The 239,413-nt window shown below is 48.1% G+C and overlaps 5 protein-coding genes across 12 annotated transcripts; 1 reads left to right on the forward strand and 4 right to left on the reverse strand.

Moving 5' to 3' along the window:
• Positions 1-11,168: 11,168 nt before the first annotated feature.
• GTF2IRD1 (GTF2I repeat domain containing 1) lies at positions 11,169-74,562 on the reverse strand. 5 transcript variants are annotated; one of them, XM_061355464.1, is made up of 28 exons: positions 74,180-74,562; positions 52,450-52,578; positions 50,321-50,462; positions 47,686-47,832; positions 43,976-44,159; positions 42,537-42,829; positions 42,043-42,132; positions 41,055-41,138; positions 39,750-39,933; positions 38,479-38,504; positions 35,947-36,067; positions 32,973-33,010; positions 31,889-31,969; positions 30,091-30,180; positions 29,498-29,557; positions 28,982-29,047; positions 28,185-28,368; positions 26,983-27,041; positions 26,742-26,807; positions 25,846-25,929; positions 25,106-25,289; positions 24,574-24,602; positions 19,467-19,514; positions 15,889-15,966; positions 13,726-13,918; positions 13,182-13,219; positions 12,198-12,253; positions 11,169-11,555 (listed from the first exon to the last, which is right to left on the reverse strand). In XM_061355464.1, exons 2-28 carry the CDS (start codon positions 52,570-52,572, stop codon positions 11,481-11,483), a joined length of 2,823 nt encoding a protein of 940 aa, XP_061211448.1. In that variant the 5' UTR covers positions 52,573-52,578; positions 74,180-74,562; the 3' UTR covers positions 11,169-11,480. The 5 variants fall into 5 exon arrangements, with proteins under 5 accessions (XP_061211448.1, XP_061211445.1, XP_061211446.1 ...); XM_061355461.1 differs by having other exon boundaries at positions 12,117-12,253; positions 74,180-74,560; XM_061355462.1 differs by having other exon boundaries at positions 12,117-12,253; positions 29,498-29,551; positions 74,180-74,559.
• Positions 74,563-85,808: 11,246 nt separating this feature from the next.
• Positions 85,809-191,847, reverse strand: LOC133213325 (CAP-Gly domain-containing linker protein 2-like). The gene is given in 19 exon segments (XM_061355488.1): positions 85,809-87,582; positions 88,159-88,218; positions 91,638-91,804; positions 91,807-91,822; positions 92,394-92,553; positions 93,063-93,219; positions 93,624-93,707; positions 94,160-94,182; positions 94,184-94,212; positions 116,476-117,420; positions 119,535-119,639; positions 124,122-124,182; positions 126,264-126,367; positions 127,432-127,629; positions 128,582-128,795; positions 133,043-133,167; positions 150,539-151,077; positions 175,352-175,570; positions 191,691-191,847. Coding segments are annotated over 18 exon segments (3,111 nt in total). The 5' UTR covers positions 175,464-175,570; positions 191,691-191,847; the 3' UTR covers positions 85,809-87,570.
• LOC133213301 (CAP-Gly domain-containing linker protein 2-like) lies at positions 98,248-106,505 on the reverse strand. Its single transcript, XM_061355447.1, has 6 exons — positions 106,453-106,505; positions 104,256-104,469; positions 103,106-103,303; positions 101,591-101,694; positions 99,444-99,504; positions 98,248-98,328 (listed from the first exon to the last, which is right to left on the reverse strand). The coding sequence occupies exons 1-6, from the start codon at positions 106,503-106,505 to the stop codon at positions 98,248-98,250; spliced, it is 711 nt and encodes a 236-aa protein (XP_061211431.1).
• Positions 191,848-210,108: 18,261 nt separating the features above from the next.
• Positions 210,109-217,548, forward strand: RFC2 (replication factor C subunit 2). 2 transcript variants are annotated; one of them, XM_061355480.1, is made up of 11 exons: positions 210,109-210,292; positions 211,300-211,369; positions 212,121-212,162; positions 212,557-212,663; positions 213,643-213,744; positions 214,163-214,263; positions 214,958-215,115; positions 215,485-215,550; positions 216,010-216,090; positions 216,431-216,544; positions 217,234-217,548. In XM_061355480.1, exons 1-11 carry the CDS (start codon positions 210,177-210,179, stop codon positions 217,342-217,344), a joined length of 1,068 nt encoding a protein of 355 aa, XP_061211464.1. In that variant the 5' UTR covers positions 210,109-210,176; the 3' UTR covers positions 217,345-217,548. The 2 variants fall into 2 exon arrangements, with proteins under 2 accessions (XP_061211464.1, XP_061211465.1); XM_061355481.1 differs by having other exon boundaries at positions 210,157-210,292; positions 211,315-211,369.
• A 4,589-nt stretch (positions 217,549-222,137) lies between these two features.
• LAT2 (linker for activation of T cells family member 2) lies at positions 222,138-232,066 on the reverse strand. 3 transcript variants are annotated; one of them, XM_061355485.1, is made up of 10 exons: positions 231,833-232,065; positions 231,092-231,131; positions 229,563-229,606; positions 228,648-228,702; positions 227,944-227,987; positions 227,374-227,412; positions 226,930-226,960; positions 226,749-226,804; positions 223,453-224,363; positions 222,138-222,605 (listed from the first exon to the last, which is right to left on the reverse strand). In XM_061355485.1, the coding sequence occupies exons 1-9, from the start codon at positions 231,918-231,920 to the stop codon at positions 224,179-224,181; spliced, it is 582 nt and encodes a 193-aa protein (XP_061211469.1). In that variant the 5' UTR covers positions 231,921-232,065; the 3' UTR covers positions 222,138-222,605; positions 223,453-224,178. The 3 variants fall into 3 exon arrangements, with proteins under 3 accessions (XP_061211469.1, XP_061211470.1, XP_061211471.1); XM_061355486.1 differs by lacking the exon at positions 227,374-227,412 and having other exon boundaries at positions 231,833-232,066; XM_061355487.1 differs by lacking the exons at positions 222,138-222,605; positions 223,453-224,363; positions 227,374-227,412 and having other exon boundaries at positions 226,120-226,804; positions 231,833-232,066.
• Positions 232,067-239,413: the final 7,347 nt, after the last annotated feature.

Genomic DNA, 239,413 nt, shown 5'->3' on the forward strand with positions numbered 1-239,413 from the left:
GCAGAGCATGAGGCTCACAGAGTCTATGGTCAGGGTAAATATTTGAGCAGTAACTAAAAACATCGGTGTTATCAGCACTGTTCCCAGGCTGAAAGTCAAAACACAGCGCTGCACCAGCTACCAAGGAGAAAAATGACTGCTACTGCTGAACCCAGGACAGGCAGCCACAGCTTCCCTGGGCACCCTGTGCCAGCACCTTAGCACCCTCAAATGTTTAATAATTACATTAATATAAGTTAGTTTATTTCTTTGACAAAGGTGCTTAGTATAGTGATGCGCGGATTGACTCCACAACTCGTTAAAGTTGTAAAGTAGGTATGCTTTTTATTCAGCGCTGAGATAATTCCTCAAAGTCATGCGTGCCCCAGTGTTGTTTCCCTCTACATTTATAAGGTTGCACCATACGCCTAAACATATTCATATCCTATCCCCGCTTCGTATTACAGTGAGCTAGAAGGTCCTTTGCGCCTGCGCAGTGCCCCCTCTAGTCATAGGCAGGGGTCTCAAGATGAAGTAAATGAGTCTTCCTCTTCTTTAACTTTTCACCTTTTAGTCTTCACGTATGGCCTTAGGGTTTGGTCCCAGCCATCAACCATCTGCTTCTCCCCCTTAACAGTAGATTCAAGGGTCTGCTTTTCCCTATCAATAGGTGCTTATCAGTAGAATCAGGTGTCTGCTTTTCCTTGTCAATAGAACCAAGTGTCTGCTTTTCCTTGTCAATAGAACCAGGTGTCTGCTTTTCCTTATCAATAGCTAGTGCTTTTGTTCTGTTTAGTAGGCATGATAAGTACAGACAATACCTTTGCTTAAGCAATCGAATTCCTCCAACCGCCCTGTACAACCCCCCTGTACATTGGTCAACCCTCTGCATCAATAGCAGATGCCATCTACAAGACTTATTTACCTCAGTATAACCAGGCAAATTATTTCAGCTGAATTTACTATTCCTTTGAATTTAGGTGCAATGTGAACAGATTCCCATGCAAAGGGAAATGTTGCATTTCAAACCTTGTTCCAAAGCAAAAAAAAACAGCTAATTTTTAAATCACACCATCATTTTCATAAATCCAACATTTTGCTTATAGTGGTTGTAGCGCTGTTAGGATGTAAATAAAACTCTTTATGGCATTTTTTAAACATTAACTGTGTTTAGAGCTTGTCAAGAGTTTGCCACTGTTTAGCTGGATGTAACTGTTCTCATCGTTTATATTGTAGGAAAGGAGACTGAAGCATTCTGCAATGGCCTAGCAAAAACAACAGCAAAGAGCAACCAATGAACAAAATCCCAACAAACAAAAGCATAACAAACCAAAACACTCCCAAAACCTCAAAAGACAAAAAAAGCCATCACCTGCTTTCATCACGACCTTTAACTAATCCACATTTTACCCTGGGGCACTTGGGTGGCTCCCTTTTGCAGGGAAAGGCCTGATCTCTGGTGAAAGACTCTAGCACAGGGGACACCAGATCATTCTAAGCAGCCACAACTCTTTTCTAAATCAATACTTCAGCTACCTTTGTTATTTAGACGTGAGTTTAGTGGAAGGCATCACTCCATGATAACTGCATGACAACAGGGCTGGAGCACCTCTGCTAGGAAGGCAGGTTGAGAGAGCTGGGCTTGTTCAGCCTGGAGAAGAGAAGGCTCCTTAAGGGGAGACCGTAGGGCAGCTCCAGTGCTGATGAGAAAGCTGGAGAGGGGCAGGTAGGGAGATTGAGATTAGACATTAGAAAAAAGCTCTTCCCTGTGAGGGTGCTGAGGTGCTGGCACAGGGTGCCCAGAGAAGCTGTGGCTGCCCCATCCCTGGCAGTGTTCAAGACCAGGCTGGACAGAGGGGCTTGGAGCAAGCTGCTCTAGTGGAAGGTGTCCCTGCCTGTGGCAGGGGATTGGAACTGGATGAGCTTTAAGGTCCCTTCCAACCTAAACCATTCCACGATCTTCTACTCTTACTGCACACGCAGCCCATACTGGCAGATTTACATGTCACAGTATACCCTGTCCATAAGTTACTCAATTAAATCCTCCTGGAAGACAGGAGTAGTTTTGCCTGCATAAGAAATGAAAGCTCCTTGCCAGAACATCATTTGGAGGCTGTGTCCAGACCATTGTCCCGCAGGCACAGACCACTCGTGGTGGCAGAGAAGATGCCTTTTGGTTACACAGCATCACGTCAAGATTTATTTTGAGAGTCATACATGGCAGCTGCCTCCTGCTATTGAGACCATTGTTGCTACCACATGGATCCTCCAAAGAGTGGAAATTTGGCATGTCTCTGGCACAAGATTCTTCCCACTCTTCTGTATCCCTCTCTGCCACCTGATCCAGCCACATGAGCTATGGAGCTGCATGAAGTTTAGGAGTTAAATGCAGTCAGAGAGTTTACTGAAACCACACTTTATGTGGAATAATGTTTACCCAGTGTGGTTGCAAGATGACTAACAGGAAAATTAGTTCCTTAAGGCTTCTAAATCCATTGGAGACATTTGCTGGTTGCTGTAAATCAAAGCTCAGACTAGAAATAACTTGTATGTTTTTAGTAGCTAGAGTAATTAACAACTGTAACACATTACCATGTACCACAAAAATTTCTCAATCAGTTCAGAGCCTGGAAATTCAGGAACTTCCTTCTAGAAAAGACATCCAGTGTGTAACATGCAGCCTCTGGGGATTTTTACCAGCAGATTCTTGAGCTGACTGTTGTAGATAACATCTGACCAGTTAACCTCTATATTCTTTCTAGATTTAAAATTCAAGAACCAGTATTCTGGCAGAAAATATTTTGATCTAAGTTCCTTGGTTTAAAGTATTTTATGTGACTTCGCTTTTCCCTCTACTAGTTAACCAGCTGGGCTTCAGCTACAGATTGAAGGAGATTTTCACACGACTACAAGACAAGCAAAACATTTTTTTTTAAACAAAGGAGCCAGAGTTATTTTTATCATCATCGAATAAAAGAGAAATTCTATTTTGAGTTCACAGTTGTCTTACGAAATGAATTGAGACCAATACATATTTTTTATTATTATTTTCTATTTATTATTAGTTTGGGGAATTACCCTACTTCATTCCCAGAAACATGCACTATTCTCTTTAGCACTTACAAACATTAGCCTGGCTTTATCAGAAAGCTTTGCTTCACTATGTGGATGGAGTTACAGGTTTAACCTCAAGCTATGTGTTCATACGTATACACAGGGGTTCAGTCAAATTGCCCTTGAAGTTTGTATGGGTGAATCTGAATATGCTTGGCAACTTCCACCCAACATTTTGTGCAAAGTCAGACTGCAGTCTGGAAGCTATGAGTAAACTATGAGACCCTCAGAGCTCAGGGTTCAGAGTTCCCCACTGTGCACCATTTCTTCTATATGTCGATATCATCTCTTTCCTTCTCCCAGATCATTTCTTTTAAATGCAATTCCCAAAACAATGTAGCTCCACTACAGCCCAGGAACAGAAACATACTCTTTGTGTTAGAGCACAGTATTGATAACAGACCAGCACAATACTACAGTGATCCACATTTTTCCAGCACATGGTTCCAGATAAGCTTATTTCACGCTCCTTTACCAATTCTCCTTTGCTCCAGTTGTCTAGATTCCTCTGCAGTTTTCTTTCAGTACATTACATAGTAAATAAGTACATCCTGTATTTTTCCCTTGAACATGGTGCACGTGATAAGGCTGGTGAATGCATGGGCAGTACAAATATTCGGCTGGTAAAAGCACAGGCACTATTTTCCTCTGTCATTTACTCCTCTGCCCTCAGTTCAGGATGTTCTGGGAAGTTTAGCAAGGAGAGTTTACTAGAATGTCTTGGCTCTCCCCTCTATATCCCCCCCAGAGTGATGGTCTTAAATTAAGAGCCTTCTATTACCATTATTTTTAATGACAATATAAAGAGCAGGCAGGACTATATATATATATATATAATATAAAGAGCACTAGCTTGTGTCCTGCAGCTCTTTAAAAGAGGAATGAAGCATTTAAAAATAATTCACTATTTTGTGACAGAAGGTTACAGGAACAATAAATAAACAGTTTTCCAAGGATCAGGAATAAAAACAACTCTAAACAACTTGACACACTATCCAAACCTGCATGCACTAGGAATAGGTCATTGAGGCACCTAAACACATCTACTTACAGCACAAAGAAGCTGCCACTTTGAAAATCCCAGCAAATCCATGCTGTAAGATGCTTCAGTGAGTGCAGTAGTTAATGTGGACATTAATGTTATCCATGGCTGCTGAGTAATTATTCATATCTCAAAACCATCACTGCTCTCACAGGCTCCTACAGACACTGCTGCGTCAGCTCCTGCTTCCCAAACTTCTCTCCAAGCCATTCCAGCCAGGGCTCAAGTGCTTATAAAGTGAAAGCCAAGATGGTTGTGCACAAGATGGCAAAGTGGGAGATAAGCCAGCACCCATCACGTGCTCCTGCGCCCACTCCAGCCATGTAGAGAGCCTTGAGCAGAAGGACAGGCAGAGGAGCAAACATGAAACAGAGACCTTCAGAAGCCAGCAGTGCTTGTGCCTCATATATTCAGCCAATTCCTCAAATAAACTTAAATTACTTCATTATTTGCCGTTAGGAGAAAGTTTGCCAGTGATGCTTTATCATCCAAGAGAGGGTTTGGGGTTCTTTAATTTTTGTGTGGGTTCTTCTTCCCCCTTCATGCTCCTCACTAAGAAATCTTTGTCAGTGTAATCATGGAGCCTAGATCAAACTGTTGACAAACAGAGCAGCAATTTGGGCACCTACGTATTTGATACGAATGCCCACAACACCAAAGACTGAAAAGGGATTCTTGTACTTGTTTGCAATAAAAGAAGGCAGACTCAATCTATGTTTCTAGAAGAAAGGAGCTTGGGAGCAATTTTGCTTTACATTACAGAACAATTTCATTGGCAGCTGAACTACACAGGTAAGAAGATTTCAAGAAAACCAATAAACATTGTAGGGACTTGCCTATGTTCTAGTTATGGTTCCAGTCTGATCTTCCTACACACTGCCCACCCCTTCCCCTAATATAATCCTGCCTGTATGAGCAGTATAGGGGGTGGCTGGGAACCATGGCATCAAGGAGCAGTAGCAGGCAAGCTGTGATGGGGATCATCTCCTAGGGTTAGTAGTAGAGCTGCTCTAAACCTATCATCCCAACTTACCTCCCCAGTGTACAGCACGACTTCTCCCAAAGGGCCAAAAGCCACCTGAAAGTGGTGGTGAAAAGTTTAAAGCTGAGCAGCAAGGAGACAGCTGGTATTCCTAGCAGGAAGTCTGGGGTGTGGGAGTGCTCTTCCGTGATCATCGTAGTGGCAAGAAGTCAAAGCCAGATGCAGTTTTCCTCACTTAGAGCTGTGTGAGTTTTGTGCAAGCTAACCATTCAGCATTCACCACCGAGGAAGAGTGTGTTTGTCTGCATCCATCACCATCCTTCCCAGAGAGGTGATGCTCCTGGGGAGGTGTCTGGCAGCACTGGCACAAGCAGCATGTAAGCACGCTGCACAGGAGCATTTGCACACATCCATGTCATCCTCTGCAGAGGCTTCCTGAGGCAAACACTGGGTCATCTCATTTGGTTTTGGCTGAACACAGTTGGTTGTCACAATCACTTACATGCCTGCAGATTTATTAGTGCTTCCAAACATAACCAGCCTATTGCATCCTTGTCTCCAATTATTCCACATGCAGGTCTATCAATGTTTGTGTGTGAAGAAGTGGGTCTTTTTTTTGTCCAGGTTGCAACAGAAGACAGATTTAATGATGCAGACATCAGCAACATAACCAGCAGCTTAAAATGAGTCATTAATATCAGTAAAGCAACTGCGAGGAAGCTCATTCCCATAGACAAGTCAGATGCACCTATTTCCTGAGGATTTTATAATCCTTCATAAGACCTTGAGCCTGCAGTCTGTTCTCCATAGACTGACACCGGCACTCCTAGGGTCTATCTTAAAACTGGACATTTCCAAGTTAGAAAACCAAACATGCCTCCCACCCAGAGCACTTCCCCTACTTCACAGGGGCATGGCCATGCTTGCTCAGGCTTTGGGGCTGGGTCACGGTGCAGATGGGCACTGCTGTGGCTGTGTACTAGGGGCCTAAGAAGGGACCAGGACAAGCACAGGCAAAAAGTACTTTCCCCAAGTACTTACCTGGACCCCAGCTATTTTGGGTAGGTTCCCACACCTGATGTAGTTTGCCTGCTTGGATCTTGTTTCTAAGTTTTCTTCAGCCTCCCTTTGAGCCCACACAAACTTTTGTGGCATCCCTTGCCACAAAGCTGCACAGATGCCTCCCTGATTCTTGATGAACCACTCCCAACACCCTTCCCCTCCTCCCCTTTCCCTCAAAAAGCTTCTGCCCAGGCCCTTCTCAGAGAGGTTTTAATGTGCAGGTTAATGAAGAGCCTTGTTACCCTCCTGTGACCACCCAGCTACTACCAGGGGAGATGTCCATCAGTCTTGTTTGCCCATCTTCCATCAGCAGAACAGGGCAGAACTGCCTCCTTCCTGAGCTGCCGATGGCAGCCAACGTGCTGCAGCACTGCATCTCCCCCTACCATAGGGACTATGAAGCCATTTTAGTAAGACAAATGATGTTGCTGGGGATTTGACCTGTCCCTTCTATGAGTGCCCATTTCATAATCTTATCGGGGAAAAAAATTAATAAATAACTTTAATGATGGCTCACAGAGATTCATTCCACTTAAATATCACCCCCCAAAAAAACTCCTCACGAAAAGACGTTAATCTTTGCATGAGAGTGTGCCAGTTCAATTCAGCTACATCAGTCTGCCTTTATGCCCCATGGACCTGTTAATCTGAGACAGATAATTCATTTAACAAAAGACTTCGATACTCTGCTGGCAGTGTCTTCATGAATTACAGCACTGCAATTCCACCTCCTGATTGGCCTCAGAGCCTCCAGCCTCACCGCTGCCCAACAGCACAGGCACATCAGTGGATTTATTTCTCTGGATAAGGCAAGCTTAATCAATAGGATTTGATTAATTAATAGTTTTAACTGGTAATCCTAATCAATAGGGTTACTAGTTTAAACTGAATGGTGTTTGAGCCATTAACCAGAGAAAATAATCCAAGAGATGCAAAGCACAAGTTTTATGTATATGCAAGCCATACTGCTTCATATGCTGCTGGAAGGGCCAGTTACTGCCTGGAGAGTGTAATGACTGCTGGAAACAGCCTGTAGCTCAAATCAAGTCTTTGGCATCAGATGAATTCTTAAAAAAAAACAAACAAGGAAGGAAGCAAGACCTCTGTCCTGGGTTCAGCAGTAGCAGTCATTTTTCTCCTTCTTGGTAGCTGGTGCAGTGCTGTGTTTTGACTTTCGGCCTCAGAACAGAGCTGATAATAATGATGTTTTGGTTTGGCCAAGGACTTTGTGAGCCTCATGCTCTGCCAGGGACGAGGGGAAGCCGGAAGGAAGCAGGGACAGGACACCTGACCCAAACTGACCAAAGAGGTATTCCATACCACAGCACGTCATGCCCTGGATGTAACGGAGAGTTACCAGAAGGACAGGGGGTCTTTCTGGGTCAGACTCGTTGTTCAGTGGATGGCATTGTACTCTTTTCCCTTGTTATTATCTCTTATTGTTGTTGGTGGTGGTAGCGGTGGTGATTTGTGTTGTACATTGGTTACTGGACTGTTCTTGTCTCAACCTGTGGGAGTTGCATTCTTTCGATTCTCCTCCCCATCCCTCCAGCAGCAGGGAAGGCGGGAGCCCCCGGGGGGGGGGGGGGATGCGGGTCTCAACTGCTTCCAGCCAGGCACCACTCATGGGAGTGAGTGCACGAGCTGTCTGGCTGGGTTTAAACCACGACAACCTCACACTCGGCTACTCCAAGCTGGAGAGGGGCTTTTGACAAGGACATGTAGGGGCAAGGGGGAATGGCTTGAACCTGCCAGAGAGGAGACTGAGATGAGCTCTTAGGCAGAAGCTCTTCCCTGTGAGGGTGCTGAGGCGCTGGCACAGGGTGCCCAGAGAAGCTGTGGCTGCCCCATCCCTGACAGTGTTCAAGGCCAGGTTGGACACAGGGGCTTGGAGCAAGCTGCTCTAGTGAAAGGGGTCCCTGCCCAAGGAAGGGGTAGGAACTGGATGAGCTTTAAGGTCCCTTCCAACCTAAACCAGTCTGGGATTCTGTGATTAGTTTCCTAGCCTTGCCATAGCACCAGGGAAAGGAGGTTCCTACACTCACCTAGCCTGCTGTGCTGGCCCGTTGAGCTGCAGCCCACAACCCGTGACTGCTCCGAAAGGGTTTGCAAAGTGTTTCCTTGCAAATGCTTCTGAATAAAAGCACAGATGCTGTTTATGCTGTTCTCCAGCATCTCGGTGCACTATATTTTTTAAAAATGATTGGAATCAAAGCTCTCATTCTTTAATTAAACTTCATTTAGCTGCCAGCTGCCTGGGATCAAAATGGCTTCATGTTTTGCAACTCTTAATGAGGATTGTTATTGGATTTGTAAACACATAAACAACACCCCCCCCTTCCCCCCCAAGTCTTTGAAAAGTAATAAATGAGAAATGTGGCTCAAGCGTTAAGATCTGCATCTTCACTTGTGTAATTGTAATGGAACAGATCCTATTCAGCAGATAATCACATTATAGACAAAAAACTGGGTATAAAAATACCCTGCAACTGCAGGATCAAGATTAGGGAAGCGGCGAGAATTACAGCTGAGGGAAAACAGTAATAAAGCAATATCTGTCATTTTTCCAGAGTGGGAAGGGTCACAAGCAAACACAGGCACTGAGAGCAGGAGTTTCCCACCCCAGCCATAGAAAATGAGAAGTGGATGTTGTGGCCCTGAAACTCCTTGAAATTACAGCAGGAATTGCCACTATTTTTTCCCAAAGATGTATCTGTTATGAGAACCCAGCAGCCTCAAAACCCAACCTGGGGATATACTGGAGGTGCCAGGCAGCCACAAACTATCCCTTAGCTAGTGGGACCTGAGGGATGCAGAGTTCCAGTGAATGGATCAGGAAACCTGAACCTGGAGCTTTGGCTCAGACCATGCTGTAGTGGCACAGCCAGCCTTCCCCTGCCCCATCTTCCTAACCAGGGATGCTGGCTGAGAAAGAGGGGAGAGGCAAAGTGGGGAAACGTCCCTCCCTCCCTTCATTTGCAGCCTGTATGACTGCATTCAGCCCTCTGAACTAAATCATTAGTCTGCAGCACAGCTCTCATGCTCTGATTTATCTCCATCACCTGCCTTCACCCTGCCTCTCAGCAGCAGTAATTAGGCCTTGTGCAGGTTACAGTGCTCCAGACCTACACCCTTCATGGGACGCCAGGGCCGGCAGCAGACCCAGGGCAGCCTCAGACATCTCCACTCATTACTGATCTACGCCACTGCTGTCAGTGCTATGGTGTCAGACCTTCAGTTCTTTAACAGCAAAAAAGGGAGTCAAGTCAAAATATAATGAGTGTGCCCTCTTAGGAGATGCCTACTTGGTGGCGTTTGATCTGTGAATAAGCCCCTTTCAGATGCTTGGGAAGAGAAAATTGGATTTTTACCTCTGGATCATGTTTCTAAGGGCAGATGCCACAGGTTTGAGCATCAGGCAGAAACATGAAAGGCATCAGATTGTGATGCCAACCACTCAGATGTCAAACAGTATTTCTAATTGGGATCACAGATACAGATCTTTGCCCTTCTTTCAGCTGCCGCCTTTGTGCCCGCTCCCACATTTGTTTAGGCTTTTATTATCTCATGTGATCATCTACATCTAGCTCCACAGACAGTGCAAGTTCAGAGCCAGGAAATAAAACTGCAGCTGCCTTGAAACACTCCTACTCACCATAAAAACCCTCCCATTGCCTGAGAAGACAACAATCTGAGCAGACCAAAAACCCATAAAACAAATAAAGCAGTGCACTGCACTCAGAAAAGCTGCCGCAAGTGACTTTGATCCCGTGTCTGCTCCCATCCACCCTCCAGCAGACCATGGCCACTGCTTTCAGGACAGGTTTGCTCTGTGAAAAGGTTAAGACAGGTCCTGCAGGCCAGGGGGATGCCCAGCAGTGGTCACCCTGCAGTGACACCACATGCTGCTGCTCAGGACGATAACAAAGCCACAAGCTCCAGGGCATCCCACTTCACTGGTGGCTCATGCTGGGCTGCATTTACCTACACACAAGTCAGCATCTTTCCTTGTTGGCTTCTTATGCTGCCCTCATACCTGCATCAGCTCCTGCCACGTCTTGCCCCTGCACAGCACTCAGCAGGCACAAAGCACAAGTTAAGTAAGTGTGGTGGTTAATAATAATGGTTGGCACCATTAGCTTCTGCTGCCAAACTCCAGGAGTGGAATGGAATTAAAATTGCAGGGATTTAAAATATCCCTCCATTTACTGGGTTGCTTTTTATATGGAGTGCCCAAGGCATATGGAGGAGCCATGGGGTCCCCTGGATGCTCACAGCTCTTGCTCCAGAGTTATATGAAACCTGTGGAGCATCAGCAGGATCAGTTTGTACTTACTGTGGGAGTTTCCGACCATCCCAAAGGCATCAAAGCCTCTTTAAACTGACAGAGGGGAGATTTAGATTAGGTATTAGGAAGAAGTTTTTCCCTGTGAGGGTGCTGATGTCCTGGCAGAGGATGCCTATTGAAGCTGTGGCTGTCCCATCCCTGGCACTAACCAGGATCAGACTGGATATAGCTTGGAGCAACCTGCTCTAGTGGAAGGTGTCCCTGCCCATGGCAGGGGGGTGGAACTGGATGAGCTTTAAGGTCCCTTCCAAGACAAACCATTCCCTGATTCTATGAAAATCATAAATAGTGAAGAACTTCATCAGATGGAAATATTTTCCTAGTTCAGAAGCTGGTTAAACTCAGGCAACCAAAATCGCTTCTGTGCCTTTCCAAGTCTGGGGTGGCAGGAGGCCAGACATGAGAGGTCTTGGGGGGGATCTCGCTCCTTGGGGAGCCTGAAACCTCCTTCCTGCTTAATTCAAACCTGCTTCTGCTCCAGAGCCAGCATGACTCTGGCACATGGGTCTCTGATGCTCACAAGGGCTGGTTCCATCTGTCACTGCTGTAGTTTGGTACCACTCCTCCAGCAGCTCTGTGGGTAAAGTTTTATGCCTTTGATCTAAACGAGATGAAGCATTAAAACATTTCAAACCTCTTGGTTTCAAGCAGTATTGACACTAAGGGTTTTATTGAGCAGCCAAAGCACAGCAAGGGCTGTCCAGGGGTGCCCTCCTGCACTTACTCTTACTTATAAATGCTATTTATCAATAATATACATAATAAAATAAGTACTTTTAAGAGCAAGGCAACACTTTTTATTTTTATTTAAAAAGGCCTTGATGGCAGGAATATAGTGTAAAAATCATTGGAAAAACTAAAAGGCATTGATACATATTGGAATATACACTTTTTACATAAATTACATTTATTTATTTATTCTTTCATTTGAGGTTCTTATTCGGTATTGAGGTCTAATAGTTAATAGGTCCTGGGATCTGGACGTTTAGACCACCATAGTCTAACATGTACATGTTCATGGGCCATTGCTGAAAGAGAGGGAGAGAAAAAGAAGGCAAAAGTCTCTGTTAGGACACAACACAAAACCATGCATACATCAAATCTCTGACACGTTCCGACACGGGCTGTTGCTCCCACTTTCCAAATTAGAGAAAAGAACCAACCCCAAACCAAAACACCACCAGCAAAGCTGACAACAAAACCTCCTAACTTTATAGTTCTCTTTTGTAAAAATTACTCTTATTTTTTAAAAGCATTTGGTATCATCCACAACCAAAGCCAAGCCCTGAGGGGAGCAGCTGATGCATCCCCCTATTGCATTTCCTGTTTTCACAGGATTGATGTGGGAAAGCCCTGAGGGGTGGTGGGTGCTTTGCTCTGCTGACCTCTCCCAGCCAAACCCAGCAGGCAAAGGCAGCCCCAAAGGTGCATCCCCTCCTTCTCCAAACCTGGTTGTGCTATTTTACATCACACTTAATAGTGTTTGTCAGGTGGAGGGTGGTGGTGTCAGTTCGAGGAGAGCAGAGAGCAGCATCCTGAAGCAGAAAGATAGGTAGGCAGTAACCCCCCTAATATTTGGAAGGCTTTACCACAAGTGAGATCTGATTTGTTGATGTTGTAGACTCCATATTGGAAGAAGAGGAAGAGGAAGATGAGGAAGAAGAAGATACCGAGTTCCCTTCGGAGATCCTCTTCCGCTTCCTTTTGGGAACGCTGGTGTCTTTGTCTGCAAGGAGAGGGAAGGCATGAGGTATCTGAGTTCTGCAAGTGGTCCCTAAATGCAAGACCCATCCCACTGCTCCAATCTTTGTCTCCCACTGAACGTCCCCCTGCATTGACCTGTTGCACCACTCTCAGTGACACAGACTGAGCCTCCATGACCTGGCACAGAGGTGCCATCTTTCCTCAGCAATGGCAAAGAAAATCCACAAAACAAGTGAATCCCAAACTCCAGCAGTTACAGAGCCTGATATCTGACAGACTTGTGTCTGTGCCGAGTGCTTTGGGACCATAAAGGTGCCAGCTGTGATCATACGCCTGTATATATCTGCATATATGATATGCCCATATACATCTGCACATATAAACTGTCTCGTCCACCTCTTTTTACATCACATTGTAGGCATGCTCTGCCTTGCCAGCTCTCCCTTCTCTAAGCCACCTACTTTCATAAAAGTAATAAGATCCTAATTATCTCTGGGGTTGCTAATTCTGACACATTTGATTAAAACTGGCTGAGATTTATTGGGGAGGATAGGACAGAGACAAACTCATTCCCAGCGATCACAGAAACCTTGTTTCCTTAGAAGCTCAACTGCTAAATGATGGCTCAAATTAAGGGCCTTAACTAGAGAATAAATTGCTCATGGCGAATAAATTGCTAATGGGAAAGGGATAATCAAATCCTGCAGAATATGCTGGAAGTTTGGAGTCTAACAACCCAGTCTCCCCACAGTTCATAGAAGAGGAACTGTTTAAAGGATGGTTTGCTCCGGAACAGATGCTGAGCCTGCATGTTCTTTTTCCAGACAGGATCTTTTCCCCAGCCTCCCCTGGGGATGTGGGAGGTTCACGTCCCCATAACTGTTTTGCCCTTACGTTCTCTCTGCCACAGGGCAGGGAAAGCCACAGTGATTCCTTAGCCCTCCCCTTACCTGTTTGTTTGGCCTCGGTGCAGATTTCAGCAAATGGCCTGTGTAAGAGACAAGGGGTGAGAGCGGGTGGATGCTGTTGTTTCTCCTCTATGTCCAGACACCAACCCTGGGCTGCCTCCTCCAACACCCCCCTGTGCAGAGGGGGGACATGGAGCCTCTCCACTGATCCCAAGAGAGAAGAAACCTGAAATAACTCAGCTGGGTCTCTGAGCCATCCCACTATCTGCCCCCATGTTGTGCCCCCTCCCAGAATTATCATCTCAAACTGCACAAGAACAAGGGGATAAACTGGCCCCACTAACGCTTTGCTGTGCCCACCCATAGCCAAGCATCTCCATGTGGCACAGAACAGTAGACGCTGGGCATGGAGCAGGGGATGGAGCAAGGGACGAAGCAGGGAATGGAGCAGGTTGTCTGTGGGTACTGGGTGGCATGGCCGTGCTCCGGTGGCCCTGTGGTGACTTACCCCACTCCTGGCTGGAAAAGCAAGAGCAATGTTTAAAGAACAGAAACCTTCCCTGGTTGCAGAGCTGGGGGAACTTACTGGAGCTGGTTTATAATCACCATCCGGATGCTCTCCCGTGCCTTCAGGATCTTCTCCAGCCGATGGATGTCATAGGTATTGGGGTTTCTGAAAGGGATATCGTCTGGCAACCCGGTAACCTCCACAGCGTCAGGACTGTCCCTGATGAGTTTATAGGGCACCATGACAGGCCGGTTCAAGCCCAGAGCCTCTCCTGTAATGGCAGAGCAGAGGATAATGTGCCAGCTTTACCCCACAGGGCTCCAGATCCAAACAACTGAAAGACCAAGAGCCTTGGGAGGACTCTGGGAAACCATCACTGCGGTGATGCTTGACCTTTGCTGCAGCCACATTCTACTCAGCTGTTTCATATCTGCCTGCCCAATTTATGGCACGCTCCATTAGTCTCCACTTAGGATCCTGCAAGGAGCCTCAGGTGTGGGCTGTTTTACAGCACCAGCACTTGGACACCCATTTTTCCTCCATGCAGAGCACATCCATCACCGTGCTTCCACCAGCCCATAGTGGAGCCAGCAGCACCAGTGTGGGAGACAGCCCAGGAGAGAGGGCAAATGAGACAGATTTGCCCATCTCTTCTTGCCTTCAGCTGGCAACAGATTTGGGGTCACTGGGGTGGATATCAGACCCATTGCTCACCACCACATCACATTCCTCCTGCCCATTTTTTTAATCACTTTGGCCTCCACAATATCCTATGGCAGTGAAATACCACAATACAGAATCACAGAATGGTTTGGGTTGGAAGGGACCTTAAAGTTCATCCTGTTCCAACATCCTGCCACAGGCAAGGACACCTTCCACTAGACGAGGTTGCTCCAAGCCCCATCCAACTTGGCCTTGAACACCGCTAGGGATGGGGAAGCCATTCCTTGCTGCATTAAAACTACTTTCTTCTGCACAATTTAATCTTACTGCCCACCTCTCTGGGTACTCCTTTAGTTCTGCATCAGGGGAGCACTAAACATCCCTTCTGTACAGTCCTGATAGTAAGAGCCTGCTCTCACCTCGCATCTCTGCAGTCCCCAAACCTGAGCTGACCCTCAGCCACATTTCTGGCTTTCCTTGCAGGAAGCTCACCCCTGGAGCTCATCTGGCATCTTCTGCTCCATAAACAGTGCCAGGACCACAGGAGTGCAGGGATCTGCTGTGGGCTCTGCCCCCACATTTGGTGAGTGCTGCTGAGCCAGGGTGGATGGGGGATGCTCACAGCATGGGCAGCACCTTCCCCAGGAAGCTGCACCCATATGCTGATACCTCCAGCAAGGCAGATCTGCCCTGAAAGCATCACATAGCCCATGTAGTGAGTAGCACCCTGAAATAAGCAGAGTTTGTGGGCAGGGTGAGTAGCCTTGAGAAGGAGAGACTTGAGAAAGGAGGGAAATGGCATTCCTTGCTGCTCTGCTATCATTTCAGCTATTTTCTTTCTCCTTCAGGCAGTTACTCTGGGGAGGGAAGCAAGACACCACGCTGAAGGTGTCACTGAGCTGCCATGGCCCAGCTCCACAGCCCTGGGGAATAGGTTGAGAAATAACCCCCAGCACTTAACCAGCTGTGCCCAAACAGCAGCGAGGGGACAGCCACGAGCAGTGGTACCACAGGGATGGAATGATGACACCACTTGGGGCCATGCATCCTGCAGCTGGCTCCATGCAGCTGCTGTTCCCACTGTGCCTGTTCCCAGCGATGGGAGGGAGGAGGAGTTTGCCTGGCAGCACAAGGAGCCTGCAAACAGCATTTTCAAATCTTCTCCAGTCTCCTGACCTCCTTTCCTACTGCGGCTCCAGCAGTCTTTTCCCCAGCCATGCTCACTGCGGCTCCAGCCCTGCTCCCAGCGCATACACCATGGCTCACACCAGCTCAGGACAGCATCAGGGCTGACACCAGACTGCACAAATCCTGCTCCTCGGCTGCGTTTTCCCATCCTCCCTCCCCTCGCCAAGGATGAGCTGTCAACAGGAAGGTCACGGTCCCACCTGTTGGGAGCGAGACATGGAACGTCCCTAGGGACAGGCTGTAACGTGAAGCAGTGGGATGAAAGCTGCGCTGCAGCAGGCTGCTGTGTGCCCAGCCTATAAATAGAGGTCTTCAGTCAAATTAATTTTAACTCTGGCTGCTGTCAGCAAAACCAGACTGATTTGGTGATGCGTGACAAGGGACACTCACCGTATTTTTCATTGAAAAGCTCTTTCACTTGCTCCCGGAGAATCACCTTCTCTCCAAGCCTGTTGGCATCGTCCTCATCTGCAAAGCAGAAAAAGGACAGGGAATAACATACCCCGTTTCTTTCTGAGCCCCTGGAAGCCCCATCCCATGACAGTGTCTCTGTCCCTCTGCCCCACTCTGGGGATACCTCGGAGGTGGCTGCACCTTTTAGAGCCGTGCAGAGCAGCTATAAAATGCTGCCAAATCTGCGCTTGCCACGTGCTGCCGTGGCTGAGAGCATTTTACATCCACTTTGCGGTGCTGTAAATGACTGCAAAATATGCAAAGCAACGGAAACTCAGGCCCTCAGTGCCACAAATGCTCCCACAAGTGATATCAAGGAATGAGATAGCACTTTTATAGCTGGGCTCCTAAGTACAGCATTGTTTTATAATATGCCATAAAATCAGCTTGGCTTTACTAGCTTTCTTAATTATCCTCATCGTGCCGAACAGTTTCCTCTGTTCTCTCATTTCAAATGATGTGCCTATGTGTCTGGAGATATTTCTCCTGGCTATTCAGCATCCTCAGGGGGCTCCAGGAAAAATTACTGGGGGCAGTACTGGCCCCCTTTGATGCTTTCTCACCCCTGCAGGCATAAAGCACTAACTGAATGAATCCTATCTGCCCCCTTCTGGGGTCACACCTCCAGCCCCAAGCTGGCCAGGGTGCCCAGCACAGGGCTGGCTCAGTGGAGTGTCCCCCCAGCAAGAAGGGATCACCACCACAAGCCTCACTACATTCAAAGCAGGCATTTTCACCCAGGCTGGCACGGATGGAAAGCAAGGATGGTTATTTACAGCACCAAGGTCAGCCCTGCAAACCTCAGCATGAAGGATCTGAGCATCCTCTTCCCTGAGTCTGCAGCTACTTGATTTGATTTTGAACAATCACACGATTTTGGGTCTAAGCAAACATATGGCTTGCAGTTTTGTTTTAAATACAAGGTGAAAACCTGATGTGAGTCCCTGCCTGCACAGAGCCCAGCAGAAATCACATCCGGCCTTGCCACCCCGCCACTGAGGGTGCTGCAGAGAAGCTGGCACTGTTCAATCTCCACACCCTGCTACTGCAGAGTACGGCCTCAAAAATGGCTCCTCTCGACCTGGACAACAGTAATTTTATCTGGATATAATTAGGAAGAGAAAAAAGGAGAAGTTTCTGCAAAAGAACCTCAGGGCCAAGTTGTGCTTCAAAACCAGAAACGGCACCAAAAGAGCTTGAATGGGACGCAGCAATAAATAAATAAATGAAACAGAATGAAAATCACATAAATGTTGCTAAGGAGCCCTGGTTTCAAGACCCAAGACCTTGCCTTGTGGTTCTGCTCATGAGGCCATGGCAAGCCAGCGGGGCAAACCCTGCAGGCTCCCTCTGTGACTTCCTTGTCATTGATGCTCAGTTTCTGGGCTGTGGATACACACCCATGTGGATGTGTAGATGGTAGCAGACAAAGAAACTCCAACAGTCTGTGTTCTCACTTGTTTAGTTCTCTGGGGCTGCAAAACGCAGCAGCTCTTTCCTTTCCGCTCATGCCCCAAGAGACCCAAGTGCAAGAAATGAGATCCCAAGGGGGTGTTGTTTCCACCTTGTGGTGGGCAGAACTCCCTAATTCCCATCCAAGGACACAAACAAATCCCATGAAAAACATGGAACTGAGCATGCACAACAGAGAAGCCAGAGAGGATCCGGCTGGTGGCACCGCTTCCTGGGGACCTGCCCCTTCATCCCAGGCAGCTCCAGGCAAGAGGAGTCCACTTTGACTTCATCTTGCTTTGGGAAGTAATCGAATCAGGGAAGCCACTGGCACCCGTAGAATGTGCAGAGTTCTTCCCATAAGCATTTTTATGCATGCTGCTGCTTCAGCTCTGAGTTATTTTACATATATATATATTTAATTTTACAAAGTAACCAGGTGATTGACTAATTTCTTCCCCAATCCTACTTGCCTGAAGCAAGGGCCCCTACGCTCCACAGGCACTTACACACTAGTGGCCACATTTTTAAAGCACCATTTGCTCTTTTCCAATAGGAAGGTAGATTTAGATTAGAACTTAAGAAGTTCTTCCCTGTGAGGGTGCTGAGGCGCTGGCACAGGGTGCCCAGAGAAGCTGTGGCTGCCCCATCCCTGGCAGTGTTCAAGGCCAGGTTGGACACAGGGGCTTGGAGCAAGCTGCTCCAGTGGAAGGGGTCCCTGCCTGTGGCAGGGGGTGGGAACTGGATGAGCTTTAAGCTTCTAACCCAAACCAGTCTGGGATTCTGTGACTTGTTAGAGCCCAACATTTCTTACGGAAATACCAAGTCATATTTAGCACTTATTAAAAATACGGTTTTGGTGTCTGTTGCTGACAAGAGGATCCAAACCACCACCTATTCTTCTAGTAACTTTATAAAAACACAACAAAACCAAATCCAAGGTATCCCATGGATAAACAATGATTCTGTCTGGGTTCATGATGCCACATGCAGTGCCCTGATCTCAGTGGTGAAGCCATGGCATGGCCGGGCAGGGTACCTGGTGGAGCCTTCCTCCTCCCCCTGCCACCACTAGCATCCCAAGTGCTGCTCCAGGCCATGCATGTCCTCCACCCAGCCAACAAGCTGAGTAACAACCTTCTGCTATCCCAACACCCAGCACGTAGCCCATTTCATCAGGAAAACAGCCACTGCCCAACACATCCCAACTGGGAAAGCAGCTCAGGTCCCTTCTTTGGGCAATCCCAGTCATGTCAAGGAAACACCCATTTGGCTGCTTACAGTGGTTAGGATCTGGCCCTGAACCTTAAGAGGATAAATACACACCTATTTCCCCCTTCAGCTTCAATGGGTGCAATTCAATTACATCCCTGTGTAAATCCAGAATAAATCTGCTGACTTTGCTGAGGCTATTCCACAGTAACTCAGGATTAAATACAGTTAGAATTAGCTCAACATATGCATGTTTTCAAAGCAGAGCTATAAACTTGCAGAAGCAGGCAATTACCATCTAGACATGCAGCCAGAATCCCAGCTGATGGGACTAAACCTGGATCTGCCAGAGCTACAATATGCCCTTACACAGACACAGGCAGGCAAGCTATGCTTTACCCCTGTAAATTACTATATATGTCACATCTCTTACCTGACTACACACTAACCCTGGCCCAGGGTAGGTACTAAAGCAAAGCAAAAACCCTCCAACCCAAATCTTTGCAAGCTCTCCTTGTGAACGGCAAGTGGATTTTTTAACAAATTAATTAACCAGATTCAAGGATAAACTGAGGATAATGTGGCAGGTTGGCTTGGATGGAGCAGAACCAGCACTGATGCCCAGGGACTACAGCAACAGTGCTTAGAAATGCAGAGGGCATTAATAACAACAATAAAATACTGTTAAACAAATCCTGCATCACTCAGTTCTTGGTATCACAGGGAAACAGAGCAGAGAGGAAAAAACAATACCTGAAATTTGGGGGTTTAAGACACTTTCATTCCCATATTAAAACGCAAGTGCATTTCTTGTCTGCTACCATCTACGATGCATCAACTGAGCTACGTACCATTCAAGGCAGCGTAGGCTTTTTCCAAGGATGTTATCCGTCTAGGGGCTACAGAGCAAGTTAAAAGAACACAAAAAAAAAGGAGAGAGAAAGAAAAAGAGAGCCATGAGTGCTGCAGCTTGGTTTTGTGGTCACAAACAAAAGCAAAACCCAGGATGACACTATCCCTAAGACTGTAAATTCCTCTGGTCCCAAGGCCCCTTGGTACAGAGATGCTTTCAGTAGCTAAATAACTGCCTGGTGAGCTGGGAGGTCAGCTGGGTTCTCCACCCGCAGCAGGGACCTGTTTTGGGATGTGCTTGAGCCCACAAGCATCCCTCAAGCTACACTTTACACCTGAGCAGATTGAGGTCCACACGTGCCCAGGGAATTGAAGCATTTATGGTCCCTGCCAAAGCAACAGTAGTTGTGCTGTGCAGCCACGCCAGTGCCTGCGGAGGAAAACTATCTGAGGTTAAAGCAGATGAAAAGCAAACAGGGAAATTGTGTCAGATCTGCAGCAGTGGGGGAAAATGGGAGATAAAGGGATCCCTAAGGAGAGGCTGGCGCTCGCCACCGACTCCAAAGAGACACGATATCAAAAAGAAATGAATTTCCTGGGGAAAAGCAGGAGAAACAGGGCTAGGACAAGGATTTGTATCATGGGCAAAAGGAGGAATGAAGTGGCTCATTATGACAAAGGTGGCGAGGAGGATGGGGGCTGTGGGTGACAGCACTGGGGTGAGGAAAGGGGCTCAGTGGGGAGGCTTTTGCTGCCTCTTGCTCTTGCTGCAAATAGGGGTTTGCATGGGGCAGCTGCAGGCACTGAAGTTTTGTGCAGCCCATGGTGAGCTGGGGCGCTGAGCCAGACCCTGCACTGTAGGCACACAAACCCTGCTCTAAGTGGCTGGTGGCTGCAGCAGGACCCAGACAGAAAATAAGTGACGCTGCACATTGCCTGGTCCCCCACATTGCTGTGTGACACCCTACGGGCAGCACCCACTGCACAAAATGTTCAGGTTAATACGCAGTGAAAAGGGGAAGAGATGCAGATGGGTCATGCTAGCAAAGCCAAGGCAGAGTCCAGGCCTAGAAGGAACAAGGCCTTGGCAGAGCTCCCATCAAGCAGGAATGCAGGCAAGAGCATGGCAGGAGTGCAGGCAGATTGCAGGCAGGCAGAAGCATGGGCAGGCAGGCAGGAACAGAAGCACGCAGCAGCATCCTTCCAACATGAAACAAACATTTGAGGGAGGGCAGCCCAGCTTTTCATTTGGTTAGTGGCAACTCAAAGGTGAAGGTTTCAAGGTGCCATTACAAAATCATGCTGCTTAAGAAAGGTAATTAACCTTTCTTCTCCTGGGAACCCACATGTGCTGCTCAGCCTGAACCATGGGAGGCACTACCAGGCTCACAACCACGATGCGATGTATGGAATGACTGCATCCCTCATGTTGGACCACAGCCAGGATGGAGCGCTACCGAGCTTGCTATGTGTTGAGAACCCTGAAAAATGGGGGGATTTGGGGTCTCTGAAGGACACAGCAGGATATGAGGCTGGCAGGGAGTAGGGTGGAAGCAAGAGCAAAGCAAACACGAGGGATGGGATGAGCTGGAACAATGGCTTTGTGTTCTCATTGGATGCTACTCACACAAACAAAAGGGAAAAGGAGACAAAAAATAAGCAGAGATCACAAAGGTGCTTCTAAACAGGCTTTGAAGCCATTCACACTACCTGCTTGAGTCTTCACCTTCAGACTGGAAACACTGACCAGCTGTACACTAAGGAATTCATTCACCCCATTAACAGGAATGTGGATCAGAAGGAAAAATAACCTGGTTGCTCCCATAGGAGTTAAACACTGGGGCTCGGGGATGAAGGGATGGGAGCAGGGACTTCAAAAACCAAGCCGGTGATGGAGCAAGACACACTCAACTTCCATCACTGCCCCACCAAGCACTTCCCTCTTTTTTTGTCTTGCTAGGAGTTTCTGAGGCAAGGCACATCTCATCAAAGTCTTGAGGACTGTGCTCTTGTGATTAAAAAAAATATATACATCTAAAAAGGATGCCTGGATGTGTGGTTTTCTTAATTAAAGAACACTGCCTGCCCTACTTTATTAATTGGAGTATGGGAAATAATCTATCAGGGTGGTAGGGAGCTTGGGGAATAGGACAGATGGAGCTGGTGTACATTTTCAATCAAAGCACATAAAAATTAATATACAGAAAGATTTTTTGTGTGTGTGCTACATAACTTATGCTTGATTTTATTTTCTTTCCAAAGGCTCAAATTAAGCCTGTTTTGTATCTCTGTGCCTCAGGAAAGAAGAAAAGCGCTGTGTTTATAGCACTGGAGCTTCACCCTTGCTCGCTTACTTCTGGTTTAATGCTGGAAGATCATTCTGCCTTCAGAAAGGGGTTCTGAAGGTCTCTTCTGCAAAGCAGAGACCAGCGATAGGGAGAAAAGAAATCAGGAATCAAAAGGAAGCTCTCTGGGTGCCAGGTGGGCTGTGGTCCTGGGTTAAAGCCCTGGGGAGACACCAGTGAAGTGCTGGCAGAGGCACTGGTGACCCAGTGCCATCATTCCACCTTTGAAAGGCTTCCAATCTGTATTACACAAGGGGGTTGCAGCCACTGACCTCCTCCAAGCACTGGGGAGCACCACTAGCTTTAGTTTACCAAAAACCAGCCTCATTCCCTGCCCTCAAACCCACCTTCTTCTGCAGACCCCCATCCACCTCTGTGCTGGCAGCCTCACCCCCGGCCATTGCGACCCATTGAGGGGAGATACTATCTCAAGAGAGAAATTATGATTACCTTGAGAAAAAAGCATGTGAGGTGCTCAGGTTATATTGAAATCCTTTTAGCTGTTTCTGTCATGCTTACAAAATGGGTGTCCCCAGAAAGGGAGAGGAGGAGGCTGGTCCGCTGCAGTCCTGCAGTTACCTGGGATGCTCTTTGCAATGCAGGAGGTGCACAACTTGTTTAAAGCAAATGAAACCCAATAATTTAACCTAAAGGCAACTAAAATCACATCAAAGTGATATTAGATTTCCCTTTTCCCTTAAACTGTGTGCTTTTCATGCAATTTTTGGCCAAAATAATCCAAAAAACCCATAACTTCCCTTGTATGGATAGTCATCTCCTGGGCTTTCCAGCTTTTAAACACCTTTGCAATGCCAGCCTGCTTGGGAGCAACTATTGCTTTCATTTTAACGCTCCTCTGCGAAAAGTGATTTTCATTGATTTTGCCTTAATGCCAAGCACACAATTCTGCTGCTGCTCTTCATTTTACATGGCAAGACTTTACTACACAAGTCTGAGGTAGAAAGAACACTCTTAAATTTAAATTTTTAATGATCTGTGGCTATTTGAAAATCATTAATTTTGTTAAGGCAGATGAAAAGCGATCAAAGCCAAGGCAGTGAATGTACCACTGTGCTGCCACCATCCACTTCGCTGTAATGGGATGGAAAAGCAGATGAGAGGTTAATTGCTGTCAATGGGGATTTTTTGTGGGGCAAAATACGAACAGCTTTTTTCTTGAGGAAACATTCTGGTGGTAGAAAATAATTGTAAGTCCTGGAATTGTCTCTGAGGATTTAGCAAATATATGAAATAGTCTATAACAAATTGAGATGTCAAGCAGTCACCTGTGACTGCTCTCATTTAAAACCCCTGTGGAAGGAGAGGGCATGAAGGACTCAGCCCAGCAGGGATGCTGCAACCTCCTCCTGAGCTCTCTCAGGTACCACAATACACAGAATAAAATATGTCTGTGTGTTTGTGCTGGCATGGGCCAGGCTGCGGTGGAAGCGTTCAGCTGGAGAAGGAGGTAAAAAGAAAATCAATTTCCTCTACATCTCTATTTATCAGGCTGCGCTTCCCAGCCAGCTGGCAGGTTGAAGTATTTGCCTTCTGATGTGCTCCTTTGTTAATGGTGTGATTTGTGTCAGATCAGCGTCTCTTAACGTAATTATACCGATCACAGCAGAGGGACGAGAAGACAAGATGCGGCTGGAGGAGCAGATACATCCCCAGCTTGCTCCGGTGTTATAGCCGTGTAATTCCATGGAAAAGCAGAGTTCTGCATTTCTGAGGGCTCCTTTAAGGCCTTGCCAATGCAAGTCAGCATCTTGCTGCTTACGACCAAGAGACAGGAAATGTCAGGCCAAAATCCACAGAGGTCTCAGGAGATCTCTCCATCACCTTGGCCAGGGCATACACAGGGATGCAGGGGGTCAACGCATGGACCACGTCCTGGACTGAATCTCTCAGACAGCTTCACCTTTTATTAGGGCTCGCTCGGGTGTTCAACACCTTTTTGCTGTTCCAAATAAGGGCATATAAATGTTTTCCTCTCTGCCATATTTGTCTTCCCTAAATTGTGCCATCCTTGTGGAAGCTGGCCAAGGAAATGGGGAAGCCATCAATAAAAGTGACAACATTTTTTGCATCCATCTGTGCTCTTCCAACAGTTGTAATTACAGACATTTAGAACTGAGGCAGGCTTTTACCCACTTTTCTGATGGCAGCTCTCTTTGCTGGGCAGCCTAGAAGTGAGAGACAGAGCTACTGCAGCAAGGCACAGGGAAGGACACGTCTCTGAGTGGTGGTTTCTGCAGTTTGATATGGAGCAAACCCCATCCTCCCCTCTCCATGTTGCTCCTGGTGTATCTCCACATGGGATGCCCACAAGCTGGAGAGGGAATACACTGCCATACTGCTGCAGCTCAATGCAGACCTTGTGGTTAACCACCTCCTTCCTACGACTCTCCCTTGCCACTGAACCTGCCAGCTCACTGCAACATTAATTTATTTTAAGAAAATGCTGAAGAAAGCAGGTGCTTTCTTAAATACAGCACACAGATCCCTGCCCTAGATTAGCTCCTGAAAAATGCTGTCATTTCAAGGGAGCAGCAGCAGTACCGAGGGGTGATGCTGTTTCAGTCAGGGGAACTTCAACAAATGCACCAAACATCAACAAAACCAAAGTGGGAAGCCCAGGAAAGTGAGGTCAACTTTCCTCCAGCTGAATTATTGTTCACCATCCACAGCTCACGACTCCCTGACCACCACTAAAGAGTTATCATATGCACTGCTTAAACAAAAAGGCATCATCTCTTACCGGGTTTGGGGATGAGTCCTTGAAAAGGCCTGTGAAAAAATAAGGAAAAACGGAGTTTTAAAGTGAAAAGCCACTTGGAAGCCATCACACCCAGACTGAGCATCCTTCTGTGGCACAGGGAATGTCGGGGATCAGCCTGTCCTTTGCACGCTGTACCATGACTGGTGCAGGATCATAAGGAGCTCCACAGGGACAGGGTCCTTATGGCCATGCCTGGTGGGCAAGACAGGCAGCATGGCCCAGTGAGAAGGTGATGGAGCCACTCTTAAAACCAGTTTTTTCCCCGACACTGATTAAGTGCTTTTCCCTTCAAACCTGTGTCCATCCCCTTTGGCTGCAAAACCCACAGGACCCTGCCATGAATGGGCAGTGGGTTTCTGCCAAAGCATTAGCTGCCGACTTAATTGCTGTCTAAGGGGCTGGAGGTATTTATAGTGTGTACAGCCCTACCCCAGTGGGGCTGGCAATGCTGGGGGTGCTGTTCCCTCCTCTCCCCCTCCTGCTTGGCAGTGTGACACCTCTCACCACGCACCTTGTCACGGTGAACTTGATTTTATCGGCGACAGCCAATATCCTCTCCAGGTTCTGTGAGCCGAAGGTGCACGGCTTCCTGAAGGGGATCCCGGGGGGCAGCCCCTCTATAATCACTGACCCCGGGTTGCTCTTGATCCGCTTGTATGGCACTTGCACGGGGTATTTAATCCCCAAGGCCTCACCTGTGAGAGAGAAGTGAGCAGTAAGTAAGCAGTAAACACGTGGGATGCCATTTCCACCCCTGCTCTGGCTCTGTCCCAATGCTTTGGGACATTCTTTGGAGATAACTCTGTAGGCACATTCCTTCTCTGAGGTCTGCATGCAGGATGGAGGCTACACATTTCCTTGCAAGTAACTGGTGTTGTGGGTACCTGAGAAACACAAGAGTCTCACCCATGCCTGGAAGATGGGGATAACAGCATTTCCCTTCCCTGCTTGATCAAGATGCTGGGCAGGCAGGCTGCGGAGTGCCCTGCAGAGCCCGGGTAGATGCCTTAGTGACAGGAGAAGCATCACCTACTTGTCCTCCAGTGTTCTCTATCATGGACTCCCCCAAGCACTTGCAGGAAAGAGCACTAACTCACAGACCCACCATTCCCTCTGAGGTGCAGCCACTCAATGGGGAGGTGAGAGAAAGCACCAGGCAAGGAGGAACTGAGAGGAGAGAGGAGGGATAGGGAGAAAACAGTAGAAGGGGATAAGAGGAGAATATGAACAACTTCCCCCCTGGTTTCTCACCATATTTCTTATTGAACAGGTCCTGGACTTGCTCCCGCAGCGTGTTAGCAATGTCTATTCTGGAAAGCCTGGCATCATAATTTTCTGTAAAATAAAGAAACAATTATGGACTTCTGCTGGTAAATTAAAAGGCACTCTGTGACTTTTAAGTAATGCCATTTTCTAATTATAGGAAAGTCCTTATCTTGCAATTAGCTAATCTCTGGAGTGGGCCATTCAAAGTCCTTAAAAATAATCTAAACAGAAATATAGCTTTTTTTTTTCCCCCTGCCTGTTTGCTAAGAATAAAAGCCGCATGAAATCGAAGATTCAGTTATGATAATTACTGGTGTTAAAATAAATCACACTCCAAAGCCTCTCTGAAAAGCCAAAGCCTGTGAAAAGCCCCTGTCCCTCCCTGCAAGCCCTTGCAGCCATGAGGGCCCAAAGAAAGCAGGGCAGTGCTTGCTCCCCAGCCCATGGGCTTCTCACCATCACTTCTCCCCTCAGTGGAGCCACCATGGCAGGATCAGTGTTTATACAAACATCACCCAGGTGGAAAAAGCCCCAGAAAAGGCAAAGCCTGAGGCTTGGAAACTTCATTATGTGTCTCCCAAGGTCAGACAGTGAGATAAGCAAAGCTGTTAATTAGGGCACCATCACTGAGCTTCTTCCTTGGACCTGTGGGCCTGCCCACCCTGTCTTCTGGGTACCTGTCATTCCTACCCTCTTATCCCAACATCTCGTCCTCTCTTTTCCCCTCTTCTCCTCCCTCCCATCCCTGCCTTGCTCCTCTGCCAATGCACTAAGCCTCACCACCCCATAGCCACCCCTTTCCATCTCTTTGCTCTCCGCAGCCCCTACAACCATGTGGGCTCTGCCTCACCGCCCCACTCCAGATGCCTCCATGCCCTCACCTTGAAAGCCCTGCCTCTTCACAGCATCCTCCAGCAGCACCTCGCTTGAGTCCCTCTCGCCGGTGGCTGTTACAGGGGACAAAAGAGGAATTAGGACTCACGGTGCTGCCACACAGATGCACAGGACAGGGGGTTCCAGCCAAAAACTGAGGTGGGGAGGGAAGGCAAGAGAAGGAAAACGCTCTCACTCCTCTCCTACCTAGTCCTTAATGGCCCGGCTGCCGGGCGTCTCGCAGCCTACCTTTGGCTGCCGGGCTGTCCGACGCCGGCTCCTTCACACCCTCCGCCAGCAGCTCCGGTCTGGAAAACAGGATGAAGCAGAGGGCACGTGAGTGAGCTCCCCAGCCAGCGGCACCCCGCTGCTGCAGCATCCCCCGGGATAACGCTCCCACAGCACAAACCACTGCCCGTGTCTGCCTCATGCAATTCTAAAGCTCCTGCAATGCAGCAGGGGAACTTTGGACATCAGTTCTATGCCAAAAGACTCTTTAGTGAGCTGACACAATGCTCCCTGGGATGAGATTAAGCTGGAGATGGCTGAGCAGCTTAAGTGAGCAGCTACATGAGGTCCATGTTTCTTGGGGATGGGAGAAGCTGAGCACAGCTCCTTTCAACATACAACTGCCCTCAAAATTGTCACTTGGGTATCTAATGCTACAAGTGCACAGCAAGGCAGTATCAGGGCTCATTACAAGCTGTGCAGAAGCTGCATCACAGAGAACTGGGTCTGGGATGGGAGAAACTCCAAAGAGTGGTTGGGATGGCCTGGATGCTGCTGGTCTGACACCACAAAACCTCCAAGCTCTCAATGTTCATCGTCTGTTTCAGGCACCCACCACACAGGTTGTGCTAGCTCTCTCCTCTGCAAGGGAGCCGGAGTCAGCATTTGGGTGAGAAACCCCCCAGAACACCTAAAAACATTTTTAAATCCATCTCTGCTGGATCTGCTCCCTCTCTGAGGGCAATGCCATTGTGTTAGGTTGGTCTTGGCTTCTCAGAGTCTTCCCCCATCTCCTATGACACCCTCTGCTCCCCAGCACAAGGACAGCATCCTCCCTGATGACCACAGCATCCCATGTGCATCTTTGGACCTCAGCTGGAGCCATTTCCTATAGGAAAACCCTCTGGGACTCCCAGTGCCTCTTCTTGCCCCGTACCTAGGCTCTTTGAAGGTTAAAAGCTCTGGTTCCTTCACCTACCCTGGATGTTTCCTGCTGCTGTGGCCAAACCTTTGCAAAAGTGGGTTAAAACCCCAAAAGACACCAAGGGAGAGATGACAACACCACCACTGCCTCTCAGGGATGGTCCAGCAAGGCAACAACCCTAATCAAGTAAATTTATTGAAGGTGACAAAGTGATGGATGCTCCCCAGGACACTGCACAGCAGCAGGAGCTCCAAGCAGGAACATCCTCTCCATGGGATGGCCACTCCACCTGCCTTACCTTTTAATGACAAACTGGATGTTGTTGCTCGCTTGCAGGATCTTCTTGAGCTTCGCAATCCCAAAGCAGTTGGGGCGCCGCAGCAAGATGCCCTCTGGCAAGCCCACGACAAACAGGTCCTCAGGGTACATGAGGAACTTGGAGTAGGGAACTTTGACCGGCTCTGATATTCCTATGGCTTTCGCTGCATGGGCATAGAATGTCGTTAGTTTGCTGGACCTCCACATTGAGTCAAAGCAGCAGTGACATGTTGCGTGAGTGGGAAGGTTGAACTGGTTTCTACGGAGTTTGTTGTTACTCTGTGGCTGGTGGAGATGTCCCTGACGCTGGTGGACACGAGGTGAAGGATAAAGCCAGGCAGCCACCTGAAGCTGGCTTTAGAATTTGCTGTATTGACACAGCCTGCCTTTTGGTGGCACAAATAAGGGTGGCTTTCTATAAAGCCTGCAAGCACCTTTCCACAAGGCAATGGGACCCCACATCCAGACCTCATGGATGTCCCTCTGCTAGATGAAGGAAAGGAATGTGCCTGGGGGCTGAACGCCACAGCAGCAATTCCTGGCCTACAGCCAGTGAAAAGGCATCAAAGAAATCAAGGGGGAAGAGTTGCAGTAACAAGGCCCAGGGAGATTTCAAATGCATTTGTAAGCCCAGCAGATAGCAAATGAACAAATTGGATTGCACCTTTACTCAGCTGCTGGTTTGGAAATGGCAGGTGACATTTCTGAGCAATTAGGAGCTCCCCACGGCCGAGGCCGGTGCTCAGCATGATGTGTGTGTGTTAACGACCATCTTACCATATCTTGTGTTGAACAAAATCTCAACTTGTTTCCTCAAATGACTTAAAACATCTCCTATACAATCTGAAATAGAGAAAGAAGACAAAAGAAAAGGAGAGAAATGCTCTGAAAAAGCAGCTTCCTCTGGGGCAAGCAATGCACAGCACAGGTGAACAGCCCCTGAGCTCTGTCAGAGCCGGCTGTGCACTCTTCAGGCCTCCCAAATCAGTGCCAATCGCTGGCAGCTGCCTCTAAGCTCATCCCTGGGCAAGGGAAGGCAGCATTGCTCCTGCCACAGTGGTGTGATAACAGCAAGGAGGCAAACAAATAGGGGGAATAGTAAACCTGGGCAAGAGTGGGGAGGACTGAGCCCAGGAACATGGCAGCGCCCTTCTGCGCTGAGCCTTTTGGAGGTGGAATGCTTTGCTGATGGTGTAGGAAACCCACAAAACCCAACCCAAATTACTTCCGTGTTTATCCATCCTTCCAAAACTTGCTATGATGGGCAATGCTCAGGGTTCAACGTTCACTCACCTGATCCCTCCATCTGCTTTTCTTCATGTCGGGACTCCTCGTTGGGCCCCTTTTCTGTCCCTAATGAGGAAGAGGAGGGTTAGAGACAGCAAAACCAGACCAGCCATGAGTAGGAGTTCTCCAGGTCCCCTCCAGTCACCCAACTGCCCCTTCTGCTCCCTAAGCTCTGAGCATTCCCCCCAGGACAGGCTCAGGGTGGTAGCATCATGCCAGGAGCTGCATAAGCAGGATAAACCCATCGCCTACATCCTAGAGGTATGCTTGCCCTTCAGTGTGGGCTTCCTGGGAGAGATCCAGCACCCAGCAGGAGCAAAGGCAAGCACAGCGCTGGCACCATTCCCCCAGGCAAATCCCAGTCATGAGCTGGGGTTTGCAGCATGCTGGGGATGGAGAGGGCCTGGGATGGAGTGGTGGTGCCAGAAAAGCCACCAGGTTGTCTATTGGAGCTCCCACCTGGGCTGATTGAGGCCATGACAGTGGAAGTGGGTCCATCTGCATCACCTTGGTTCATAAATGGTTTTACTCATTTTGGACACATGCACAACCTCTCATGTCCCCATGCACTGGATCTCCTACATCTTCATTTCTGGTACCTGCCACTGTTTCTAGGATGTAGCTGGGCTCCTCCGAGGGCACGTGCGTGGGCACTGGGTCGTGCATCTCATCCGAGCCAGGCGATCGGTCTGCAGACAAAACCCCATGGGCAGCTTTTATTTGGGGGAAAACCATCCCCACAACAGGGTTCAGAGGGTCTGGGCCCATCAGCAAGGGCTGAGCGAAGAGCCCCCTGCTCCCAGGAGCCCCACACACTATGGCTGCACATCAGGAGCAGTTTCGGGGTGGCATTTGCCTTCTTCCTCTCTGGGACCAACCGGAGCTTGTCCCTGAAACACACCCAACCTCTCAGCCCAAAGGAGGAAAAATCTCTTCCTAACCTCTATGGAAGGTGAAGAGCAAAAATAGTTCAAAACTATTTACTTGGCTTAATTCCATCAAGACACTCAATTTTGGCTTAAAAAGTTAATGCTGTTTGACTTGGCTACTCCACTGGGGAAAACCATTCCACTAATGCTGCCCTCCTCCACAAAACCATACCTCCTTGGGTTTCCCTTACATAATCTGCATGCCCTCTTCACTTAAACCCACCTCCCCTAATGCTGGGCTCTCCAACACCCTCAAAGAGCTCTCCAAATTCAGCTTTAAATAAACCTCCAGCTAGTTTAAATACTTCAATCAGGTCACTTCTTAATCATCACCTCACAGGATAAATAATCCAAATTTCATCAATTTCTCCCTGTAGGTGAGCACCTCTTTTCTATTAATCCTCCTCCCTGCCCTCAGCTGTACTCCCTCTGATTGAACTCCATCTTCAAACAAGGTAAGAGAAGGTAGACTCTGGACTTGAAACATGGTCTACCCAGCACCAAAGTGGTAACACCTCCTCCTCCTCACACAGCCCGCCAGCTCACCACGTATTAGCTTTCTTCTCTTCCATTAGCTGCCAAGCTGAAAATTAAAATGTTTGATCTACCACTATACTTTGTTCCTTCTCTTTCCGCTATATTAACTGCAGGTTAAGTCCATTCTGCAATAAACCTGGACTGACTCCCAAATATCACTGCAGTAAGGGGACTGTGAGAGTCTGGCTGCAACAGAGATCGCACCGGTGCGGCGGGGCTGGGCGTCACTGCTGACCCCAGCATCACTTGCCCTTGGGCACACCGGGAGTCCTGTGGCTGCCCTCATTCTGGTGAGATTATTAATTAATGTTTGTAAAGCACACTGCAAATGCAAACTGCTAACTAGCCACTCATTAAACTCTGAGGATCATCCTACCATTTGCTCTGCTGTCCAGGTCAGGTAAGTGGAAAATGACTCCCAGCTGCCTCTCAAGCACCCCACTGCTCATCTCCATCACCACTGACCTCTCTAGGGGTACTCATCAGTGCTGCCAATTCTAACATGTTTTCAGCACGTCTTTAAGACTAAACTTGTTCTTACGACCTCTTCCCAACCAGGCTGTTTTTCTAACTTAAGGACCTCATCAAAAACATCCCGCGCTCGATACCTGGGATCCTCCAAGCCCGTGCGTGAAGGAAAGCAGCAAACCAGGCTCACTTTCTCCAGGGGAAAGGCAAGATAGAAAAGCAATGAAGGAGAGAGAAACAACAAAGAACCCTAAAACATCCTCCACTGCCCCCAGGAAACCACCTCATTCCCAATACACCCCTAAAAATAACTTTCAGTGAAGGAGGATTACATGGGCATGGGGGGACCTTCTGTGCTGGGAGATACCCTGCAAACACCTCTTCTCAAAGCAAAATGCTGAGACAATGTGGTAGCCCTGCCTGCACAGAGGCCACTGCACACAGCCGGTATCCCAGAACCTACCTGGCACTGTGATCTGGATGATGTCCAGCTCATCCGGCTCGATTTTGATCTGCCTGATCCCACCCAGCTCTCCTGAGGTACCTACCAGGGAAAGGCAATGGAAGGCAATCACCAACAGGAACCAGCAATATGCCACGTCTGCCCACCAGTGCGGGCAGGGAACCACGACCAGCTGCCACTGCAGTGCTAGCAGCAACAAGGCTTTGGGTAAGTAGCCCAGTGGCATCAAGCTAATGGCAAGGAGGTACCCACAGGACACCCATGGGAATGGTCTCTGTTGGTGCCCTCAAACCAGCTGCCAGCCCTCATTATGTGCTCATTTCTTGGCTTTCTTCACTTAAAATGAACTGGGTCACCAAGAAGCTTTCATGGGGATGCAGGAGGAGCCATTTCCAGTGAGCACTCCAGGCATATTTAATGCTCCCAAATTTTTGCCTGGGACATGCCCATTGGCAAACCTATGCTCCGGGAGGGCTGACTGCAGCCACATCCCATCGGACATGACCAGCTGAACCCTAGCAGAATTCAGCATGGTTTGAAACCAGCTGCCCCAGAAGGATGCTACATGTGGTGCTCAGCCCAGCTGCCTCTTATCTCCAGATCAGTCTCCCCAGTTGGGGTAGGACTGATCCACCACAAGAGGCTGAGTCACAGCTTGCAGCTTGGGCAGGCAGGATAAGGAGGCTCCATGTGGCATTTCAATGCTTGGACCAAGCACCTAAACCTGGGGAAAAGCATTTCCTTCTCACTTGCAGGGCTCAGAACACTGACACCGCTGACTTCTCGTGACCCGATTGTGGTGGCTTTCAGGGAGAAGGGAACACAGAGACTGAAGACTTCCCTTAGCTTTGCATTCAGTAACATGCTCAAGTCTCATTATTTCACTTCTGGGACTCAGCTGAAGGGTCACAGGGTAAGAGCCTTCATCTCTGCATCTATCAAATGGGAATAAAGTCCTTATAGAACTATGCCATGGGGCAAACAGGTAACTGGTGCTGCACATCCAAATTACTTTTCAGGCAGCTTTCTCTTTGCCCTCTCCCCCACACCACTCTTTTGCAAGAGAAAATGAATTATTCCTCACCTGGTTCACAGCTTTCAGTCACAGTGCACTTCTCGGACCTGGGAGGGAAAGGCAGACAAAAGAAGTGGTCATGGAGCAGCCAAAGAGAGAGCTTCAAACCCAGTGGTGAGCATAGGACTGGTCCTGGCAGCAGGGAGAAACACTGCAGCCCCTGTGATGCCAGGCAAGGGCTGTGGAGGGTTCCCTAGGGGCACTGCACCCATGGTCCCAGCAGTGGCACAGCATCTGCGGCTGCAAGGCCACAGCCTGCATGTTTCTCTGCAAATAAGCCCTGCTCCCAAACCCTTCCTGGTGCTGCACCACTGCTGGTCGCAGCCCTGCCTCTAGACACTGATGGATGTAACTGCAGCAGAGAGTTCCTGAAAGCAAGAGGGGTTTTAAGCCCGAAACCTGGTTGACTCCAGCCCTTTGCAGCAGAGAGGAGTGCGTAAAGCATCATTACAATGTGGTTACTCATGGAGCTAAAGCAAATAGGGAGGAAGGAAAAAAGTCAATTGATTTGGTAAATATTTATTCTGCTCAAAGCTTTTCTCCCCTGAAAACTGGGCACTATCCCAAACTCATGCCTGCAGTTAACTTCGCATGCCTAGGAATTTACACAAGGTGTTCAGCATCCAAATGAGATTACTTTGCATTCTCAGGACACATTTGCTGTCTGTCTCCCTCTTAAACAAGAACAACCATGGCTCTTTGGCACTAAGGAACAGCACTGGAAAAACACACTCCTCCATGACGCTGGTCCTTTGGGGGGAAGGAAAACCCTTCTGAGCCAGCGCCACATCCCTGCTGGCTCAGGGGAGACGTTCAAAAGCACTTCTCTCACCTAAATCCACTCAGCAGCGTCAGCAGAACAAACTAGAGGCAACACAAAGGGAGCCAGGAGTGCTCTTGTAATGCTCTTCTAAATGTGGTATGGGTAAAAAGGATCTCTGGTCTAGGAAGTACCGTGTATATTACCTGGGAGCCTTGGGAAGGGTTTTAAACACTCCTACGTCAGGTCGGAGTCAACCTTTCACTAGGGAAACTTGGGAGGAATTTCCCTGGGGAGTGTGTTACCCCTCTGGCCCTGAACTGGACTCTGACCTGGGTGGACCACTGCTACGGAAATGCCCTGCTCCTGCCAGGGAACAGAGGTTTCTCATTTGCAGGAAGAACAAAGTGGTATTTGAATAGCCAGCTCTGTTTTCCTGCAGGTAGGTGTTATCAATGCATTGGGAGAGTTGAGTTCACCCCTGTGGCAGACAAAGGAAGCTGTGCAAAACCCTTGATTCATGATTCCCTTTGTAATCAGACGTGCACATGAACCTCAGGGTCCATGGCCCAAGTCAATGTGCACATACAGAGTAAATCAGAAACAAAGCATCTATACACACAACTAGGGTAAATTCTAAAGGGACTCTTCAGGTTGTGCCAGGGTTACACCAGTGGAAATGGTTAGCCCAGCCCAGCACATCCACATCACAGCACTACCATGGGGAGGAAAACCCAAGCCACCCCTAGAAACACTGGTTTTCCCCTACAGGGTTTTCTACAGTGGTTTTACTGCTCCATGCAACCTGTACCTGGCCCAGGGCTGGAGTGCAGCAGGTGAGATGGGGACAGTGCAGCATCAGTGAGGGCTGTATGGGAATCACAAGCCGCTGGTCACCCTTGGAGCTCTGCAGTGGCTCCCACCCCACCAGCACACTCCCAGCTTGTTATCTACCTATTGCTTTGCAGAAACCAGCTCAGCATCCCTAATATCCCATCCTATCACCTTCTTGTTTCCAGTCACACCAATTCAACTGCACAGTGGGATCTTCTGTTGCAAAAATTAAAAGTGTCCTAATTGCAAATGTTAACAAATGAAGGGGAAAACGAGGAGCCTCAGGCCAGACTTCAGCCCTGTAGTGTGCTTAGAGGCCAGTGGTATCTGAAGCATCACTGTTTCCACTGGTACCCAGTGTGCAGGGGATGCTCTGCTGCTCCCTGAGTCTAAATGCCTCCAGACATGGAGCGATTCAGCAAGGTGCAGAGAGCAAAAAAGTGGCTGAAGGATGGTTTTGTGGCTAAGCTTTAGCTGAGATTCTGGAGATTTGGGTTTAACTCCCTGTCACACCAGGGAAGCACCTCAGGCTGGGACCCAGTCCAGCCAAGTTCCCATTGCAGACATCTCCAGATGAGCCTTTCATCCGGTCCCTTTATTATTAGGAAGAGAAACAGGCACGGGTAGAGTGTGATTCCTCCAACCCATTTTAAATGGTTGGAAGGGGCTGAATCATACAGTGCATTGAGTTTGCAGCTGATGAAAGGGGCTGGAGTCACTCAGCCAGCCCTGGTCTCTCAGGGACACCAAGGGTAGCCACCCCCAGCCTGCCTCTGTGCTACAAGGCCCTGCTTCTCAGCACAGCGTTTGGGGGTGCTGAACACTTACCATTTCAACCCATGTGTGATACTAATACAGAGAGCAAAACATCAGCCACAGAGACCTGGCCCAGGCAAGCCAACCCAGTCACCCAGGCACTGGCACAGGGTGCCCAGAGAAGCTGTGGCTGCCCCATACCTGGCAGTGTTCAAGGTCAGGTTGGACACAGGGGCTTGGAGCAACCTGCTCTAGTGGAAGGGGTCCCTGCCCAAGGCAGGGGTTTGGGACTGGATGAGCTTTAAGGTCCCTTCCATCCCAACCCTATGGTTCTATGAATATCAATGATTCCAAGTTTGTCTTGCAAAAGGCCAGGGATGCTCGACCTCCTCCTGTGCTGGCCAGCTGTGGCTACCACCACAGCGGGGTTTTAAAGAGACAGGAAAGCAAATCCCCTTTTAGCCACCCACCTTCCCACAATGCAAGCTCCCTAACTGCAGCTTACTGAATTGCACCCATCACACCCTCCCCAACCACTGCACAAAGCAATAACCTGATGTGCGCATCAATGACCCCAAAACAACCCTTTGGGGGATGTCACTCTGTGGCGGCTGGGGACGGAGCATCTCTTACCTGCTGTTGGCCTGGGAGGTCCCCGCCAGGTCCAGCACAGCCCCACGGTGTGGCTCGGGGGAGATCTCCCCGGGGGGGCTGGAGGGCTCCAGCTTGGTTGGATCTTTGGTAAATTTGCTTCCTGGTGCCGGGTGTGGGTTGGAAGGAAAAGCAAGAACCAGAATTAGCAACCAGAGATGCAAACGATGCAGCTTTCCCACCTCCGCTTGTTTCCCCCTCCCAAGCACAGAGCTGAGGTCAGGGTGGGGACAGGTTTTCCTCTGCTTGCAAACAGAAGGGTGCAGCTTTCACTGGGTTTACCCATTATAATAATAGTAAAATGCTTGTTTAAACCTCTGCATATGTCAGGGCATGCTGGGAAGCCCTGCTAGGGATGGAGCATCTCTGGAAAGGGCTGGCTGCCAGGATAGGATGCTGAGAGTTTGGGAAGCCCAGGCAGGGCTGAGGGCCATGGACCAGTGGTGAAGGAGCAAGCCCCGAAGTGGGGAGAGCCCTGTCCCAAGGGAGGGGAAGTGCAGTACTGGCAGGAACTCGGCAAAGCCCAGAGCAGTGGTGACACAAGCAGCCTTGTTCTATACCCCCAACCCACATGCAGTGGGAGAAATCCCTGCTGGAGCGACATGGAGAGGGACAAAAGCATGCTGTCACCATGAAAAACACCCCCTCTCCCTTCCCTGCTCCTCAGCAGCCTGAAAGGAGCTGAAACGAAGCCTCAGCAATGACCTTGGAGATGAAAAGAGTGATCTGAAGGCAGGGTAGGAAATAAAATCGGGCAGGGAAGGTGAGCAAAGAGCTGAAGGATTAGTGCTGGAGGAAACAGGGAATGAAATTACACCACGGGGCTGCAGAAACCACATAGGTGTCTTGTTAAATAGCTGCTGCCAAAGGCCCTTCACTGGTCTCAAAGCACCATCGTGATATCCCCACCCTCCTAGAAAACATCCCATCCATGGGAACATGAAGCCTTTTTCCTTTCAGCTCCAGCCTGCAAGGAAGGGCAGGGCTCTGGCAATGGGAGCAGCACCAATATAGAGCCTTAAAGACACTATTTATCTACCAGAAGTCCAAAAGGCTCCTTTTAATTTGTGCTTTCTATGGACCAAATCTTGCTCTTGCAGCAGCAAAGCCTGCCTGAAGCTGCTACCCAGGGGAGTAGCAAAAATAGGTTTCCTAGCAGTGGTGGGTATTTTAATTAAAGGGTGAGCAAAACTGTACAGGGAAGCTTTGGGATACTTTGCAGTTGGCAACTTAAAATACAGCTCTGCTCAGAAACACAGTGTCTTTGCAGAAATGGCACCTCCTGACTCAGCAGATGCTTTTTTCTCCCCCCTGCACAGTCAGATGTGCTGACACGAATCACAAAAACACAGGTTTAATGTGTTTTGCTTCTGGTAGCCCTGCAGGGACCATGCAGGGGAGGGGGAACCAGCACCCATCCCAGTCCTGCTGGGTTTGCTTCCTCATCTCCTCGTTTCCACCTGCACCTCCCTGCCATGTAACCCCCAAGCTTGCAGCACAGATGTATGCGATGCCTGTCCATGGATACCATGCAACCATGACGGATTTACAAGGAAAACACAAGCATCCCAAAACACAGTTCAGCACTTCATCCCTTGGGGGAGAGCTTAAAGAAATCCTTTTCTTGAGAAAAAGAGTCATTAATGGGAATGGAGACACAAAGAAATCCCCCCTATGGAGGCATGATGCTGGAGGTCCCCTTTGGGTGGCTCTGGGGCATCATCCCCAAGGAGCATCTTTGGGTTTGGGGCAGCCATGGGGCCACAGAGGTTAATCTGGCTGGTGGAGATATTTGAGGAGGTGTCTGGAAGGCTGCCAATGTGTGGGGTTGGTGGCTTGGGGGAAAAACCCCAAACAGCCACCCAAAACACGTCTTTACTTGCCAGCCAAGCCCAGGCAATCTGGGAGCAGGGCTGGGAGGTGACAAACTCAGGTACAGTGCCGTGTTCCAGACAGGTATCAAGGTGCTGGGATGGGGGCATCAGTTCATGTCTCTTTGTTTGCCAAGAAGCAGTTGGCCTGGCTTCTCCAGCACAAACCAAAAGGAGTAAAAACACAGGGCAAAGAAAGCCAAAGAAACTCCCTCCCTGGGGTTTTGTCACTGGATTTGTGTCATTTCTCTGTTAAAAACAGTCAGCGGCTGGATGATGTTAGCCCTTCCCAGCCAAAAACCAGAATGATTTACCAGTGAGCAGTGATTTTAGCTTCTCCTGCAAGCACAGAAACATGCTGCATGCTGCTTGTAGCTGCAGCTCCGCCTGGCACAGGGAGCCAGGGAATCCTTGCCTTAACCCTCAAAACACTACTTAAGGGGTGCACTGTGCGTGCACTGACCCCAGGCAAAGGCAATCTCAGCACGCCTGGGTGTAGGGCACAAACAAGGCTTCTCCTCATCGAGTGTAATTGCATGTGTCCTGCACTTTTGATGCTCAGAGATGACATTATTTCAACTCTGCTTCTCTGGATAATCTTTCAATTTGGTGGGCAATAAATCAAAGGATGTGGAGGACATACCTGTAAAAATTCTCTCGTCAAACATCCTAGGAAGAAAGAGGGAAAAAGGGATTAGAAATAGGTGCTTCTCATGGCTGAAATTTAGGTTTTATTAATGAACAACATTAAACCAAGTCAAAATTGTAATTTTATTCATTCTCTAAAAAAAGGGAACGAATTTTTCAGCTAAAAAAAGCCTTATAGCTTGTCGTGCAACCAAGCAATCTTGCAGCGTATGCTTCTCAACTAAAACACCTTTAAATCTGCTTCTAAGTCATTCTCTTAATTTAATTATTAAATGCAGCGCTATAGGTTGGCTTTACCAAAAGAGACAGTAGGACTGAAGTAGCTGTTGCTGGACCTTCACGTCAGGACACAGACCATTGACTGGCTGTCACCCATCTCCTGAATAACCTATTTTAGTGTCACACACAGCTTTGCTCATGGGTGCAAAGTGTCTCAGGGCCACATCCTGGTGCCTGATCCAGTCTGGCACAGCCCAAGGGCTGCGGGACAAAGTGGCTCCTCCAGCAGCTGGCCTCAGGAAAGCTAATTCCTTGTAGGATGCCTGAGTCCTGTTGATGTCAGTATTTCAGCCCTCGTGTGAGCCTTAGCTGGGGTTTGTCTGCACCACGGTTTCACACCTCTAGCAGGAGAATAACACAAGTGCTGTACAGGCAGGGACTGAATTAATATGTTATAAAGCAGATTTCCTCACAGAGAAGCAAAGAGGGGTTGCACAGCACAGTGGTAACCAGGAGAGCATCCATTCCTCCTACTCCAATGCAAATGCAGACACTAAGACACAACACCCTGCTTGTAGGCAACACATCCTCATCATCATACACACAGGATGCCCATAAGTGGTCACCACAAAACATGGTGGAGGAGAATCCCTGTGCCTTGTGAGTATGGATGTTCCTCCTCCCACCCAGAGGCACCACTCCCATCCTCCAAATGCCACTGTGCCATGATCAGAGGTCCCATTACCACCTGAAATGCTGGGGTAGCACTGGGAACGTCTGTATGGACTTACAACAGGGTGATGGGGCTCGGCGGGTGGCTGTAGTATGGCCAGCCCTGCCTCATCCTCACAAACAAGGAGAGAGGGATGGAAAACAGAAGTTTCTGGGAAAAAAAAAAAAGAGCTGAACAACTCTAGCTCTTTCCCATAAAAAGAGGGTAAAATGAGTTTTGGGTGTCAAAACCAACCCTGTGACGATGGAGAGAACGGCTTAAACCCCTGACCCCCTCGAGGCCATGCACTCTCCCCTGCCTTCCTCGCCACCCACCTTTTGATGACAAAATGGATGTTGTGCCTCTCCTCCAGTATCCGCTTCAGTTTGGGGACGCCGTAGGTGCAAGGTCTTTTGAAGGGTATTTTGTCCGGGATACCAATGATCTCCACTGCCTCGGGGTCACAGGCGATCTTCCGGTATGGGACGGGGACCATGTGGTCTAACCCCAAGGCTTCGGCTGAAAGGGGAACCCATGGTTTGCACTTAAACACGCACTTTTCCTTCTACAGATGATAAAATGGAGGTATAAAGGCTTGAACTCCAGCAGGGTGAGTGCCTCCTGCCCTCTTCTTTGCTTGTCTCAGAAGGGGAGCCCCAGGAGCAGTTCACAGAATGAATCATAGAATGGTTTGTGCTGGAAGGAACCTCAAAGCTCACGTAGTTCTAACCCCTACCTCGGGCAGGGACACCTTCCAGTAGACCAGGTTGCTCAAAGCCCCATCCAGCCTGGCCTTGGATGAGGCAACGGGGAGACAATGGAGACAGAGATGGGACAATATGGAGACACCACAGCAGCAAATGGTGTCCTCCAAAACCTCCAAATGCACCCAGTGTTGTACAAACCAGGGCTGCGGTGGCCCATGGCCCACTCCAACCTCCCTGTGACTGCAGCAGGTTCCTGAGCTCACAAGTTGCATAGCACATATGCAGATTGTAAGTTACAGAGCTCATCTATAACCCACAAGGTGCACAGCACACGCACAGGTTTTAAGTTATAAGGCTCATCTATAACCTACCAATATCTCATGAATTACACAGCCTGATGGGGATAGTACAGGCAACAAACTCAGCCCATCAACCCATTCCCAAGCGATTTTCCAAGCTTACAGCTGCCCAAACCCCCAGGAACTAACCCAAAAGCACTGCCCACGGCAGGGAGAGCACCATCGACACCGGTAAGCCATGCAGGTGGGAAAAAAGCAGCTGCAATCACGATAACCTTCTTTTTTCCCTGCCATGGGAGTTGGAAACGGCTGCATCCCACTGCTGCCTCTTGCCTGCAAGCACCGGTGGTGCCCGGGTGCTCTGATCTGGCCTTCCACACTTCAAACCAGGGCTGCTTTACAGCCCCGCTATAAATTCCTTGACAGTGGGGGGGGGGCTCCAAATGGAAATATTGACATAACCTTCATCAGACACCCAGAGCCTGGGAGCTGCTGAGCTAAATGTGTTGGGAAGAGAAGGGAGCTCTAGCATATGGCTTCTGCTGCTGTGTTAGGGAACAAAAATGATTGCTATATAATGATATGCAAACCACAAGCACTGCAGATGCATAATGGGATATTAACTCCTACTCACCATATCTGCTGTTAAACAGAATTTGCACGCACTCCCTAAGGGTGTTGATATCTTCAGTTTCTTTTATAAAACTGTCCCACTTATCTATCAAAACAAAATACAAGAAATAAGGAACTTCCATATGGTTTGTACACAGCAGATGCACTTTTCTCTCGCAAAGCACTGGGAAGCAGGAACAAGACTCTGCTGCTCCAAAAAATAATGCTTTTCCTCTTCCTGAGTGGATTTTGCCAGGCTGGCAGAGAAGGTCTGGGCTTCCCCAGCCCCAGGCAACCTCCCCTGCAGCCATGCATGTGCAAAGCAGATTCCTAAGGAATGACCCCATAAAACTTCTTAACCCTGAAATGAAAGACTCTCTGGGACAGAGCAAACTCAGCCTGAAATGCACCTTTCAAAGGCACGGCCATTTCACAGAGCTTTTCTCACCTCTTACTCTTTCCCAGCTTCCCCACCCATGCTTTTTCTTCTTTTTGATAGAGGCAGGCAAGGGTTTTGATGTAAAAATGTCAACATTTTTAGGCTGCATTTCCCTTTGGTGGGGTGGAGGTGGGGGAATGGTACAGTCTGCTCCCCACTGCTGATCCCACTGGGCACTGCTGCAGAATCACACTGGGGTTGGTGGGTTTCAGTTCTTTCGAACTAACTCCAAGCCTTCAGTGGGTATTTGCTGTTTGCAGCTCGGGCTCAGTGGCCTCACCCAAAGCTGTGCCCCAGCTCCCTGTGCATGAAGCAGGGATGGGATTTCCCAGCCAGCCAGCAGTGCTTGAGGACCAAGCACTGTGAAGATGGCAGGGATGGAGCCAAGCAAGGAAGAAGGTCTTGGCTGCGATGCTGAGATGTTGCAGCAAGTAAAGGGAAAAGATCCCCCACAGCAGCATTTCCAGCACTGCCAGATCCCTGCAGAGCATGGGGAAAAACTGGGACAGGGTGAACACTATCCCTAAGAGGTGGCTGCTGATCACCTCCAACATCAGAGTGGCACACGGACCTGTCTTATCGTGGACGATGGAGAAGAGGATGCGCTTGGATGAATGCACGTTCTGGATGAGGGGACCTCCAGAGACCGACGATTTCTGTCCTGGACAAGAGGTGAGACAAGGAGAAAGGGCTGATGAGACCCCGACCTATGCTTTAGGCACCCAAACAACACCCCGCATGCTGTCCCCCACTGGTGATGCTGACTTGACCCTTCTGGCTTTCCTCCATGCCCCCTGCCTTGTGACAACCCGGTGGGGTCATGGACAGATTTAACCCCCACCTTGATCATTTCCCCCTCCAGCCTCATGGCACAGCACCCGGCATTCCAGGGCAAGAATGGAGGTGCATCCCATTGGCACTGTACAGGCACTGAGGGAAGGGCTGGGATCCGCTCATCTCCATACGGGCCAAAGCTTTGCCACCGACTGTCATCCGAGGACCACCAAAACACCCTGTCAGCGCCGGGGGGGTGCCCTCGTCTGAGAGCAAACTCCAGGCTATTACCACAGCAGTCGCTGTACTCCTGTGAGGAAGGCACCTTCAGCTCTCCCGCAGGCCTGGGCAGCAGCGCCTCGCCGGCCACGCTCGGCCCGGATGACACCTCTTGCTTTAGGTCTACGGCCATCGGGGTGGGCAGCGAGACGCCGTACAGTAAGTTGGTGACGGTGACAGTGTCCTGGCTGCAGGATTTGGCCATGGGGCCGTTGGCACCAGTGTCTCGTCCACCCTTGGGGGTGAGGGAGGTACAACTCAACTCGACGCTGGGGTTTGGGTCTCGGCTGGGCTCATCCACTGGCCTGAGGGGATGGAAGGGAGAAAAGGAGGGAAAAAATAGGTTCCTTTGGGTTCATGGCACTGATAAGCATGGACAAGCAAGGGTGTAGAGAGGGAAGGACAAAGCCAGGTTGAGCAACATGGTCTAGTGTAAGGTGTCCCGTCCCACGGCTGGGGGTTGGAACTGGATGATCTTAAGGACCTTTCCAACCCAAACCATTCTGATAAGGAGGGTGGAACACGCTGCACTGCCAAGCTCTGTTTTAGAAATTACAGCCATCATTCAATCTCTTGAGCTTCTGCAGGCATCTGGACCTTTTTTGTCTTCTTTAAATGGAGCAGGTTGGTCTTATGGTTCAAAGCGTTTATATTACCTATGGCAAAGCTGCCTAGCCCCACAGCCCAGGGAGCTTAAGGAGTAAAATGATTTATGTGATCATGACTACTTGACTCGATTGCCTGTCCCAGCCCCCAGGACCCAGGGCATGTTCAAGGGGACCTCGGTCACCCCAGGGATGAGCACTGGATTGAGGAAGCTCGCATGCTTCACATGAGACAGGCGGCCGTGAGCTCACAGACGGCTCGGATTCTGTGTCCTACTTTTAGCTGTCTCAGCCTCATTTTCCACAAGTGCCGACTCTTCAGAGAAGGTATTTGGTAGCGCTCAGCATTTCTCTGAACGGATCCAAGGTGCTGCCAGCCAGGCAAATGCAGGGGGAAAGCACCCCAAAACTGATGAGTCCCTTGTGAAAACATGGCCAAAATGGGGAGATGGCCCCACTGTGGTCCCCTGCCTCCTTCCTTGTCTGGTGTTAAAAAACCCATTTCAGCCTGAGAAGAAGCTTGCAGCATTTACACTGGAAACCCCTCTGGAGACAGAAAAGCACTTAGCTTACTGCAGCGGAAATTTTGGCAGAGACACGTGAAGTGCTGTGGTTAATGGGCATGTTTATGTGCTCTTATTATAGGAACAAGTCCGAAATGGTCTCGAGCCACCCGACACTGATGAACCTCTATGCAAGGCTGGGTTTGGCACAGCTTGACCCAGGTTTCTGGGTCTGGGGGAGGAAGATGGGACATGGGAAGGACCCTCCTGCCTGCTCCACTCAAAATCTCTGCCATCCCAAGGGCTCGCTGCCCTCCCACCCCTTGGGGACCCCCAAAATAACCTTTTTAGCCTGAAGCGGATGCTGTGGCTGTGCTCCAGGATGGCCATCAGGGACTTCACATCGTACTCCATGGGTTTCTTGAAGCTGATCCCCTCAGGCAAACCAGCCACCGCCAGCGAGCCCGGCTCTTTCAGGAGCCTCTCGTAGGGCAAAGGGACCACGCTGTTCTTCCCCACTGCTTCACCTGAGGAGGGGACAGAGTTACACACTGACGGACACCCTGTGACCCCAACCATGGCTGAGCCGGGCTGGAGGAGTAAACGCAGGAGCAAGAGATATCAACAGATACATTATGGGAAGAAAACCTGTTCCTACCTCTGCACTCATCATGCAAGGCCCCTGCAAGCCCTTTCTAAAAGAGCTAATTAATAAGAAGCTCACAAAAAACAATAAGCAGATGTCTCATCCTTTGGGTTGCACAGTAAAATCCTCAGTTGGGGTCACCTGGCACAAGCCCACCCCACATACCAGTGAAGGATGTGGTTGCTGTCACACCAGGAGGGAGCTGAGAGCTGACAAAGGAGGCTGAAGGGCTCGCACTGATTTTTATCTCATGTTTAGTGAGATACTCTGGGAACCTTATTTTCAGTTGGTTTTCTTATTCTACCTCCTGGAAGAATGGAAAGTACTTCAATTGCTGCTGCTGTCAGGCAGTGTCAGTGCACTTTGAAAGACAAGGGAAAAAAAACCCAATCCAGTAGTCTCCCTCCATCCCACTATTCACAGGCAGCAGGAATATAGATACGTATCGGCACAATCCCCTCCAGCAGCCCATACATCTCACCCACTCCCCTTGATGAATGGTCACAGAGCCCCCCCATGTCCCCATGGTTCTGTTGTACCTCTGACACCAAAATCTCTCTAAGGAGCTGGGAACAAGCTATTTCCCCTTCCCTAGGAGCAGAAGAGAACCAGCAAGCATCACAGCTATACAGAGATTTTCTAAACCAGCTAAAGAGCCCACATATGCCCAAACTGGGGATGCTTAGAGCACTCTCCAGGCAAGACACCATAGGAAAAGCAGCTCTCTGTGGAAAAATTACTTTGGAAACCAACCCAAGTCACTGCAACCAATAAACCTGGTGCTGAAAGCACGAAGCAAGAAGCAACAGCCATGAAGGAATGCAACCTGTCTGGCAAAGCAGCGTCCAGATGCAGAACATCTGGCCACATGGCAATGTATCTGCGCCTTTGTTTCCAAGGTTGAGGGGCAGGCAGAGGAGATCATGGAACATTTAAATAGCAGTAGGATTTCATCTTGTTGATTTCCCTTAAAGCCTTTTTTCTCTCTTCTTTAAAAACCAGGCACCAAAAGAACTTACTCAAACCCTGGAAATCTTGTGATGCTGTCAGCAAGTCCTTATTAAAAGTGATTCCTTCAATATGTTCTTTGAAGGAACGCGTGATAACTAACAGCGCGCAACTTCCACGAGCCATCAAGGTTCCTTATAGGCGGGATGGAGACTGTTTTAATTAAGCCAATAACAGAAGTTTCCAAACGAACCTTTGAACCACAACACCATGAGTACACTTTCTACAAGCTGACGGTTTCCCTGCCCCGAGGCACCAGCTCTAGCTGCCTTCCGCCTCCCTCCATCACCTCTCTTTGTGATGGGAAAATGCTCCTGGTGCCCGACAGTGGCTCTTTAGCAACCCAACACTCAATAACTCCCCGAACATATTTTTATGGGGAACGTGTTACTGTCAAAGTGACCTTCACCAAGCCCGGCGCTGCCATGCACAGGCTCACGGTTTAGCGAAAGAGAGACAATAATCATCATTAATGCCTGTTTAATAGAAGCCAGCGGTAATCAGTCATCCTGTTGGTGTGGAGATTACCAGACTCTGGAGGGAATACACGAGCTTTTTGACTGAGCATTTGCTAAGATTTTTTGTTTTCAATCCCTGTTGATGGGAGGCGACTGAAAGGATACCCCCCCCCCAAAAAAAGCATAAGAAAGATAACCCTTAGTTTCAGATAGCTCTCTCACTGTTGGAAACAGAACCGCCCTGGGGCACCTATTATCTCCTGCAGTATTTCTCCTCACTCAACCAAGAGAGGCTCTTTCCCAGTGGACACGCAAGAAGGGGAGCATCCACCCAATGGGTTTTGCAATGGAGCAGCTCAGGGATGGAAACAGCTGATCGTACTGAATCAGCAGCAAAGGCAGAATCACACACCCAGTGACAGAATTACACCCAACACCAGGCCAAAAAGCACTGGTCCAGGGATGCCTGACCTCCTCCTGCTATGGCAGTGCTGGCTGCCCTGGGCTGGGGACCAGGCCAGACTGTCCCCACATATGTCCGTGCACCTTGACAAGGTAAAGAGCATCACAAACTCATCCTAACAGATGGCCCGCCTGCCTCCTCCACCTGCACAGATGCACCTTGAACAAGCTTTTCTATGCAGCTATACATTTATGGTATGTCATATATGAATAATTCCCATGTTCCCAAGAGGCCTGCAAAACCTCCGAAATGGCCTCCCTACCACATTCCCTTGGCTCTTCTGCATTGCTCCTTCCTTCCCACTCAGGTCCAATCTTTTGAAGGCAGAGAGAGGATGTGATAACCCCCATTAACAGGAATATTGCTTCCAAGCCCTTTAAGTGGTTTCAGAAAACCTCAGCGACTGTCTGTCCCTGGGGAAGGGATGCCATCTCCCTCTTCTATCTGCGAAGCCTGTGCCAGGCGCTGGTGAAGCAAGCACTGAACATCAGCCAGCAGCAGCAAATCCTGCCTGCGAGCACAGGGCAGGGGTGGGAGCATTCATTAGCCCACTCCCATTGTGAGGAAGTGCCCATTCCCAAACCCTGCACACAAATAAGGGCAATACCTAGGTTTCAGGATAAAGGAGACCCGCACAGCCTCAGAAAGGCTCAGCAGCACACCCCAAATCCCAAATGGTGATGGGGAGCTTCACCCAGGAAAGCTGGTCCAGCCACACAGCCCGAACTCCCCCAAAGCATCATGCTGGGCTAATGCAACCCACTGAGCATTATGGGGGAATATTGGGGCCCATTTTCACAACCCCACTTTGCTTTTCCTACTCAGACCAGCACAGCCCTAGAGATGCTGCTGGGGGATGACCTGGGAGCACGGCCACTACCTCCAGCCACTCCATGAAGATCTCCTGACTGAGAAGCAGGAGCTGCTGTGGCTCGAGCCTCTGCAGACTGGGCCTGAAGGGAGCTCTGCAACCCACTGGGTTACATATCAACAGCCATATGGTCATCTACATTTTAATTGCAGAAGCTTTATTGCTGGGGATGATGCATGTGCTGGAACGGCACCAGCTCGTCTCTTGGAGCTGGGGCCGCCTGCTAGAAAAATCATCTCTTTTCCTTTTAAAAATACTTGCCAGGGAAAGGGATGAGAGAGTGCAGAGCCCCAGCAGCGCCTGTGAAAGAGGTGCTGCAGACACGGCGTCAGGCATAAAGGTGTGCTTGAAAAATCTCACCCAAGCCATGGCAGAGATTGCTTCCCCCAGCACAGGGATTGGCTTTGCCCAGTTTGGGGCACTGGGAAGTGAAGAAGCAGTGGCCAGATCCCATCTCAACACAGTGCTAACCCTTACGCAGGAGCACGTCCCACCACACTGCGCTGCCAGGGAGCCAGGCTGGGGCCAAAAGCCGCATTCGACAGCGGCGCCGGGCAGAGCCCCGGGGGCAATCCAAATCCCCAAATGGAAGCGTGAAGGTTCTTACTATAAAGCACATCAAACACTTCCTCTACCATCTTCCTGAGGAGGTACACGTCTGATCCCTGGTCCGGGGAGACCCTGAGCACGCTTCGCCCACACTCCTTTGCCTTCTTCTGCACCTCTGCGTCCTGCTCCTTCCTCTGCTGGACTCCTGTAGGGGGGAGAGGAGAAACCAGAAGATGCTGCACTGAGAAGAGGGCTCATGGGTGATGCCGCTCATGCTTCTGAGTGGCTGTGAAGTAATCAAACCCAGTGGCCAGGTTACATCACGTTTAACCAGGGCTCAATGCATCCCAGCCCACCAAACCCCAGGCAAGACAGGGCCCCATTGGCACCAGGCATGTGGGTGTCCCAGGTCTCCCACCCAGCCCAGTCCCCCAGCTAGGATAGTGCCACAACCCCAGACAGCCCCAGACTTGCAGGGGAAGGTGGTGGGATAGGCAGTCACCCCATCGTGGGGTTGGTGATCCTATGCGTGCCCCCGCTTCCCTGGTTTTACCCATTTAGCTGAACTGAAACTGTTGTGATTAATTGGGCAGCACATTTCTTTTCTCTGGTTTCAATCTGCTTAGCCTTCAATCTCTCAGGAAAAGAAAATCTGCCTTTCTCAGAGGCTTTTTTACCCTTCAGCATCACGTAGCTTGGTAATACCAGCTATTTCCTGCTAATTTCCCCCATTAAACCTCAAATAAAGCATATCTTCAGCAATGACTTCCTTGCATCTCTAAACGCACAGAAAATTAAACACTACAAGTGCATTACTGCCGTTCTATCCAAAGCAATTCACAAGGGATTTTCGGTGGCGAAGGACTAATTCCTTCATCATCCTCGACAGGCTCCTGCTGGTGATCAGCCCTGGATGCTGCCTGGCAAGCAAGTAGGAGCTTGTGGATCCCTCCTGTGGAAACAGCCCATGGCTGGGGCATCATGGGGATGGGAGCGAGAGCCACCCAGAGTACCCCAGAACTAGACATAAGAAAGGGGACAGCCACCCAACACCACACAACCCCTGGATAGCTCCACAGGCCTCCCACAGCACAGGGAAACGGGCCCTGGAAAACTATTCTGGGGTGTTTTACCAAGGTGGTGCAAAGCATCTACATCCACCCCTTCCTATGACTGACTCTCCCTCTCGGCCGGCCACTAACTCTCCTCCATTGACATTAATCCTGATCACTGTCAAGTTCCCGCATGCACCAGGAAAGGCTGAGGCAGAGGTTCAGATAAAGGAGAGCATTCGAGCGAGGTCTGCGCACCCAGAGAGATAAGAGGCTTCTTACATCTCCCAGCGATGTCTGCTTTAGATTAATTCAGATCCTTTCTAAGGGGGCAGCTAGACCATAAATCAGAGGCACTTCCAGGGATGCTTTCCACTGCGTGCCAGTTGTAAGAGCTTTATGGAGCAGAGTTGTGCCTGGGCCATTTATAATTCAAGACAGAGTTATCACGTTTCACCCTGTCTCCAGCATCAGTCTCTTCGCCTGAACCCCATCATTAAGACTTTGTGCTTTCAACCAGACGTGACCATTTCATTCTGACAAAGGTGTAAATGAAACCAAAAGAGAGGGGAGTCAGGGTCTAATGTTGGGCGCCTTGCCCCAGCACAGCGGTAGGTCCCCAGCCACTATATATGTGTATATATGCCTAAAAGTGAGATTTGCAGAGGCTCATCAATATGGTGAGCTCTAAGGAGACACAGTTGGTATTTACTATGCAAGAGGGAGCTTCCTCCCATTGGCCACTCTGCTGCTGTTCACTGTTCGGGTACCTCGCTGCCTCTGATGGGAGGTGGGAAAGGGAGGCAGAGTCACCTTTGACTGAAGGAAACATCCCTGAAACACCTCCTGTCCTGCAAACCAGGATGCAGGGTAACTAACAGCTCTCCAGGTGGAGGTGGCAGGCAGCTGCCCACACGGGCACAACAGAGGGGCAGAGCTGCTCCTGCAAAGCCGTGCTGGCTCACCCCACACACATGCAGTGAATAACCTGAGCAGACAGTGGCCCCAGCAGCTTGACAGTGCTGATGTTTTCACTACAGTGAGCCCTTCCCGAGCAATCTCTCCAATGGATTAAGCACCAATATGGTTTCTGTCAACACCATGCATGTGCACGCACAGTCCCCAGCACCACCAAAGGCAGATCCCATCCCAGTTCCTGGGTAAAGGAGTGGCTGGCAAGCCAGGAATGATGCTGCTCAAGAAATGCATGTCTCCAGTGAGGAACAGGGTGCCCAGAGAAGCTGTGGCTGCCCCATTCCTGGCAGTGCTCAAGGCCAGGTTGGACACAGGGGCTTGGAGCAAGCTGCTCTAATGGAAGGTGTCCCTGCTCATGGCAGGGGTTGGAGCTGGAGGAGCTTTAAGGTCCCTTCCAACACAAACCATTCCAGGATTCACAGCACAGCTCCCACCTCCCCCTCAGCTCCCAGGCTGGTTTTGGGAAGCCAGTAGGCACGGACGTGGGCAGAGAGCTGGCTGTCAGCATCACAACATGCGGGGCTGCCATCACTTCAAACACCTCTGATCCCCACGGACAGGCAGAGCTCCAGACCACAACCCCTCTGTGCACAGTGCGGGTCCCAGCTGGCACAACTGGAGCACCAGCCGGTGCGGGGGGAAGCCCGCGCCAATGGGGATACTCACTGCAGAACTTGTGGAAGTCGGCCTGCAGCTCCTTGCGGGCGCTGAGGAAGACCCGTCCCTTCTCGGTGCCCACCACGAAGGCGCTCTCCTCATGGACGGCGATGCAGGCCACCTCCGCGTTCAGCTTGGAGAGCGCCGAGCACTGCGGGAAGCACGGGGTCAGAGCAGCTGTGCAAGCATCCCCCCCTGGCATCCCTGTGCCGTTTTCCAGTGGGATTTTGATCTTCCCATCAAAAGATTCCCCCATCAAAAGCAATATTCTGGTTTGGGTCAGAATTTCATGGGTTTTATGACATTCCCTAAACACTTTACAGCTCCAGCTGAGCGGTGCTTTGCTGGAAAACAAGAACTATTTACCCATCATTTCACTTCACTTTTTCCTATCCTAAAAGTAAATATTTTATAGCATTTCTTTAAAAGAAAGCATTCCTGTAAAAAAAAAAAAAAACAACCCAAACCCAACCAACCAACAACTATTTGTATTTTTCCACCAGCTCTAATGAAATAAAGAGCACGGGAATCTTATTTCAGCTGCAGAACACTAATATGGTCAAAGTCTGGATTAGTGGAACGATTCTTCTTGTACAGTTATGCAAAACGTTAAAGAGATGGAAAAGACTTCCTCCATTAATCCATTTTATGTAATGTGCACTTCCTGCTCTACATAATACACATCTATATGCATTTTTAGTATTATTTTTTATATTGTAATAGTTACACAGTGCTGGTAACCTGAGTTACATTCCCATTGCTACAGCACTGATACTATGAAGATGCCATCCCCAGGTCCCTATTTAAATAGGTACAATGAGGATGTTCCCATAAGCAGATGTGTTAGACACAATGCCTGCCACCATGGAGGTGCTGGGGGATGCTGGTAGCCAGGGAGGGAGCAGGACAGGGAGCAGAGCTCATGGACCAACCCCACCCTAAGCTATCTTCAGTGAGCTTAGCTTGTGTGGGCTTAAACTAGTCTCTATATTGAGTCATTTTACCTCCTGCTCACCTTCTTCAAGAAGGAGTTATTGAATCACAACCCCCCAAATGGGTGTTTTGAAGAAACCTCTCAAAAACCTAGCAGCAATTGGAAGTATTTTGATCAAAAAGCCCAACACTCCAAAACTAAACACAAAATCTACGGGATATGAGATCTGGAAGCAGAACAAATCCAAACCCTAAGCCCATTTGGCGACATGCATGTGGCCTCATGGATGGGTTAGCACACACTCAGGCATCCAGGCTTCACTGGGCACAGGGGGGCACTGGAGAAGCACTGGGATGAAGGCTGAATCTCAGAAGCAGCCTGGCTCCCTGGCCTGGGTGTAAGCACGTAACAAGGACTGCAGGATAATGTATATTCATTAAGAAGCCAAACTACGATAACACGATTTGCTGTAGGGGATGGCACGTTTATAAATCATCAAAGCTGCTTGGTGTGCGTCAGCTCTGAGGAACCTGCTCCTTAGTGTGATGGTCAAAGAGAAGGAAACTAGTAATAGTGAGGAAAAAACCCCTACCTGCGTAGAGAAGACGCATCCGAGATAAATACATTAAATATGACTTGGCTGTAAAAAGGCAAGGCTCTTTAGCCCGTCGCATTGCATTAGACATTTGTTACTACACACGCACTTTTCCCTCTTGATCACATTCACAGTTAAAAATATGATTAGCTCTGGTCCACAAGACTTAATTCAGACAGTTATCTTGTTTATGTAAGCATGGCTGACTTAAGCAAGGTTTCCACCAGGAATTCTACGTCAAAAGATATGAAAGTTATTTTCTTTGTTCTCGGAGATAAAAGCCATTGTTCTCCTGTTGTGTAAAAGCTCTTGGTAACATTGGTAAAACATCAAGGAAAAAAAAAACCCAAGCACCCTACTTCAGTTGATACCAACATAAATATTAATGGGAAAACAATACACCTCTGAGATTAACTTGGGCTGACTTTATGATCCTTATGGCTGTCAGGGTGGGAGAGGGTTTTTATTTCCTGGCTCCAGGAGCTTCCTGGGCTTTCCCAGGGGAATGGGATGAGCTCGACAGCCCTTCTGCTTCAGCCCTACTCCCAGCCAGCCCACTAAAGAGAGATGAAAGGAGGGAGGAGGACAGGGATGCTACCGGCCTCTTACCATGGAGTCTAAGGCAGACACTAAGCTGGTGATGATTTCATCTTTCTGGGGGAAAACCATATTCCACTGGCCAGCTCTGGAGGTGCTGAGAGTCACATCTAAAGGCTTCCCTGCCAGGGCCATATTCACCTGAAAACAGAAAAACAAATGAGGTATGCATCACTGTTACTAACAGGGAGCCAAAGCTGAGCATCACCAGTGCAACCCTGCTACCAGCACGTGCCATAGTATATGGCATGAATACACAAGGGACCAAGGTTGGGACCAGCCTGAGTCCCATGTTCCCCACATCTCCTCTGCTGAAGGCAGATAATTGCAGATGTTGCTAAGCTATAATCAAACCCTGGAGCCAGTGCTGTGTGTCTCAGCAGCAGCCAGGTCACCCCTGCCCTCGGGACTCACCCCTGAGGAGATGCCACCACTGCATGGGGCACACTGGAGCGACTGCATGGCGGGACACCCTGGATGAGCAGGCTGTGACCATGCCAACCTGGAGGATGTGGCACTGAAGAGGACACAGTGCTCAAGCCTGTGCCTGAGCTCTGAGCACAGCAGAGAGCAGGGGGTGATGCATGTGTCCTCCCAGGGACACCATGCTGGTTGTCCTAGTGCTTCCCCCACTAAACCATGGGCAAGAAGAAGGCCTAGCACCCAAAGGTGTCCTCGGAATGGGCCAAAGCCTCAGGGCACTCTGCCTTCACCCCAAGGGAGAGAGGCAGCACATGGTGAGGGTCATCAAATCATCCCACCCTGCAGCTCCTGGGGGATCGTGTTGGTAAGAGCAGGACCGGGCAGTCCAAAGGGACCCCCCCCACAAGAAGGGCCTCAGCCCCAGGACATCCATCCCTCACTGCAAAATGGGGGGGAAATGCCACATGTGCAGCAACTCCACCACGTCTCTGTGCCCTGGTGCATGCATGGCCCATGGTGATGTTGATGCTGCAGGGGAAACTGAGGCAGGAGCTCACCCTGCATAAACCACCCCACTGCCACGCTGGGGCACCCACACCTGACAGAGCATCACCCCCCACCCAGCACCCAACACAGTCCCTCCCAGCTATCACCCCTCCATCCACAGGGCAGCATCACGCCGCCCGCTTTAATCCTGCGAATAAAGGGTGACAAATTCGCCGGAGCCACTCGAACCGGATCGTAAATCATGTGCTTGCAAGCGGATAAAAGAGGCTGGAGAATCTCTAACAAGGCCGGACGGGCAGGAGCCGGGGAATATGAATGAAGCTGCCTGCACATAACTTGATTTGAGGCTCAGCCGATAACCGTGCCCGCTCGGCACTGCTGAAAACCAGGGTTAAAAGTCATCAGCAAAACCCCAAAGTCACCTTCCTGCCCTGGTTCATACCTGTGTCCAAGCAGAAGGACTCTGCACACAAAGCAGCTGCCTCACGCAACCCAAGAAATGCTGGATTTTGGTCCAAAATGACAAGTTTCCCCCATGCTGGCATCTCTGCAGGTGCCTGAGCACATAGAGGGTGAGGGCTGATAAATGTGCCCTCAACCCCACAAAAGCTCACTCTTGTGTGAGCATAACAAGGAGACAATGTAGAGACAATTCCTTGTTAAACAATAAAGACTGACTTTCAGAAATGGCTCTTGAAGGGACCTCAAGGCTGGTTTCTCCTTCATCACCAGCTGGTGAGAAAAGGCAAGCGGTGCTTGTGGATGGCAACGCCATAGCTGGTGACACTTAACAATGCCGACAGACAGCTCTTCTCCCCCAGGATGATACTGGGGGAAACAACACCTCAAACTAGGCATCAGCTTGGAAAATAAAGCAGGAAACCGAAGACACAGTCCTGCAGCCTGGGACATCCCTACACTGATGGGGATTGATTCATAGTCACCCTGACAGGGCTCTGCCAGGCACCTCCATCATTAAGGCTTGCAGAAACACCAGGAAATGGTCTGCCCCGCTCCAGCCCTGCAGCACACGGATGGGCAGACGGATGGATGGACAAGGGACCATTTCCTGTGCGAGCTACTGAGCAACTGCGTGAGCAGGGAGCTCAACATCCCTTCTCTAAATCGATGCTGTGTTAACAAGAGGTGCTTCACTGCAGTGGGCAGGGAGCACTGAGGTGCCTGCAGTGCTGATACTGGCCCTGAGCTGCTTCCTGGACACTGGGCAGCCACAACACAGAGGCACCTGGGGAATGCCATCAGGAAGGACTCATCCAGGGAGCATCACTCCCTTCTTAACCCCCCGCAAGCACTCACCTAGAAAACAGTCTTTTTTGGCGCCTGTGTGTATTTCTGAGTGTCCTAATTGTTATTAAATATAACTGCTATGCCATGGATGTTCTTCTTGCCTTTTGGCAGTGTTCTGGAGAGCTCATCCCTGCCTCAGTGGGGCTGGCAGCAGCCCCTTGGAGAGCTCAAGCTGCACCAACCTGCTCAGCCAGGCTTCCCACAGGAAGCAGCACTTACTGGGAAGAGATGCTCCTCCCTTGGCATTGAAAACCAAAGCCATGAGCCCGATCTGGCCCGAGGGGGAACCAAAGGCAAACACCAGTGGGAAGTGGGGCAGGGTCCCTGCACTCCCTCCCTACCTGCTCCTTGCTCTGCAGGAGACCAGGACAAAAATAACCCCTCTCACCTGGCAGATTTTTTAATAAGGAAAAGGGAAAATCACTCAACAAGAAAAAAAATCACAATGAAAGCATGACCCAAGTCATGCACGAGGACTTTAAGGGATGGGGACACACACAATATTCCTGTAAAGCTTCTAATCATCCGCAGTCACGAAGAGCGGCGGCAGCAGATTTACAAGAGGGGGTAATAAAAGGGAAGAAAAAAACTTTGCAGCAAGCACTAGGTTTATTCTAATCAAATTAAGACATACGGCTTGAAGCTGTTTGTCTAACCAAAGTGAAAGTAATCTGTAGGAAAACTGGGGTAAACCATTCTTACAGCAGTTAGGGCCAGCAGCAGGGAGGAACTGGGATAAGATGGGTGAGAGCATCCTTCCCATCCTTCCCTCACACACCTGCCCTGCTGAACTCCCACCAAGGGGCTGATTTCACGCAGTGGGGGCTCAGCCCCAGCCCCAGCCCACCTCTGCACATTGAGTCCCAATCCCAAGGGTGCAGGCTGACTCAGGGACTGCCAAGCCACTGTCATGGGTCCAAAGCAAACATCTGCAGATTGGTTTTATTGTCTTAATGCTAAAACAGGTTATAAAATCATTATTTCATTTTATTATTACTTATTTCTCCCCCCCCAAATGAGGCCTGCAGGGGACAGGGGTGCCGGCACAGGATGCCATGGCACAGGATGCCATCATCTCTCAGCTCTTACAACACCTCACTTTATAATCCTGGGAAAGATCAGAAATTCAGTCCCGGGGGAGTTTCACTCATGAATCACCTCTGCTTTACAGCAAAGGAAACAACAGGCACATGGAGAGGCTCCTGAACCCCTGCAGACACAGCAGCATCACCCCCAGCCCTGTACCCACAGCAAGAGCATTCCCTCTGCATCACGCTGACGCTGCTGCTGGGCAGCACTTCTCCCCAAAATTAACATCTTTCAGCCTGATGACAACTCCCGAAGGAAATGTCCAAGCAGAAAACTGTTATTAATTCCCTCCAATTACAAACAGGTTCAATTAAGGGAAATTGAGATGAATTTCTGTGAGCCAGCAGCTCGCACAGTGCGGTGCCGGCACTGCCCGCCAGGCTGGGGCTTGGTTCATGGCAAAGATGGGTGCTGTAAGCTCCGGTGCTGACTTAAGGATGGGGCAGCTTTTGTCCCTCTTCTTCTTCCTCATCTTTTCAAGCCTTACAGTGATTTCCAGCCCCATGCCACAACCAGAAGCAACTTGTTCATTAAGCCAAGCTGCTGTTTCCACACTACATGGCAAAGCTTGAAGAAGGACCTCCACTGCTGTCTTATCATAGAATGGTTTGTGTTGGAAGGGACCTTAAAGCTCATTCAGATCCAACCCCCTGCCACAGGCAGGGATGTCTTCCACTAGAGCAGGTTGCTCCAAGCCCTATCCAACCTGTCCACCTCTTTTCTGGGTATTACCGAGGACAAAACCCAGTGCAGAGTGGGAGACTGTGAGATGGAAACAGCCACATGCCCAGGAGGGACCAAGGACATCCTGCATCTGCTTCTTGTTACACTGACTGTTACCAATACTGTTTTCTACCAATATCTGGTTTAAATCAATTTGGTTTTTCCCTGCAGGTGTACTGTACCTTAAAGATGTAACCCTGCCAATATTCATGATGTGAAGCATCTCCTATAACAAGGACCTGGTGAGGACATCAGACCACTGAAAACCACTGCAAGACAAAGCACTCATGGCTTGTGCCCCAACCCAAAACCACGAGTGGCAGGTGGGTGCAACAGTTCATCCCTTCAATCACCAACTACATCCAAGGGGGACAAACTGGAGCACACCAGCACTGAGATGTGACTGCAGCAAGGGAGAAGCCAAAAGCAGGGGAGCAGCACAGAGAACCCCAAACAGATGATACCACTGCTGCCTTCTTGCTCTAAGGACATCGCAGCATCACTGTTGGGATGTTTATAAAGCTTCCAACTACATGGGCTGGCTCCCAGCTTAGGGAGCTGAACAGGAACTCAAGTCAAGGAGAGCTTTGACTGTTCAGCACACTGGGGAGAAGAAAAGAAGAAGCAAAAACCGACCATAGTGCTGGTGCTGCAGCTCCACACAGGAGTAACTGGAAATTATCCTCCCATTCATTTTTCCAGGAAAACTCTGCCTGTTACTTCAGTACTACTGGTGAAGCCCAAGTGAGCCAGCCCCAATTCCAGCAAAATAGTGATGTATGTATATACATATCAATATACATAGGGTGTAGATTATATATATTATACTAAAGGCACATTTGAGATGGATTATGGGCCATTTGTCCTCCCGGGAAGACGGGGCACAGCCTGGGAGTACATTAGAGTAGGGGAAAGCACTGCTGGGTGTGGGAAAACTCTTGAAGGTGGTATTGGGGCTTCTTAGCCACCCAAAATACTCAATGAGCATTACTGGGTCCCACATTCAGCTGCCTACATTTTCCCAGGACCACTGGGAAGGCACCCCCAGCATGTGAACAGAATGATGACCTGCAGGTAATGACGAGACAGCAGTGATTTCATCTGGAATCACCTTTACTCCAGCAGGGCACCTTTAAAGGGGATTTTTAACAATTATACCAGCCCTGGAAGACATTGAAGAAATTAGCCCTGTTTATCATTAAACATCCACCAGGAGCTGTCTTGATAGGAGGCAGAGGGACAAAGTAAGTCCCTTGCTAAAGCCGGGATAGCAAGTGAGGGGCCCATTCCCTGTGTCCCCACTGGGGACATTGCTTTGGGGCAGGACCCACACTAAGGATTCTCTCACCAATGAGGCAGTGACAGAGACTTGGAAGGTATTTATCTGTCCCTTTCCATCTTGAGGACTTTTGAGGTCAGGGAGTTTTTAGCAGTGAGGTGCCCAGTGAGCTGGAGCCGCTTGAACAAAAAGCCCTGGAAGCCACATAAACCACAGTGGGGCGAAAGCCAGGCATAGGGACCAGACTTGAGTTTCAAACTGTGGTTTTCTTCTAATCACTTAAGCAAACACCTGTATCAGCAGAGCCAGTGGATGCAACTGAAGCCATCTCAGGCTTCAGAGCACCCCAGCACAGCCTGCCAAATAACTGGTGTTTATGTTTTGGCCACAGCGCTGGAGATCCCTGCTCCATGCAGGCAACTTGCTCCCAGCATGACGGCTTTAACCTGCCCATGTTGCTTGGCTAAACTCTAATCCCTTATGCCTACACCAGCATCAGCCTCTGGACCCTGTGCCTGCATCATTTACAGCCAAGCTGGCATGGGCTGTGCCCATACAACTCATGCAGGGGCTTCACTAATGATGCTTCACTGGCAGTGACCTGCATGGTCGGCACTGATGCCAGTGGTACAGCAAATCACTGTGGTCCAGGGCACTCACAAAATGCCCAGAAATACCTTCAAATGTCTAGACACATCCAAAAGCCCCCAAATACCTAACCCCTGCCCCACGTGTGGGTGCCCTCACAGCACAACCTTCCCAGGGCAGGTGTGGGGCTCTGGGTTTTGGGGGACCGATGCACCCCCTGCAAAAAAGCATCTGCTGAGGACACAGCTGCATCCTCCAAAGGTGGGTGCTGGTGCACCCCCAGCCCCATAACCTGGTCCAAATGCTGTCCCACAACCACTGCCACATCTCTCCCCACATCTACAGATTCCCTGTTTTTTGGTTTCTCCTACTTTTTAAGCCAATGCCTTTCTGCATAAGTCTGAAAGCAACAGAGCCAGGGGGGAAACAGCCTCCAGCACAGTCCAAGCCACCCACTCGCTCATGCCCACATCCCCACTGTGCCAGCTCCCCAACACCCTGCATTTTTCCCCCCACTCCTTCCAGCTGGGGAGTCCCAGGCAGCACCAGCTCCCACCACCAGACACCTCCTCCCGTTTTATTTTACCAACAGAACCCAGGGCACCTGCTGGGAAAGCTCCTCACGCACACGCCGGCACCACAACATCCACCGGCATCACCGCCTCAGCTCCACATTCCTGGATAATCCGGCGCCTGCTGCGGTTCAGTCCCACTTATAAAAGAAGCAAAGAGCAAACCGGGGGCTCCCATGGGGGGACGTGTCCATCGCAGGACTTTCTCTTCCCCCCCTCAATCAGTGCGTTGCATTCTGCTGCTGCCTTGATTTTAAGCCTGGCCTAAATGCACACACAAATATAATAGAGGAGTAAAATTATAGCAGGCTTCTGTCTAGTGCAGAGAGACGGAGCAGGAGCAAGCGCCCTTCAGAAGCTGCATCTCATCTCCCCCAGGATAAACACTTTCATGTCACGGTGGCTGCTGGGGGGGATCGCAGATCGTGCAGCGCTCAGCTCCAGACAAGTTTGCACGCCGCAATCTCACAGCAGGCAGGCGCAGAAGCTCTGGCTTCCAGCAACTGCCTCTTCATTTATTAAAGAAATTACAGAAAAGGGAGCAAAAAGGAAAAGGTAAGTGTTGGTCAGGGTGTTCCCACCATTGCAGGGGAGGATGCTGTGAGCACTGTGCATAGAGAGAGGATGCGGATGAGCTGCATCCTCCCCACGGCAGCACCACATGGATGGTTGGGGGCAATGAGGATGGAGGTGACCAAAGTCACCCAGCCATGGGGTCCTGGGTGCCATCCCTAGCAGGATGCTCACCCCCAAAACCCAGCCAGCAGTGGGGTGCTCAGCACCCATCCTGCACAGCATAGACAGAACCCACTGCTTTGCAGTTCCTAGAAGGAGAGGTGGGCAGGGAGGGCACGGATCCGGCATCCCATGCGCCAGGGCTCCGGTTGCACTTCTCAGAAGTGGGCAGCCAGGGGAAGCCAAAATTAGCAGGCAACTAACTAATTCTGTCCCTGGGTACATCCCCTGCCCCTGCACTGCCGTGACTGCTGCTGATTGCAAGAAGATGCCGGCAGTCCCTTGCCTGGAGGAAAAACAAGATGAAATGAGCTGCAGGATGACCTGCAAGGCAGGTCTTGGGGTTGCACTGACCTCGATCCCCAGCCCTGCGTCCCCTCTATCGACACTCAGGTCCAATTCTGCACACCCAAACGGGTGCTGGGTGGGGGAAGGAAGGGAGATTCGGTTTCCAGCCTTGGGTTCGGTGGCGCGTAGCTAACGCCGGGGTTATTTAAAGCCTGAGTTTTAGCAGCGTTCAGCTCCTGGTTGCGTGATCAGGATAAAAAATCGCAATCCTAATTCCTGGCCCCCCGGTGCCTATGGCAACTGGTATCCGTCTCCTTGGAAACTAATCTCGTGGTATTTGAACAATGTACCAAGGGCCTTTAATCTCCCAAACACTGTAAATCTTTATTCTAGCCTGCTCTCCTCCTACCCCAAGAGCCAACATAAAAAGCCTGTTGTTTTCCACCCAGTCACCGAGAGCCCAACTTGGATTTTACATCAACAGGCACATGTTATTTTCCTTTTCTTTCCTCCTTCCTATCACACTCCCCCCCCCACCCCCAAATTATGGATAAATCCCATGTGCACAATGCCTGCAGGTGCTGCAGCACTGGCCCCATATTCCAGTATGAGGGTTACTTTCTCCATGCCCCCTCCTGGCTGTCACCTCAGTTGGCAACCCACCACGTCTGTCTGACTGGGCACTCTCTAGATAATAATAACAACGACAACAATAATAACAACAACAATAATAATAACATCGACAATAATCTATTTTTAATAATAATAGTTATTATTTCTGAATTATCTAGGAAAATATCCCCAAACTGCAAACACACTAAGACACAGCACCCCAGCTGGGGGCAATGGGGGCTCAGCAAAGGATGATCCACCCTGGAGCAGATGTTGGTGAGCACCTCATCTTGCTCCTCCACACCCAACCCCAATGTGTTTGTTGCAAAGCTTCTGTTGATGGCACCAACCTCCCCAAGCAACCAGGACGGGCTATGGTGGCCCCATCCACATTCCCCCCCCACTGACCCCAGCCCACAGCCACCACTGTTCATCACCCACTTTCTGCTCTGCCAGGTAATTACCTCTGCGTAAGGAGGTCTCTGATAGAGCCACCACCTAATCTCATTACATTTTAATTTCATCTCTAATATTTCTCTCTGGCTACTGGTGTCTCAGTATCCACTATTCCCCGTGTTACAGGATGGGCTATTTGCTAATCCCAGGCCTGGCTCCCTGCCACACAAACTCACTCAATACAAAAGTAAAATAGCTTTCTATGGGGATGAAAGGAGGCTCGGAGACAGGAGCATTCTGTGCCCTGAACTCCCCCTCCTGCCTGCATCCTTCTCCCTTATTTTATTGTACGGGATGAGTTGGAAAGGAAAGAGCATGTCCTGGGTTGCCTGGTGCTTGCCCTCTGCTCCAGCCCCATAGTGGGAAGCATGTGTGCCAAGAGCCAGCGCTGGCTGCACCTTGTCACATGCAACCTCAATGCCTGGAATTGGGCATCCCACATGGACAGGTGACTCGCCACCGGCAACAGAGGAGTCACCGGTCCAGCCGAGCATGCACCCACCCTGGTGTGACCCATCCAGGGAGCCAGGCAGTGCCGCTGGGGAGGACAGAGGCTGCCGGGATCCCCATTTCCTTCCTGTGCAGCCTCTGGCAGCAGCATCATCCCTGAAACCTGCTGTTCCTCATGCAAACCCCGCCATTACCTCGGTGCTATCAGGGCTCGGCATCGCTGCGGCTGCCAGACACAAACAGCCCCAGGTGCTGTGGGGCCCCCACCCAGCCAGGCAGAGGCATCACCCTCCCTGGAGCCGACATGCCAGGAGCCACCACGTCCGGCTCTGGCATCCCTGGGCCGTGGCATCACCATGGGGCTGCAGTGCCAGGTCCTGCTGTGCTGCTCCCGTATCCCATGAGCAGCAGCTCTGCAGCTGATGGGGGTCCCCAGCCATGCACCTCCAGCCAAGCTATCCCCACCAGTGTGAGCATCCCTACAGCCCTCATGGGGAGATTCACCGGTGTCTAATACAGCTTGGGTGCTCATCACACGATTTCCCCTTCTCTGTATTCACAGAGGCTCAGTCTTTTTCAGTGCTCTGCCCTGAGCACCATGAACCCTGCACTGAGTGGCAAACAGCCAGCAGGCAAAGGACAGGCAGACAGACGGATGGGGACAAACCCACACCCACAGACAGTGATTACACACCCATGGGTCCCAAATTGCTGATTCCCCAGGGATGCTTCTGCTCCTCTGGGCTCCAGGGAGCTGCCCATGTGCATCAGTGCCTTCCCCTGGGAAGGGCAATGCAGCACCCCAGCGGGGTCCCTGGTGCTGCTGGGTGCAGCCTCGGGCCCCAGCAGGATTTGGGATGCGGTGGGGTGGGGAATGCGGCAGGCATGGGTGGAGGTGGTGGGAGCAGCTCTGATAGCTGGTGATTTGAGCCGTGACTCAAAGGGGCCAGGCTGGCCCCGGGGAGCCCTGTGAGGACTGCCCTGGGCTGGCCAGGATCCGGCCCTAAAGCACAGCCAGGTCTTCTCCCACTTCTCCCACATGCTTCCATCCAGAGTCACTCCAGGACAAGGTGACCTGGCTGCTGCCACCTCCTCCCTCCAGGGAAATGACAGCACTCAGGCTCTGACACAATGGCCTGGGCCAGCACTTCCCTTCACCTGATGCCTTGACGCCCCTGAAGCACACGAACTCCTTCATTCCCAGGGGAAAACTGGGCCGGGATCAGCCCCGGTCCCTATAACCTTAGAGGGACACCAATCCCTCCGCTCTCTCCCCGGTGGACCAGTTCAACTCACCCATCCTGCAGCCAGCCAGCCCTGCCCTCTGGTCTCACCCAGCCCATCTCAGGGTGGTTTAGCAATGGAAATCAGTCAGCAGAGGTGTCCCCAGCACCAGCAAGAAGGAAACCGAGCCCCGAGTCCCCACGGTGCCAGCACTGCCATGGCCGCAGCACGGCACAGAGGAACGGGGCCGGGGGAGCCCGAGGTCTCACAGAAACACATGTTTCCCCCTGCTAAATTCCAGCTTAATTCTCATTTCCATTGTGTTATGAAACACATTATCTATTGAAACTAAGTCAACAGTTGTTTGCATTTACGTGTAAACACAGCGAATATTAGGAACGGGGCCAGCATTATATTTGCATAGGAAATGCTGCCTGCGCTGCCCTCTCTCCCTGGCTCTTCTCCATCTCTGCAGTTAAACACACAGGGATGCAGGGAGATGGTGAAACCCAAAACCAGAGCAATCCGAGAAGCAAAAAAAAACCCCTTGTTTTTCCCTCTCTATTTTTGTGCAGCATTAGAAAAAACATCCCTTTAAACCCGCATAACGCTCCGAAGCGCACACCCCTTCATCTCGGGCCCAAACCGAAACTGCTTCAAATTCCCAATGATACGCATATCTTATCAGGCCTGCTTTGCATAGCACATAAATATTTATTTGCTTTTAATCCTGCAAAGCAAACCTGCCTCGTGGCACATTTCCCTTAATCGGCAGCTCTGGTGCCCGGTGAAGCACCAAGTGAAGTGGTGTCCCAAATTCAGAGCCTGCTTTAGGTGCAAGGGCAGGGAAATACGTACCCAACATGCAGGAGTTGCTGCCTCTTGGGGTAGCCAAGGCAGGTCTGGGGTGCCAAGGTGGCTGTAAGGCACCCCAGTTCCTTGCCACTGGGGAAAGCCTGGCTCAGCACCCATAAATACCAGAATATGTTCTGGTTTGGGTGTGCAAGATGGCTTGATGTCACCCGGGACAGCGATGCTTCTAGGAGAGGTGATACCAGGGGTATCACAAAAAGAGCTTTTTGGGGCTCAGCAAAGGGAGAGCACTTTGTCACGGGGAAGGCAATGAGCACACAGCTTATCTTTTGGGCTCACAGCTTACTTTTTGCACATGGGATCACTGGGTTGAAAAACAGAACCCTCCAATGTTGTCATCCATGAAACGGGAAATGAGGGGCTGCACCGCTGGGGACCAGCTCAGGCTCTCCATCACCCCAATTCAGGATACCACCAACCAGACCCATACCCCAAACAGTGCCAAGACACTCAGACACCACAAAACTCAAACACCAAATGGCCCCAACACTACAAAGCCCCCTCATTACCTCTTGCTTCAGCCAGGAGGATGGGAAGCAGCGCGCTCACCCGCATCCGTCCCTGCTCCGCAGCGATCAAAGCATTCACATCGGGACCCACGGAGCCCGAGACTGTGAGTTAATCTCTTAATCAGTTCCCTAACTGGGTGGCAAGCAAGGGTGCTGAGGCCTGGAGAGCTGGCGAGCTCTGGGTATGGCTCTTCATGCCGCACGCAGCCACTGAGTGAGTAAACACAGAGCTACTTTATAGTGGGCAGGTAAATATTTAAATAGGCGGGTTTATTTCAGCCACCCTGCCTTGTCCTCTGCAAAGCTGCTGACCTGGATGGCGCCCAAAAACCTTATTAAAAGCAAAATGCTGGTTTTCCCCAAGATGGGAGGAAGTGCCTGAACATCTCCCTGAGGCTGGTGATCTGGGACCGGGAGGAGAAACCACCCCAGCCATGCTACAGGAGGCTTTCCCTGGGTGCTGAGTGTGATCTTGCATCTCTCTGGCACCTTTAAGGAGCACTCCTCACAGCCTGAGACCACAGCCTCCAAGGAGAGGTACTGCTCTATCCCTATGGATGCCTCTCCCAGCCACTGTGTTCATCACCTTGCTGCTGGGGACATGAAGCACCCCAAAGAGGCAGCCTGGCTCTCCCCAGCATCCTTCCAGCTACTCAAACTACCAAGGGCACTAAAGAGAGACTCCAGCACAAAGCAAAATCAATACTGAGAAGGAAGGTTCTGGGCTTAAATGCCTTTTGTAGCATCGCTGGTGAAAAGCAGGTTAGTGAAGGAGGGGAGGGAAAGGACATAAAACCCCTCAGCACACGGGCTTCAGAACAACAGCATTTGCTGTAAGGTTTTCCATAGCATCACTGATGGTTTCTAGGCAGGGACACAGAGGGTGCAGACCCAGCCTGGCACCCCCCAAGCATGACCTAACCAATAGTTATGGGGAGGGGAAAGAAGAGGGGGACCCCAGCACCACATCCTGGCCCTCACCCAGGCGATGCCAGCATGTAACCCAGCTGCTGCCATTGTGCTTTTGGAAGGTTGGAGCCACAACGAGAGAGTAACCAGGGGGAACTGGGTACAGGCCATGGCAAAACCCACCTCCTGGTCCAGGTATGGATGAGAACCCTATAACATGGGAAAGCCAACATCCCAGAGCATCCTCAGCAGAGAGAACTCCACATTATCTTTAATTATCAGGTTTGAAATAATAAAGGATGCCCCCATGCTCTAGTGCAATGATGGCAATCTGGCATGAGCCCAGCCATTAAAACAGCCCTTTCCAGGAGCACCCGCAGGCACCCATGGGACACCCACTCTCTGCTCCATCCATCAGCACCACCACACCGGGTCCACAGTGCGCCAGAAGGGCAGTCAGTGTGGAAATACACATCTTACGTGCAGAAAATGTAAAACAAACCAAGTAGAAGCCAAAAGAAACATTCAACGACACCTGTGCTGCTAGGGGAGACAGAAATAAATCAGTAATGAAGCCACAACCCAAGCAGCCTATTTTCAAAGAGGACTTAAAGACGATGGGGTTTGTGCACCAGAGGTGTGGAGGGGAGGAAAGCATCGCCCTCGCCACTGCTAAAGTAGAGGAAACTTTTGCATGGCTGCGGTGAAGCTGGAGCCGGCGTTTATCATGGAGAGGCTCACGCACAGGCAGCGACAGGGCTGGATTTCTGCAGGTGTAATTCCCACGGAGATAAAGACCTTGTTTTTCAACACACGGCAGCATCGCACATAAATTACAACAGCAAACACGGGGAAACAAAGAGGTTTTCAAGAGAGCTCATAATCCTCCAAGGGGCAGCTTGGGGAAAGCCGGCGGGCAGCGATGGAAAGACAACACGGGAGAGATGTGGGGCTGATCTCATTCCTTCCCCCTCCCTGTAAGGGAATAACCCACCTGAACGATAAGTATTTGAGAGGCCCAGGATGCTGGGATACCCCACTGCTGCCTGCTCTTCCCTGCAGGGATTCAGCAAGGAGCCATGGGAACGGCACGGATGCTGCATCCATCCTGGAGCTAGGTCTTTGCTGTGGCAGCTAGCACCGGGAAGGCTGCGGCTGCACCGCACTGGGTCACTGCTCTCAGGTCATGCTCACCGCTCTCATACGTCTTTTCTTCTCCCCTCTCTTTTAAAATAAGATAAATAAATGCACCCTGACGCTAACAGTTTTAATAAATGTTTAATGTTAAAGGTTGCTGCTGCCCGCTCTCGCCGCAGATCCGTTTAACAGCACAGGGGCTGCTCCGTTTGAGCTGTGCTTGATCGGGGTTCCAGCATTCAGGATGCTCCTCTCCTCAGCTGGGCATCTCCCAGGGATGCTACTGGGCAGTGCCAGAAACCTGCAGCAAACCCCAACTAACCCCCTGCTATCAATGCAAGCTCCCAGCAGAGCTTCATCTGGGTGTTTGCATTCTGGGGGGACAAAAATACCAAGCTCCCAGGGTAAATGGCTGTAATCTCACTTCAGGGGGTTCGAGGTATTTTCCCCAGAAGGATGAGATGAAATTACAGCCTGGTGATGCCCCTAAAGGGTGCAGAACAATTAATTTTCAGTGATACTCCTCTAATGAAGCTAATTTATAACCTTGTCAGAAGGCGCACACAGACTTGGGGCACCAGCACAGCTCCCTTCTCCCTGCCTGCTTTTCCCAGGATGAAAACCTCCAACCCAAACCCCAACCAGGATGTTTATTTAAGGCCCAAAACCCCAAAGGCACTTTAAACAAGCAGAGTTCCTCACATATTTTGCCGACCAAGCGCGAACATTCCTGACAGTGATTGCAAAAGGGCTTCCAGCACCCACAGGGGTGTGGGGGGGTCCCCGCTGACACTGGGGCAGGGTCATCCCACTGCTTGGGTGAGAGCAAGGATGATGCTGTGGGACACAGGGACCTGTGGGCATCTTGGGGTGTCCTTACAGACCAGAGCATCCACACACATCAGGGTCTCCATGGCTTGGCAGCATAGTGACACAGTTGTCGGGCGACTTGCCAATGATCCTACCACCATCCCAACAGCCCTACTGCATTCCCATGGGAATAAATCCTGGAAGGGTTCAACAGCTCATCCCTGCTAAAAAGGGAGGACACTGGGTGGTTAAAAGGGAGGAAACCATAAGGAAAAGCCTTTTCTCCAACCAGACCAACAACCCGTGCTCCTCCCAGGACATGCAGGGTGGATACTGGTGAGAAGGATCAGGGGGAAGCACTGCAGCAGCTCCCCCTGCTCCACCAGCACCACGCAGATGCATTTCAGCAGATGGTGGATCGTAACATCATCACATTTACCTAACGAGATTGCTTTATTGTAGCCCTCCAACAAGAAAGGGAGAAGATCTAAAGGTGGCAACTCCTGGGCTTTGACAACCAGGTGCCATATATATATATATATTAAACCAATCTATAAACCACAATTTCAGAGGTCGTGTTAATACACTGATTTTTCCCCCCTATACTAAACCAGATGTGACTCATCTGCAACAAAGATGTACAAATCAATGCTTCAAATCTTCTAAGTGACAGGGAGCAGAGCTGCAGTAGCAATCTGTGTGATGCCAGAGGTGCACAGGGCTCAAACCCCAATCTACCCATCCAGGACAGAGACAGCATTCCTCCAGACAAGGACTGTCATTCACTGCATGCACAGCAAATGGGGTCCCAGCCTTCTAAATACTAATGCAGTACAAATAATAAAGATAATTCCCACATATTTAATCACTACCAGAGCGCTGTGTAGAAATGACAACCAGGCCCCTACTAATTAGGGAGGTGCAACCCTGCCTTTCCTACAGGTTTTCCCATCCCTGTCTCTTAACCTGCAATGGCAAGCAGAAAACTGACCCGATGGGGAGGAGTGTGACTTTGACAGGAGCCTCAAGTAGGTCCCAAAGCCCAACTGCAGGAGGCACAGCCCCATCACACCAGTACTAGGGCAGATATGCCAAAATACCCATTCCACAGAGCTCAGCACTGGGCCAGCCCTGAATGCAAACCACCCTCTAAGGTCCGTTTTGGGAAACTCCAAGCAGCAGCATCCATCCAGGGGAAACCCTACTCTTGCCACACATGTCCCTCTGCCCCCTGGGGTCTCTACCATGAGCAGGGTAAGGACCAGCACCCCTGGTGCTCATCTCAAGCCTCATCCTAAACCTTTCAGCTCTTCCCATTGGCAGCGCCTGCCTCACCAGCCTGCCCCGGTGCAGTCACCGATGCGACGTGCCACACGTGCTCCCTGGCACACAGCCCTTAGAGAGTGGCCGGGCTTAGTTTCAAGCACGAGGATTGCTGCTAATTAGAAGCAGGACTGGGTTTGACCCTTTCATTTGTGTCTGTTGGCACAGGAGGGCTCTGCCCACCTTCAGGCAGCCACCTCCATCCTCAGACGGACAGCAGGAGCCCTCCCTACAGCCCCAGGGCCAACCTTTGATGCCACGAGGCTGGAATTCCAGATGAGCAACCCGGTGGCCAGTGTCCCAGGGCAAGGTCACCTCATGCAACCATTAAGGAGTGTCTGGTTTCTCAGGTAGGAGACATGTCCATGCAGAAGCAGCTGGAGGTAAAGATGTGAGCTCTGCTGAAGCCTGGGCATGGAAACAGACCCATCCCTGCACATCATCTTTTAAGGATGGGTGAAGCATCTTTTCACACAGCAACTGCATAAAACCAAGGAGATCTTCACCCACTGTGATGGATTCATCTCCCCAGTGTTACCTTGCTCTGGAGGACTCCCTCTCCACTCATCACTTTTCCCTAAACCACACTGACTACCTCTGTGTTCTTCCACGCAGCAGTTACCAAAGGGAAAGCTCTTCGCCTCCTATTTTTAGTGAGGGAGAAGGAAGCCAAGTGCTCCTCAGTGGCCTCACCACTGGCACAATCTGTGTCTGGGATCCCACGCATCCATCCCCTGCCTCAGCCAGGGATAGGGCTTAGCCCCAACCTCTCTGCCAAATGCCTCTTCTCATGTAAGGGGATTTTTCAGCCCACTTCAAACTCCATAAAGCTGCTGGTCACCAGGGCCTGGGCACCATGCACTTCTGAAGCGTGCATACCATAACATGGTTTGTGTTGGAAAGGATCTTAAAGCTCATCCAGTTCCAACCCCTGCCACGGGCAGGGACCCCTTCCACCAGAGCAGCTTGCTCCAAGCCCCTGTGCCCAACCTGGCCTTGAACACTTTCATCAACCCACTACACAGGGAGGTTTCTCCTCTAGGAACGTCCCAGCTAAGCAGGACACAAACCCTGGCAGTAACAAATCACACAGCACCAAAACAGGCAAGAAATGCTCCAAAAAATAACGAAGGTTCCAAAACATCCTGCCCACATTTTCCTCATGGACATCTCCAAAGGGGTATATGCTCCAAAGCACGCTCCGAGCTCCCCAGCTGTACTCAGGAGGTCTGTGGTGCCACAGAAGATGAAGACAGACACCTCATCCCTCACACAAGAGGTGGAGATCAGCTCTGAGGGGGATGACATCCATGCAGACAGATGCAGCAACAGAGTAATGATCCTCACTGGTTCCCTGCTCATCCCACTGAGGTTAATTCTCCTCCTAAACCAGCCAGACCCACACGGAGCAAAGACAAGGCAACACGAAGCCAGAGAATTCAAACAGAAGCGGTTTGCGTGCAGGAATGTAAATCCCACATCGGCACAGCCTGCTTGAGGAGGGAATTCTGCACCAAGTGCTTTTCTTCACAGCGTCCTCCCCATGGGAAAGCCTTGCTGAAACTGTAGGGAAGTCCCTCGGAAATCACCACCAAAGTGTTTGTACGGTGGCATTTGACAGCAGCTCCCAGACCAGGGTGGGACACGGGGGTATTCCCACAAAAGCGATGCCCCAGCTGCTCCAAGGGATTACAGTCATAGAATCACAGACTCATTTGGGCTGTATTTTAAGATCACCCAGCTCCAACCCCCTGCCATGGGCAGGGACACCTCGCACTAGACCAGGTCACCCTAGGCTCTGTCCAACCTGGCCCTGAACACTGCCAGGGCTTGGACCAACCTGGTCTAGCAGAAGGATGAGCTGTAAGGTCCCTTCCAACCCGACCCCATCTGTGATGCTGTGATTTCTCTGCAGCAGCCCCCATCCCAGCTTCAGCACCACAGGGGTCACCACACAGCGGGGCTCAGCACCCACCCAGACTCACCTGGGCTCAAAGCACATTCAACCAGTGGGGCTGCACTACACACTGAGATGGCAATTAAGAAACATCCCAAGCCCCCAGCCCATAAAGCCCACCCAGACCCCAGGCAGCACCCAGCCCTGAGCCTCCTGCAGCTTCTGACCAGGTGAAGGGTTCCTGAGCTCTTTTCACAGGCAGTGCTTCAAGAGATTTAAATCAAACGTGTCCTGTGAAGGGACAGCCTGCAAGGGGCAGAGCGAGGTCCTGAGAAACCTTGCTCCTGTCTGCAGAGACCTACCATGTCCCCAGCAAACCTCCAGCCATTGCTGCTCTCTGCCCTCAGCCCTGCTGCTTGGGCACAGCATCCTGACGGACACCAGAGTCCCTTCCCTACAGCTTCCAGCTGGGCTCTTCCCAATAAATGAATCAACAGACACATTTTCAGCTCCTGGATGGGTACCTCCATCCTTAGAAGGGGCTCCCAGTAGGTACTTTCCTCTCTTTGTCCTCAAGAGGGAGGCTACCGGTGGTGGCAAACCAACCCCATGTGCCTTCAGCATCTGCTCCCCACAAAGCCCCAGAGGAGGCATCTTCTTGCCACCAAGGTGCAACACAGGTAAAATGTGGCCAGAGACCAAGAGCACAGGCACCAACGCAGCCGCTCATACATCCCCTTCCCCAAACTGTTACCCACCAAAGATGCCCAAGCCCAGCCACACTGGGAGCTGCAGTCCCCATCCTGCCTCTTCTTCCATGATGAGCTACCAACACCTCCGCCCGCATCAGGCATCTGCGGATGAATCCTGGTGGCACAAGGAACAACCGCATCCATCACCCATCCGGCAGCGCTGGGAACAAGCCCTGCAGCCATGCCAGGGGTCAGCCCCATGGCAGGCAACCAGCTGGGGACGAGCCTGGCCATGACTGGAGTCCCTCCGCATTCCTCCAGCCTGGCTGCCAGGGTGCAGTCGCCAGAATTCCCAAAGGAAGTACGGGGCATTGATAATTGCCGAAAAAAATCTGAGCTATTTCCTGCGGGAGCAGCAGATGGGAATCCCCCATCGGCTCCAGCAGCAAGAGGTCGCTGTTTGGGGCTGGGATTTTGGGGGGTTGGGGTTTTGCTGTTCTTTCCTCCTTCTCTGAAGCTGAGCATCGCTCAGGTCATGATTCCAGGTGGGACAGACAGACCTGTCCCCTCTGTGCTGGCCGCAAAGTCCACCCTTGTTGTCACCTCCTTCCCCACACAGGGTCCCACTGAATGTGCGGAGGGCACCGCATCTCCTGCCCGGGCTGGTAGGGCAGGTTGTTAAATACATCCCTGAGGAGGTTCCTTCCCTCCTCTCCCAGCTTCTCATTAGCAAACCCAAACGAACACTGACCCGTCCTGCATCGACACATGAAAGCCCTCCAGGAGGAACAGCAGAAGGAGGTGGTGGTGGCCACCAGCACATCAGCCCCTGCCTCCTGCTACCACCCCGTAAGAGCAGCTGCCTGACCCCTTCCCCTGCCCACATCCAGCGGTTTCACATCCCAAACCCATGCCCTTGAGAGGCAACACCAGCTCAGACAGCAGCAGTGCAGGGGAAAAACAGCAGCCCAGCCCCAGAGCAGGTGCCCTGTCCCCAGCAGGCACAGGGACCCCAGCTCTGTGGGGCAAACAGAAGAGTGGGGGGCCTATGGGTGACCAGAGCCACGCTGTGCTGCAGCAGCTCAGTTGTGACCCCGATACCTGACCGGCTCCTCAGTATCACCCCGATGGTGGCGGGGACCCGCAGCAGAGGAGCCATTGGCCCCCCAGCCATAGTGGGGTCAGGTCTGGCACCATCACAAAGCTTCAGTCCAGAGCTGCTGCTGCTGCTGCAGTTTCCACAGGAGCAGGGAACTCCTTGGGCTCAGAGGGCGACGTGCAGAGAGCGGGTCTGGGAGCACTGGTGGGCACCAGAGACCTGGGACCTGCAGAATTAAAGGTGCTTGTGGTCCACAGGATTGTGCCCCAGCTGCAGCACTTCCCACTCCAGTGGGAGCAGTGTGGGGAACAGACACCCTAAAGCTGGGGCTCCTGTCGCATGAGGCTCCGTGCTGATGTCCACAGGCACTTCCAATGTCCAGAACTAGGATGCCAATAGGCAATGTATGTGCCAGGAGGCCGAGCAGCAACCCCAAAGTGCCCATGACACCATGGCTCTGGAGCGATGCTCAGCAGCATCAATGCCTCCCAAAGCTCACCCAGGCATACCCGGTGCCCACCACGAACACCCAGGACCCACAGCACTGCCGGGACCAAGGCTTGCTCCGGCACCAGATCACCAACAGGATCGCTCCCATTTACAGCTATCACAGATAAACCCTGTGCACTGGAAGGACAAGGGCACTGGCTCCCTGGGGAGCAACTTACCCCCACCACGGCCATCACCACGCACCAAGAAGCCTGTGCTTGCCCCCAGCAGCACCGGGGAGCCGCAGAGGACGCCCATCCCTGCACGCCGCGGTCGCGGTGCCGAGGCCGGGCTCCCAGCACAGCTGAAGCCCCGAGCGCTTCGTCAGCTCAACCCTGTGTTGCTATTTCCAGCCCTGCTGCTGCCTCTCCCCGTGCCGGAGAGGGGGCGAGCCCCAGCAGAGCCCTGCGCCCGGCTTCCACCCTGCCTGGCACCACCACACACACACACACACAGGGCAGGTGCCGGCCCTGGAGCTGCCTTTGGGATATGGGACACCACTGCGGTGATGGGCACCAAGGGCTAGCCGGCGATACTGCTCCTGCATCTCTCCAGGATACCCCCTGCAGCACTATTGCCCCCAACCCTTCATAGCCCCCCCCCAGCCTTATTGCCTCCTGGCAGCCCCCCAGAGTCCTGATGGACCTCACCAACCCCAAGCCCCACCATCACCCCCAGGATTCCTCCCCAGCAGCTCTAATGCCAGCCCCAGTCCCAAAGAGCTCAGCATCCCCCAATATCCCCAGCATCTCCTCCAAGCCCTACAGCTCCACAACATCCCTCCCAGCCCTACTATCCCCCAGCATCCCTGACAGCCCTACTGCCCTGCAGCATCCCCAGCCCTAATGCCCCCCGCACCACCAGCACTACCCTCCCCCAGCATCCCTATTGCACCCTGCATCCCCACAGCCCAAATGAGCCCAGCATCCCTACCAGCTCTGTTGCCCCATGCATCCCCCTGCCCTATCACTCCTCCCAAATCCTCAAGCCTTTACATCCCCTCCTGTAACCCCCAGCCCTAATGAGTTCAGCATCTCCCCAGCCCTACTGCTCCCCAGCTCTATTGCCCCAATTCCTATCACCCTTCAGCATCCCTCAAGCCCTAACTACCACCTTCAGCTCCTCAGCCCTAATAAGCCCAGCATCTCCCCCAGCCTCAATGAATCCAGCATCCCCACAAGCCCTATTGCTCCCTAGCACCTCCTCCAGCTCTACTGCCCTTCTGCATCCCCCCCCCCAGCCCTAATGCCCCCCTGTACCCCTCCAGCCCTAATAAACCCATCATCCCCCCCTATCCCTATTGCCCTTCAGCATCCCCTCGGCCCTAAGCAGCCCAGCATCACCCCCAGTGCTATTGCCTCACAGCACCCTCCCCCCCGCTCTGTTGCCCCCCACTCCTATCACTCCTCAGCAACCCTCAAGCCCTAACGCCTCCCTATATCCCCCCAGCCCTATTGCCCCCTCAGCATCCCCCAAGCGTTAATGCCCCCCTGCACCCACAACAGCCCTATCACCCTCTGCAGCCCCCAGCTCTACCACACCCCCCAGACCCATTACCCCCAATCCCCATCCCACTGCCTGCACCCCCATCCCTAACGCCCCCTGCGCCCCTCCAAGCCCCATCGCACACAGCACCCCCCGACCCCCGCACCCCCCAGCGCTCCCCACCGCCACCCCTCAGCGCTGGTACCGGGGGCACACGGACACACACGGAAGGGGAAGGGGAAGGGGGGGCAAAACTTTTCCTTACCGCGGGCGGCTCGGGCGCGGCGCTCCTGCCCTCCCCGGCGAGGCTGCGCGGAGCGGCGGGGGCCGGGATAGAGCCGGGATGGAAGCGGGATGGAGCCGCCTCCCGCCGCTTCCCTCCTCCCGGGCGGGGCCCGGTGGGGGCTCAAAGGGAAGGAATAAGGAGCGGGAGGGAGGGGGGGGGGTGGGGGTGGGAAATAAACTCCCCCCCCACCAACCCACCCGGAGCTGGAGAGGGAGAGCAGCTCTTTGTTCTGTAATCCCAGTAAAAGTGCCAGCCATTCGCCCCGCCGCTAATCCCAGCCCCGCTCAACGGCACCATCCATTGGCTGCCATTTACATACGGGATTAGCCAGCCCGATAACCGGACGGGGGGGTCAAGGGGGGGACGGGACACGACGAGCTGGGTGAGTCCTTTCCAGCCGAGCCGGGGCCGCGCCGATCTGTACCGAGCAGTACGGGCTTGCGGCGGCTCGGCACGGCCCCGGTGCGCTGGCCCAGTTGGCTTCCTAGGGGTGCAATGGGGACCTATCGCCACCTGTCGGTGTTGGCATGGCTGGGTTTGGCACGGTTTGGCACTGTTATGGCTCCGTGTACTGCGGTCCTTGGCTCGGTTTGGCGTGGTACGGCACGGTCTGGAGTGGCATGGCTCAACACAGCCCTGCTGGGCATGGCGCAGGTTGGATGGCTTGGCTTGCCTCAGCTTGGCATGGCCTGATACTACACGGCTTAGCATGGCACAGCACCACTTGGTACACTGCAGGTTGGCATACCTGGCCTTGGCACGGCACAGCCAGGACATGGCCTGGCACTGCATGGCACAGCTTGTCCCAGCACAGCCCATCCTGGCAGATTCGGAGTTCCCCATCACCAGAGCCAGGCACTGGCAGCTCCCATCCACCCCACTGGCACTGCCCCCATCCCCATCCCATTGGCGCAGAGGCTGAGGATGCTCTTGCCATTGGGAAGAGCGGAGCTGTGAAGAGGGAATGGCTATTTCCCGAGCTCCTTGCTGCAAATGAAGGAATGGCAGATTCAAACAAATGAAGAACTATTAACAATAACTCGGCAGCGTTTGAACCTCTGAAGTTTGGGAACCGCTGACGGCTTTGCTTTTGGAGCACACATTATGAAGCTGCTCCGTTAGCTGGGATTTGTTTTAAATAAGTGATGATTTATCACTGCTCCAGGGCCAGGGGAGGAGAAACCGCTTTCAGAGAAAACACTACTTTTTCCCAGTTTCTGGAAGAACGGGAAAGGGGCTTTTTGGCCCTGCCAAGCCCCATGCAAACACCTGGCATCCCCCCTGCATCCCTCCCCGTGTCATCAGGCCTGGCAAACCCATTGTGCTGGTAGAGCAGGCTGCATGGGGGTCCCAGCAAACCCCATGAAAGATGAAGGGCTTAAGGGGATGGGGCTCTGTGGTGCAGATTTGTCCCTCTATGGAAGGTCTCAAGTGGAAGAAGGAAATGAGGGCAGCTTTTGGGTAATATCTATAAGCTCCCACCCAAACCCACCCACTAACATTAATTGCACTAGGTCACCTGAGCGGAGGAGCTGAACAAGGGGGAGCTGCTGGAGCAGGACAGTGGGTTTATGTGCAGGCTTTGCTCTCCTGCTCTTCCCATGGCTCTCCATCACCTCCACAGGACGCTGCCATCCCAACACCATGGTCCCTGACCCAGGAAACTGATGCAGCCTGAAAGAAATGGGGGACAACTGTGCTTTGATCCAACACCCAGCTCCTGTGTCCGTGTGTGTCCACTGCTCTGTGCTCCGGGTGCCCATTGTGGTGGGCAGAGGTTTTGGGTCCTGCCTGTGGACATGCTCCGGTCAAACTTGTGCTTGTTCCTGCTCCCCAAACCTGCCCTCCATGGGGCCAGCCCTGTGGCTGGCTTTGGGGTCACTGCTGGGGACCAGGAACCAAAATAAGGTTGAAGACCCTCAGGTGCCACCTTTGGTCACCGATGTGTGAACAGAGAGCTCAGTCCCCCTGCCCCCAACAGAGCCTCTGCTTTGGTGCCATCTCCACACGGGACTATGGGCTTCAGGCGGGAGCTGGAACATCTGGTGGCACCCAAGATGTTCTCCAGATGTTCCACTGGAACTGGGTCCACTCAGCCCCCCTGAACCCCCATCCTCTGAGGACGTTCATGCTTATTACTGGGGGGTGGATCCAGATTATCTTAAAGTCCTTTCCAACCCTCACTATTCTATGATTCTGTTAAAGGATGCCTGGTCCGGGCAGGGGATGATGCGATGGCTTAAACACTTTCTTGTCCCATCCGTGCAGGAACCCAACGGAGCAGGATAAAAGCGGGGGCAAACCAGTTTATTTGGGGGCCAAAACAATAAGCGGCACAAACCTGTGCAAGTAGCAAACAGCACGAGAGGGATGGTTTAATCTGCTCTATCTGCAGCAATAAAGAAGTTCCTTGTCGCAGCGCTGACAAAAGAAAAGGCAACATCGGCAGAGAACAATCCTATCTGCAGGAAGATTTCTCTTTTTAATTTGTTAATTAGTGACTGCTGGGCATCACAGGAGCCGCTGGTTGCTCTGATGTGCTGATTGCTGCTGTCTCCCGGCGGAATTGGAGAGCATAAAAATGAAGAAAAGACAGAAAAGCTGCTGCTTTAGAAGCGAGAAGGAGGAAAAAAGTTTTAGTAAGGTCAGGGGGGATGTAATTGAAATAATGAGGTGGTTCCTTCTGTCCTGCAGGGGTTTGTGTTCCTCTGCCGCACCAAATCGCGGGTTAAACCAAGCAAGGCAAAACAAAATGGTTTTAAATTATGGATCAAAGCGTGGGACGTTTCTGGCAGCCCCCCCTGCAACCAGCACCTTGCAGCTGGATGGAGGGAGCTGGCATCACCTGGAGCCGGGCTGTGAGACGTGAAAACAACACAAGGAAAAGGCCAGAGGAGCAAGGCCTGGGGTCTGTGGCCCCAGGTGGGAGGCTCTGAGGGTTGGGGGGGGAAAAAGAGCTTTCCAAGCCGTTGCCTACACTTGTAAGAACAACACATTGTGTGCACAGATGGGTTTGGAGCTGTATTCAGAATGGTTTGGGTTGGAGGGGACCCTAAAGCTCATCCAGTTCCAACCCCCTGCCATGGGCAGGGACCCCTTCCACTGGAGCAGCTTGCTCCAAGCCCCTGTGTCCAACCTGGCCTTGAACACTGCCAGGGATGGGGCAGCCAGAGCTCCTCTGGGCACCCTGTGCCAGCGCCTCAGCACCCTCACAGGGAAGAATCCATCCTGTCCCCAAACCAGCTACTATGGGGACAGCCATGCACAGAGGCAGCCCAAGGTACTATTAATTCTCTTGCAAGATACATGCCATTAAGTGAAACTATAAAGGATCCCCTGCAAAACCCAGGCTGGTAACTATTGGTTCCAAAAGTATTTGTAGAAAGATCAAAACCCCTCACCTCTGTCTCCGTTCCCTGCCAGGGCACAGCACTGGCTTACAGGGAGTATTTACCCTGCCTATCTGCATGGAACACATCTATTTTTGTGCCATCTGCCTGCAGTTGTGCCATCCTTAGAATGCCACGCTGCAGGAGTTTGCTCCAGTGCAACAGATAAGATGCTTTTCCAGCTGTCTTGAGTGTGAACCTTGAGTGATTTCCATGCTAATGGGAGCCAGGTGAGGCGCTCCCAAACCGGAGCCTCCAGACTGGGGAGCAGAGCAGGGAGATTTCCCCTTTCTGACCCTTCCATCCTTCCCAGCTCCATGTCACCTGGTAGGAGGAAAGGCCCTTTCCTAAGCAGACGTCCTCTCCAGCGTTGGTTTTGGGCCATCACTGCAAGGGATGGGGAATCCTTCAGGCACCCGTGTGGGCAGGAAGGATGCAACAGGTACCAGCAGCATCCCTGGAGAGATCTGACAGCCCGACCTTTGGTCCTAGTGTCCTTTCTGCAGACTTTGGGAATCCCAATGGGAATGGGGAAGCTCTGTCCATGAAAATCCCTCTCTCTGGCACAGGAAGGCAGGCACTGGGGTTATCCCTGAGGCAATTTTGGCTGAAAGCATCACCTCCTCCAGCCAGCAGAGGACAAGGGATCACTGCCCCTGAGCCCTGCCCATGGTCAGGCTGATGCTCACCCATGTTTAACCAAACCTGCAGTTGAGGTGACAGCCCCAGCACTCAACGCTCAGTTTCACAGGGAGCATCCAGCTTTGCCCATGAGCACCTTCCCCATGGGCTGTCCCTCTGCAGAGCTCCTCACCCCTATCCCCTGCCCGGGCTGCTTTAGGCCCCCCCAGCTCACTGCCCAGCAAACCCATCCCCCCCGCAGGACCCATCCCCTCACATCCATACTGGGAATGAGCCAAGAACACCAGTTCTCCGCAGACAGGGGGTCTCAGTGCCCCTGTGGTGCTGCCCACCCCACCCGAGGCGCCCTTGCAGCACCACACCAAGGGCAGGAGGCATTGACATTCCCGCTGGGTCTGTGCAGCACAAAAGTAAACTTAACGGCGTTATCCACCGATCTGGTAATTAATACCCTGGATGCTTTTCATTGGAATGAGCCAGGGCCAGGACATGCCGGGGGTTTTAATGAAGGGCTGTGCTGCAGCCGTGCATCCCCTCGGTTTCCTCTGGCAAGGGCTGTGCTAAAGGGTAGTTTGAGGGCTGTGGGGTGCCTTGTGCCCCATGTTGGATGCCCCTGGGGTAGTCCCAGCCTTGCACCCACCTCCGCAGCCCATGCAGCCCTCTCTCCCTCCCCGTGAGCTACAGCAAAGCACCACTGGGTCTTGTCTTAAACAAGATGCTTTGAAGGTCTTTAAACATTAGACAAGAAGCGTTTTCCCAGGGTGTTCCTGTGCCCATCTGGGGCAGGGAGCGGGCAGAAACCCGCTGCCCAACAGCACCAGGGATGCCGGGACCGTTTTGCTCCAAAACTGCTGTATCTTTAGTTGATCCTGCTGCTATTTTTAATACAGATGCCTTATTGAGATTCAAATGAATGTTTCAAACCCTCGCTCCTTTGCATAATTCTTTTTAATTAACACTTCAAAGGTTTGAACACAAGATCCATGCTATTTCCCTAACGAAGTTGGCGGAACCTCATTCTCCCCCAAAGCTCCCCTGCCACATTTCCAAGGGCTAAACCAGGGGACAGGTCTGTCCTGCATATGCAGGGATGAGTGTTTGGGATTAGGCTCTGCAGAAATAGGAGCTAAGGGAAAATACTGGGTCAATGGGCAGGGGATGCTGTGCATCACCATGGCCCCAGCCGGTCTGGCACATGCTGGGTGGCAAAACAGCCAGAGCCTGGTATGGAAATCATGGTGTTTGAAAGAACTATGGTCAAGGTTAATACAGCCATGGCCCACAGGTCAAATAAAACCTACCCCAAAAGGGGCACCCCATCTCCAAGGTCAGTTTTTGGTCACATTTTCCACCTTCTTGGTGCCCAAAATGCCCAAGACACTTTTCTGCCTTCTGACATTGTACTTTAGAAGCAAACCCTGAAATGATCACACAAGTACATTCACTAGTACGAGCCAGAGCTTTTCCTCAGCTATCCCAAGAGCTGGAACAATGCGAAGCCCCAAGGGCATAACAGACCCAGGAGAGAAAGAGCAATCGAGGTCCCCATCCCAGCTTCTCTCTGTCCCTGTACCCATGGGACCTCCCTGTGGTGGGTGGGAGCAGCCCCAGTTTGCAGGATCAGGCCCCTGTGGAGCAGCGTGGTGCAACAAAGGGGGGCAAAGAGCTTCAGTTTCAATTCCTGCAAGCACAGAAATGATGAGACACAACAAAACTGTATAATTAGTAGGATTTAATAAGAGACTGTCCCAGACATGCAAAAGAAGGAGCCTTTGTTCAGCTACAAAAGACATTAATTTGCAAATACTCTTAATATTCATTTTTGTTATTTAGACTGATATTTTGAAAGTCTCCGATAAAATGAGAACTCTGGACTAAGCATTCCAGTTGCCTTTCCAAGCACAGGAATCCAGCTTTGATGTTCCCCTTGATAACATCTTTTTAGAGCCTTGACTGCATCAAATTAAATTCTGATTACCCTGATAGTGCAATACAGCTTCCAAATGTATTCAGGTGACTTTTTGTTCTGGAAGGAAATTAGCTATTTTGACAAGGATGCTTGTTAGGCAGCAAAGGGATGGGGAGGAAACAGCCTTGCTGGGGAAGCAGCACATTCCCAGCCCTGATTCCAGCCCTGGGGCTGCTGAGCTCTTTGACACTGGGGCTGCAGCAGGGAGGGGACACGAGCAGCCCCTGTAAAAGCCAAATAGCATCTTTGGTGGCTCACAGGTCTCCCGGCACCAAGCAGAGAGCTGGTACATCCACCCCATCCACAGGGAACATCCCCCAGGGATGTCCCTTGGGAGGCAGGTCCAGCAGGAGGATGGTGGTTAGAGCAGGGCAGCCACATCCCCACAGAGATGTCACCTCTGCATGTGTCCCGATGCACTGCATGGCTCATCCCTGGATTAAACCCACCCCTGCAGCACGCATCCAGCTCTAGGCACAAACACAACATCCCAGAGGATGAGCTCCCTAACACAGATGAGGATGGACTTCCCACCCATCACTTCTTCTGAGCCCAAGCAGCAGGTTGGGATCCCTGCTCCATCCTCACCCCATCCATTCACATGCAGGGGTCCTGCTCTGCGGCCCAGGCTCCGCTCTTGGCTGGATGCTGGGATGAAAATAAAGTGCAAATATTATTGTTGGCAGAGATTACCAGCTCCCCCCCTGTGATTCAGGCATCTTTCAACTTCATGTTTTATTAATCCTCGCTGTACAATTAACAGCAATGTCTGCAAACAAAGGCATGTGCTACAGTGTTATCTCTGTGAGATACCAGGACTTGGGCACTTGATTGTAAATATGCACCTTAATGAATGATAGTGTGGAGCTACAGAAAAGATGGAGCTGGAGTCATCTGCCCTGAGCAGGGACACAATGCTCATGGCCTTTGCTTCCTGCCCTGAGTAAGCAGCTCCTGCCCAGAACCCTGGGAAGGGTTCAATGGAACATTCACCATATGGATAAAGGCTCCTGCCCCCATAAACAGGCAGGTTTGGGGGACATCTCCCTCCAGGACTTTTGGCCACAAAAGGGGACTTGTTTGGTGACCCTGCTGTCAGCGTGGGGACAGCCCAAGAGCTGTGCTGGAGCAATCCTTCCCTTACTGGTGCCTTGCACCAATGGAGCAGAGCGTGACAAACCTCCCTGAACCAGTGCATCAAACCGGGTCTGATCCATGACAGTGGGATCACACACAGGAGCCATGGCCCTGGGCCAGGATCCCACCCCTGCCCAGCCACAGCATCTTCAGACCTGTCATGAGCAAGCACCAGCCTTGGGAAGGGAAGAGCAAGGCAAATACTGAGTGCATCAGCTTGGATGCTGGGCTGAGCCCGGATGGATGTTCCTGTGTCCAGAGATTTCTCCCAAGCAAAGTTCAAACCAGTCGTCCTGGTGGACGACAGGGTGACCATGAGCCGACACTGTGCCCTTGTGGCCAAGAGGCCAATGGCATCCTGGGGTCTATTAGAAGGGGGGTGGTTAGTAGGTCGAGAGAGGTCCTCCTTCCCCTCTACTCAGCCCTGGTGAGACCTCATCTGGAATACTGTGTCCAGTTCTGGGCCCCTCAGTTTAAGAAGGACAGGGACCTGCTGGAGAGAGTCCAGCGCAGGGCAACTAAAATGATTAAGGGAGTGGAGCATCTCCCTTATGAGGAAAGACTGAGGGAGCTGGGTCTCTATAGTTTGGAGGAGATTGAGGGGTGACCTTATTAGTGCATATAAATATATAAAGGGGGAGTGTCACGAGGATGGAGCCAGGCTCTTCTCAGTGGCAAACAATGATAGGACAAGGGGCAATGGGTACAAACTGGAACACAAGAGGTTCCACTTAAACTTGAGAAGAAACTTCTCAGTGAGGGTGACGGAACACTGGAACAGGCTGCCCAGGGAGGTTGTGGAGTCTCCTTCTCTGGAGACATTCAAAACCCGCCTGGACACGTTCCTGTGTAACCTTATCTAGGTGTTCCTGCTCCGGCAGGGGGATTGGACTAGATGATCTTTTGAGGCCCCTTCCAATCTCTAACATACTGTGATACTGTGACACTGTGATGCTGTTATTCTCCTTCCAGCCGCCGGAGGACAGTGAAGCACTGGCAGCAGCTCTAGGAATCGGCAGTGCTGTGACCCAGGGTCCCACTGTTCTTACCCAGCTATGTCAGGAGCTGCGAGCCCCTGCAGCGCACAGGGAGCTGGTGGACAAACAGAACGCTTTGAGAGACCTGGGGTTCACAGCAACTCCTACACACCTTGAGAAAACAAGAGCAGGGTATCACAGACCATGCTGTACAGACCACACTACAGCTCTGAAATACAGCTGCATGCCCAGCTTCCATGGTGTTATTGTCCAGCACCTGGGGCCCCATGCTGGAATCAACTCACCATCTGCAAACTGCCCCAGTTCTTTGGAAAGGGTTTAAAACTTCCAGGTAATCCTGGTAGGGGAGAAGCTTAAGTTCAGGAAAAGAAGCAGCCAGGAAGCAAGTTAAAAAAAATAAAATCCCCCTTTTTTTCCGGGTATCTTAAGACAGCTGTGAACCCATCATCTATCAGCAAAGGATATACACACAGCCCACAGGTGCAGGAAAGCATGGCAGGAGGAAGTACGGATGCTTTCTTGCTGTGTGTGGGGCTGCTGAGCTGCAGCACAGCCCTTGGGCACTCCAAGAAATTCCAGTAAGAGATGCTGTGCCATGAAAAAGCCCTGGAGTAAATGACCTTGGTCCAGCCCATGGGGGACAGCAGAAGTCCATGATGCTCACCTGCAGGCACATGGTGAGAATATAGGGAAAAGAGGCAGGAGCTGGGCTGCACAGGGTGCTGGCAGCAACCACAGCTTGCCCTGGGACCACTCCACAGCAATCACACATTCCCTGGGCTCTAAAGGTCTGAGGTGAGTGAGCTGGAAGGGATGAGGATGACCCAGTCACCACCTCTGGCCTTGCAGAATCAAGATGGCACCACTCAAATGAGTATGTGCCTCTCTTAAGATACAGGGAGGTGGGTCTAGGGCAGCACTTCACAGCACCCCTTGCATTGGGTGCTGTGAATGTGTCAGAGAGGGACAGGGGAGATTAACAGAGGAGAAATAGTCACAGATGAATAAACAGCACTGTACTCCATGGCTCAGGGGATAGCCAACAGCAGCCCCGGGAAAGAGCTGATGCTTGGCTGTTTACAAACCCAGATGGCAGCTGAACCCCAGTGCTGATGGCTCCAGCTCACTGCTTATCCCATCCACTTCCCTCTCAGCATGGCTTGGGCACTGCACAACACCCTGAACACACCCCAGCAGCCCCAGGGTGCCTGACTGCAGCCACAGAGTTTATTGGTTAGTAAGGAGCTTACCACACCAGCAAGCCAGGACAGGGGGTGGTACATGAATACACATGTGGGGTAGTTACAGACTGAGATTTGTACAGAGGAAGAAATAAAGTGAATCAAATAACAAAATAGACATTAGCAGTCAAACCTTTTTTTTTTGTCTTTTGGTTTTATATCATACTAACAAAATCTGATAGCCAAAAAATGACTAAACTACAAAACTGTAATACATAGTGTACGGGTAAAAGGTTATCATCCATTTATACATCTAGTATCGTCTTTATTATGGTAACTTACACGAGGCCTATAGGATCTTAGTGTATTAATAACTCCCTACAAGATAGTGCTGAGCTGCTAAAGCTGCCGAACAACGGAGTACTGGAATTTTTGTTAAGACTTTTACAGTGTTATTTGAATCATTTTGTTTGAATGAAACCCTCATGCATCTCTAGTGCAAGCCAGAGGAAGGGTTTGTGGCTGGGAGCAGGCAAGAGCTGCAGAGCCTTGGCTGGTAACTTTGCACCCATCGTTCAGCACTGGCCCAGGGCTGCCCCTTTCTCCAGTTCACTGGCTGCTGTAGTAGGGATAAAGCTGAAATCATCAGGCAAGACTGATTCTTTTCCCCTTGGTCTAGAGGGTTAGAAAAGGAACCACTAAAGATGGAGCATCCTCCATGGCAAAGACTTTGTTCACTGGATGATGTCTCAGCTTTCAGCAGGAAAGCATCACTAACTGTTGGGTACCGCAGCTGTGGGACGGCTGGTGTCCCAGCGGGTGCCAGCCCTTCCCTTGGTGCTGATGACTCCAAAGATGCGCTGCCTCCTCCTCCCCACCCTGTGCTGGTGCTCTGGGGCATGATGTCAGGACTCAGCTCCAGATGCAGCACCAGCACAGCATGCACAGGCTGGGAGAGGGGCTGGGGAGAACACAACCACCCCCCCAGGCCCCTGTACCAGCTCCTGGGGGTCAAGATAAAGCAAGGCTGAAGCCAAAGGGAAGTGAAGGCACAAACAGGAACCATCCCCTGACCAGCAACAGGAGATGGGTGCATCAGTGCTCCAACACCCTTGCAAATCTCCCCTGAAGAACCAAGCCAGTAAGATCAAATACTGTGAAGTACTTTATACACCACCACATAGGCAAAAATAGCACTTAAACTTACAAATAAATAGAGGGATTGGGGAATCTCCTCCTTGTCCTTCCCAAGTTTGTCCCTAGTTTGGTCTCTTACGAGCTCAGAAGGGCAGCCAGAGGCAGGTGCCCTTGGGAAGCCTGTGCCAATTCTGGAGAGGGAGAACATGGGAGATGTTCAAACCTGGCTGCTTTATACAGGGTTGAGCTAAAACCCAGATGATGCATGATAGCATGTCCTGCTGATGCTGCAGTCAGTCCTGTTTGGGGAGCAGCTCCCCAAAGCAGGGTGGAATACAGAGGCCCTGGCTTTGCCCCACTGCCCATTTCGGTATGGCCCTGCAACACAAGGCCCACACACAGCCTCTGCGGTAAGCAAGTACTTGGCTCCTGGCTGAGCCTTAGGGACCCCCACAGCTACTTACAGCCAGAGAAGGCCATCAGCACTATCTTTAAACCAACCCTGACCCATCTGCTGCAGGTTTATATTGTCACCTGAACTGACTGGGAAGACCCACAGGTCTGAGCCACTCGCAGGAGATGGTCCCTGGGAGGAGACAGGAGCCAGAGACTCCTCCAGCTTGAAAGTTACCCTGACAACTTCAGATCTCATTAACAGAACTAAATAGATGGCCCCCATAAGTCTTCCCAGGGGATCCTGCCCTGTGCAGAGCCAACGGTTCATTGAGGGAGGTGGAAAATGCAGGCATCTCCTCTTTATAGATGAGGGCAACTGGTCACAAATCACTAAAAGACCTACCAGGGAAAGTAAGCTCTCAATCAGAATGGGCTCTCCCACCGGCAGGTGCCTGGGAAGCCCTGGGCTCAGAGATGGGCAGCATTCCTTTAGCTCCACTCAATCCAGAGAGAGCTGCAGACACCAGAGACCAACCAAAGCAGTGCTTTGGGAAACACCAGCCCACAGTTCTTACAGCCAGCAGCTCCCAGAGAGGTATTCACTGTCACAGGCTGCAACAACAAACACTCCCTCTGCAATTTTCCTGAATTGCTTAAGAGATGAGTACATGGACCAGGAAGATTTTGGAGATAACCCCTGTGATCCCTTTGGAAATTCTCAGAGCTAGGCAATCTTCCTGATTAGTAAAACTGATGAAGCAGTTCTGCCTCCCCCTGCCATGCACAAGATTTAAGCTGTGCTTTCTGTCCTGCTTTACACTCACCTTCCTCTCTCATCCTCCCTCTGAACGGAGGGAGATCACCAATCCTGCATCAAGTGAGCAGGGTTCAGTGTTGTGTCATAGCCCAGATTCAGCAACATCCTCCTCATGGTAGAAATGCAGCCATGAAGCCCATGTCTTTCCAAGGTTGCTTCTGGCTGCTCATCCTTCAAGGAAGCAGGAGTCTGGCAACCCATGAAGACAAAGTAGCACAACCTTACAGGAAATGAAGGCAAAAGCTATGAAGCTGACATGATGTGATGTTCATTTGCCTGGGGTCAGGCTCAGATCTCTCTCAGTGCTCTCTTCTGTCTTGTCCTGTTTCACAGATAACCCATCACAACAAAAGAGCTTCTGAAGACTGGAGGAGTCAGGCACTAACTAGAGAAAGCCTGGTGAAATATTGCTGTGATTCTTCCCTGTGGTACTGCTGGAGTCTCACACCTTTAAAAGCATATTGTCCCTTTCCTCCACCCTAGTGTCCCTTGGGAGCTGTGGTCAAAGTTAGAGAAGGGTAAAGCCTTCAGAAGAAGGAACAAGATCCTTGCCTGGGCCTGCACGGCTATGTACAGACAAGAGCTGTGTGAGCTCTAGTCTTGTATTCCTTCTGCTCCAAATGCTCATACTCAGGTCATACACAGAGGAATGCTGTACCCATCCAATACAGACAGCTGCTGCTGCATGAATGCTCAGAGCAGCACCTCAGCATTTTGTATTCCTGGCAGAAGGGGATGGGCATCATACTGCAGAGTCAAGGAGAGCTCCAGAGAAAGGCCAGGCGATCCCTGATCAGCTGTTAAATTAAACAGGCAAGGAGGGAACCATCTCCACAGGGCATCTGTCCCACACTGACTGCAGCCAGCACGGAGCTCTCAGGCCAGTGATGAGGTGCAGCTGTGGAGTCCTGTGCTCTAAAAAGGCCCAATAAAACACATACAAGTGATGGGGATCAGGCTGGTCAGCCTTGTTGTGGGGCAGGGCATGGGCAGGCCTGCTCAGAGATCTCTGCAGGAAGAAAGGCCAACCACAGCTCAGGTTGCCTGTCCCCAAACAGCACTGGGTGAGAAACAAAACAAATATTCCCCTGAAATCAGATTATTTCCCAGGACATGCTAGGATACAAGCACTAAGTGCAGCCTCCAGAACACCAATGTCTTCTACAAGGTGGAGGGAAACACATCCACACACCCCATCTTGCTCAGCCTACACATGCCAGCATGAACAGTCAGCCCAGCAGGTTCCACTTGCTTGTGCAGGTCTTCAAGACAGCAGCATGTGTGGAAGGGAAGGGACAGACCAGGTGAGAAGCATCAAACACCACAAGCAAATCCTTTTGGAGTTCCTGTGGGATACTGGGACTTGCTGACACTTCAGCCACCATTTGGGGCAGCCATCATCCAGACCAGGTCAGCTGGTGGGACAACAGCAATACAAATTCCATAGTCAAAACCAATACAAGTAAGAAACCAAACGTAGAGAGACCTTTCTGCTCCCCCCTGGAACAATGGCTGTCTTGGAAAACCAGACTGCAGGATTGTCCTGACTACATCAGTTAGTGTATTATAAATATTGTCCTTCTTTAAAGTGAAAATACTGTGTCTGGTCTTTTGGACATGCTAAAGCCAAATGTGGTACCATTTTTCCTGACAGTGCACAGGAGCTGATATTGGCCTGAAATAATCCTCTTCACCTCTTCTCTATCAGAGCTTCTCCTGGAAGAAAAGAGACCTTGTTAGGCAGAATGAGGGCAAGCACAGAGGCATTTCTACAGAAGAGGAAGCTGAGGCATGGAGTGGAATGCCACCAGGCCTGCCATGCCTCTGCTCAGTAACTCACACCTCTTCTCCTACCTATGTGGAGATGAAGTCTGAGGCTACAGGTCTTGTCCTACGTCATGAAAACTCTGGCAGAACATAACAGCACATCCCACAAATGCCACCCATGTAAAGCAGATGGCAGAGATCTAAGACCAGGCAGCTTCTAGCAGGGGCTGCCAGAAGAGCCGTACAGGCACTAACCCAGGAGACTGAGGAGAAACTCCCTTGTCATTGCTTCTCCCAGAGCAAGCACCCACTGCACCTCAGTGAGCATCTCACCAGCACGTTCCTGATGGCCTCAAGTGTTTTTTTATAGCATGGTGATGTTCCCATCATATGCCTGAGAACTGGTTTTTGATATGGGAACGACACAGCCAAACTCTGCTGGCAGAACAGCCTCCATCTAAGAGCTGTCCCCAGCACAGCAGGCAAGAAATCACATGAAGCAGTCACATTGTGCTGATCACTTACCTCTTGTTTGTGGGCTTTATCCTGCTGGTGAATCCCGTTAGCAGACCCAGAATTTCCAGTCTGCAATGGAGAATGGACAATACTTGCTGAAGGACACAGAGCCTAGTGGTTTTGTCTACAAGCTCTGAAACCTGGCAAGACTGCTATCTCCTTCCTTAGCAGCCCACTCCACATAAGGAAAAGAGAAGCCAAAAATTCCACCCCACATTTGGCAAGAAGCTTCCTGCCCTCTGCACCCTGGCCCAGTCCCCACATGCTGGATTCCATCCTTTTGAGCTACAAAACATCCCCCAATGTCCTCCTGGACACAGACCCACTCTTCACTTCTGACTCGCAAATCTCAATAAACAAACCCTCAGCAAAGGGCAGCGTTAGCTGCAAAACACAGCACAGTGAACATCCCAGCACTGAAAAGGACATTTGCCATTCCCAGCTTCCCATCTCTGGGGACGAGTCTGGCAGCCAGGACAGGCTGGTCTATCTTTAGAATGCACAAGAACTTTTAAACATTTATAATGTTTCTTTAGGAGGGATAATATGGAGCCCTTCAGCTTCAAAAATGACAGTACAACCAGCAGAAACAAGAGAAGAAAGCTGCAGCCTGAAGTCACAGCATGGCAAATGTCAGTTGTTTGGGTCTTTGAAACCAGATACACAGTTACTGGTGAATTGCTGATGGCAGCAAAACCAGATATTATAGGGAGACAAGATGACAAGGTTTAAAAGCCATCATCAGAGGAGGCCCAGCTACACAGGTTCTTTCCTTATTGTAACCTCAAAGGTGCAATAAGCAATCCTATGGAACAGAGGTTTTGTTTGGGCAGGAAAAGTAGGCAGAGATTCAAACTGAGCTCTGCTTTGAAAGCCTGAACTGCCAATGTTTACCAGGCAGTGAATCCTACCCAGATGGATGTCAACAGCGCTGCTGTAGTGACTCAGCCCTGGGGTCTGCACGCGCTCCACAGGAGATTCAGGCAACAGAGCCTACCATGGCTGCAGCACACCCAATCTCTGCACTAAGCAGCTATCAGGTACTAGGAGTCAGGTTTGAAATTTGGTCTCGGTACATGGTCACAATAATGAAAAAAGTGGTGCAATTCACTTGAAATGAAATAAAACAACTCCCAGAGCAATCACTGCCAATTCTCCAAGAAAAGGCTCAAGTGCCAAATCCTTCTCGCTTCCTGCACAGCTTGTGTCTCCCAAGACATGGAGAAGATAAAGATCCTTTTCCTCTATGACAGGACAAATACTTTTCAGCTGCAGGCATGGAAAGAGCAAGGCAGCAAGTACTTGAGGATGAGATGAAGACAGTGCCACTATGCTTCCCCAGCTCCTGCACCTCCTTTTGTCTAACACCAAGGCCAGCCAGGCACACCAAGGACTGCAGAGTGTGGTGGCTGACTAAGGGAGAGCAGCAGCAGCTTGTGGTAATTACAAATTTCCTTCTTGAGCTGCAAGGTGCTGCAAAGTGAAGGCTTTACAGACAAAGGGAGAGTGGTGCCAAGGCAGATCCCTGGGCAACAGCTGCTGCTGACAGAGAGGAGACAGGAGGTCAGAAGGTAGTACAGAATGGGTTACAGAAGACATGTGGCTCCTGGGGAAGAATCATCAATTCACTGACTAATGCACCAGGATCTCTTTAAACTAGCAATGTCCTCAGGCTCCACCTGAAAGCCCCCAGTTAACAACTCCCCTTCATAAGAGAAAGGATGAACAGATATCATACTGAAACTAGGGAAGCTTTGATCCAGACTTCTTTGTAACTAGGCACTTTAAAACCCTGATATCAATAGAAGTTTGAGGCCTTGCCTCCTGCAGTAATCCCCCAGCTGTCTCCCAGTACCGTGGCTTGTAGTTGAAGGCATAATACTATCTTGTCACATCTCTAAGATTTAAGCATGAAAGTATCAAAGCAATACCAGGGATAGATTAGCTGACCTCATAAGGTCCACTCCAACTCACTTTATGGAAGATTAGTTATCTTCTACAGCTGGGGAAGAAATAATTACCACCTGCACCACCTCTGGAGGTAGGAATATGAAACAGAAGACTTCCTTTTCCTCAAAGGACTGAGCATTAAAGCAGAGACTAAACTTTTCCCACCCCTCCCACAGCTTCCAGCAGATGAGGCTGTCATGATGCACTTTCACTTGACACATGGCAATTACAGCAGGAGCTAAAGTCACTCCAGAGGTAGTAACAGGATTATAGTACATCTTGGACTGCCACTAACTTGTCATCACGACTACAGCTGTCCTGTCTGGAGCTGGCAGACGGCTGCCTCCGCTGCACTGCGGGATATAGCAACTTGTCTGCAACACACAGATGCTCAGCTGAGCCAGCAGAGCTCTCAGGGCTGCAATGTCTCCCATGCACCCTCCTCCCGGCTCTCTCCAAGTACTACTGTAATGCAGAATAGCCATTTGGTGTATCTGCAAACTGTGCAGAAGACACTGCCATGGGAGGACTAGATTTGACACCACCACCCCCCCACCACCGATTACCTACTACAAGACATCTGCACCTACATCAGGGAATGCAAGCTCTCTGCCCATTCTCCGTAACTAGTGGCTTGTTTTGTACTATGCTAACATGTCTGTTTGAATATGAATTGCAGCTCATTACTCCAAGAGAAAGACATTTTTTAGCTAAGAATTTAAATGAGCAAGCAGGTGAGGAGCACTAGTGCATCTGGGCTCTGAAAACCATGACCTGGTTGCAGACACAAGAGAAGACACAGCTAGAAGAGCAATAAAGGACACGAAGCACAAAGCTTGGCACAAGGGGCAGGTCACTTTGCATGAGGAATCAGCCACGGCTTAGACACGAGATGGAAAGAGGCAAATGTGGAAAGCCAAGCCATCTGCAGCTTTCAATTTCACAAAGGAGGACACAAGACAAAGGACAGAAGCACTTCTGCTTTTGTCAGAAGAAACACAGGGAGACCAGAGGAAGCTGAGAAGAGAAGGCAGTAACCGGAATGGGATCATTCATGGTCCATCAGCAAACCCAGATCAGATACAGAAGTGCCTTCAGGAGCTGGCAAGAGAAATGGAAAACTTTCCCAGAGTCACCTCCAAAGTTTCTGCTTATGAGTTGCAAGGAAATAAAACTTTCTGAGAACAGGGATGGCAGAAACCTTCAACCTTCATGTTACAAATTGCCTGTACCTCAAGGATATGCAGCCGCACGTTGTAGACAAAGAACAGTTAACTCATGCTGCAACCTTCCTCAAAACACCACATCTAGCAGTCATTCTTGCAAAGCACAACAGGACCCATAATTACCAAGTAGTGAGGCTTTTCTTCATTCTAAGCTACATCTGACAGAACTAAGTCTTTCCAGACTGTTTCAAGCAGAAAGAAAGGGTCCCAGCTGACTGCATCACTCTCCACAGCACAGGGCAAGATCCCAGGAGGTTGCTCAGGACAGATCTGAGGGCTGAGCAACCTGTGAAGTGATTGCTGATGCTCTACCTGTGTTTTCTCAGAAGAGAGCCTCATTGCTTCCATGAGTTTCTCCATCTGGTGGCCCTGCTCCAGCGCATTGCGCAGCACATCCTCTGTGCTGACCAGCCGGTGCTGCAGCCGGATCACCTCTGACTCTGATGAAGGGTCGATTAGGGAGTATCGCCGCTGATCGACACCGATTTCTCCTTGTCCTTATACAGCAAAGGGAAAATAAGCGCAGGTAAAACCAAATCACAACAGAAACTAAGCAAAGTAGAAATCCACAGTAACTCAGTACAACTGTGTTTTGATTTCAACAGCAGATGGGGTCAGAGCCCAACTCTGAAGGTAACTGTACAAGCAGCACTTCCAATTCGTTCCCAGCAGAGCTCAAATATGTTATTCACATTTCAACCACTGGAGGACACTGAAGTACACAGGAATTGGAGGGCATTGCTTATGCCTAGAACAGAATGTGTAAAACAGTGTGGGGTAGCTGACCTTCACTTTCTCCCACAAATGTTAGCCTTAATTAGCCATGGATCTAAAACCTATGGTAACAGAAAAACACTGGAGAAGGACACAAGGACGTTTTTACTACTTAATGAGTCACTGCTAAGCCAGGTCCAATCTCACAGGCGCTGTAAACTAAGGTCCCACCAGACACTCAGTAGCACAAAAGCAAGCATGACGACTTGGAGTAAGGGTGAAGACTATCCCCAGTAGCAGCACAGAGCCCTCCAGCCTGCAAGCTAAGGCCAGGAGGGGTTTTGGTGTCCTCACCAGCACAACCAGTTTCTCTCGCAGCCCCTTGATGTCATCTTTGAGTTTCTGCTCCTTCAACCGCCACTCAGCTTTGTGCACTTCCCGGCTCAGGTCCCGTTCCAGCCCAGGCAAGTGCCGGTTTGCCTCCAGCAACAATGCTCTCAGCTCATTCAGGCTCCTGGAAGAAGCAGAATGGAAAGGTGAGGACATTTCCGGAGCTCACACACAGCTGGTGTCCTGCTCTGCTCCCTCCCACCTTTGCTACAGATCCAAAGAAAGGCCAGTGAGCAAACGTGACTTAAATCCCATCACTTCAGGGGCTTCAGATCTCCTGTCCTCCCCACTGTGACAGCTTTAGAGACTGGGACTTGCCCAAGGAACTGTATTTCAGAGTAGGGCAGCAGCCAGCTTAGTTGGCATGAAGATGACTTCATTCAGCATCTACATGTGCACTGAACTGTCTTGCAGCTCCTGGCAAGCAGTGAAAGGGCAGCCCTTTGATAATTCACAGCTCCTAATTTTAACCAAATTCCCACAATAAGCATCTCTAAAGAACAGGAAAGTTGGGGGCTGGACTTCAATGATTCAATGTCCAGGTTTCTTTTGGTGGTAAATTACAGCACCTTGAATGAACACACACATGGGGCCCCCTGTCTCCAGCTCTGTCCTTCAGGCCTGGACACTGACCTTTCCTTCTTGCGTAGCTCCTGGCTAATGAGGACCAGTTGCCCCAAAGCATCATATGTTTTCTTGGTCAAGGCTTCCAGTTCACTTTCCAGACGTTTCTTTTCTTTTAACACCGTATCAGCCTTCTTTTCTGCTGTTTTGCATTTGTTTTCCAAAGCTATGAGAAGCAGAGGGGAACGTCTCAGTCCTTTACTTGCATTCCTGCTTTTTGCCTTTTCCCAATTACCACTCATAAGATGTGGTTAGCTCTGGCCCTAATTAAGGGGAGATCTTGGAAACAACACACCCAGCTCCATTTACCTCTGCCTCTTTTAGTTTCTGACATTCAATAAACCCAAACACTCCCTTCAGAAGACACAAATACCTCTGCAGTGTTTGTGCTCAACTCCTGAAAAGAGACTGGAGCTGCTGAACAAACTCTTACCAACAATCTGCATTAAGACAGGCAGTGTCCTGGTTTACACCAGTCCATCTCAGCACCCAGACCATTGTTCAATACCAGTACAGAGGACAAGCAGGGAAACACCTAGTTCCCACCAGCACCAGATGAGGGAAACTTACCACTTACTTGGGCCCTTAGAGTTTCAGTCTGGGACACCAGTGATGATACCTCTTTGTCTCTTTTGCTCAGCTTGTCTTGGAGGTCTGCAGGAGAACAAAGAGACAAGACAAAGATCAGAAGCTTAGAAAAAGCTCTGTGCAGATCAGGAAGGGATCCAGCACACAGGGCAGGGTGCGACAGGGGCACGGCCGTGATGCCCTCCATTGGCAGAGAAGCATCAGGAGACAGATAACGGGTGTTTCTCACTGCATCTCACTACATCCAGACATTAGAAGGTATGACAGCTGTGAAGCCGTACCAGATAGGTTTAAGAAAGCAACCACAGGGGTAGGAGGAATAAAACATTAATAAACAAGGAAAGGAACTTAGAGCACTTTGTTACCAAACAACAAATGCTGTGCAACAAAATCTGAGAGATGAACCCAGCTTCCTAAGCCACATCCACACAGCCTTCCCTACAACAGAGTTAGAGAAAGGGAAGGCACATGAGTCACTAGAACAGTGTTCCAGGATAAAAAGCAATAAAATTTCATACCTTCCATAGTCTGCTTCATCTTTTTCTTCTGAAATATCATTAGTTGCAATCATCTGAAATAAAAGTAAAATATGAGATGTAAAGAGCCCTTTATTCAAAGATTCAAAGCAAAGTTAACTACAAAGCCTCACTCAAAGCAAAATGTATCCAGTACTTAAATAACCATCTTTTACATCTTTCTGAGAGGGGAAAAAGGCTTTTGAGGAGTCACTCTGGATAGTACTGAAAAAGCTAAATGGTATCACCTGAGATTGCCCCAAACGACATGCAGGTGAGCACAACAGTGAGATTCACCCAGGAGGGTAGACAGAAAGCTTGTGGGCTTTCCCCACAAGCTCTGCTTCCAGCTTTCACACGCTCAGAGTCTGTGCAGAGCAATGCAAGAGCCGCTTTCCTTCCACTACCAGTCTCCTGTGGTTAATCACAGTGCAAGTGCTCTTTAGCATTCAGCTTGAGACCCAGTCAACAAGCTCCTCAACTTCTGAACAATCTAACTGTGCCAAAACTTACGAACACAGTACCAAAATATTAATAATTATTGGAGAATTAATACATTGATAAAAACAATAAAAAGCAAATGTTGGTCCATACAGGAGATGCTGCCCTTCCCCCATCCTCTTTTGTCTATACTGCAATGAAAAGTCAGAGCCTGCAGAGCTCACAGCCAAACTTCCCATTGCAGAGGCCACAATTCAGCCCCTGAAGCCTCTTGACATCCAGCAGCTTTCAGTGGGACCTCAGCACGTGCCCCAGATGAAGCAGTTGATGTGGCCACCACCACCGGAAGCCCTGAGGTCAGTCCCCAAGAGCTTGACTGGGCTCCAGGATACATGCAACAGGAGCAGGAGTACATCCAAAGGGGAAATATGCCTCCTGATGTACTTTTAGTATGGAAAAGCTATGTAACTGCTCTTTGGAAGTGCAGCTGCAATTCCCGCTTGAAGGTCTAGGAAAGACCATCACAAGACATGTTTGAAATACTTACATAGTTAACACTGCAGTTACATTAAAAGACATTTAACAATAGAATTTGCCCTGTGACACTCATGCACCCATGCATTTCTTCCCACATTTTCCTGATTCTAAACCAACACATAGTTGAAATCATTATTGCAACACTCCCTGGTTCTAATCTGGTATCAATATCCCCCAGAGCCCTCTCATTTATCTAAAGGGCTCTGAAACAAGCCTCCAGCTTTTAACATTCATTCCCAGGTCAATATTGCCTATAATATATGATTCAGTCAGCTGATCGGAACTAGCCCAGCTAGAGCCGCAGTCGGCACGCTTCAGTGGCTGCGAGGTTCAACTGAGATTAGGAAAATCAGAGGGGATAGCTCACAGGCATCGCGATTCCCGACATCTCCAGACCATCAGACACTCTCCACCATCTTTACCAAGTCTTAGGAAACAGGAGAGGTGCCTGAAGACTGGAGGAAAGCAAATGTCACTCCCGTCTTCAAAAAGGGCAAGAAGGAGGACCCGGGTAACTATAGACCAATCAGCCTCACCTCCATCCCTGGGAAAGTGATGGAACACCTTATCCTTGGTGCCACCTTAAGGCATATCAAGGATAAGAGTGTTATGAGGGGCAGTCAACACGGCTTCACCAAGGGGAAGTCATGCTTGACCAATCTCATAGCCTTTTATGAGGAAATAACACGGTGGATGGATGATGGCAGAGCGGTGGATGTGGTCTACCTTGACTTCAGCAAAGTGTTTGACACAGTCTCCCACAGCATCCTCACAGCTAAATTGAGGAAGTGTGGTCTGGATGATCGGGTAGTGAGGTGGACTGTGAACTGGCTGAAGGAGAGAAGCCAGAGAGTTGTAGTCTATGGGGCGGAGTCTAGTTGGAGGCCTGTATCTAGTGGAGTGCCTCAAGGGTCGGTACTGGGACCAGTATTATTTAATATATTCATCAATGATTTAGATGAGGGAATTGAGTGTACTATCAGCAAGTTTGCTGATGACACTAAGCTGGGAGGAGTGGCCGACACGCCAGAAGGCTGTGCTGCCATTCAGCGAGACCTGGACAGGCTGGAGAGTTGGGCGGGGAATAACTTGATGAAATATAACAAGGGAAAGTGTAGAGTCCTGCATCTGGGCAGGAACAACCCCAGGTTCCAGTATAGGTTGGGGAACCACCTGTTAGAGAGCAGTGTAGGGGAGAGGGACCTGGGGGTCCTAGTGGATGTGCCCTTGTGGCCAAGAGGCCAATGGCATCCTGGGGTGTATTAGAAGGGGGGTGGTTAGTAGGTCGAGAGAGGTCCTCCTTCCCCTCTACTCAGCTCACCTACAGATGAGGTGAGACCTCATCTGGAATATTGTGTCCAGTTCTGGGCCCCTCAGTTCAAGAAAAACAGGGACCTGCTGGAGAGAGTCCAGTGCAGGGCAACTAAGATGATTAAGGGAGTGGAGCATCTCCCTTATGAGGAAAGACTGAGGGAGCTGGGTCTCTATAGTTTGGAGGAGATTGAGGGGTGACCTTATTAGTGCATATAAATATATAAAGGGGGAGTGTCACGAGGATGGAGCCAGGCTCTTCTCAGTGGCAAACAATGATAGGACAAGGGGCAATGGGTACAAACTGGAACACAAGAGGTTCCACTTAAACTTGAGAAGAAACTTCTCAGTGAGGGTGACGGAACACTGGAACAGGCTGCCCAGGGAGGTTGTGGAGTCTCCTTCTCTGGAGACATTCAAAACCCGCCTGGACACGTTCCTGTGGAACCTTATCTAGGTGTTCCTGCTCCGGCAGGGGGATTGGACTAGATGATCTTTTGAGGCCCCTTCCAATCTCTAACATACTGTGATACTGTGATACCTTTCTTAAAAGAGCAGGAGCTCTCACCAAGCAGACACCCCAGAGCATAACCTTGGCTTGCAGTCAGAGGCTCTTCGTCTACGAGATCAACTGCTGTCTGCCAACAAGGAGCATCAGAAGGAGAGCAGCCAGCTAAAGGAGAAGTATGAGAAGATGTTAAAGAAGTACCAGCAGGAGATCGAGAAGCTGAAATCTGTCAATGAGAAGTACTCACAGGAAATCGTTGACCTAAAGCATAAAGTTCAGCAAGCCACTAATGAGAACATGGGGCTTATGGACAACTGGAAGTCCAAGTTGGACACGTTAGCTTCAGACCACCAGAAGTCTCTGGAGGACCTGAAAGCCACACTGAACACAGGCCCTGACACCCAGCACAAGGAGATTGTGGAACTGAAGGCAGTGGTGGAGAGTATAAAGATGGAGCACCAGCTTGAGTTGGAGAACCTTAAAGCAAAGCATGACATTGAGACAGCTGTTCATATAAAGGAGAAAGAGAGTCTCAAACTGAAGTTGCAAGAGGCTGTGGATGAAATGGAAAAAAGCAACAGCAACTGGAAAATGCAACTGGAAACAAAAAACAGTCAGCACCTTCTTGAGCTCCAGGATGTGAAGGACAAGTGTCGAGATGCTGAACTGAGGGTGCTTGAACTGGAGAAACTTCATGGTGAATATACGGATCAGACAGAAGCAATAGCTTTCTTAAAAGAGCAGATTTCTTTGGCTGAGAAGAAGATGTTGGACTATGAAACGTTACAGAAAACAGAAGCCCAGAGCAAACAGGAGATCCACAGATTGCAGGAGAAAGTGCTTGTTTTAGAGAACAAGCTGCAGTCCATGGAGGCCCTGCATCCTTCTCAGCATGCAAATGTATGACTTCTGGGTCATTTTGCTTGTTTATCATCACCTTTAGTAACCCTTCCTAAGATTAAGCCTCAGGTGCTACCTTATATGGTTTTCTGAGGCTTTAATGCCTCAAAGTATGTGAATGTTTTTACCTTCCATTGATAGTGATTTTTCTGCACTGCATCTCCATGCTGAAGGTGTCTTCCCACTCTGGAAAACCAGTACAGTGGCACAGTTGTTTAAGAGAAGTACAAGTGGGCCACATCTGGGCTTAGAGGCACACGGCTACTCCAGCAGAGGAATAGGGTTATTGTGGTTGTGAGGGATGGGCTCTCATCCTAAGCAAGCACTGTTCTGAGCTGAAAAAGCATCATTTCTGCAATACTGCTGTTGTCTTCCATGTAGTAGCCTTAATGTATCATTGAGCAATGGCCCTTAGGGAGATAGGTGGAGGGGAGGGTGAAAGAAGAGCCATTGCATGCTCCAACTGCGTCTGAGTCTGGTCATACAGAAGGAGAAAAGAACAGTGGAAATGGGAAAAGGGCAGGGGAGAGAGAGAAAGAGAGGGAAAGAGAAGGCTGCAACATCATCTTCAGTGTACAAGACAAGGAAAGGCAGTTCACAACAGAAGGAGAATAAAGATCCAAATAAGCAGGAAAAATCCAAACAGAAAATGGTCATTACAGGATTTTACATGGTACTCGTAGTGGCTGTGTGCAAGAAAATTGAACCTATCGTGGGAAACCATCCCTCCACTAACAAAGGTATGCCATCAGTACACTGCTTATTTATACCTTGCCAAACACATTATTCTGCTTTTAGATAAAGAGGAGAGGCTTATGCCACAACGGTCAAAGCCATAGCAACATATTCTATTGCCTAGTTTTCCCATTTTCCTGGGCTTTTACTGATATGCCCTACGGAGAAGCACAGGAACAGGTCCCCCGACATTTCTGGCTGTTACTAACCTAGCACTCTAGCTAAAGTCCTTTGATTTGCACGTACAGAGCAAAGCCTTGCTTTCACAGAAGTATCTTTTCCATTTCTCCCCCACAGTAAAGCCTCCTACTCAAGGGCAAATTCCCAACATCACTTCCAGATTGCACAATGTTCACTGCCACAGCATCACTCCAAGCATACCCTTCAAATGAATGGGTATCCTAGTGTCAAACCTCACACTTATGGGCAGAGGACTCCACACAGGGATACCACAGGTCAAATCATACACAGCACTTCAGCTGGAATAGAATAACATCTGACAGGGACAGTGACTAAGCAGTCAGTTCATTTCTACAGTGGAAAAACGTATGTTGAAATGCGTTCAGATACAGTCAGAATTAACATGGCTTGGCAACTCCTGGTGACACTTAAAGCCAAGTTGGCTGCACGTGATTAATTCTAGGCAGCTTGCAGCATTATTAGTCATTGGCAACATACCAAAGAACAATCTTCACAGTTTATACCACGGTGTTCACAGCACATCCAAAGCCATCAGTAAAGATAAAATATTGTTTGGAGTTAGCAAAAGGTGGCAGAAGTCAATCAAGCGAGTCCCCACGTACAATTTGAGGTTCTGACCCCACATTCAAGGGGTGTCAAGGTGTTAGGAATTACCTCCAGATCCCCCTTTGTAATGGATTCTTCTTCCACACGGAACTGCAGGTCCTCCACTTTCCTGAGGAGGGGAGAGAACACAAAAGAGAAATCAGTAACACCTAGATCAGCAACCTCTTTCTAAGCAGCCACTGCACATGGGCCTCCCCTACACATCAGAAGCCTGAGAGAAGAGGGAAATAGACAATCTTTGTACACAAACAGCTTAGAAGCAGCTAAACAGCAAGACCCATGGAGCTAAACAGTAATAAGTTTTCCACATAGCAAACATTTGCCTTGTAAGGTACACACTCACAGATGTGCTGCTTCTGCTGCACCCCCTCTCAGCAGGCACAACTGCTATTCACTGACACTAGGATCCTGAAAACATGAAAACCACAACCAGGTTTCACTGGTTTACACGGACGTTGTTATCCTGCAGCCGAGCACTGACCCATTCCTGTGCCAATTGCACAGGTCCATACAAATTATTCCAAGGGAATCAGCCTCTGCCTCCTTGGTAGAGGGTGGGCAATACCTAACATTTCCAAAGCATGGAAATGGGGAGCTGCCCTGGCAGAAAAGCCTTCACCAGAGCTTGTACAGGCCAGTCATGACTAAACACACATAAACCTACATGAACACACAGAGACATGACTAAGACTCTCTTGTAAAGTCTGAAGAGAAAGTCCAGTAATGATACAAAATAATTCAGTTTTCTTCTAACCTCAGCCCTCTTTGTTCTCTTCACTGATTAAAAAGTAGGCAATAATAAGGATGTTGAGCTGGTAGCCAGATGTAAGGATTCATATCCCGTTACAGATGAAAATTACTGTGAGAGTACATATCTAACTTCATAAACAAGCTTCCTTGTGTAAACCTCCTGTAATTAGAGGAGGCATCTGTTGATATTTAGGAAAGGAGTCAGCTGTCTTGGGTTAAAGGGCCTCCTAGAGCTGGGAAAGTGAGCTACCTAGCAAGAGAACATGAAGACTTATGCACAGAAGAACAATGGATCCTCAGGAGGAGCATTATTCAATTGAACTCAACACTGGTTTCAGTTACTTAATACACAGAAATGTATTTCTATTCCCACTGAAGAGTTTAATTATATATAGACAGCAATTGGACTGCAAGAATGACAAGCAGATCTTTACTCTTACCCAGAGAGAAAATGTATGCATCTTCATGTATATAGGGATGGGGCCTCTGGGATGTGGGGAGGTGATCAATCACACTACAGTAAGTCTGTATTCCAATTTGACTTCCCTTCCTCAGAAGGAATGTCCTTAAGATCTGCATATCCCAAATGGAGGGGAAAGAAGTGGTCCTTAGTAAATCCAGATTGTACAGAAAGGTTAGGGGTCTGGGACAGCCCGAACTGCACAGTTCTCTTTATTATCCAGTACTGTTACCTTATGCTGTATCCTTAGCCAAGGCTTTGTCACTGTCCAAAGCCTTGCCATTAATTAATCCCACCTGTAGTGAGCAACTCCATTTCACAGTGACATGGCCGAGTTTGGTCACGGTTTTAAATCTCAGAGTAACTGATACTACCAGAGCCCTTCGTTCCTTCAGGCAAATAGTGCTGCTTCTCCATGCATTTGGCAGGAAACCATGTTAAATCATGAAACTCATACCCAAGTATGAGCTGCCCTGGCTGTTTGCTTTCTGCCTTTAAATTGCTTTGTAATAGTGGGGTATTAGGTTTAGCTGATCATATCCAAGCAACCTGAGACACAAAAAAGTTAGCTCACTCCAACCCCACGAGATAATACAGCTTTGAGTTTTCTCTAAGAGCTAAACGACATAGGGCTGTACAAGACTAATGGGAAATACTTCACTGTTTGGTTGTCATTAGCAGCAGTTCGTCAGAAAATGGGGGCAGCTACAGTACTGGAAGCACAATCCTACACAAGATTCACATCAGATGTGCAACTGCAGCAGAACCGTTCTAAACCTCCCACTATCTGACACAGTACAACCCTTCCCCACACACAGTGTAGACCGCAGTGGCCAGGAAGGATGAAAACACATATCTGAAGTACTGAAAGACATCCAAAGATGACTTTCCCAGTCACTTTCTTCTCCTTAGATCCAGTGAATGATGCTTTTGGGCAGGAGCCTCATCTCCCCCATGACTTCATACCCATTCACTCCTGTTTTACCTCTTCTCCTCTTCCAGCTGGTTCAACAGTTCAATCTTCTCCTTCTGCATCACACCCACCAGAGTTCGTGCTCGCTGGAGGTTTCCTTCTACCTCCGTGACGTACTGCAGCAAAAAGAGAGCCCTGTGGAAAAACGACGGGAGACAAGTCCATCCTATAATGCAACTGGGCTCGTTTATTGAGCGTTAGGTTACAGGTTATATAGCGTCTATAATGAGCTCATCATTGGTTAATTGCTAACCGTCAGCGCCGCCCCTTTTGTGGTTAACTTCAGCAATTTAGAGCCTCTTTTTACACCTTGTTATTGTAATTAGGGACTTTTCAGCCGGCACAAAGACACAACGACCTTGCCTATGATTGGTTGCCTGGCTATTGCTTACACCTTGCTTTTGTTACTGGCCCACAAGTCGTACCTGCTCTTCATGCCCCCGCTCTCCAAGCCATGTATCAATAAAACTCTCCACAGAGCCCGAGACATAAGTTACAAATTTTAAGCACAGAGTTGGTTAAGAAAGGGTCAGAACAAGAGAAGAGAAGGTTTTGATGATCTGTTTCAGAGGATGCTATGGTAGGAAGGCAGATTTTTCAAAGAGCCCATTATGTAGGGATCAAAATGGAAAAAATTGAGCAATCTTCAGCAGCTGTAAATTTGATCCATGCATCAGTGCCTCTCTGACTTGAACCCTTTGGAGAATCCAGCTCTAAATTAAGAGTTAAGAGCTTGAAGACTCAATAGTTGTGAAAAATCCATCCTGAGGTTACCAGTGCAATTCAGCCCTTGTCATGAAGCAAGAGAGACATTTCAGGGTTGTATTAGTTCATTTGTTACTGCTCACTACTGGAAAATATTAGACATGAAGATGATGTCAGTTGAGGTTGATTTGCCAGTCTCTCCTGCATTTCTGACAGGGAGGCATGACAGCAATCATTGAATAGCCACATCTTGACAAATAGAACAAATACAGCTCCTCTAAGCATTTAAGTGCATAAAGTATCATTTGTACAAAAGTTTGTGCAAAAACCCCCTCACATGATCAGCCCATTTTCCTTATAGGTCTTTTGACTTTATTAATGTGATAAAGACCTCCTCTCTGGTAGGAAAGCAGTGGCATATAACTGAGCTGATGCTCTCAGCAGTGTTTGATAACGTCAAGGGAACACTGCAATGCAGTCACAGCCACAACCAGATTGGGTGACTAAGGGCAACAAGTTTGCCCTCTACTTGCATTTCAGAATTCAAATGTAGTTTGTGTCTGGTGGATCAATATCTGCTGTCTTTCTTCTGGCACAGCCCTTTTCTGCTCCTGGCTTGGGCAGACAGAGCCCATGCGACGCTGGCAGGAGCACAGAATAAGCCTCAGCTCAATTCACCACGTGGGAAGCTGTCACCACTTAAGAAGCAGAAATTAAAAGCCCAGGTTTCATATCAGGAAGCTATACAGCCATAATGTTACCTAAAACTTTCAGAGGATGCCAGATATTTGAGTGCCAGTGATAAAGCGTATCACCCCCTACCTGCTCGTGTTGGGCCTTCATGATGGCAATCTCTTTCTCCACCTCGCAGATGTGGCTGGTGGCTTTGGCAACCTCAGCCCGCTCCAGGTCACGCTCTGCCAGGAGCTGTTCAATGTGCTGCTGCTTCTCCTTCAGTGTCTCCTGGAGAGCTGTGGTGCCAGAGATTTTTCGGGCATATCGAGAAGAGGTCTCTGTCAGCTGGAAAACAAGTTAAAAAGAGACAGGGGTAAACCTATGTCCTTCTCAGGCTGGAATAGCTTGAGGCTCCTGTTAAATCTGGAATGTAGCTCACCTACAGATCCTTTATTACACTGTACAAAGCTGCAGTTCCAGCTCTGGACCCTACAGGTCAGGTTATGTCTGCAAAACATCTGGGCATTGCTTACAAGCTCAGTAGCTCTTCTGCACTGCAGAAGAGGGCAGGACATGGGGTGGAAGTGCATCAGGAAAAGGTATTATTGGAGCATCTGCCTTCTTAAGTACATTTTATTGATGGCCTACACTGGTGCAGTCTCAAACAGCGAGTTCAGCTGTGTAGACTGCTCTCAGCTGTAGACTGCTGTGTGCTACTCAGATCCACTCACAGTAACAGATACTGCACCCTTGTCCCCAGCCAAAATGACTGCAGGTGCTATGCAGCACACACTACCGCAGTCAGCTCTTAATACTGCCTCCTACTCTGGTATTTGCCTGCTTGAGTACTTGCCAAACTACAAGGCATGTGATCCAAGACAGTGTCACCCTTCCAGAGCAAGACACAGCCGTTGCAGGAGCCTTTGCACGGCTGTTTGATAGAGCAATACACTGCTACACGACCATGTTGGACAAGAAGCAATGGCATTTGTCTGCAGGGATCTTATACAAAACCTGCCTTGACAGTGGAGCTGAGATTCCTCCCATCACAGAGCCTGAACTGCTATTTGCAATGATCCCACTTGCTCTGTGTCTGTTACAACTTGTGTCCATGAAGGGAGTCCTATTTGTAAGGTGGGCAACAGTACCCCACACTCCACTCTCCATCTCATTGCTGGTAAAAGAGCAGCTGCCCCACTGCAGCTGCTGAAACAGAACCCCAAGCTTCCTACTTTGTAGAGCTGGGTCACAGAAGAAGTGGATCGAGGCTGTATGGTCTGCAGAAAGAGCCACTTACCAGCCCGCTGCGGCTGGGCCTGCCACCAACAGATGATGCCACAGTGCTGACAGAGCTGATGGAGGAGCTGCTGGGGCTGTGGGTTAAGGCAGACAGTCCCATGGCCATTCGTTGGCTCTTCTTTGCCTTGGCAGGGCTGGTTGATGGGAAACCGATCCGGATCACCTTGTGGATGGGAGCAAAGAGGCCAAACTTGGGAGGACACTGAAAATACCTGTAATACAGGAAATGCACCAAGTCAGAAGTGGTCAAGCATCCAACTCACTCAAGCCTTACAGAACAGCATTACTAAGCAACATTACTAAGCAACATATAACCTCAGTCCTCAGCTAATCTCTTGGTTTTGCTGTGATACTGCTTCCTGTCTGCAAGTGGTTGGATTATTCTCTTTTCCTGCCACTTAGAGTAGTAGCTATCTCTGTGTTTTCACTTGTGGTGCTTAAGCAGAGAAACCCAACATAACTGCCATGCACTAGTTGCTGTGCACTTTGATGAGACGCAAGGAAAGACCCGTCTGTTAGTCTGTTGTAAACCCAGGCTCTGTAACGCCGTGTTACTCGCCAATAAACACCATTTGCCATCCACCACACTGGTGTCCGTGAGCTGATGGCCCCAGCTGCCTGGGATTGGTCGCCGTGCCGTTCCTGAACCAGGTCGCCACGCCAACGAAGGCAACATTCTAGCACTGAAGATGTCTCTCCAATAACTACAAGCAAGTTGACAAACACCCCCTTTTGGATCTGCCTGCCCAGAGGATGTCAGAACAAATATAATGAAAACAGATTTCAAGGTGCATAGTCCAATTGCACAGAGCTACTTGTGAGGCCATCAAGGAGTTTAAAGCCCTCCAAGCACAGCTTATACCTGCCTTCTGTAAAGAACCACGTGCTGCACTGTTTCAGGCCTGTGCTTTTTCAGCTGGCAGTTGTGACCAATACTGGGACAGGACATCAAAAGGGACAAGCTAAGCAAGGAAAGCACTTCTCACTCTTCAGCTTATCCCCACACAAGGTTTGCTAGGACACAGTGGCAGCCCTTTCAGCAAACCTCTCAAAATAGAAGTGTTTCATACAGAACGCCCCTGGTTTTACCTACACATCCTCTGTCAATTCACAGCACTAATGGGGAAGGGTCTCATCTCACTGCAGGCTTCTGCTAGCACCATTTTTTTTCCCCTTCATGGAGAAATAAGAATAAATCACACCTTTTACTCCTGTATGTACATGTAAAGCTTTCAGTGTGCTGAGTAAACTCTGGGAGAGTGTAAGACAGGAATATATGAAGCTGTGTTCTGATCACTGCTGTGAGAGCACAAGGCACTCAGCAGCAGCTGCCTCTACGTTTACACTAGAAGCTCCTACTTAGGTACTTATGCTGGGAAGAGAAAGATGGAAAAGTACAAGTGTGCTTCCAAAGGTTCATACTTGTAAGTACGCCAGATATGATTTAAAGCTTTTTTGGCCTATCTCTGCTAAAACCTAGGTTCAAGGAAGAAAGCTTTAAAAATGAGTTAAAATTATATTTGCAGCTTTATCTTGAATGACTTCCAGTTATTAGTTTCCTTAATATTAAATTTTACAGAAACAGGTATCAGAGTTAAGTTCTACAGAAAACAGCACAGAAACCTCCAGTGATGTGTATTCCAGGGCAGTGATGTTACAAACTTACCAATTCCAAATCCTTAAACATTCTGAAAATTGCTAATGCAAGGGAGCAAGCTTTCCCAGCCTAAACATAACTGCACCTGAATGGGCCAGAAAACACAGCTTTCATGTCTGGGTCCTACCTCCAGCCCTGGAGGCTGCACTGCAGCACGCAGCTCCAGTTAGTCTGTGGTGATTTCTCTCACTAGGGATTCAAAGGGCTGCTTATGGGAAAAGCTTTGTTGATGTTGTTCTCTTTGCTATAGGAAGGAGGGAAAGCATCACAAGAAAAGCTTTCTGGTCCTACACTGTGTCCAGGTGGAAAAGACGATTCCATTTCAGTGACAGATTCTTGGCAAGTGACAGATTTCAGCAGTTCCAGTGAAATTCTTGATCACTCTCATAGGCAAACAGCAATCCCCCTTTTGAGTTTATACAGATTTAGTCTCTTAATATTAATGCAATGATTTACTGCCTTTCTAATACATTTCTTTAGCTGCAAGCTGAATTCAATAGAAGTGTAATTGATCTTAACTTCATTCATAGGAACTTACCATTGCAGGTAAGCTCCTTCCAGTTTCTTTTGTTGAGTTTTCATTACAGACATTGAGCCACAATTCCTTCACCAAGCCACAGGATCCCAACCCCACACACCCTCACATAAACACCTTTAAAATCTGAGGAGCTCTCCCTATCAGCAGGACTCCTACCATGCTGTTCTGGGGCATCTACGAGAGCCACACTCCTCCATCCACAAAACCAACAAGACCACTCAGCTACATCCCCATAGATATTACTATTTTGAGAAGGCTGTTTCCAAACAGCAGAGAAAAGAACTAGCCCTATTAATTTAATACACACATCACCTAATCAGACCAACACTAAATCTGCACAGTAAGAGAGCAGGTCATGTTCCTACTCAAAAGCCATACATCAGCAAGGATGCTAAGCACAGATCAGCTTTAACACTCCCCCAGACAGCCATGCAATCCTCTGCCTCCAGAGCAATGTGGTTTATTTTGTCTTTCAAGCATTAATTACTACCATCTTTTCTACATAATACACCCTCACCATACAGCATTACCTTCTCCCAAAGCCAGAAAGGACACATCTGCTCTTCAACAGCCTGCTAGGGCTGGCAGTACAGTCAGAAGCCAGTATCAGGCTGTCACACTCACATGCCAGCACTCGACCCTCTTGTTGAGCTCCCCATCTTTTGGCAGCCACACAGAAACTTTTCTGGAGAGCCTAGAAAATTCATCCAACTTAGACATGCAGGTTTATTCAGCCTTGATAATCCTCTAATGCTGCTAAAGTCAATACTGTGTTTTGGGAGAAGCCAGCTGGCAGGTTGTATCCGTGCACAGAATGGTGCACGGATACATAGCACAATGCCTGGTAGTACACAGCCACCCCTTCTGCCCATGCCTAGTTTTGACACCATGCTCCACAATCTGAGTATGAAAGACAGCTCAGGCGGATGGCTCCTGCTGCACTAACAAGACTCAGCAGCATCACACTGGAGACCAGAGGATTTCCATCTTATGAGCATCTCAGCCTGACATTAGCATCAGTGCCAGCCTGAGACATGGAAAACGTGTCTGTGTGTCTCAGCCTGGTGCATTAATCTGAGCCACAATCACACCTGCAACTTGCTAAGTGCTCAGAGTAAAGCAAAGAAACTGCATAGGACAACCTGCCTTTTTCATACAATCCCACACTGGTTTGGGTTGGAAGGGACCTTAAAGCTCATTCAGTTCCAACCCCTACCACAGTTTCTCTGTTTCAGGTAAATCACTTATGATTAACTTCTAACAAGCTCATAGTGATCCACCTTCTCCAGCCAGATTCAAGCAGCCTCAGAGCTCCTGGACAGTTCAGGTTCAGACTGAAGTGCTCTGCCTCAGCAACCGGATGCCTTTCTCACACCTTTGGCTCAAGATCATCATCCCAATCTCATCTGAAGTGACACTCTTGACCTTGACCTTCACAACAAAATGTAGCCAGGAACATTTAACAGGTTTGTATTCCAACTGGTGAGCCAGAAAAGCAATACACACTCATTGAAGGACATCCACATGCCTTCCCTGCTAATTACAGTATCACTGGCATCATGATTTACTTAGTTTTCTCATCAAAATGACAAAACTGGATCCAGACCAATATCCCAGCAACGGACAGACAGTGATGCTGATCCTTCCAGACACTGCCTTCATCAAAGTTGCTAATGTATCACTGAAACAATTTACCAAATTAGCACCAGGCCATATCTCAATGCGGCTGCTGCAAGTCAGACTCCCTCCAGCCTGCGTTTGCTCTTTTCCTTATGTCCTCCCTGCTCACCCCACAACAGTCTCTTGCTCCCAGCAAGAACCTTTTAAGAGCTGTCCTCAACCCAGGGCTTGCAGGCAATGCAATGTGTCATTCAGGCCAACATAGACTGCTCCCCATCATGACATGCATGGTCCAGGAGTCAGCAGTGAAACTCTCCTCCTGCTTGCATGTGGGAGGACAAAGGAAAAGGACAGGAGGAAAGGGCAGACAGGTCACCCTTCTTTACTCCTTAGACCTTCATCTGCTTTCAATGTGCAGCACATAAGCTTACTCAACACTATTACTGGATGATACTAACAAGAAATTAAAGCTCACCTTTATTGGACAAGTGCTGCTTGCTCTTGTAGCTGCAGCCTGTATCCAGTGTGTAAAGTGCAACAGCCATCCTTTCCCTTTGTGGAAAAGGAGGTATTTCTCACATACACTCATCCACCCAGACAATGGAAGCCCATTTCCACACAAGCTGAGACAGGTAGAAACTGCGTTTTCCTACCACTCTTGCTCTTCCAAGTACCAATGGCAGATTACTGTATGAGACTTGATTTACAGAGGGTATTTTTTCCAGCAGGTGTGGGTCCAGCCATTACAGATCACATGAAATAATGATCTATACATACAAGGAGTTAATGTGCATACATGTAGAAATGCATGCCACTTCCTGTGTCCCATCTGATAGCCAGTAACAGCATTCAGCAAGCTGGTGGTAAAGTGAAGATCTGGCTTGTGGTCAAGTTTGTCTGTAAATACAACTTACTTCAGGTGGCCATCAGCAGTTTCATCCCATCAGATACTCACCATGTCATCTCTGAACACCAGAACAGGCTCTTAGGATGAAGAAAGAGAAGCTTTTAGGGTAGAGGCAGAAAGATGCAGCCAGGAATTACAGGACAGCCTTTCCTATGTGAAGTTACAGGAAATTTTATAGTTTCTTTTAATCAAACCACTCATCTTTTTGCATCCCCACAGCCTGAGTCAGCATTGCACAGGGATGTCTGACAGCACTGCTGATGCAAGACCTTTCTGCACATTTTATCTTTCAGGCACCATTGAGAAAATAATGTCCTAGGGATGTGGAGTAAGAGGAAAGCCTAGAATTACAGCGTCCCGTCCTGAGCCTGATACAAAGTCCACCCATGGTAATAACACCATTTGCTCCACCACAGGCTACTTACGGTAGAGAACAGCCACTTCCTTCCCACCTTAAGAAAGCAATCACATCTAGGGTGGAATGAGTTCACCTGCTGAGAAAGCCTCCCCAAAGCATGTAAAATACATTTTCTTCAGAAAAAAAAAACAAACAACACAACACAGCAGAGATTCCTCCCAGGCAGAAAATGCTCAACTGCTCCATCACTCTGTTTCCATCCCTTCTTTCCCTGGAGAAAGGCAACAAGCCAGCCTCACATTAACAGCAGCACTCCAGCAATTATCTTACTTTGGGAAGCTCCATTCTTACTAAAGCAAAGGTTAACTGTTCCACATTCACTTGCCAGACTTCAAGAGATCGAGTTCTACAATAGTTGAGTAGGGGTTTTATCTCTTTAATGAAATTTGTGCATCTCTGGGAGAAAATCTGAGTTAGAAAGTGCCAAAAGCAAATACTATCTATTTCTTCTAATGGAAAGCCAAGTCACTTTTTGCAACCGCTAGCGCCAAAAAGGGTCTCAGAACAAACTCACTGAAAAGCAAAAATGTCTTCAAGCTATAATGGACTTGAGTGAAGTTAAATAAAACCACTAGCAGGGAATGAGCACAATGCAGAGCAGCCTTGCAGACCTGGAAGGGACCCCTGCAACCTTGTGCTCCATCCACTGAGCAATAACAGAACACATGTCCTCCCTCACTTGAACAGCCTTTGCTGGATCCCATCTGCCTAAAAGCCATTCTCAAATAAAAGTCTTTCATAAAAGCACAGAGTAATAAAGACAACTAAACCTGTACCGATCCATAGAGGACAAGAGCAAAGATTTACTCAGGGTATTTGAGGCAACTCAGCTTAATCCAAAATTATGGTGTATGCATTCAAGCACCAAACATTGTTAGCTGACATCTCCATTACTGAAAGAAGCCATCTGCCAAGCCAAGCACATGTTACTGAACTTAACAGCAAAATTATTTCTTCTTCTTGTCATTCATTATCTGGTCTTTTCCTGGACCCCTACTAATGCATGCAAACAATTCCCAATGTAAACTGAGCAGTCCTGCTAGAGACAGTGAGATGCTGAGCTCATTCTTGGAGCCATTTATTACACTAACAAATGATAGCACACATTTTATCTTATAACATCTGGGGTGGATAAAATAGCAGGCTGGGAGGGCGGGCTTTTAAGGATGCACCCACACTACAAACAAACAAAATCCCAAACAAAATTACCCCTAAAACTCCCCAAAACAATTCAACAGAAGCTAAAGGGTGAGATACTAGCAGTTTGTATTGCCTGAGTGTTGCCTTCGTTGGCGTGGCGACCTGGTTCAGGAACGGGGGCGACCAATCCCAGGCCGCTCGGGCCATCAGCTCACGGACACCAATGTGGTGGATGGCAAATGGCGTTTATTGGCGAGTAACACGGCGTTATAGAGACTGGGTTTACAACGTCACGTCAGTCTGCTTAGGACCTTGGCTAGGCCCTATTGGCTACTCCGAGGGGGGTCTTATCTTTCCGCACAGCGCGACATCTTCCGACCGCCAGACCCTAACTACCTACATTTCCCCCCTCCCTATGTTTAATTAAATAGGCTAATATAAAAAGTAAAAAAGTAGAAAAGTAGAAAAGGGTACACATATACATATAAAAAATGTTACAGCATGAGGCACTTCAGGTTAGTGGTTAATGACTTCGGGTAAGTGGTTAGTGAGGGGTAATTAAGGTAACGGGTTGTAAGTTGGGGCAAGTTGGGATAAGTGGGGGTAATACTGAGTAGATACATTCTTAAAGTAGTTGGTGGCTTTCTACAAGCATGATGTTAACCTGTTCTAGCCGGCTCTTCACAAATGACACAAGGCGATTCAATATACAGGGTCCAAAGAGTAATACCAGCACGATCATTCTACTTGCCCTATAGTAACAAACCCCAAAATCAAAATCAGACAAAGGCATCGTAGCCCCCTCCCTTGGGGGCTATTTCGCTGTTGCTCGGGGTCCGCTGGTGTGGAGCTCCTGGGTACAGACGCAATGGTTAGAGACTTGTCGTGCTCTCTTGTCACCAGGGCGTACGAGTTACGAGGGCTTTCAATAAACTCACAATTTTCATTAGTTTTATTCTGGAGGTCACCCTGTAAGGGCTAGCCTCTATCGTTGTTCCCATCCCCATCTCCATTCCTGTTTTATATCGAACGGGAGCATATCGTCTCTTCCGAAAACACCATCTATGAGCGTGGAGACCATGGCAGAATTAAGCCCTTTATCTGCAATTGCCTTAACAATTGCTTGTACATCCTTAGGGTTTATTGGCGAGCGCACCCTCTGTCCCCCGCCTGTCACCCACCGGGAATGCTAGTTTGACTGATGGGGCCCAGTCGGCACACGCAATCTTTATTTCCTTCCAGTCCGTCAGAGGGACTTCTTCCCCTCGCCGTTCCTCTTTAGTCCGGACGGGAATGCTTTGGCTCTTGACTTTGTTTACCTCCGTTTCCTCCTCCTCTGAGTGTGAATCGATTGCGAGCCACTCGCCCCAGGCAGTGTCTGACTCAGAGTCGGAAGCCGACTGACCGGTTACCTCAGGTTTCCCGCCCCTTTTCGTCGGGCTCCGGCCCGCCCACTTTTCTTGTGGGCGGGCCGTTCCCTCCCTCTGGGCTCTCCCCGCCCTCCTGGTTCGCCCCGCCCTCTGATTGGCTGTCCGCCCCTTGCTCGCGCGTCCCTCCCCCTTTCGGTTCTCCCTCTCATTCTCCTCCCCCCCCCCTTTACGCGCTCTTGTCAGTTCTAGCACTTCCCCCCTGTTCCCGCCGGGGACATCTTCGCCCCGCCCTCCTTCTCTCCGCTCGGCGCCATTTTGGGGCGCACAGGGCGGCGGGCTAACCCCAATTGCCTCGGACTCCTTCTCCGCGGCGCCCCTGGGCTCCTCGACCAACCCACCCCAAAAGGATTTTGCTCGTTCCTGTCCCTCCGTAGGCGGGTCGGGATTCAGGGACTGGGGAGGCGTGTCGCCTTTCTGCATATCTTTAGGCTCAGTAGAGCCATCACCGTCTGGGGGGTGCAGAGTTTGTGTAGCTGCCCCGACTCCCAATTTCGGGGTAGCCCACGAACAGTTCTTTGCTGCCTTCCAGGTCTCCTGCTCTTGCATGGCCTTGCACAGGGTCTGTATGACTTTCCCCCACGACTTAAGGTATTTCCCACAACCCGAGGACATCGTCTCCTCGGCTAACACTTCAGTGCATTTATCCCACAGCTCAGGGTGGAGAATATCCACTGGCTGGTCAATGACCCCAGTTTGTAAAAGACTTGCAACTGCGAGAGTAAAATCTTTGGGCTTACAATCAATACCCCACTGCTTATGTAACTGAGATATGACCTTCACAAGGGCCTCCGTCCTCCCTGTTGGGCCGGGGGCGTCCTCCCCGCCGGGCTGGTCCAGCTGCTCTGGCCGCCGTTCACCTGTCCAGACGATTCCCAGGTTTCAGCACCACTTGTTGCCTTCGTTGGCATGGCGACCTGGTTCAGGAACGGCAGGGCGACCAACCCCAGGCCGCTCAGGCCATCAGCTCACGGACACCAATGTGGTGGATGGCAAATGGCGTTTATTGGCGAGTAACACGGCGTTATAGAGCCTGGGTTTACAACGTCACGTCCGTCTGCTTACGACCTAGGCTAGGCCCTATTGGCTACTCGGAGGGGGGTCTTATCTTTCCGTACAGCGCGACATCTTCCGATCGCCAGACCCTAACTACCTACAACAGAGACGTGGTGGGACAGCTCACATGACTGGAATATAGTCATGAAGGGCTATGTCCTTTTCAGGAAAGACAGGCCAGCCAGGCGGAGTGGTGGGGTTGCTCTTTATGTGCGAGAGCAGCTACAATGCACTGAGTTCTGTCCAGGGACAGATGATGAGCGAGTTGAGAGACTGTGGGTGAGAATTAAGGGGCAGGCTGGCAGGGGCGATACTGTTGTGGGGGTCTGTTACAGGCCACCGGATCAGGGTGAGGAAGTTGACGAGGCCTTCTACAGGCAGCTGAGAGCGGCCTCACAGTCACAGGCCGTGGTCGTTGTGGGGGATTTTAACTTCCCTGATGTTTGCTGGAAGGACTGCTCGGCAACCCAGCCGCAGTCCAGGAGGATCCTTTAGGGTTCCTTTGGCCTTTTCAAGCAATTGCTAGGGGGAATCCCGTGGGCTAGGCTGCTTGAAGGGAAAGGGGCCCAAGATAGTTGGTTGGCATTCAAGGACTGCTTTTTCTAAGCTCAAGATCAGAGCATCCCGACACGTAGGAAGTCAAGGAAGAGGGCCAGGAGACCTGCGTGGCTAAATAGGGAATTGCTGGGTATGTTCAAGTGGAAGAGGAGAGTTTACAGGTCATGGAAGGAGGGGCTGGCCACTTGGGAGGAATATAAGGCTGCTGCTAGAGGATGTAGGAAAGCAGCTAGGATGACTAAGGCCTCCTTGGAATTAAAGCTGGCGAGAGGGGTCAAGGACAGCAGAAAGAGCTTTTTCAAATACATGGCAGATAAAACTAACACCAGAGGCAATGTAGGCCCGCTGATGAACGGGACGGGTGCCCTGGTGACAGAAGATACAGAGATGGCAGAGTTACTGAATGCCTTCTTTGTCTCTGTCTACTCTGCCGGAGGCAGTCCTGAAGAGCCCTGTACCGCTGAGACCTCAGATGAAGTCAGGTCAACGGAGCGGTCTGCCTTAGTCGATGAGGAATGGGTTAGAGACCAGTTGAGCAATCTGGACATCCATAAATCCATGGGTCCAGATGGGATGCACCCGCGGGTGCTGAGGGAACTGGCTGAGGTCATTGCTAGACCGCTCTCCATCATCTTTACCAAGTCTTGGGAAACGGGAGAGGTGCCTGAGGACTGGAGGAAAGCAAATGTCACTCCCGTCTTCAAAAAGGGCAAGAAGGAGGACCCGGGTAACTATAGACCGGTTAGCCTCACCTCCATTCCTGGGAAAGTGATGGAACACCTTATCCTTGGTGCCATCTTAAGGCATATCAAGGATAAGAGGGTTATGAGGGGCAGTCAACATGGCTTCACCAAGGGGAAGTCGTGCTTGACCAATCTCGTAGCCTTTTATGAGGAAATAACACGGTGGATGGATGATGGCAGAGCGGTGGATGTGGTCTACCTTGACTTCAGCAAAGCGTTTGACACGGTCTCCCACAGCATCCTTGCAGCTAAATTGAGGAAGTGTGGTCTGGATGATCGGGTAGTGAGGTGGACTGTGAACTGGCTGAAGGAGAGAAGCCAGAGAGTTGTAGTCTATGGGGCGGAGTCTAGTTGGAGGCCTGTATCTAGTGGAGTGCCTCAAGGGTCGGTACTGGGACCAGTATTATTTAATATATTCATCAATGATTTAGATGAGGGAATTGAGTGTACTATCAGCAAGTTTGCTGATGACACTAAGCTGGGAGGAGTGGCCGACACGCCAGAAGGCTGTGCTGCCATCCAGAGGGACCTGGACAGGCTGGAGAGTTGGGCAGGGAATAACTTGATGAAATATAACAAGGGAAAGTGTAGAGTCCTGCATCTGGGCAGGAACAACCCCAGGTTCCAGTATAGGTTGGGGAACGACCTGTTAGAGAGCAGTGTAGGGGAGAGGGACCTGGGGGTCTGAGTGATGTGCCCTTGTGGCCAAGAAGGCCAATGGCATCCTGGGGTGTATTAGAAGGGGGGTGGTTAGTAGGTCGAGAGAGGTCCTCCTTCCCCTCTACTCTGCCCTGGTGAGACCTCATCTGGAATATTGTGTCCAGTTCTGGGCCCCTCAGTTTAAGAAGGACAGGGACCTGCTGGAGAGAGTCCAGCGCAGGGCAACTAAGATGATTAAGGGAGTGGAGCATCTCCCTTATGAGGAAAGACTGAGGGAGCTGGGTCTCTATAGTTTGGAGAGGAGATTGAGGGGTGACCTTATTAGTGTATATAAATATATAAAGGGGGAGTGTCACGAGGATGGAGCCAGGCTCTTCTCAGTGGCAAACAATGATAGGACAAGGGGCAATGGGTACAAACTGGAACACAAGAGGTTCCACTTAAACTTGAGAAGAAACTTCTTCTCAGTGAGGGTGACAGAACACTGGAACAGGCTGCCCAGGGAGGTTGTGGAGTCTCCTTCTCTGGAGACATTCAAAACCCGCCTGGACACGTTCCTGTGTAACCTTATCTAGGTGTTCCTGCCCCGGCAGGGGGATTGGACTAGATGATCTTTTGAGGTCCCTTCCAATCTCTAACATACTGTGATACTGTGATACCTTTAGTAACCCTTCCTAAGATTAACCCTCCAGTGCTACGTTATGTGGTTTTCTGAGGCTTTAATGCCTCAAAGTATGTGAATGTTTTTACCTTCCATTGATAGTGATTTTTCTGCACTGCATCTCCGTGCTGAAGGTGTCTTCCCACTCTGGAAAACCAGTACAGTGGCACAGTTGTTTAAGAGAAGTACAAGTGGGCCACATCTGGGCTTAGAGGCACACGGCTGCTCCAGCAGTGGAAAAGGGTTATTGTGGTTGTGAGGGATGGGCTCTCATCCTAAGCAAGCACTGTTCTGACCTGAAAAAGCATCATTTCTGCAATACTGCTGTTGTCTTCCATGTAGTAGCCTTAATGTATCATTGAGCAATGGCCCTTAGGGAGATAGGTGGAGGGGAGGGTGAACGAAGAGCCATTGCCTACGCTAAGATAGAGAGAGCATGTAGCTTGCTCAGGACGTGGAGCATGATTTGAGAGCCTTGGTTAGGGGGATGAGCAGATAGGGTTGGGTGAGAAGTGTGTGCCAGCAACGCAGCAGAGGCCATGGGTAGATTTTACACCACATGGGAGACACAGGGAAATGCTGGCTTTGAGGATTATAGTGGACCTGCTAGCAGGGGTCAGGATGGCACCAGTGTGGGGAACTAAGGGACATGTGGCTCACTTTGCATTAGAGTGAGGAGGGGGAGATGGCTACTCATGCATCTAGGCTGGACCCTTGTTTGTGTTTGAATTTTGAATAAAAAATGAGCAAAAACCTCAATTTACAATTTGTTCCTGTGGGGTTGCAGAAAATGAAACTGATGATAAACAAGCAAAATGACCCAGAAGTCATACATTTGCATGCTGAGAAGGATGCAGGGCCTCCATGGACTGCAGCTTGTTCTCTAAAACAAGCACTTTCTCCTGCAATCTGTGGATCTCCTGTTTGCTCTGGGCTTCTGTTTTCTGTAACGTTTCATAGTCCAACATCTTCTTCTCAGCCAAAGAAATCTGCTCTTTTAAGAAAGCTATTGCTTCTGTCTGATCCGTATATTCACCATGAAGTTTCTCCAGTTCAAGCACCCTCAGTTCAGCATCTCGACACTTGTCCTTCACATCCTGGAGCTCAAGAAGGTGCTGACTGTTTTTTGTTTCCAGTTGCATTTTCCAGTTGCTGTTGCTTTTTTCCATTTCATCCACAGCCTCTTGCAACTTCAGTTTGAGACTCTCTTTCTCCTTTATATGAACAGCTGTCTCAATGTCATGCTTTGCTTTAAGGTTCTCCAACTCAAGCTGGTGCTCCATCTTTATGCTCTCCACCACTGCCTTCAGTTCCACGATCTCCTTGTGCTGGGTGTCAGGGCCTGTGTTCAGTGTGGCTTTCAGGTCCTCCAGAGACTTCTGGTGGTCTGAAGCTAATGTGTCCAACTTGGACTTCCAGTTGTCCATAAGCCCCATGTTCTCATTAGTGGCTTGCTGAACTTTATGCTTTAGGTCAACGATTTCCTGTGAGTACTTCTCATTGACAGATTTCAGCTTCTCCATCTCCTGCTGGTACTTCTTTAACATCTTCTCATACTTCTCCTTTAGCTGGCTGCTCTCCTTCTGATGCTCCTTGTTGGCAGACAGCAGTTGATCTCGTAGACGAAGAGCCTCTGACTGCAAGCCAAGGTTATGCTCTGGGGTGTCTGCTTGTTGAGAGTTCCTGAGGCACTGCCGAAGCTCATCCACCTCGCTGCGCCTGAGGCTCAGCTCCTCCTCCAGCTGCAGGATCCTGGACTTCTCTGCCACCGTGGTTAACTGCAACATGATAGAGAAGACACAGTCAGTCCTCACCTTCCATTGATGCATCCTTCCTTTCAGTAAGTGTGCTCCAGTGGAAGTAAATCCAAAGTACATTAGTCAAAATTCAGATACAGAGGAAAAGACTACCCAGCACCCTCCAGCCTGAGTTTTGCACCAGGGTAACCATCTCCGATAACTCAGTTATCCCTTTGTGCCAATTGCAGTTTGTCTTTTTTTCTAATATGAGCTCTTGTTTTCCACAGAAAAACACACATTTTGGAAACAACCCTTGGAATTCACTAGAGAGCAGCAGTGCTTTATGAAAAACAATGTCCTGAAAGGGCATCTTGACAGATGATGCACAGAGGAGATGTGACTGCACATGCAGGAATATCACAAGCATCAAACCCAACATTAAGCGTATCACATTTCCTTTATTGCTCAGCAATCCTCAACCTAAGATGTCTCTTCTGCATCATAATTTGTTTACCCTGGTGTAAAAGGAAAAGGTTTTTTTTAGACAAGAGTACTTGTTAGAGTTCATTAGCAAAGAAAAAAATAATGTAGAAGGCTAGAGAATGCAAGACAATAAATCTGGCGATGGTTAACACTGAGCATAAGGGCTATGGATTGATGGCTTACAGTCTGAATGTAGCCTAACAGGGCTGAACTACCTGTTTGTCACAGGGAGTTCAGGGTGCTGCAGCTATGGATGGAGAAGGAGAGATTTGATCAGATGAAATATCAGAAGGCAGCAGAAAAAACAAGGAAACCAAGTTAAAACACAAGTAATCAATTCCGTTTCACTTCAACTGCCATTTCCCCCCACTAACCATCAGCCCAGGAGGCTGTGGGGGTTTTATTTTAGATGGGCACAGGGGGATTCAAACCATTTAGCCCTTCTGGAGGACCTCATGTTTGCATTTTCCACAGCTCTAAAATCTACTGCTGAGAATCAAGCTCACTGTAACAAGTTTGCTGCTTCCCAGACCACACCAGTGTCCTGGGTGTAGCAGCAGCAGTCATTTTTTTCTCATTCTTGGTAGCTGGTGCAGTGCTGTGTTTTGGCTTTCAGGCTGGGAACAGAGCTGATAAAAATGATGTTTTGGTTTGGCCAAGGCCTTTGTGAGCCTCATGCTCTGCCAGGGAGGAGGGAAGCCGAGACAGGACACCTGACCCAAACTGACCAAAGAAGTATTCCATACCACAGCACGTCATGCCCGGGATGTAACTGGAGAGTTACCCAGAAGGGCTAGGGTGGACTGCAGGGTTGGAGGAGGTATCGGTCGGTGCTTGGTCGGGCTGGGGGGGGTGAGTTATCGGTCGCCTGGTGATGAGGTGTTGTATTCTCTTCCCTTGTTATTTCCTTTATCATTACTATTATTGGCGGTAGCAGTAGTGATTTGTGTTATACCTTAGTTACTAAACTGTTCTTATCTCAACCTGTGGGAGTTGCATTCTTTCTGATTCTCCTCTCCGTCCCTCCGAGAATAGGGGAGGGCAGGAAGGGGGGGGGGAGCGAGTGGACAGGCTGTCTTGGCTGGGGTTAAACCACGACAACCAGCATGATAAAGCCCTTTCCACATGTGGCTGCTTTTAGGATCAGGTGTGCTGTTCATCTGGGCAGCCTGTCCTGTTGCAGGCATGGCCAAGGATCAGGGCTGGTCCACCTGCACTTACCAGTATCTTCCATTTCAGATGGCAGCTTGCACAACTGGAGAGGGGACAAAGGGAATGCTGATTGCAACGTTATTTCCTGTTACAGCCTGGGGCAGTCTTGAGGCAGAATGAATTGTGCAGGGTGCAGATATTATTCGGGCATGTTAATTGAGAAATGAATTGTGAAGAGCTCATGTGTCAAATGGTGGCATGGGGCAGAGAAGCAAACTCAATCTGAGAAACGAGTCCCCACATAAGAAGCAAAAGCTAGAAATTATATTGTACTACTATTTCCAGGAGAGAGAGCAAATAAAAACCCAAACAAAAGAATCAGGGAAGCTTAAATCCAAGCCAAAAATCAATGAACCCCACACCACCCAAAGGAAAGGAACCCAAAGCAAGGCATCATGAGCATCAACGCAGGGGCCAAGCACGCTGTTCTGCAGGCAGGGCAAGTGGGGGTCGATTACCCTGGTGTCCTCTAATTCTCTGAGGAGTTTCTCAGCCTGTGCCTTCTCAAACAGCAGGCTCTGCTCGAGCTCCCGTATTCGGGCATGCTCCAACTGCGTCTGAGTCTGGTCATACAGAAGGAGAAAAGAACAGTGGAAATGGGAAAAGGGCAGGGGAGAGAGAGAAAGAGAGGGAAAGAGAAGGCTGCAACATCATCTTCAGTGTACAAGACAAGGAAAGGCAGTTCACAACAGAAGGAGAATAAAGATCCAAATAAGCAGGAAAAATCCAAACAGAAAATGGTCACTACAGGATTTTACATGGTACTCGTAGTGGCTATTTGCAAGAAAATTGAACCTATGATGGGAAACCATCCCTCCGTATTAGAAACTCTGCTTCGGTGTTTTCCTGCATCAAGACTAAACTGAAGACACCTCCTAAAAAGCAAAAGTCCCACCACTGCAGGCCACCACTACAAGACCCTTGCACCACATCAGAGAATGCAAAGACCTTGCAATGGTTCTCCACATCTCTCCTCAAGAAGAATCACAAGGTACGGTGAAGAGCTGGAAGCTCCCATCCTCTTTTTGCTCCTGAGACAGCTTGAACCATGCACTAAAAAAGAGTCAGGTCATACTGCACTTAGTATGTCGTTAAGACCCAAAATACACTGCACTGAAAGCAAATCCGAAATTTGGATACCAAACCGTTACATATCAATGCTTTAGGTTTGAAAAGAACTGCTATGAATTTAAATGTGAGTTTGGCACTCAAACTCAGCCTTGTGTACACAAAAGCTGACCCATTGTTTTGGTTTTGCTTTTTTGGTTGATCCAAGCACAAGAGCTTTATATAACCTGCCCAGATCCAGGAGCGCTGACTCAGGGTATTGCTTCAGTGCTTTTCTGTTAAAGCAGAAGTACCATATAACTGCACTTGATGGCAAACCTCAGGACTCCACAATGACCACTGCAATATCATGTAAAATTTCCCATAAATAAAAGAGGAAAGGAGACATGGGAAAATGCATGCAGACTCCGGCCTTCACAGTTTTTTAGCTTACAAACCCAATATATTCCTTTGAATTAAATCAGACCTACCAAAAAGCAAACAAACCTGAGTAGAACCACTCCCCCCCTCCGTTTTCTGCCCTTCATTTTCCATATAATTATTTGCTTCACCTCGTTTTATTGGAACCACTTTTAAGGACTTTCTGTCCTTTCCTACAACAAAGTAAGTTCAGGATAGTTGTGTAAAAATGATGGAAACTGAAGTTTATAAAAATACACGTTTTCTCTTTCAGCTTGAAAGGTATCATTATATATGATACATGATGATGGTCACAATCAACTGCCAGACATATTCAGACTACTTTATTTTATGTGATCTATTTGATTCCTGAAGGATGAACCCAACATTATCAAAAGCCCCAAATAATATCACCTAAGTGTAAAAGTTGACTGAATGCATCCTAAAAAGAAATCTGATTATGTACTGAGAGGCTTCTCCGGCTCCCTGTAATGCTCAAAGATCCGTATTTCAGAATGGAAATTTTGCAATATAAAAAAAGCAGGTTTGCTTTTACTTAGTGATATTTATTCCATTACTAACAATGGATTTTCTTCAGTTTACAGTAGCTCAAAATCCCCAAGTGAAACTTCAGCAACACAGATCTGAGATTACATCAACTGGTGGCAGCATGTCAGATACTGGCTACCTGAAGATGCTGAACTGCTATAAAACTAATCTCCGCATCTCCCAAAGAGACAGTCTCAAGACTCCTGAGGGTAACACTCAAGTTCCCAGCAAAGCTGTCTCAGTTCCACCTGATATTCTTGCTCAGTACCTATCAATCCTGCTATTTTCCAATGGAAAAATGCATGAAAATAAAGGAGAAAAATAAACAGGGAAGAAATACCAACTGTATTACAATCCCTTCCTTTTAGATTTGCATCAAGCCTTGTATTCTTTCTTATTTTATGCAAACTGCTTTGCCGTGCCAGCATGACTCAGAGCTTCAATTCAACATTCTTCCATATCTGAAGAAGTTCAGATCTGGATTTTAGACTTCCAGCTATTAGCCTTGAATTACTATTGACAGACTACAATCTGACTTCCCACTGCTGTTAAAGGCATGATGCAGGTTACAGGAGATGAGCACGAGGTGGTTTCTTGATGAGGTTAATATTTCCTATAAATCACGGTGTTTCACCCTAAAAAGCCTTTCTTAAAAGGTTGTGTTTTCCTGCAGCTGCTTTAAACCTTCCAAACCACTATACCTTAAAGCAGGACCAAAAATGGGTTTAATTCATTCCAAGGCTAAATCCACAGCTCTTTCTTTATCAGATGTTCAAAGACTTGATCCATATCTCTAGGCCTCAGATGCTGATTTCTTTGGTCAAAGAGCTTCTAGGGATTCTGGCTCCCATGCTCAGCACCTGGAAGTCCCAGATTTGTTCAAAACCTACATGCTATTGCAAGAAATACCATGGGATTTAGCCTTCAAGACCAGAGGAGGGCAGACAACTGTCTCTGGGTTTTGCTTTTAGCATTTGAGTGGTTTGCTTAGGTCCAGCTAGGGATGCAAAGGGCTCTGCTAGCAGCCACTGCTTGACTTTGTTGTGATTTTACATGAAGAGTACCAGGAACAACCATTTCCAGGAAATGCCCTGCAACACGAAGGAGCACTTATCCCCCCTGATTTCCAATGAGAGTTTTATTTAAGTGTATTACTTGTTTCTGAAAATCCTAACTGGCTCCACAACAAGGCAGGAAGGTGGGAATTATCTCCAGTGAGTCAAATCATTCACTCCGAGCACCCAAATTAGACAGGATAGGATGTAAAAACTGACCACAGCCAAACCTTCTGCTGATGCCTGTGCTGTCACTGGTGCTGGACTCACTGGGAACACCCCAGCTCTCTGCATCACAGGAAACCAAACTGCTCCATGACACTTTCTTAAGAAGTTGTTTGTTCCTCTATATAGATGAACATAGAGGTGAAGACAGGACCTCTGGAGCAATGGTTATTCTCACGAGGGCCTGCATAACCCAGGATTAGAGCTGAGTGAGACAGCCTTGAACTCTCTCTGACTCAGCTGAGCCAGGGAGGGCTGGAGTCGAAGAAATGTAAGCAGAACGCTGAAACAGGAGCTTGCTGGCCACAAGGAATGCACCATGCACCCTGCTGTTGCAGAGATATGTGTGTAAAACTTAGCTTAGCCAATAGCAATGTATAGACAGGCGCGTGGACAGGTTTATGTAGCCAATGAAAGATGTACAGCTGTCACGTAAACTATCACCAGTGGTATAAATTAGGTGAGCCTGTGCAATAAAGCGAACAAGAAGCGTAACTCATATTGAGATTGTCTTCTTGACTCGGGTCGCTCCTCCGACAAGGACCCTCACAGCCTGCAAGAAGCTTGGCCACATCCCTATTTGGAAAGCGGCTCCTTTGCAGCCCAAATGACAATCAGATCTTCCCTCAGTTTAGGACCTGCAGGCATAGGAGCATTAATGTCACAGCAACTTACCATCTTGCTGAAACATGGTGTATTTAAATACACAGCCAGCCCTGGTCCCACTGCCATTATTATACAGCCAGGCCTAAGCACTTTAACCTTAAACAGGGCCAGTTCGCTGCTCTCAAAGGGACTGATGGATGGATGGATGGATAAACCAGCCTTCCCCAAAGCACTGGGGGAGACCTATCATCTAAGCTCAGGAATCACAGAAACCTGATAGCACACTAACAAAGGTATGCTATCAGTACACTGCTTATTTATACCTTGCCAAACACATTATTCTGCTTTTAGATAAAGAGGAGAGGCTTATGCCACAACGGTCAAAGCCATAGCAACATATTCCATTGCCTAGTTTTCCCATTTTCCTGGGCTTTTACTGATATGCCCTATGGAGAAGCACAGGAACAGGTCCCCCGACATTTCTGGCTGTTACTAACCTAGCACTCTAGCTAAAGTCCTTTGATTTGCACGTACAGAGCAAAGCCTTGCTTTCACAGAAGTATCTTTTCCATTTCTCCCCCACAGTAAAGCCTCCTACTCAAGGGCAAACTCCCAACATCACTTCCAGATTGCACAATGTTCACTGCCACAGCATCACTCCAAGCATACCCTTCAAATGAATGGGTATCCTAGTGTCAAACCTCACACTTATGGGCAGAGGACTCCACACAGGGATACCACAGGTCAAATCATACACAGCACTTCAGCTGGAATAGAATAACATCTGACAGGGACAGTGACTAAGCAGTCAGTTCATTTCTACAGTGGAAAAACGTATGTTGAAATGCATTCAGATACAGTCAGAATTAACATGGCTTGGCAACTCCTGGTGACACTTAAAGCCAAGTTGGCTGCACGTGATTAATTCTAGGCAGCTTGTAGCATTATTAGTCATTGGCAACATACCAAAGAACAATCTTCACAGTTTATACCACGGTTTTCACAGCACATCCAAAGCCATCAGTAAAGATAAAATACTCTTTGGAGTTAGCAAAAGGTGGCAGAAGTCAATCAAGCGAGTCCCCACGTACAATTTGAGGTTCTGACCCCACATTCAAGGGGTGTCAAGGTGTTAGGAATTACCTCCAGATCCCCCTTTGTAATGGATTCTTCTTCCACACGGAACTGCAGGTCCTCCACTTTCCTGAGGAGGGGAGAGAACACAAAAGAGAAATCAGTAACACCTAGATCAGCAACCTCTTTCTAAGCAGCCACTGCACATGGGCCTCCCCTACACATCAGAAGCCTGAGAGAAGAGGGATATAGACAATCTTTGTACACAAACAGCTTAGCAGCAGCTAAACAGCAAGACCCATGGAGCTAAACAGTAATAAGTTTTCCACATAGCAAACATTTGCCTTGTAAGGTACACACTCACAGATGTGCTGCTTCTGCTGCACCCCCTCTCAGCAGGCACAACTGCTATTCACTGACACTACGATCCTGAAAACATGAAAACCACAACCAGGTTTCACTGGTTTACACGGACATTGTTATCCTGCAGCCAAGCACTGACCCATTCCTGTGCCAATTGCACAGGTCCATACAAATTATTCCAAGGGAATCAGCCTCTGCCTCCTTGGTAGAGGGTGGGCAATACGTAACATTTCCAAAGCATGGAAATGGGGAGCTGCCCTGGCAGAAAAGCCTTCACCAGAGCTTGTACAGGCCAGTCATGACTAAACACACATAAACCTACATGAACACACAGAGACATGACTAAGACTCTCTTGTAAAGTCTGAAGAGAAAGTCCAGTAATGATACAAAATAATTCAGTTTTCTTCTAACCTCAGCCCTCTTTGTTCTCTTCACTGATTAAAAAGTAGGCAATAATAAGGATGTTGAGCTGGTAGCCAGATGTAAGGAATCATATCCCATTACAGATGAAAATTACTGTGAGAGTACATATCTAACTTCATAAACAAGCTTCCTTGTGTAAACCTCCTGTAATTAGAGGAGGCATCTGTTGATATTTAGGAAAGGAGTCAGCTGTCTTGGGTTAAAGGGCCTCCTGGAGCTGGGAAAGTGAGCTACCTACCAAGAGAACATGAAGACTTATGCACAGAAGAACAATAGATCCTCAGGAGGAGCATTATTCAATTGAACTCAACACTGGTTTCAGTTACTTAATACACAGAAATGTATTTCTGTTCCCACTGAAGAGTTTAATTATATATAGACAGCAATTGGACTGCAAGAATGACAAGCAGATCTTTACTCTTACCCAGACAGAAAATGTATGCATCTTCATGTATATAGGGATGGGGCCTCTGGGATGTGGGGAGATGATCAATCACACTACAGTAAGTCTGTATTCCAATTTGACTTCCCTTCCTCAGAAGGAATGTCCTTAAGATCTGCATATCCCAAATGGAGGGGAAAGAAGTGGTCCTTAGTAAAGCCAGATTGTACAGAAAGGTTAGGGGTCTGGGACAGCCCGAACTGCACAGTTCTCTTTATTATCCAGTACTGTTATCTTATGCTGTATCCTTAGCCAAGGCTTTGTCACTGTCCAAAGCCTTGCCATTAATTAATCCCACCTGTAGTGAGCAATTCCATTTCACAGTGACATGGCCGAGTTTGGTCACGGTTTTAAATCTCAGAGTAACTGATACTACCAGAGCCCTTCGTTCCTTCAGGCAAATAGTGCTGCTTCTCCATGCATTTGGCAGGAAACCATGTTAAATCATGAAACTCATACCCAAGTATGAGCTGCCCTGGCTGTTTGCTTTCTGCCTTTAAATTGCTTTGTAATAGTGGGGTATTAGGTTTAGCTGATCATATCCAAGCAACCTGAGACACAAAAAAGTTAGCTCACTCCAACCCCACGAGATAATACAGCATTGAGTTTTCTCTAAGAGCTATACGACATAGGGCTGTACAAGACTAATGGGAAATACTTCACTGTTTGGTTGTCATTAGCAGCAGTTCGTCAGAAAATGGGGGCAGCCACAGTACTGGAAGCACAATCCTACACAAGATTCACATCAGATGTGCAACTGCAGCAAAACCGTTCTAAACCTCCCACTATCTGACGCAGTACAACCCTTCCCCACACACAGTGTAGACCACAGTGGCCAGGGAGGGTGAAAAAACGTATCTGAAGTACTGAAAGACATCCAAAGATGACTGTCCCAGTCACTTTCTTCTCCTTAGATCCAGTGAATGATGCTTTGGGGCAGGAGTCTCCCCCATGACTTCATACCCATTCACTCCTGTTTTACCTCTTCTCCTCTTCCAGCTGGTTCAACAGTTCAATCTTCTCCTTCTGTATCACACCCACCAGAGTTCGTGCTCGCTGGAGGTTTCCTTCTGCCTCCGTGACGTACTGCAGCAAAAAGAGAGCCCGAGAGATAAGTTACAAATTTTAAGCACAGAGTTGGTTAAGAAAGGGTCAGAACAAGAGAAGAGAAGGTTTTGCTGATCTGTTTCAGAGGATGCTATGGTAGGAAGGCAGATTTTTCAAAGAGCCCATTATGTAGGGATCAAAATGGAAAAAATTGAGCAATCTTCAGCAGCTGTAAATTTGATCCATGCATCAGTGCCTCTCTGACTTGAACCCTTTGGAGAATCCAGCTCTAAATTAAGAGTCAAGAGCTTGAAGACTCAATAGTTGTGAAAAATCCATCCTGAGGTTACCAGTGCAATTCAGCCCTTGTCATGAAGCAAGAGAGACATTTCAGGGTTGTATTAGTTCATTTGTTATTGCTCACTACTGGAAAATATTAGACATGAAGATGATGTCAGTTGAGGTTGATTTGCCAGTCTCTCCTGCATTTCTGACAGGGAGGCATGACAGCAATCATTGAATAGCCACATCTTGACAAATAGAACAAATACAGCTCCTCTAAGCGTTTAAGTGCATAAAGTATCATTTGTACAAACGTTTGTGCAAAAACCCCTTCACATGATCAGCCCATTTTCCTTATAGGTCTTTTGACTTTATTAATGTGATAAAGACCTCCTCTCCGGTAGGAAAGCAGTGGCATATAACTGAGCTGATGCTCTCAGCAGTGTTTGATAACGTCAAGGGAACACTGCAATGCAGTCACAGCCACAGCCAGATTGGGTGACTAAGGGCAACAAGTTTGCCCTCTACTTGCATTTCAGAATTCAAATGTAGTTTGTGTCTGGTGGATCAATATCTGCTGTCTTTCTTCTGGCACAGCCCTTTTCTGCTCCTGGCTTGGGCAGACAGAGCCCATGCGATGCTGGCAGGAGCACAGAATAAGCCTCAGCTCAATCCACCACGCAGGAAGCTGTCACCACTTAAGAAGCAGAAATTCAAAGCCCAGGTTTCATATCAGGAAGCTATACAGCCATAATGCTACCTAAAACTTTCAGAGGATGCCAGATATTTGAGTGCTAGTGATAAAGCGTATCACCCCCTACCTGCTCGTGTTGGGCCTTCATGATGGCAATCTCTTTCTCCACCTCGCAGATGTGGCTGGTGGCTTTGGCAACCTCAGCCCGCTCCAGGTCACGCTCTGCCAGGAGCTGTTCAATGTGCTGCTGCTTCTCCTTCAGTGCCTCCTGGAGAGCTGTGGTGCCAGAGATTTTTCGGGCATATCGAGAAGAGGTCTCTGTCAGCTGGAAAACAAGTTAAAAAGAGACAGGGGTAAACCTATGTCCTTCTCAGGCTGAAATAGCTTGAGGCTCCTGTTAAATCTGGAATGTAGCTCACCTACAGATCCTTTATTACACTGTACAAAGCTGCAGTTCCAGCTCTGGACCCTACAGGTCAGGTTATGTCTGCAAAACATCTGGGCATTGCTTACAAGCTCAGTAGCTCTTCTGCACTGAAGAAGAGGGCAGGACATGGGGTGGAAGTGCATCAGGAAAAGGTATTATTGGATCATCTGCCTTCTTAAGTATATTTGATTGATGACCTGCACTGGTGCAGTCTCAAACAGCGAGTTCAGCTGCATAGACTGCTCTCAGCTGTAGACTGCTGTGTGCTACTCAGATCCACTCACAGTAACAGATACTGCACCCTTGTCCCCAGCCAAAATGACTGCAGGTGCTATGCAGCACACACTACCGCAGTCAGCTCTTAATACTGCTTCCTACTCTGGTGTTTGCCTGCTTGAGTACTTGCCAAACTACAAGGCATGTGATCCAAGACAGTGTCACCCTTCCAGAGCAAGACACAGCCGTTGCAGGAGCCTTTGCACAGCTGTTTGATACAGCAATACACTGCTACACAACCATGTTGGACAAGAAGCAAGGGCATTTGTCTGCAGGGATCTTATACAAAACCTGCCTTGACAGTGGAGCTGAGATTCCTCCCATCACAGAGCCTGAACTGCTATTTGCAATGATCCCACTTGCTCTGTGTCTGTTACAACTTGTGTCCATGAAGGGAGTCCTATTTGTAAGGTGGGCAACAGTACCCCACACTCCACTCTCCATCTCATTGCTGGTAAAAGAGCAGCTGCCCCACTGCAGCTGCTGAAACAGAACCCCAAGCTTCCTACTTTGTAGAGCTGGGTCACAGAAGAAGTGGATCGAGGCTGTATGGTCTGCAGAAAGAGCCACTTACCAGCCCGCTGCGGCTGGGCCTGCCACCAACAGATGATGCCACGGAGCTGACAGAGCTGATGGAGGAGCTGCTGGGGCTGTGGGTTAAGGCAGACACTCCCATGGCCATTCGTTGGCTCTTCTTTGCCTTGGCAGGGCTGGTTGATGGGAAACCGATCCGGATCACCTTGTGGATGGGAGCAAAGAGGCCAAACTTGGGAGGACACTGAAAATACCTGTAATACAGGAAATGCACCAAGTCAGAAGTGGTCAAGCATCCAACTCACTCAAGCCTTACAGAACAGCATTACTATGCAACATTACTAAGCAACATATAACCTCAGTCCTCAGCTAATCTCTTGGTTTTGCTGTGATACTGCTTCCTGTGTGCAAGTGGTTGGATTATTCTCTTTTCCTGCCACTTAGAGTAGTAGCTATCTCTGTGTTTTCACTTGTGGTGCTTAAGCAGAGAAACCCAACATAACTGCCATGCACTAGTTGCTGTGCACTTTGATGAGGCGCAAGGAAAGACCCGTCTGTTAGTCTGAATACAAAGATCCCAGTACACAAACACAGTGACAGCACGTGCACTCACCTTCCACACAAAACCTGAGTGTGTTCTCTACTCTGTTTTGCAGAAAGTCACACAGTAAAACATATCATGTAGGTAGTTAGGGTCTGGCGATCGGAAGATGTCACGCTGTGCGGAAAGATAAGACCCCCCTCCGAGTAGCCAATAGGGCCTAGCCTAGGTCCTAAGCAGACGGAAGTGACGTTGTAAACCCAGGCTCTATAACACCATGTTACTCGCCAATAAACGAAATTTGCCATCCACCACATTGGTGTCCGTGAGCTGATGGCCCGAGTGGCCTGGGATTGGTCGCCGTGCTGTTCCTGAACCAGGTCACCACGCCAACGAAGGCAACAATATCAGAGAGCTCTGAATCACACAGCTCTGTGTGAGTGTTCTACAGGGTAAAAATCTTTCCTCCCAGAACAGAAAAGGGCAGCTCTTAACTTTGAAATCTAAAGATACCATTACAGCAATCTCCAATGTGCGCCATTTCCTCTGGGTAGTAGAGAGAGGACCTGGTTCCTATGCAAGCAAACTTAGAGAAAGCATCCAAAAGGGAGGATCAGATAATTACAGTGCAAGCTGTTCCACAATTGCAGTGAGCCCAGTGGTTATGTCTCTCCAGAGCCCTATTTTAGAAAACAAATTAGCCAAAACCCACAGTGTCAAACATTGGAAACCCCTTCAGAGCTTGGACTGACTGGCTCAAACCAAGGTTCATTTGTTGCTGGGCCAGCTGCACTGCAGTAAATAAAACCAGATCACCTCCAGGCCTGACATCCCCTTCTTTCAAGGGAGTAGCCAACACAGAAACCTGTCTCCTTTAGGAATGCTTTCTCACCAGCTTCATAGGTAGCCTAGGAATAATACTGGGCTATAGTGTGTCCTGTGTTAACATAAAACCCAGGTCCTAATGAGTGACAAACCCAGCTTTGCTAATGCAAGTCCTCTCCAGATGTGAACAGCTGTTTCCCCAATTCCCTTTTATTCTGAAGTGCTGGCAGCCACATGGCTGTGTCACAGGCAGACCTCTGTGGGCCTGGGAGGCCAGAGAGCAGCCTGATTTCCAGCCGGATGAGAAAGCGATTCATTTGCAAACATCTGCTCAAGCCAAATTCTTCCTATAACAATCTTTATGAAAATAGCAAAACCTACAATCCAAAAATCGCTTCTTCCCCTGTGCCTGCTGCCAGCACAGGCCCTTGGGGATGAAAAACCAGCCATACCACAGGCTGACCTAGCTGCAGAGCAGGGACCCAAGGAAGAAAATCAGCATGATCTCTTGCAAACCCAACCAAAGCCCTGCTCAGCATCATGACCTCAAACTGCAGCAGACACAGGCAGACCAACAGCATGGTGCAGTCCCTTCCACAGGTCTCTCTATTCTCAACACAGGCTGCTACTTGTGGCTGTACAACAGTGCCAAAGGCTAAGTCCTTCATAGGTCCTCTGACAGCTCTGAACAAGTCCAAACTTGCATCGTTGTGTCCAGACTGGAAGTGGTTGCAGTTAACGTTTCTAGTTCAGAAGCAAGAATTAGATCCAGAACACCTGGCAGTGCCTGCCTGAAAACCAAGAGCTGCTCTGAGTGCTAAGGAGCTTTATACTCACATTGCAGAAAAGGAACAGGGAAGAAAAGTGGTGGTGTGATGCCAACAGAAACTGCAGGTGGGAAACAGCACAAAAAGTTTTGTAATAGATAAAAGACACCTTCAGTGTCCAAGGCTGACCTGTTTCAGACTATGTGAAAGCAAAGGTATGAGCAGTTTAGCGGGCACAGGCTCCCATAGGAGCAGAGGCAGAGAAGGAAGAACAGTAGAATAAGCAGGTAAAAGTTAATGTACTAGAGATGAACAAGAGGAACTTGCTTGGTTTTGTGGGCGAGAATCCAAAAATCCACACCAGCACCTCTCTAATCTCCAGTGCAGGCAGGAGAGCAGCCTCCACTGCCTCAGAACCAGCTCTCTGGACTCAACTCTCCTGCGGCAGACCGCTTCTGCAGCAGCAGGTGACCTGGCCAAGGATGCTCACTAGATGGCAACAGTCACCAAAGCAGAGAGACTCCAGAGAACTGGATGGTCTCTGCCCAGGCTGATTCTGGCAGGACAAGCTCAGGGTAGCATCAGGAATCCTGTGGCAGAGATAAGGGAAGACTGACTGAGGGGTTCCTGCATGTAACAAAGGAGTCACTTTTACTATGTTGGCTTCTCCTCCAAAACACTGCTGTTGAAATTGGGATGTGCTGTAAGAAAATCAGAAGGTTGGATGAAGGATCAAAGGACAAGCAGGGACAATGCTGCAAACCTGCAGCCAGATCCTTGGTGAGCAGAGCACCCTTCAGCTGGAGAGTCCACGCATACCACTGCTGTACTGATAGTATCCATTATTGCTCGAAGATCTGCAAAGTTAGATTTCCCTCAATCTCCCATGTTTAATTCAAACCTCCTAATTCACACCTGCTCCCTGATCCCTGCTGTGGAGCTCAATTTTTCCTGCTCTTGATAAAGTGTAAAAGAAAGGAGAAGCCTTGCAGACAGGGCACATACTGTAACAACCTTAGACAAGACGTAGCAGCTTCATAAGACAGATGACTTCCAGAGGTTGGATTTGCAAACCAGAGCAACAGAGGTGTGAGGATGAGAGGCAGAGAGAGCACCCTTACATTCAACATCTGCCTTCCACACCTTCCACATGCACAGAAATAATAAATCACTTCTGAGCACCCTGAAGATTAAGCTTAGAGATCATTTGTAGTGTATGATAAAGAAAGAGACTTGGATTCACTCCATGACTTGCTCTCCACCATCCCAGTTCTTTTCTTCTGAGAATAGGCTGGAACTCAGCCATCTGCTGCCAATCATTTCCTGCTTTCTTGGCCTGACATTGAACAGGGCAGCATTTCTTTCATTTTAAATCAAACCACATGGCTGCTGGAAAAAAGAAAAGCCTGGCCCAACACAACAGACCCTTATATAGAACCTGAGATCCAATAAGGGAGGAGCTATCTGCTCCTTGGTTTCAAAGTTAAATCTCACCTCTAATGCAGGATTCCCTTAAGAAGTCTCAAGAAAACAACAATATTTCCCACTAAAGGAACTTCTGAAGGACACAGAACCATTTCTACCTCTATTTGAGGCAGGGTCAAAGTGGTGCTGTATAAAACTTGGATTTGAACATTCCCAAGCTTAAGGATGCTGGGGGCCATTCTTTTACCAAGCTTCCAAATGAACAGAAACAGCTTCCCAGCAAGGCTGTGAGATGTCCCTGTCTAGTTTTATAGATACCAACAAGGACTTTATTGGAAAAGAAAATAGTGGAGATGCCAGTGGAGTCAGAGGTGGTCAGATCAGCCAGCAGACAGCTGCCACACTACAGAACTGCCACAAGGACATGCAACAACCACCAGCTGTTCCTTTGGATCTCTGGAAACCTGTCCCCAGAAAGAATGGAAGAAATATCATTAAGCTGAGGAATAAAGAGAGAGTCAAGTCTTTATCTTCTATAGCTCTGACAGGGTAAATTACAGATACAGTGCAAGAAGAAATTTTATAAAGGGAATGTGTGTAGAAAGCAGAGCTAATGCAGTCACAGAATCAATTCCAGCAAAACCTGCATCCCACCACAAGTTACCTTCTCTCCCTACTCTCTCCTGTTCCCTGAAGACACTCAGGTTACTTCACAGATGCTATTTGATCCTGCTTTAAAATGCTCCGGTGATGAGGTTTCCACTGATCCTGCAAAGCTATTCCAAAGCTTGAAAGACTGAAAATTCAACTCTTCCTTACAACCCACAGTCTTCAACCAAACATAACTGCTCTTAACAGGTCTGAGGGACATTTGGCCACCATCACCCTGGGAGGTGTGTGGAACCCTACAGCTCCAGGCTGGGTTTGAGAGCACACACAGTACCTTGTACCAGCAACCGCCCCGTCGTTCTTGCCCAGGGGTTCATCCAGCTCCACTCCACACCACTCTCCTTTGGCAAAGTCTGTCTCTCCCACATAGCGCACAACTCCTGTCTTCGTCCCACCAACCTGTTGGAGGTAAGATGACATGGGTTAGAGACAGCAGCACTGACACTGCCATGGGGGTACTGATGCTGAGGCAGTTATGTGGGGGAGGGAAAGCCATCTGTATTTTCTGGTTCAGATCTAATGAAACCAGAACAGATAGTTTTCTTGTCAAGTTCTTCTAGTGTAGGTGTGGGGGTTGGAACGTATCGAAACTGGCAGAGACCATGGGAAGGGGAAGCTACAGTAGACAATTAAGAATGATCATGGACAGGAGGACCCGCAGAAGGCAATTAAAAGAGTGGGGCGGCAGAATGGGAAGGGTTTCAGTGGGGTCTGATTAAGGAAATTCGGCGTGCTGTCAAGGAGTCTGGGCTCCACACACCACATACAAAGGGTCTCATTCAATCGGTTTTTAACACTACTTTGATGTTACCTAATGATTGCCGTACTTTGGCACAAATAATACTGACCCCGACCCAGCACATGATGTGGAAGCAGGCCTGGAGGGATAACTGTGAGCGTGTTGCCATGGAAAATGTGGGGCGGCAGCAGGGGGATCCCTTGTACAGTATCGGGCCAGATGCCCTGTTGGGCGAGGGGCCCTTTCGTGAACACAATGTGCAGTTGCGAATTGTTAGAGGCTTTGATTCAGGGGCAAAACGAAGCTATGAAGGCCATATTTAGCCTTCCTGAGGGTCATGGGGGTGGCTTAAAGTCTTTCACCACTATAAAGCAAGAAGCTGCCGAACCATATATGAGGTTTATCGATTGGCTGCACGATGCGTTAGAACGGCAGGTCGAACACCCTGAGGCCCGCCAGATATTTTTAAAAGACCTCGCAGTAGCCAATGCTAATATTGATTGCTAAAAGGTTCTTGAGTCGCTGCTGGCAGCCAACCCTGATGCATCTATTCCCCAGATGGTGGAGGCTTGTAATGTAGTGGGAACCCAAACATGGCAAATGCAAGCTCTGACGCAGGCTTTTGCCGCTTGTCGGGCAGGGGGAGCCTGTTTTTCTTGTGGCCAAATGGGCCACCTGGAACGGGATTGCCCGAAGGGCCCCCAGTATGCCCAAGGTGTGGAAAAGGCAAGCATTATGCCAACCACTGCAGGTCACGATACGATAAGGAGGGAAAATTTCCACCTGAGTCCTGGGGGGCGGGAAACCGATATCGAAGCGCCAAGGGGAAGGGCGCGAAGATATCAAATGTTCCCCAGGGCAGGGGCGGCGGCTGCCAGCTCAGAGCAGCCACCCGAGGCAGTGCCGGGCTGGACTTGGACACCTCCCAACCCACACACTCAGTGGATTCAAAGCCGGTAGCTATACCCACTGGGGTGCAGGGGCCCTTGCCAGAGGGGCATGCCTTACTTTTGGGGCGCTCCTCCATCACCCTCATGGGTCTCTTTGGGCTACCGGGGGTCATTGATGCAGACTATACGGGGGAAATAAAAATCATGGTGTGGACCCCCCAGCCCCCGTGTTTTATACCGGCAGGATCTCACATTGCCCAGCTTACTCCATTCTGTGCGATGCGAGATGAAAGTCGAAAAACTTTAACTGATTCCCAAAGATTAGAAAAGGGTTTTGGCTCCACTGGAGCCCCCATGATTTACTGGGCTGAAGACATTAAGACAAAAAGGCCGATGCTCAGTTGTACAGTCTGCAATTCTGCTACTCAGGAGGTGACTACCACGGGTCTGATAAATACAGGCGCAGATGTTACCATCGTTGCAGTTCAGGATTGGCCTTTGCATTGGGATTCAGAACCGACCCACACCTCGGTAACCGGGGTGGGCGGCCCTATCAGCCCTTACCAGAGTAAATCTTTGATATTGGTTGTAGGTCCTGAAAACCGAGCGGCAACACTTAAGCCCCTGATCCTCCCAATTCCGGTAACGCTGTGGGGACGAGACACACTATCCCAATGGAGCATGCGGCTACAAAATTTTGCCTAGAAGCCACCGATGGGCAACTTGCCCCGAAAATGACATGGCTCACGACTACACCTGTTTGGGTTGATCAGTGGCCTATGACTGCAGAAAAACTGCAGTATCTTAACAATCTTGTAACTGAACAACTACAGCTAGGACATGTAGTCCCAACCCACAGCCCTTGGAATACTCCAGTCTTTGTTACTCAGAAAAAGTCAGGAAAGTGGAGGCTTTTACAGGACCTCCGAGCTGTGAACACTGTTTTGGAAGATATAGGCCCCTTACAACAGGGTCTCCCTTCGCCCACCGCCATCCCTCAGAATTGGCCACTTCTTGTTATAGATTTAAAAGATTGTTCTTTTACAATTCCGCTTCACCCTGATGACGCGCCGTGTTTTGCCTTTTCTGTCCCATCTGTAAATATGGCTGAGCCCAACAAGCGGTATCATTGGACAGTCTTACCCCAGGGGATGAAAAACAGCCCGACTATATGTCAGTGGTATGTCGCACGCGCATTGTCACCGATTCGCGTGTCTTTCTCTGACCATTATGTGGACGACATCCTCATTGTCGCCTCCACTGGGGCCCGCCTGGACAAAGTGTTGACTGCAACAGTAACAGCCCTAACTGCATTTCACCTTGTGATAGCAACAGAAAAGGTCCAAAGGATAGCGCCATGGCAATACCTGGGGTGGAGAATCGCCAAGCGGACTGTGACACCCTCATCCCTCCAAATCTCCCAAGACGTAAGAACTCTAAATGACTTGCAAAAACTTTTAGGGACTATTAATTGGATACGGCCTACCCTTGGAATTTCAACAGAAGAACTTTCCCCTTTGTTTGAGCTCTTAAAGGGGGATCCCGATTTGGCATCCCCCAGGGAGCTGTCTCCTATGGCGCAGGCAGCACTCCATTCGGTCCTTGTAAAGGTTCAGCATTCACATGCTGATCGCTACGACCCTAACCATTCAGTTAATCTTTATGTTTTTTCAGGTAACACTCGACAAGGGGCACTTTTGGGCCAGATGCAGGGTCAAAAACTTCTCCTGCTTGAATGGATATTTTTGCCCCATACAGGGAAGCGAACTATATTGTCTCTTGCAGAACAATTGGCAGAATTGGCAGAGCGCACATTCACCTCCGACAGCTCCTGGGCCTTGAGCCTGCAGTTATCTATCTCAGTGCTACCACGGAGCTCCTAAATTATCTATTCCAATTTAGTGATGCCTTTGTCTATGCCCTTGCAGGATTCACAGGGCAGATCTCCATTCACTGGCCAGAAAATGCCTTGCTACAGTTCTTCGAGCTTGTGCCCCTAAAACCCCGCCTGGCTCATAGTCATAGCCCCATCCCTGGGGCAAGGACGGTCTTCACAGACCGTCCTGGTTTGGGAAGTCGGTGACGCTTGGTGTTCTGGTGTATCCTATGTGCATGGCTCTACACAGGTTGTGGAGCTGGCAGCTGCTGTTAGAGCGTTTTCACGCTGGCCGGCTGAACCCCTGAATATCGTTTCAGATTCTCAGTATGTAGTGGGTATAGTACAATGCGCAGAATGCGCGCTACTGCGCGACATTTCAAACGCTCTGTTATATGATCTCTGCAAAACCCTAGTCGCCCTTTTACGCACTTGGGTAAGCTTATATTTTATTACACACCTCCGCGCACATACTTCTCTGCCGGGGCCTGTTGTGGAAGGCAATCGTTACGCCGATGCCCTCACAGCCCCCGTCTTGGTGCCAAATACTTTGCTGAAAGCACAGCTCTCGCATGATTTTTATCACCAAAGCGCCGCTGCTTTGCAGCGACAGTTTTATCTGTCCCGAGAGCAGGCACGATCTATTGCTCGGGCCTGCCCTAGCTGTCAGAATTTTTTGTTGCCCCCTTTGTATGACGTGAACCCTCGTGGGCTACATTCGCTTGACCTTTGGCAAACGGATGTCACCCATTTCCCAGCCTTTGGTCGCTTGAAGTATGTTCATGTTTCCTTAGATACTCACTCTAACCTCATTTTTGCCAGCCCACATACTGGGGAAAAAGCCCACTATGCCTGTCAACATTGGACACAGGCCTTCGCCTTTATGGGGACACCAGCCCACATCAAAACTGATAATGGGCTGGCGTACATGTCCCGAAAGGTAGCAACCTTTTTATGTGCCTGGGGCATTGAACATGTCACAGGTATTCTCCACAGTCCCACCGGCCAGGCACTTACTGAGCGTGCCCATGGCACTCTCAAAAACATGTTGTTAAAACAAGAAGGGGGAAGCGAGGGGTTCAATACCCCCCAAGAGCGCACAGCAAAAGCATTATATGTTTTGAACTTTTTGAATCACTGGCAAGACGACCAGCCGCCGGTGGAAAAGCACTTGGGCCGACCAGCCCTAGAAGCAGTTCATGGCCAAGCACCAGAATCTGGTAAATGGGAAGGACCATATCCCTTAATAACTTGGGGGAAGGGTTATGCTTGTGTCTCCACAGGTACCCGACATCGCTGGATCCCTGCTCGATGGGTCCGACCAGCACTCAGATCCTCTGAACCATAAATTTGGCCGTGTACATGCCAATTCATCAGTGGTTTGGAACTGATTCCTGGGAACTCTATAAGATCGGCCACTCGCTCCTCGGAGAACCAGCAAGCGTGACTACCATCTACACCGGTGCCTACCGCGCTGGGGTAACACACCCATAGCTATAGATTGGGAACATCACGACCCAGTGCTATTACCGTTAGAGAACAGAAGTCTGCAAAGTATACCGTGTCTGGCTTGTCCAGGCAGTGGACACTGTGCTTGGGTTTTGTGTGAGTGCCCCTGCCGCTGACGGTGGTATTGTGCTTCACCCTTTCGAGAAGGGTGGTGTGCAATCTGCCGCCGCCGTCAGCAGGCAGAGCTTGATGCCAATGTACTAAGCCTAGTGTGTGGGAGACCACATTTGGTTCCAGAAATTTGGGAAGTCTGGGAGGCTGATTGGGAAAGAACCAAAAGCATCTGTCAAAAAAGATTCCGGTGGAAGTTATCTAAAAGGCAAAAATGAGGTTCCTCATAGCATGTGCCATTATATGTATCTTTGCAATTGCTTCATCATACTCTAGAGCCATTTGGGAATTAATAGGCGAGCGGCGAAATATTTGGGTGACCATGGTGAATGCCACCAGGCAAGATACCATTTGTCTGTCGGTGTCATCCACAGGCAACCCCTTTCGAACCTGTTTAGTGGGTCTCCCCAACACTGATCGCATAGAATTGTTGTGCAAAATGACACTCCATGTACCTCAAGTATGCGGCAAATGGTATGACAATTGGGATGGGTGGATACCATATTTACCCCAGCTCCATAGTGAGCCTCAAGAGATAGAATTGTTAGGATCTGTAAAAAGGGATTATTGCTTGTTCTTTAACTACTTGGGAACTAGCGTGTCACGAGGGGTAGTCACTGTTAATGCCAGTATGCAAGTGTATCGCAATAACTCTGTCTGGTGCAATTATACCAGTCCCAACATCTCTAAATCCCTAAATAAACCAAGAGGCCTCCCCACTGGTGTATTTTTGATATGTGGGGATCGGGCCTGGCAAGGGGTACCATCCCATATAAAAGGGAGGCCATGTACAGTAGGGACCCTAGGTATGTTCATCCCCAATACCACCATGATAATGAATAAACGAGGATTGCGTCCTCGAAGGTCAACCCACGCTTTTCAACCGAGCTGCGATGACAAGGTAAATTTTTGGAACCCAGGTGAAATAATAGCCGCTTCATTTTTAGCTCCTGGAGTAGCTAGCGCCCAAGCCCTAGCAACATTAAATAAGTTAGGATGTTGGCTTGCTAAGCAAACTAATGCTACAGCATCTGCTCTCTCTGCATTGCTCACTGATGTTGATTCTATAAGACATGCAACTTTGCAAAAAAGAGCAGCAATCGATTTCCTCCTCTTAGCACATGGACATGGATGTGAAATTTTGGAAGGAATGTGTTGCATGAATTTGTCAGATCATTCAGAATCCGTACATGACAGTATCCGTAAGCTAAAAGACAGTGTCATGAAGTTAAGGGAAGATGATAAAGATTGGCTATCCTCGCTTTTCTCTACTTGGGGTATAACGGGGTGGCTAGTGACTTTGGTTAAGGGAGGATTGGTCTTTTGCTTGCTCTCTTTGCCATTGTATGTGTTGTACCTTGCTTATTACAATGTATGCAGCAAATGTTATCCCAAGCTTTTGAAAGACGTGTATACTGCATTGCAAAAACAAGAAGGGGGAACTGCGGGGGCTGGAATGTATCAAAACAGGCAGAGACCATGGGAAGGGGAAGCTACAGTAGACAATTAAGAACGATCATGGACAGGAGGAACCGCAGAAGGCAATTAAAGAGTGACCTGTCCCTGACTGGTACTTGGAAGACTTTGGAACTGGCAAGGTATAGGGATGCCAGAACTGGGAAGAGGATGTCGATAAGAAAATCAGATGGACCTTTCACCTGATGTAACTGCAAGGCAGACACAGATGTGCTTGGCTAATTGCTTGGAAGTGTATAAATATCGTGTAATCTTTGCAATAAACGATCCAGCTTGCACTCTGCCTCTGGGTCCGTGCCTCCATCCTCACAGTAGGTAGTTAGGGTCTGGCGATCGGAAGATGTTGCGCTGTACGGAAAGATAAGACCCCCCTTAGTAGCCAATAGGGCCTAGCCTAGGTCGTAAGCAGACAGCTCTATAACGCCGTGTTACTCGCCAGTAAACGCCATTTGCCATCCACCACATTGGTGTCCGTGAGCTGATGGCCCGAGCAGCCTGGGATTGGTCGCCGTGCCGTTCCTGAACCAGGTCGCCACGCCAACAAAGGCAACATTCTAGCACTGAAGATGTCTCTCCAATAACTACAAGCAAGTTGACAAACACCCCCTTTTGGATCTGCCTGCCCAGAGGATGTCAGAACAAATATAATGAAAACAGATTTCAAGGTGCATAGTCCAATTGCACAGAGCTACTTGTGAGGCCATCAAGGACTTTAAAGCCCTCCAAGCACAGCTTATACCTGCCTCCTGTAAAGAACCACGTGCTGCACTGTTTCAGGCCTGTGCTTTTTCAGCTGACAGTTGTGACCAATACTGGGACAGGACATCAAAAGGGACAAGCTAAGCAAGGAAAGCACTTCTCACTCTTCAGCTTATCCCCACACAAGGTTTGCTAGGACACAGTGGCAGCCCTTTCAGCAAACCTCTCAAAATAGAAGTGTTCCATACAGAACGTCCCTGGTTTTACCTACACATCCTCTGTCAATTCACAGCACTAATGGGGAAGGGTCTCATCTCACTGCAGGCTTCTGCTAGCACCATTTTTTTTCCCCTTCATGGAGAAATAAGAATAAATCACACCTTTTACTCCTGTATGTACATGTAAAGCTTTCAGTGTGCTGAGTAAACTCTGGGAGAGTGTAAGACAGGAATATATGAAGCTGTGTTCTGATCACTGCTGTGAGAGCACAAGGCACTCAGCAGCAGCTGCCTCTACGTTTACACTAGAAGCTCCTACTTAGGTACTTATGCTGGGAAAAGAAAGATGGAAAAGTACAAGTGTGCTTCCAAAGGTTCATACTTGTAAGTACACCAGATATGATTTAAAGCTTTTTTGGCCTATCTCTGCTAAAACCTAGGTTCAAGGAAGAAAGCTTTAAAAATGAGTTAAAATTATATTTGCAGCTTTATCTTGAATGACTTCCAGTTATTAATTTCCTTAATATTAAATTTTACAGAAACAGGTATCAGAGTTAAGTTCTACAGAAAACAGCACAGAAACCTCCAGTGATGTGTATTCCAGGGCAGTGATGTTACAAACTTACCAATTCCAAATCCTTAAACATTCTGAAAATTGCTAATGCAAGGGAGCAAGCTTTCCCAGCCTAAAAATAACTGCACCTGAATGGGCCAGAAAACACAGCTTTCATGTCTGGGTCCTACCTCCAGCCCTGGAGGCTGCACTGCAGCACGCAGCTCCAGTTAGTCTGTGGTGATTTCTCTCACTAGGGATTCAAAGGGCTGCTTATGGGAAAAGCTTTGTTGATGTTGTTCTCTTTGCTATAGGAAGGAGGGAAAGCATCACAAGAAAAGCTTTCTGGTCCTACACTGTGTCCAGGTGGAAAAGATGATTCCATTTCAGTGACAGATTCTTGGCAAGTGACAGATTTCAGCAGTTCCAGTGAAATTCTTGATCACTCTCATAGGCAAACAGCAATCCCCCTTTTGAGTTTATACAGATTTAGTCTCTTAATATTAATGCAATGATTTAATGCCTTTCTAATACATTTCTTTAGCTGCAAGCTGAATTCAATAGAAGTGTAATTGATCTTAACTTCATTCATAGGAACTTACCATTGCAGGTAAGCTCCTTCCAGTTTCTTTTGTTGAGTTTTCATTACAGACATTGAGCCACAATTCCTTCACCAAGCCACAGGATCCCAACCCCACACACCCTCACATAAACACCTTTAAAATCTGAGGAGCTCTCCCTATCAGCAGGACTCCTACCATGCTGTTCTGGGGCATCTACGAGAGCCACACTCCTCCATCCACAAAACCAACAAGACCACTCAGCTACATCCCCATAGATATTACTATTTTGAGAAGGCTGTTTCCAAACAGCAGAGAAAAGAACTAGCCCTATTAATTTAATACACACATCACCTAATCAGACCAACACTAAATCTGCACAGTAAGAGAGCAGGTCATGTTCCTACTCAAAAGCCATACATCAGCAAGGATGCTAAGCACAGATCAGCTTTAACACTCCCCCAGACAGCCATGCAATCCTCTGCCTCCAGAGCAATGTGGTTTATTTTGTCTTTCAAGCATTAATTACTACCATCTTTTCTACATAATACACCCTCACCATACAGCATTACCTTCTCCCAAAGCCAGAAAGGACACATCTGCTCTTCAACAGCCTGCTAGGGCTGGCAGTACAGTCAGAAGCCAGTATCAGGCTGTCACACTCACATGCCAGCACTCGACCCTCTTGTTGAGCTCCCCATCTTTTGGCAGGCACACAGAAACTTTTCTGGAGAGCCTAGAAAATTCATCCAACTTAGACATGCAGGTTTATTCAGCCTTGATAATCCTCTAATGCTGCTAAAGTCAATAATGTGTTTTGGGAGAAGCCAGCTGGCAGGTTGTATCCGTGCACAGAATGGTGCAGGGAGGTTAGCAATTGCATAGCACAATGCCTGGTAGTACACAGCCACCCCTTCTGCCCATGCCTAGTTTTGACACCATGCTCCACAATCTGAGTATGAAAGACAGCTCAGGCGGATGGCTCCTGCTGCACTAACAAGACTCAGCAGCATCACACTAGAGACCAGAGGATTTCCATCTTATGAGCATCTCAGCCTGACATTAGCATCAGTGCCAGCCTGAGACATGGAAAACGTGTCTGTGTGTCTCAGCCTGGTGCATTAATCTGAGCCACAATCACACCTGCAACTTGCTAAGTGCTCAGAGTAAAGCAAAGAAACTGGATAGGACAACCTGCCTTTTTCATACAATCCAACACTGGTTTGGGTTGGAAGGGACCTTAAAGCTCATTCAGTTCCAACCCCTACCACAGTTTCTCCATTTCAGGTAAATCACTTATGATTAACTTCTAACAAGCTCATAGTGATCCACCTTCTCCAGCCAGATTCAAGCAGCCTCAGAGCTCCTGGACAGTTCAGGTTCAGACTGAAGTGCTCTGCCTCAGCAACCGGATGCCTTTCTCACACCTTTGGCTCAAGACCATCATCCCAATCTCATCTGAAGTGACACTCTTGACCTTGACCTTCACAACAAAATGTAGCCAGGAACATTTAACAGGTTTGTATTCCAACTGGTGAGCCAGAAAAGCAATACACACTCATTGAAGGACATCCACATGCCTTCCCTGCTAATTACAGTATCACTGGCATCATGATTTACTTAGTTTTCTCATCAAAATGACAAAACTGGATCCAGACCAATATCCCAGCAACGGACAGACAGTGATGCTGATCCTTCCAGACACTGCCTTCATCAAAGTTGCTAATGTATCACTGAAACAATTTACCAAATTAGCACCAGGCCATATCTCAATGCGGCTGCTGCAAGTCAGACTCCCTCCAGCCTGTGTTTGCTCTTTTCCTTATGTCCTCCCTGCTCACCCCACAACAGTCTCTTGCTCCCAGCAAGAACCTTTTAAGAGCTGTCCTCAACCCAGGGCTTGCAGGCAATGCAATGTGTCATTCAGGCCAACATAGACTGCTCCCCATCATGACATGCATGGTCCAGGAGTCAGCAGTGAAACTCTCCTCCTGCTTGCATGTGGGAGGACAAAGGAAAAGGACAGGAGGAAAGGGCAGACAGGTCACCCTTCTTTACTCCTTAGACCTTCATCTGCTTTCAATGTGCAGCACATAAGCTTACTCAACACTATTACTGGATGATACTAACAAGAAATTAAAGCTCACCTTTATTGGACAAGTGCTGCTTGCTCTTGTAGCTGCAGCCTGTATCCAGTGTGTAAAGTGCAACAGCCATCCTTTCCCTTTGTGGAAAAGGAGGTATTTCTCACATACACTCATCCACCCAGACAATGGAAGCCCATTTCCACACAAGCTGAGACAGGTAGAAACTGCGTTTTCCTACCACTCTTGCTCTTCCAAGTACCAATGGCAGATTACTGTATGAGACTTGATTTACAGAGGGTATTTTTTCCAGCAGGTGTGGGTCCAGCCATTACAGATCACATGAAATAATGATCTATACATACAAGGAGTTAATATGCATACATATAGAAATGCATGCCGCTTCCTGTGTCCCATCTGATAGCCAGTAACAGCATTCAGCAAGCTGGTGGTAAAGTGAAGATCTGGCTTGTGGTCAAGTTTGTCTGTAAATACAACTTACTTCAGGTGGCCATCAGCAGTTTCATCCCATCAGATACTCACCATGTCATCTCTGAATGCCAGAACAGGCTCTTAGGATGAAGAAAGAGAAGCTTTTAGGGTAGAGGCAGAAAGATGCAGCCAGGAATTACAGGACAGCCTTCCCTATGTGAAGTTACAGGAATTTTTATAGTTTCTTTTAATCAAACCACTCATCTTTTTGCATCCCCACAGCCTGAGTCAGCATTGCACAGGGATGTCTGACAGCACTGCTGATGCAAGACCTTTCTGCACATTTATCTTTCAGGCACCATTGAGAAAATAATGTCCTAGGGATGTGGAGCAAAAGGAAATCCTAGAATTACAGCGTCCCGTCCTGAGCCTGATACAAAGTCCACCCATGGTAATAACACCATTTGCTCCACCACAGGCTACTTACAGTTCCTATTTAATGACATATAATGCATACAGAAGACAAGGACTGGCCAATGCATCAACCTAAATGGACGGTTAGGAGGGTGTGTGAGTGCACAAGAAGCTTCCAAGGGTTAATGTGGCAGCAGGGAAGGGTGACTGCTTTGGGCTATTTATTTTCTCTTATTTTCACTAACTGACAGGGAACACTTGGGTCTGTGACAAGAGCAGTCACACTGTATTTCACACCATGGAGGGGCAACTATCTTAGATAGCAAGGAAAGAGCTTGGACTAGAAAACCTAGATGTTTTCTTGTCTCCCAAATCCTGCAAAGACTGGAAGACTGCACTTCCCACTGCCTGTCACAAACCTCCTTAGGGACAAAGCTCCATCATTCCCATGCTCCCAAGCAAGGTCTTGGGCTCTACTGCACTGTTACACAATCCAGTCATGACACAGTGTCCTTAGGGACTGAGCTGAAAGCAGGCAATGAAATACTGAAAACACCTTCCCTGAAATTACTACTAGAACTACAGAACAGGATCTGTCTCTCCTTACTGCCTGGTTTGCAATAGGAAATTGTCTTATTGTTCATCTGTAAAGCCCATACAGGAGCAGTGCTGCTCCTCTAAAACCCCAGGAAGCTCTAATAAAAAGCATTAATCTTTCCTTCATAACACCTCATTCATACGCCTTCACAGCAGCAAGGCTTCAGACTCAGACACTGAAATAGCTCACAGCAAGCTGGCGGCAGCAGCACAAGGAGTTGTCTCTGCCCAAGAAGAGGGGCTCAGGCTGCAATTCTCCCCACCAGGGAGCTTCTAATGGCAGTGAGTTTTCACTCAGGTGGTTAAAGGCTTTCTGCAGCTTCAGGCTGGCAGAGTAGGGTTGGGGCAGGGGCAATGCTGAAGAACATGACTACTTTATTCATGAGAATTTTCACTTGCCAAGAGCCAGAGGCTGCAACACAGGACAGGCAAAGAGACTTTGCTGCATAGAGAGGAGAAAGTGATTCAAATCACACACTCAGGAGGGAGCCCAGAGTCCGTTTTCACCAGCCCAGCCAGCCTGTCACAGCAGTGCTGCCATCCAGCATCACTTATTGGAATCTCCCCACTAGAGCTGCTGCGGCTCTTTCACATCTGTTCTGCCTTTTTGCTACGTCTTGTAGGTGGCCAATTACACAACTGGAATGTATCTGAAGGGTATCTGGGGCAACCCTCCCCAGCAAGAGTCAATCAGCCACTGGGATATAACCTGGCTCTTAAAGATTCTTGTTTATTACTACAATTCAGTACTGAAAAGTGCAATCCCAGTTAAGGGGAATGAAGGCTAAAGGCCAGAATACCTATATTAGATTGTTATTACTATCATTTATTTATACTGACATACAGAGAACAGCCACTTCCTTCCCACCTTAAGAAAGCAATCACATCTAGGGTGGAATGAGTTCACCTGCTGAGAAAGCCTCCCCAAAGCATGTAAAATACATTTTCTTCAGCAAAAAAAACCAAACAACACAACACAGCAGAGATTCCTCCCAGGCAGAAAATGCTCAACTGCTCCATCACTCTGTTTCCATCCCTTCTTTCCCTGGAGAAAGGCAACAAGCCAGCCTCACATTAACAGCAGCACTCCAGCAATTATCTTACTTTGGGAAGCTCCATTCTTACTAAAGCAAAGGTTAACTGTTCCACATTCACTTGCCAGACTTCAAGAGATCGAGTTCTACAATATTTGAGTAGGGGTTTTATCTCTTTAATGAAATTTGTGCATCTCTGGGAGAAAATCTGAGTTAGAAAGTGCCAAAAGCAAATACTATCTATTTCTTCTAATGGAAAGCCAAGTCACTTTTTGCAACCGCTAGCGCCAAAAAGGGTCTCAGAACAAACTCACTGAAAAGCAAAAATGTCTTCAAGCTATAATGGACTTGAGTGAAGTTAAATAAAACCACTAGCAGGGAATGAGCACAATGCAGAGCAGCCTTGCAGACCTGGAAGGGACCCCTGCAACCTTGTGCTCCATCCACTGAGCAATAACAGAACACATGTCCTCCCTCACTTGAACAGCCTTTGCTGGATCCCATCTACCTAAAAGCCATTCTCAAATAAAAGTCTTTCATAAAAGCGCAGAGTAATAAAGACAACTAAACCTGTACCGATCCATAGAGGACAAGAGCAAAGATTTACTCAGGGTATTTGAGGCAACTCAGCTTAATCCAGAATTATTGTGTATGCATTCAAGCACCAAACATTGTTAGCTGACATCTCCATTACTGAAAGAAGCCATCTGCCAAGCCAAGCACATGTTACTGAACTTAACAGCAAAATTATTTCTTCTTCTTGTCATTCATTATCCGGTCTTTTCCTGGACCCCTACTAATGCATGCAAACAATTCCCAATGTAAACTGAGCAGTCCTGCTACAGACAGTGAGATACTGAGCTCATTCTTGGAGCCATTTATTACACTAACAAATGAAAGCACAAATTTTATCTTATAACATCTGGGGTGGATAAATTAGCAGGCTGGGAGGGCGGGCTTTTAAGGATGCACCCACACTACAAACAAACAAAATCCCAAACAAAATTACCCCTAAAACTCCCCAAAACAATTCAACAGAAGCTAAAGGGTGAGATACTAGCAGTTTGTATTGCCTGAGTGTTGCCTTCGTTGGCGTGGCGACCTGGTTCAGGAACGGCACAGCGACCAATCCCAGGCCGCTCGGGCCATCAGCTCACGGACACCAATGTGGTGGATGGCAAATGGCGTTTATTGGCGAGTAACACGGAGTTATAGAGCCTGGGTTTACAACGTCACGTCCGTCTGCTTACGACCTAGGCTAGGCCCTATTGGCTACTCGGAGGGGGGTCTTATCTTTCCGTACAGCGCGACATCTTCCGATCGCCAGACCCTAACTACCTACATTCCCCCCTCCCTATGTTTAATTAAATAGGCTAATATAAAAAGTAAAAAAGTAAAAAAGTAGAAAAGGGTACACATATACATATAAAAAATGTTACAGCATGAGGCACTTCAGGTTAGTGGTTAATGACTTCGGGTAAGTGGTTAGTGAGGGGTAATTAAGGTAACGGGTTGTAAGTTGGGGCAAGTTGGGATAAGTGGGGGTAATACTGAGTAGATACATTCTTAAAGTAGTTGGTGGCTTTCTACAAGCATGATGTTAACCTGTTCTAGCCGGCTCTTCACAAATGACACAAGGCGATTCAATATACAGGGTCCAAAGAGTAATACCAGCACGATCATTCTACTTGCCCTATAGTAACAAACCCCAAAATCAAAATCAGACAAAGGCATCGTAGCCCCCTCCCTTGGGGGCTATTTCGCTGTTGCTCGGGGTCCGCTGGTGTGGAGCTCCTGGGTACAGACACAATGGTTAGAGACTTGTCGTCCTCTCTTGTCACCAGGGCGTACGAGTTACGAGGGCTTTCAATGATCTAATCCTGTGAACAGAAACTCACAATTGTCATTGGTTTTATTCTGGAGGTCTAGTTTAATGGATTTAAGTGGGCACCACCTAACTCTGCCATTTTTTCTAACAGCGGCATACCCTCACCCTGTAAGGGCTAGCCTCTATCGTTGTTCCCATCCCCATCTCTATTCCCGTTTTATATCGAACGGAAGAATATCGTCTCTTCCGAAAACACCATCTATGAGCGTGGAGACCATGGCAGAATTAAGCCCTTTATCTGCAATTGCCTTAACAATTGCTTGTACATCCTTAGGGTTTATTGGCGAGCGCACCCTCTGTCCCCCGTCTGTCACCCGACCGGGAATGCTAGTTTGACTCATGGGGCCCAGTCGGCAAACGCAATCTTTATTTCCTTCCAGTCCGTGAGAGGGACTTCTTCCCCTCGCCGTTCCTCTTTAGTCCGGATGGGAATGCTTTGGCTCTTGACTTTGTTTACCTCCGTTTCCTCCTCCTCTGAGTTTGAATCGGTTGCGAGCCACTCGCCCCAGGCAGTGTCTGACTCAGAGTCGGAAGCCGACTGACCGGTTACCTCAGGTTTCCCGCGCCTTTTCGTCGGGCTCCGGCCCCGCCCGCTTTTCTTGTGGGCGGGCCGTTCCCTCCCTCTGGGCTCTCCCCGCCCTCCTGGTTCGCCCCGCCCTCTGATTGGCTTTCCGCCCCTTGCTCGCGCGTCCCTCCCCCTTTCGGTTCTCCTTCTCATTCTCCTCCCCCCCCCCTTTACGCGCTCTTGTCAGTTCTAGCACTTCCCCCCTGTTCCCGCCGGGGAAATCTTCGCCCCGCCCTCCTTCTCTCCGCTCGGCGCCATTTTGGGGCGCATAGGGCGGGGGGCTAACCTCAGTTGCCTCGGACTCCTTCTCCGCGGCGCCCCTGGCCTCCTCGACCAACCCACCCCAAAAGGATTTTGCTCGTTCCTGTCCCTCCGTAGGCGGGTCGGGATTCAGGGACTGAGGAGGCGTGTCGCCTTTCTGCATAGCTTTAGGCTCAGTAGAGCCATCACCGTCTGGGGGGTGCAGAGTTTGTGTAGCTGCCCCGACTCCCAGTTTCGGGGTAGCTCACAAACAGCTGAGTATGCTGAACTCTTAAGTCTCGGTGGGCCCCACTGAGGTAAGCAGAGTATTAAGTGAATAGACCATGTCCCAGGAGAAGAAAAGGGCTAAACCTGAATTCTGGAGAACACTACTCCATTGCCTGGTTGGCTGAGACAGAATAGAGCCAAAAAACCCACCATGAGACCACTCAGGACACTGAGAGTGCCTCTGACAGCCCGCTGTACACACTCCTGACTCACATCAGCTGCAGAGCCAAGTTCTACCAAACCCAGTTATTAAACAGATGGCAAGTCTGTGTACACTTCCCTGCTACCATTATTGGTACTGGAACCTGGTACCCCAAAAAGGAAACACTACACAGCTGATGTAAATGGGAGCCAGATGGCTCAAGATGTACAAAGACTAACCCTCTGCAACCCATCATCACAGGTGGTCAGTCACCTTCATCTTCTGGATCCAGGGATATTACTGGGGATATCTCAACAGCTCTGTGCTCAAATGCTCAAGAGCAACAGCTCTGTGCTCTTCCAGTATTTGATGACAGTACGTATCATGCACACTAAACAAAACTAGACTCCTTTCCAGAGCTGCAGAACAAAACTCACGCTTTGAGTTTCCATGCTTTGTTAGCTTTCTTTTCCTTCTTCACCTCCATTGAAAGCACTACTCCTTTGCTAGGACACAAATGACACTAAGCTTGATGGCAAACTTCCAGTAAGCCACACTTGTACTAAGCGTGGTATGTTGGCTTAAAGTCATCAGGTACTCTCTTCTAGATAACGAAAACAGCAGCAGCAATCAGATATGGGGAACCCATCCATCAGTACAGTGATCTCTCCAAAAAGGTCTGCCTTTATATAAAAACAATTGCAAGTTGCTTTCTGTACAGGAAAGGAATTAGCGTCACATCCAACATATAAAAACTGAAGCACCAAAAGGGAAGTTACCAGCAGAGTATGTACAACCACATGCAACAATATACAAATTACTCAAAAGCCCCAATACACACCAATATGGAGAATATCTAAATAATCATCCATGATTTTTCTTCTATTTCCCTCTCACGTCTGAGTTGCCTTCTCTCTGACATCATTCTACTGCTCAGGACTTATTCCAGAGCACTTGTTCTACTGGACCAGTTCTCTTGTCCAGTACCGCACTCCACCGACAGAGCCGTCCACCACTTCAAAGTACCGCACTCCACCGACAGAGCAGTCATTCTTACCCACTGGGTCATCCAGAACAACCCCTGCCCACTGGCCCGGAGCAAATTGTGTCTCCCCAGTGTCTCTTGCATCATGTGAAACAGACATTTCCAGAAGACACAGCATTCCAAATAACAATGAATCCTGGAATGGATTTGGGTTAGAAAGGACCTTAAAGCTCATCTAGTTCCAAACCCATCATGGGCAGGGACACCTTACACTAGAGCAGGTTGCTCCAAGCCCTATCCAATTCAAAGCCTGCTTGGTTCAGGCATCCCCCTTCAAAGGCCAGGCTCTGTCCCAAACCTCACCACCAGCTGTCCTCCTTTCGTCTTGTCCTGAACCTGACTGGGTACACTTTGGGAAGGGGCAAATCCTTGATCTTTGCATTTCTAGAGGGACCCCACTGTCAACTCACCAGCACGCGATCTCCAAGCCGTAAGTCCTTGTCCCCTTTTTTCACAGACCCACTGTCTGAGAGGTTAGATCCAGACTCATTGCCCGTCTTCATGGCGCTGTTGAGGACGCTCTCCCGCAGGGGAATGACACGACTGGAGAGAGGTGGTGTGGCTGTCCCTGAGTGCAGCGACAGGTTCTGAGCCGTCAAGGAGTCCACGGAGGGGCTGTCGCTCCCCGAGCCCTCGGCCACCGGCTGCTGCGTCAGCTTGGACGGTCGCGTAAAGATCCCCTGCAGCGGCTGGCATTCAAAGTACCGCACTCCACCGACAGAGCCGTCATTCTTACCCACTGGGTCATCCAGAACAACCCCTGCCCACTGGCCCGGAGCAAATTGTGTCTCCCCAAGGTACTGGATCACACCTGGCTTCACTCCATTTACCCAGACGCGTTCGCCCACCACAAAGTCTTCCAGGTGATCATCACCCACCTCGGTAACCTTTGAACCCGACTTTTCGGCGCTGGTGGTGGAGGTGGTACCCTGCTTGTGTAAAGGTGAGCCTGTGAATCAAGGGAAAAGAGGTTTTGGTATGAAGAGAAAATCCTAAAAGGCAGCCAAAACACCAGGAAAGCGCATTTACAGAAAGGAAACATCTGGGACAACAACTTAGGTTTTAGGTTAACACCAAGTGAAGGTTAAAACCTGAATGACCCTGTTACTTACACATCTTCCTCAGCAGGAAAGCAATCTGCACAGAAATTTCTATCTGCTGCCCAGGTTCTGCACACAAACAGCCCACTCCATGCCTTCATCCCCCTTTACAATGCCTCAATCCCACCGCAACTCCAAAGGCTATTTTGCATGGCAGTACTACTGTGAATAAGTTCAAAAGGACAGGAGTGGTGCTAAGTCCTTCAGGATCAAAAGGAGACCAAGAACTGCTGCTTTGAAGAAAGATGCCAAAGTCATCCAAAAAATAAGAAAAACAAGAAAAGTATGAGGCAGTGATATTTTAGTAGCTGGTGCTACAACTCCTCCATGTGTTTGGATACAGGCAAACAGGTCGAGCATTTAGAGTCCCACCAAGGGTACTAATAGCTCCTGTGGGACCACACAGCTGCCTTTGCAATCTACTCAGTTTCCCCAGCTGCTGTTATGCCCTTTGCTGGAGCAGAACTCGGCAGTGAGCAGACACCTGGGGTATGTTCAATATAAACAGCATCTCTCTAAACAGGAAGCATCTACACACCCCTGCATGCACAACCTGCCAGGGCTGACACACCATGCACCAAACTCAATAAAACTCACAGTAAAGAGCACTTATTCCAGCATCAGCCCATCAAGTTGAAGCCAGACCTCCAGAAATGCTTCCCTGAACTGAGGGACAACTGCAGGTGATGCTGGAAATCCAGTCCCACTGACTCTTCAGCACACCCTTGATTGGCCAAACTCATTGTAATACACAAGGAGGCCCTTAAGTACATGACTGGCATCTGAAGTGGAACAAAGAAAACCCAAGCAAACAAGACAGTGGGACCCAACTCATGTAGATGCCACTGTCAAACTATCACAAACTGGGCTTTCAGCCTAGGCCCCAGGGAACGAAAGACAAGGACATGTGGACTCCATTAAAACCCTCTGAAGGTTAAAGGGGGAGGTTAAGTAAACCCCTAAAAGAAATCACACAAGAGATTGCAAAATTAAGCTTGAAAAATAAAGACTGGCAAGTCATATACCATGGACCTTCATTCATCCTCAGCTCTTGGTAGCACTGAGGTCCCAAGTGTACTTCTCCCCACAGCTCGTGTAGCGGGGATGTGTGCACAAGACTTGGTCCCATACATCCTGTGCTCAATGAAAGTGACCTGGTGTCGTGGTTTAACCAATGCCAGACAGCTTGTTACCCACTCCCCCCCTCTTCCTGCCCTCCCCTTACTCCTGGAGGGACGGAGAGGAGAATCAAAAAGAAATGCAACTCCCACGGGTTGAGATAAGAACAGTTTAGTAACTAAGGTATAACACAAATCACTACTGCTACCACCAATAATAGTAATGATAAAGGAAATAACAAGGGAAGAGAATACAACATCCCATCACCAGCCGACCGATAACTTGCCCCCCCAGCCCGACCAAGCACCGACCGATCCCTCCTCCAACCCTGCAGTCCACTCTAGCCCCCTTCCGGGTCACTCTCCCAGTTACCTCCTGGGCATGACGTGCTGTGGTATGGAATACCTCTTTGGTCAGTTTGGGTCAGGTGTCCTGTCCCTGCTTCCTCCCAGCTTCCCTCCTCCCTGGCAGAGCATGAGGCCCACAAAGTCCTTGGCCAAACCAAAACATCATTGTTTTCCAGCTCTGTTCCCAGCTGAAAGTCAAAACACAGCACTGCACCAGCTACCAAGAAAGAGAAAAATGACTGCTACTGCTAAACCCAGGACATTATCCACCCCTTATTCCATACCATTCACATCATGCTCAGATCCCACATTTTCAATATACCATCACTCTTATCTAAGTGCACTCTCATCAGTGCATGGGCCAGTCCCTATAAGGCTGCTGAGTCCATCTGGTCCATAATGTCAGGCTCCATCTCTTGTAACAATCTTTCAGAGCACAAGAGGCTGTGTGCAGTGTTCACACTTGTGAATAACCTGGGCAAAAGTCAATTGCTAAGTCCACCCCTCGATCACGAGTCCATCTCTATGTTGCATCTCTGCTCTGATGGCCTGAAATGCCATGGGCCCACCAGGCTCAAAATAATTCACTGTCCTTCCATCTCCAATGCTTCCAAAGCACTGGAGGGGCGCAGTGGACTAGATACTCACCCATACTGTCCCACATGCCCTGCCACTCATGGCTGTCCAGCCTTGGGGAAAACCTCTTGGTCCTCCTATATTGTTGTCTAACCCCAGACAAGACCCAAACCTGACTCTGCTTAAATTTCGGGATCAGACAAAATGGTGGTGGGTAAAACACACTCTGTATGTGTGCCAACATGCTGATCCCCATCACAATCAGCAGGCAGGTCCCAAAGATACCCAAACGCCATTCAAAACCAGAACTCTCAGGCGATGCTGCTGTGCTTGTCACTGGGGCTGGTGTAGCTGCTGTGCTTGTCACTGGGGCTGGTGTAGCTGCTGTGCTTGTCACTGGGGCTGGTGTAGCTGCTGTGCTTGTCACTGGGGCTGGTGCAGCTGCTGTGTCACTGGGGCTGGTGTAGCTGCTGTGTCACTGGGGCTGGTGTAGCTGCTGTGTCACTGGGGCTGGTGTAGCTCCTGCTGTCACTGGGGCTGGTGTAGCTCCTGTGGGGGCTGGTGTAGCTGCTGTGTCACTGGGGCTGGTGTAGCTCTGTGTCACTGGGGCTGGGTAGCTCCTGCTGTCACTGGGGCTGGTGTAGCTGCTGTGTCACTGGGGCTGGTGTAGCTGCTGCTGTCACTGGGGCTGGTGTAGCTCCTGTGTCACTGGGGCTGGTGTAGCTCCTGTGTCACTGGGGCTGGTGTAGCTGCTGTGTCACTGGGGCTGGTGTAGCTGCTGTGTCACTGGGGCTGGTGTAGCTGCTGCTGTCACTGGGGCTGGTGTAGCTCCTGTGTCACTGGGGCTGGTGTAGCTCCTGTGCTTGTCACTGGGGCTGGTGTAGCTGCTGTGTCACTGGGGCTGGTGCAGCTGCTGTGTCACTGGGGCTGGTGTAGCTGCTGTGTCACTGGGGCTGGTGTAGCTGCTGTGTCACTGGGGCTGGTGTAGCTGCTGTGTCACTGGGGCTGGTGCAGCTGCTGTGTCACTGGGGCTGGTGTAGCTGCTGTGTCACTGGGGCTGGTGTAGCTGCTGTGTCACTGGGGCTGGTGTAGCTGCTGTGTCACTGGGGCTGGTGTAGCTGCTGTGTCACTGGGGCTGGTGTAGCTGCTGTGTCACTGGGGCTGGTGTAGCTGCTGTGTCACTGGGGCTGGTGTAGCTGCTGTGCTTGTCACTGGGGCTGGTGCAGCTGCTGTGCTTGTCACTGGGGCTGGTGTAGCTCCTGTGCTTGTCACTGGGGCTGGTGTAGCTGCTGTACTTGTCACTGGGGCTGGTGTAGCTCCTGTGCTTGTCACTGGGGCTGGTGTAGCTGCTGTACTTGTCACTGGGGCTGGTGTAGCTCCTGTGCTTGTCACTGGGGCTGGTGTAGCTGCTGTACTTGTCACTGGGGCTGGTGTAGCTGCTGTGCTTGCCGGCTCTCCCACCACCAGCTTCTCTTTTCCTGAGTCCAGCTCTTCCTCCCCTGCCTTGCTGGGAAATGCTGCGGGGTCTCCTGCGTCCTCCTGGGGCTCGGCGGGCGGCAGCCGGGGAACGCTCTCGGCCGTCGCGGGGCTGGGCTCGGCCGCGGGGCTCGGCTCCTCCGCCGCCTTCTCCCGCTGCTCGGCCTCCCCGACCTCCTCCACCGGCAGCCGCTCCCTGCCGGCCTCCGGCCCCGCTCCCGCTTGGTCCCCGGGGCCGCTCTCCCGGGCCGCTTCAGCAGCCGCCGGCTCCCGGGGCCTCTCCCCCTCGGCTTCCCAGAGCCTCACGCAGACGGAGGCGAGGGCGAGGGCCAGGACGGTGAGGAGCAGCCGGACGGCCAGGGACCAGTCCACGGCCACGTCCGTCCCGCCCTGCTGCTGGAGCTCGCCCGTATTACAAGTCATTGCCATAAAGTACAGTGAGACAAGAACCTTAGCCCAAGCCCCACACTTGATAAACACTAACACAGCAAATACCGGCTCTAAGTAAGTTACAACATTCTGAAGCTGTGAGATCAAGAGGAACAACTCTGAGAGCCAATAAATCAGCATTGTGACGGTCAGATCTGTCGTTATCTCAACCCCTCGTGCCCCACGTTGGGCGCCAAAAAGAACTGTCGTGGTTTAACCCACAGCCAGACAGCTTGTTACCCACTCCCCCCCTTCTTGCCCTCCCCCTACTCCTGGAGGGACGGAGAGGAGAATCAGAAAGAAATGCAACTCCCACGGGTTGAGATAAGAACAGTTTAGTAACTAAGGTATAACACAAATCACTACTGCTACCACCAATAATAGTAATGATAAAGGAAATAACAAGGGAAGAGAATACAACACCCCATCACCAGGCGACCGATAACTCGGCCCCCCCAGCCCGACCAAGCACCGACCGATACCTCCTCCAACCCTGCAGTCCACTCTAGCCCTTCCGGGTCACTCCCAGTTACCTCCTGGGCATGACGTGCTGTGGTATGGAATACCTCTTTGGTCAGTTTGGGTCAGGTGTCCTGTCTCTGCTTCCTCCCGGCTTCCCTCCTCCCTGGCAGAGCATGAGGCCCACAAAGTCCTTGGCCAAACCAAAACATCATTGTTTTCCAGCTCTGTTCCCAGCTGAAAGTCAAAACACAGCACTGCACCAGCTACCAAGAAAAAGAAAAATGACTGCTACTGCTGAACCCAGGACACCTGGGCTCTTTAGTCAAACTTTAAGCTGAAATTCCTCTATGCCACCAACCAGAATAGCCTAAAGCCCACTCAGGAAGAGATTTTTCTTTCCTACTGGAGAAGGCTGACAGAGAAAGCCTCAGAGCCGCAGAGACAAGTCAAACTGAAGTGCCTGTCCGAAATAAACTGTGAAAGCTGTTCAGACTCAGACACCACTGCATCATTCCTACAGCTCTTTCAGAAGTAACGGGCCTGAAAGATAAAGTCCAGCTTCTAGAAAGCCTGAAGAACAGAAAAACTCTCAAATCAAGATACCTCAAAGCTTTGCTAAAAGTCTAATGTCAGGGAAAGAAATGAGCACCAATGCTTCAGTGCTAGCATAAAGAACTTAGTTTCTCCTGAACCAGCACCAAGAGCAATTAATATTGATACTTTGGTTCTCATTAGACTCCAGAGTCAATGCTCTTGACAAATCTCTATGGCACAGTTGCACCAGTTTGTTTGTGGCTTCTTGGAGAAACCTTCTCTTGGCTTTTGAGCCCTAGTCTGAAAGTTTCCTCAACCTCACACGTTCTGCATTAACTTATTTTTTTGGCAAATACCTGACATTCAAGCCTGTGTTACTCCCAATCTTGTAAAAGACAGTATGAGAACATGAGGTCCATTAGAGGGATACCATTACATCCAAGAACTGGCTCCACCTTAAAAAGCAAAAACCAAAACCTGTAAGGATGCTTAAGAGCTTTTGATCTTTACAAAAGACTTGAAATAAGAAGAGATGGGGAGGAAACCGGGTTCCATCCATATGAACCATAATAACAACCATAAGCAGAAAATAAGACCACCATTTTCATGTCAATGCTTAATAGCACAAGACATTAAAGAAGCCAGATTAGGAATCTGCAAGTTACATTAAAGAAACTTTCAGTTTAATAACCAGAGATGGCTACAGCAGTTTATCATCAACAGCATCTGTGATATGTACCTCTCTCCTTCCATGATTATGAGAATAAATTAGAAACACAATTTCCATCCTCTGTCCATGCTTGGCAGAGTGCCGCAACACACAGATCTCATGTTGCTGGCATGTTTGTGACACACGTGTGCAACGTGCCAAGCACAACAGCCAAATTCAACTATAGCACACTATAAGCACAGAAACTGGGGGGCTCTGCATCTGTATTCACACAAGATCAAAGCTGGTTTTCTAGTCCTGCTGGAGCCTGATTTCAGCACACGTCCTTATTACAGCTGTTAGTTAAAGATCAAGATACAGGTTATATTAGCGTTCACAAACACCTACTGCAATGTGCCTTAGATAAGCAAACCCTTCAGCAGTGAAGCTCAAGCAGAGAAAGGCAGGAAGGCTGCCCAAGGCTGAACAAACAACGCAGCAGGATTTAAAACCACGTCTAGACTCACATATTTCACTGTGAGAGCAAACACCTTCAAACACTGACTTGGACCAGAGTAAAGAAAAAAAAAAAGTTCATTAGACTTTTGGTGTAACATTGTGTTCCCCCAAACGCCAAAATTTTAGTGGGACTTTATAGCCTCCATTGCTTTTAGGTGCCAGTCTGACAGGCAGGGCTGCAACTACAGTAATTACATCATCTCAGGGAAACCATCTAATTGCAGGCTCCAGAGCAGAGCAGCTCAGTCAGAAGGATTATTATTCTTTAGCATGAGGTGAACTATTCAGAAATAGGATTTAAGTGAGGCACTGCCAGAGGTTCACCTTCATTATGGCCCTGTTGTTGAAACATCCAAAGAACTTGTCTATGCCTGTATCACTTATATTTGTTGTTTCTGGTCAGATCCCTCAGTTAAAACACCAAGTTCCAAAAACTGCTCTGGCAGCAAGGCGAGGCTACAGATCGCAGATACAAAGTTGAGAGTTTCACAAGAGAAACAAAACCAACAAAATACAGACTGATCATCTTCTACTCCAACCCTGCCATTACCTGCTGATGCTGATCAAGAAGCCACAGAAGTCTTTGAAGGTGACTATTAGGCATCCAACTCAGCAGCTCACCTGGAAGCCAGCAAAGAGGAAAGCTCTTTCCTCCCTTGGTCCAGGAGGATCTCCCTCTGCTGCTCTGTCCAATACAAACCTCACTTGCCAGAGGACTGTGCAGCTCCTCCCTCCTTCTCGCAGGGACCAGGCTCCAAGGCACAACAAGCAGAAAGCAGGATCTCTTCCACTTAGGCTTTCCAACTTTATAACCCTATTGTGCCCATGGGCCAGCTCATTCTTTTCAGTTTAAATGGTCTTCCTGTAGGTCACAGCTTTCAGGGCTTAACAACTTATAAATCAGTCATACATGCAGCATCCGTTAAATGCACATCTTATCCAACTCTAGATTTCTATTTTCCCTTCATAAAGCTCCCACATGACGTATTCATAACAGCCACAGCACTCCTGGTGCTTAGGACCCCTCTTATAAACTTGTCCTATTAGTTTTAGGGGTTCACAGTGGCAGGGTACCCCACAGTGACAGGGCAGCAGTACTTCAGGAGCCAAACCCCTATCAGCCAAGAGCTGGAGAGATTAAAGGTTTTAACTGAAGCTTCAGCCTGTTCACATGGCTCTCATTACTGCGCCAATGAAAGCCATGTGTCCAAAATCCCTGGAAGCAGGACTCCCCCTTCAAATGGGACAGGCCCTACTAGCTCTCAGAAGTGCCTGCTGCAGGAAGGGGTGAAGGGAGCTTTGTACAGTATAGGTGCAAGAGTCCCCCTTCAAGTAAGCTCTGAAAGCCGAAGCAGGAGGAACAGAGCCCTTGCTCTGCAGCATCAGCAGGAATACCCTTCTTTGCAGGATCCCTGATGAGATGCTATGCTTTGTGCTAAGTGCCATACACATCCCCTCACCCCCTCCACATCTTCTGACCTCCCACAGCACTGCAGTTGCTCATTTCTAATCACCAGGCAATTGAAACAAAGGGCAAAGGAAACTTGTTTCTAAAGGGGAGGAGGGAGGGGAAGAGAAAAATAGTTTAGCATGAGAAGCTAGTGAGTGTTGCCCATGTATTTCCTACTCCCTGCAGAAACCTTTTGTAAACTTGCTGCTCCCAAGACACATGCCAGGCAGCCCAACTGCCAAAGGAAACACAAATGCAGCCTGTTGTGTTGCCATGGGAATCAGGAGATAGGCAGTAAATTGATAAAATGGAAGCACATTAGGTTGAAAGGAAAAAAGAAAGAGATACACCGGAGTAACATCTTACGCCAGAAAGGAGGGAGAAATGAGAGAACACATCATACTTACAGAAGAGCTTTACTGTGCCCCTAGGAGAGGTCTTGTCTGTCTCCATTTAATCCTCAGAAGTTTTTACCCTCGAATCCCACCACATGACAAGACAGCCCAACATGCAGCACAGAACTGCCTCTCCACTTCAGGCTGCTTTCCCTCTCCACAGCAATCAACAAGTTTCTTATCAAGTAGCCAGCAAGAAAAGCTGTACCAAGCCTGGCAGAAGTGTCAGTGTCAACAAGACCTGAAGACACAACATCTTCGTCTCGCCAGCCCATGCTATAGATAGATTTATAGTGAAGCTATAGATACCATTAATGTGTAAGGGGACAGCATGCCTTGCAGCTTGTGAGCATGTCAATGTGCAGCCCTGCAACTAAACTAACTAGTCACAAAACTGGTACCAGCTCTGCTCCCTCCCAGCCTGGGCAGGGCTTCAGGGCAGTCCCGTGACCAGAGGATCCTAATGCCCATTTGAAGCACACACAGATTTTATCACTGGGAAGCCACATTGCTGGCCACAGAGGTGTCTGCTAAAAAGAATAATGTGTGGTTTTCCTGCCACAGGATTAAGTAAAGCCTAAGAGGCACTAGAGAAGACTGGCTCCCTGCCCTGTAAGTCGGTGCTTGGGTGATGATGTGAGGATGTGGTCTCAGCTGGGACATCAGACACTGCCCCATTCAACCTGCAGCCTGTACTCAGAGCACCAAGCATTTGTGTTGGCCACAGACCACCACCCTCCACTATGACCTGGAAGTGCAGAACAGTAGCATGTTGTCTTTACAACCAAATACCTATAAGCTCCTAGTTCTGTTTGTTCTTTTACACTGCAATTACTGTAAACCTCTCTGGATCTGCGATAGTATTTCATCCCCAAGCACAACACAGAGATACGTTAACCAATAGAGAGCAGAGCTAAGCAGAGCTTCCCCTACAGAGAAGGGAATAAAGAAGGCCAGTCCAGAGCATCTGCTGCCAAAGACTCAAGTCTCAGTTCCTATCAATTACAGTCTACCAGGCAAGAGACAGGCAGAACAACCCATGCACCACCAGGAGCTGCCACCCCACAGGCAGGGAGACAGCACTAGCAGCAGCCACACAGGCTGACAGGGTCTCCCACAGGAGAAGGGCTGGCTGGCTGGCTGCTGCCTGCACAGCACTCGGTGATGGTGAGGCCTCACCACATGTCATTTCCAGGTTCCCACACAGGGATTGAAGCTTGTTAAGCAGCTGGGATTACATAAACACGACACTGTTGGCAATCCAGTGAAAGCCAGCCCACTCTGCCATGCCCAAATTCAAATTACCCAGCACAGCAACGAAGCAGCTGTTTTCTGCAAGATTTATCACAGCCCTTTCAAGCTGCAGGACAAGGCAGAGAGAGGGAAGAGGTGACTGTGAGAGAAAGCGACACTTTGCAAGCAATAGCCAAATGCCTGTGGGAGGAAGCAGCCCAAGAGATTTATGGCTGACTTGGAAACAACAACTGAGAGCTCTGCAAGTTCAAAGCTGAAAAGTTGAGGCTGTAATCTGGCATGGAGACAAGTTCTGCATCTGGCACCCTGGAAATCTGTTGCCTACTGTCCCCTGGAATAACCCCCAAGGCATGGATATTAAGATCTGATGCAACTTCAGCATCACTGGCTCTGGCTCCTTCGAAGAAAGGAGACAGGCCTAGAAAGAAACCTGTGAGGAGGACAAAGAAAAAGAGGAAAATAAGAAAGCAAACAAGACTTATGAATGAACAAGCAAAATCAAATGAGAGCTGCTGCAAAGTTGCAGCCCTGAATGCAAGGAGATACCCATTGAGGCAGATATTTGTCTTCACAGAGGCAGCTGGGAAGGGCACTGAACCTCAAACAGACATAGGACACAAAAGCCTTCTTATAAAGGTCTCATTCAAGAGGCTGGCTGGTACGAAATCTGCTCTGCCACAGGCGAGGCGTGCTTTCTTGGTGCCCGCTGGAGACAGGAGGGATGGAGGACCCTGGGGTTTAGGAGCTACACTAGATCAAATCCAGTATTATTCTTAAAAGAAACAAACACCAAAGGTATATATTTGCTATGGGTGAGGATTTTGGGCTTTTCAAATAAACAATGGTATTCAAAATATGCAAAGCAGATAGGTTTTGGCAGCACAGGGCACTTGGGAGGCAAGTGACTAGTAGAAAATGCACAAGGTTCCTTTCAGTGAGGGATAATTAACTTGCAGCATATGGATGGATCTATGCATCTCAAGATTAGTCTTTAGTTTTACACAATTATTATTTTAAAAACTTAAGTATATATTCTTTCAACATTCATGTCTCAATACGCTATTCAACAGCCTGGAATCTGACCCATCTATCACACCTCTGGAGCAAAACCCAGTTTGCCCAGGAAATAATGGAAACAAAAATCCCACCATTTTAAGGGTGTTTCAGGTTTGACAAAGGACAGAGCATCCATGTCTGCCTCTCCAGCTTCTGGCACCCCTGTCTCTAGAAATAAGTCAGACACGTTTGAAAAATCTAAGACTATGCTAAAAGTAAGCCCTAGTGTATTGTGGAATAACACAGGCTAAATCCTTCTGTAAATGAAGTCAGTTTAACTAGAGAAAATGCTACTTAGAAGCATTATTCACATTTTTCACTACAGCTTATTTGAATTAGAGGATATAATTTTCCATTTAAACAAGACCCAAGAAGACCTGTCCCATTCAATCCCATATCCAAACAGGGTTACCTTGCCCAGACCACAACTACTAGAAGACTTAAGGACAGAAAGACTCATTAGAAAGCAGCCTGGGGTAGCGCAGTACGACGAACACCCATGAGACAGCCCAGAGAGCAAGAACACCAACTGGTGGAGATGCACTTACAGGGATGGCTCCTGCCTGCAGTGAGCTTCTTTCCTGAATGCAGCCTGAGCGTTGCACCGTGTAACCACGTCCCTCAAATCCTCAGCACGCTCACCCGCAGCTCCGCATCTTCAGTGGCGTAGCTATAGACACACCATATGTTCAGCTTCTTTATAAACCTAGCACAAAGCTGACTTCTTGGGAGTCTTTTCTTTTCAAAGCAGCATGGAAAAGCTTGGGAACAAGCTCAGCCTAAGCCCGCCATGTCTGCAAACCCCAGCACACACATACATGCACAGTTGTCCGTGGTTTCTCAGGCTGTGGGAATCTGTAAAGCACAAGCGTGGTTTGGGGGCTGCTGTTACGGAAGTGAAGACAGCTGCTCTCAGTGAGCTGATCCCATGACAAAAAGAAAGAAAAGGAGGCACACACAGGTCTTTAATGAGACATTTATAAACCATTTCCCAGGCAGAGCACTGGCACAGAGAGAAAGCAGGCTCAGGACACCTTCTGAACCAGACAAATTTATCTTGAGCACTAAGCATTGTAACAAGCAGCCAAGCAAAGCATAGATAGTGTTTTCTTTCCATCAGAAGAGCAATCAAGCAGCAGGGTTTTGAAGTTTCGCAGCCTTTTTAAGGGTAGGATTTTTGTTCAGGCATCGTTCCCACATAAAACCCACTGGGATGGATCTGGTGCCATTCCTAACCTAACAGTACCAACTGAAAGAGATGAGCAACCATGAGCATAATGCTCAAGCAGATGCACACAGAAAAGCACTGACTTATTCACTCACAAATCATGGAATTAGCTCACTACCAATAAAACGGCAAAGAGAAGGTACCAAAAAATAGCCTGGCTTGTCCATCAAGAGAGTAATTATTACTCTGTGGTCAGACTGGAGCGAGACCAGGGGATCAGCAGCTCCAACAGCAGCTGCCTGCACAGGAATGTGATGCAGGAGTTGCTCTGTGTGCATAGCTCAGGATATTTACTCACAGCATAACGTGCGCAGCCACGCATGAGCAGAGCTCTAACAACCCAAAGGAAAGGAAGGTTAAATGACCAGGAGAGAGCCTGGTTCACCTCTGACTTTAGCACAACTGCCTTTGGGCATCTTACTTACTCCAGCCACATAACAAGCATTATAACCCTCTCTTATGCCCTTACAGTGCTTGGATGATCTGGTTATCCCATTCAAACCAGATTAGCTCTACCATAGCACAGCATTTTGCCTGTAATGACAGCTGATGAGCTATGCTGCTCATACCTATACTCCTGCTGCACTATCAGCTCAGGACCAGCAGCACTTTTGAGGACCATGTGCCCCAGCTCAAGCTTAAAGCATCCCTGAATGCAAGCCAGTGGTGGAATGCATAGGTGGAAGCTGCAAGCTCAGGCAGTGAGTGCTGTGCTGGCATCTGGGAGGCTTTCCCCATGCGAAGGGCTAGACCACATCAGCAAGACCTTTCCTACTCCTGCTCTCTTGACTCATAAGAGTTTCACACGTTCCTGCTGAACCTCAGGAACATTTCCTCGGCACAAGCACAAGCTTTTCTCCGATTCTTCCCAGTGACTGTTTGTTGCAAAGAGTTCACAGACTGTAACCATGAATGGTATTTTCTTATGCCCTGTCTGTACCTAGTCTTGAGGGGAAAAAGTACAAACAATTAACACCTGACATGTAAAAATGAAGGAGGAATCTTGGTTAGCTCCTTATCAGCATGCTCCTAACACCTGGGTTGGAGCAATCCCAGGCACAGCTACAGGTTGGGCAGAGAATAGATTCAGAGCAGCCCTGAGGAGAAGGACTTCGGGGTGCTGGTCAGTGGGAAAATGAACATGAGCCGGTGCCAATGTGCGCTCACAGCCCAGAAAGCCAACCATATCCAGGGCTGCATCAAGAGGAGCATGACCAGCAGGTCAAAGGAGATGATCCTGCCCCTCTGCTCTGCTCTCAGAAGACCTCACTTGGAGTATTGTGTGCAGTTCTGGTGTCCTCAACATAAAAAGGACATGGAACTGTTGGAACAAGTCCAGAGGAGCCCACGAGAATGATCAGGGGACTGGAGCACCTCCCATATGAAGACAGGCTGAGAAAGTTGGGGCTGTTCAGCCTGGAGAAGAGAAGGCTGCGTGGAGACCTCATAGCAGCTTCCAGTATCTGAAGGGTGCCTATAGGGATGCTGGGGAGGGACTCTTCATTAGGGACTGTAGTGACAGGACATGGGGTAATGGGTTAAAACTTAAACAGGGGAAGTTTAGATTGGATATAAGGAGGAAATTCTTTCCTGTTAGGGTGGTGAGGCACTGGAAGGGGTTGCCCAGGAAGCTCCATCCCTGGCAGTGTTCAAGCCCAGGCTGGACAAAGCCTTGGGTGGCATGGTTTAGTGTGAGGTGTCCCTACCCATGGCAGGGGGGTTGGAACTAGATGATCTTAAGGTCCTTTCCAACCCTAACTATTCTATGATTCTATGCTTTCAGTGTAAGCAGCTATCCTGGAAGACAGCAGAAAGTTAAGGCACTGCCAACTGAACCACTGAGGTGATATCAGCAGAAAGGCAAGCACCATGCTTTGTCTTGTATGGAATATTTTCCCTTCTCAGTAGACACATCACAGCCAATACAACTATACCATCTCTTTGAATCATCCATCCAACTTCCCTGAAAAAGAGATCCCCCAGGGACCACCTTCAGCACCCCCAGAGGTAAAGACCAACATCTTTTAATTGCCAAACAAACATGCATACAACCCTGAAGCTGCACTGTGCTGAAAACACAGCTTTGATTTATTACTCCATCATCCATCTATTTCTGCAGCCATACATCCTTGTGCAGATCACACAGGCCATACATCTCCCCCAAAGGTCACAAGAGACTGATTGCACACAGATCCACACGATGCAGAATGCAGAGTTTCTCTGGGCTGTTTCTGTTTTGCCTAATCTAATCAAAAGGATATTCGAGAGCAGATTAACACTGAGTCATCCACTTTATTCCAAATATCTGGCTTAAACAGCTAAGTATCCCATTCAAAAGGCAATGAACTGCACAGGAATGGGCACTCTTTGCAGAAAATCCAAATCATCTATTTGCAGCAGATGTCTAATCCTTTTTTTTTCATTTGAGAAAAAAACATGCACATGATCCAGATCTGACCCTAAAAAAATATCAGAGCTATGATATTAATGTAGAAAGATAAGGGGTGATGGGCACAAGTTACTTCTGGGACATTCTGACTGGATGCAAGAGGGAAAATTTTCACAATGAGAACAAATTCCAACGAGAACATGGGAGTAATCTCCCCAGGGAAGTGGTGGACTCCCCAGCATTGAATATTGCAGTCTGGCCTGACAGGGTGCTGGGACATCTAGTCTAGGTCATGTTTTGCCCAGAAAGGTCAGGTCAAATAATCCTTGAGGTCCCTTCCAGCCTGGTATTCCATGCCTCTATGATTCCAGGAAACCCACAGCAAGTATCTCAAACCCAAAGCTGTATCTTACAGATTTGAGACACCCATGTGTGAGCTATCCCTCTCTGTCATGCCACTTCTTCAGAACATCACCAGATGATCAGTTTTATGCTGGCCAGGACAGATAATAAAAATATAATTTTAATTATAATAGATAATATATATAATTATGCAGGTAAGGCCTTGGCACAGGGTGCCCAGAGGAGCTGTGGCTGCCCCATCCCTGGCAGTGTTCAAGGCCAGGTTGGACACAGGGGCTTGGAGCAACCTGCTCTAGTGGAAGGTGTCCCTGCCTGTGGCAGAGATTACGATCAGATGATCTTTCTAACCCAAGCCATTTTGTGACTCTATGATAAATAAATTATACAGCAATACATAAGGCTCCTGCCATCTTCAGGGATGTGAATCCTAAGCAACTGGAAAGATTGAAGCATGAAATACAAGCACACTGCAAGTTCAGGATTCAGGCACTTGCCCTAGATGCTCAAGGGCTGCATACCCTCAGTCAGATCCCAGACACTCCAATGTTTACAGACACAGCACTTTAGTCGATGAGAAGGGCTATGGGAAGGAGGGTCAGAGAGGGAAACTGCTTCTCAGGGTGCCAGGACTGGGAGGGGCAAGACCTGGTTCTCAATGTTGTCTTGTGTGTAAAACAGAAATACTGAGGTACCACACAGCCCCAGGCCTCCAAGGTGATGGTGAAGCATTAAGAGTGTCAGAACAGGGAGGTTTCACAGGTGCACAGCAGGCTTATAATTACAGAAAGTAAGAATGACTTACAGCTCCTGCTTGGTAGGGATTCATCAAGCAGCTTGGGAATACTGAGGTAGCAGCAGTTAACTCCTGTGTAACACTGCCTACAAATTAGAGCACTGGCACTTTGTTAGATCACACTCATTCCTGAATTCTCAGTGTAGGTTCAGTTTTTAAGAGATACTCGTGGCAAAGTTCAGCAGTGTCTTCCCTCTGCAACCATGTAAAACCACGATGCACAAATACTTCCTTTCTCACAAAGAATTCTTTAAACAAAGCTGTGCAAGTAAAGTGCTCTGCTGCATCTGCAGGCCATCACATCCCAGACACACATTCCATGTGCTGGAAAACAGCACTGCCTAAACAGTCACAATTGTATACTAGAGAGACCATCAACTGGGTGCTGTATGGAGTTGCTTAAGTCACAGACAGCCCATCTTGACAGCTTTGTGATACAGAGTTTTCTTACAGACCTTACTACCACATAAAAAAAAAACCCAACAATTTCTTTTAAGGGATATTACTTTCTAGCATCTTTATTTAAAAAAAGCAAGTAAATTCCTACTGACCTCAAAATAAACAGAGAAAAATATCTGTATTCTAAATATTTAAGGCTTTTTTTTTTTTTTGAGACCAATTCACCCACTTAACTGATTGCAAGGAGGATGCTCACATTCACGGTTAGCATGCGACGGCTAAATCCAACCAACAAGCAATATTATGTAGCAACAGTCTGATGCCATTATAGTCTTGTGGATTTCCATCCCAAATCCATCTATGCCAAAGGGAACCTTTCCTTTGAGTTCAGTGACTATTGGCTCCGGCCTCTAACAATTAATCTGTTCAGCAGGATTAGTTCAGTGGTTCAAGGCAGAACATGCACAAGCAGATTCTGCCCCAGAGCTGTACCCTTATTCCGACAGGTGTAACCACAAACCAAGTGATGTTACTGCAGACTTACACCAGCCCAGATAAATAGGATTTGGTTCATTATAGTGAAACCACCACAAGCTGAACATCTGTGGGAAGCAGATTTTCTCTCCCTGCTGTTCTGCAAGGAGCTCCAGACAGAGAGAGGAGGGCATCTGACCTCCATATGCCTGCAGCGTGTGCTTGCATCTCATTCTACAATGAGTGTGCTGAATATTAAGGATTAACTATATCAAAGACTTCTAAGAGCACCTAGTGATTAAGACAATTAAAATCAGACTCCCAGTTGTCTCTAGATGCCACCTGTAAAGCTGATTAAATTAAGACTGATTCCACAACACCCTTTTCTAGTGCTTGGAATGTATCAGACCACTTATCCTTGGGAGAGGAATGATGCCAAAGATCCTTTCTCTCTTCAAAAGGGGAACCTGAAGGGGTGGGGGAACCACCATCTCCACACCCCCCCCTTACAAACCACAGGATAAAACATATTTCAGGCTATCTGATGGCAGACAGGGTGGCTCATGAGAGAGATGAATAAAAGTCCTGCGCAAAGAGTCAAACAGTTGGGCCACAACCATGGCAGAAAACATTTGGCTTCTGGATATGCAGCAGGGATTAGAAGCAAATATGCAGGGTCTCAAGAGAGCATCAGCATCCACAGGCAAGTGGATTCCCTACTTTACTTTTCCATCTGAGCTGTACGTCAATCTGATATCAGCAAACCAGCACGCCCCCTTTGCTGTTTTTCCTATGCAGCCCCTGAAAACACACTCTTGTTTTCTCTCAGTCATCTGATAACTTCTTGAACAGATGACTGCCTTGTGTGTACAGGCATACTGGAGCTGTTGCTACTAACTGGTAGATAATCTGCTGATACTGGAGTAGTCAGAGGCATTTGATCTTAAAACACACTTTGGCACTTTGCCCTCCCAACTCCCCCTGGAACTGAAGATCCTGTGTACACAGACCCATTAAGATAAAGCAAGACCTGATCAAACTTCACAGGCACCAATGATGCATTTCCAGCAAGGATCACTAATCTGACTCGAGGAATATTCATTCAGGCTTGCAGCAGGGATTTCATTGAGGACAGCGCTCAGATGAGAGCTGACAACACTGATCACTCCATGAAGCCTGAAGCAAAAATGCCACACACAAATATTTGCTAGAAATAATAGCAGCCTCTGGCCCCACCATGTGGGGTCTTTCTCTTGATTGCCAGTGCACAACGCCCCAAGTTAATATTAATCAAGAGCCACAAAGCCTTTGAATGGACAAGAATTAGCTCCCTATGTCTGTGCCAGTCAATCAGCTGCTCCGGACACCACAACCCCATTCCTTTTGTTTTAGACAAAACAGTAGTTTAGTCTTTCATATCTGGGAATGAGAATAGATTAATACAAAACTAGACAGGCTCAGCACTCTTTCCTTCAGCTTTATAAGGCATCCTGTGTGAAGACACTGCCCACTCATCAATGCTTACCCAGGAGTAAGCTGCCCAAGCTCTCTTATTAGCAAGGCATAAATTCCTCATCAAGGAAACCTTCCCATCCTCTGTTTTACTACAAAATAACCCTAGAGGCAGAAGTTACTACTTCTTGCTATGCATCCACCCAATTTACTCCAACAAAATTCTGAGAAACCTGAGGGGCAAACAAGTGATTTCCAAGTTAATTTACGAAGATGCTGCTGTTAACCCTATTGCAGATACATACAAAGGAATGAAGATTTCCCACTGAGGAAAGCAAGAGCAAGGCATGAATCCTACAGAGGACCTAAGATGAGGTCGGGAGATTTAGACTCCTCCAGCAGAATTCATGCAGGTCTCGCTGCTCATTAATGATGGGGATTAGATGTATGCGATGAGACTTACACATAGAGAACTGCCGAGTCTCTGAAACCAGAAGCAGCCCTCAGAAGTAACTGCTTCTAGACAACAGATCAGGAAACAAAGCCCCACATCCCAACCCCAGGACTCAAAACCAGATTCAAGCCTGATAAAAAGATGGCACCATACAAATTTCAAAGGAAACCTGTGAAGAAGGACCTGGGATGGAACCCATGAAGTCCAGCCAGCCCAGGCTGGCCTCTTCTCCTTACTCTCCAATGCTAGGAGTGCTTGGTCACATTCAGGTTAGAGTGCAGCTCTGATCACCTAGTGAAAACTTGGTGACCCAGCAAACCCATCCCAGCTGCTGCCTGAACATGGAGCTCACCCCCTTGACACATAAGAAACTATCCCACAGGATGTAACCAGCCTTGAGCCAATTTGCAACCAAAACTCAAGTGCAATCAACCATCCCCATAACTAGCACAGCTCAGGATTATAAACCCCTCATTGCAACATCATAACTTGTATAATTCCCCTGTGGAACCAGGGGAATCTAGTGCTCTTTAACTGGCCCAGAGAGTACTCCAGTCCACTTGGTTTTTATTTTAGTGAACAAAAGCATCAGGCAGTGTTTGCAAAGGCAGACATTTTGCAGCAAACATTCTAGTTCTGGGCATTTATTTTCCATCAGAAATAATGTAGAGACCCTTATATGAAAGTGGAAGGCATTCCCAGGCTCCTGCCAGTGCTGGATGGTTTAGCTATCAAAATATAGTTTAGCTATCAAAATACATGTTTTGGCAATAACACTGGGCACCCATTTTGAAAACCAGTTTTGATTCTCATAGCCATGCCCCAGCACGATATTCAAGTCACAGACGCTTCCACCTTCCCATTCAGAAAGATAGGATCCATCTGCAAAATCCACATTCTAGGCTGGATTCAGGCTGGATCTGTTTGTCTTACAGATAATAGAACACATTTATAGGTTTGGGCTTTTTTGCCTCCAGCACTGAAGTCCCAGTGCTGCCCAGCTCCAGCTGCAAATCCAAGTTTTGCTTTTTCCTCCTCCTTTTGCCAGAATTGTTTAACTGAAGAAGAGATTTAAGAACCATCAAACACCCGCCCCAGGTGACAGCAAGATGCACTGTGAAAGGCAAGACTTCCTCCTCCGACCAAGTTACTCCAACACTGCTCTAGGCAGACAAAACCCACTCTGAAATGCGAACACTTCCCTTCCCAGTGGCTTTCACCTGTTTCACCAGCTGGGAGGGCTGTGTGGACCCATTCATCACAGCTTCCAGTCTCCTTCCATCTTGCAGCTCCAGGCTAACACAGGCTTTTCCAGGAAGAGGTTAGGAAAGAACCCAAGACATATGAGCTTCGTAAGTAACAAGAAATACAAGCATTATACTGAGCCCTTTACCAGCGACCCACACCTTTAGCACAGAAACCTCTCTTGCCCATGGGATTGGGAGCAGTAACTGTCTTCACCTGAAGCATGGGAAATAAGCCAACACTTTTGTGGGAAATCCTCTCCTGAGACAGCTAGAGATGAATTTTTAGCCTGGTTTTATGGAAAAAAGTGACCGCAAAGCAGCAGAACTTACTTTTTCCATTGTTACAGCTCTATGGGAGAGAAAGGAAGGGGATAGCTGGTGGGGACACCACTCATCAAGGCTAATGTTCTCCAAGAATCCATGTCAGGTGCTAGTCCCTCACTGACTTTCAGTGTGAATGCCCATTTCACATCTCTTTCACAAAACAAAAAGCTTCCACTCACATAAAGCCAACGTACCTGGCCCAGAATGCCACCACTGAAAGCCCTCACACCTCCCGGGTCTCTGAAAGGGCAAGCTCAGGTAGGAAGCACAGTAACTCCACTCCAGGGAAGTTCAAAGAGGACACCCCATGAGCTGGTAGGAAACAGGGGCTCCAAGTAAGTTCTCAGGAAAAATAACTCTGATATATTGAGCCACCTTGTCTCACATGCTGTGAATATGTCATGTATGGTCTCTGTAGAAACCTACAGCAGGAACTTACAAGATTACATATGCATGAGCACACAGCATCTTCCATCTGCATCAGTCCTCTGTGCTGTTCCACAAGATGTGAGTTGTCAAGACTACATGGTCAAGTTTAACAGGGTACATTTCCACTGCTGGGAATGCAAGAGAGATAAGAGTTGGATGAAAGACACTTGACCTTCTATAAACAAATATGAACAGAGTGCTGGGGAAAAGAGAAAGCAGAAACCAAAGCATCCTGCGTATTCCATACTAAGATTAAAGGAAAATACATCTACTTGTGCACTTCTGCAGGCAAGACTGTTCAGCATATGGAAAGGTAGAGGAAGAAAGCATGAAGCTTTTCAAAACTGATTTGCAGCTAATGGCTCTCTGACAACTCTCAGGTACAACCGCAGAGCAAGCACCTTCTTTTGACACCCAATCTGGAAAACAACTTCAATGGGGGTTCTTTCTCAGCCAGCCCCAGACTATCAGAGCCAAGAGACAGCACAGAGCCAACAGGCTGTACATTGTTCCAGTTTAACTCTGCACTTGATTATATTTATGGTTCTTCTGCATCTATATTTCAAGCTTTTGAGATTCCTCTCTTCTCTCAGGGTAGCAAATTCAGAGAGATCAATGTTGCAGTTCTGCATTTTATAATGCAAACCACATTTGGGTTTTTTCCCCATCGAGCTGCAGGCCTCAGGTAGTTCACCAAACACCTAAAAAAACCCAGAGAAGCCAGAAATGCCAGAAGAAAGTGTGGAGGGAACATTCAAGTTCAGAAACAGCGCACTCAGATGCCCCTGGAGCCCGGCAAACCCTGACAGTGTCCCAGGAAGCACCCTCAGTGCACAGACACAGCTGACAGAGATCATGCAAACATTCAAAGACAGCACAGAGCAGAGCTCATGGTTTCTGCAGGGCTTCTCAAATGGCTTGCACACAACCTCTTTCACCCAGGTTTTTAAGACCTGATGTTAAGCTTGGTATCTTTAGAGGATCTTTCCATCCCACCAGACACCAAATGCATCACATCAAGGCACTTTCCTGGATAGTGACAGAAGAGGAAAGAAAAGCAGAAAAAGCCCTTTGCAGTGTTTGAATTAAATAAACAACAGAACAATTGTTTGTAGCCTCTCCATCTCTGCCACTGTCCCTCTGCATCTTAGAAAGGAGCCAGTGCTGTGACACTGAGGACAGCACTCAGTGCTCACTGTGCACTACCAGCTCTAACAGCCCTCAGGCTGTCATGCACTTACCTCTCTTGATAAAGCTGGGTTATCAGTACTGCCATGAATTAACACCAGTGATCCATTTAGAGGCCAGAGGATGAGTGATCCTTTAGCGAGACAGAAGAGTGAGGATGGGGTAAAGCTCCATCACCCTCCTATGGCCCAGGCCTAATTAATCCCAGGAAAGGTAATGAAATCCAGCCTCTAGAGCCATCTACCACCAGATTCTTTGGCTGCAGGAATGCTCAGAGTTGACGTCAGTGCCTGCTGTGGTCAGGATTTTAGTGATGTGGACACTTGGCTCTGAAACAGAATTAAACCACTTTAGAAAAAAGAATATTTTCTCTTGGAGTTTTTCCCTGCCAGAGGCTGAATCTCATGACTGCCTGTGCTGCTGCTCAGCCCCCCAGCCAGAACACACACTGCAGCTCTCACAGAGGGGCCCATAGGCAAGTGAACACGATTTGGGGATGCAGACTTTGCTCACCACTTAGAGGAACAGGAGGCAGCAAAAGGCTGGCCAGGCCTTTGGAGAGATTTGCAGGAGGAAGAGCAGGTACAGGCCATGAATAGACACAGTGGTAGCTCTTATGCAGGACATAGAGCAAGATGATGATGGTAGGGATGACATTAAAGATGATGCCACAAGCCCTACCACAACTATCCACCTAGCACAGGCCTGGTAAACAGCTCTATTTTGTAATTGTGCCCTGCTCTCACCTTCCAGGCAGGAATTGCTCAGTGTTATGATTACTATGGCAGCTTTGTGACTCTGGAAAGCTCCCTTTACTGTCCTGAGAGGCAGAAGAGCAGCAGCATAGCTGCACAACACCAACTCACCATGTCAAGACTTCTCCCCTTCTCCGTACACACATTTTGCCTGAGAAGTTAAAAAATTAGATTTGGTCCTGAAAAGATCAAACCCATTTTGGTGCAGATTCTCCCCACGCTTTGCTGCACATCTATCACAGTGACAGATGGCTATAGCTGAACAAGGCACAAAGAAGCTCCAGCAGACAAGTGCTGCATTCAGCTGGAAGGCTGCATCAGACCCCAGTGCTGACTGACTCTGTCACACCACAACACACAATTACTGTGTTTGCTGAGACACCTCAGTGCAAAGCACCCATGGGGAGGACAGGCCTTAGGTCTTGTCCCTCATTTTGTTGTTGAAGTGATAAAAATCATCTGAGAACACCTCCACACCACAGTGTGAGTCTAAATCCAGCACCAAGAGATTCACAACTGGCAGCTAAACAGTCACTTCACTGAAGGCCTTCGGGTTTGTTTCTCAGTCCCAGTGAGGTGCTGGGAGAAACAAGAGGGAAATACAGAAATGAGTGTGGGGAAGAACTTCAAATTAAACAGCCCAACCTATAAACTTTACCCTACAAATTTTCTTTGTCAACTCATGCTACCCTCTAGCAAACAGATACAAGGAGATTTCAGTATCTTTGATGTGGATACTAAATTAAGAAATCAGTCCAATACTAAAACCCACACAAACACAGAGAAGTGAAATTCAAACGTTTACCTCTACATCCAGGGCCAAGCCTTCAGCCGAGGAAAAGCAGTGCTGCTCCACTCCCTACAGAGCTGTATTACACCAAAGCATCTGGAACTCAGCCCTTGACCTCAAGCACTGACTGGGCCCTCAAACACGACCCCGCACATGTGCAAAAAAACAAGTTAAAACTGAGTTTTAAATACTATTCAAGGAAAGACTTTACTGAGTGGGAGAGATGACACACTATCAGTGACTGAAAGAAGGGAAAACTCAGCTGAAGACACCCATGAACAAAGCAGAGCCCTGATGTGTAATAACAGCAGAGCCAGGGTTGCTCAGCAGAGAGCAGAGACTTTGCATGGAACTCCTGCGCAGAGGCTGTGCTCAAACCACCCTCTCAATGGAGGGTGTTCATGGGACAAGCACAAGAGAAACTTCAGAAATGGCTTTTTGGTTTGTTTCAATAACTAACACTTCCGCATTTCTCTGACAAGAGGGAGCATTGTCTGCTGACCCTCATTTCTGCAGTATCATTACCACAGATGATAATTGGTCATAGCATGCTAAAGCTATTTTTGCCCACTATTACCCCCTACACTGTTCAACAGGTACAAAGCTTTACTGCTTCTGCCAAACACTGTACATCTTTGGGACTGAAACATACAGTGAAGAGATCAGGCATGGGGGCAATAGCCTGAATTATTATGGGACAAGAGGCTGACAGACCTCAAGCAGCAACCAGTGACATCCTCAAATGGAAAGTGTAACATACCAGATGTACAACTGATTGACAGGATATACATCAGCCTGATTCTTTTCCCCAGAAGCTAGGGGAAAGCCTTTTATAACAAAGGAAGACAAAAAGCATTACATACAAAACCTGCACCTTGAATGTTTGCTGAATTATATCTAATACAAAGCACCTAGCAATTAAAGAAGCCAGAAAAATGATTCCTAAGCAAAACACTCCTCAAATGATTTCGAAGCTTTAATTATAGTGTATAATGGCAGTCTGTATAGCTTACATATACACTGGATATGGATCATCAGACAGTAAAGCCTGGGTATGTATGTCTAGGAAAGTGATGATTCAAATCCCAGTGCTTCTGATGATTCTGTGCAAACAAAGGCACTAATTTGAGGGAATTGGCATAGGACAAACCACCTTACGTGCCTCATGCTTACTCTTGCATTATCACAGGCCAAAAGCCATGGCTATAGGACAGTGTTTAATAAGGTCCTCGGTGAGTTTCTCATCTGCCTAAGTATTACCAGCTCTTCACATGTTAGTATCTGTACAGGTACACATACACAAACAAGCAAGGCAGGAGGCAGCAGCTCTCTTATCAGCCATGAACACCAGAGGATCCATCTGTCTCCCACCCACTCCACAACCTGTTTTGTGCATTCCTGGGGAGAGACCATTTACTCACCCCATAACACTTGTTTTGATCCATGCTCATGATCAATCTATGTACAGATGGGAATTTCACATCTTACTGAACACTAGCACCACTAGCCCTTTGCTTTTAAGCCAGGTAATCACCTGGGTCAGCTCATGCCCCTACCAGATCAAGTCCTTACCTTCTTTTGAGCCAGTGGTGACAGCAGCTGTAGTAGTCCCTGATGCCCATCCCACTGGGCTGGAGTGCTTCCCAGCCCTGCCTGGGATTTTAAGTCCACTTGGCTTCAGCATGTTTGCTGTCTTCTGTATCTCAGGCTCCTATTGTCAGTGTCTCAAAGGGCCTTCCTGGTACCACAATTCAGGCTTCTCGATGATGGACCTCTTCCATTGTTACAGACCTGAGAGAGGGCACAAACCAGATAGAGAATGGGTGGGAGAGCACCAAACAGGATCCCATAAGGCAGTACCCAGCACCCTCCTCATAGCCACAGCAGAGTCAAGAACTTCCATTTCTCCTCATGTAAAGCAAGGGTGATCATTTCCATCTCCCATCCTAATGTTACATTCCTCAATCCCACAGTCTCACTTTAGTTCTGGAGTCCTGGATCAATGCTGAAACCTCCCAGAGTCCCCAAACAACAATTTAAATTCAGTTTGGGATTTATTGACTAGTTTTAAGTTCTAAAATCTCAGTTCATGCATCAACCAAGACCCAGTTCCGCTGTCAGAGCCCTTACCAAAGGGACACTAACAACCCCAGCTTGAACCTTTGGTACAAGGCCCGATTTTCACAAGACTTTGGGGCAGCCTCTCCAAACTGACAGAAGGAGGAAGGAGAGGCCAGTGTCCAACATGGGGCCTTCAGCTCTTTTTCTTAAGGACAAATCCAAAACCTGGTTATAGAAAAAGGGCATCTGACCCCATGGATTTCCAGTAAGACTGAAAAAAAAAATCACTTTCTGGAACCTAAGCATGACTCCATCAGCTATTAATTACTGAAGTCACATAACACTTCCCTATGTCATTCCCTTCCTGGCAGGCAAGTGGAATAAAACCTCCAAATTCCTTGCAAGGATGTTGCATGAACAAACACACAACTCCTCAAGCAAAAAGTTCTATGACCAGAAAAGAAAAATAAAGGAAATGACTGGAAAAAAAAATAATAAATAAATCAAACACCACCCCTACCCCCCCATTCCTAATGGATAAAGAAAAAACAATAAAACATTGAGACCATCAGCCAAAAGGAAGCTCAGGCTGGGTGAGCAGGCTGGGATGAGGAGGAAAGAAGGTGGCAGCACAGTAAGCCAGAGAATGCCAACCTCACAGTCAAAGGAACTGCAAGGAGGGCAAGCCAAGGACCAGTCAGAAGCTGGGGGACACCCAGACCTGCTGCCTGGGCCAAGGAAGGAGGCAGCACTCCTGAGAATTAATGTAGTAGAGATTTACAGATGCCATGAGGAGGGAATTGCAATAGTGGGGACAGGAAGTGATTAAGGCATGAGTAAGGATTTCAACACAGGCTGGATCAGAGCAAGGGGAGGGCTGGCAGAGCTCCAGGGAAAGCTGTGAGCAGACACAGAGGACAAAAAAACACAAGGAGAATTCCAAAAGTATTCCTGAGGGTTCACAAATACCTGAGACACCAAAGAGTGTTCCAGCAGTAAGAGTCAGTCGTCCCACACCAGCTCAGAGAGACAACGAAAGGAGGGATCAGCAGAGACAGCCCAAGTGAAAACCCAAGGGATCAAGCCCCTCATCTCCATGTTCCCCCCAAAGGGTGTTCAGCACCTCAGGTGACTTCAGACACCTGCAGACAGCACCAAATGGGAGTACTTTAACTTACACAGAAGTCAGGGCTGTTTGTGAGAAGTGGGAAGCTCAGATCACATCTCCAGCAGCAGGAACAAGACCAAGCAGTTCCTGTTAAGAAAACTGCCTTCCTGCACTACACTGCAAAAACGAGATGCTGTCACAGAGCTGGACAGGAGGCTGCAGATCCCAGCTCTATTTAGCATAAAATAGGGAGACAAGTAACAGACTCTGGAGGTGAGAAACATTGATCAGTGTATCAATATTCCTCCTATCTGTCAAGCCATCAGACATCTCCCTCCCCCCCACTCCATCTCATATGACACGGTTTGCCTGGGGCCAGCTTTGATTTTACACAGCAATTTGATTTCTAGCACTTCTGCTGGCAGCTGATGTGCTCTATCAATCTCGCCCCATCTCCATCGCTTTCAACCTGAAGGTTTGCTTCTTCACAATATGCCCTTACTCCTAGGTTTGCACATCTCCTCGCCCAGCCCTACCTTTTGGTTACAAGGTTTGATGCTGTACTTGTGATTAAGCAAGCTGGGGATGCTGGCTGAATCCACAGCCAGGACTGTGGATGAGCAAAGGATAAAAGGACACAGGGGAAGAATAAAACAGAAGAATCTGAGCAGGGAAAGAGTGCCAGATGAATAAAAACATTTTACAGTTTGTCAGGCCTCTGTCAGAGGGATTCTCTGGATCTCCATCTTTGCAGCCAGAACCACATACACTTTAAGGAAGGCAGTGAATTTAGTCTGCTCCTCTGTGAAGAGCCAGGGAACTTCAGTTCATTCTCCCTCCACTACTCCTTATCCCTGAGTATCAGCTGTCCCCACAGGTCACAGGACATTGTGATATTCTGCTCCTTCTCAGGATGCCTGGATTTTATTTTTACACAGGCAGAGAAACAAGAGGAAGTGTGTTCCCACTGCAGAGAGGTTTCTATCAGAAATCTTTATGCAAACACATTAGCTTTGAACATCCTAACGCTGAAGCCCAAATGAACTCCACAGGCTGCTAATTACACTGCCCTCTGAGCAGATAACTGCTTTTATCCTGAAATACAATCACCATGGCTGATTCATGGCCACAGTCACTGGGGTGTCCATGTTACACAGAGCCAAAAACTACCCAAACGCTACCTTCCATCACAGCCAGATGCTCTCAGCCCCACGCCACTCACTGCATGTTGGTTCATAGGGGAGTCTGACAGATCGTCTGAAGTGGCATTCTCATCTCCACAAGCTGCAGACTGACCAAAGCCAGGAAACACGGACAACTGCTTTAGCATGTACCTGCACCCTCACACAATCACACAGGGAGACTAGGATGAACATAGGAATTCTTACTATAAATCCAGCTGGTTAGAAATGCATAGATAAGATTGATGTTTGGGACACCTTTAAAGAAGTCTTTGCCTGCTGCTAGGGACAGATACTTCTTCCCTGTCGCTAATTTCTCCCCCACTTCAACACATATGAGCTGGTTTTTAGGAAGCTCTGAATGCCAAGCACAGAGCTCTTCTGAATTACACCATTAGGTCATCTTCACCCACAGCCATCCAAGTCACACATCAGCTTCCAACGAAGTGATGCAGCTTTTGTGCTGCAGAAACAGCCTCGGCCTGGGACATAGTCCAGTATCTCCATTAGCGGTAACTTGGCGTGAGGTCCTGTACTGTGGCCTCAGTATCCCAACAGCCTCTGTTAACAGACAAAGCCCTTCTCAAAAAACTGTTTCCAGCAGTAGATGCATGATGCAGGCAAATATGATGCCACAAGTGGCATAAGAACCACACAAGCAATTTTCTTTCCTACTGCCTGTATTACCTGCATAAACTGTAAGCTTTTACCCGCTGTATAACTTCATGGAAATGTGGCTTTCTCCAGACACAGCATAAAAAATACCCCATCTGCCCTTCGGGACACTGGGGCCATCAGCTCTGCTTATTTTTGTCTTCTTCCTCTTCCAAGATGACACAGATTACAAGGATTTTGCTGGATCTCTGCTAGATTCCTCCTGCAATCTTTTCATACAGAGATGAATGGTTCTGTCTGTTCCCACAACTAAGAAAAGCATCCCAGGAATGCACAATGTGAAAGCCTGCTTCAAATGACCAAAATCTCTTCTCCATCTTTCCATCAGAAAAGGGGACTCGGATGGATCTGAGTCACCTGGGCTCAGATGCAAAAAGGGGAACAGTTCTTAAGTACAAATATATACTGTACTTAAATACAAAAAAAAAAATAGCTTCCAAAAATACCTTTCACCACAAGAAATATGTCTGGATACTCAAGAATCCACAAGGCTGGCCAGGCATCAGGACAGCACAGGTTAAAACCAGAAACAACTGGAGGTGCTGAGGCTTCAATTAGTTCTCAGATGTGGTAGAAGAGTAACAAGGGTTGGAAGCAAAATCCTTTGTTAGCCTTAGCAATGCAGCTTATATGCAAGTTTCCCTGCTTCATCCATCCCTCATACCCTCAACAAGGCACACGAGTACTTGTGTGCCATGTGGAATACCATCCCATTCAAGATGGATGTGAGCAACAAAGCAGACCCCCAGGAGAAAGCCCCCTAAGGATCTCTTCACCTCAATATATTGAGAGAATCAACTGCAAGACACAGGAGCAGCTTTCCAGACACCAGACTGAGCTGGCCCCAATCCCATCCTGTGCTTGGTGCTTCCTTCTGGATGGGTCTGGATGTAAGAAGTGTTTACCCAACACAAAACCCTAGGCAAGGCACAGGGAATTCGTTCCGAGTGCAGATCCAAGTGGCATTTAGACCCGCTGTACCTGAGCACTGGTGTAACAGTTGGGTATATGCAATATTTTGTGGGGAAATAACTCCTTATTTCTTAAGTATAGAATTTAAAAGTACCAAAATTTAGTTTTTTTATTTTCTAGCTTTGGAAATCCGCATGTAAGAACTTAAATGTGAAGTCTGCAGTCAGACATGCACGTACCTTTTCAGGACAAGGGCCTATGAAAAAAGGTAAAGAAAAGTATCTAGTCATCAGACTGCAGGAAATCAAGGTTATCATGCTGTATGGAAGGTTAATGATAAACAGAGACAATGCAGAGAAGTAGTAAAACACTTTACAACAATCTTGACTCATGCAAATAATCAGTGACTTTAAAGACAACAGCTGGGATAGGGAAAGGTTTGTGCAATAAAGGCTTTCTGATTTCACCTACTCCTATCTAAGATAGTCTTTTGAAAAGCAATTTGTGCCATTATTTAAAACACTATGCCAGGTCTCCCCATGTCCATGCTAAGGATTGGGAACATCAGCGCTTGGGATGCAGCCCTATGGCAGCACATCTGCAAGCAGAGGTCCAGCCACTTCCAGGGCTATCAGAAGATGTGGTGCTGTGGCCGAAATCTGCACAGACTCTTGCATCAGTAAAAAAGACACAGCTTGGGAAGACCAAGAATCCTGTCTGCAGCTGCTCTAACAATGTAATAACAGCAACTCCATATGGAGCAATAGAAAGGGAATTATACGCCTGCAAGGTAAATCCCCAGCCTCTACAGGAAGGAGACAATCCCACATGCTGCCACACAACACGTAGCTGGGGAAGGTCCAACAGAAGATCAACCAAAGTTAAAACCAACTTTTTGTTTCCAACACATCCTTTGCATGCATGTTCAGGAGAGTTAAACATAAAGGCAGGAACTTAATTTTCACCCCATGTTCTTGCTTTGTATTTCAGAGCTCAGAGCCTTGAAGCAGTTTCTGGGTCTGGTCCCCATCCTCTGTCATTCAAGGGCTCTGGGGCTCTGGACAAGAGTGAACTTACCTTAGCACTGCTCAAGAAGAACCCTGCTCCCCACAAGACCCACAGCTGCCTGTTCCAGCAATTCATACTCACTCATGTCACACTCCTCATGCAGAATCTCCCAGTGAAATCAGCATTACTGCTTGCAGAAACCTTCAGCATCAGGCACTGCAAACAGTGAAAGTGATACCTGAAGCCCAACATCTTCCTGAAAATAAACTGGTAAAGAATCTGGTCCACTGATCACTGGAGGAGCTCTGCACTTACTTCAGCAACAGGCACACAGAATAAAGGCAAAAAGCTTTCACAGTGCCAACTCTGGTGCTCATTTATTAAGCCTTATACAAAACCTTTACTAGCCTACAGATATTTATTCTATTTTCTTAAATTATGTAAGATTATTTAATCTCTAATTTCTGAGCATTTGGTTGCATCCTCTTCCTACTTCCAAGCTTTTTCGCACCCTCCCCACCCTCAGGAAAATGAGATTTTCAAGCAAAGCAGCTCTATCTCCTAGAGCCATTGTTCCAGGATACATAACAGACTGCACGCCAGAGGCAAGGACAGACAAAGATTTGGTGTCCCACGCTCAGGACCCCGCAACACTGGCCATGCTGCAAAGACAGGGCTGGGGATTTTAAGAACCAAAGTTTCCCTTGCAAACAAAATCCAAAGGCTGGACTCAAACCACTGCATCTTCTGCGAGAGGGATAGGAAATGAATCCGATCACAGAGACAGGATCTGATAAAGCCAAAGTGCAGCTTTGCTAATAGAGGCAGAGATTACACTGAGAAGAAAAGTCAATTTCATCTCTTAAACCCTTAAGATGTTCCATCCGATCCAAGGCAATCATAGCACTGCCTTCTCACTTCTCCCATTAGTTACTCCTTCCAACAAGCAATCAGAAACCCATTCCTGAAGCCCACTGCAGATCAGAATTAAATCCTTTTGCTTAATTGAAGTATAGAGGAAATAAAAGAAGCTCACTCTTAATTAAGGTCAGAGTCCTCTCCCAAGAAAACCTTTCCTTCCCCCATAGAAGGAATGGAGGCAGAGCACTACAGGAATGAAGGAAAGATCATATTGCTTTCACTTACACACAGGAAAAATCAGGGGATCCCAAAATCCTGACAGCCATCGGGTTTTTCTCCTCCCTTGCAACTGAATTCACATAGGTTCTTGGGCCACAGAGTTCTGTTGTTACCGTGTAGTCTCTCTAATGCGTCTGAAAGGTTGTTAACCTCTAACAAAGCTTGTGTTTAGTTGTCTCTCTCACTCCAGTTTTATAATAATTAGCACAGAATGCAAAGGGAAAGCCCAGAGGCCTTTTAGTTAAAAACTTCCATATTTAAGCTAGTTTACCCACTATAATAGACTAGTTTCATTATAAAACAATGGTTATTAAAGGAAGAACATGCAAGAACATCCCACTGCAGCCTAAAAACCACAATGCAAAACCTGAGGCAAAGTGGGGAAAACTCCAACCAAAACACAAGAAACAAAGGCCATTCAAGGAAGTTATTACATACAAACTAGGGAGTAATTACGGGCTTGCTCATGAGCTCACACTCCCCATGCTGGCAAAACGCCTGCTGAAGACTGACACAGGAGATAGCAACAATTCGGCACTAATTGCAGAGCAAAACTAGCTCTGATTTATGGGAAAAGTCCTGGGGATGACCTTGGATATATGTGAGCTCTTCCTCCCTGGAGTTAAGGCCTGGGGGCAGGGGACAGTGTTCCTAGAGGAAAATATAGGGCAAGACACAAAGTTGCACAGCTCCCATGGGAAGGGAACAGAATGTATACAGAGGTTTCAGAAGTGCTGTCCTCCAGGTCAGTTCTGACTTCATCCAACTGCTACTGAAGTCCATGAAAGATTTCTCTACTATTCAAGAGGCTTTGACAAAATCCAAGGGGCCAATTCACAGAAAGTGTCATAAGTACGATCTGGAAGAGAAACATGAGGAAAGCAGAGCGCAGGAAGGATAATGATACATAGAATGGTTTAGGATGGAAAGAACCCTATTATCATCTAGATCCAACCTGCCTGCCACAGGCAGGGATGCCTTACAGTAGAACATGTAGCCCAAGGCTCTGTCCAGCCTGGCCTTGAACACTGGTTGAGGGATGAGGCATTTACCACTTCTCTGGGCAACCTGTGTCAGCGCCTCACCATCCTCACAGTAAAGAACTTCTGCCTTATATCTAACCCGAACTTCCCCTGTTTCAGTTTGAGCCCATCAGCTCTTGTCCTATCACTACAGTCCCTGATGAAGCACCCTTCTAACCCCCTTCAGACATTGGAAGGCTGCTATGAGGTCAAAAATACACTCCATTATAAGGGCTTGGTATTTTACTACTGGAGAAAAAAAAGTCTTTAATTAAATCTGAGCTATACACTAACTCAGCCATGCTACACACCCTGTGCAGAGCCACAGAAGAGGCTGAACTTCTAGAATTTCCTGGCTTTTGATTACTCAATTTAGTGCAGCATTAAAGTTCACCCTGGCACTTGATCCATTATTCACTGGAGCTCAGGTTAACAGAGATTTTGATTTGTGCACTTCTGCAATCTAACTTCTACCCTAGACTTTGATTATGAAACAAAAATAGCACCCAGGTCCTTCCTGCCCTGATTTCCCCCTCCCTTTCTTACAATCTGCACATGCAATGAAGACTTCTTTGCAGGCCAGCCTTGGTTTGTTGACTGTCACTGAAAAGCTGAAGCAACAAAGAGCTGAAAATAGGAAACAACTAGTCTTGCAAGCTTCTTCTCTTTCTCTTTGCACATTGAAATCAGGAATTCTGTTTTCATTTTCAGAGCAGTGTTATGACAGCCTGTCTGTTGATAATGCAGTTGTACCTGTTTAAACTTGCAGATGATTTGGTTAAAAGCAAAGAACATAAGATTGGAATGCAACATATTTTGGTGTAATAGAAAATACCTTTGGGATACGTTGTGCTTGCTCCGGAAGCCCCCATTCTGCTCCACTAAAGCTGCCCAACATTTACACGCACCCTCAAGTGCACCAGAAGAAGGCACCATGTCCATATAATCACACATTTGCTGCAATTCAGTATACAACAGAGACCTGGTCTCTATAGCAGGAACAAGAGCAAAGCCCTTCCCTGGATCATTAGTTCTGCAAGTTTTAGCATCTAGTGAGAAATCCCCTCAGAATTCCAACACAAACAATGCTACATTAAGGGGAAACTGACCCTGCCTCTCCACAAGCTGCTGAAACTTCAGACAGGGATGCAGGACAAAAAGACCTACCCTGTACCGAATGCAACTCCTTCTGTTTAGTTATAAAATCACGAGATTTTTCATTCCTGCAGTTCAGCAGCATCAATTCCAGCCTCTTCTGGCTGGGAGCCCCCAGCAGTTGCCAGTCCAGATTTACTCAAGCCAACCTTCTGCCCACAGACCTACTCTGCCCTTTCCACATTCTGCATACTCTGCCCTCTGACATTCTCCCATTGTGTCCAACACTCTCCCAAGACAGCTTTGACCTTTCTCCACCTTCACAGTATCATTTTGACCAAGCAACGCTCTCCTTTGAGAGGTCCTGAGACACAGCACTCACCACTTCCATTTCATCTTAGGAGATCTCCTCTAAACCTTCATTACTTGAATTCAGTCTGGTTTAGACACGGGCAACCCAAAATGCATGCTGCATCCCAGGCAAAATCTTCAGGTAAACTCTATGCCAGATACTATGAGCTAACATCATCTTATTCCTTCAAACAAAGCAAATGTCCTCAAAAGTGGAAAAAAATAACTAACCCACCTTGACACTGGCTGTTAAGAGTAAGCAGAGATACAACAGGAGGTAAGTGGAAAAGGAAACACAGATCCTCTCACAGTTGAAATGCAGCACTGACAGCCGGGAGTCCTGATTCCTTCTTCCACAGTGGTCAGTAAACTCCTTGCCACACAGATGATAACAGTACAAATATGCAAAAAGAAGGGTGACAGACCAGGAGGGTCCCACCACTGGTATCTATTGAAAGATCAGAGATCACCAAACCTCAGATGCTGCAGAGGTGCAGTATCACCTTCTCTCCAGAGCACCAAGGCCCTGTGTAAGCCCCATCCCCTCTACCCACACTCAAGCATCCTGGTTCCCATCTCTGCACTGGCAGCAGCAGAACAATGCTGGATACAGTTGTTCCCTGGAGCACCCTCCTCCTCCCTGCTGATTCACCAGCCTCCCACTTCAGAGCCTGACCTCTGGGCTATGTGCACTAATTGCTGCTGTCTCTTGAGCCTCTCTGCAAACACTGTAAACTTCCCCAGACCGCAGCTGACACTGACATACCTACACAGCTCCCACCACAGCCACTGCTGGAGACAGGGAAGCCAGTCATGTAGGAAGTTTCCTTTCAGCCAGTATGTGTTAACCATGAAGTTTCCTACTTCACCACCATACTAAGGTCCTTGGAAAAGCCAGAGCTATCACAAACCTTACAGTACAAGACAGAACTTACCTCTTAATTAAATTACATCCCCATAGATGATCAAAACCATAATAATTTCGGCAAGTTATAACAAATGGGATCTTACCCATCAACGTTATTATGTTATTACTCCTGTCTCATGGTTCCTATGATCCACACCTCACAACCTGCCTTGCAGAAGCCGTCATTTACTTTGAATTGTACCACATGCAGAGAGATACCGTTCTGAGCTCAAAGCCTCCAGGCACTGAGCCACACACTACGCCACCCCAGCACCATAGGTTGTTACACCAGAGGAGGTGAGAGATTACAGTTTCTAGAGGGTGAAAAAGCAACCACCATCCTACACAGTTCGATTGCAAAGGAGGTGTGGAGACTGAACATGCCTGGTGCCCTGCCTGTGCTGCAGTGGGACTTGCTGGGCTGGCAGGAAGAGGAGAGGCTGGCACATCAGCACACATCTGGGAAAGGTTGTCCATCCCAGCCTCCTCCAGCAGCAACAGAGGCCTTGCAAGAGCAGTACTGCTCCACAGCCTGGTTTTAATCAGCATTCCTATCTACACACTACCCCATGCCATGGGGAAGCACACATAACAGCAGTGCTTGATGCACAGATGCTGGCAGCCAAAAGGAACAGGTCCGTTCAGATGGATCAGTGCTAAAAATGGGATGTAACAATTCCTAACTCTGGAGATAAGAGTGAAGCTGCCAGAGTGAACCCAGCCTGCATGCAGGTAGGCAGATGGATCAACCCACCACACTCCTTGAATATTGCAGTACTACACGTTCTTGCCAGAGCTTTAGGGGCATTGCGCGTCCCCAGATGCTCCTGCACTCTTTATAGAAACAGGGTTCTATATAGAAAGTGTCACTTATCTCTCCTCTAATGCAGACAAGACAACAATCATGATTTTGTACAGAGATCAAGATATAATCTCACCTAGCCAAGCAAGTGCAGCTACAAGCAGCAGTCTGAGCGCATCACACCACAGAGTGCTGCATGACATCTCCAACACAGGCTGGTCCTGATTCAACCAAAAAGGAAAAGCAAAATTCAAGTTATAACTTCTAACAATGAGAGTCAGTGCTGCCAGCACCCTAAGGCAGAGTATATCATAGCACTCCATAAACCTGAACCATACATCACCCAGAAGTACCATCTGACTTTGACATTTGCATGTCAATGTGCTGGAAGTGCACCCACACCTTCCTACTATCTAGACAAAGCACTTTGAGGGGATTCAGAGATTAAAAGGGGAAAAGTGCTTGCAGATGCTTCGGAGACATCGCGATTAAACTTGCAGGAGTATTACTGCCAATATCATTTAGTAGAAATACATATAAATATACATACACATAGAAATTTTTCCTATGGAAGAGATTCTCTGTGAGGGTGCTGAGGCGCTGGCACAGGGTGCCCAGAGAAGCTGTGGCTCCCCCATTCCCAGCAGTGCTCAAGGCCAGGTTGGATGGGGCTTGGTGCAAGCTGGGCTAGTGGAAGGTGTCCCTTCCATGGCAGGGGATTGGAATTGGATAAGCTTTAAGGTTCCTTCAATCCAAACCATTCTGTGATTCTATCATTTAGCAAGTTCAAAATCTACTTCATAGATCCCACTACAAGACTACATACACAGATACATAAAAGATTAACAGTGTAAGGCAAAACGTCAGCTTTCCCTGCCCCAGCAGCATATTCCACACAAGCCTGCCTTTCTGTGCCATATTGTTCCTCATTAAATCTCCATTAGGGATGGCTGGTGGATTGGTCATCAGCTATAATGTGCCAAGTTTACCAGCTGGGAAACAGAAGTCCAGAGGAAAAAAAATGCACTTATTCAAGGTTGCAGACTGACCTACTCCAGTTTGTGTAGTAAGGATCTCAGTTATAAAACAAATAGTTTTATGCTAAATATAGTTAAGGAGCAGCCTTTAATCACCAGGATAGGCTTCACACAGAGGGCTGACAGAAGCTACCAAGGTAATATAGCACACAATATACAACAGTCAAATATGAGGCTAAAACGCCCATTAAACACATCTCATGACATAAAGACCTCTCCGCATCTTCCAGGAGAGGCCTCTTTCCAGGGAGGTTTGTTCTCCATCCAGGGGATGTGCTTGTAGGTCATGAATGGGAGGGATGCAAGGGATGGGAAGTGCTGTTTGTTTCACCAGGCAGCTGCTTTTTGTGCCTGTCAGGATGGCTGAAAAGTTTCCAGCACTAATTGGCGGACACGGAAGTTTTCAGAGCATGATGCAACAGATAATGGGGGAGGAATATGTCAAAGGAAGAAAAAGAACAGACCAGCCAGAGAAAGCCTTTGCTGGTGCCTATGCCAGAAGCTGGTGCCTCACTTTGGAAGCCTTCCCCTGCCCCGCCAGAGGATGTGCTGCCAAAGAAGTTCACACTGCAGAAGAAATTGTGTTGCTTTTGTCAATGAAACACCTTTGTACTGGTCCTTTGTACAGTAACAGGCAGATATACAAAGCCATTAACGACAACAAACAAAACAAAGGGGAAGACACACATGCTCTGCAGTCGTAACTGAGCTAGACTGGCAGGGAGGCCAGAGAAAAACCCTCATTGCCCACATTATTCCTTAAGAATAAAAATCTTCAAACCTCTGTCCTGAATTACAAGGACGAAGATGAACCTAACCTGGGACAGATGATCTCTTGGAAGCCTCTGTCATTCCAATTTGTTGTGAAGCCCTTCCAGCATAACCAACATCTTTGCAGTCTTTACTACACCACTGCAAACAAAACAGAATTCATTTTGAGCTACAGCTCTGGCCCAAGCAATGCAACTCTCTTTATATTATCTTCTTAAAAGGAACTACATGAGGGAGCACAGGGAAGGGATTGAAAAACACCAAGAAGTGATTAAAAAGTTCCAGCATCCACAGAGCATTTAATTCACAGACCTCAAAGGAGGTCAGAGCTGCAACACCCATTTGGAGAGAAAGAAACAGAGAGAAAACAGATTTTTCCCAAGATTACTTAAGGAACAGCAGCAGAGATGAAGAGCTGCTCAACTCTATTAGGCACCACTGAACATCCAGCCCACCAAAGGACTTGGGAAATCTTTCTGTAGTGTTTACTTTATAGACACAGAGTACAAATACTTTCCAAGAGGAAGCATTTGGCTTTCCCAGGCACAAATGGAGCTATCAAGGGAGTCAATGGCAGAGTTCAGAACATTAACTCCCAAAATAAACCAAACAAGAACCTCAGACTTCCTTTGTGCTTCAGGGAGATGGGACCTCACAGCTGGCTCAGAGTCCACAGAAGGGCATTCCACTGTCTGTGTGTGTTTCTCTACAACTGTGCAGGTGGGAAAACACCAGCATAATAAATCACTGAAAGGGAAGGCTCACCTAATTTCAGTGCCAAGTCAGCATCATATTTTATTCCATCATGGAATCATCTCACAGAATGATTTGGGTTGGAAGGGGCCTTGAAAGTCATCTAGTTCCAACCATGGGCTGAAGTAAAGTAAGTTAAACCATGACAACAATATGTTACAATGTTTTGTTCCATTTCTTCATTTCATTAGTCTTTCTGCTTACACTGTCTCTCAAACAACCATGCCTATTGTATAGACAGTTCCACTCATTTAGAAGGAGGCAAGAAAAACCACGCCACTGCATGGGAATGATTTCCAAAAAGTCTGAAGCAGAACTATTGTGTTGTTTGTTTTTGTTTTACAGCATTTCTTCAGGATGTTTTTCAGGAGTAACAGTAACTATCAGTTTAAGGAGCCAGCCTCAAACTCACATGCAACAAAGTCATTTTTCCACTGGTAGCTACAGCAAGAGCTACTGCACAATCATATAAGAGTAAGAAATTAGATCCAGCTACAAGGAAAGTCAGTTTGCTTTGTCCTGTTTAGCACTGCAGCTCAACCACGTAACACAGCACGCAGGGTCCTCTCAGCGGAGCAAGGGGAAATGCTCCAGGAGCATGGTAGTACTGCAGAAAGAGACTTTGTATACATTGATGCACTGGCAGACTTCTCTGTTCTCCATCAGTATCAGCCACAGAGATAAAAGAGTTCCCTGGGAAGGCCAGCCACATGGAGAAGGCAAGATTAGAGTAGGACTCAGGAAGACCAAGTCCAATTCCTTTCTCTGACCTGAGCTTCTGGAGCAAGCTTAGCCGGTTTGTCACCTCAATTTATTAACTTACCTAATCTGGTCCGTTTAAAAAACTGACCAGTAAAGCCCCAGTCTTGCTAGAGTCTGACATCACCAATACCATGAGCCAAGGTGCTCTCCCAACAAGACCTGAAATTCTACTGTAAATATCACAAGAACGGCGATAAGAGAACCACAGCCAGAAATTGTTGGTTGTTTTTAACTAGGCAATTGAGCAGAAGGGGGAAAATATGCCTTCCTGCCTCATATCAGCAACTTTCTCGGTTGTTCTTGTGCTCAGACCCCTTGCAAGATAGAGGGGGAAATGGGGTTCAAGGTATTTGTAAATGATGTTTATGAAAAACATTTCTGTAAAAACCTACAGACATCTCTAAATTAGTGCATAGCAGTGTCTAATGTAGGTTAGCAACAAGCCACGTTCAGGTCTAGCTATCTGTACCTCATCTTTCCCAGAGCTTTAACATAGACCTTGCCATGCACTGTATACAGCCTGCAAAGCGGCACTGACACCCTGCATCTGGCAGATGGAACTTACTTTATATATTGTCTCTCATCCTCACCAGAATGATGACACCCCCCTTCCTCCTTTATTTCTCCTAAGTTTCATGGATAAAGGAGGCATTTTGATAAATAAAAACAGCAACCTCAGTCAGGAGGTAGAACCTGTGCTCTTACCATTTTAATCACCCAGTAACGGAAGGGAAGAACTGGCATGTGTACCCATACATAGCTGCATCGTTGACACTGGGAAATTCCCCTCTAGGTTCTTCATCATTTCTTCTGCCAGAGCAGAAGCACAAATGGGGAGAAAGAGGAAATATATCAGGAACTGCTGCTTGCTGGAGTAAATGATGGCAGCTTCCAAGGCTAGAGGCGGCAGGAAGCTGAGCAGAAGAGGAGCACATACCAATCCTCAGCCTCAGCAGACAACCCAGTTTATACTTAATCTTCAGAGCATCTCCTCAAACACACCAGTTTCCCCTTAAATGAAGGCAGGCCCCCCACACACATCAGTGCTCCTGAGGTGACAGACTAGTGCCAGCACAGCTTCTCTCTGATATGCCCATAATGGCTGGTGCCAAGGTTTTAACTTGGGGCTTGTCTCAGAGCTGAGCCTTTGAAGTCCTGTACTCTCAGTGATTTCTGGCAGGCACAGTGATAGATTTTCATGAGAACACAGCTGTTTGATGCAGACTCTCTCCATCCTAGCCCTGGCAGGCTGTAAGCGCAGGCAGGTAATGCCTTAAAATACCAAATCCTATATCCCAGGTTAAAAACAGGCAGCTGCAGCACATTTAAAGCATCACCTCTCCAGCAATGATGGGGCAGGACTGACCCGTGCTGATTAAAGGGGCCTTCCTGGAGCACTGCTAGGCAGAGGCTAAGGCAAACACACATGCCATGCACCCCAAATATATCTCAAATTGCAAGTCACCCTCAAGGAAACTCTTCTAGCCAGCAGTAACGGATGGGCTGGTGAAACTTGACATCCATTCCAGCAGGATGAGCTCCTGAGACAAGGTCTGCAGGCCTACAATACTGACAACCAACAGAGCAGCAAGTAACAGCCAGCACTGACACAGTGCTTTGTCTCCCAGCACTTCCCTAACGCTGCTGCAGCCTGCCTAGACACCCTGGAGATAACACACGCCTCTGCCTCCATCCCTGGATGCTTCCCCACACGGACCATTCACTGATTTGCACCAGGAGGTGCAAGAGGCACATCCCGTTCCATTCACCCTGCAAATGACAGCAGCCCAACACTGATGGGTTCTCCTCAGAAGCACATCTTGCTACAGACAAAACCCCATCAAATCCTGCAGTACGCAGCTGATGTTGATATCTGTATCACTGAAGAGCAACAACGCAGAGAGCAGACTAACCAGTCCAGCTTCCCGGAGACAAAAGAGAATTCTCCCCCGTTTCAAACCTAAACTCGCTCGGCCCCGAGCAATGGATGCTGCCACCCACCCTCAGCTCCATCTTCCCAGCGACAGGCCCTGCCGCTCCAGCGGCCCCGGCGGGTGTTCGTCACCGCAAGCACCCGGCGGCCAGGCTGCAGCTGCGGATGGGTATACGCGTGTGTGTACCCCCCGAGCCACCCGCTCCGTGCCGCGCTATACCCAGCCTCCGGCGCTGCTGCGGGGACCAGCGCGGCCGCAGCACCGCCCGCACCCACCTCAGGACGGTGCCTCCCGCCCCGCCCAAGGGCAATGCTCCACCACCTCCAAGCCCCCTCCCGGGAGCTCCGCGGACCCGCTCCCCGGCCGTCGCCCCTCCTTTGTTGCCTCCTTACCCTCGGGCAGCGGCTGGGGAGCCCCGCGCCGCCGCAGGCTGCAGCCGCTGGCGGGCGGCCGCCGGGACCCGCCCTGCACGGCTGAAGCGGGAGCGCGGCGGGAAGGCGGCGGCGAGGCTCGGCCCCTCCCTCTTTCCCTCCCTGCTGCCGGGCCGGGGCACGGCCGGGCCCTGCGACCCGCGCGAACAAAGGAGCCGCCCCGCGCTGAAATCCTTCTGGTTGCCGGTCCTCGGCGCCTGCCGGAAGCGGGGTGGGAGGGTGGGAAGGCACCGCGGAGGCGGCTCCCGGCCGCGGGTCTCAGCGTGAGAGCTTTAACATCAGAAATAACCGAGAAGCGCACCTTGTGCTCGGGCTCCCGGCTCCGCGACACTCGATCCGGAGAGCAGACGGTCTCGAAGCACACCTGAATTTACGCGGTAGCGGACTTGATTGATAGAAGGACAGGAGGAGATGGCAGTGCTTCCCGGAAGGAAGGAGAGCCCGATTACTAGGGATTTTCTGGGGAATGCAGCAAAGAGAAAGCACCCGCAGCCTTGGAAACTCATTCATTCAGAGCCAGGAAGGGTGGGCCCAGTTGATAATCATCACTTGTCCTTCACCACCCCTCTGTAAAGCCCAGAGCTGTAGCTGGGCTAACATTAGATGGGGATATAACGGAGCAGGGTCGGAGAATCACATAATTGTTTGGCTTGGAAAAGACCCTTAAGATCAAGTCCAACTGTTAACCCAGCATTGCCAAGTCCACCCCTAAACCATGTCCCCAAGCCCCATATCTACACATCTGTTAAATACCTCCAGGAATGGTGGTGACTCTACCACTGCCCTGCGCAGCCTGTTCCAATGCTTGAGCACCATTTGGTGAAGATATTGTTCCTAATATCCAATGAAAGCCTTCCGTGGTGCAGCTTAAGGCCATTTCCTCTTGCCCTGTCTCGGTACTTGGGAGAAGAGACAGACCCCCAGCTCATTCCACCCTTCTTTCAGACAGCTGTAGAGAGTGATAAGGTCCCCCCTGAGCCTTCTCCAGATTAAACCCCTCCAGGTCCCTCAACCATTCCCATCAGACTTGTGCTCCAGACTCTGCACCAGCTCCGTTGCCCATCTCTGGGGGCACTCCAGCACCTATCTATTGCCTGTGCCCTGAAATAGTATCTAATTCAGAGAGAGGTGGAAGTGCTTTGTACAAGGGCCACAATTCCATTTAGTGTACTTTACCAGCTCTATAGACCTCCACATCACCTGAGGGTCAGCTCGTCTTGTTTGGTTATCAGATGCTATGGGGAAGCCCTCAGGCAATGCAGTAATAGAGGAAGGTCCCACCTTGCACAGCTCCAAAACATGTTGCTGTGTGCTCTGTACACCCTGTGTAGGCCCAGGAAAGCACAGAAGAGGTGCAAGTGAAGGAGATGCAGGCAACAGTGCAGAGAACAAAGCTGAGGTCAAGTGAGCATCACCCAGAACAGGAGATTTGACAGCCCTGGCCTCAGCAAAGCAACCCACACCCAGGAGGCAGCTGCTGGCATCCTCATCTTGCAGAGGAGAAGCCAAAACAGAGAGAAGCAAATTGCCTTGTCCAAGTCAAAAATAGAACCTGAAGCACCTGCCTCTGACGCCTCTGCTTCAACTGTTAGTTCACTGTCTTTCCCTGACGTTTTCCCTACATCGAAGCTCCAGTCATTGCTTTCCAGTTCTGGAATCAAGCTATTTTGTCTCCTCTCTAATCTGTAGTTGCCTAGGGAGACAAGATGCCACCAGGAGAGCTAGAGGAGAAGGTGCCTATCAAATCAGGCTGGGACTCCAACAGGAGGTCTCACTTCCCCGTCCATCTTCACTCCTGGTTTTCCTGCTCTGCCAGGTTGTATCCTTGGGTCCAAGTTTCTTTCCTTATCAAAATGGTGATGGAGTGATGCGGTGGGTTCCAGAGAGACTAGCACGAAGCATTACATGCAGCCATGCATTTTGTAAGGAGGAGTGTGAATTTAAAGCTTTAATGTTTTCAGGTGCTTCAGGGTAGGATTTCAAACCACTCAGAAGTTAAACCTTCTCTTTTTTTCATCAATCGCACGATTTTATGCTGTACCTTACACATGCTAAATTGTTCTTATTACTAAAACTTCCATTTAATTGTTTTAATTTACAGCCCTGTGAAGGTCAGCACATCTGGGGGTATATTTTGCCTGCCAGTATCCCATGGTATGTGCAGCAGCTCATTGTTTCTCCATTTCAGCAGCACAAGTCTTGATGTTAAAAGCACTTGTGGTTTTCTGCTTTCAAACTCAGTCATCCCAAGGGCTCTGCGTATAAATAGTCATATATTGTAATGACCATTGTATTTTATGTTCCAGTAGTGACTCAGGGTGTCCTGCAATGCATTGTGTCAGGCATAGGATGCTTCCTGAAGAAGAGGCAGACCTGCACACCAAGGAGCCAGGATTCCCTCATGCTTGTGCATTCTGCAGCACTGATGCAAAACCAAAGGGAGAATTGAGCCCGCTGGTTTCAATAAGATGAAGCTAAAAAAATTTCACAACTCTTAAGTCATTTCCTTGAATCATTCTGACAAATCTGCCTCTCTGACTAAACCTTCTCAGGGGAAATTCCAGGGAGAGAAGGAAAGATTATCCAGTGCCAGAGCTCCCATAGTGATGTGAGTGAAGTACCTGTAGGCTTGAATTTGTGTCTTTGCCATCAAGTGCTCTCCCACAGAGCTATCCCTCAGCTTTTGTTGTACCTGCTTGTCTTGTTTTCCACAAACAAAGCTTCAGGATGAAAATAAATGTTGAAATCCCATCATTCAGCAAAGCAGCACTACTATTTAAAAAAAAACCCCACATTTATTTATTGCCTTCCAATACCTAAAGGGGCCAACAATACCTGAAAGGGACTTTTGACAAGGGCCTGTAAGGATAGGTCAAAGGGCAATGAATGGCTTTAAGCTGTAAGAGGGGAGATTTAGATTAGATATAAGGAAGTTCTTCCCTAGGAGGCATGGTGAGGCGCTGGCACAGGGTGCCCAGAGAAGCTGTGGCTGCCCAGTCCCTGGCAGTGTTCAAGGCCAGGTTGGACACAGGGGCTTGCAGCAACCTGCTGTAGTGGAATGTGACCCTCTCCATGGAAGGGGTTGGGACTGGATGGGCTTTGAGGTCCCTTCCAACCCAAACCATTCTGCGATCCACAGAACAACCCTGCACTGAAGACCCAAGACATGGAAAAGCACAGGGGACACTTAAGTGCCTATGAGGACTTGTTAATTTTACCCTGACTTTCACTGAAACCATTACATGTACAAAGCTGATGTGCAGTCTTTGACATTTCTGGGCTATCACATTTGCCCAATAAAGCTGTGACTATATACTACCCTCCTATCATATGCGATATGATATGTATCTTGTTTTGAAAAGTGGCTTCTCACAGATAGATAGTCAAAACTGTCTCCACTTGAGTGATGCATTATTTTGATTTTGTATTTGCATTAGCTATTGGGATCACTAAAAAGCTTCACAGCTGTTTTCTTTTAAATTATCCTGCAAACTGAAGCATTACATAAAGTAATGTGAAAAACAAGGGAATACTCACGCATGCATCTGGGGAAATGAAAAAGAGGAAACATTTTGTGTTTTGCTGTTATCTGTATTGTTTGAATAAAGAAAGCCAAAGCATTCCATTATCTTTCCATTTTATTATCCAACAGCAAAGAAGCTCCTCTCTCCAAAGAGCTGATGAGACACCTGATTTGCCACGTATCAATAGGCTATGATCCCTAAAGCCTCAATCCTTCACTTTTACCCCAAAGGTACCTTTTCAAAGGCCATATGAAGTGGTGACACCAGGACCTCAGAAGTCAACAAAAGCTTCGGAGTTGAATCCTTTCAGTCTTTTCCCTACCACATCCCTAGAAATCCCTGCCAAATCTATCCCTTTGCCCTGCCAATGTACCTGTGGGATTGGAGTGGTGGCAGAAGCAACTATATTTGAAAATACAGTGCACCTTCACTACTGTCAACTTTCAGTCCTGTGATTTCCATCATCTCAAAGGTGCAGCCGTAACAAGAGCCTAAGTTCTTACTGTTCATTCAAGCTGACTTGAATAAACAAGCCTTTATATATATAAATAGCCTGCTGCATTTGGTGGCAGAGCACAGAATTCCAGCATTGCTGGGAGAAACAAGATTAAAGCAGTGATTTAAAGAAAAGCTGGTTTTCCCCCTTTGATTACAGAGCTGCTGAAAAAACTTCTTATCTTGAGGACCAGTGACTGCTTAGGCCTCACCCGTTCTAGGCCAAGACTGAAGTTCAGAAACCTCATGTAAGCAGCTTTTAACTCATTATGGTTTTGCACAGTTGCAATGAGACAAGTGGTTCCTTGCTTTCAGGTATGTTATCCAGTCGAGAGCCACTGCAAAGCCTCTAATACCCAGTAGATTCTGTTGTATCTCCTTAGGTGAAACCTCTAATCTATCTTTAGACATCTGTATCCAAGCCAGCTGTCTAGACTTCCTATATAATGAGTTCAGAGGAACAGGCACTGGGGTGGAATTCCCTCATCACATTGCAGACATCTAAACTGGATTAATTGCTCTCTAACAACACTCACTTCCATCCATGAATTATAGGGGTAGTTGAGAATTAGGCCAAATGAGATGTTTAAAGTTAAGTGATATGTATTCCACTCATCTTCCTTTCAGAAATGCTCAGTGCAGCTGATGATGCTGATTTGGGTACATGTAGATCAGATGTGTGATGGGTACATTCTTGTCTAAAAGGCTGACTTTGTGCTGTTTCACTTGAAAGAAATGAGACTCTTGGCCAGGATTCAACACAGGCAAGATCTGGCTCCAGGACCCCTCAGGTAATCACACATGGCTTGTACAGTGTGATGGAAAGCGTTCTGAAGGAAGGCTTTTCTGCCTGGCTGACTGCTGTGAGTTCCTACACACTCGTTAACATAAAAGAAACTGTGGGTGGAAATATATTGAGGGATCATGGCAGTTCCCATTAATTATGAGGATCAAGAGGAGTTCTTACTGCTTTTTTAGTGTATTTCCTATACTGAAATTAGTGCATTAACTGTTACTTAAACTTCAGCCATCAGTATAATTTAATCATTAGCACAGTCTGGTTCCTGTTGTTCTACATTTTTCAAGTAACCTGCCTTGCTGCAGTAGCAGTGACTGAGGAATGTGGGACAGCACTCCTCACAAATGGAAGACAATGAAATGGACCACACTGCAGGGCCAAAGAAATAGCGTAATTTTCATCACAAAGACTGTTTCCTATCCAGAAATCCAAAGGCAAGTGGATTTTCACAGAAATTCAGCATCTACTAAGTGGAGGCCTTCTGAAATTCTCTTCTCTGATACCATGTTTGTCCAAATGACTTACAGAAGACCACAGTGGAAGAGGAGAACTTGGAATAGCTCTTTTTTAAAGGCAAAGCTGCAGCCTGTTTTGTAAAGCCTCTGGTAATTTTCTGTATCGCCCCATGTAGCCCAGTGTAACCCCAGAAAAATACAGGAAAACAAAGATCACTCAGAATGGGGCAACTCTGCGTTTTCCAGTTGCCAAAGCATCATGTACACCAGCACCAGTCATTTGCAAACCATCCAAGCTCTGTCTCTGTACATTGCAAATCAAGATTCCTTTGGGCTCATATGCTATTTTCCATTGTATGACAAAAATTATTTCCCTCCGCTGATGCTGCTGCTGCTCCAAGTATATGCTACTGGACCCTCCTCATTGTCACTGGGGGTGTGAAGATTTATTGTTTTCTCTAACCTTATGGAACAGGGTTGTTAACAAATTGGAGCCAGCCTGTACTTTATGGGGAGAAAAAAGGAGTCTATTTTCCTTGTTGTTTGGGCCCTGATACAAATACTCCTTCAGACCAAGTAGAAGCACCAGATGTTTTCTACCAGAGCTACAGAATGTGCAGTGGCAAGGGAGTTTTTTCCTGTGCATGAACTGGAGCGTGCTAGAAGATCAAAGATGAGGGATGGGAGCCAGTAAGAAAAAAAACTTCCTATCTCTGCTTAGAACTTGAAAAGAGATTTCAGTACCTGCAACTGAAGCTACATTTGTTGGGGGAAGGGAGGGAAATGAGCTCTGATTTCAGCACTTAGAGAAAAGCTAGACCTTTGAAATGCCTTCAGCAGGCAATGTATGGAGGTGGTTTGGACAACTGGCCTGACTATGGGCACTGACCACTGAAACATCCAGTGCTGCCACTCTGGTTTCTTAGCCTTTAATTCTCCAGAAAAGCAAGGCTATCCCCAAAACAGGCACCAACACTGTAATTTAACAGAGGGCATGTTCTCCCAGAAGATCCCAAAGCCCACAAGAAACATTCTTTGTAACTATTTTCAGATGAGAAAATTGAATCATAAAGATGTTTATGTGACTTACAGTCCCATAAGTTCCAGTCACTAAAGCAGCCGATAAGGTGGCTGCCCCCAGCCAGCTTTGCAGGCTGAGTGAGGCACAAGTCTACGTTACTGAGCATTCCTAGGGCTTTGCTGGCTCCATACGGAGGTGTGGAATATTAGCAGTCTTCATGTGTTAGGCAGAAGGAGAATGGAAAAGGTAGGAGGCCTTCACGGTACAGCTAGCTGCCCTCCAATGCCTGCAACATATGTGTGTTTTGAATTAAGGAGAGGCTTCAACCAAAGACCCTGACCCACCTCAGTGAAATACCACAGTAACGAGCACAGCATAAATAAGTAGCTGAAACCCCACAGCCCATCTTGTTTTGGCATTGCTGCAGAGGAAAGGGCTGCTATCCTGGCCACAGGATAGGAATTAAACTGCATTTTGTTCTCTTTCCACCAAAATGTCCACTTGCAGCAGAAGCTCTTCTAGTCCAGAGGAACTACCTCCCATGTGTTGGAATTTCTATTTCCCATCATATTTTTCCTATTCAACCATCCACTGATCCCAGCTCTCATTTTTCAGTATGACATTAGAAAGTTTAAGGAATTCATGTGATGCCTTTATAAAAAGGAGGTTATTTCTTTCTGCTGAAATAACACATCCTGTAGGAAGATGCCCCAACTGACCTCACTCACTAACTGGATATTGCTGCAGTCATTGCCAGGTGCAAAGAGCAGTCACGACTCCCCCAAATCCCAACCTCATTCAAATAGATAGAGAAAGCTTGAGAAAGCATGATCTTTGCCAGCTGTTCATTTTCATTTTAGAATATTTATTACAGAAGAACCTTTATAATGTGGATTTTGTCTGTCAAACGCTAGGACATAACCCAGATCCAGGAACTTACGCACACTGCTTCAGTTTCCTGCCAATTCAGTTTTAGAATTGCACTACAGAAATTGTATTATGTTCCAATAAGGAAGAATCACCGTGAGGATCCTGCCAGTGTGGCTTTCCATCAAGCAGGGTACAGACACCTGACAACTGGACTCTAGTTTCTGAGTTTACTGCTGGTATAAAATGGAAACTCAGTCCATCTCAACAATTGTTTTCACTCACAGTGAAAGAGGAACAATGATACCAACCTGATGTGCAATTGCTTTAGCTGACCAGACCAAATGTGGAAGGTACACATTAAAATAGCTTATGCTGCCTACTCTAATATTTGTCTAAGTCCTAAATACTCACAGACAAGCTCAATGAATGCTGCAAATGCTCAGAACTGACAACTAGCCCTGATCTTCCAGGTGCACTACAGTCACTAATCCGACAGTCTTCACAGTGCCTTCAAAGCACAGGCTTACTCCAGTCCATAACTAAAAGTAAGCAGACACACAAGAACTGTGATGAGAAATGGGATGCAGTAATTACGCGCAATACCCCTGATAAGACTCCGTTTTCCTTTCTGCAAATGCCAGGGCTCATAAAAATCAGAGAATCCCAGACTGGTTTGTGTTAGAAGGGACCCTAAAGCTCATACAGTTCCAGGCCCCTGCCACAGGCAGGAACACCTTCTACTACAGCAGGTTTGCTTCAAGCCCCATCCCACCTGGCCTTGAACACTGCCAGGGATGAAGCAGCCACTCCAGACAAGGCAAATGTACTATATGCATCTTGGATTTGGTTGGTAGAAAATGCCAATGTGTTAGCTGTGAAGGTAGACAAGAAAGAAAGGAAAGGAGATATATTTTGTGTTCTTTTACCCTCTTCAGAAGAAACAGAATCCGAGGAGTGTGGCAATAAATATAAAGTTAACAAGTGGAAAACTACAATTAAGGTAAATGAACCTGTGGAACTCAATGCCAGAATCTAGTAAAGGTAATTAAGATAATTATATTAGAGTAGTATCTATGTTAATTCTAATTAGAATAAGAAAGTATGAAACAATCCTTAACTCTTGATGAAAAATAAACACCTCTGAACTGATTCTATAATTGTTTGGCATTACCCTTAAGGCTTGGCTCTGTTTTCTTGGAGCCTGTGATAACTGTCAGCTTCCTAGAGGCATGTTCACTTGAACTTGCTTCTGGTCTGTTCCAGTAGGTAATTTGCCTGGACCTTTCATTTTATATTCTCTGCAATACATCTAAAAATGCTTGTAGCAAAAGAACAGAAACAGCAGATTACTGAGATATTTATTGAAGAAAGTAAATAAGAAACTAATAATAAAGAGAATTTTTTGTGAAAACCACTTAAAAATATTAATTAAGCTGTGCCACACCCATCTAGCATGCAAACTGTATATAGAGCTAAAGAAAAGATATGAAGACATATGCAGACTGGGCTTAAAATGTCATGGAAACAGCTGCCCTCCCAACAGACTGAAAATTCATTTCCCTGTATTCAGGCAAGTACGTCAGAAACCCACCCACTCTCATCTATACCTCTGTGCCATACCAAAAGTGATGATATTTAAGCAGACTATAAATACTGACCCCAAAACCCCCTAACAATTTATCAAATCTTGTTTGATTGGGTGGTGGTTTTTTTTGCAAGTGGGCTTGTTTTAAGAGATTATCAGTACTTTTATGACATCCAGGTTGTAAAACAAAACCATGACCATCTTGCAATTCCAGAGAAAATTGCCTGGAGGATGACATACTGCAGTGACCTTCAGGTCCCAATAGTTAAGGAGCTGAAGTCTTGATTTCCCCCCCTTACAATCCCCAGCTCATGCAGTTCCCCCTTCACAGGGGTGCCATGACTGATCTGGGGAAGAACAGCCAAGGGGATTTGTAATGCAGGGTTCTGCCCTCAGTTATTTCCATAGGAAATAAAGAGGATATTAGATGCTAACCCCTGTAAACAGCACTTCAAACTTGCAGGACAGTTTCACTCTCCCTATCCCCACACTGCCAAAAACCCCCATATTGCTACATTTATAGATCAGTTCGTTTACCTGCTAGATCTACAAGTACATAAGCAGGTCCATCTGGGCAGCAGATGAAACAAGAACCTTGTTGGATTCACTCCATCACTGCTGCCTTGAGACTGTATTGTTTTGAGAGGTGTGGAATGCATCAAAAATATTGTAAGCCTGTATCACAGAAGCAGACAGAAGGGTGAAATATTTCCCTGTACCAGCATGGCTTGAAAGAGGTGGGTGTCATTCCCAACACAAAACAAGACCTGTCCCACAACCACTTTGGCATTTGTTTTCATGGGAACTCTGCCTGCAGACTGCCAAAGCCATGGGCTCAGCTGGGCTGGGCTGGGCTGTGCTGCCACCCAGCTCTGCTGGAAGCTGATTTGCAATCATTTTCCATCCCCACAGCCCTCTAGCCTACAGCAGCCATTTGAGAAAGATGAGGTTTGTCACCCATTGCAATGAGAACACATCTAAGCACCCAGTGCTGGGACGCACATTTTGTTCCCAGTCTGATGATTTCAATAGGAAACTGAGGCCCCAGTTTAGCAAAAGTCTTGAGTGCGGGTTTAACTTCACGTGTAGGAGCAATTCCCATGAAATTAGATCAGACACATCATGCAAGTTAACACCATACCACTGTGACTTGCAGGTGCACAGCCCCCATTGGGATCAGGCCTTTCCCTGCATTATATTGTTTTGAGGCAGCAGAACACAGGTAAAATGGGATGCCATTAGAGACAGTACTAAGCTCTTAGTTTGTAAATCCTTTGTTTTTTCAAGAAAGATCCACTTTGCAGATTTTCCCAATTCTATTTCTGCCTTTCACCCTCTTTTCCAGCTGCATAAGGAAGTCAGATGCCTTGCTCAAGGTTACACTGACTGATGTACTCATGAAATACAGACTGTTTCTGGCAGCTGAGATGTCTTTTCAATTATGCATTTCCATAAAATTCTAGTTCTAGTAAACCAGGTTATAACCTACAATTTACACCTGATGAGGTGTGTCTAGTTCACCTGTACTGATTTCACTCAGTGTGCATCTGTATGCACATGACATTCTGTAGCACTTTATAGTGAGCTTATTTTCAATAAGTAATAATAATACTTCCATTCTGAGATGACATTTACTAAGCACAGTTGTGTATCTTACAATACACTAAAACAAGGCATGTTCACAAAGGCCATCTTGCTGTATTGTGGTTTTATTGTATCAAACCTTCCCATCCACTAACAGTTAAGCCCAATGAAGCATTTCCCTGATAAACCACAGAATCAAACCCATTTGTATAGCTGCTATATATTCATTTTACAACAAAGATTATATGTGCAGCTCTGTCTTTATTCCACTCCAACACGTCTCCTAAGCTGAAGTATTGAGTGCAGGTGGCGTTTATATTACTGTATCATCTATTTACAGGAGATGAACTCCTGAGAGGCAGAGACAGCCAACAGCTCAAGCCCAGCTCCTTTTCACCCTGATGACAGTACATGAGATTTTCTGGCCTTCCAGCACCTTCATCACCTGATGTCAGTATGCATTTCAGAAGACTTTTAACTAGGAATTCAGTGATCAAAGAGGGCTATCTCTGAAGAACAGTATAGTCACAGGGGACTTATGGCCCACTCAATTTATATAGCCCTATCTGATGGGGAAGCAACTTAGCTCATTAAGAATCTTCCTATAGTGCAGCAATAAACAGTGTCTTACTTTAATAACAACTGAAATACTGACCAAATAAACAATTTCATTTGATTCATTTTAGCACCCAGAGAAGTGGGTGAAGTAACCAAATAACCACCAAATAACCATTGTAAGGGTGGGGGGATCTATGTTTCAGGTTTAGGGGGTTAAATTACTATTTTTTAATGTATAAGACGTTTTTCTAAGCTACTGGTCTATTTGTATTTAACCAAATAAACCTATATAGTGTCATACATGCCCTGCATGTAGAAACATGTAAATACTTGCATATAGACATGCTCCTTAACATGCCTAAAACCTGCACAAAAGTAATTGTGTAAGTAATGAGAGGAAAAAGTCCGCTGTATTCAATACAGTGGACAAAGGCCACATTCTAGGCCAAAACTCTCTATTCTTGGGCAAGACATTTAAAACCACTCTGCTTCAGTTTCACAACCAGTATACTGGCAGTTATCTTTTCACCAGCACACGTGCTGCCTGAATGAATGAAGTTTTAAATTATTCACTTAAAGATTCTATCCAAATATCACTAGTAAGCATACATGCAGAATTGGAAAGCTAAATCCTTATTATAAAAGCACGCTTATATCTAACAAACTGGCCTGTTCTAGGCTGGGAGGAGTACTGAATTCAGGGTATGTTAAGAGAATGATTGAGAGGGAATGGTGTAGCAATCAGTTGCTGTTCTCAGCTCTGGTACCAGTCTAACAGTCAAAAGCAATACCGGCATGAAAAGCCCTGCTTGGCAAACTGGAAATCTCCAGGAAACATGGTGTTTAGGGAGATAAGAGTTCCCAAATCCCAGGAAGAACATACTAAATACTTTCATGCCTAAACAACACATTCCTATTCACTCATGTTTAAGAAAGTGGCATTTGACGCCCCTTCACCTCATCCATTTAGTTCTGTCTTCGAAGCATGGGAGCACAAGTACAGTCATTAAGAGGATAAATGCTATTATTTAACATTATTATTTGTATATCATGTCTATTAAATCTGAACAAGATGCCAGGACAAGACAAGCTGCAAGAAAAGCAGAAAAATTGAGCTAATGCAAAACAATCTTGATAAACTGTGGGAATCAAGCTGTGATTCAGCTAAAACAAGTGATTGTACAACTCTATATTCATCTGGATGAGAAAAAAAAAGGGGGAAGGGGAGAACACTGGGCAAATACCCACTGGTTACACAGGACTGAAAACTGAACACCAGCCAGTGCTGCGCTCTGAGGGAAAGACAAATCGTGGATAATGTTAGTTCAAACCGAAATACTGAAATTCCTCAGATACAAACCACGTGAAACAAGGTATTACACAGCCAGCTGTGCCTCAGGACTGGCTCCAAACAGCACAGTTCACACTGGAACAAGTCACCACACTAAAAACCCTGGAGCTGTTTCTGTCCCGTCTGGTCGCCCTGCCTACAAGGGCGGAGGCATCAGCAACCACAGCAATAAAGACCAATGCCCACACCAGCTGGCAGTGGTGTCCTCCTTCCGTGGCTCCAGGAGAACAGCTCATCTTTTATTCATGAAGAACAAGGCCTCTGGAGGTCAAAGCAAGAAAACAGGAAGTAAATATATCCTGGGGGCACTCAGTTACAAGCTAGAGAGTGTCCAGGACATCACAAAAGGGAAGCATGGGTGAAGGATGGAAGTGTGAAAGCCCCCTTCCTACCAGCCTTCCTGCCATGGGAGGAAGGAGGACTACACAGGGTAAATCCCACCCTGCATGTCCTGTGTGGTGACCCAGTGCAGCAGGGATCAAACTCAGCTAGGATCCCTCTGAGGTTTGGTTTGGAGAGGCTGCTCTTTACCTGAAGAACTCAGAGCAACAGATCATGGAAATAGCTGGGGTAATTTCCCTTCCCACTTTCCACTCTCCTCTCTCGTCCAAAACCTACGTCACCCTAACGGAACTTCTGCTTGTACCTTCAATATAGGAGCACACTTCAGATTAGGATAAGCACCTACCTGGGAAAAGAGATCTTGTCTTTCCATATAGCCAGACAGCCCTCTTCCATTTCAAATTGCCCTCAATAACAAAGACCACTCTTAATATCACTAGAGAAAACAACCTCATGCAATCCTTCACTTTCCTGAGAAGACCAATATGAAGCTGCAGATGTCATGTCAGCCACTAACTGGAGACAGGGAAGTGTCCTGTAAGCTCTAATTCCAACCATCCATCTCCTCACCGTTCAAACTTAACACACAGCATTGCCTCTTCTTATTCCATATGCCTCACCATCAGGGCTGACTGTTCCTGAACTCAGGACACTATAGCAAGATCTTTCCGAGAAGCTTGAACTCCTTGCATATTTCTGGAATCTGCAGGGAAAGAAAGAAGATACCTATTATTTCAAACAGACTTCCTAAAAGAGGACACATACAGGGGAAGTCTTCTGTCTTGAAAAAAATCACAGAAGAAATGTAGCATTTACATTAATATCCATCCTTCATTGTTTTAATTCCTGTCTAATGAATATTAGCCCTCAAATATCATCCCTGCAGGGCTGAGCAAAGGAGAAACAAGTCATAGTAGAGCAGTGAGAATGAAGGGTAGGGAAAAACCCACACATCAGGAGAAGCAGAAAAATGTGCCTTGGGAAGAAGCAGCCAACATTCATTTAATAATGCCAATGTTTTATATGCAAAGCTTTCCTAGGTGGCAGTAAAACATATGGAGTAATAATGGCACATGGTGGAATTAGATAAAAAATAAATGAATATATAAGGTGCTTTTTATGGCAGAGGGGTGAGGGGAGGAAGAAACAATTCTTCACCAGTGGAAGCATTACCTAAAATTACTGCTGTAGCAAGAAATCAACAAACCCCCCTAAAATCTGCCCCTAAATTAAATCCTGGTTTTACTCAGGTTGATGGGAGTTTTCTCCTGCACTGCAGGTTTTTCTTCATCAAGATCCGTGCTCTTATGCAAGGGAGTCCCAGCAAGGCATTTGCTGCTGGAGGATGCTCTTAATATCTACATTTGGCAGAAGTCATGCACACAATCACTTCACAGCTTCCCTAGTGAAAAGGGGTAGACCATGAAGGCAGCCACTTGTGTAAACAGAGCCCTGCTACAGTTACTATTGGTGACAAGATCCTGACTTGGAGAAAAAGCACTGTACTGCCCCACACCTGCCCCAAGCTGTGGGTGCAAGCAGCCGAGTGCTCAGGGTGCTTGCTGCAAGGAGGAAAGCATGACAAGCACAAAGGATCATGCCTCTCTTCCACACCTTCAGCTTTATCAAGTGTTCGTAGCCAACAGCTGCATTCTGGCATCTAGAAAGATGTATGCTGCAAGGATTTACCTTTTTATTTTTTTGCAGACAAAAGAGGAATTCTAGGAGAAAGTCTATTCTCCCGGCTGTCACGGGTGACCCTATGTGGCTTTTAACACAAGTGTCCATACTCCCTCTACTGTCTAAAGCTGTAACAACACGTCTGGTCTTGTACTGGTGTCCTGGGTTCTGGACACTTGTTCTCTATTATGTCACTGGTCACTTGTTCTCTATTATGTGCATAAAAAACCTCAAAGAAATGAAATTTCAATTTCGTTGTGAGTCTTAAGCGTCCAAAGGGCAGGAGATCAGGACTAGCCGGTCACTGCTCCCAAATTCTTTTCTTGTAACCTAGTGTAAAGTACTGAACAAATTCTAATCTGTTCCTCAACACACGCATAAAAATAACAATAAAGCTTCTCTGGTTTAAATTTGCAGCGATCTAAATCCACTCTTCTAAGTATTTTCAGGTGCTTATAGAAAAGAACTGGAAATATAGGCAACATTAAAGTCTCCTGGTAGCAATAAGCTGAAATTGATCTTTCCATTACTACAGTTTCCAGTTTGTGACTTGCCCTGCTTCTAGCAGTATGGATTTCCTAACTGCAGACAAAGGTGATGTGCTGCTGAGAATTCCTTGTGACAGCACTAAAAAAAAAACAACAAAAAAACATTTAAAGGTATTTAATGCAAATGTAAAAAGCAGTGAGATGCCTTAAATAAAAGTGCTCTGGTAAGAGGGCAGGCAGATGTCAAGCTGTATTTACCCGGAGTGTTCAGGTGGGCTGCCACTGCCTCTGCAGCTATGGAGATGCTAACAGGAAAGAAAAGATGAGGCAGTGGATGGGGAATGAAACTCTGAGGTGGCAGTGTGCTGGTGGAGAGTGGATTATATTTAGGGAGAGCTATTATATTGGGGGGGTGGGGGAAATAAATGGTACATATAACATTAGCTCAGATCAGCACAACTGTACCCCTAAGGGACATTCTCCAGATAGCCATATGGAGAATGGAGGGATGTTAATGGATGGATGCTACAAGAACAAATTAGTACTTTATATATACTGACAGTGTCACCCCTGGTTTTGCTCTAGAGCAGCTGTGTAGGAACCAGAGCCCCTTTCAGACTGGGTGCAGACATACCAAGCCCACAAAAACACCTAATACAGTGATGCCTTATTTCATAAAGCACCAGTCCAGCCTCCCTTTGACTACCTCATCCCTACTTTCACTCCTGGTATTTGTACAGCTTTGCTTTATGCTTTCACCCTCAGTGAATGCAACAGAAAATGGTCTGTAGCATCAGAATTCATCCCACTGTCTCCAACCTAACTGTGTGAAAGGCAGAGAGTGTGAACAGGGAACAACCTCAGAGGGGACTGTGGGCTCTGCATTTCCCTGGCAGCAAGACCATCTGTGCTACATGACCTACTTGTGTCTACTGAACAACAGCACACTGCAATAGGAGGTGACAGCTTTAACTGCGACTGCAGGGCTGGTGGGGACAGGGCATGGACAGCCAAAGAGCTCTGCACTTCTCTTAACTAAGATCTTAGCCCCTGACCTTCTAGACCTGCTGGATAATGTGTATTAGAGTCAGCCCTAACAACAATGGTAAGCAGAACTCCCAGATTTAACCCAAAAGCAAAATGACCTTGAATACTGAACAGTTCCCCCCTCCCTCCCAAAACCACTGTATGTAAGGAATTTTTGATTACTTATCTGTACAGAATATGCAGTACAGATACATACTTTTCACTAATGATTGCCCAGTTACCTCTCTTGTGCTCTATTTCTATTCCCTTCTGGATTTTACACCTCACATCCCCCACCATAAATTCATCACCCTTGCACTTTGCTGTCTTCAACTACTGCCTCACTTTTAATGTCTTCACTGATTTCAACTTCTTGTTCAAACTCAAAACAAGCTACCCTCAGGTTCACCAACCACAACATGCAAAACAGCAATAATTTTGCCACAACTTCTGCATTGACCCAGCCTTCTTGACGAAACCTGTTGCATTGAGCTTCAGTTTCCCTGTAAAGGCTAGACCATGAGACCTTGACTGGAGCTGAGCTAAGAGCCTCCATATGGTCTTTAAAGGACATATTCCCTACATGGAGCACGTGCAGCTGAGACTACATCGCTCCCAGGATGACCACAGCATCACGATTTATTGCTCCGATGGTGATCTCCATAACTAGTAGTAGATGCTGTTTGAATACACTCAAAAGGAACGCTCCCCTTGTTAAGTAAGTCATGAGAAAAAAAAGCCTTTATCTGTACTCTATACTGATTACAAATACTTAGTAAGCTTTTTCTATATGTCTTTTGGGGTGGGAGGGAGACAGGTCAGAAAGAATAATCTTACATTCAAGATTATTCTTCTTTCAGGATAATCCAGTACATCTGCATGCATGTGTATTTGAGCACTGTTAATGACACATCAAAAGAGTTCTGCCATTTCAGCACTGAATTTGGAATTCATTTTATCCTGGATGTATCCTGTGACCTCAGCAGACAGATTACAATCATAAAAGCAGTTCAGATTTTGGGACAGAAGGGTTTTAAAACTTTCAGATGATGTCTGCCCATCCACCTGCCCCACATCCCTATCAACATTGCTGTGCCTTCAATAAATACTTGTTCTATGTTTGGTAAATGCCAGAACCACTGCGAGAAGTTACTGCCTACGCAAGGAAAAAGACCATGGTCCAAAAAACTACCTACTGCAACCGATTAGCAGGAACATATCACAAAATCTGTCATCAGGCTCTCTGCAACAATTCACAAGAATAGCCCTTCTTACTTGTCCTTTGGGTGCTTATCAGTAGCTATCCTACGCATATAGTGGGAGAATTAATGCTGGCCAGGAAAATTATATCTTATCTACAGGCTGCTACTTCCTAAGAAGCGTAACAACTGTTTAATCTGGCAAGAAACCAAAGCGTGTCCAGTGTGCTGTGGTGACAGACTGTAATGAGCAGCAGTGCTGTGTGCAGCTGCAGTATTTCACTCTCATGTAGGGTTCTGCTGAGCACTGCAATAAGTTAAATCCAAAGGCAAGATTAACACAGTGAGTTTGAGGCATTACAGGCACAATGTATTCATCTGGTGTGTGTGCTAGAGTCTGAATACCGGAAAAAAAAAGCCAACTGTCTCACCCTCATATGCCACATAATTGCAGTGTTATTTAATTTTCTACTTTACCTCCAATGGAAGCAAAGTAAATCCACAGTTAATTCAGCCAGACAAGTGAAGGCTGCAGTCCACTTACACCCTTACATAATGCTTATTCTAAAACCAGTAGGAACAATGTACAGCTATTCATAGAAATAAATATGCAAAACAAGACTAAAGCACTGACCTGCCTACATACAAACTCAGCTATGAGACTGCACTTTGCATAACGGAAACTTCACCCTCCAGAGTTTTAGAGCATTGTGAGAAACTCCATCACTGTCCGGCTACCGGCAGAACCAATTCTACAGGCTGAAGGCAATGCTCCCATCTGCCAGTGCTCACAGGCCAACCTCAAAACCCCAACCTGCACTGACAGCAACACTGGAATGCTAAAGTTGTGGGAAGTGGTAGGTACCTTATAAAGCATCACCCCTCACACAGGGCTTCAAATATGCTCAATTCCAGGTTCCTGCCTCATACCGATCTTAAATTAGGAACACTTCCTAAGGAATCAGAGCTCTGACTGAAGGACAGATCCTCTGTCACTGACTTAACACAAATATAATTGGTTATGTGGAGCATAAGCAAAGCTTAAAGATGTACCAAGGGGCCAGTAACTCCTGAAACCAACAGTCTAGGGATAACCGAATTCGAACATGTTACCTACCTTGCCTAAAAGACAATTAGTGGCCTTTACTTAGGTGGAAAAAGAACATGTATGTTTGATACACAGCACTAGAACTGCACACACCCATACCTACTTAGAGTATTTTGTAATAATTTTTCATTTTATAGGGGAAATAAAGGCAACTAGAAGAACAAACAACGGTTTACACTCGTGAAGTGCAAACATACTGCTGTTTTTGTAAATTACCTTAACCAGGCAGCAAGGCACAAGCACCAGCACCCCTGAACCAGCCTTCACCATCCCGCCCCGCGAGAGGCGGGCCCTCGAGAGCGGCCCTCCCCTCAGGGAGGCGGAAGGGAAGGTAGGGCCGGCCCGGGCGAGCTGCTGCCGCCATGGAGGTGAAGACCGCGGAGGACGAGAAGGCCGGGCCCTCAGCAGGCGAGAAACGAAGCTCGTCCGACGCCCCGGGAGCCGGCTCGGCCGGCAGCGGCCACCATGACCTGCCCTGGTGAGCGGCAGCAGACCTGGCGTGACGGCTGCAGGCGTCCATTGAGCCTGCGACAGGCGCCAAGAGCGGGCTATAGCGCCAAGGACGCTCTGCCATTGGTGCAGAGCGTAGCGGAAGGCGGGGCCTGGCTGCGAATAGCCTATGGGGTGAGAGGGGAGCGGTGCGTGCCGCTGGCGGGAAGGCGGGGGTTCGCGGCGCTCCATGGGGCCTGCCCGCTGAGGCCGGACGCGACCCCAGGGAGGCCCGGGCGCTTGGGGTCTTCCCCGGGGATGCAGGAGCGGGGTCTGACTCGGCAATGGGGGCCCCCTCTCAGCGGTGAGGGCTCTGCTGCACTCGGTAACCTGCCCGGGCCCGTAGCGGGCAGCCTGTGGTGGAAAGCAACAAGTCCCATCGAGCCCGTTCAGCCCTGCCTTGTGCTAGTCGTGAGAGAGCACACAGGGCGGCATCTCCCCTTATCCCTGATGTGGGACTGAGGCGCTAAACTCGTGTCGAGCTGCTTTTCTCTTCCTTTTTAATAATAATGGGAGTGAAACAACCTTTAGGAATTCGTGTTGTGAAATGCTGTGCTTTGCAGCTAGGGGAGACCCTGCAACATTTGCACTGAAGACACATTAAGTCAACTTTGTCCTATACAATCATAGAATTCCAGTCTGGTTTGGGTTGGAAGGAACCTTAAAGCTCATCCACTTCCAACCCCTGTCACAGGCAGGGACCCCTTCCAGTAGAGCAGCTTGCTCCAAGCCCCTGTGTCCAACCTGGCCTTGAGCACTGCCAGGGATGGGGCAGCCACAGCTCCTCTGGGCACCCTGTGCCAGCGCCTCAGCACCCTCACAGGGAAGAGCTTCTGCCTAAGAGCTCACTTAAATCTACTGTCTTTGAGCTTAAAGCCATTATCTTAACTGTCTTATCTAACAGCTATCTTGACATAACCCTCCTTTTCTGTCAATGCAAAGCACTACTAAAGCTTTATTAGATGTGCTGAAGTGTGCAGGGTTTTATTTTTACAGGGTGGAAAAATACAGACCCATGAAACTATGTGAAATAGTTGGAAATGAAGATACTGTGAGCAGGCTGGAGGTGTGTATCTGTCTCTTTGTTTTATGGCTTAGCTCAAAGAAGATAATTCTGCATAAATCCATAAACCGGTAAAAGCACTTTTGAATTTTTACATCCATACTTGAACATGTGGGAAAAAAGACTTTCTGATTTACTTAAGAAATTGGACATTTTAGGACATGTTTGATTGGTGTCCTAAGGAAATACGCCTTCTTAAATTGGGCTGTTGTTTATATTGGCCCTGTTTTGGTACCACTTAGAAAATTCATAGCAGTTATAATAATACTGTTTCAATAAATAATATATAATTTGTTATATATTACAATAATATATAATATTATGTTATATATATAGTTTATATATATATGTCATTTATATAATAACAGAAAGAAACAGACAATTTTTTCTGCAAGAAAAGTATTTTCCCTGACAAATTAGTTTGTGAACACCATGTTTGTTAAGAGAAAGCTTATACTAGCAAGTATATAATTAAAACAGATGCAAAGGAAGGGCAAGAGTACTAAAGGCCTGTGGGATTAAGTGCATTTATGTTTTTCCATATTATTCTAGGGACTGACTGCTAATGGTTCAATTAAAAAAAAAAAAACAACACATCCCAAACACAAAAGCAGCAAAGTTAAGAAATATGAAAACAAAAGGGGAAAAAAAGCAGCATGTTTCCATGCTTAAAATAGAACAGAATTGGATCTGTTCCTTCCATTTCTATTTCTTCTATATTCTCACGTAATTTCTTATGATCATTCTTTCACAGGTCTTTGCAAAAGAGGGGAATGTACCAAATATTATAATTGCTGTAAGTACTGCTGTCTTGTACTGTATTTCACTGTGTTGGCCCTGGTTTGGAAATCTAGCCGCGGGAGCCTCTCAGTATAGATTTGTGTTGTGCCTGAATGTATTGGTAAGAGAGATGCTGACTGCACACTCATGGAGCAGTGTTCTTGGCAGAATATACAAGTAAACAGCCTGCTGTTAAAAACTGCCTTGGCCCTCAGGTGCCTGTTGAGCCATGTCTTGTGTTTCTGTCCTCTGCTGGAGGCAGGATCATGAACTCAGGCAGCCTCTAGTCTGATGTTCTCTCTGCAGTTCCTCTGCTGTAGCTGTTTTCATGTCTGGGGAGCACTGCAGAGAGTACAGCTTATAAAATGACATGAAACTTACCAGCAATTGCTGCATTGTTGCATTTCTAGGGCCCCCCAGGAACAGGTAAAACCACCAGTATCCTCTGTTTGGCTCGTGCTCTGCTTGGTCCTGCATTAAAGGATGCTGTTTTGGAGCTGAATGCCTCCAATGACAGGTGAGAATAAATAAAGCTTACCAAACTTTTAATGGAGAAGCAAATACCCATTTTTATATTTGAACTCATGCCAGCTTGGTTGCTATAGTAAGGCCTCTAGCACTTATTTCAGTGCACGTTTTCCAACTAAAAGCTGAGCAGTCTTTGGTGTCCACTTATGAATATAGATATTGTCAAGTGATGTTTTATAAACTTGATAGATGCTTTTATATACAAAAATCTAAACAGGTAGAGAGCAGAATCTATAATGGTACTGTTTTCTTGAATTTCCTTTAAAGAACTGAGCTTCCTCCCGCATTCATGAAGATCTTCCTAAAAAAATGAGCAACCTGTTTATACTGAAATTCTTTATTTTTAAAAGTGTTTGATGGGACTCTTATCTAGAAAAGTGTCCATGTTGTGCTAACATGATGCTGTCTGTCCAGCTGGTTTTCTTGGACTCACAGAACGGTTTGTGTTGGAAGGGACTTTAAAGCCCATCCAGTTCCAACCCCCTGCCACGGGCTGGGACACCTTCCACTAGACCCCAGGTTGCTCCTGGCCTTGAACATGGCCAGGGATAAGTTTCTTAAGCTGTTCTGAGTTACAGCTGGGTCTTTGGATGCAGCTGTGTGACATACTGCCAGAGCTGTCTTAAATGCTTCTGCCCTTGTTCATTTATTACCCCTATCATTTGCCAAACATAAGTCATTTCATGGCAGTACTGCCAGTAAGGTTACTGATATATGTACTGCCACTATTAAATTACTTTTTTAAAACCTTAAAAAAATGAGGATTCTTGGTGTTTAAATCTGAATCCATTAGGGAGTCTGGCTTACAACATGGCTTCACAGCAGTTATACTGGCACAGCTGAAGGGGCAGGAGCAAACAGTGAGGGAACAGGGAGCTCAGAAGCCCTTCAGCCACTGTGGCTGCTGAATAAAATCTTTTATGTAATTTCACCCAACTGATCATGAATCACTTGATTTGTTGTTCCAGAGGCATTGATGTTGTGAGAAACAAAATCAAAATGTTTGCCCAGCAAAAGGTCACTCTTCCAAAAGGTCGGCATAAAATAATCATCCTAGATGAAGCAGACAGGTATGTTGTTTTGTTCTTGACCTCAGCTCTGACATGAATGGGTTGCATCTCCCCTGTCTGCAGAGTTGCTGTCTTGGGTGCTTCTATCAGGCTATCAAAACCAATCTGTTAGGAAATAAATATGCACTGAACAGTGTTGTTAAGAGATTATTCATATCAAGCAGAGATCATTGCTTTAAGGGTGATACTGAGCATTGCATGTGAGTTTTATAGAGGTCTCAGTAGTGACTACCTGCACTGCAGGGTCATTTATTGACATGACTACCAAAAGCTGCTTAATTTATCAAGCCAGAATATCAACTAATTTATAAAGCACTGTTTAATATCAGTAAACTGATGCTTTTATAAAAATAGTGATTAGGCTGCACCTGTAAGTCAGTAAAGGGCAGAATCTGTCCTAACTCCTTTTCTCCCCCAGCATGACAGATGGAGCACAGCAAGCACTGAGAAGAACTATGGAAATATACTCCAAAACAACACGCTTTGCACTTGCCTGCAATGCCTCTGACAAAATCATAGGTAACATGCTGCTAGTCCCTGGGTGTTTTGTTGCATGTTCTCTGTACTGGTGGCTGACTTACAGAGCAGTTTTCAGACATACCTTGGACCTGCTCATTACAAGAAACCATGGTGCTTCTGGAAAATCAACCCACCTGTACCTCCAGCTAATCAAAGAAGAGTGTATTTATGCAGTGAACCCTCTGAACAGCTGCTTTTGATGGATAGTGCTGTGCATGACCACAGAAGCAGATTTCTCATACTTGAGGGTTGATCTCCATCCAAGTCTGCTACAGTTTAAGATGTTTGATGTATTGTTTACTGGATATTGAACTCCTTTTATTGTCCTTGAAACATAATCTTTAAGTTTACCTATATGCTAACACGTTGTAGACCTTCAGATTTTTCTTGTTTAGCTGTCAAAATAACATGATAAACATACACATTCAGAAAACCAGGAGCTGAGCTTCATATATATTGGCACATGTCTGCAAAAACTCGAGTAGCACATTTGGGCTCAAGTGAAGAACTATAACAATTGTATATGCTTAAGGACATGCTATATTCCATTTGGAGCTGACATGTTTTTCTCTAAGAGAAGATAAATGAAGAGTTGGAAACTGAGATAGCTTCTTCCAAGATGAAAACAAATGGATCTGGGGGAGGGGAGAGCATTGTGAAAAGAGAAATTCTAATTACACATCTCTGTCCTTAGAACCTATTCAGTCCCGGTGTGCAGTGCTGCGTTACACCAAGCTGACAGATGCACAAATCCTTGCAAGGCTACTGAAAATTGTTGAGAAAGAGGATGTGCCATATACAGATGATGGACTAGAAGCCATTATCTTCACAGCCCAAGGAGATATGAGACAGGTAAAAGAAGAAAGGCAATGAAACAGAAAGGCTTCTGTTTAAAGTAAAAACAACCCTTTGAATTTGTGGCTTTCAGTGATTTATCTTTGGAGAGGTAAAGCAAAGGGGATGTGACCTGTGGCACAAAAGTGACTAAACTGTTTGATTTTGTGAAGTTTTAAAGTGGATCTGCTCCTTAAAATTGGGTTGGTGGGAACTGGATACCAACTTTGTGGCAGGAAACAAGCCTGCATACATCTGTGGTTTGCTCTGTTGCTTAATTGAAAACTGCTTATTTGGTATCCTTATCTGACCTGTTTCAACCTGAGGAGGGGATTGAGAAGCAGAGTACTTCAGAAAATAAATGAAGTCTTGTTTTTATTTTCACAGGCATTAAACAACTTACAGTCCACATACTCTGGATTTGGCTTTATAAACAGTGAAAATGTCTTTAAGGTTAGTAATACTGAAGCCAGTGGTGCTAGAAGTTTAGCACTACAGCTGTGTGAGAACTACCACCAGATAGCTAAGCCTTTGAAAATGCTTTGCCAGTTTGCAGACAGCACTGTGCATGTAGCAACTACAGCATGAGGCTGTAAAAAAGTACACGTGCCTTTTGAAAAGAAAGAACATGCTTGCAGTCCCTAATGGCATGCATTGCCTGAGACTCTGGCTTTTCAGATCTCTCAAAGCACAGAAGTCACATAAGTGCTGGGAAATTTCAGTGATGACTTTTGAATCTATTACTCAGGTGCTCATGAGTCTGCTGTGGCAGGATGGCTGAAAAGTCATATTCTATATTACAGAATGTGTCTGATTTGGTACTTCAACTGTATACAAACTTGGTGAAAAATACAGAGATTTAGTGCAGAGTATTCCAGTATTTCTGATTTCCAATATTTCTGTCCAATATAGGTATGTGATGAGCCTCATCCTCTGCTTGTGAAAGAAATGATACAACATTGCATCAATGCAAACATTGATGAGGCATACAAGGTTGGTTTTCAGGCGTTGTGTTGGCTTACGCACTTCTTCTCTATAGAACTCTTGTTTCCATTGAAGAATTCACAATGTGTGTTGTTTAAGATAGGAGCAATGCCACATAGATAAGGTGATGAATTAAATCCTTTCTTATGCAGGGGTTTGTTCAGATGAGTAAGCCAACAAGCTAAAAAGCAAGTTGTATTGAAATTACTTGCTAAACAGTTGATGTTAAATAATCTGATGAACAGTACATACACTTCCAGTAGCAATATTCAGCCGCTCCAAAAGTGAAGAGACTTGACTCACCTGGGAAGTTTTGCAGATAAATGAGGGATTATTCTTGCCTGCACAGATTCTTGCCCACCTGTGGCGACTTGGATATGCTCCAGAAGATGTGATTGGCAACATCTTCCGTGTGTGTAAAACCTATCAAATGCCAGAATATCTGAAACTGGAATTTATCAAGGTTAGTACTAACACACTAGTGTTCACATGGGGTCTGGTGGGGTCTTCTGGGCCTTCTTGAGAAGAGGATGTTATTCTGAGGGGCAGCCTCAGGGTTTTTCAGTTTGAGATTTGCTGTATAGTAGTGTGAAAAAGGTCTTTCCTAACTCATGACTTTCTTTCCCACTCTGCATCATCAGTTTGTCAGTAAGAATGGTCACATGAAGTTTAACGTCTGACCACCCACAGAAGTATCAAAAGTCACCTTAATGATCAGCTAGAATTCATATAAAACATAATGCTGGCTGAATTTATTATGTATATCAAAGCCTCAGATAACTCCTTGAGAACTTTCCTGAAGCTCGTAGCTGATTCTAGTCAAATAGATAATACTAAACTATAATACTATTGTATTAACAGCCAATTGACAAATAGTAAATCTGGTGTAATGGAAACACTTCATATTTAAAACCTATATTCAAATGTATGCAGCTTGCTTCTTATAAAGGGAGTGGGGAAATACAGGCTTTGATTTAAAAGAAAACCCAAAGGTATGCTAGCTGTTTTAACAAGAGAAGATGCACTTCTCTGAAGTCTGAATGACTTAAAGTTAGTCTCTTAGCAGTAAGGGGTATGTTCTATTTAGCCATTAGTCGTACTATACATAGACTGGGGGGGAAACGGAGAATTTTACAATGTCTTTATCACCAGGAAATCGGGTATACTCATATGAAGATAGCAGAAGGAGTGAACTCACTTTTACAAATGGCTGGGCTGCTGGCAAGGCTGTGTCAGAAGACTGCAGCCCCTGCAGCAAGTTAGGTACTTCACTGAGCTGAAGCTTGTGTTCCAGAGAGTGAAGGCCCGGTGTGCAAGGTCAGCAGCTCTGCGTGTGTCCTCAGTCCTGCAAGCAGAGAGCCTGGTCCCTCAGTTTTACTGACTCACAAACAAATAACCAGCTTCTATTGTAAAAATGTTTTGTTACGTTTTTTACTTAGACCAATAAAGCTTTACCATTTACTTTAACCCAAGAACTCTTTCATTATATAACTGAAGTAGAAGAGAGGCCTGTGACAGTCCAGAGCAGTAAGGTCTGTGATGCACTCAGCAAAACTGCTGATGTCAGCAGTACAAAGACCTAACAGCAGGAGAAACAAAGACTGAATTGCATTGTTAGTGATTACACTTAGAACCTGGTCAGGAGTGGTCTTACCAAGGCCAAGAAGGAAAATCTTTGGCACAAAGTAAGACATTTAATGAAGTTATAATTGAGGCATGCTGAGCAGTGCCACTCCTGAGGTGCTGTTCATGGGCTGCAGGTAAGGGAGAGACTTTCACCAAACACAGGAGAAATTTTACACATTTCTTAATATATTTTGGATATTCCTTTAGCAATCTTTAAAAAACTTACCAAATTCTGGGGTGCTCTGTCTTTGAGTGTCCTTTTTTTGAGTGTCCTTGCTTGTCCACGTTAGATAACGTCATCTCACTATAGTTTCAGCATACCAAAAAGCTACAGCATCATGCTTTCTTGCCTGTTCCGTTTTGGAAACTACCTTGCCAGTGCAGATGAGCAATAAAGCATGAAGAGCAGAGTGAAAGCAGATATAAATTGAATTTGACCACCTCCATATCAGATGTGAGATGTGTGTCTCCAAGCAGAGCCATCTTAATATAATTAAGCACATTCTACTAGCAGCAGTCAAACAGAACACAGTAGAAGTACAAGTTTTGGGTTCCTGCACTTCCCCCTTCTCATCCTGTTGACATTTTCCACCTCAAATACTGAATTGCCCACACCACAGCTGTGTCACTGCCAAACTGATCTTCACTGCAGCATCAGTTCTGGGCTTAAGCCCACAGCCCAACCCCTGCTCCCAGGCAGAGGCTGCGTGCACCTTCCCTTTCTGTGACTTGGCCACAAGGGTAATGAGTTTTGCCAGCAAGAGCTTGTAGCATCAGAAGTTGCCCCAACAAGACTTTCTGCAGCCCCTCTGACAGCCTGAAGACAAGCCTATTTAATCCAAAGTGCAGGAGAGCAAGTTAAGTGGCAGCTAAAGTGCTGGCACATTTGAGCTTGTTCCAAAATGGAATAAAGCAAAGAAGCTCTTAGAATAATGGATGCAGTAATCAGAAGTACATTTTTCCTTCACTAGCTATTTATTGGACTTACCTTTTGATTCTCAGCGAGTGAATTGTCACTACTAGCACAAACACTGTTAAACACATGACTGATAATTTAGTGTGAAGGGGCTTAAGCTGCCGAGTTCTCTACAGATGCAGAAACTGAAATCAGGCGCATTTAAAGAGCAAGTCATTTTCCTCTGGCTGTACATCACAGCCAGCCTACCGGTTTTGCTCTCTAGTTCAATATGATCATTGCTGACCAGGGAAAGAAGTGGTACTGCAAAGTTTCATAAAATACCCAAAGTTGTATTGGGAGGGCTCATGAGGCTGGGCCTTGCCCCACTGGATGTACGTATAATCCTGCCCAGGCATCATCTGCTCTGCTGTGCTGGTGCCAGCGGAAGGGTGAGAAACGTGCAGGGTCTGTTCCTACCTGGTGTAAGTGGTTTTCTTCTCAACTATATCAGACTCATAGAATCGTTTTGGCTAGAAAAGACCTTTAAGATCGAGTCCAACCATTACCCAAGCACTGCCAAGACCACCACTAAATTGTCTCTCTCAGCACCACATGTACACGTCCATTAAATCCCTCCAGGTATGGTGACTCCATTACTGCCCTGAGCAGCCTATTCTGGTGCTTGACAGCCCTTTAGGTGAAGATATTTTTCCTAATATCCAAACTACATCTCCCCTGATGGCACTTGAGGCCATTTCAGTAGCTGCATTTCACAGTTCCAGTTTGGAGCCGGCTCTCTTCTGGGCTAATCCTTTGCTGCACTGTGGCATATAATCATACTTTTCCTAAGAAGAACAGTGTCAGCCCAAGAGGCCACCAACACAGTCTGTTCTACCAAAGGCGGTTGCTCACCCCCCTCTCTGAGGGCAGAGCTTCTTCCAGTGGCTGGCTCAGGTTCCCCAGTTCCATGCAAGAGATGCACCAGCAGTGCCAAACCTACTTCTCTAATGCATCTTAAATTGAAAACAGGAAGTGAATTGCTCACTTGGCTGCCTACCTAGTGTGAGGGGAGAGCTGCATGCACCCAGGGGAGATGTCATCTCCCTTTGCGTTATGTTCAGACAATACAGGCTCTGGCAGATGTGGTTGAGCACCAGGAATCCTCGCACACCTAAAACGTCCTGGAAGGACAGTGTGTCAGTGAACACACTCACATGCACATACTGGGTGCAAGCAGAATCCGTGAGGTTTTTCAGAACACAACTGTAATCAGTGCAATGAAAGTTCCTGTACAGCCCCTGGGTATCTTTCAGTGTAATGAGGTGACTGGCTGAAAAGCACTTGAGAAGCTTTACAAAGCTAAGAATGGATTTACCCCCAGCTACAACCGGCTGTTCTGGAGGGACGCAAGGGGGGAATTGCTCAGACTCGCAGTAAGACAAGGGAAGATGCTGCAGACCCAGCTCCTATCCTGCCTTCTTCAGCTCCACAGTTTTCAAACTCAGGTTTGGCAATGGAGGAACCTTATACGAGGAAAATATATTTAGTGTAATCCGTGTCCCTGCTTTGCAAGGCAGTAAACCTTGTACTGCAGTGTTCACCTAACAGCGAGAACTTTCTGGGAGCTCTCTAGCTGGGTCTGTTAAGGCATGCCAAGGATCTTTTACTGCTGCTAATCTTCTAATCATTTAATGGCTCCCTCCAGTTAGGGTATGAATCAGCAGTAGGTGTAACATCACTGCACATCACTGGAAACGGAGCTCGTCCTTCCCCTCCAGCAAAAAATCCACAGTCTGCAGCACTTCATGGAAAAAGTGGGAACTTCTTTGCATGCTGAGTTAGTCACCATGGATGAACCAGTGGTGACAACCTCATGGCCCTGCAAGCAGGAACAAATACATTTGTAGAAGCTACAAGGCTTCTACTAAGCCAAACTCCAACCTTCCCGCTGTTTCAGTGCACAAACTAGCCACCCATGATCTAGACATACAGCCAAGTCATTTGCAGCAGGAAGCAGCTGATGTCCCCTTCTCCCTCTCTAGAGCCTGTTCGCCCTTAGCTCCATTTCTCTGCTCACTCTTACCTGTCTTGAAGAAGTGTGTGTGAGCTGTGTCTCTTCCTGAAGCAGTTTTCTGAACTGATTGTAAGCTTTTAAGGAACTATGTTTTCTCCCCCTCAGATCCTACATGTCATTCCATGTCATGGAATCATAGAATAGTTAGGGTTGGAAAGGACCTTAAGATCTTCATGTTTTTCCATCTCTGTCTCACCCAACCACTCAGACAAAATCTGCATCATAGCAAGACATAATAAACCACTGCATCCTCTTTGGAGGCCTTTAATAAATAAGTGGTAAAATGGTGCCAGATCTGTGCATCAGGGCTCAAGAGACAAGGACTGTGTTTCAGGGCTGATGTTCCTACAGCACGACTAAAAGACTTGGTGCAGTTTCTCAGGCTGGCAGCTGGGGATCTGACCTTCTCAGCTGTTGCAGGGTCTTTGTATTGTTATAAACCAGAGAGTGAAACACAAGAAAAACTGACATGGATACTGTGAATTGTGGAAGCGTGGTTAGCAGACAAAGGTCACGTTCCCTTGACTAAGCTTGGTCAGGGACCAGTTCTGTAATGATGGACACAAGAAGCAATCTCAGCTGTTTGGTCTTAGCCGAACTCTGAGGCTTGTACTGAAGTTACCCAGGCTGCAAGGCCTAACCTTAGGTTATTAAGGGTCAGCTACGTGCAGTAGGACGAAGAGTCTTAGTAAGTGAGAAACAAAGAGGTTTGGTAAGTCGCTCAAGGTTAGCAGGATGTAGGAGCAGGATGGTGAAGTTGCAAGAAGCACGCTAAAAGTAGCAAATGTAACAGAAGGCAGAATTTTCCCACTCGCTTCTAATCTTCCAAGAATGTGTGTATGTAGCAGTTTAATAGTACATATACCCTGGACTTAAGCAGAATGAACGGATCACTTTTATCAATCGTATTGATTGTGCTGTGTTCCCTCCGCATCGCGACGACAGGAGTCTCCAACAGTGAATTACAGGCTGTGGATAATACAGGGATTTAATCCTCTTTAGCTCTGGTGAGCAGGTTGGTATGACATTTAGCTCCAGAAAACCACTCCTGTTGTAAAAGCGACCTCTGCCTTGCCAGTTCCTCTTTTGTAGGAAACTGGTTCTGTGGGAGAGCATAGGAACTAAAACAGAACATAATCCCTATGTCTTAATACCATCGTGCATGAGTCACCCTGACAAATTAAGTAGCTGGCTGTGTTACTGCTCGGCAATTTAAACATTCATTTCATGCTTGACAGGAGAAAACATTGCACAGAGTAGCAGTCCAGTAGACATGCAGGGAAATGAGATGGGAAATGGCCTGTGGCCATTGAGTACTTTCTCCAGTCGCAGGTTTGCAGTTGGACTTCCATGGGATTTCAGGCAGAGCATTGCTTCTTTTTAGTGGCACCTTCTGCATCATCTTGGGCACAATTTGGTGAAGAGATTCTTCTGGGGGATGGAAATCACCCCGTGTGCTTCTACATCTCAGCTAAGGACTTCTTCAGGCTTTACACAGAGTACTTGAAATGAGAGGGGAGGGAAAAATAGTGAGTCCATTGACTTTTAATCCCAGCTTTCAACTTCTTAACTCTGCTGCCCGTTACATTTTGTTTCTAGGGCAAAAAGCAGGGCCACACTATGGCTAACACAGAAATGTAATCCCCCCTCCTCACAATCTCTCTGTGGAAGAGGAATAGATGCAGAACTGCTTATAAAAGTTACCATTAGAGCACTTTTATCACTGTTTCATGGCTAATCTTCCCTGCCAGCAAGGGGCAAAGCTCCCACCAAGCTCTCTTTGGCATAAACCAAATCCTCCCACCCCCAAATAAATACATCAACCACTGGCTCTCCTTTACCTCTGCTTTGACAGCGGGGCAGGGCCTGATGCAGGAGCTGTGTTGACGTAGTCTGGCTCATCATCCAGGCTTTCTGTCTGCAGAACTGCAAGTGAGGGATGGGAAGCACTGATCAGTGAGTGGGTTGATCTAAAAAACACATTCACACCAGAGACATGCTCTGTGCCCTGCCAGTGTTTAGCCTTTGGTGACAATGTGGCTTTGTGCCTGGGCTAAGAAACCTCAGATCAGCATCAAGGTCTCCTTGAAGGGGATTCAAAATGGTCACAGCAAGCAGTGAGCATGGACAGCTTTTCAGAGCCAAAAGAGATGGCTAGATTTAGTTTAGAGAGTGTGCAAACAGGATAACAAAAATCACTTTACTTACACAGCTTCCAGTCCAGAGACAGAAAGCTCTTGTATATGCATGTATATGTTCACCACTATCTCCCAGGACAGCCTATCAATAAGCTTCATAGGAAGCCACATGTTAAACTGCTGTTTAAAGGTTAGCTTAAGAAATGTGAACCCCTGACTACTGCAGGACAGTGCTGGGCTGACCAGTGTTGTTCAGAGTGTTGGGATGTGCATGCTGCACATTTCTCTGTCAAAGGGGATTACAAGGCTGAGCTTGCACTAGGGCAACTTCAAAACCTAAGAGGGTATAAGACATGAAGAGCAACATCCTCCTGTAGCATCCCACAGGGCAGGGTTTAGGCACAGCCACCTACAGAGTAGCCTTTTGAGTACTAGAAACACCACACCGCCCCACAGCAGTATTCAAGTACGAGTGCATGTAGCCATTTGCACATTGCCTTATGTGTTAAACACAGATGACTGGGGGGGGGGCAAATAAGACGGGGGCAATGGCTGCATTGCTGTGAGCATGGTCTGTACTGCTCAAGAGCCCATGAGCCCCATTCCTGCTTAGCAGACAATTGCTGGGAACATACCTTCTGCCTGATGGAGTTGCCATGTGTATATTGCCGAGCTGTTCTCATAGTCTGCAGCATCATCTGTGACCAAGAAGAGTTTGGACAGGATGATGCTGAACAGCAAAGGGACTAAAAATGGGCCTTTGTGACACCCCCCTCCTACCGCCCCATGCACGTGGCTGAGTTTCCAGCCAGGCGGCTGCTGTCCTGCCCTACATCTGCTGATGCTGCCTCATTGCTTTTCCAGCCTCGACCACGTGCCTGGGTATCGGCACGCACAGATGGGATCAGGCTGGTCCCTGCTGCTCCTGCTTCCCCTAATTCCTCTGGTGGGAGCAGGGCAGGCTTTAGCACTGCAGAGAGCGTTGTGTTAAATCTCTGACAGAAACCAAATTGACTTCCTATTCTGATTGCAACATCCCAGGGCAGAAGCTGGAAGCCCTTAAGCTGACATTGTGGTCCAATGCCACCCTCCAGCAGCTCACTGACTGCAGGCTTCTTGGGCTGGACATGGTGACGAACCCCATGGTGAGCTGGGGGCTAGAACTGTGATCAGTCTTGGCTGTAACAACACTCAAAACCTCGAGGAGCAATGCAGCCCCCAGACTGCTGCAGAAACATCCAAGTCAAAGGGATCAGTTGGAGATGAGCTCTCATCCCCTAAGTATTATCACATGCATCTTCCTGCAGGAAGCAGAAACACTTCAGGTCTGCTCTGTGCCTGCAGCAGCCCTGGCACCCTGGCTACAACAGGAAGAGCTGAGCCTGTGAATGAGGAGGGTTTCCTGAGCTGAGCAGGTCACCCTCCCTCTCTGCACTCCCAGGTGTGTGTGACACACGTGAACCACAACAGCAGCACTTACCCAGGTCAGAGCCCTGAGACGCTCCAATGATGATGTTTTGGTAGGAATGGGAATCCTCCTCTTTTTCTGGTGGAGATAAGAAAGGGGAAGGGACAAAGGACAGAAGGAAGAGTAGGTGAAGATCCCTCAGCACCTGCAGGAGAGGGCTGTTTCCCACAGAGAAACACACATTAGGTAAAACCCATCAGTCTTTGTGACAGCCTGTGCTGACCCAGGGATGGGGCATCCCCAGCGTATGTGTCATTGAAGCACCATGGGAACACCATCACCAACAGCATGGAGCCACCCAAGGGCAAGCAGTGGAAGCTGGTCCTGAGGCACGAGGACTTTCCCTATGGACAGGAATAAACCAAATAAGCAGAATTACCAGCCCTACAGCAGCCCTGAGGTGAACAGGGGAAGATGAAGAGTGAATCCCCAGGTTCCCAGCGCAGGCTGGCAGTCAGAAGGGGTTTTTCCTTCCTGGGGAGCATTAAGTTTGCAACTGTGAAGTCGTCTTGGGCTTCTTGGTTCATAGAATCATAGAATAGTTAGGGTTGGAAAGGACCTTAAGATCAAGTTCCAACTCCCCTGCCATGGGCAGGGACACCTCGCTCTAAACTATATCGCCCAAGGCCTTGTCCAACCTGACCTTGAACACTGCAGGGATGGAGCATTCACAACCTCCCTGGGCAACCCATTCCAGTGCCTCACCACCCTAACAGGAAAGAATTTCCTCCTTATATCCAATCTAAACTTCCCCTGTTTAAGTTTGAACCCGTTACCCCTTGTCCTGTCACTACAGTCCCTAATGAAGAGTCCCTCCCCAGCACCCCTATAGGCCCCCTTCAGATACTGGAAGCTGCTATGAGGTCTCCAAGCAGCCTTCTCTTCTCCAGGCTGAACAGCCCCAACTTTCTGAGCTGATCTTCATATGGGAGGTGCTCCAGTCCCTGATCATCCTCGTGGCCTCCTCTGGACTTGTTCCAACAGATCCATGTCCTTTTTATGTTGAGGACACCAGAACTGCACACAATGCTCCAAGTGAGGTCCCACGAGAGCAGAATAAAGGCGCAGGATCACCTCCTTTGACCTGCTGGTCACGCTCCTTTTGATGCAGCCCAGGATACAGTTGGCTTTCTGGGCTTCTTAGTTTCTAGGAAGAAAACTGAGCCCCATTCCAAACACATCAAATCTAACAGCATCTGGAACCAAAATCAGCTTGGAATAATTTAAAACTCCTGACGCCTTTATTCTGTTGCTGGTTATTTAAGTCCTGGATGGGCCCATGAGCAGCTGAACCATATATTGCTAACCTCCAAACCCGCACCCACTGGTGCCAGCACCACCACTGACACACAGCCCTTGGTTTGGACACGGCCCCTAAGCTGGGAAACTTTACAGACCCCATAAGCACCACTGCAGCCCACCCTGGGACCCTCAGTGCTTCTCCAAAGCCTCACTGGTGGGGAGCAGCACCGAGCTCAGCCAGGACAGGCAGTCCCTGAGGGGTGAGGGCTCTGCTGTCTAAAACCATGCTGGGCAGGAGCGGAGGGCATTAGCCAAAGGAGCCACTCAGCCCAGCTCTGCAGCAGCTTCACACGTGCATTGGCTCTAGGCAGCCCTCAGCCACTCGAAAAGCATTACAACTAATAAGGGATACAAACCCATTCATGTTAATAACAGGGCAGTTTCTATTTCTCCCCTGCAGCCTCTTTTTTTTTAAATAAGGTAAATTTTTTGGTAAGCAAGGTATTTTTCCTATTTTTTTGTTAATCTCATTTTTTTTTATGCCCTCCCCCCAAGCCTCTTTATATAAAAATAGGATTCCCGCTTTGAAATTCACTTTAGATAAAAATAGATCAGTGTTCGAGTCAGTCCAGAGAAGTGCTGGGTACCCAGGGAGGTGGGAACATTGCAGAGATGCAGTATTGGCCTTGCAAAAATGCACTTGTATGGAGCAGTGTGTTTCATCCCACTTCCACTCACCGGCTCCATAAACCAATCACACAAAATGTCTGAAGGTGTTCCTTTGGCAAAAAGCTTTGGGATGAGGATGTGCCCATTCCCACGCTTTCAGCCAGGCCCATGTGGGGCTGCAGCCTCTGCTCACACAAACCAGACTGGGCTAAGAAGAGGGAAACGGCCTCACTGCCCTGAATGGTCTTGCAGTGATGGATAATTTGGTGCTGAAACAGACTAAGAACAGTGTTTTGTGCAGTTAGAACCAAGAATAAACTTGGGCTGTCCTGATACAGCCGAGAGAGAGACTGGTCGGGGCTTGGGCATCCTTCAAGCACCACAGCTCCACTACACCCCTCAGTGAACACGATTCCTGGATTCATGCTTGCTTCAAGCCATATGGCAATAGTACACAGACCTGGACAAGAAGAATCTTGTGAGCTCCCTGAGGCACCACAGCTAGGCTTGTGGCCTGAGAAGAAACCCATCTCACTCACATGGAGGCCTTACCATTGGGTGGTGTGAAGAGCGTGGCACTGTTGTAGTAATCCAGAGATATGGGCTCCCTGCAGGAAGAGCAGCCAGAGTTAGCTCCTCTTGCCCACAGCCTGAGCTAGAAGAGAGATAGGGCTGCACTGGGACCAGTACGGCTCTGCTCCATCATGCTGGTGGGCAGCACCCGGCTACTTACACATAGGCATCATCACCTTGCAGGCAGTCTTCTGCAAGCACAAAGGGTTTGCCGTCAGCATGGATACCACTGCACGGACCCAAACCAGCATCCCAAAGCAAATGCCCCAGGCACAGCTAAAGCAGATGTCCCCGGCACAGCCCCCAGAACCATCCACACGCAGAGCCAGGAGGCTGGAGCAGGGGGAGGCAGCCCCGAGAAAACCAGGGCTCATGGACAGATCCTGCCAGCTGGCAGGGAGATCAGGAATATTCTCCCTAGTTTGGGAAAGGAGAGCACAGCCCCATGCACCAGTAATCCTCTTAGAGTCAGCGTGTCTTACATGCAATCACTACACTAACCAAGCCCAGCTGCAGCACTGGCTGCCTGCATGTGCCCATTAGTTCCCATTCCTGTAACTTCCCATCACCTTCCCTCCCCAGACCCCTGGGCTGTAGCATTTACCTGTCCAGAAATCCCGATACCTGGACTCGGCCCTGCTCCCTGGGGAAAAGCAGAGGGATGCCTTACACTCAGGCTGACCAATGGGAACAGTTCAATGATGGAGCCACTGAGCATGCTGGCATCAGCAGCTTTGTCCCCACACGGCTCTCTGGGGCCAGGGGACACGGCTGCAGGACTGGATGCCCCAGATACTGGGACAGCCAGGGGTGATACTTGGAATAACCTGGCCCTGTGGCTCTAACCAGGACTGCTCAGCACTGGATTTTCAACTCAGACCCAGGCTAGGTCCTGTTAAGCATCACTGTGCAGCACCATGAGTAGGTGCTACTAACAAGAGTGAGCTTTATCATCGCCTATCTTGTTCCCAGGATAACACCCCACTGCCCTGCCTGGGTCTGGCCGTGAGTAACCAGCCTTGCAGAGGCTCCATCTTCCCAGTGGGAGCTCCCAGCCGGCACCTACACAAAAGAGCCAGGATTCGCAACATCCCCATTTAGGAATTCTGTGGTAGGTGCTCCCCTGTCGATGGGGAGAGCATCGCACCAGCGCCCGTCCCAGGGGGATGCTCACCGTATCCAGCGTGATGGGTGGCACCGAGCTCCTTGGTGGTTTTCCTGACAGAGGGAAAAAGGAGCTAAAATTCCAGGTTGTGCAAACAGCAACAGGGTTACAAACCACAGCAGTGACTAAGCCAGAAAGACCATGTGTGAAACCTGCCTGCAAGGTTATAACAGGATACACATCGAGCAATATGAGATGAAGAGTTTGGAGTCAAATCCCAAGATGTGCTTGAATACTGCTGCGGGGTTGTTGCAGCCATGGAGTTCAGGAGGGGGTTGGTGACAGGGAGAAGGGGATTTCTTGTGCCAAACTGCTTATAAGCAAAGGATGGCCACTTCTTTTCCATGATGTGCCTGTTGTGTCCAGCCAGAGCTCATTTCCTTGGGTTCAGGTTAAATAGTTGCCAGTAGAATGCAGCCAAACTGCAGAAAATCCAGAAAAAGCCTAAACCCACTATTGACCATCAATAAATTAAGCAATCTGGTCTAGCTGAAGATGGCAATGCACATGGCGGGGGGGGGGGGGTGGACTGGATGAGCTTTGAAGGTCCCTTCCAACCCAAACTGTTCTATGATTCTTACACCATCATAGCCTAAGTCACATTTATATGGTCCAGAACCCAATCCCAAATCCAAAACATTTGCATATCTGGCTGAACTTATCCAACCTTGGCTCTGCAGCGGGATTGTGTTTGTTTGGGGTTTGTTACCTACCTCACTATTGATAAGTTCTCAGGTTCCTTAACTTGTTCCAGCCTTCGGGTCATAGCTAGCACCAGGAACAAAACAGGGTGTTAATGGTCCGTGTAGCAGCCGGTGTTTCAAAGAGCACAGAGCATCCACTACAGCGGATCCCATGGTGCTGGCCAGCATTCTTCTAACACACCCCAAAACAGCTTCCAAAGCGTTCTTTTCAAGTTCATAAATGGCCAAAAAGGAAACAAATGGAGGGAAAGCTGGTGTCTGTGCAGAGGGCTGAGCTGGCAAACACACACCAGAGGAAGCTCCAACCCCAACTGCTGCCTTATTGCCTGCTCTCCCCCAAACCTGTTTGATTTGGAGCCTTTCCCCTGCTCAACACCCCTCCCTTCACACTGCAGGATGCATCAGTACGTTGTGATGCTGTGGTATGGCTGGGCTGAAGCAGACTTGCAGGGGGTTATGGAGCTCGGACCCAGCCAGGTCCCAGGAATGGGGCCCTGCAGATGGTGACATTTAACACAGACCCACCAGCAGCTCGCATTGGGATCACAATCAAAAGGTCAGTGTCTAACCCAGCTTGCTGCAGGAAGCAGGAAGGGGGCGATGGTTAATGACTCACTATCAGTTTGGGTTCCCTCACGCTGTTGTTTGCACAGGGTGAGCAGAGCCGTTTGAAGAGCCCCAGTTAATAAGAGACTGCGCTTTGATGACACTGCTTCAGCGATCTATTTTCAATGCAAAGGGAGATTCTCCTCCTAGAGCTCAGAATTCACACACCTAGGAGCATCTAAGGTGGCTTTTACAATCTCAGTCCTATGGCATTTCATCGTCTGTCTTCAAGGTGACTCTATTTTTACTTCCTCCCCATTCTGTTCATGGAGGACCTGCCCCCTGCAATGTAGGAGCCCCTGCAATGATCATACTCACTGGAATGGGATCGGATCACCTCAAAACTCTGCCGGCTTCTGAGCCTGGAAAAAACAGAGGTATAAACTCAGCTGAATTTTGGGGTCTATGCCGAGGGAAGCAAATGCAAGAGACCTCCCTGTTTGGTGAGTGGAGGGAGGAGAACACAGCCTCCACAGTGGACTGGATGAAACACAGAGGGAGCATCACTCAGCACATCATTCAGGGCCTGTTAGGAGCTGGAAACAGTGTCCCAGGCTCCAATTTGTCCCTTTAAAGTCAAGATGTGCTTATGGGCCACTGGAAGAGCAGCCAACGTCAGCTCAGAGAAAGACTTGGGATGAGGAAAACATCACTTAGGATAATTCCTGTTCTTACACTTAATGAATGGGTTAAGGCCAGAAGAGTATTTTCACCCACAAAAAACTTGGGTGTTCACCCATGAAATGGCTTCAAACCCCACTGATTCACCTCTGCCACCGTCCCCACCCCTCCCAACATCCCTTAACATGAACTTGAAAGCAATAACATACAAGATCAACAATAATAACACAGATGCCCAGTATCCACGTTTTAGTTAACACAAGAGCTGCTCTTTAGAGCACAAGAGGATTCAACAGCTCTTCCACTGCAGGTGCATATGGGTACCTATTAACTCCGATTTTGGGACCTGAAAGCGTCCCCTTCCTCCCCTTTCCCCTGGGTCACCCTCTGTCCCAAGCTGGCGTTCATAGCACTGAGCTGGCCATGGTAGATGAGGTGTCCAAGGACCTCACTGCAAACATAGGGTTAACCTACTCTGCTTGCAGAAAGCCTGAACTACCCCAAACCAGCTCTCTAACAGGAGCAGGCACCACCACGAGCCTGAAACCAAACCACCTCAACCAGGTATCAGATCCAAGGAGTCAGGACAATTCAACACAAGCCCATGGGGAACGGAGCCTGCGCTGGCTTTAACATTGGTCTGCAGTGGACCACATCAGAGCTTTCACCCATCCTCAGCAAGCAGAGCCAAAACAAACACCCTGACCCCACACAGGCCTTGCAGAGCCCCTCTGCACCGTGTTTACTTCTATATCAGAGGTTACAAGCCAGCTTTTTCACTCTTTCCTTTTATCACCAAGCTGTGGTTTGTCTGTTGCTGGGGTGCGGTGTGTACAATGCATTTCCTTCGCTGCCCGTGCTGCAGGTCAGTGGTTGCTGTGGCTCAGGGTCCCACCAGCACCAGCCAAGGGCCTTGTTTATGAAGTTACCAACCTCTCTACCTTATCTCGGGGCACAACAGGGCAGGATAAGGACTTGCCCTTCCAGTTCTCACAGAGCTTCTCCCAGCTCCTGAATGACTCGCAGGAATCATGGTCAGAGCTGCAGTGTCAGTTTGGGTTATTCCTTTCTGCAGCCCCCAGGCTGGGACACGCTGCCCTGCATTCCCCATTCTGGGGTTATTTTATCCCAGTTGTGACCCATGGAGTGGGTCTGGCTCTGGCCAGGTCTCACCCTGAGTGAGCTGTCTGGGGAGAAAAAACAAAGGATTGGGAAAAGCAACTTACTGGCTCCTCTGGTCATTCAGCTGCTTCTCTCGCTGCGTAGCTGGAAGACAAGGAGAAAAAAGCCCTTAGAAAGCAATCAACTGGGAGTTAAAGATCAGAAAGACCAATAAAACACATTCACAAACCTTCCTCACCCAGGAGCATGCAAGGACAGCAGAAGCTGCAGTCATGATGTGGTTTTGACTGATGCTTTTAAACTGTGCTTGTATTATCTCAGACACCAGAGCAAGTGACCCATTCCTGTCCCTGAACTGCAGCCTCTCTGCCCCAGTAAAGCCCACACTGTGCTCAGAGGTGGGCTCAAACCCCCACTAAGGTGGGTGCTCACCCATTCTCTTTGTACTTAGTGTCTATCTGAATTCATCTCCCAGACTCTCCTCCCGTGCTTCCCCTCCTCCTGCCCATGTGCCTCAGAGCCTCTGCATCCGGAGATGCTCCTCCTGGGTGGGTTTTCCCAAAGCCACCCACCACAGTGACCAGGGAGGGGGGTCTGCAGCCCAGGGTGTTGCATCCACCCCAGGGAAGGGATGCTGTGAATCGGGGGATCCTTACCCCAGTTGCTCTGTGGCCACCAGCAGAGACCCTTCAGAAACCTTAGAGCATCCCTGCAAGGGCAAAGCTCCTTGAGCTGGCACAGGGCTGAGCAGAACCAAACCCCCCTCCCCCCCCCGGAGGGGATAAAAGACCAAAGGGGTGCACAGGTCCACAGGCAGCACCCAAAGCACATGGTCAGGGTCTTACCTGAGCGCTGGCACTTGGCACAGATGCTGATGGCAGCCCCCAGCAGCATCAGCGTGGCGGCTGCCCACAGCAGCTCCATCTGCACCATGGCCTGGCCTCATCCAGCCTGAAACAGAGCAGCAAGGGTAGCCTGTGAACACTGGCATGCTTCCACCCCCCAAACACATGCCCTTTGCCTTCACAGCCCCAAAGGGCCTGGTGCTTGCTGAGGGTGCAGGACAGGCTTTAGGGTTGCGTTACAGGGCGGCAGAGCAATGCCCTTTCCCACTGCTCTGGTCCAGGGCCTGTGCTCCAGTGCTCCACTAAGACCTGGAGCTAAACCCCCATTTCACTGCAGAGAAAGAAAAGAGACTCATGAAGATTGCCTCAGGACACTAGCACAAAGAGGAAAACCACACTCGGATCTGCTCCTTCCCACTCCCATAACACACTTTGCCATCATCAGACATTGTCAGAAGATACCATCTGTTAGTATCTGGAAGAGAGGGCAAAAAGGGCACCTTTGAGTATTCTCAAGTGCCTCCAAGACCTTTGTACCAGAAGCTTTGGCTGTTTCCCTGCAGCACGGAGTTACTTTAAATGTTAAATCCCTCACAGTTTTTCCTGCCTTGGGCTGGCTCAGACACCAGCTCTTCCCCTCCCTTCCATGAGAGGCTCTTCCACAAACAGCAGCCAACATTTTGTAATGATCAGCATGATTTGGCTTCAGTTTCTTCCTTTAAAATACAAACCACCCTATAAATACCCCAGCAACCGCCTGCTGGGAGCGAGAGGGATCCCTTCACCCATTGCTATTCCCCAGGGATGGATTTTTCTTTACTTACAGATTATTTTAATCTATTTTTGGTTTTTAATAAACTTCTCCTTTGGCCCCGAGGGATGGGGAGACTTCAACTTGCCAAAGGCCAGGACGTCGCTGCTCTGCCTGGCAGGAAGATTTCCTATTGCCTAACTGGAATCTCCCTTATTACAATTTAAGCCTGTACTGTACTGGTATAGCCACTGTGGTTAAAAGGAGGAAATGTGTGTATATAGATTGGAGGCAATACAGATATATGCAAAATAATTACAATAATTAAAACTATTTAAACAAATAGCAATAAAAGACAATAGCAAACAGCCTCTTGGTTCTGCCCTGCTCAGCACCATCTGCCTCTGTGTGTGTAAAGTAGAATAAAGAACAATTCTCTGCCCAAACTCAGATTCCCCATTCACTGTGGAGAAAACTCTTCCTGCAGCAGCCCAGCCCTCAATGCTGACCAAGCATCCTCCTGCCCATGCCAGTTGCTCAGTGCTGTAGCCAGGGATGCTGGTGGAAGGTTTGTTGTCCAGATTGGCATTGGAGTCCTAGCGCTATGCCACTGTCATAATGACCATGGTGTAAATCAGTGTGAGGCAGAGGAAACAAAGGAAAGACCCAGTCTCCCATTTCTGCTTTGGACAGCCCCTTGAGCACAGCATTGCTTTGCCCCTGCCAGGACGGAGGGATTGCAGAAGGACAGGATGACGTTTGGTGTCAGCATCCCCTCAGTGATGCCCACACACAGTCTGGCTGCCCAAAAGTGACCCCACACCCAGCATATCTCTGCTTGTGAGCAAAGTGGGTCTAGTATCTTCCAGTATCGGAAGGGGGCCTACAAGGATGCTGCGGAGGGACTCTTCATTAGGGACTGTAGTGATAGGACAAGGGGTAACGGGTTAAAACTTAAACAGGGGAAGTTTAGATTGGATATAAGGAAGAAATTCTTTCGTGTTAAGGTGGTGAGGCACTGGAATAGGTTGCCCAGGGAGGTTGTGAAAGCTCCATCCCTGATGGTGTTCAAGGCCAGGTTGGACAGAGCCCTGGGTGACCTGGTTTAGTGTGAGGTGTCCCTGCCCATGGCAGGGGGGTTGGAACTGGATGATCTTAAGGTCCTTTCCAACCCAATGATTTCTATGATTCTATGATTTCTGCTCCATTCGAGGCTGCCTTGAAGGGCTCACAAGGACACAGCAGCTCCTGGCACTCACTGCACTGTGGCTTTGCTCTTTATAAACTCCCCAGGGGCCTTTCCCTGCAGTTTCTTGCAGCACATTCTGAAGATGATGGGATGAGTTGTGTTAAATTAGCAGCATGGCCAGAATGCCATGGACCTGCCCCAGGGCTGCGGGACCAGCACCCAGTCAAAACCATACGGTTTATCACATCATTTTTCCTTGGCTCAGCATCCCCCGTGGAAATCATGAGCTGTGGATCATCTCTAAAGCATCTGCAAGAGGAAGCTAAGGGAAGCTGACCCTATGCTAGTGATGGAAATTTATTATACGAAGGGCTGTAACACTGCTGGTGTAGTTGTGGGTTTGGGGGGGTTTGGGTTTCCCCCCTCTTTTTTCTTTCCTTTAAAGAAAAGATCAGAGCTGAAGGCACCTGACAACACTGACCCCTTTTGTACTGGTACAGGGCAGGCTGCCATCTCCCTTCTACAGCTGGGTTTGTTTCTGCAGTGGGGCAGTAACACCACAAACCCAGGCTGCTCCCAAGCCCCTCACTCAACGGGAACACCAACAGTGGATATTTGCAGTGATGCCGAGCAGGGCACTACACATCCCATCCCCATCACAGCATCCCCCATGGAGAAAGCTCCTGCAGACACCAAGCCAGAAGCACAGTGCCAGCCCAGGGGCTGTTATTTGTGTTCACCAAACACTCAAGTGCAGGGATATCCTCTCTTTCAGCCCAAAGCTCCTCTCGTAAGGAGCTGATGGGAGGAGGTGATGAACAGATTTAAGATGAGCAGACGGCTGGCAACATATCAATGCAGTATTTGGAAGGATGAACGTGCTTTCCCTGCTCCCTGCCTTGGGGAGATGGGAGAGGAGAAAACACAAACTCAAGCTGCCGAGGTCTGTGATGAGGCCTGAGTGCATCAGAAGGATGCACCAAGTTAATGACTTGCTTTCAAGATGCTAAATTCAAACATGGGGAGAAAACAGGTTCGCCTCTACCTCCAGGAGTGACACTTGGATGGTGTCGAAATGCCCTGTTCTGTTTATGCACTTCTCTGTTCTCCTTTTCTATTGGTTTTTCCCCACCATTTCGTGCTGACAGAAGTTCCTCCTTGCATGAGGAAGCTGGTGCAGCCACAGCGCATGCCTCTGGCACCAACCCTGCCAAGTCCCCCAGGAGCAGCTGCTCCCAATAGACAATTCCAGGGAGAACATCACACTGGAGGCTGGGTAAAGCCCAACAGCACAGCACCTCACCTGCGAGGGGGAAGCACACCTTCTGCACAGGGGTTGCTCTTTTCATGGCCTCGGGTATTCACAGCAATCAAAGAGACAAACAGGGTTTATGATGGGAAGAATGAATTTGCCTATGATGATTCCCTGTGTATGTGCCAGTCCCATCAGCTGGTGTCGAGGGTTTCTAGTCCTAAATGAAGGATTAAACCCAGTGACAGGGCCTACTATGAACAGCCAAGGGAAGGAGAGGTTGTTTTACCAGCGAAGAATGGAAGGTCTCTCACTTTTAAGCCTACTAAAGCAGTTGAGAGTGCAGGGACACTAGAGTGAAAGCACGTGGATATTCACTGTCAATCTGTCCAAGAGCAAAACACCAAAGTGAGAAAAGCTGTTATTTAAATAAGAGAATACTGGCTTCTAAAATGAGTGGCTGTAAGGGGGATATGTACAGCCTAGAAAGAAAGTTCCTAGTGGATGGAAAGCCTGGAGGATCTTTCCAAGGGCAGCAGAAGAGGCAGAAAGCCCACTTAAAAACCCTTTAAGAGCATTTTAACCATACTTAAACTCTTTGATGAAAGCCCAGGAGAGTGTGGAATGTGTTGATGTAGCAAAAAGGGCTTGTTTTCTGCAAGATCACCCTTAATGAAGTCATTTCAGCCCTTTGCAGGCACCAAGCACACCCCTCAAAGCCTCTCAGGTTGTAAGAGAAGGACTGAAACTGCAGGTCTGTACCATATACCCAACCTAGCTGTAAAAACGAACACCCCAAAGGCAAACACAAAGCAGCCATCGCATGTCCCCTCCAGAAAGCTGTGTGCTCTGCACCAGTTTGCGATAGATCCAGACTCATTCGGACTGATTGGATGAATCACGGCAGGAAATACAGAGCCGGGGGTTTATTTAGAACCTCGCCATATGAAATTAGCACAGGGACTCCTCGCACAGACGCAACGCTCACCCTGACTCAACGCCTCCAAGGAAAGAAACACTGCTTTCTGTTTGTCTGCTTGCACGGATTGCCCCAGCGAGTCCCATGGATGGAGGAACTGAAGTCTCCAAGGGAGCTCCTGGGGTTGGAACCACTTCAAGGAGCAGAAAAGCTCCTTTCCAAAGGCCTCCATGTCCCATTTCCCACCGGTTTTCTTAGGAAAGCTGCTGCTGTATAGATAAAGTCTGGTTTTCTACAGCTATTCAATTCAAGCAGAGCATGCTTCACTGTATACCAGGGGAGCAGTAGATGCATTTCAATAGAACACAGGACAAGAGAGAAAATAGGAATTGATAGATCAGCTTTCACATAGATCATCACTTCGTAAAATGCTTTAAAACACCTCAGGTGGGAAACACAGCACAAAATCCTAATCACAAGCAGCAAGGCAGCAGAAATACCTTGTATTTACCCTTAACTTCCCCCGTTTCAGGCAGCATGAAAGCCATGCAGCATCCTTCACCGCTGCTGTGGAGTCCGGGGGCATGCCATGTTAGGAACTGCAGATACGGACAACCCACATGGACGTACTCTTATGTAGTCCAGAGCAATGAAATCAGCTAATATCACACAAAATTATCCCAAAATTATCCTGTTCTGCTGAAGTGTCTACTTTTCGGCCTGTGTTACACTGCACATTGATCACAAGAGAAAACTGCTGCAGAAACAAAGCTCTTTTCATCCAGGATTAGCAATTTCAAGCATTTATATGCAGTAAAAGACATACACTCATATATCTAATGCCAGTCAGCCCTGAAAGTGCTGGAAAACCCAGAGAGCGGAGCTCAAGTCAGCTATTATGTAGGATTGGGCTTTGGAAGGGGAAACAGAGCAGGCTGCAGCAGTCCCAGAAACTATAGGCAGGAGCCAGCAGCAGGGCTGATGGGATGTGGGATGAGGGCAGCTCAGCCTCAGTCTTCTAGAATATTGCAGTAGAGGTGAACACAGAAATCATGTAACCGAAAACCATCACAGACGGAGTGGGGAGATGTACAGAGTAATCTTGTGAAACAGGTTGCAGGGGGCAGTCTGCTCTTGGGTCAGGGGGGCATAAATGCTGCCAAGAAGAGTTATCATTCACACCTTGGAGGTGCTCAGAGGTGGTTTTCACACCTTGGAGCTTGCCGGGTGACGACCCCCAGCAGCAATGAGGGGTAACTCCCAGCGTGTGGCTTTTCAGAAGGGTTTTCCAGGGGAGAACCCTCTTCAAAGAGAGTGACCGAGGTCCAGCCCAGGATCTCCGAGCTCACTGAAATCAGTGCCCCCAAAGCCGCACACGACCCCACGGGCATTGCTGTCCCCATCCCTCCTTCCCTCTCCCACCTTACCCTCAGCTCAGCCGCTGTCCCCAGTGCGTCCCATCCCCTCCTGTGCCTCACAGCCAACAGCCACCGACGCTGGAGTCAGCTCCTCTGAGCTTCTGGTTTCCTGTCACCATCTGAATCACTCACCCCAGCATCCGCCGGTCAGCGCCTGCCGACGGGACCGCGGCGCTGCTCGCACAGGCTCACCCTGGGCAGGAGTTTATCAGCCACAGGGAGAGGAAGAGGCCGGGGTGGTGAGGAGCCCTGCGGCTGCCAACGGCCCTTCCCAAGCAGCCCTTGGGGTTCAGATGGGGCTGGTGCCCCCCCCCCCGAAGTGCTTTCAGCCTGGGCAGGATCTAACACCGCACACTGCGAGCGGCGGGTGCCGCTTGGAAAAACTCGTAGCAGGTAAAGCAAATTGCAGGCTCTCTCTTAGGTTTTTACAGAGGAGATGATGCCTTGAAGGCAGCAAACAGCCTGAGGTCACCGCTGTGAGCAGCCGGACCCGGAGCTCTGGTCCGGAGCTGGGAGAATAAAGCTGTTTCTGACACCTCAGCGCTGGCAGCTCGCAGACATCAGACACCGTTTCACCGCACTCCTTAGTGGTAGCTCCTTAGTATTTTAGTGCTTAACTAGAAGAAGGAGGGTTTGTGAACAATGGGGGATTGATCTGTTGGCTCAGAGCCCCGTTACAGCACATGAATGATGTGTCCTGCTCTAGGCACAGGGAAGGCTGCATGCATGCAGCAGCCCTATGTAGTTGTAGCTACTGGAGCACAACAGCCAGGCAGGCACATGCTTTACAGCTGCAAACAGAACAACGCTCCGTGCTGCCTCTCCCTGGGGCTCTGAACACTCACTCCTCTCACACACAGGCACCTACATTATTCAGTAAAGGGAAATTCTGTTGTATTTAAAGTAGGGCGCTCTCAAGCTGCCAGAAGCAGTCACCCACATCCACCTCTGTTACAGAGGCTGACTCTGTCACAAACAACACACAATACCCGGCTTTTGCCACTCCGGGATGGGAAGTTCTCTCTCAAGCTTTCAGAGGAAACACTGTTTTGATAAGAGCTCACCACTGCACATACAAACACATTCATGCTTTCTCTCTTCCAGCTCTAACCCAGCGTACAAAAGTCATTGCTTTGATGAGCATCACAGAGACTTCCCCACACAAAATGTGGGTGCAGGAGCCTATCTTGAGATGAGAACCAAAGATCAGAAGAGGAAGACCCAGCCTTGACGAGCTCATGTGGTATCCTCTGTATAAAGGATACTATAGAATGCTTTCCTGACTGCTAAAACAGTTGCTGCAAAACTGGCCTTTCTAGCAAAGGTCTTCACTATGACGTAGCTTATTAGGGGCTTTCAATGTATTTAAACATAACCTCACAACAACAGTTTTACAGAGGAGTTCTTTATAGCAGAATTGATGCTCTGAACACGCTGGAGACAATTGCAGCTTGTTTTTCAGACCAGTAATCAATTTCATTAGGACCAGCCACTGCTAAACAGCTCCCATGTCTTTGCTTACAGGTTCTCTGGTGGGTCTCACAGCTCCAGAGATGACTCAGTGCTGCTGTACAGACGTTACCACAGTTGGTAATGAAGGCACCTTTTGTTACCCCCTACTTGTCTCCTGGCCTGATGCACACATCAGCTCAGCCTCTCTAGAAGCTGTTGTGCCCAAGGGGGAAAGCAGCAGGGTCACTGCCAGCACATTACAGCAGTGATGCCCTTCAGAGGCCTCAGTCCTCTTAAGAGGGCAACCACCTCCATGTCTAACCTGGGTGCACAGGTGATCACTGCAGTAACATGTACAGCTGCAGTAACATGTACCACTGCAGATGCTATCTCCCTGCTTCCCATTTCTCATGAGAAGAGCTTGGTGCAGGGATTCAGGATGAGAGCACTCACCCTGAGCACCTACCAACACAACCATGAGTTCTGCTCCTCCTGAGGCCAGACCAAGCCCCCCTGGACACCAAACCCACTTCAGACTCTACTCTCCATCCTCTCCCTCCTGTAACCCCCTTGTGTTTCATACAGACCTACTGCTAGAAA

Source organism: Neopsephotus bourkii, unplaced genomic scaffold, assembly GCF_033783945.1.
Source record: "Neopsephotus bourkii isolate Nb327-2 ecotype Australia unplaced genomic scaffold, CSIRO-AGI_Nbou_v1 NB_804, whole genome shotgun sequence".
NCBI lineage: Eukaryota > Metazoa > Chordata > Aves > Psittaciformes > Psittacidae > Neopsephotus > Neopsephotus bourkii.

What these genes read in the sequence shown, in the direction of transcription:
- LAT2 (XM_061355485.1), bottom strand. Translation starts at nt 231,920, where the DNA reads ATGGTGCAGATGGAGCTGCTGTGGGCAGCCGCCACGCTGATGCTGCTG. An exon ending in CTGAATGACCAGAGGAGCCA is followed by an intron (nt 229,607 to 231,091) that starts GTAAGTTGCTTT and finishes TGTTTTTTCCAG; the next exon opens with GCTCAGAAGCCGGCAGAGTT. An exon ending in CACCCATCACGCTGGATACG is followed by an intron (nt 227,413 to 227,943) that starts GTGAGCATCCCC and finishes GCTTTTCCCCAG; the next exon opens with GGAGCAGGGCCGAGTCCAGG.
- GTF2IRD1 (XM_061355461.1), bottom strand. Translation starts at nt 52,572, where the DNA reads ATGGCCCTGGCAGGGAAGCCTTTAGATGTGACTCTCAGCACCTCCAGA. An exon ending in CATCCAGATCACAGTGCCAG is followed by an intron (nt 30,181 to 31,888) that starts GTAGGTTCTGGG and finishes TTTTGTCTGCAG; the next exon opens with ACCGATCGCCTGGCTCGGAT. An exon ending in AGCCTACGCTGCCTTGAATG is followed by an intron (nt 15,967 to 19,466) that starts GTACGTAGCTCA and finishes TCTGCTTTGCAG; the next exon opens with ATGAGGACGATGCCAACAGG.
- RFC2 (XM_061355480.1), top strand. Translation starts at nt 210,177, where the DNA reads ATGGAGGTGAAGACCGCGGAGGACGAGAAGGCCGGGCCCTCAGCAGGC. An exon ending in TGCCTCTGACAAAATCATAG is followed by an intron (nt 214,264 to 214,957) that starts GTAACATGCTGC and finishes CTCTGTCCTTAG; the next exon opens with AACCTATTCAGTCCCGGTGT. An exon ending in CCCAAGGAGATATGAGACAG is followed by an intron (nt 215,116 to 215,484) that starts GTAAAAGAAGAA and finishes TTATTTTCACAG; the next exon opens with GCATTAAACAACTTACAGTC.
- LOC133213301 (XM_061355447.1), bottom strand. Translation starts at nt 106,505, where the DNA reads ATGTCTGTAATGAAAACTCAACAAAAGAAACTGGAAGGAGCTTACCTG. An exon ending in TGAAGGCCCAACACGAGCAG is followed by an intron (nt 101,695 to 103,105) that starts GTAGGGGGTGAT and finishes TTTTTGCTGCAG; the next exon opens with TACGTCACGGAGGTAGAAGG. An exon ending in CAGCTGGAAGAGGAGAAGAG is followed by an intron (nt 99,505 to 101,590) that starts GTAAAACAGGAG and finishes TCCCCTCCTCAG; the next exon opens with GAAAGTGGAGGACCTGCAGT.